This window comes from Aythya fuligula, chromosome 12 (genome assembly GCF_009819795.1).
Source record: "Aythya fuligula isolate bAytFul2 chromosome 12, bAytFul2.pri, whole genome shotgun sequence".
In the NCBI taxonomy this organism is placed as follows: domain Eukaryota; kingdom Metazoa; phylum Chordata; class Aves; order Anseriformes; family Anatidae; genus Aythya; species Aythya fuligula.
This window is the reverse complement of record NC_045570.1, coordinates 16,367,958-16,573,141: the sequence shown is the minus strand read 5'-3', so window position 1 is coordinate 16,573,141 and position 205,184 is coordinate 16,367,958. Positions and strand designations below refer to the sequence as shown.

Genomic DNA, 205,184 nt, shown 5'->3' with positions numbered 1-205,184 from the left:
TCTGGCTCCATGCAGCCCCACAGACATCTCAGGTATACACGTACAGCAGTATTGCAAAGTGAAGTTTGGGGGTCACTGTATTTTTTGTATTTCTCCCAACAATCCATGTTTTATGAGCAAATCCAGTCCGAAGTTTACTGTGAATGTGGGACATCTTTCATTTATGTAATAAACACTGAGCACGTCATTCATAATAGTGTATCAGTAGAAGTGTACCTCTACAGGTGTTTATGGGCATGCTATCAGTTTTGAATAATTCAAAAGTTTGTGAGTTTTTCTTTGAAATACTTGATCTCGGTGCTAATCAGCCTCACTAGCTGTCACACAGTTTAAGGCAGGCAGACTTCTGGATCAGCAACAGAGGAATAGAATTGGACTCTTTTTTTTCCATTCTCAAAATTAATTCAGTTGTGATCTGTACTACTCAGAATTCATCTCCTCAGCTGTACGCTTGTAAAACCAGGAACGCCCGTTTGCAAGTTTCAGCTGTGTCTCCAGTCCTAAAAAAGAACTTTTCATGCATTTCCAGTATTTGGTCTCTTGCCTGTCTCCAGCCCATCAGGTGTTCTGCTGAGGTCCTGTGTGGGTGCCAAAACAGAAGCACTGGCCTGACTTACCTTCTTAAGCTTGGTAACACCTGTCCATACTCATGTGCTAGAACAAAAACTGTGATATTCTGAAGGAAAAGACGATGGGCAATTTGTGAGTACTGCTCAGTGCCAATAAGGCAGGTTGTGCAGCAGTGGGGGGCTTGGAAAACCCACGAGAAAACCACTTGAGGTGCCAGAACATAGGCAGGGAAAAAACTATTGCCCAAAGGGACCTTCTATGAGAGTAAATCCATGCAGTGGCATTGCATGACAAGCTAAATGAGGGGAGTAAAGGAGCAACTGTGGCAAGGGCCAGATATAAATACTGAGATGCTTTAGCAGGGGATGCACTTAAGAGGGGAGAGAGCACTCTCCCCAGAGAGGATTAGCTGGATTTGTAGTATGCTTTCAAAGGGAAAACAAGAAAAAGGAATAAAATAAGCCTGTGCTCCACCTTTGCATTATTCCTAATTTATTTCACAGATTATGGTATTAACAGATGTTTTGGCAAGCTCTTTCCCCAGTCCAACCAAAGAGGGAAGAAGAAAAAATCTGTTTTTATTGTCTCACTGAATTTTTTTGTTAGAGGCTGGAAGGGTCTGCCACATTCATAATTTCTGTTAAAAACAAAAAACACACACAATACAACAATCAAAAAAAAAAAAAAGAAGTTGCTATTGTCTGCTCAACATGTTCCTGAGTGTTGTCTGCACAGAGATGGAAGAGTTTCTCCAAGCAGAGAAGCAAGCACCAGGAATTCCCAACTTGTGTTCAATGTCCGTTTAGACTCTTACGCAGTAGCTGTCCCTCTTACATTTGAACCCTTGATGCGTATTAGAGATAATGCAGCTTTCTGCCCTTAGTCACAGAGGTGCTGTGTGGATTATGGAATTCTTTAGTCAATGCTTGCAAATTGCCACTGTTGACTCAGAGCAAATTCCTGCTATCAGACTCACTAGTCAGCTCATTTTCATAACAATGCTGTATTGTTAAAAAATACTTTAAAACCATTCTTCAGTGAAACTGGGGAATACAACAAATCCAAGCAAACATATGAAACATAAAAGAGATGCTGTATCAATATCGCTAAAAGTCCTGCATTTGAAGTTTAAGTTAATCACCACAGTGGCATTAGGGAGATACGGGTGAGTCATAAAACTTTGAGAAACAGAATTGTTTCCCAAAAGGATTGATGGACATTTAAAACCTAACTAGATAAAGATTAAAGGAACCCACCCCGCAAGGAGCAGTTCTGCAGTTGCCCCTAAGGGAAGGATGGGCTTGATTAGGATGCCATTGACCACAGATGCATAAAATTAAGATTGCATTTGGAAGCATCTCTTTCTTTTTGCCAAATCTCTCACCACCCACTTCTTCTGAGCCTAACCTTAACATTGGAGGACACTTCTACAGATGAAGTCATAAGAGGACAGTCAGACTCCGGGAATGTGACATCTCTGACGTTCAGATTTTGACTCCTCTCGGGTTCACTCAGTCTCTGTGTCCTTGTTTTCCCAGCTGATAGACATCACACGGTGGGGCTAACCGCATGCCACACAGGCTGATGACAAACACGTCTTTGATTCCTCACTGACACAATGCACACTTTTGAGTGCATGATGCAGAAATCATACTTTTTTTCTGCCTGTCATCATCAGATGCTCTGGTACAAGGGTATGTAGGATGAAGCTGGTGGTATCAATTGCTAGAAGGAGCCTGCCATCTGCTGATCTGAACGGCACTCCAGTCTAGCTTTTACCTGATCTGATATTAGTAGGACAGAGCTCTGAACAAAGCAGGTAAAAAGTATGAGCAGAACCAGCATTAACAGACTTGCTGTGGTAAAGGAATTTATTTAAGTGGAAAGAGGAAGTCTCAAGTCTATAACCTCATGTCTAAGTCTGAAGCAGACAAACAGAAACAAAGAGGCAACTAAAATAAACAGACGAGTAGATAGGAAGGAAATCAGCAGAAGGTACAAAAAGAGGAGGAAGAGCCTGAAATTTCTTCTCTGCTTTGCTGCACCCGGTCAGAAAATGAGCCAAGATGTCAGCCCTCATTCCCCTGCATTCACCTTTCTAAGTGACAGCGGCCTTACGTGGTAAACTTCTTCCTTTTGAGCTCTTACCTTCTTCCAGGGCCACCCACATGGCCAGGCACGAAAAAGCCCTGGAAAAACAAAAGCTCCCAACAAAATTCACCAGGCTGCTGCCTCTTTTTTCCTTTAAGATGCACGTAATAAACTTTCATTTGGCATGACCATGGCGAAATCACCATTTCCATTAAACCGTCTGCATTACTGTTACCTGATCTTCCCACCCCCGGCTAATTCTATTTCATCCATAGTTCACATCCTACCAGCCACACCAAGCTGAGTGCTTGTCAGTCCAGAGTGCACTATTAGGTCTCAGCCCTCATAAAACATCACTGTAATAAAAATAAGCATTAAAAGTCAAAGGGAAAAGGGATATGATACAGAGCAGCAAGCTTGTTACAGTAAGGTGAAGTTTCCCCAAAACAGAGGAAGAACAACTAAGAAAGAAAAAGGTAGTCTACAGATTAGGGAAGTGTATCTTCAGTCACGGAACCAACACTCTGGGGAAGTGAAATTAGAAGTGGATGAAGCACTGAAAGACTTGGATGTTTTCAAAAGCCCACTGGAGAGAAGAGAAAAAAAAAAAAAAAAAGGAAAAAAGAAAAAAAAAAAGAAAAAGCAGAATGGGAAAGTGTCAAAAGTATTACCAGGATTAATATCCATAGATTCTCCAGAGAAGAGGTGTCATAAGAGGAAGAATGAGAACGTAAAATAACATCCTTAATTGTTATTTTTCTTATTAAATTCCTGTGTTATGAGTGTTTCAACACAACGTTGCACAAAAGGCAGCTGAGACTCTCCCACTTGTCCTCAGTCCTTTCCTAACATCACATGCCACGTGCAGGGTTCAGCAGCAAAGAATAAACTCCCATCCAACGACAGGGCACATCATCCAGTGCTTGTGGCTTTGAAAATATATCTAAGGCAGTCCTTGGCCTAACAAGTTTGAGAAAACAAATACAAAGGACAGAGGGAAGCAGCAATTTAACACACTCCTGTTTTTCACAGTTTAGAGATTCCCAGGTACAACTAAAGAAATCAGCTGTTTGGGTATGCTTTGGTAATTATACACCTTTTAATTCTTATCAGCAGAGTTTCTTGGAAGTATAATATCCTTGGAGTCTTTGCAGTCTAAGGGGAAAATTAGAAGTCTCAGTGATTTGTCTAGGACAGTCCCCAGCTGACATGCAACAGAGCAGAGCAAGATGATGACAAATCCAGAGCATTATATGAAAAGAACAGATGGTCAGTAATGGTGGATTTCACCCACACGGACAGACTGTACTATACACCTAGAAGAAATGCAACAGACATCATGACCAGAAAAAAAAAAAATAGAGCTTAAAAAATATATGTATATAATATAATAATATAATAATGTATATAATATACATAATATAATATAATAATATAATAATGTATATAATATAATAATATAATATATAATAATATATGTATAGTTTTGGTAGCGCCCAAGGCTGTATTGACCACAGAAAGCAGGGTTTCTGAGCAACCACACTATTGCAAAAGTGTTTTCTATGATATACCAATTTGATTTCCAGTGTATAAGGCCATTTTTTCGCGATACAGAAAAGATCAGCTACAAGGAACACGTGTTGGTTAAGGTTTTCCTTGATGCTGTGTAAAGCTGTAAGACACAGATGCGCAGCGAGACGCTCGGAAAGGATCCCCTGTCTGGCACCGGCTCCTGAAGCCGTCAGTAGGATGTTGCGAGCACTCTGGCTGGTGCAGCTGTTGGTGGAAAACAACCCGTGGATCGGTTAATTTAACTCCATCAGCAAATTGCAGCGGTGCAGGTATCAATTTACATCAATTAGCACAGCCACGCAGTGGATGGGAGGATCGGGAGGAGCTGCAGGAGTCAGGCCTGTAAGGCGTGCAGCACCGAGCCGGGTCAGCAGCACGAGTGGTACGAAGGCGCTGTGGGTATCAGGTCGTGCTCGTGAGTACGGCCAGCCTGGCTTTGGCCTCATCTGTTCTGCTGCCAGGAGCAAAGATCAGAGCAGTTCTAAGCACTACCCAATTTCTGACAGCGAAACAAGAACTAAAGAATATGTTGGGTGAAGCCGGCAGGGCTGGTGCTCTGCGTAGAAAGGTGCAAGCAGGGATCACAGGGTTGGCTTAGCGCTGAATGGTTTGGAGGCAACCTACTAGCACTGATAGCTCGGTGTGAGCATCCAGAGGCAGGTGAACCCTGCGGCTCGAGGATGTCTGGGGAGATTACAGTTGGTTTAGCAGCACTGCTGAATGAAAAACTGCACGTGGGCTAGGAAAGAAAGTCCAGCTAGAGGGTTCCTCCAGGCAGCTGTTTCAGTTAACTTCTCCCGTTAAATGGTGGGGTTAACTGAGCACCAGCCCTTAATGAACCTCGGCGTTTCCTAATGCCCTGCGCTCTGAGGGCAGCGGGCATTCAGGAGCACAGCTATTTAATGCATTTGGAGCCACGTAGCTGGGTTCTGGGAATAATTCTTCCCGTCATTGTGCACAGGGACTACAGCAACCATTTCCTAAAGCACAAAGGATGCAAGCAGCTGGGAAGGGAGCCATTTTAAGGTCAAAGAATGAGCTTTCTGCTAATGGATCTGAGCACCTGTAAATGAAAATCCAAAGGAGAGTTATGGAAATCATGGCAGGCTGATTGGTTTCCTTTTGTAGGTTTTTTTTTTTTAGAAAGAAAAAAGGAAGACAGAGGCTGCCCAGAGCAATCAGAGGAGGGAATTTAGGGATGCAGTTCCTGGAATCATTCATTGCCTGGGAAGAGGGGAGGATTTCAGGAAAGGCTGCTGCCCTGTTTTCACACCGATGTGGATTACGAAACTGTGTGGGTTCACACTTGCCATGCAGCTGCAGTTGCCTGTCTTAGGCTAAGCCAATTAGTCCGAAAGAGCAAATAAAGAGAGATCACCTTTAATATGCGGCGCTGCCACTGCTTCCAAAATACTTTCCTGTGGGCACTGAAGCGATGTTTTCATTCATCCACCAGTAAAAACGCAGCCTTAACCCATCTGCCTGTGCCTCTGTGTATATATCTGGGTAATTTAATAAGTGCTGCTGGGTGTTGATTTACGTCATTGTATCTCTATATAAGCATGTCTCTGTGAGCATGCTGTCGGTTGTCTGTGAGCGCTCATTGTTCCTGGTGTGTGTGTGTATGTCTGTGTGCCTCTCTCTCTGCCTGAATGTGGTTTTGTTTAAAATTTTTCCCTAGAAAAAACAAGGAGTCAGACGTTTCATGAGGTTGTTAGTGAAAACCGAGGAAAGGAAGGAGGAGACTGTAAGGGATAATTTACTGAGAAAAAGGGGTAGATTTGGATACAGTTAATCATCTGCCTCAGCATTCACCAGAGAAGATGGGGGAGTTCATTCCAGACATTAAAACGTCTCAGGGGAGGATCGTATAGATCATGCTAGAAGAGAGATAGAAACAGTAAATTACCTAAAGGCTGACAAAGCAATGGAGCCAGATGTCATCTGATCCCAAAGCAAGAATAAAAGCAGGGAGAGAGAGAAGCTTCCCAAGGTATGCCCAGGATTCCCTTGGAAATTTGGGGTAGAGATTGGGAAAATTACTTCTAACCCCACTGGTGAGGCAGATCTCTGGAATACTGCATTAATTTTGAACCCATAACCTGGTTCCAGCTCTAATTCCGGCTCGCAGAGGAAAGGCATTATTCTGAGTCAGAATGCAGAACAAAAGAACATTAGAATCGAAATAAGCACAGTTTCCCAACATGCCAGCATCCCTTGAAAAATAAGCCTCAATAATGGCCCAGGAACACTTTCATAACATAAGTCTCCTCGAACCGACAGCAGAAGGGCTCCTACAGATTTTCCAGCTCCAGTGCCCAGATCGCGTTGCACATACAGCTTGTTTTCCTGCACTTAAACAATCGTGGGCCTGACTCACCGCCCCTTCGCCGCGGTGCTGGGCCAGCTGGGCTGCAGCGTAAACAACCCACCTCGGTGGCACCTCACCAGGGTAAACACGGGGGAGCAGCCACCGCCGAGCCCTGCACGCTGACGTTCTCCGTCTCAGAGAAGAGAAAGAGGATTCCTGTTTCAGAAGGTGCTACACATCCTAAGACCACAGGAAACTTAAGGATTTTCTGGATGTTCGCTGGATGTGTCCTCATATACCAGGAAAAAAAACAGGAATTTTCAGCAGTGGTGCTCTAAGGACAGCGATCCTGCTCACACCCAACCCGTACTGGCCTCTGTTAACCAGATTTTGTGAACACACAAACGTTTGCAAAGTGCTGGGTATGTTACCCGTGTCCTCCGTGACACTTTGGCTGTGATTCAGTGTAGTACCTGAGGTACCAGGGACATTTTCTACAAATCCTCTGCAGAGGGACCGACTTGCCTGCTCAGTACAACTCTTCCCCGCCGTGCTATTAGACACGAAGAACATCAGCTCTGGCTGTTACATGCATTTCCTAGAAGAGGTAAAAGAAACAGAGGAAATTAGGTCTAATATCCCCGCATACAATTCTTCAGATGAAAGTTGCCTAACAAAAATATTTCCTGCAATAAAACACTACCCTCCTTTGTACAGAGCAAAGAATGGCTCGGATTTTGAGGCAGCTGGATACTTGCTAGCTTCCCTATAAAAATTCACACTGAATCCGTAAACATTTGACAATCCTGGCCACACTTGTCCTTTTCAAGAAGTTTTCCCCACCGCCCCAGATAGGTTTTCCCAAATGAATACAAAGTGATTTCTCATTACAGCACACCGTCAGCAGCACCCCTACGTGCTCCTCCAGCCTGCTGCCCATCCCGCTGCTGGTGCTGACCCCGCAGGACGACCACCAGCGGGGACCAGGAGCGGCCACGGGACCCGTCTGCCATAAAACCCAGCCGGCCATTCCCCGCTCGGTGCCTTAGGATGGGATGTGTCAGCCAGGGCTATTGTTTTTAACAGGAAGCAAGTTCGGCCGCCTCTGTAATTTAGATTGTGGGCAATAAGCAGGGGTGTGGTGTGCAAAGCAAATAGCACAGGATTAACAGCTCCTTGCGCCAGGGCTGCGGCCCCCTGCATCTTGTCCCTCGGTGGAGAGGGCTTCTCCCAGGGACCACAGCCAGGAGCTGCCACCCGAGCAGCCTCCGGGTTTCCAAGCGGATGGCAAAGATAAGAGCACAGACCCACTCTCTGACAGACCTTTAGAGGCTGCTCATCTTGAAATGAGATTACGAGAGAAAATTAAGAACAGCCTTCTCCTTTCAATAGGTCTTTAAAAACAATAACCAGGCTTTACTGTAAATTCATTTATTTACCCTCAGCATGCCAATTCCCAAGCTGATATCTCCTCTGTGTACCGGGGATATATATAGATCGAAATGTGGCAAGAACACAGAAAGATTTTATTTATTTTGCGTAAGGACAGCAACGTGGGGATTTTTTTTTTTTTCCAGGAAGAAGTCACATCAGAGCGTTTGTTAAAGAAATACTAAGAGGTAAATAAAATTATATTTAGTTCGTAGGAGGTGACAAACACTAGCCAGGTTGACTAGTGCCTGGCTGGAATTCAGTCAGAAACCACTGTCAAACAGAGTACAAAAATACAGGAAGCAGAAGAGAGAGCGTGCATTCAGGTTGGGCCTTGGCCTTGCTGCAGTGGGCAGCATTTAGCTGTTCATTGCCAGCATTTTTCCAAACTAGCTCTGGACGCAAGCAGAGGTATCCACAGTCAAACCCTGGCCTGCGTGCTGTTGATGTTGCCTGAACCACCTGATCTGGATCTCCAGAAGAACAGCCCCACAACCCCTTACTTTGGATGTTTCACACTACACAGAGGGCCGTTAGCGGCAAACACAAAAACCACGTCCCACCCTGCAGGACCACCACCTCCGGGGCTCCACACACATCCTGTACCGCACTGCAGCCAAGCACAGACATCATGCACAGGGCAGGTGGATGGAGCACAGGCTGACAGAGGAAAGGTGGAGGTGAGTTTCCTTGTAAAAAAGCCTGAGATGAAGCCGGCCTGGACATCAACACAGTGACTTCAGCCCTCAAGTCGAGGATGAGGTCGCCACGAGCATCCAGATCCCTGCATCCAGACCTTCTGGGAGATGTCACATGCAGGGCTGAGCTCTGTGCTGATGCCCTAGATCTCTCCAGCAAGCAAACCCATTTTAATTCACTCCTAAGGCAGACGCGCCTCCTCTCACCTCTCTCCCAGTCCTCCTCGCAGCTGGGTCATCCCTCCCCACAGGGCTGTGTGGGGAGCACCAGTCTTCCCTGACACAGCAGCTCATTACCCTGCCAGACTGCAAGGAGAATTGGCTGCTAGGGATGGAGCAAGTGTGTTTGGGGAGATTTTTTAACCTCTTCTTGCCTTGTTGTGTGTATTAAACCCCCCCAAACTCACTTAGGCAGACAGCAAAATTGCCTCCTTTGTTCAGCAGGACATCTAACCAGAATGACCGGAACATAACTGGAGTTATTAACATTTGTAAGCATCTGCAGCCACTTCTGTGCTGTCCATCAAATGAACATATAATTACCAAGTGATTCCCCTACTTCTTGGATGTTGAGTTATTAAGTGAAAGCAAAAAATTATACTGCTCACCTGAGATAAAAGAGCCGGGGAAAGCAGCCGGCCTTACATTAGGCTTTGCTATGCTAACAGTGCTGGCTGCAGTCAGAGTTCCTTCTCTAAGCACTTGAGCACTGTAAAGTGCTTGAGGAGACGCCACCTTCGCCTAGAGAGAGATCTGGGGCAAGATTTTGGAAGAAAGGTTTGCATATGAGTAGTGTGATCACTGCTGGAATGCCAGTTTCCTGCTAGACACACTCACCAGTTTCATGATCAGGGGCTCTGTAACAAAAGAAGATTGACCTGCAGAGCCCCAGTGCTTCACACCACAAAGTGGCGGGGCGATGCCACCTCCAGAAGGAAGATGAGTCACCGGGAAAGAAGGATGGAGCTCCAGGGAGCTCCTCCTCAGCACAGGCCTGCAAACACACCAGAATAATTTGCATTCCACAGCTTGCTTTGCAGAATCCACAGATAAAAATCAGGCTTGGCATGGCTGGGATAACCGAGCAGCCGAACAATGGGCCAGCTGGGGAAGCAGGTACTGGGCCAAACACAAGCGGGCGAGTTGCTTCGGGCCAGGTGGTTACTGGGGCACTGCCCGCGGGGAGGTGAGCACCAAGTAAGCTCAGGTTTGACTGCACGGTGTGTAAACGCAAACACAGGCGGTGTCAGCAGCCCGGCTGCTCCCAGAGCCCGGCTGGGTTTGCCCTATGGTCCAGCACGTGGCTGGGCTGGCTGCAGGACAGGACAGGGGCTGTCCTCGCATCCTGCCCCTTCCCCGGGCTCTGGGCCTTCAGCAACACCGCACGGCCTGGCTGCCTCGACCTTGCAAAGGGACAGAAGGGGAGTGTGTCCCCGCCAGCTTCACGCCAAGCTGAGGGCTCTGATGAGACTTCCCTGTCCCTGCAGCCATCAGACACGTGGCCAGGCCTGCTCATACTGAAAGAGCACCGGAGGAAGTGGGATTTGGCTCCGTGTGCGAGCAGCGGGGAGCCGGATGAGCTTGGTCTGCAGTACACGACCAAGGCCGTGCGTGTCTGCAACACCCCGGCCTCCCTGCCCAGGAACCTCTGGCCCTGGCTGCCTCAGCTCTGGCGAGCAGGCTGGGGTTGGGCCAGGACCACCTGCTAACACCAGAAAGGATGGTGCATGGGGCTGCAACACGCTGCCCACCCCCTGCTTTGGGACCGAGGCCACCTCTGCCTGTGACAGTGGCCACACGGGGACTTGTTCCCCACCCAGCAGCTGCTGTGGGTTCCCCTGTGGCCGGGTGAGGCTGGCTCCTCTCTGGACACAGCCACGATGCTGATGGGGCAGAACAGCCCTGCTGCTGTGGGGCAGGGATTGCTGAGGGTTGGTGTGAGAGCTGCAAGGCTTGGGAGCCACCTGGGCTCCTCCATGGTCCCCTGGGCATGCTCCAGGACTGGCACATGGGGACATTGGGGCGCTCCGAGCCCCACAACACAACCCATCGACAAAAATGTCACTGAGGCACGACTTAACACCATGGTAAGAGGAAGTTTACATACGGTTTGCATAACACTTTGGGTGCGAAGTCTCAGAGGAGGTGCTGGTGTCATTTGTCACCAACTAGCCCTGTGAACGCAAATTGAAGTGTGTGAATCTGCTGAAGAGGCTCCTCGAAATTTGTGAGGGAATTGATGTGGCCTTCCTCTAACAGAAGCACGGGGGAATACAGCCGAGGCTCCCCTCCCTGGGGAGTGTTGCACAACATTTCTGCTGAGGAGCACAGGAGGATTAAGATGACTGGAAAAGCAAAGAGAAGGAGCAGGGAGCACTACGGTGCTGGAGCAGTTTCATCTTGTTCATACTTCCTCCTCCCAGCAGCATCACTGTGCACTGGAGCATTAAAGGCGAGATTTCTTTGCATCTTGTTGGGCCCTGTGGCAAAGGGAGATATCTGTCTGCCCCAGCAGCTAGGGGCGAGTTTCTGAGCAGGAGAAGTGCAAGAAATTATGCTTACCTCACTGAAGAAGGAGTCAGCTTCTCAGTCAGCTGGCAGCAAGCTGGTCTGTATGTGAGAAGCTCTGAACAGTCCTTCCAATCATGAGGGCATCGGCTGCCTGTGTGGGCAGCCTTTCCTCCGTTTCCCTGCTCTCCACCCCATGGTGGTGGCTCCGCTCCCCAGGTAACTTCTGGAGTCCCTGAACACGGCTAAGGAGAGCTGAAGGGCTCAACCACGACAGGTCAGCGCCCTGGGCCAGCAGGCTGTGATCCTGCAGTTCGGTTTTCTCCCGTCTAGAAGCAGGGAACAGGACAGACACATCCTCCAAGGCATGAGCTGACTCTGAAGTCAAGAGGACAGGTGATAATCTTCAGCGCCTTCCTGGCTCCTCGAAGGATCTGCCCCTCTCTAGCCTGCAAGTCACTTGGTGACAAGAGCGAGGAGCGGAGCTGAGGCCACCAGTGACATTTGTCTGGCATGGAGGAGATTGAAACTGCCACAGCTTCTAGTTTCTAGCCATTGTCTGTTTGTAGGAAAATAAATGGTCAGGGTTTGAGGCCTACAGTATAAATAGAAACAGATCGTATTTATGGGAAAGAGGATATCATATTTTTAGGTAATATTTGTGATTTTGGTGACATTCATGATTTATTACGACTGCAGTGCAGAAACACTAAATCTGCTTTGTGCTTTGGACAAATCACTTAATCATTCTGATTCATGCCATCCAGAGCTAACGAGAAGAGTCTCTTACGCTAAACTTATCGCACATGCGAGCTTTGTTTTGCCAGCCAGGACCGTGCCAGGAAAAAGCAAATACCAACAGATTATAGGCAATGGTAGCGGGTGTAGCAATAAGGATGATCTTGATAATTACGTACCTCCAAGAGAGAGGAGAAACTTGTTTTGACTTGCAAATGGAATAAACCTGTCATAGCTGTGATAGGAGTCACCCAGGCTGGCAAGAAGCAGGTTCTTTTTTTCAGGTCTCTTTAATAAACGGGTACAGTGGAGGAGTGGTGGAAGAGCCTGTGAGAAACCTTGCTGGTAAGGCACTTCCCTGGTCCTCCAAACGCTCAGACATCCCGACCTGCTGTGCTTTAACTGAGTGCCATTCCAGGCCCACACAACTCTCCCTTGGCCATCAGTCTGCTACACTCACGGGGAGCTCTGCAAGGCAGACCAGGAACTTTGCAAACCCAAAACGTGACCATAGCTCCGTGTATGTGCAGGACTGGGGACTTTGCAATCTTGCTGCCACATACAGACATCAAACCCAAGAGCAACACCTGCGTCAGCACAAGTCGGAAGCAGGATGTGGGTTAGCCAAAGAAATTTTGCAGAAGATTCCTTCCTTCCAGATTTCTCTAGAAAATCACACAATATAGATGCCACGGCTATAACGATGGCTGCTCCTTCTGTTAAACTACATTATTCTGCAGTTCCCCAACTCCAGTAACTGTTGAATTCAGTCACAGAGCTAGAAAGGACATTGCTCTATTTACTTAATCACCAGTCCACAGAACTGAACGGCCCACAGAAGTCCTGCAGGAAGATGCTCTCTGGGCACACTGCAAATAGTGGATGAGATGGAAACACCAAAAATGCCCAGTTCAAGTCACTTCTACAGGTAGGAAAGCAGAAGAATATCATACCTTCCCTTTCAAACTCAGAAGGCTGATTGCCTACTCAAAAGTAGGGAGCAGCCGTGCTATGCCTAACCTATTCCCAGCAGCTAGTAAGGCAAGGAAAAGTTCATCTCTCGGACTTTTATAACAATACATTTGTACAGCAAAGCAAATCCAAAGAGTGTCCGCCATCTCAAAGGAAGGTCTGGTGCCTTTGTAGTTACAGCAGCTCCAACGAACAGGTTAGGCTAAGGAAAAAAGAGCCCAGAAAGTTGGAGCGGGCAGTTAATAGTAGGTAAAAAGAAATTGAATAATGTCCTGGAATAATGTCCTGCCATGCCAATCACCAGCTCAATACCTGCAGGGTGCAAAGCGCCATCCAGCAGGGCAACAAGAGTTCGGAAATGCTGGGAACACACTGAGTGGTGGTGCGCTTGGTTCTGATACTACGTCTCTGAATGGAGACAAACTGAACGTGCCTGTGTTTAGAGCCACTCGTCTGGCTTACGAAGTTATTTCTGTGCGGGGCTGTAACGAGCACTGCACAGTTCTCTGCACAGGGATTGTTTAACCTTAGCCAACCTCCCATACCCGAAAGGTTCATTTCAGAACGTTCTTCTTCGGCCCTTTCCTCGTGTCATTTCTTAACATGGAGGTTACACAATTATTCAGCTGCAAACCAGCTTTGTTTCCATTTTAGCTTGCACAACCTTCTTGTTCTCTTTAAACAAGAACAAGGTAGTGGCTTTTCTTTTTTTTTTTTTTTTTTTTTTTTTTTTTCTCTCCCAACTTTCATTGAAATATTAATAATAAGCCGGAAAATTCCAGGGAGCAGTTCTAAAAATGAGCAGGCTGGATTACTGCACATCAAAGGGAGGCAGGATTTGCTAACTCTTTCGCTTTACATGCGTGTGATTCACAGACCGCTTTATGAAAATGGAAGAATGATTTAGGAATCACTCAGGTCCTGACAAAAAATAAACTAATAGTAACAACCTAATTTCCATGAAAATGGGCTGGTCTCCAAAGCATCTGCCGAGACCAGACAGCATTGTGCTTGCAGCTTTTGTTTGCTCTTCAAAGCAGGTAGAGCCGGGAATGTTCCCATGCCTCATGGCAAGCTCTAAGATGTGGTATGAGACTTTCAGAAGAGGGAATTTCGCATTTCTGCCTGAATATTTCACACTGCAACAGCAAGGAGAGCAGCACAGCACAGCTGAAATGAGGAGACGGACTGAGAGGCAGCAAATGGATTCTGCAGCATTATTGTGCGAGGTGGGGAACTGAGGGCAACCCAAAGCACTGGGAAAGAAGTTAAGTCTTAACTGCAAATGAGCAAGACTTGCACGAAGAAGGATCTCCCTGTCCAAACCTTTTGCAGAGGTGTATCAGGTCCAAGAGCATCGCCCCTGGCTCCCCGAGCAGCCGATGGACACAGCCAGGCCCACAGCCAGGAGGACAGGCGAGAGCGGCCTTCTGCTCCGTGCAGGTGGGATGGGAGAAGCACGATGCACCTCGTAGGGGCTGGCCTCCTGGCTCAGGTGGCTTTTAGCACTTCAAAGCCTTCAGAGCCTTTTCTTTGTGACTCCTACCCCAAGGGAAACAGTCAAGCAGGGCGTACAGAGAATCAGCAAAACCCCTCCTGCCCAGGCACCCTGAAAGGGATCCTTACTGCCTGCCCTGCCAGCAAATCACGCTGGTTGGCCCTTAAGGGCTTTCCTACTCCCGAGGCAGGATTAGGGAAGGCGAGAGCAGGGCGGGCTGTGGGAAATGTCAGGGCCCTGCTGCCGGGGAGCTGAGCCCTGAGCTCGGCCGCGTCCCTGGGCGCAGGTAGGAAGGGAGCCAAGCGCTGCCACCTGCGGCGAGCTGCCACTTTCCCGGGTGGCAAAGTTCAAACACGCTGGGACAGAGCCCTACAGGACAGGGTGCACCCACGGGAGCGAGGGGAACGCACCCAGCCCCTCTCCCATCAGAGCAACCCAGCCAAAAAGCAGCCGGAGATCGCAGCCGCACAGGCAGCAGGGTGGGGAAGAGGGCTGCGAGGAGGGGAGGCCGCTCTCCTCTCCGGGACAGAAAACATCAAAGATGCCCTGAAAAATTAAAAGCTTCTGGACAGACGCTCTCAATGTGTTTAAAAAAGCACAGCGGGTCAGTTTCAGAGCTCTCTTTCCAAAGGCCTTTCCTGAACACAAAGGGGAAAACACGCGGTATATGCAATGGAAAAACACTGCACGCCTGGCATTTAATATTTTTCACCTGTGACCCAGGACTGATGTCTTTTTAACTCCCTGATTTAATCCAACAACAAGTCTCAGGAAGAAAAAACCTTTCAGAGTTTGGAAAGGAGTTGGAAAAAACTAAAGTCACGCTCAACACTTCCCCTTCCCTGGAGAGATAGGAGTACTGCTTGCCCTTTCCTGACGATAAGCATATCCTGGTGGTTAAAAATACATTTGCTCTTACCGTAAATTCTCCATTAGCCAACTCCTTCAGCCCAGCCCACGGTGTTGGGGTTCACGATTCCTCTGAGACCACGTGTGACAGAGGCAGGCCCGTGTGAGTCCAAATACGCTGGAGAAAAAGCAAAAACAACCGGTCGGATCCTGCGGCCACTGCCTTCACCTGGAGCTGCCATCAAGATCTGCCGAGTGGCAACAACGTTCAGCTGAGTTACCTGCTCCTTCCCCAGGTCCCTGGGGACTTTGCAGTAGTTTTGACTCTGACTTTACAGCAACTTGCAGACAGGAGGTAAAGGGCTATTGAGTTTGGAGCAGCAATTCATTCTTCAGTTAATTCCACTGCTTCCAGTGGTCGCTGTGCCAAAGCACTGAGCTGGCGGCACAAAGAGTGGTGGACGCAGGGCTCGCTGCTCCTTTTGGGATGCTGGGGCCAGCAGCTGCTTACCTGCTCTGCAGAACGCCGTGGCAGCTTCCCCTCCTTCCACACTGCCTTTCTTCTCTTCTTCAACTGGAAACAGCACCTGGTGGAGCCTGCTCAGACCCCTGGGCTCTGCAGAGGCCACAGGTGGCACCTCCTGGCAAGGAGGAACCTCCTGGGAAGAGCCTGGCTCCGCAGGGCTGGGGATGCTCCCCCAGCAGCATCACAGCTCCTAACCCTTGCTAGGGAGAGAGCTGGGGGGACACTGCTCAGGGCAGTAGAAGTCCCTTTGTGCTGCTGTGCTCCCAGCAGTGGGTGACCGAGCTTGCCTGGGGCACAGACATCACAGGGGGCCCAGGGCAGCTTCACTCCCCGGCACTGAGCGCCTCGGCTGAACAGCCCCACTAAATAAACTGCGTCTGGATGTATTTTGAGCCACTTTAGAAAGATAAAAAATAAAATGAAGGGGATAAAGAGGAAGAAATGGAAATTTCAAGTTATACCTCCGCAGTGCGCAAAAGGTAAAGGGAGCCAAGCAGCAATCCTCTATTAGGATTCCAGGCCGTGGAATAAAGATAAATCCAAGTTCACCCTCGTCTCTTTGTTTCCAAGAAGCAGTAAGACAGAGGAGATATGGCAGAGCCCATCTACGCAGCCATAACCATGGGAACACCAGCAACAAAGGTAAATCAACATTAGATTCCCTATCATCAGCCCGTGTTTACAGTGGAGGCCTCAGGCTCTCTGCACCACACTGGCTGGCGGTTCAGGACCTGTGCTCCGCTTTGGGATGGCTTGTGCACTGAACAGCAAACACCCACCTCTCCCTCCTATTCCCCACTGTCTTTTCTAGTGCTCACAGCACCCGTTTTTGCACTTTCGGAGCCATGGAACTGCCATCCCACCCTGCTCCCCCAGCCAAAGCCACCCCAAACCTTGGCTTTTCTTTGCATCCATCTGGCCGTACCTCGATGTCTTTTTATTTTAAAAAATGGTACATGGAGCTTGGTGAAATCATGGCTTTTCCTGAAGACCAGAGGTACTGGAGTAGGGCTCCCTCCTCTTAAACAGCCCAAACCCCTTGCTCCAGCTCTGTTGGAGCACAAGCAGAGGCAGTGGCACACACACGCTCGAAGGGAAAAGCCCTACACGAAGGAAGCTGCTTGGCACCTTACAACGCCTGGGTCTCGTCTCTGACCTCAGGAGGTTACACGCACACGCCACAGCATATGAGGGTCGCCAAGTATCTGGCAGCCCTGGAACGAGCTCCAGGTACCTGCCCTTGGGAGCAGTTGTGCTTCAGCTCCTTTGCTCCTGGCTTTAAAGGTCACGTGAAAGCAGCAGTACTTGGGAGGAGTAACGAAGGTGACTGCAGAGGAGAAGAGAGACCTTCAAACAACTCTCCGAGCTTTTCCAGGTGAGCAGAAGCTTCTTCCCACTTGCATTTCCCCTGGCGTGGCCATCACCACGACCCGCAGCCGTGGGCATTTATTGCCTGGACAGAGCCCAGAGGAATGGCTCCCGCCCCCCTCGAGTTCCCTTGCCTTTCCTCCTCCATTGATTTCCTTTGGGTTTTCCCCTTTGATTAAACTTTTGGCATGTAGGTATGTTTAATAATAAGACAGATAACTCATGGGAGATGATATTTATAAAATCCACTGCATTTTTTTTCATTCTTCATAAGACCTTGAGAAAAAAAATCCTGAATTGCGTTTTTCCTTTCCTTTAAAAATAGAAACAACAAAAAACTGATATGAAGCAGTTAACAAGTTTTCAAACCATCAATGTTTTATTTGGTTAGTTTATTAAACACCTTTAAGACAATTAATTTTGGTCTGTACCCTTCTATAAAATAATTCAAGTTCTGAACAAACCTCCAATACATAAAGCAAAGTTACTTTACCATACGCAAATTTCAGATCAAAATACAACACTCTGTTTTCTTACATTTATAAAACCCGGTCAAATACAAACAACATTAAAAAAGATAAAACACTTTCACTGATCCTTGGTACAATATTACAGCACAATTTGCACAGTGGCAACTAAGTCCCCAAAGCACAATTCAAATACTTTAAAAAGGGAACCTCCCTTTAGTCACCCAACGTTATACTGAACACGTAAACAAAGCAAGTGCTACTTAATCCAGGAAAATTCTCACGTCCCTTTTTGTATCATGTGCGAGCCACAAAGCAATTCTGCAAGCAAGGTTACCGGGAAGGAACCCAACCGTTTCTCTGCTTTGCTGTTACAATTTTATGTGCGACTACTCCATGAAAATAAATGGATGGAGGTGGACCAGACTCTGCACTGGGCAACTTATGGCAACTAAAGTAAACCAAGAAACGTGTATTTTTCTAATAACAGATCATAAAGTTCTTAAAAAAAAAAAAAAATCGATACCAAATTATCTGTGGGTACAATTTGAGTAACTGCCTTTTTCTTCACTTTCAAGACATCTAATACAGACAGAGTGTTTTCAATTGTTGAGAGTTTGTTCCATTGCAAAACCCAGTGTTTCAACAACAGGTCAAAGTGCCATTAAAATTGCACATTTTTCTTCAGTTCTGAGGATACGTGGTAGCATGCAATGTTCATTTGTTACTAGGCCTAAAAGCTTGCACTTAACGCTAACCTATGAGCGACGTGGGGTCTCTTATCAAACTGAAACAACAGCGAAAAATAAAACGCGTACAGAAAAGGATAAAACTGAGGCATCGGTTGACAAACATTCCTTGGAAATTTCTACTCAGCAAGCCTTACGATAACACCTCGAGAACAGAAAGTAAAATCAGAGCAATAATGGAAGGGTCCGATGTATCCAACTCGGGTTATACTTTGCATAGGCAGTCAAGGCAATTGCACAAACGCTGTAGTGCAACTCAGAGGGTAGTTTTGCCCAGTTCTCTAAGCCCCTTCGTTGTCCCCAGCCCTCCCCCCCGCCTTAAAACACTAATTTTACTTACAATTCAATAGAAAGCTCTACTAATTTAGTTTCAGTTAGCGTGAAAATGTGTACACAATTAAATGCAAAAAATAGAATAATGGATCTAGCTTCTCTCTCCTCCCTCCCCCAAACTCACATCGTATCCCGTAGGACACCGTACATGTTCTGAAGCTTTCCCTATCCGTTAATGTTGGTATTAACCCAACAAACGAAGGAGAACTGCATACTGCATAAATAGCACATATTTAATAATGACTGTGTAAACAATATAGGATGGAAAAAAAAATGAAAACAACCTAGTGAGGTACAGCAAGAACTTTATTTGCTAACTTAGTCTTTTAAGTGCAATTGAAACACTGCGCACTGCCCTTCTCAAAAAAGTCTCTCCATAATTAAGCTACGCTATGAGGATTATTCCCGTAAAGCTACATACCCATGTTGTAACTCATCGTATTGACTTAATGCAAATATTTGTGGGGGAAAATTAATTTACAGGGTTAATTAAATCTTTGTAGTATTCAAAAGGAACGATAGTAAAGGGATCCGCCATGGAAAATGTGGTAATATATGTTTTAAAAATATTTCCAATAATTTAAACACAAAACAGTAAGTATATTTTGAAAAATGCATAGAAACCCTGTCAATATAAAAATCCCCACTAAAATTACACAACTAAGCAATTTTAATCTAAATATTTTATGTGCTTTTCCTATAAAGGCCACTTTGACATACAAATACAAAAAAATTTACATTTCTCCCCAAAATAAATAATTTGCTTCTCAATTAAAAATACTGAATATGGAAGCATAACAAACTTCTTGCAGGCCAACTGCTTATCTGCAGTGGCTACTTCTGAAGAAGAAAATCTCCAAATATTGTCAATTACCAAAAGAAATAAAAAAACACCTTCAGACTTTGTTCTGCCTAGCTCTAAGAAAAGCCTGGGGTTAGGGATGGCGAAGTCTGAATCCCTCACACTGTATGTGCCAGGGAGGGAATAGACACAGACATCTGAAGAGAAATTTGCTATTTCTCTCCTGTGCATACACAGAAATCTTTTGAAATCAGGGAAATAAATAAAGGTTAACCTGAATTAAAAGAAAGACAAACTAGGACGTGGAGTTAGGAAGGAGAAGCAGTATGAGGTACATCGTGGGTTAAATTAAATGACAAATATAAGTAAACTACTCAGAAGAAGGCATTATAAATGTGAGAAGACAAGATAAACGGGTAGAGGAGAGCAACTCACAGGACGTAGACCTGGGGGGAAAAAGTGTATTGATGTTAATAGTATCTAGTAGGGGCACGAAGAGGAACACAAGGAACAAACTTCACTGGAAAAATGACACAACGGGGGAACAATGAATCTTCAACAACTGTCCTGACCACATGGGCATTTATCCCTGAATTGCAATGGAAGCAGCAAAATCAAGCACGTGTACACACGCACAAGCAGTGGAAATGAAAACTTAGACTGAATTTGAGACATCACAGTTATGCATCCCTGTAAGCACCAGACCCACAACTGATCATGGGGACATAAGCAAGACCTAGACCTACCTGGAGGGGCACAGCCCACCCCAAATGCCTAAAGCACTCTAGAGCAAAGAGATGCAAACGCTGTGAAGTGGCCCCTGACTTACCCTAGTGGGTAAACTGCACTGGTGGATTTACAAGACAAGTTCCAACCAGCAACAACATGGCACTGACAGGGGGGATACACTTTGACACCACTTAGTTCAGACAAAACACCTAACAAGCTGGACAGAGAAGGCAGGGGAAGGAGGAGTAAAACCAGTGAACAAGAGCTGCATACAAGATTCCTGGGCAGCCATTTAGTACAAGTTCTCCTAACCTTGGATCAAGGACTGGATTAGGAAGGACACAAGAGTGGTGTACCCTCTGTACCATAAGGAATCCAGCTCTGGAGCTCTATATTGCATAGTTTGATTGAAGACAGAGTGCTTGCTTCTTAGTTTTCACTCTAAGAAAAGACATAGGACAGAGTGTTCCAAGGCCTGGCCCTCAGTGAAGAAAAAAAAAAAAAGCAAAGACTCAATTCCCACACAGAAAGACACACAGAAAACGTATGCATATAAAAAGCCTGGAACAGTAAGCACATCTGTAATGCAGAATTCGAAGCATGACAGCTGGATGATGGGAGTAAACCGAGCTGTCAAGCTGCATAGAGTGATGGTAAACATGACCAGGTGAGTGTTTCTACCGTATCACTGACTTATTTGTGTAGAAAAGGCGACGATATATTCTGACAATATGCTGATAATCATTAGTACCTTACATTTGACAGAAGGCTGAACCTTCATGAGAGCGGTAGCAATATGCTCAGGAAAAGCCTGACATCCCTCCTGCTGCTTGGCTCACGGAATACTGGTTTCATGACTTTGTTAATCAAGGCAGTTGTTATTTTGTTTTCCTATGCTAAAAGAGAAGATTGGTATAGTACAAATTTATACTAAGTAAGTTAGCCATCATTCACAAATGGATTTTAATTCTTTAGTCCAACCCTGCAAGATTCATGGTACTCAATAAACAAGGTTTATAGAGAGAAAACTCTGAAGGTAGAGCATCTAATTTGAATAAATTTTACTTAAATTTTGCCTTCAAAAGAAAGATCTCAAATTATCAGGCTCCAACTTCAGATTCCTAAACATTAAGTAAGGAAACTGGGAGGCAACTACACATTTCTGTTTACTACAGAAAAATAAAAGGGAGGGTGGAAAACCAGGCAGCCAGGAGCTCCCTGGATAGTTGGGCCTACACTTGTCCTATCCCGCAGAAAAGGCTCCAGAGCCTCCAACACTTCGATTTAAATCCAATGTGTTGGTCTAGTGTACTTAAGTACAATAAAACACCACATTGGGTCTCTGATAGCAGTCAGCCCACAAACTTTACGGGCAGCAGGGACATCTCCTCAGCCCTGCTGCTGCGGAGCAGCCGCAAGGCTCAGGCTGCACGCAGGCTGCGTGCAGACCTGGGAATGGTGCTCCTCGTCAGCCTTCCCTAAAATAAGGGGATCAGGGGTGTGGAGGCTCAGTAGGGCTCCCTGTGTCTCTTGTTTTCTGGCTGTTTCCCTGCGTGCTGCAGGGAACGCAGCAGCTCCTCACGAAGGCCACCAGCCTGTGGCTCCTGGACAAGGCCAGCCCGGGCAAGCTGGGGTTGCCTGGAGCACAGCACCCAACTGAGGCTGTCTCTCGACTTTTCAGGAGTTAAAAGGCTTTTAGATTAACAACTGAGGAATGTTACACCCATGGGACTGTGAAGCCTCTGCAAAGACAAGGAACTTGACGCTGAAGATAGGCCAGGTTCACAGAGATCTCCCCTGATTCTTCCTGCTGCTTCTGACCTCCACAGAACCAAAATCTTTCAGCGATGTGAAGGTATCAAATCACAAAGCTGAGCTGATGATAGGGATTCAACAAAAATACAGAGACCACTACAAGGGCAACAACAAGGTTCCTACCCAGGACTAAAATTCAGCTCTTTCCTCCACGGCTCACATCTACAAGAGCCTCCTCAGACCACCAGACTGGGGCCGCTCGATGTCCACCCCACAGCAGCATTTGGTGGCTCCTCTTCTACCTCCCAACCGTGGTTGAGCCTTCTGGGGTGACGAGGACATTGCCAGCCATTTGCATGCCTCAAACGAGGGCTGAGCACATCAAATTTGAGGCAAAAATCCTACCTCAGGCCTGGCCCAACAACATCCAGATGCTCCAACAGCCGCATAGGTCAGCGTGTCCCAAAGTGGGAACAACACAGCCAGGTCCTGGGATCTAGCCCAAGAAGATTAATATTTACTGAATAGCCACCATGATGCCAATAGAAGGCTCTGGAATTAGTAGCTAATTGGTACGGCCTGCAGGGACATGAATAGCTCCTTGTTTTATCCCTACTATTTGTGCGTGGCCAGTACAATATTTGCTACATTCAATTCAAAGTTAGTATGAGCTGCTACTTAACATTTTAGAGGAAGATTTCCTTGTGAAGCATTTCTTTTTGTTGTTGTTGTTGCCTTTATAAAGGCAGAAAAAAGGCAGCATTTTTCCCAATTACATTTTTTTATTATTAAGGCTATTAGGAAGCTGTCTATGAAAAGGGATTTTTTTTTTTTGAAGGACTGAATACTCAAAACAAAAACCAGAACAAACACGAGCTGATTATCAGCTCACATTGGTACTTTAATAAGTCAAGCACAGTGTAAGGAATTCAAAAATATGTCAAAATAGCACCTTTAGAATCAGAAAAAAAAGCATATATATATATTTTTAATTCTTTAAACTGATGAAAAACCTGCATACTTGAAGGTCCCAAAGAAAATGACCAAAATATAATCTCAGGTGCAGAAAATGTGTTTATTTGGACACTTTCTCATTTATTTATACAGTAAATGGGGAATTGCATGTAAGGAAGCCCAAATTTGACCTTACAGATAAGTCAGTGAATCTCTCTATTGAGAAAATGGATCAAGTTCACAGGCAAAACAGTGCAGAGTAGAAGCAGAGAAAAAAAAACATCTAATCTGTCTTTAAAAAGTAGACCTCTACATTTTAGTTTTTTTCCTATTTAAAAATCACCAGGACAGTCTTTCAATTGCTAGCTCATTTACAAGTATAACAGTTACTTTCAAGTAATATAATTTTTTATTTACTTTTACAGCAGCTGCAGGTCAACCTTGGTCTTTTTGTACAGAAACATGCATTTAAAATGAAATTAAAGTAAACTGTCCTTGGACAATGGCATCATTCTGCCCTGCTTCTTGTCTGGTTTTATTTTTTATTGAAGGACAAAATGTAATTTAAAAAAAATGATTTGACAAAGTGCAAAAAAAATGAGGTAGCTGGGAATAGGGGCTTCCCCCCATGCATGGACCAAAAGGCAGACTTCCAGCCACAAATAACATACACGGGAGTGTGCTACACGTGTTCTACGTACAGGATTACTTACAGCTGCTCAGGTGATCTTTAACCTGCAGACACCTCAGTTTTACAAGCTTGATGAAATGTCATTTCATCATCTATTAAGCACTCTCCCCACATGCACTGAGTGGCGTTAAAGGATGCTAAGATGTACAAGAAGCCAGTGCACAGGAAGATCAAGTTTGCATGGACTTCCTCCGACCTACAGCAGTGAAAGCATTGGATTCAGAAGTAGATTTGGGGCAAGAGTGAAATCTAAGTCCTGCAGGTAAGAGCAAATGACAAAAAAAAAAATGAGGCCAGAAAGCAGTATTATGCAGCAAGGTACACCCAGCATCTTTTGGTTTAACAGGGCTTCAGGTGAGCAAATTCTCATCCTTGAGACTTTCCTGACTTGAGACTTCACCTGAAGACAGGCAACATCCCAGCCATGCTTCCGCACCCCAAAGGCAGCAAGGGGCAGCAATTATACCAGCTCTGTGCCAAAAACGGCCTCTTGCCCCAGGGGATGCAAACAGCAAGGCCATGCACAGTAAAAGGAGAGTCTTGCCACTGTACAAGTAATTTTCCTCCCCAGATACACTGTGATATTAAAGACACCTCCTTGAAGTCTACCAGAACACAGCTTGTTGTTTAAATAAGTTAAATTAAGGTATTGACATATAACCATAAATTGCAAAATATAGTCTCAGACCCCTAAATACAAAAAGCAATTACAAGAAGTAAATCATTAGGTTTGGGAAGTTAGTGAGGACAAAAACAAAAATGCCTAAAATTGACTTAACAGCTGTTTCCCCAACTAAACAACAGCTAGAACAATCTCAGTCGCTGCAGGCGATCCAGAAGAGTCCTTTGGACTAGTTTAAGACCAGTTCTGAAAGATTATGAGAAAACATTTCTTAAGAGGCTACCCCTTGGTTTCCTATCAGCACAAAACTTTAACAAGATCTTCAGCTGCTCTGTTCAACATGAGCACCTTGCCAGATACTCCCGGTGTATTTTTTTCACTTATTCCAATAAGTAAATACACTTTGCTTTTTCTGAAATAGTGAAAAACATGACAAGAACGATAATGCTTTCCTACTATTACCTGTAAATTCACAGAACAGAGCTGCCTAGATGAAACTTTAGCACATGAGATCATTAAGTTGAGAAATTCAGTAACAGCCAGTGATGTCTGTTTAGCTAATTTCCTATCACATAAAGAAATTTATACTTTCCAAAATGGCTCTTGCTCTTTATCAAGTGCAATATTGTTCCACATTTTTGTTCCTATTCTGAAATTCATGCAGGTGACAGCAGATTTCAGAAAAACAAAAATTATACTCATAAAAGCAGCCCACTGTACAGCCTGCTTAAATGAGCCTCTTCAGGCTCTGATTGGGTTTAAAAATACAAACGACAGAAACTTGTCCTTGACAAAACCAGAGGATGTCTTCGCATTGACTGAAAAGGAAAGGAGGAAAGGCAAAGAAAAATCAAGGGCATTAGATGGTGATTCAGAAGCACCTAGCATTAAAAAATTACATGTTCAGGTTTTAATCAATAAAATAATAGATGTTACTTACATTGGGGATGCTTCTTTCTATCCTATTATTGTAATCAAATCCATCAGCTTTTACAAGGGCTCAGTACTGTCTCATTTCATTATGAAAATTCAAGGGCATAGGTAGGCAATGGCATTGAGCATGTTCATTTACTGATGTGCTCTGGCAGGTGTGTATCATTTACACAAAACCCTGCAGAAATACCGGGCAACAAGCTTTAACCTTTTACATTGAAAAGTTCCAGTCTTACAGCTCATTTTTCAAGACATTCAATAGATTATTTCAACTAACCTTCAAGTATTATTCCTAAACAATCTGACTCTGTGTTATGATTATTTTTGTAACTCGTAAGCAGCTATCCTGAACAAGCTATTTTAAAAACTATCTTTTCAGATTTTGTATTATTGACAAACTTACAACATAATCACCTGTTGGTAGCAATTTATAGTTTAATGTTCCTATTACCGTTAGTACATTTTAGCAAGTGTTTATCTGATTAGGCACTTAGAATGGTTTTAATGTATTCTTTCAGATCACTTGTTAATCAAGAACTGAGACAACTGATTACCAGAGTGTACAGCAACACGCAGGTTACCAAGAGTCACACAGGACACAGCTGATCAAAGATATTACCTTAAAGCTTCATTGCAATCCTTCCTATGGTAATAAATTTCTCGGGAAGAAAAAAAAAGGATGCTTGAGAGCAGATATTCAACCTATCAAACTTCAGAGTACAGATGTGATCTCTAAAGAAAGTGAGCAGCGCTTCACCCAAATCTTACTGTTTTTACAGTGGTATCTCCCAGTCAGCTTCTGCTAGCTCAGCTTCCCAATGTGAAGTGATGACACAGACCTCCCTACTTTTCTTTCCAAAGCAGTGTGCCACGGAAGTGCAGACCCCACCAATCCAGCTCTTGACTCCAGTAACAAACAAGGAAGGGCAATAGAAAATGGCAAATGCCTGAAGGCTACAGTACTAGTGACCGCAACGCAGGCCTTAACTCATCCCTCAGCAGTAAGAGAAAATACTCCAAGTTCACATGGAATCAGTAGCCTCTACCTGAAAAACAAGCATGTACATATTTAACACAGCCCCTGGAAAAGCTGTTTAATTACTCCAAAAATGAGAACACAACCCCCAAAACCTTAGGGGCAGGAAGGATCCATACTCTACAGCAAATAAACTCTTGGGAAGTATCACTCTGAGTGGCACAAAAACATCCCTTCAGTAAAATCTTCAGTACGCCTGCGTCCCTGGTTATATTCACATTTTCTGGGACACAACTTTCCTTCTGCAGATAAGATTAATTCAAACGAATTGTACTTTATCTAAATATGTATAATTTTATATACTAAAACCTATTGTCAGCTGCCATTCATTATATACTTGCATGGCACTAGTGCTCCAATAAAGAGCAGCGTGTCCATATGCATCACATGGAGTGATGGCACAAGGCAGCTGTGAAGAGTAACACAAATCTGCAGAACAGTATTACACAAAAATTAAAAGATTTACAGTGTTTTAAGTAACATTCGTTAAAAAAAAAAAAAAAGTAGTGATTCTTTTTTTTTTTTTTTTTTTTTTTTAACACAGTGAATTTTAAGCATTCTGTGTTTTAACAGAAGAGTTGAATTACTGTTATATACAGAGGAAACCACAAGTTTGGCACTTGGAACAACTTGTGTTTGTTATTGCATCCTGCACTTTGCATGGCAAATGCGCATTACCCAAAACCAAGCAGGCTGTACAGACACTGTATTTATCGAGCTGACCAGAGGAACTGCAGTCAAAGCAGGGAAAACATTCCCTAAACCCCTCAATTTTTATACTTTTGCATTTACCAAGTCATGCAGGCACAAGAAATACTGGAGGGAAAAAAAAAAAAAAGAAAGAAATTAAGCTGCCTGATGCTTTCTGGAAGGAGAGTTGATAAAAAACAAAGCCAGGCACTTTGGTAGCTTTAATGAAAACATGTATTTTTCAAACATATTTTGAGCAAGAATTCTGAATCAGAAGGCAGAGTGCGACTTGCAAGTCTTGTGCTGTCAAAATCAAAAGGGCTATGACCTGCCTGCAGTTATTAGCGAGCTGGCTCGTAAATTTGCCTTTATTTTCAGATTCACTACTGTCCTTTTGTTTAATTACATATTAATTTGGGTTCAATTCACAGATGATGTACTTCAAAGCTACTGAAAAATCAAGTGACCAGGATCAGCTGAGTCAATACAGCATTTTCAAAAATCTAAAACTCTAGGGATTGCTGACAAACTATTTAAAGACAGACAGACCGACCCTGCTGTACTACAACAGAAGATTTCAGGATGTCCCTTTCTCAGGTTAGAAGGAGAAGGAGAGTTTGGAATCCAGTGCTGACTACTTAGGAGCACGAATGGCTCGACAGAGGCCAGGTGAGGAAGAGAAAGCCTGCCTGCTGCATACCTCCCTCACCTCTGTAGGCTGAAGCCTCGTGTTTATGGCGTTCTTTCTTTTTTCCACTTGTGCAGTCCAACTGTTGTGCTTTACCCTTAGGTCAGCAGTTCTAGAGCCTTTCCAAAACCAACCTGTTGTACACGGAGAAAAGGAGGAAAAAATCTTTTGGGGGAAATTGTGGTGGGAGTTGGAGTGATGGGAAGAAAACCACTGCTATTCCCATCTTCTGCGACCTCCATCCCATAATTGAGAAACTGGGAAAAAGGGTGCCTACAAACCTGATCCCCAGAAGCCAGCCAGCAGCACAGGCTGCTGGTTAAGAAAAACATTCAAGAAGTAATCTGTGAAGGAACTGGCTGGACTGAAGAATGCTGATTTGTGAGCTGGAAGGAATTAAGTTGGAGCAGCTATTGAGGCTACCATGCCAAGCAAGGACTACCTAAGCAAGTTGCTAAGCTGCCAAAACATCTGCAACCACCTGGATTGCAAACTGAGAAAGTTCAGGAGTTGCTTCACGCATGGTTCAGCCATCACATGCAGGGTACATAGCTGCCAGGAAAGCAGAGATGGCTGAGCAGCAGTGTCAAACCCAGACCAACACCCTGCACACTCGGCACCTCTGGAATCAAATCCTCTACCAAAGCAAACCACCTTCCACCTCACACCGAGACCAGCCACCCAGCTCAGACACCACCACCTGCACAACAGAGCTCTCCTGGGGAAAAGCAGAGCCTGGGCTTTGAAGCCCAGCTCCAGACCAGGCAGGGATCTCACATCCCAAGAGAGGCACTCATCACCGAGCTCGCCGATTAGAGCTGGAAAGACCCTGAAAGATGAAGGGGTCTTGCCAAAGGGGTGGCATCCCCTTGCTGCCCTTCTCCTTCACCCCACCCTCCTCTGCGCCGAGCCCCATGCGCCACCAGCTCTCAGCTCACCAATGCAACACAAAAATCTCGTTCATCCTGCTTGAAGCAAGGCCAAGGAAGCCAGGTCGGAGATCTGAGGAGTGCCCGAATCTTTGACTTGTGCCTGCACATGAAGCTCAAGGTGACAGCATCTCTAGAGGCTTGGTCCCTGACCTCCAACCACAGAGAAAGCAATGTGCTAAGAAATTAAGTTTGTAACTGTTTCAGGTGAGGAGACTTGAGCTTCTTGGTCAAATCTAGCTGAGTAAGGGAGAACATTTGCAACACATTCTGGTTACCAGCAGAATTGCTTGCTTTATTTACACTAAAAAAAAAAAAAAAAAAAGAACAAATACCTACTGTAATCCTACTGTAAGTGTAAACATCTTGTTCATAACTTTAACCGCAAAACACTGCTAATGTATATATGATTTGGATTTATTTTGTGCATTTATTACTTAGGTTTTCTGGACACTAAATGCCCACTAGTGTACTAGGGAGCTAGGGACTCAAGAGATAGCAGCCAGCACTAGTCTAAATAACATTTCTGAGAGTTTTCTAAGCCACTTAGAAAAACTAAGTTCAAAAGTGAAACAGATGCTTAGAAACATTCAATCTCATCACTTTTGGATATAGGATCTCGGCACTTTGTCTAAGGAAAAATTAACGTAAAATTTTTGGAAAAGGGAAGTTTTACAGATAAGCTAACAGCACTTGATTCATTTCACAAGACAGCTGACGATGGAAATAGTGGTTCACATTTCTGTAGTAAAGCATTTATATAAATTTAAAATCTAAAGACATATATATATACACACACCAAGTTTACTGCAATGCATAAATATATAAACGTTTTAATACGCCAACTAATATAGGTCAGAAAACTGATGTATGTAATTCAAGTTTTGCAGCACTTCAGCACTGTAAAAAATAAAAAAAATAAATAATTGTCAAGGGATTGACTGCTGCCCTCTCTTGTTGATTTATTTTCACCCCTTCTCTCAGAATCAGAGTAATTCCAGCTACACATCAGCACTGTGGAAGGACTGAGCAGGAGTAAGTTTCAGAATGTCTCTTCAAGGAACATTTAGTTAAATACAGCTATTGTACTAGTCTGGGGTTGTTCTTCAGCAGACCTAAGATGATTCAGTTAAAATGACACAGGTTTACACTAACAACTGAGGGCAGAGATTGGCTTGTCTGAGGTCCACAAAATTGCAGAGTGGAAAGTATTTTATGTAGTTATAATACTGGTTATACAAAAACTCTTTTTCTGAAGGGCAGGAAGCCTCATTTCTATTTCCACCTCTCTCGCTTTATTCCTTTTAAATAAATATAGATTGCATCCCACCCATCACAAACAACAGTGACATTAAAAAGTGAGGTAAAGTGTTCTACCAGCTGATTTTTACTATGAACAAAAGTCAGTTAAGTATCACTACCGATATGAACAAGACTTGCTAAGAAATAAAATGCAAGATACTAAATTCTTCACTATAACCACACCATAAAACCCAGCTTTCAAAGTCAAACAGCAGGAAACGAGACTCTGCACCCTAGCATGGAAATTATTAGTAAACCAACTTTTGATCCCAATTTAAAATAGCTGTACTGATTTTCCTTAACTGATAGTCCAAAAAAAAAAAAATTCCTTGTCATATTTTACCTTTGTTCCAACAGAGATAAAATGCATCTTCCTATAATCCTCAATCTTAAAAAACATTTTCCTAGTTTTCACGTGATCCGAAGTAAAAAGGAATATAACCTATTTTCTTTAATTTCTCAAGTTTTGTTGTCTTTTACCAAGAGCAGCAATTGTCATGAACCGTTCCAAATGCCACTTCCCTTTACTTCAAGAAAACGGCCTCTAAAATCCATGCAGGAACACATGCCGCCCATCTGTACACCAGTTCACCAGGCTATTCAAATGACAGCGTAGAAAAAAGTTTACTTCTCTACAGTATACTGTATCCATTTTAGATTAGTCCATTTTAAATATATTAAAAATATTTTTAGGAATGAAAACATTGCAAATGAATGAAAAACGTATGTACACACCTCCACCATTTTTAGGCACAGACCTTAACTTTTGAGGAAGGACTAGAAGTAAAAGGTGCAACAACCAACGTCTCCGGCGGCATTACAGTCAAACAACAGTCCTTGCAGTATACCAGGGAGGTTGGTTTTCATATAGCTTCTGCGTATTATAGCTATCCAGTCCGAGATAGCACATTTATTCTTATCAGTTCCCCTCAGGGGAAACGCACCTTAGATCTTTTTTTTTGCTTTTCAATAACCTTTGCCAAAGGAATACCAATTCCCACCAGTTCCAGACACAGCAAACCTCCTTCAATAACACGCTTTAGAGTCCAAACGGTTACGACTGAAGGTGTTTCCTTGATTCCCGTTTTTTCCCCCCTCTTCTTTTTAATGTATACGTAAGTTATTTGTCCCCGAAACAAGAACTGAGACTCAAGCTTTTTAAGCATTTAAAACAAAAACAGTTACCATACCAAAGCACAGCATACAGTGTAAGTTTCAGTTGTAATTTCTCAGCTTTTCCTTTATATAGAGCTATATTATGGTGGACTGCGCAGAATTCTTCCAGTCTCCTCCACTGGCAGCATACAGATCACGGAGAAGGTACACGAATGCGGAATAATCCCTGCTGAAGCTGCAGTCGGAAGAGCTTGCAGTTTGCGATCCGCAAAGCTGCACAGCCAGTACGGCGAAGGTCCGATGGAAATAGTGGCTTAGTGCGCTGCCAGGTTCCCGTGCTTCTTTTAAATTCTCTAACATAGTCATAATTTGTACCTAGATCCACACACACAAAAATAAAATGCTTAAAACATACAGTACCCACCAGCACACTTCACCTCTAAGGCAAACACAAGAGCATGCACAGGACTACAAATCAGGTTCTAGATATGTGCCTCAAATTATTCTCAAAAGCAAAGGGTGACATTTCTTATCTAATTAAACCCACCGCACCAGGAATTTTGCTGTTTCATGTTTCTGTAGAAAGCCCTGTTTTACACACAGGCATGAAAACATGCAGTCTCCCAAATGTCTTTCCCAGTATGCGGCCAGATACTGAAAGCTGTGAGGAGGAGCGCTGAATATGCTCATTTGCACACCTGTGTATCTATCACCTTGTGTAGCCACTATCCCATGCAGGTGAACCACAGGATGAGGTCCCAAAACACAAAACCACCTGCCTACCACCGCAAAGGGAGGATAAACAGCCCCAGGCACTAACATTTTTGCTTCTGTTTAGATGAAGTAACATACTCTTGATCTCTTCTGATCTTCAGACAGATAACCAACCAAATTATAATGCCAAATTTGTTTTTGAGGTCCAATGTACAAAACAAACCTGTGCAGTTCTGTACAACTAGCAGAACTTCCCTGAAGACAAGGATAACTTAACAGGACGTAATCTAAAATTACAGAGGACTGAAGTGAACTCCTACGTTTTCATTCTAAAAAAAATCAGTCTTATTAGCGCCAAGTATTTAAAAGACTGGAAGAAGACAAGCAACACAAGTTATGAGTTCTAGTTCTGACCTGTATCAAGATCCCCAATCACGTAAATGCTGGCTCCAATGGGCACAGCTCCATACACGAAAGAAGAACTAGTTGGGATACATAGGTTCTGGTCATTTAGATAAATCCACCTGTAAGAAAATAAAAATAAACTGGTATGTGATTTTTATCCAACACACAAAAAAAAATCCAGGTTCATTTTCCAACTGCCATCTTTGAATCAAAACCAGAGTGTACAAGTTAATTATTTTTATGTAAAAATTGATGTAAAATTGTCTAGTTCAAGACAGACCTGGTTCTTCCTAGCTAGGAAAACCAATTGGTACTACTATTTAGGTAATTTTGGATACTTTATCTTGAATTTACTGTATTTCAGAATTACTTCACTCATCTGTGTAATCTAATCCAAAATAAATTCTTCTTGCAGATGTCCAGTGTGAAAGAAAAGCAGGCATGTAAGAGCCTTTTTTCCACCAACAGCTACAACTGTCAATTTTCCCTACAAAGAAAATTCTAGTTAATTTTGTCTTCAAACCAGCAAAATCATAAAAACGTGTAAATCTTAACAGTCTATAGCAGGGGAAATACCATGTTGCCACAGTGAGTCCTCGTTACAAAGGAATGCCTTCCCCCATACAATTCCCTAACTTCTTTAACTGCACTTTATCAGCAACGCGAAATTCCCTGGCCAGGAGGAAGAACATAGCACTCGACAATGCTTCATTTTAAACAAGGCATAAGAGATTGGAACTCAAACTGGTAAGGGAATTGGGGAACGAAACGTTCATTTCTTGGAAGTGAAAGAGAACTTCCCAATCACATATCAGGCTCTTTTCAAGCACTTCCTAGCTCGTTCTGTAATCCTACAGCTCCCCTGTGTTCACATTAAGAACACCCTCATTTCAACACATCAGCCTGAACTTCCTGCCACATGAAGAGCAGGTTTCTAAGTTGAAGCCTCTGGAAGCCAGGTATGTACCCCGTCACCCCTGAGAGACACGGGTTTATAAAGGTCCCATTTCTCTAGAGTTGTCAGCACCCTCTCCATGGTTTTGAAATCAATTTCTACAGATGCTGCTGCACTTTTGAAGACGCTGTCATAGTTATGATTGTTAGATCCTGAAGATGCACAAATCAATGTTATTTTAGGTGACTGCTCCCGGATCTTTTATTAAGTAATTTACAGAAAACAGGAGAGTTTGAAAAGCCTTTGACAGCAGTACCATCCATTTGCAATGCCACACCTGGTTAATTTGAGGGAAAAGTCAGGAAATATTCTCATGGATATTGCTGGCCTTGGAAAATTCTGTCTCATCCTCACTCATGATTCAGAAGCAAGCCTCTTTCCTGGCACTGAAAGGGAAGCTGCTACATATTAATTGTCTTGGAAGGATCGATTTTAACGGCCAAATTAAAGGATGAGCTGCCCATTATTATTTTATTGTCTATGCTATACACTGAACACTACAATGCTGCAGAAAGGAATAGAAACGTTTGTAGCTGTCACAGAGGAACACAAATGAGCAATGAAGAGAGGAAATCTTTTGCAGTGACTCAAGAACTCTGTTACACAGCAGAACGCTTTTTAGCATATTTCACTAGCTTTCTTTCTTGACTATGGGAAGAGGACATGTTCAATATTTTTATTTTTAGTAGCAAGGTACCTAGAATTATGAAAACTGAATTAAGCAGTAGAGAAATGGAAGAGGAAGATTATTATTTTTTTAGTTGCAAATAGAATACTACGTCAAGGAAGGAAAAGTACAACACTAGATGGGTTAGGCTAGCTACTCATCAAGTGTGGAAATCACGTGAACTTTGGGGATTTGGCTGCACCAGACAATCAAAGCTCTGGAGTTTAAAAAGCGCAGGACCCAACCGTTTTACTACCGCACATCAAGGAAAGAAATATTAAAGTATCTGCAGTTGCTTGTGAAAATTCCTTCTCAGCCTTTCTCAACACACACACTTTAAAAACAGCCCCAACTTTTCAGGAACGCTTACAGCAGTTTTAGCAGTTAAAACTAGGAAGGAACAAAGACAGGAAGGGCAAGGGGTCACGTTTCATCAGAGCTTGACTACGCTCCAGCTCCATGTGGGCTGTGCCTACTGTTGGAACAGTATGGAAAAAACACCATACAAGAAATTCACAGTCTTCAGGAATTCGAAAACACTCCTCGGAACACAGCTCTTACGTACTTCTCCAGGACGGCTCTGCTCAAACGGAATCCGAGAGCGGCAGAGGCGCGTAACCACGGGCAAAAACAATTACTGCGAAACTGAAATATGCTTCCACAGAAATTAAAAAAAAAAAAGGGTGGGGGGAGGAATCCTGATTTCTTCCAGTCTTAAAGGGATACAACCAAAAAAATTAATTTAACTGCTGTATGTGCTAAGCGGGGTGGTAACTTATTTCCAAATGAGAAGTAAATAGAGGCACAATACAGACCCAGTGCATTCGCACACGTCACCTTCAGCTCCTAGCAGCAGTGAAAGGAAGCCTACAAATGAATGAAAACCTCTTCTGTGCTCTGCTTATCTGACAGCACTATCAGTCAGACAGTTTTCTCATGACATTTGCATAAGCATTTCCTTCTAATGAGATTCCTGCATACCATATGGACCAACCTCCCTAATACTACAAGTTTGTTTGGTTTACTATTTACATACCGCTGAAAGCATTTTCTTATTTCTATGATGTTCCAGAAGCAAAAGGAATTCGTTTTTTTAGCCAACTACTGCTACAGAACAAGCATCTCACTTTTATTCCCCTAGATATCTGCAAATTTTGATAATTCTTTTGAACTAGGAGCTAGTAAGAATTAAAAATAATAATAATTTTAAAACAAAACAAACAAAACCCACTAAACTACCCCACTCACAGAGAACCAGTGGCTACACTCGAGGACAGGGCTCCACCAGCACCTCTGACATACATGTTGCTCATCTCTCACATTTTTTTAAAATCAATTCTTATCCTGAGCTGTATTTTTAAAATAAGTATGCAACGTACACAAAGCTCAGTTCATAACCCTTAAAAAAAAAAAAAGTCTACATCCTCAAAAAACCCTGCGGCCCAATTGTATATATTTCCTATCCACAGTTTACTTAAATTCACTCATGCACAAGGCTGACAAAACATTTATTAACTGAAAAACTTCAGTTACAGAAGTACTTCAAATATTATGAGAATTACTTCATTACCCACTCCACATTTCATGTATGCTAGTATTCCATCTCACTTCATTTATTTTATTGCTTGTTTATACAGTATAGTTTAACAGGATTTTTAATGTTGGTGGGTTTTTTTTTGTTTTGTTTTGTTTTTGGCTCATGTGAAGATCTCGGCATATTTCAGTCTTTAGAGAAGTGTGTGTCATTGGGAAGAATAACAATTCTGAAAGACTGCACACAATGAATTATTCTGGACTAAGTTACTGTCCAAGTAAGCAATATCAAACAAGTTAAGCCTCAGTCCTTTAATCCAATTGAAAACAGATTTATACCAGTTTATATACTGATATAAGTGCAAATGCTTACCTAAAACCCATAACTCAGATCCCCATGGACTCAGGATGCCTAGGATAACTCTATATCCTTTCCTCTTAGGTACTGAGGGCTGTGTCACACATATGAAAAAATGATGCAAATCATGCACGTGTGCATTGCTGCACAGAACTGAACCAGCAGTACCTGATGGCTGAACTCAGTGCAAAAAGCTCTTTCCACTCAAAAAGGGACCAAACATGACAGAGTTCTGAAGTTACTTAAACACAGCTGGAAAAGCTTGTAGTTCATTAGTAAATATGCAATACCAGTATGCAGCTATTCAAAAAGCTGCTCTGAATTTGGTTTTGAGAGCTTTCTGGATATACACTGTTAGAATTCATACGCTGAGCTTTTGGCCCACTGTTACTAAATAATCTTCCAAACACATTCCTCTTTTCCACAGACTTTTGTCAATCATATACACACACAGTCTGTGGTGGTATTTCAGGTTTGATCAGACAGCTCCAGTATTATTTCTTCATTGTAACTAGAAGAGGAATACACTTATTTGGAGTTTCAAGGTGCTTCATCCTGACTTCTTGAAGCTGCTGATTTGAAGGCTAATTACTACTATTTGTTTCAGAAACTATCACAGAAGAAATAAATGCACTTTGCAATAATAAATTAATCATCTTATAAGACACGCATAAGATTAAGATAAAGAATCAGTCTTTGCATGCGTCACGTTAACTATACACTATGGAACTGGGACGAAGACATCGTCCACCTTTGGTAAAACGTATAGCATCACTTCTGCTTTATTCGGAGTAATGATGCACAGCACAGCACATGATACCCTGTGCAAGTGGAACTGCTTAACTGATCAAACACACACCCCAGTATTTAGCATATGGTTTTCACAGATTTAAGAGAAGCACATAATTTAAGCTTTCATGCTTCCCTCCAAATAAAGTGATTTAGATTTGTTTTCTGCGCTTACTGAATCAGCTGAGGAAACACCCTCATGTTTTCCAGAGAGTCAACTTGCCTTCATTTGGTATTCATTTCATATTTGCAAAACACTATTATAATGAAATTATTATAATATTCCAGATTCAATCTTACTTCAAAGGCCAGTGCCAGACAATAGTGTATTCTGTCTTGGCATTTGGCAGGCAGAACAATTTGTTAACTTCACTTTGAAGCAAAGTCCCTTTACGACTATTTTCTCTCTTCCCCAGGCAAGCACAGCTCAGGCTTCTCAGGCACTGCCATGGCTTCAGCGAGTGGCACTCATCCTGCCCAGCACTCAGGCAGTGTCTGAAATTAAGGATAAGTGCTAGTCCCTGCTAGCTAATGCTATAAAACAGCGTGGTAACACAGCACCCTCTCCTGGTTAAGTGCCATCACTTCTCACTCCGGGGGATGAAAACGGGCTCTTCCAAAACCAGAGGACACAAGCAGACTGCTGCGGAGCAGCACAGGGAGCTGGCACCCAGCTGGTAACCAGCCTGGTCTCCCAAGCAGTGCTTGGAGCTCATGCACAAGTTTATGCCAGGTTGAACTTTTAAGATTGAATTCTGTGTGTTGGCAAGGCAGAAAGACAAAGCAAAGCAGCCCTCAACATGTGCCTCTGCAAGCAGCAAAGCAGTCACATTACCTGCTGCTACCTCACCTCCCTCTGTGCCAGCACAGCCCTCGTGGCACTCACAGGACAGATGAGGTCCTAGATCAAGAGCTGAAGTGGCTGGATTTGTATTACAGCGATACACGAAGCCTGTAACACCTCTGGGATGCCACACCAAGCAAACCCAGAGAAATGCACTATTAGAAATGCTGCCTTACAGATACCTGCAGACAGCAGGTGGCACCACCAACTCACCTGCACTGGGCCAGAAACTGCAAACTTTTTCAAGCAACACTTTACCTGTGAGCTTAGACTGCACCAACCAGAGCACTGGTAAGAAATCATGAACTATATATCACCTTCTGAACTATATACCACCTCTTGCCCAAAAGCTTATTAGCCTTTAGCATTTCCCCACACCAAGGGAACAGAAAACACTAGGGAGCATCAGCAGCATTAACTTCTCTTATCTGTCTGCTTCCTATAACCACCTTGAAGAGCATTTCTTCTCCAGCTTCTTTTGATTATAGCTAGTTTGGACATCATTTAAAATAACACAGAAGACCCTTTCAAACAAAAAATTAAAGCCTCTTTACATTCACACCTTAGAATAAAATTATATAATAAACTTCCAACTACTATTTCATTTTTGTGTGCTTTTATACAGGTGACAGACATAAAAAAGCCTTTATCTTGTAATACAGACTTAGTAATCTCCACAGTCAACATCTTTGAGATTTCTGACAGTAAAGTCTTACTGCAATTCAGCAGAATAAAAAAGCAAAGTTGTCCAATTTACTGTTACATACAAGAAGAAAACACTGGAAGTACCAAAGCTAGTCAATTATGACTGAAGCATATGCATACAGCTATAATTAGTTACCTTTTAAACTCGTCATGATAAAATTCAGATTTGCATGTCACCATCTCGCTGGCTTGACTGTCATCACGACTCCTGACCCCACCAAATACATAAAGCTCAGAGGCAACTCCGCAGGCCACTGCCCCAAATCTGCAAATCCAAATAAGAAAGGAGGAAAAAAAAAAACCACAACCAAAAGATATATCAAAACCATTTAATCCATCTGAATTTTCTCATTTTTTTACATACATGTATATAGCTAAAAACATATTTTTATCAAAATATTATATATTCGACAAAGTTGGATGAGTCATTAATATAAAATTATGAGCACCTACTTCAGACCATGTAAATGAACAAAACAACCAGTACAATTCTGAAGCTCCAACTGAACTACAATTTCTACTTTGTTTTGCATCAGGATAGTGTTGCTTGTAACACGAGAAGCGTATTCCTACAGAATCCATATCTATTGCTTGGATACTTATCTTTACTCAGCCACATCTTGGCATTACAATCACAGGCCACCATGATCAGAAAGACAGTGTGAAATTCACAGGGCTTTCTAACAGCAATATTTAGGGATTTGTCAAAGGAGTAAAGGTAAGTACTTCTAATCAGAGCATCAGCACTTTGGCGTTAAAAAGTCTGTACATGATATGAAGCATAAACTGATATAACACTGATGACATGAACTGTCAACTCTTCCTTTATTTAAATAAGTAAATAACCAAATGCTTTTATGACTGTTTTAGAGGTTTCTGAATGAATATACTCTTGCAATCTAGTTCTCCCTCTCCTCCTGCCCTCCGTTTTTACCCACCTTCTCTCCTTCAGAGGACAGATTGCTGTCCACTGCTGAGTCCTAGGATCATAACACTCAACAGATTCAAAGAGCTTTCCATAGGAGCCTCCACCCATTGCATAGATTTTCTTCTTCATAGCTGCATAGCAGCCAATCTTGAAAATAAAAAAGAAAAAAGTACACCTAAGATTACATACAAACAGACAATGTCAAGAGCTCAAAGCGACCTATACACACATGCACACACACACATACATTTGGGTTACCTGTACTGCACGTCAAACAATGCTGTACATAGAAGTTTTCAGCCACAGTTTTAATATATAAATAAAGTTGCTCATTTCATTTTGAGGATTATTTGTTACATTTTCTACTTGAAACAAAGGGTTAAAATACATAGGTTGGTTTAAACTGTTTAACAGCAAGCGATGCGATAGCATTCAATGTAGTTCTTACCTTTCTAACCATAGTCAAGTCTGGCTGCTTGGTCCAGGTACGGCTATAAATATCATAGCTCTCCATAGAGATTAGCTCCCTTTCACCATCCTCACCTCCCAGAATATACAGAATTCCATCAATCTCTACCACACCAAAATTATGTCGTGCCTAAGGAATAAAGTCAACACTGTAACTGCTGTTGTGAATAAATCAATACAATTTTTTTTCTCTTATCTGTCAGCAAAGTGATACTGGCATTATTTGTGTGGGGTTTTAATTTATTTACTAAATTAATTTACGAAAATTATTAAACTCTCCAAATAAACAACACAAAGGGTAGTCAAACAGCAGCAAAGGCAGAAGGGACTCTGCAGAAATCTAAGAACAGAGCTTGGCCATATTTCAGTTTGCATAGTAGCGGCCTCCAAGATGAAGCTGCTGCTTTCAAGTCTCTACAGTAGCAAAATCTGGACCCACGATCTGTGAAAAGGCAGCCCTTCTGTTTTGTAAACAGCACAGATACCTTCGCTGTCTTACTCACAGTAAACAAGAAACATAATGCATCACAACTACAAACGTGGATTTCCTTTGAGCACAACTACAGGTCCTCGCCAATAAGAGACTTTAATAAGGAAAATCCTGTGGCAAACAACAATTTTGTAACAAACAACCTGTGCTGATTTAAGGAAATAAAATATGCAGGCACATTAAAAATAACAAATGCAAATAATAAACTGTTCCTTTTTGATGGGATGCAAATATGAAGAAGGAAATATTAACTCAAAACTTAAATACAACTGTGCAAGCCAACTTCTGCATGTTGACCTGCCCTCTGTCTCTTCTGCACAGCCCAATCCCTTTACCCCTGTAAGAGTTCTCTTGCATACAAGGGAAACTTATGCATATTCATAGAAGGTCAGTCTACACAGAGCATTAAGCATACTGCTTCAGTGTGGAATTCCTGAGGTTCAGCTTTACAGCTAGCTGTTCACCAGGTTTTCCAGACCCTGCCGTCATTATCGAATCACAAGAAACCACAAGATATAAGTAGAAAGCAATCTGTAGCATGGCTTTGAATGCATAAAATGCAAATGACAGGAGACTCAGAATAAAATTTTGCAAAGCAACAGGACATTTTGCCAAAGTAAAAAAAAAAAAAATTAAATTAAATTCCAACAGTTAAGTAAGGAGCTTGCCTCATTCATCGGTGGCAAGGAACTCCATGAATTGGTATCTGGATCATATTTCTCTCCAGAGCTTAGTGTTCCTTTGTTTTCATCTTGACCACCAAGTACAAATAAAAATCCTTCTGTAAAACAAAATATGATGTGATGTTAAAAACAGGATTCACACCTGCACACTGAGCAAGACAACATGACTGGTGAGCTGTATCCTAGACTTTGCTAAGAGGTTCAGACCAGTCACAGGTCAAACTCTGGACTGGAGAAGGTAAAAACACTTATTTATACTTGTACTTAAGTCTACTACTGCAGATACTATTCAATATATTCAGTGATGCAACAACTAGAATCTACTTGAAACATGAAATACTCCTGGAGAGACAGATGAATAGGTTCCCACAAAATATTGTGCGAATGGTCATTTTAAGACACTCAGATGACAGAAAGTTTCACAGAATAAAGTCATGTTTTGGCCAGACAAAGGGGAAGCATGAAATAAACCCAGTGCAACCAATCTTAAAATAAAAGAATTATTATAAACGGTATCTTGCATTTTGAGGCAGGGTAAGTTTTCATAACATTGGCTTGACAAACACAAAGTTCCCCTTTACCTGCTGACAATACTCCATGATTGATCCTTGGAATACTCATAGGAGCAAGTTCAATCCAGAGCTGTCTATTGGGGTCATAAAGAGGACACATGCACCGCATCACTGAGGTTGGTTTCCGTGATCTGAACACAAGGTGAGGAACAAACAAACAAAACTGAGACACGGTTTTATAAGTTCACTGTTAACCACTGTGTCTGAAACTTTTCTGTTCAGAGCAATGTACATTCATAAAGTATGGCATTTACCTGGTAAGCAGAAAATCCCCAAACCAAATGCAAGTTTTACTTTTGTACAAACTGATGACATAAAAAGCAGGAGCACCTCATTCATATTACATCTGCACATACTTTTATGAAGAACTTCGCTTGAACTGAGAAGAACTGATGGGGATTTTCAGTAATGTCTCCGAAAAGTGAGAGTGCAACCTGATATGCAAAACCTTAAATATCTGAGTGCTTTATTTCACTTCTATAAAGAGCTAACTTTTAGAGTGCTAAACTTTAACTGGACAAAACCATCTCCTGCACTGCATGGGTAAAGAAAAAGCAAAGAAAGGGATTGCGTGGAAAACAAATTTTCACCTGGCATCTCCGATACATTGATAATGTTCTTTGGAACCACAGCTACTATAAGCAAAACAGTTAAAGCACACATTCATTGTTATTCAGGTTTACTATAGATGCTTTTCACATCATTAGAAAAGAGTTTCTCCAATGTTGTGTGCTTATTTTGAGTAAAATCTATTCAGTTAAAAAAATAGCCAATGTTTCCTAAACATACATGACCTACTCTAAGTCTACCCCATGTAGAATTTCAGAAAATTATCACAAAATATTTATTGCTGAATCATTCACGAAGGTTAGGTTGGAGGTTGGACTCGATGACCTTGAGGTCTCTTCCAACCTAGAAAATTCTGTGATTCTGTGATTCTGTATTTTAGGTGTGGCTGACCAACTCAAGACCAAGCTCAAATGAAATACTAATAAGCACATTAGGTGTATAGAAAACATGCTGTGTTTTCAGATGCCCCGTGGATGCTGGATGGTTGGATTTGGCCATTTGTGACAACCTGCAATGCCTCTTAGTACTTACACTCTTTCCTCTCCACCGACAGTGACGATACACTCTGAGTAGCCCCGGGGCTTGAAGGAGGCCAGCATTGCCTCTCCCTGCTGCGGTGGCGTGAGTGGAATATTGTTGCATTCTTTGACAATCTCCCGTACCAGCGGTTCGCTCATCATCTGCTCCCGTAAGTACGCTGCATCCAGGCCTGACACCCACACTGCTGACATGACATCCTTCATGTGAACCTGCAGAAAGAGGCAAATGCAACGATATTCCCCAGACTTTACAGAACAGCACCAAGGCACCTGTACATACAGGTACTTCTGTACCTATCAAAAGCTCTAAGGAGTATTTTTCATATTGGGAAGTAGTAGCAAAATCTACAGCAATGCTATTAAGTCTTTGAAGTTTCACTACAAATGGGCCGCTTGTTCTCTGTCTCTCTGAGATCAAGATTATGTTATTAAATGCCAAAAGTGTCTTTCTTCTTAGTGCCTATGAAATAATAAAGACAGCAGATAATACATCATCAACACAGCTTTCACCTTTTACAACCATGCTGTCTGCATTTTTGGCAAAATTCAACTCTAATTCAAGAACTACATTATCCATGAAAGAAAACAAGGTTTAGAAGGAGCAGCTGAGAGAACCAGGACTGTTTAGGATTAAGAAGAGGCTGAGGAGAGACCTCATTGCTTTCTACAGCTACCTGAAAGGAGGCTGCAGTGAGAAGGGTGTCAGTCTCTTTTCTCAGGTGACAAGCGAAAGGATGCAAGCCAACATTCTCAAGTTGTGCTGGGGAGCTTTAGATTGGACATTAGGAAGAATAATTTCCGCATGGCAAGGGTGCTTCAGCATTGGAACAGGCTGCCCAGGGAAGTGGCAGAGTCACCATCACTGGAGGTATATACGAGATGTGGTGCTTAGGGACATGGTTTAGTGAAGGGCTTGGCAGTGCTTGGTTAATGATCTTGATGATCTTATGGGTCATTTCCAACCTAAACAATTCTATTTTAAGCTCCCACCAATTAGAGTAAGCAAAGTGATTTGAATTACATTTGAAAAAATAAACCTTTTGATTTCCTGACCTTTCTTGATTCTGAATCATGAGAAATCCACCTAATAACCGCTTCAAAGACGTATTTTTCGTTTCCAACATTGAGCTTTTCCATTGACAGTACTTCTTTCAGTTTTTGAGGAGTCAGTTCCAAGAATTCCTCCGTGCTGCTGACATCTCGAAAATGAGTTTCCAGATACTCTGAGGCAAGGTAGTGAACATGATGCAAACAATAGTGCAGTGCAAAGTCCCGAATACCAATACAGTTCTCAGCAGCTATGCAGCCTTCTAAAAACTCACAGCAGAGAGTTTTTAAGTCTGTAAGCAACAGGAGATCAGCTGCCTGTACCACATCTTGGATTGTTTCTTCATTTAGCCTGATCTGCAAGAATTAATTTAGAAGTTATCGCTATCACTCATTTGCTTCATGACATGTCTGCATTCATTACACTCATTCTCAGTGGCTGGAAAATGGGAGTATTAAAGGGTATAAAAATTATGAGAAATCACTACGACTACTGCATGTTTATAAACCAACAAAAAAATGGAAAGGCATTAGCTTGACTGAAGGTGTCAAGCAGAACTTTGCACCTCAGGGAACTACAAAATTGCTAATCTAATCTGAGAACCTAAAATGAATTTTGTTGCAATAAACGAATAACTTTTACAAATGCATATCCAGAAAAGAATTCCAAGCTATATTGGCCTTTTTGGTTTATGCTGAAACTTAAAACTAGTTCAGCAATCACTGTCTGGTTCTGAAAAAACTGGACACACCAACTTTAATTCCTGCTAAGGTGACTGGAACAAAGATCTGAATGGGTACACAGCCAGCAAGAGGCCAGAGAACTGGGCATGAGGATGCCTGCTGTACTGTAATACCGGTCAGTGATGGGGTCTCAGCCTCCATTGCTATCACTCCAGTTTTCTTTTACAGTAGTAAAAGACTGTGTGCTTTAAAGCTGGTTACTGAAGTTAGCCACCCTTTTAATACCAGCACTTAACACTGAATCTTCTAGTCCTTTCCCCCATAGCACGGGAGAACTGCAGATTTCAGTCTTTATTTCACATACAGAGCCCATGTGTGGGCTTCTTCTGCCTTGCAGAAGTTGTTTCAGTATTAAACTTTATAGTGAGATTTCCGATTGCTATTCTGACAGATAAGCCTATTTTAAAACTTAGGTTATTTTTCCAAACAATTCAATTTTCATCTAGCACATTTTAATATCGTACCTGGCCACTGAAGATGTAGTCTAGTATCTCTTTCATGATATCAACAGATATCCCTTCAAGTTCAATCTTATACGTTGAGCCATCGTCCTTAGGAGGATTGTAATTCAACTTCGTTCTAAGAGGAGAGGAGAAAATGAATCAATAAATAAAAAGCACTCGTGACCTGGGCATAGTATTTATTTCTACAGAAATCAACAGTAAACAAGCTATAGATCACTTCAGATGAAACAGGAATGTTAAAACCTTACCATATAGTTTGAAAACTGCCTCTCTTGAATTAGCATGAAAAAGCTATAAGCACAGTTTCTAATATTGCTCATCACATTTCCAAACAGAACAAATATGTTAGCCTTGCAAACTATTCATGCATCAGAGAGCCAAAGTAATTTTCCCATGGCTCATTCATGGCAAACATTCATAAACATCACTTAGAACTTCAAAAAGAATGGCAGTTCTGCTGAGAGGTGAAGCAAGAATTTGCTTTGGTAAAGGTTGAAGGAAAAAAAAAAACAAAACACAACAACAAACTTGAACAAAACAAACAAACAACCATTGGAATGAGCATACGTGATCAGAATATACACTGGCAGCACAAATATTTTGACTGCATTACCTTTTTGTGTAGTTTATGATGTTATCAGCCTAATGCTATGCCTGGCTCTAACTGAACTGTGTGCTCACAGTTCTAGGAAGCAGCCCGTGTTCTGCTCTGCCAGGCTTTAAATATTCATCGACACCACTGGACACTGTACTCAGGAGCAATTTCTTTAAAAATACCAGGAACAGTTCGATGTGCTTTTGAACAGAACGGAGAAGTGGGGCAGGAAGGAGGAGGAAATAACAGCAACGCAGCCAAGTTTGCTTTCCATCAGTTGTAAGTACAAGCACTTCTTCCAGGAAAGACAACTAGGAGTTCAAAAGGGAACCAGTCTAGTAAACACAGTCCCAAGAGCTGAAAGCTCATTTTGAACTTTATTTTCACACTTTAGGCAACCAAGAATACATTATAAAGACCAGAAAAGTTGTTTCACTGCCTGTATATATATACCCACACGTTTACATAAACCCTTTAAAAGCATTTCTATTTTCATTTGAATATTTTCTTATATACAGTATGTTTCTTAATGTGAAAAGCTGTGGCTTTACTAAGCTGAAGACATCTTAATTTGTCACCATCCTCCACTATCCACACTCATACTACATAAATACTTAAATAGGACTTAGCTAAGGGCCAGATTCTGCTTCACTTACTCACACTCGGGATAAATTAGTTTCTCACAAGATACAACTCACATCGAATAAAATCCTAGTCTATAAGGAGCTATTTTTAAGTGTGAATAAGGGCGGTAATTTTAGCCCTTGAGTTAATCATATTTGTGGTCTTGTTCTCACAGAGCTCCGTCACGAGTCACGCTGCTCCCATTCACACGGTCGGCTGCAAGAGGGCTGAAGCTGAGCCGCTTCGTTCCGTGTTTGTGCAGCACCTAGCACGAGGTGGAATACAAATAACAGGACAACACCAGGATTTGGATTAGTGAATTGCTGATTTCCTAACACTTGGAATGTGATGAGGAGAACCAGACTGGTTCTGGGGTTCTGTGAGGCCCCAGGTGACTTCTGACACGGCATGCGGTGTGAAAGCAGGCGCTGGTTTGTGAGCTGCCAGCTGAAGTCCTGCAGAGCAAAACCAGGCTGGAGCACCGCTGTGCAGCTCACGCCCCCACCTGGAATCGGCTTTTGTCATCCCCACGAGCTCCAGGTGATAAAACAGCACACACACACACAGAACCGAGGTGTCCTTACACAGATTTTCAGGTCTACCCAGAGTACCTCCATTTTACCTATGCCAATTACACTCGAGTTGGGGGTTTCTGCCACACAGAACGTGGGCCAGCCACACATCATGGGTTTTGAACCAAGCACAAGGTGTATAATAAACACATTGCATGCCAGGGCTAATGGGGAGATTAGGGAAAGGACTGGTGCTATTTATCACTAACTTTCATCTCTGCATCACCTGCACACACCCAAGCTAAATCACCTCATTGCACGGACTTTACACGGACGCCTCCTAGTAACAAGAGAGCGTTGCTAAGAGTTTTTGGGTCTTATCAGGCTGGATGTTCTAATTACCGTGTACCTTCCAGGCCACAGCTGTTATTAACCTGAGAAGAAACAAACCAATCACCGACGCTTGCCCAAAATAAACTCAAAGCAGAAAAAATAAGCTTGTGAGCACATCGATTGATTCCAAAGTTACAGGTACTTGTATGTAGGCAAATATTCACTGTATGCAAATGCATCCCACTCACTTTCGGGTAAGCTTTCTTCCTATCACGTGTCCTGAGAAGCGGTAGTTATCCGTCTGTCTCATAGCCCTCATTTGCTAGCTACCAAACTACTGGGTTATCTATTTTGGTGCAGAGATGTCTGAGCTGTGACATAAGAACCACTCCCAAAGAGCAGCTGGAGGTGCTCCTTGTTCCTTGTGTCGGTGCTGCGAGACAGCTGCTGCCTGATGGGGAGAGTGGAGGGGAGAAAAAGATAAATATAAAAAAATTAAAGGATGGATTGTAACCAGGCTTGGGCTGGAAAAGGCTAAGATGGAAAAGAGTCTAGTGTGGAAGTGTGGTAAGAAAGCTGAAGGAGGAGAACGAAGGAGGGGGTATGTAAGAGGAAGGAATGGAGACAGACGTGCCTCCTCTTGCATCACGCAGCATCGGCTGTCACCTGCACCCACTTCCACACCTCAGCAGCAGAAGCAGTGTGGGTATCCCTGGCATAGCCTATGCAACCACCGGAACGAGAAATGTTTCCAAACATGTTTGTTCCCAGTTCAGGTGCAGAGTGGACCGCAGGTTGTGAAACGCTTAACCCTGGTTCTCTATCAAATTTTGCTCTAGAAGAAAAAAGTTCCACACCATGCTCGAACAGAGGTTTCTAGCCTGTCAGTACATCAGGCAGAGGGACCTTTTCTTTCCCTGTTGTGCTCTTTTCCACAGTGATTCACTCAGCCCAGGACTTGTGCAGCTGAAACCTGGAAATGGTATTCAGCAAATGAAGGTGCAGAGATGTGTCCGGCCAGATGTGGCTGCTTCTAATACATGTGTGAGAGCTTCCTACTAAGGACAGCATTTCTAATTACTCTAAAAGCATTCTAATTTGCCAAACCACAGCAGAAAAGACTGCCTCAGTCTTCCTCAACTCAGATGAAAGACCAGAACATCAAGGTTTAGAAGGAAATAAAAGCCCATAGCCAAGCAGAAAACCCATTATGCAGGAGCAGAGCACACCTGAGATGCATACCGAGCTGGGGGAAAACAAGGCCAGGCAACTTCTTAGTCCTATTTTCTCAAGTAATTTCATTTTGAGCAGCTCGACTCCATACAAGTTTTAAAACCGTGTGTGTCCATGTCCCTCATCATCGTAAGTTGAAATTGCTCCTGGTAATGTAAACAAGGAGTTCAACAAATCCACAACATCCACCCCAACCTCTTGTACCTGTAGGAGAACTGCTTGGCATGTACCATACCTCGAGCAGGTGGCACCCAAACAACTGGTTTTATGCTGTGTTTTGATGTTGTGTGTCTGCCTTAGACAAATTTAGAATCTGTTCTTCCACATCACTTAAGGAATACAATCCTAATGAGTCATCTCAAATGTCACTGCATAACGCAGAATAAGGAGAAAAATTCCAATACCTCTTCTGTATACGTAAGCAACAACATAAGCAAGGTAAATCGTTAAAATGAAAACAAGGTCTTAAGAACGAGTTTTGGTATCGCTAGGAATTACAGCTCACATCTAAGAGCATAAAACAGATTTAAAACATTAAAATAAAACCAGGTAAATTGAAAACTGTCCACAGTTCTCAGTAAAATTAAGACAGATCTTCCAACATAACTCTCATAAAAACAAACACACACACACAAAGGAAACCACAGCCATACTTTGAACCTTACAGCCAAGTCTCTCTAACAGCACTGCTGTGGGACACTTAACATAAATGAGAAGAACATTTAAGAGGGGACCTTGTTTTTCTGACCTTTTACCAATGACCTGAGGGGGTGGAGGGGAATAGCAATACTAACAAAAGGTAATAATAGAAATAAACCAACAAACAACATGAAAGACAAAACAAAGGATTCAGCCACCACCACCAAAGCTTGCTCTCTGGAGCCAGTCACCATTCTGTAGGAGTATTTTATCGTTAAAACCTCTGCCTTATCTGTGAACTGTTATGAAAAGATAACAGATACATTTCTACAACTGTGACAGATTATATAGAGACCAGCTGTATTCTTGGAACACTTTCATGCGGGTATACAGGTACCTAAACATAACAAAACTTCTGCAGACTGAGCCCTCCAAAGAGCATGCTCTAGATCACATTCACCTCAAGTAGGCTAAAGATATTTATGGTGAAGAACAATTGGAAAATTTGGGAAACAAAGCCGGTTGCTTTGCTTTTGATGCTTCACAATGAGAAAAGACCAGAGGTTAAAACAAAACCTCTGCCTGCTTTGACATCATTGCACTGCTAACAACGCAGTTCCATTGACCTGCTTACAAAGCTATCAGAAACAAAATTTCAGGAGGCAAGAGGGAAATGCTCTTCTTTTTGAAAGCAGCTGTCTTTCCAAATTAATGATTTTGCTCCAGATTAGCCATAAGGACTAGTCTACACTACACAAGCTCTGCCAATATTTTTATACTAATGTATTTTGGTATTAAAGTGGCAAAACTATCATTCTAGACCAAAGGGTAATAAAATCAGTTTTTGCTGATGTATCCTTTATCTGCAGCAGTGTTTTGACCTTCTCCAGACAGCATTTTAAAACAAAGCTATATTTCTAACAACAGTTTCTGGCAAAGACACACACCAAACTTAGAACACGCTCACAGCTATGACTCAGTCCCGAGTCAGAGCAGGATCGCTACCAGACACCAGAAAACACCAAAAATGTCAAGCTAGTACTTTAAGGTTTTGCATCAGTAAGGAGAAAATTTTAAAATTCTGGTTTCAATGCTAACATAAGGTCAATTCAGCCTCCTCCTGATCCAGGTTTCCTTATGCGGGTTGAGTCTTCAGACTACGAGCTTACCACGTTAAATCTGAGTCCCACCTAAACTTCACCAATACAGCGGCCAATTCCATTTTATTTCTCTGCCTTTATATCTGCAACATTTTCCACCCACTGAGGCTGATTTTTCTGCATGAAAAATATATTAATAATTATGCTATTAAATAGGTCAGACAAAAACATGATGCAGCAGTTCACTCCACCCACCGCCATCCTCCAATACGGTATTTTACAACCAAATCAGAAGGTTCTCTTTGAGGTTGCACCCTGGCCTTTAGCAGTGCACATAAAAGACTGTCTTCACCACACCCTGCAGAGAGTGCCAGCTCTCAGGCTGTTTTGGCTGTGCCTGCCGTATGTCTCTCTTTTTAAGATCATCTGTAACTGCAACTTCTGGTCTCAAGGTGAAGTAGTCCACCCAACAGCTCAGCATAATAATCTGCAGAAGTTGCTTCAGAAGCTGCTTCCCTTGGCTCAAGGGTAACAACAGCTAGAAATAACTTAAACTTTTTATAGATGGAAAGATTAGGTCAAGAATTTAAAGCTTTTTTTTTTTTTTAATGGGGGGAGGAAAAAGGAATAAAGCAATTCCTTCGACAGCAGCACACGAGACGTGTTCAAGGCTCATGGGCTTCCCTCAATGAAGAGCGTGTTTACTCTAAAACCTGGAGTTATTCCGACTACACTGAGCTCATCCAGCGCTAGGCTGTAATCTCCGCTGGAGATCTCCCCTCAACCAGCATTTCTTGCCTAAACACGTGAGCCAGGCCTAAGTAGACAGAACACACACTTGACTAACAGTCTCCAAGAAGGGCCTCTTGGAGCTTCTCAGCCACAAGAAGTACGGGACACTTTCCGTCTGTTGGGTTTTCCAGCCAACACTTGGTGTTTGGGACACAAACCAGCCAGCTGAGCTCACAAAGAAGTCGAGCACAACGCGGCGGAGCTGGCCGCGGGCACCGAGGCCTCGCGCCATGCAGGCAGCATGAGGCAAAACCAGGCCTCAGTGGTGTGCGCAGCCCGCACAGCTCCCCAGCCCTCACCTGGCCCATCGTGTACCTTCCTGCAGCAGCGATACCTTTAACAATGTGGGATTTCTGTGCCAAGGGGTTTAGGAAGGTCATCTGTTTGTTATTAAGATGTAGAAAGAGATATTTAGCCCCCATTCCTCAGCCGGCAGCAGGCTAGCTCAGTGCAGTACTCATCAAGGCTCCTCCTCAGTGAATGACATCAGTTCCATATTTCTGCCATTTTTGTGCTCCACACAGTGCTTGAGCTCACTCACTAACAGGTGATTCATGAGATTCCATTCCACACCAGCTGAAACGAAGAGCTAGCTCCCCAAACAGCAGTGGTGTATCTGCCAGGCCACAGCTTGGAGCTAGGACCGACTTGCTTGAAGAGCAAAGGAAGACATTTCTGGGATATTGTTTTAAACCAAGAACTCAACTATACCTTACTTCAAGATGTTTGCTTTCAAATTTGCACTGCTTTTAAGCTTGTTAAAAATGCCGTTTTTTTCTTTTGAAGGACCAAGTAAAATACCTTACCCACACCATTAAAATTATCATTAAATATCTAAGACACATAACACTGTGTAGTATGTCTCTAGTAAAATAAACACTCCTGTGGCTTCCTGAAATCTTATTTGCAGGATACCAATGAACCTGCTGAGAAAATTTGATTTATTCAGGTGTTCATACCTCACTTATCCTGAGAGCACATGGGAGAAAAAGTAAGTACAAAGTAGAATGGACAAAGTTCGAAGCACACAAGTAATACTGCAGGACAGCCAGAAGCTGCGAGGAGCACTGCCCATCTCTGAGAATCCACCTGAGGAAAGCAGCAGCACTCCAAGCATGCCAGAAGCTGGAAAACTGAGGTCTGCAAGGCTGTAATGAAAAGCAACAACATGGTCAAGAGAGAAAAGGAAACAGAAGCATGGATTTCACCAGCACAGAAGGAAGAGCCAAGAGTCTACAATTCGAAGGACTAGATGTGTCCACGAACACTAATAATGCTTGTAGCAGACAGCTTAAAGTCACTCAGGAGATGTAAAACCAACATGCCTGAGGACATAAACCAGCCACTAACTACATGGTATTAAGAAGTTATTTCCTTGATAGGCAACAGGTAGTTTCAGAGCTGGCCATAACAGCTATTTTTGTTTGCTTGTTTTCTTGGAAATATTAAGCAGTGGCAAAGATGTAACAGGGGAAGATAGATAGGGGAGACTCCAGCATGACAGTGCATAGGTGGCACTACGCTCAGCAGCATGACGGAGGGGGAAAGGTTTGTACTATACCTGAAATAAAAGGTCTAGACAGAGCAAAGCAACAAACTCCTTAAGACCGTCAGTTACTTTTCACATGTCAGTCCACACAAAGAAAACGTTCCTTCAGTAGTTGTAGCTGAGACCAATGCAAACAGAACACAAAGGAAGATGCGTCCAGACTCAACTCCAGATTTTCCTTCCTGCACAGGAAGAGCTTCAGAACACCCTGTCCCAACCACAGAGTATGTTTTAAAGGACACCAGAAAAACGGTTAATAAAAAAGCCCTTTTAAAAACAAAATTGCTTTGTTTGGCAAAAGTTCAAAAGCTAACACGGGCACAAAAGCAACCTGCCCCACCTCCTTCAACTCGCCCCTCAAACTGTGCATGTATAGGAACAGTGCATCTCCAAACACGAAGACCAAGAAGCGTCCTCTCAAGGCTCCTTAGTAAACAGCATGCTCCGATTTCCTGCTCTCCCTCTGCCTGACGTGCAGCAGCAGCCCAGCTGTATTGTCTGCCTGTTTTCAGCTGGGAAGAGCCTTACTGTTTCCTCCCTCTAGGCCATCTTTAGGGGCTTGTTGGAGCAGGAAGGTAATTAACAACTCCCCACTCAAGCCTGGCATAGCACTTTTCAAAATCCTTTTTACAGCATAATCTCCTCACATACCTTTATCACTGTTGCCCCCAACTACCTGTCCAAACATAATGCATATTTCGGTGCTTTTTTCGTTGTGCCAGACAGGAAGTTTCTGGACATGGTTGTGATTTTGATTTATTGCTTCTCAGAGTTTGAGACTTACAACTCGGGTATCACTAAAGCATCACAGGGGATGTTTTAGTGTCACTTGGAAAGAAGTGTAGCCTGATCTGAAAAACAGCTTTAAAAGTTTGGGAGGAAAACCTGGCACAATTTGTTCCTACCTTCCTGTAAGAGTTCAAACTGTCAGGGCAGCCTCTGAAGTCCCCAGGAAAGTGACAGAAACCAACCTCTTGTAAGAAGGCTTGACTACAGCATGGCTTTACGCCGCTGCTTGTAGCACCACGCTGACAGAAGGGGCAGGCGGACAGCTGAAAACTTAGAACAAGCACAGAGCAATTCAGCTGAACCAGCGCTGGAGAGAACGGGCTCCTGATCACCAAACACCTCCCAGCCTCAGAAGTCATTTATTTTAGCTCCAAACTGGAAGAGTTTTAAAGGACTATGAAAGGTCCCCATGAATGTCCACTAAAACCAAACAGGTAGCAGGAAAGGCACAACAGGAGCAACTGGCACACGTCAGCCTCCACCTCGCACGGCTCTGCGACGCCGGTACCAAAAGCTGCCACCTCAGCCTCTCCTGCGCAGACACGCCTGTGCACGAAGCAGCCCGAGCAGGCTGCCTGCCCGCAGACCTCGCTACTCCCAGCACGAGCAGCGCAGGCGCTGGGTGACGGAGGACAGGTCGCGGCACCGCTCCGCTGGAAGCTGTCTCAGCGCTGGCAGGTTACGGCTTGGGGTCGGAGAAGGGTCTTGCAAGGTCTGCTTCAGCGGGTTGAGCAGCACAGGTAAGAAGATGGAACTGCTGTCATGTAATTTCTGGTCAATATCAATCCACAGAAAGCATTTATAAGCAAATGGAATGTAACGTGTACTTGATCTTACATCTTTATTTTGGTCCGGCTATATTATGCTCATCTGGAAAAAGATGAGAATACAGTTACTGCTCCGTTATTAAGTCAGAAAAGCCTCGAGGAACAGCACAGCGTGCGTGCACCCATCCGCAATCTGTTCACACAGATGTGTGAAAGCCAAAGATGAAACTTGCTGAGATAACTACAGCAACAAAAAAGTAATTTTAAATACAGCACTTAATTGAGACAGCGGAACCACTGCTGCGTGACAGAGCAAAGCCTACCCAGGAACTTGGGTCCCGATACCCTCTGCTAACGCAGCTCTCACTGCACCCCGATGCACAGGCAAACAGACGGCAAGCCAGCAAAATACTGAGAGCTGCAAGTTTCAGCTGGCCATGAACCGCTCATGCCAGACAGTGACAGAGCTGCTCGGATGAGAACATCTGCTGCTACCGCTGAGGATACCAGGAATACTTGGACCAGACCTATCCTATAAAAGGTTTGTGGATATATGCTACAACTTACGCCACGCTTACTGGTGTGAGCATAGTTTATTCTGTCAAAAGCACTCTGATGCCAGTGTAATTTACACTAGGGTCACAAACTAAACAAATTAAACCAAAGAAAAGCGTCTTGCGCAATACAACTGTAGCTATGTTACAGCTCCTGCCAGCACAAAAACTGTTAAAAAAAAAAAACAAAAAAAAACAGTAAAGTGCAGAGCTGTTGCTGGGTAGTTGCAGCAGAGAAAATCAAGAGCTAACCTGGCTCGAATTTAACTTCTCTGGGATGCAGAGCAGTCTCTCTGAGCCAAACCACGCTTTGTCCTATGGCAGTCTCTTCATCAGGAATCCTCATTTTCTCAGGCTCAGGAACATACCACAAGATGTTCGAGATACGCAGGAAGACTTTTTTTTTCTTTAGTTATTTTCTTTAATAAATGCCAGAATTTGCTCCAGGAGCACACTAAAGGATGAAGCAAACCTGTACATACAAGGCAATTCTGTAGGAATTCACACAACCACCCGAGACCTCGCTGCCCCTAGGAGAGCTACAAGCAACTGGGCATTCAGCAGCTGAGGCAAGACCTTAAGCTACCACAGGAATTAGAAGCCTTACTGGTCCCAGGCACTGAAAACTCATTCATGAGGCTGGCACTTTTTCCCTGCACTCTCAGAAGCTAGGGTATGGACAAGAAGGACAAGACCAGGAAAACATCTGTGCATCTTCCTTCCTCTTCCCACTGCAGCTGCCACCGCTGAGCCACATGGACAGCCCAGTTGCCAAACACCTGGAGGGACGCCACACCACCACAAATTATAAGTGCCCCACTCGTAACGCTCTGCCAAACAACTTCCATGCAAAACCCAAACCAAGCAATGCTCCTCTCTCCGTGGCTACACAAATCCTTCAGCATACACAGGCTCCGCTCACACCCAGCCACCCCCTCACAACGTCCATGCCTACTTATTTTCCTGCTCACGCCCTAAACGAAGCGTTCATGCAAACCATACACAACTTCGGAACCTGCCCACCAACTTGCCCACAGCCACAACACTTAATGACATAGCCAGATACAGAAAATGCAGCACCAACTAATAATTACAGTGCTTTGCTGCTAAGTTCGACATATCCATTCGTTTTTCTTCCAAATTTTACTTCTGAAATGAGTTGCTGGATTTTCTGAGCTTTATATTGATTTGAGTTGCTTGAGAAATTCCAATCGACATTTGGAGACTTTGACACACTCTGGTACCAGAGCGTGCTTTGGAATCATCTCACCTTTCAATACCAGGACATAAAATTCCTGAGTCTCTTTATATAGAAATGTAAATCAATCATTTTATTAAAAAAAAATAATAATATATGGGACTTGCAGAAAGTAGGTACCGTAGAGACACATTTTATCTCTAGAGCGACTGAAACATTAATTTTAGCTGAAACCACAATGCTCCAACACTGGCAACCTACCCGACCGATTCCAGCCAATGCGAAGACCAGCTGGAACATGAAAGAGATGCTGGAGTGATGAAAAGAGGCAGCACAGGTGGAAATTAGGCTCTGCAAACGTAGGTAAGCCAAACACTTCTCTTTATGTGCTGCAGAAGAATTAGGCACATGTATTTTTGGTTCTTTGTATCTTGCAAGCCCAAGGACAAGAGATGAGTAAGCTTAAAAAAAGATAAAAACCACCACAAAATCATACTTAAGTATTAATGCATGTAACCTACTTTCACACATAGTTAATGAGGTCCTTCATGGGATTTGAATCTGAACAATTTTGAGTTATATATATATAAAAAAAAAAGCCGCAACTCTAATGACTACAAGTTTTGTTGTTGTTGTTAATGCAGTTAGGTCTGACTCTGACTCCTCACACACACCTCACTTGTGTTTCCCAGCACGTTTTTCAGAGATGAATAACAAAATGCAATACATGATGAAAATCTGTTAAAAGTACTTTCCCATCAAATGGCATCTTTTAACTGCACAGTCTTTTTTGCAGTAAAAAAAAAGAAACAGCAGTACAGATATACATGAAACATGCAGTTGCAGTAGAACAATTTTTCCAACAACGCAGCCTCTTTCCATCTAAAGCAAGCCTCCCAAGCCTTAATTTTGGATAGGGCATTGGGTCATCTCAAACGTGATGAACAACAGCCTAAAAAAGATCCAGGCATTCGATGAGTACTGAGTCAACTGCTCATCCTTATGTCATGCCTTTGATTTGCCTCTCAACACAGCCTTCCACAATTGCTTCTCAAGAGCAGCGCTGGAAAAAAAACAATTATGAGTATGCAAACTCCTCGGTGTGTTTCTTGGAAATCTTCCTTCTCTGAGCATTGGATGCTGTTTGATTTCTGAGCCCTGCCAGCTCCTTGCTGTAGGTGGGAAGCGCTGCTCTTTCAGCTCTGTCCAGGCTCGACATCCTTTATAGAAGTTAACCACCAACTTCACCTGCCATTTATTTATAGTTTATGCCCGAGAACACCGAGGCCCTGTTATAATTGCCATCGCACTGCCTAAAAGCACACAAAACCACGGAATCCGAGGTGTGCAGCCGCTCAGCCTCCCAGCCCCAGCACACGCAGGTGCTGTGAGGACTCGGCAGGCTGCAGGAAGCGCTCCTGCAGGCTGGTGCTAACGCAGCTCCCTATTCCTGGCCATATTAAACACCTCGGCCGCCCGCAGGACACACACAGGAGCCCTACAGTTACCCCCGCTGCTCCTTCGGGCTGCGCCCGGCTGCTTTTTGGGGCGTTTTGCGCTGTCTCAGCGCCCTGCCCGGAGCCCCCCGGCGGCAGCGGGGCTCCCACGGAGCCGAGCCGTACCTGATGTAGGGGCTGGCGGCCGCCAGGATGTTCTTCTGCACCGGGATCTCCTCGCCCTCCAGCACCAGGTGCGCGTCGCAGAAGCGGCTCTCCTCGCGGAACGAGCTGAGGGCCCGCAGTAACCGAGCGGGGTGCTGGGGATCCGACACGGCGCTCGGCCCCGACATGGTGCCGTGCCGGGTCGAGCCGAGCCGGGCCGGGCCGTGCCGCCTCCCTCAGCGCCCGGGCACCATGGCGGCCCGCCCGCCCTGACATCATCTCCCCGCGCCGCCCTGACGGGGCGGGGGCTGCCGCGGCCCGGCCCCGGCCCTCAGCGCCTCACGGGTCCCCCCTCAGCGCCTTGGGGGGGGGGTTTGTTCCCCCGAGCCCACCGCCGGTTCTGTACAAGTTACTCTCTCCGAGTTCAAACGTGGTTAAAATCACTTAAAAAAAAAAATCACTTTTTTTTTTTTTTTTTTTTTTTTTTTTTCTTCACGGGTTGGAGGTGAAAATGAGGCGTGTTAGCATAAGGAGAAGTAAGAAAATGGGAATGAAATGAGGTGAGATTCGCTCGCAGAGTGCCGCTGCAGCTGGCAACGGGCCCTCTTCGGGCGAAGATTTTCGTCAGAAGGATTCTTCACGAGGTTTTAGGCCGGGTATTTAACGGGCTTAATTGCACATTAGGAGATAACTTGATTCCGTGTGCTGCTTTTTTTTTTTTTTTTTTTTTTTTGTCTTTAACAGCATCCAAAATTTAAGTAGTGAAACTCGATTTGCAGCGAGCGAATGTGCTGTAAAAGCGGTGATGTTCTGGATCAGTCAGTGCTGCCAGGCGGGGGCAAGCAGAAGTTCGCTGCAGCCCCCTGCTCTGACGGGTAAATAAAATTCGGGTTTCTCACTGTGAAGCACCCCACTGCAACCACTCCTGGGGCTCCACTTTGGGGGAGAAATGTGTGGGCCTGACTTGGTATAGCTGGGGTGGGCTGCATGCTTTTTACTACTTGCATTACTTTAAGTCAGTTTCTTTGATGTCAATCACGATATTTAAAAATACATGTTTTTGAAATGGGGACAACTTAACATTTTATTTTATAGTTCATTCTAAATCAGCTCAATCCCATCTCCAAGTCATTTCAATGCTGGAAAAAGTAGAGTAAAGGTATCTGGAAATGTCCCTGTAGGAAAGAGACATGAATGGCTCTACAAAGGCACCATTGTACTCCCAGAGCTAGACACAGTGCTATTTTGTTCTCCAGATGGAGATTTCAGCCAGGACATCTGCACATGTAGACCCCAGTAAGTCAGAACTCTGCACCAAGCACTTCCTTGTGAAGACTGTGAACCTTTGAGCCAGTGTCTGCCGTTCAGCCCTTGCCAAAGTGCTTTCTGACTGGAGAGGGGTCCCAGAGAAGAATACCATGCTCTAGCGTTGTTGGGCAGCTTTCAACAGGAATCTTAGAAGCAGCAGAAAATGCATTTCACATCCTGTGTGATGGCATTAAAAAATCTATGAGAAACGCCAGCACCTTTGCATCACTTAGTTTTTAATACTACATACCTATCTTAAAGTATTAGAAGGCCACTTCTTCTGGCTTGGGTATAATTATCCAGACTGTCAAATGTCCTTATTCTGAGTAAGTACGGTGGAATGCAGAAATGTGGAAGCGATGCAGAGGAAGGCACATCCCCGGATCTCTTGGAGAGTATTGAAAACAGCGAGCACTGCATCCTGTGCTGCTGGTGAAAGATGTGTTTTGCTTGTTGTTATTAATACTTTGGTAATTGCATACCCAAGGGAGCAGTGGTTTAAATTATTGTGAAAGCTGCCATTGAGTGGCTTGGTTATTTAAAAAGAAAAACACTGGTTTGTGTCTGTGCCTCCTGCACAGACTATTATGTAGGAAAACATAGTTGTATTTCTGGTTTTTAACTTGTCCTAGTAAACAGTGCTTCTGCTTCCTCCTGCTGTGTATGTGGGGCAATGGGCAAGGTGTAACAGATAATATCCACTTTCAGAGAACAAATTAATTATTATGTTTTGTTATTTGTTCCATTTAATGAAGCTCACTGATAAAAAAAAAGCAACAACAACAACAAACCACTCCTACCAACTAGAGGGCCATTTGTAACATCTTTCAAGTAACTATGTGTGTATACTGATGGCCTGATTCTTTTGCTCAACTGTTTTTTTCCTTTAAAGGAGCGATCTATCCATACTATTTTTATATGAAATCGCTGTGTGTAGGTTCTTTTTATGCCATTACAATAACTCCACTAATTTTACTGGGCTGATTTTTGACTTAATTGGTACAAAAGAAGAATCAAATCTTTCTGTTCCTCAAGACTTCATTCACAGTAAAGGATGTCAGGGGAGCAAACCAAATGACAGACTCATTACCATGTGCCACGTTACCACAACAAAAAAACCACAAGCCATGCAGCCGCTTGGCAAAGCACGTATGCATTCCCCCTTGCTAGTGTCAGCCCAGAAATGATACTGTATATTACTGTACACATGCTAAATGTTTCATTACTATTCCAACTCCTAAAAACAGTCTCAAAGAAATTTGTGATTAGCTATATGGTCTGATCCATATTGCCTGGATCCATACGTAGGAGGATCTGGATCAAACACTGAGACCGGCAAATCCAAATTTACATCACTCTTTTTGTCTTCAGGTTGACTACAAACCTGACAAATCCTGTGCAATGTAGACCAAGTGAGTATGGCACACTTTAAAAAATCACATCCAAGACAAATTTGTACAGTTTATTTTCTACCGTACTTCTACATGAATATAAATAAAACGTGCTTTCTTACACTATAGATAACCTGTCTGATTTGGTTTTATGATAAATATCCCCTATCATATCTTCTCTGCTAGTATGAATTAGCTCCCTAGAAATCAAGTAACTCCTGTATTCAGGAGAACTCATGATCATCTGAAAGCTTAACTCTATGAATTCTCAGATGAAATTCTGGAGACAGGCAAAGGAGTTGTCTAATAATGGTTAGACTTTTTATTTATGGTCACCTTTTAATTCCAGAAATATTTGTGGAGACTTGTGAAATATGAACATATACAGAATAAAAGAAACAGCATCACCCTTAACTGGTATTTTCCCAACATCCAAAGTCAGTCTGCCATTTCAATACTGCTTCTGTGTTATTTACAAAAATGGAATTCAATTTCTTATTTAGATTATAAAATTTATTAAATAGTAGGGGCAATATGCCTAGTAAACACTGAAGGTGACTATTTTTTGCAGACACATCTCACTGAGCTGTTTATTTCCATTTTCTGGAATTTGTAAACCTTTGAATAGCCCAAAGTGCTTACGTACACTCTACATCTGACCACAGTGATGTTTTTCACATTAAGATTAGGCTGTATATTCTATATGTACTGTAAACACATAGGCAAAGGGAGTTGGTACAGAGCAAGCAAGAACTGCAGGTGATGTTAGTTCAATTGCTGCTCTGCTGTAAATATCTTACGTAATCATGAACAAGTCACCAAAGCCCAGGTGCTCATGTGATGGGGAGACAGAAAATAACAATGATTTCATTCTGCTTCCTACCTGTCAAACACAGTGAGTAGCAGGGACACTGAGAATAGGTACACAAAAGAAAGAGATACCCAAGTAGTTTGGTGACATGTACAGACCAGATGCACACCTAAAACAGGTGGAGGTATACCTAGTTTTCTCCATCAGTAAAGATACACTTTTAATCAGTAAATACACTTTTACCTAAACAAATTAGTGAATGTGTATATCTGAGTTCTGCTAGAAATACACTGCTCTTATCCATACACATACTATTAGTAACAGATTATTAGCAATATTAATAAATATTACATTTCTGTTTATCTTTTAGACAATGTAGTCATCTAATTACATGAAATGTCACGTCAGATATTCTCAAGGAAACAGGATTTGAAAACAAACTGCTTATAACATTAAGATTGAATAACACTGAAGTATAAATGAATGCTACATAAAATATTCAAGTTACTTGGTTTCATCATCATAAAAAGGAAAAATACACCAAGGAATTATTAGCAAAGCAGTTTTTTTTTTTTAGGTTCTAAATTAGGAAGTTGTAGCACCTGAATGTAATACTTAACTTTGGTTACAGCGGAGTTTAAGAAATCAAGCACCAAGAAAATGCATTGCTATGAATTAATATAATAGTATCATAGCAGATAGTTTAATGTGAGGTTTTCTAGCAGAAGACAACTTTCATCATGAACTACAGTCTTGAAACAATCCATGAAAATTTCATGAGCTGTAGACATATGTTATTTATCCCCTATATCACATTAAAAATACTGTACTTCATTTGCTCAGAAAGCTGTATTCCACTTAAAACTACCTTTGTCTCCTATTCCTTCCCCCACAACAGTAGCACTTTTTAAAGACTGATCATTCTTCTTTTGGAATAGTTATATGCCAGTTGTGCATATCATTATTTGTAATAAAAGTCATTGCTATCTCTTAAAAGGGATTATATATAGTTATTTAAGATAATGTATATAGTCATTTCTTGCCATAATATAGTTGCTCCTGAATGACAAAAGGGGTATTATTCCACATTCAGTAGAGGGTTGTCTCAGTCTGTGTAATAGGATAAATAGTGTTTTACTCAGTCTCAGTCTTCAAAGCTTTCTCTGGTATAAACATTCCATGCAGGTCCAGATGCATTTCCACGTTTACTCTGGCTCGGCCCAGTTCTGTGAATGTTTTAGCATCCAAGATGAGTAGGAAGGGTGCCTCCTTTGGATCAGATGTCACAACACAGGTCAAAACAACACCTGTGACATACAAATGGAGAATTAGAAGCACATACTAATTACACCTAGCAGAAAAGATAACACTATCAGGAAATTAGTGTTGTTTCTTAAGAATCTGAGAACACAAACTGAAGGTGCTTATGACACGAAGAAGTCTGACTGAGAGAGCTAAAGGACTAATGAATGGTTCTCCTCTGTGCTTTTTCCTAGTCTGCCTGCAGTTCATTAGGACGAAAACAAACAAACACCGAATTATGTCCTTGACAATCTTGTTGGGCAGCTGAGCAGTGAAACTTGGGACACATCCTTTCAGCTATTTATCATTTGCCTTTGCACGAAATTGCCTCAGAACACAACTGGATCGAGATTACAGGGATACTTGCAGTGCCACTTCATGTTCTCATCTGGTAACAATGACTTCCGACTGCTTCAGCTTCTCCTAATGATAAAGCCAGTTCCAGTTGGCTCTCTGGACAGTCCTAAGCATTAATTTCATTGTTTATGGGCAGATTGGGACTTCATGCAAGCTGATTTTGCTCTATTGTTTGTTTTTCATTTTCTTTTATCTGCAGGAGCAAAATGGGTGGTACCAATTTTAATCTGTCTGTGGAAGCATCAGCCCAGCTTTCTTGTCATGACTGACAACAATGAAACTTTTAAGATTTAATACAAAACTTGTGTAAATCCAAATTTCAGAATGTTGTTACAATTTTACCATCATCCTCTTCTCTTGCATCGGGGCTGGGAATAAAAATGGGCTCAGATGGCCAGCAGTGGTCAGCTCTCCAGTGCAGCATTTCCTTTGTTTGGACATTCAGTTTTGCAATCTGAATCATTGTGGACAGAAAAGAAAAATGTCAGTGACCCAGACAATGGTTTATTCCAAAGGTACATCATGAACAGACTGCAGGCATGGGGGAGTAACGCTAAGAGTTGAGGAGCAATGAGGGATGTGGCATCACAGAAAGGAAATACTTGGAAAATGTTAAACTTTGGAGTTGTGTTTAGTGGCTGCATAAGCATAAAATGATCTTTTAATTTTATAAAGACTATTTTACTTCAGCAGTGTTAAAAGAGACACAGATACCATTTCATTAGATTACAATTGCATAAGGGCTTTAAGTGTTTTACAAACACAAATAGGTCATAAGATCTATTTACTCTGCATCATGGGTAAATATTACTCTCACTATACAGACGAAGAGTGCATGGCACCGAACATGTAAGTGACTTTCCTGAAATTACTGCAGTTCTGTTGTAAAGCAGGAAACAGGATTTAAACCTTCCAATTTCTAATCCTGTGAATTATTTTCCTTTTGTTGTGACCTCAATATTTATCAAGGCCTTCTATTGTTAACTAGGGTATATATGCCAGAACAAAGGCTATTAGTAGTGATGTAAAGGTTAAACCAATGGGCAAGAATGCCACACAGATACTGGTACTAACTGAAGGAACAGCGTGCAGATTTTATCACGTTAATGGGTCAAGTGCCTGACCAAACCAGCTTCCAGCGCGGACACATGACATTTTCACCTCAGTTCTATTAAGGGCTTTTCTCTACCCATCCAGATACAGTTTTCTTCTTTTCTCTTTTGATGTTTAGTCAGAAAAATAACTTCATACAAAAATGAAATATTCAGGCACTGGAGGAAGAATCTTCTATCCAAGGTGACAGCAGTTTTGCTTACAGACTTTACAGAAGGATCATACGTGGTTGTTGCTGTGACTACATTCATTAAAGACTAACTGATGTGAAAAAAATCTAACATCTTCTATATTGCTATTTATATTTGACAAGCAGGGATTATCTGCACTGGAAATCACAAACTTGCATATTTGCGTGAGCTACTGTCAGATGTGCTGCAATAAATTTTCTTGCATCATGCAGAAATCCAGCTTTATTTTGTAATCATTTGTGGTAATTATATAGAAGAACCCACAGCGATCTCAATTTGCTCTCAGAACAGTAATTATAAAGAGTGAGTTGACTGTACAATACTCTTACCTTCAGCTAGTAGTACTTTGCATCTTAATCTATTTGTTTTCTAGGCTGTCTCCTGAAAGGCTGGCATCATGTGTACACAAAGAATGCATTTACTATCCTCTAACACTCAACTAGTTCTCTAGCAAAAGGTAAAGCTTTCCGAAAAAATTGATATTGCTACAACTTCTTTTTTGTTTGTTTGTTTGATTTTTTTTTGTTGTTGTTAGTATTCTTAAGGGGAAAAAATATTTATTACAGATGTGTGTCTGCCTAGTACTCTTCTTCCTTTCCCTTACTGTCTTTGGAGCTTTTGGTACATTACTGAAGTTCAACCTAATTTAGCAGAAAAATGAGGGCCTCAGTAACTATAGTGTTCAGAAGACTTGGTGGAAATAAAAAGCTGGATGAGGAAGCCTGAGTTTATTAATACTTCATAAGGGGAACAGTACTACATGAGCTTACCCGTAGGAGAATTTAGGCGTTCCATATTTCTCTGCATGTGAATGACTCACCAATGGGAAAGGTTTTGACAGAAACCAATTCGCTGTTGAATGCAATCTCAAGTCATACCCATAAGAAAGTGTTTGTTTGTTCTTTATTGTTCCCACAGTTTGGCCCAGGGAGGCTGTTTTAATCATACAAGTAAGCTAACGATGTCCAGCTTTTCATCTCCCTGCTTTCAGGTGTTGAAGTTTACAAACACAGTACACAACTGCAGTGTTGTTGCTTAGAAGTTTTAACTTGAGGTTGAAAAAAGGTTCTGCTGTCTGGAAAACCAAGGTTTAACAGTTTCAGTCCTGGCCTCAGAACCATACACTTGCATGTATGAATGCAGATGAGGCTATATTTTGGGCCAGACTAATAAACCATGGTTTACTAATAACCGTTTAAATTTGATTTGTGTTACATAAATACATTTCCTGACTTCGTACATGTTAATGATACCTTTGTAGGAACTGGACTCCACTGGACTTCCGTTGCATAGACGTACGTGTATTTTTTGCCATTATATCCATAGTTGATGTGAGGCAGTTCTATCCCTAGGTATAACAAAGGTCAAGACTTAGGAACAAAAGAAGAAATATATTTCAAATGTACATTTACATGTGCCAATTTTCAGGAAATGTTACTCTATGAAAAATTGTGACAGGATTTTAAACAGGTGTTGCATATATTTTGTATGTCTGAACTTTTAAAAAGCCAAAGATGTATATTAACAGAGCACAATTAAGCCAGGGTTGTTGGTTCAAGAATGACAATTTTTCATTCTTAGGGATTCATTATATTGGATTTTTTTTTCATAAATACATCAATCAGAAGTGAACATTTGAGATATAATCAGACACTGCCATTCAAAGAAATGACTTTCACTTTAAGTAAATGTATACATATACATTTTACATATTCCTGTTAACACACATACACATACACACACACACTCAAGTTTAAAAATCCACTTTCAAAGGTATACTTCATAAAATACATAACTAAAGTTACTGCTTATAACAGACCAATTTTACTCCTTATAACAGGTAGATTTGCGAGCCATATTAGTCACTGTAAGATCAGACTTGGGACCCTAAAATAACTGTTAGACTTTATTAAAATGAGCTGTTAAGCATTATTAGAATGCACCTATGTGTATGTGTGTAAGAGAAAGTATTTGTGTAATGGATATGCCTCACCTTCACATAATATTTCAGGTTGGCAATAGATGCTGCCATCTTTCTCTTTTACAGCAGTTGCGGAAGTTGGAAGTGTGACTAAATTAGAACCTACTTCTGCATCCTGAAAGAGACATATGCTGAAAATGTAATGTGCTTCTATGAATATGCTTCTAATTTAGACCTTTCATCAGGTTTGATATTAATACAGACAACTAGGGGGTTAAACAAGTATTACAGCTACAATAAGTTCCTTCATAATGGCATTTATTCTGTAACATTAGATACTGACCTTTTCATTAAAAATCTTAATATATCATCGTGTAACCATTTTGGATTACACTGAGCATTTAGAAAGATTTAGATACACATGGTTATGTTCCAGAAACACAATAAATAGATTATGTAGATTGCAAATTTAATTAATGAAGATGGGTTTTAAAGAATTAGGTAGGAAATTCCCACTAAAAGTCACCAAAGGCTAGTTTTTTTGCATCTGCTATTAATCAAATGCAAAAATAAGTGTGATCCATTCATGTTTTTAATGCTATTGCTGAATTTTTAAGATTGCAGGGTAGGTAGGATAGCTGGCGTGATCCAGCACATCCTTTGCTATTGCTACATGACTGTTTTTGAGACAAGAAATAAAGCAAGATTCTAAGATGTAGATGGAAAAAGTATTATCCATTCTAAATGCATCAAGCAGAAACTTGCCCAAGTTGCTGGGCAGTATAAAATCTTCCCTGCAAGCAGTGATGTAAAATTATGTTTTAAATTAAACTGAAAGATAAGATCATTCTTCTTTCTGGTAAACTCAAACTTAAATTAAATCTTCTAATTTTAATAAAACTATTGCAACAGTGGAGAATGTGAATATATTGTATATAGGCTTCCAGTAAAGTGGAAGAAACAGATTGTGCAAAACCTTATGCATGCCTTTCTAGCCAACAGTTAGGTTGGTATACCTGCTTATATTTGATAGCATGTTACAAGTAGTTGCACAGGTATGGAAATTATATATGCTCAAAAGCCTTTTTCTCCATAAAGAAAGACATCAGGACCTAGATCCACATAACTGTATGTCCAACTGCTCCTTGCCATTTCTCACAGTATATAAACAAAACAAAACAAAACTCCTGCACACTTTGTGAATATGTTATTTTTAAAGAATCAGAATTTTGCACAAAAGGGCTGGCAACTAATAATTCACCCATTTTTCTAGTTGATAAATTTTAAATTATTGATCAAAGAACAAGTTAAAAAATCATTTTCTTCCTACCTTGTCATACTGCAGAGGAACAACAAATCGCTTGCAGGTTGGGATGGAGGTAAGCTTGTTGTTCTCTTCAAAGTCTTTACTCAGTTTTTTTAAGTAAAACATATCATATAAGCTATTGTCTGTGTAGGCAATAATATCAAAAATAATGTGGCCATCCTCTTCATAAGCATTTACATGGTGATAAAGCACCAGAGCATCCGTATAAAACTTGGTGGATACATCTTTTTTAGTCTTCCTGTCTACGAAGTGAAACCATGTCTGAAAGGCAGCAAACATTATTTAAAACCATTACTGAATGATCAACAAACAGTTATTTAGGAAAATGTTTTCCAACAGGTAGCCATCTACATTCTAAAGCACTGTCTGTCTCTACTGAAGCATATTAAGAATTCCAGATTTGCTGCTAGGAGGCAAGAACTTCCAACCTAAAGACCAAAAAAATTCAGGAGTAAAATAAGTGTACAAGTGCTCTAAACTCATTTCAGTGTTGCAAATTACTGTTTGGACTAGGCTGAGGATAGAAGTTTTCCAGTAAACCTGAAAAATCCCCTGGCCCGTTTTTAATTTAAATAACTTTGTCTTAGTTCAGAGTTTGTACTATTCTTTGCTGGTCCACTTGACCCTGGCATGCTCCACTTGTTCAGGGACACAAAATGTGGAAATAAGATCCTCAGAACACACTTTTTTTCCCCCCTCAGTTGCCACAATGAATTCAGGTTTCTCCACCAGTCTGGCTCTCATACGTGATGCAATGGATCTAGAGCAGACTTCACCCACACTATACAGCGTTCTTTTTGGAGCAGGAGCAATTCTGTGTTGGGGATGATAGTGCATTTTTAATTTTCTCTCCTGGCACACATTATTTCTAACAATGCCCAACTATCCTCTTTCTCGAGCACTTCAGCATCAGTATTTATTTGTGAAACTTTGGAGATGGGAGAAAATATTAAAAAATGCGACTTCTAATAAAAAATGTGAAACATGAAAATCAGTTGTTGAAGAAAAAAAAAGGTTATTACTTAAATTAATGAACCAGATGAAAGACAGAACAATGTGGAAGAGATTGCTGGCCTGGCTGACTCCATTGCTCAGCATTAGAAAAAATACCTTATCATCCTTATGGAAGGCAAGGCAGGAAGCCCAGTTCACACCTCGGATGTAAGCAGTTGCCATTTTGACAATATCCAGTTTCAATGGCTGCTCTATGAACACAATATAGTTTTCTGTGATTCCAAAGCTATGGTAGTAGCTTGGGTGGAGCAGCGAGCGAGAAGGGATGGAGCATACCACTTCCATGTGTTTAAAACAAGATTTATTCTTTTCTGTTTCTGAACATAAATGATAAAAAATAAGATTACATTTACAATAAATTCCAATTCAATCTTGTGCTTGGATTTTTCCCACATAAGGAGTAGGTAAGTATAGGTTCCTCTCAGTTTTATTTGCATTTTCCTGTTTAGAAAATGGCTTGTTTCCTTCTGCAGAATTAACATAGAAGGTTGCATTTGAGTGAAGCAGCACAGTACCACAATGCCAGATCCATTCAGACAGAGACCTCTTGTCTCAGTATTTGACTCCACTGATAAACATTTTCAGAAGTTCCTGAAGGAGAAAGCTGTTCAATTAAATCAGCAGCTTTACATGGGGTTTCAAAGGCCCCCATGGTTTTGAACTTATTTTTATAGAGATGTTCCTGTTCAATCTATAGTGACTTTGTTTGAGCCCCAGCTAGGAATAACAAACATCTTTCAACTATGGAAAGTCTCTTGGTTGTTCACACATGAGGACAGACATCACATTAGCAGCTGGTTTTAAACCATGCATTGCCTTGAAGGAAAAAGAGCAAGTGATTTGCACTGTGAACAATGGATAATATTTCAGCAAGCCCTAATGTAGGCCAGGTTAGAGAGGAAATAACTTCATATTAGGTACTATTTGGTTTTATGCTTCCCTATAATCACTGTATAAGTATTTTAAGTATTCATTTATCAAGAAAAATGAATTTTACTACTTCAAACTGTAGAATACTACCTGACAGACAAAATTTTTTTCTGTTCACACTCCCTCTACACAAGGTATAGAAATTCTTGTAGAAGAATTAGTTCACTGTAGTGAATATCTAGTGATAATCAAAGTAGAATTCTTTTAAAAGCAAACTCTAAAAGCAATGATCTTCAGACTGAAACATCCTGTTTATATAGTATTCAAGATGAACCTTTGTAATAACATATATTCAGACAGGCTAAGCAGTTAACACTAAGTTCACACTACATTAAAATTAAAAAAATAAGCATTGTATGTTTCTGGAAGAGCTGTATTGTCTCCCTTTGACCTCACAAGAAAAGAATCTGCCAACATGTTTCTAAAAAATACTGACAAAAGACAGATCTTACCTGGCACAGAGGAAGGAATCTTAAATAAAAGGTATTTTGTTTTCCCTTTGTCAACAATTGAAGTACCCATGTTGAGAATATTTCCAGCACTGTCGTAGTGTGGATGAGAAGTTGCCACATTTACAGCTATATATTTGTTGTAGTCAACCTGGAAAATGATACAATAGGAGATTTTAGAGATGCATAGGGGTATTTAAATTAATCATAGCTAACACCCCCAATCCACCAGCCTTTCAACACTGGTAGCCTTCCACTGATGCCACCCAAATGCCTTGAAATTTCAACACTTCAGTCAAATGAGTTATGCAAGTACTCAAATGATTTCCTAATTCAAGGCTAAAACAAGGTACAAAATCTGAATTACATTCAGATCTTCCTTGTAGCCACATAAGACAACAGGAGGATTGGCTAAAGAAGCTACTCCACAGATGCCCATTTCTTCCTGAAAGCAGTTTATTTAATAGCACTATGAGACTAGCAGTTTCTGGAGTAAAAAGATTTGTATTCAATTTAGAGCTTGGGAATTGTACTTAAACTTTAATGCATGATAGGAAAACTCAATGCATATTTCAATATGTCAAGATTTGCTTTTAATAATATCTTGCATGAGGTGTTGAAAAGTCATCATATATAAATGACCTACTGAATTATTAATTATGTAAATCACTTGATAACTACAGATACATAATAATGGGAATCATCCAAAATAATCACATCATAAGCACAATATATGGTATTTTGTCTGCAATTGCGTACAATTATGAAATTGCCCAAAGCCCAGCTTTTCCCTAAACTGCCTGTGATTTATTTTTGAACTCCTGAGTTCTCAAATGAACTGGTATCTTCACCATTTCACTTTACCATGATTTCAAAAAAGTATTCTGTGCTAGTAAGGAAATAGTAGAAGGAGAAATGTATCTTTCCAACTTCGTGTACTGATTCTTACAAATCAGCCTGAAACCGAATTTGTTAGAAGGAACCAGAGTGACACACAGCCATTTAATACCTTCTCTAGAGTCTCCAGAGTCTGTGGATTAATTTTTCTGATGAAGTTAGTCTCACTGGTAGCATAATAATCATCCCCAGATTTCATAATGTTGATCAGGCAGTTGTCTGTGAACTCAGGAATGGTGTGAGACAAGTATGAGAATGCCCTGCAGAGAGGAAAGTTTCATATTGGTTCATTAGACAAGCTGCAGCTGTACTTGCTTTTACCCCATACGAAGCAGAAGTCACCCTGTGCAGTGCAGGCTGTGCACAGTAGCAGGTTAATGGAGCTGGGTCTGTCTCTCCCCTGCTGTGTCCTCTTCTGGCAGCTTTTCCACTGCCTCAGTGGACAGCGTGAAAGGAAGAGGAGATGAAGTTCTGCAACACCATTAGCCTGGGGGAGGATTAAGGACATGTATGTATGAAACTGTTTTTCCATGCACAAATGGACATTCAGGTCCAGTCCTGCCGACAGCTGTGAGATAGCCACTGCTTTATCAAGATGGGCTGATTACACGCTCTCCTGTGCATACCTCATGAGAATTTGGCCTAACAGTTTCTACCTAAAAGCTATTAGGTTTTTCAGGGTGTGCCCTCATAAAATAACTTGATTTATGTACTCGCTGATGGTATATTTTTGTTGCCAGCATTATCCCTTATCACAATTGTGATTTCAAAGTAGATCTGATTTCACATATAGGCTTCTGTGACAGTTCTCCTTACTAGTGTAGGATTTTATCATAGTCATTTGAAACCATGACAAAGTTGCTCCTATCCCTTATAGACTTAAAATGCCAGTGTTATCCTATTACTGTAGAAAGAAGAAAAAAAGCATCTTCTGTCAGAGTAACAACTCACAATGTATCAAAGTTATAGTTATTTTGCAATAACTATCCATGTTTATGGTCTTACCAAGCATGTAATTTGAGGTCATTAGATGTAGTTCAGCCAGGAATAAAAGATGGATGAACTACTTGCATTTGCCATATAAAGGCAATTTTACAGGCTCATAAATAGCCTGTCATCCTTTCTAGCACTATGAAAGTAGCTATTGCAATGACCCCGAGCGGTTGTGATTTTGAACATAAGGTTAGCTCAGGTCTTTGGGTGCAGTACTTCAAAGCACTGCCTGTGACTCAAGAAACAATTGAAAATTTTCTTCACTTTCTTTTTGGGAGCTGGGAGTGTAGAAATGGCCTTTAATACAGCAGGTTTTTATTTATTTATTTATTTCAGTCATGGACGATTTTCATCTTTCTGCAGAATAAATTTTGAATTAATACTTTCCCCATCTCTTCATCTTTTCCTTTCTTTCTTGCTGCTTCTCCCCTTACAGAATATCAATTTAATAAAATTCCATGAAACACATGGAAAATATTTGTTTTTTCAAAATTACAATGAAATCTACTTGCACTAGTGAATAAAACAGACAATATTACTGATGAAGTGGATTTAGAATATTTGCCTTAGACTAACCCATAGAGTGTATGTTTCTGGCTGTATCCTCCTGGCCTTGTCAGTAGCTGGTAATTGTAAATTTACAAAACAGATTTCATGTTTGTATATATGCGTCAAGGGTAAACAGAAAGACATCTGTGCTGGAGAGAGAGGTAGATAGCAGAATCTTGTTGGAAAAAGCATTGCTTACTTGGCAAATATGTTTTTGCATGGATCTGGATAAGCCATAGTTCCAAATTCAGACACCACGATTCGGTTTGCTTCTATATTGCAGTTGTATGAGTCACTTCGGAGATACTTACTTCTGTAGTAGACTTCACCTGACAAAGGTCAGACAGGTTTCAATCATTTCATACTGAGCTCTTTTGAAAATTACCACAGACAAAGCCAGAGAAAGAACCTGTCAAGCAAATATCCTTTAGCAAAGAAAAGCTCGCTGTGGCAGACTCACCAGCCACATAACACCTACGTGTACTATTTTTTTTGCAGGGTTATAGCCAGACACCTGGAACATTTTAATGATAATCAAACTTAAAAGAGAATTAGCAATGTAAAACACCGAGATTTGGCTTGTTGAGCTTTTTGTAAACTGACATGCCATAACTTACCATTTTTAAATGTAAAGCTATGCAGCAGAGCCAAGCCATCAAACCAGTGGTTATATTTAGTGTCCCCTATTGTGTGCATCCCTGGGCCATTTCGGAGAAGTATCCCTTGCAACCAAGTGGGCAACTGACCTGCAAACAAAAATGACATTTCAGTATTCATTCATTTAGGGAAGGGGCATGCTACAGGACAGTTTTCCTAAGGGCATAGGCTTCAAATAGGCAGATGGACTATAGGGCTAAGTCCAGATTTGTAATAGCATATAATTACGTTTGAGTTTTGGCTAACTAAAATATGACCTGATCAATAGTGTGGCACTAGTAATATTCTGCATAAATACCAATATATGAGATTACCACATGAACAAGAGATTGCTGGAATGTAATTTGCTAAAAAACAGGAAGTAAATAAAGTTGGACCTTTCTTCCTTGCACTCAGATATTAAAGTGATGTGTATAAACCCTTTTATTCATGCCAGGAAAAGCTAGAGCTTATCAGAAATAAACATATTTTATAGGATATATGACTTGTACTGCCCTTCAGTATATCAATTTAAGCTTTAGGCTAAATGAATTCCAGTAAAAAGTTCTTTAATTAAATTACATAGCATATTGTAGTGTCATTTTGGGAGTGCATTTGTGACATTAGTCATAATGTTGGGGTTTTGAACACAAAGAGTGGGTAGAAATATTATACTGAAAATGTGTAAGTATTATTAAGGTTTGAATACAAAACGTTCCTCATCAAATCCCTGCGGGAAATACATTAGCTATCATTTGACATAGAGAATAACAACAATTAAAGAATGTCTTTAGGGTTAAAGAGCTGAGCAGAAGCATATCAGATATGAAATTAAAACCTTCACTTGCTTCTTTGTGTGTATGTCTCCTGAGGGAATATTTATGATCACATACTATACTCCTTTTCCACACAATCTCTGCAGTGAACACTGTCTCTACATAAAGAAGCTGCTCAGAAATTTAATTCTCCTTACAGTCCAATTTGTGACCCCATGTCAAATATGTCTTTAATAATTCTACCTTTAATAATTCTACCTTTGCAACAGATAGAAATGTCCACCCATTAAAATATTCAATTTTGTCAAAGTTGATGCAATTGTGGAGAAGTAGTGATGGTTTTGTTGTAAGGCTTTCTGAGATCCTAAAGGGGCTTTGACCACTTTCCAAGAGAACAATTCCTGAATTTTGACCATTGTAGGTAAGGGAGGCAAGGACGTTTGCCATTTCTTCAAATAAATGACATTAAGCATAAACCATCCAAATGCAAGGAAGGATATACAGTAAAAGCCAGCTTTGCATAAATATATTGTCAGTCAGGATAGCTGACTAATATTGTGTGCCACAATACTCACACAACTTCATTACAGTTACAGATCTGGAATACATTAAGAAGAGAAAAAATGTTGACACAATGGATTTGCATTTTATCATTATTATTGCATTTTGCAAGAGTTTTGAAAACCAAACACTGGGTAAATGTTTGTGACTAGCAAATGAAAAGACTGCTTCGGAGGAAACAGATTTAGAAAGAAACTAAATATTCAAGGTAGATACATATTTTTTGCTTGGCTGATTACTAAGCATTAATTACTAAACAAATTTAGTCTATTTATATGCCTCAAATGCAAGTGTTTCTCTTGTTGTCACTTCCCTTTCTAGTTTTCTGTTGTTTGCAAATAGAAGGTTGTAGATTCTGCATTTTCTCCAGAACTATTGACAACTGCAGTATGGTGAGTGTAGTCTTATGTGCTCCTACCCTCTTACCAATGTCATTTAAGACTGGAAATCTATACAGTAAGCCTGAACTGCTGGTCATGCACCAGCAAACCTTTTGGTAACACTGAGTTGAGGCTAACTGCATGTGTTTTGCTGCAACCAGTCTTTCCTTCCCTCCAGCAAAAATATAATACTTCTGCTGCATTTCAGGTCTTGTGGGATCACTTCTGTTTCGGGGCCCATCATTCAGGAAAAGCAGATATTTCTGTAATTCACTGAACGTCTTGCAGCTTCTAGGGCTAAAAAATTTGTTTAGTTATTATTCCTGTCTATCAGAATAAAGATGCCCAAGAAGTTGCAGGACAAGCCAACAAAATAATTTCCCTTCAATAGGTAATCAGGGAAAAAAGTGATCTTCTGTTTAAAGCACTACAAAACTGATGCAAATTCTCTAACTCTTGGCATAATTCAGTGTAATTTCTGGCATACTTCCAGTACAAAAAGCAGGGAGCAAATTGGCATCTACTGAGGTTTTCAGATCAAAATTTATCTTAGTGGGACTTAAATATAACAGTGGGTACTGATCAGCATCCTAAAGTGCCTAAGTAGCTTTAAAAATGTGTGCCTTGTATCTTTTTTGCCTCATGCTTTTACCTAAAGCGGCAATAATGATACTTTTCTGTACTGTGTGAGGACATGAACTAACACAGTAAAATCTCCAAATATTTGGAAGATTATTAAGAATCAGAGCAATCAAGCCTTGTGTGATCACATGGCTGCACAGTCTTTAGGACAGTAAGAGCTAAATTATTTCTGACGTCAGTAATACGGGGTCATATTTACAATGTACTTATTGAGTAACAAGGAGCCAAAACGTAGGCAGAGCTCAGGGCTAGCTAAATATTTGAAGAGGTCTGGGTTCTCTTTAATTTTCATTAGTGGTAAATACTGATTCATCATTACCAATGAAGTAATATTTTGTATACTTAATTTTATTTACTGAACTGTTCAGTCTTTGTTTAAATAAACCATTCCATAGTGTAGATCAGGTATGGTCAATAGTTTTGTTTGCAAACAACTTGAAATGTTTTCAATAGAAAGATTTTATTCCGAGTGACAAAAATTAGAAAGGCATAAAATCACCTCAAATTAAAACAATGCACTTTGACTTGAAACACAATCTTTTTCAGTTCAGCCATCAAAATGAACAACAGCAACATCATGCAAGTTGTAATTGCCTACTTTTATATAGCCTACCTGGGAACTGACTTTAAAATTGGCATTAGATGCCTGCTATTTCTTAGACTATATGCTACAAAAGACACAGCATACATCTATTGAATTGGGGTTCTCAGCAACAAACATCTCCTACAGCTGTAGGAAAAAACTCTTTGCCTCCCTCTTCTGTAGTGTAAAACAAGGAGTAAAAATGTTAAGTTGATCAAGCATTCATCCCTAGAAAGCCACTTTAAGCTATCTTGCTGGAGGACACTGCATTTTTTACTGGAGTGCCTTCTGAACCATCTTTTTAACAGCACACAGTGGCATGTGTTACTGCTGCTTATCTATTTAGAATTACTATTGCTAAAGTGTCCCAGTTTTAGCAATCCTCTCCAGGATGCAAGGAACGGCTGAAAGAACAGCGAGAGGGTAGCGAAGGGTTATGGCGAAGAGAAAATGAAAGTCTAAACAGAGCCATGGGGGAGGGGGTGTCACCAGATTAAATTCTGAGTCTTGTCCCTCACTGCCGACTTCAGTGAACCCTGTTCAAACAGACTTTCTGGAAAAATACACAGAAATACCCATAAAGGAAGAAAAATCCCCCAGTCAGGGGCACAAATAAGATCTGAGTTCAGTCCTTTAAACAAAGTTCGCTGACATTTCTCCCTTTCTCGGTTTCCTCCTTCCGTGCTGTTTCGGGTGAACAAGTGTTTCAATGTTTACAAATTTGAAAACACCAAAATAACCACGTGTATTTGAAGAGATTTGCATTCACTTACCTTGCACCTCGGCTTTTATGGGCTCTGGATGTTCTTCTTTGTTTTTACTAAATATCGTTTCCATCTCTCATGTAATCAAACGGTTTCTGTGTCCTCTACCCAGCTGTTCCTGCAGGCGTAGCAGTCCCCTCCTGTCTGGGCTAAGAAAAGCTCTTTCCTGTTACATAGAAGGATAAGGTCAAAGTGTAACTCGAGCTAGTGGCTAGTGGCTTATAGATCGATTTATAATAGTTGATCTTTAATCCTTAACACATACACTATAATACTTGCACGTTCTCCTTAACTCTTTCACTAATTCAACGGAAGAAAAATGTAACCTGCCTTTTTGCTCTCTGTGAACCTACCTCAAGCAGCCACACACACCAGAGGAGTCAGGTAAAATGAATCTGAAGCATCACCTTCAACACTGCAGAGAAAGTTTTAGATATTTTATAGGGTGTTTGCCCCAGCTGGCAGGAGCAGAGACAAAAATAGAAGAAATGTCTACCCACCATTCTGAATATGGCTTTTTGGAACTGACAAACATGTGGGGTGTCATCATTTTCTTTCCATGCTGTGAAATTTAAACTGGGCTATTCTATTAATTAACAAAATACCATCACTGAATGGCCATGTGCTTTTTTCATTATATACAAGCTGAGTGTGATCTGAGTGGCACACCTTTGAATTAAACATCTTTTTACAAATAAATATTGTAACATATTGTCCCATATGTGACCTGATTCCACCTTGTTATTGGCTTCTTGGAGTCTCTGTGAAAGTATGGCAGGAATAATTAAAAAGAAGGGGGATTTTTAACTTCATGCATTTGTTTCGAGATAAGGTACTTAACTGAGTTCAACGTTGCTAATTTTAAAATCCTCTAGGAAAAGAATTATTTCAATATAAAGCATGTGATTGCAGAACAAGTCACAGGCTCCATTGAACATGAAGGATAAAAAGATTCTTTGCACAATCATATATTATGCAATTTCATATGGGGTTACCCTAAAATCCGATTTTTTCGGCTAAATCACTGTTGTTCCCAAAATGTTTTAACATCCATTAAGTCTCACGGATCATTCATAAATATCCATATTCATTTTACTGAAAACACAATTTGCGCTGTGGTGACTGCTGTGACTCACTTGTTATACACATATATTGCTCCTCTCATCCTTACCACCGTTTTTGATGACTTATCTTGGGAAATCATCAAGACAGCATGCCTTTGTCTCCATTTGGACAGCACTAACAGAAACGGGTGACTCCAAAAATAAGAAGCCAGATAAAAAAGAAAATAGGAGGGTTGGATTTGTTGGAGTCAGTAGTATCTTGAGGTCTCTTCCAACCTAGAAATTCTGTGATTCTGTGATTCTGTGATTAATAAAGAAACAGCGTGTTTGAAACAGGAGGCTGTAGGAGACAGAAGTGTCAAAGTCCCCACACGTACACACATGCTGACATACATACATAAATATCTACATGTATATAGACACACATGCATTTGTGTGCTTTTATAGAGAGATGTAGACTTACTTGTATATGAAAAGCCAGCTAAGGGATTTTTTCAGCAATGCTGGAGGGTGAAGAGGATCTGGCAAGAAAGCAAAGCTAATTCTGCTTCCCCTAAGCCACAGGGACATTTTGCCTGTCCCTGGTATTATGCTCTTGTTTAGTATGTTCTCTTCAGCACATCTTCCGCAGCTCTTAATGCTCTGGTTTTAATTGTTTGACCTGTGCCTCATAGAAACAGACGTTGTGTGAGTCGTCTGATCTGTAGCAGTGCTATTTACGTACAGCAAGCAAGCAATAAAAGGATTACTGCAAAACATTTTTGCCCTTCTTTACCCTGCTTATGTAGTTTAAGATTCAGCTAACATAAGATAACTGGAAACCTCGTTAAAAGTTACTTTAAGGGAAGAACAAGGAGGTATTGAACACCCTTTGAAATCATCCTGAGTGTTTTCAGTTAGCTAATTTCAGGTGTCTGCCTGTAAGTTTTGTCTGACATTTTGTACAACTTAATAGAGAGGCCTTGCAAAGTTCTTTTTTTCCTGCTTGTCTGTGAAAAATATTTATTCATCAGAGAACACACACTATTTTTTTTTGTCTCAGCCATGCTAATAATAGATGACCAGTTCAGTAAGATATGCAGAAATTAATTTTCTTGCTAACTGTGCAATTTTTCCCTTTTTACCTTGAAATGGATTAATATCAAAGTATTTATTTAAAATTATAATTGTCTGAGGAAGTAGATGTGGAGTGGGTGACTCCTCTGATTTTATTATTTCACAAAGTTTCTTTCTCCTTTGTAGAAACATGCTTGATGGGAAAGCATAGAGGAGGTTACAAAATTCCATGTTCCAGAGAACACGAAGAGACATCTTTTCTACTCCTCCTTATTATTCTCATTTATTTTGGTATTCCATGAGAAAGAAGAAGTTCAGTTTTACCAGCAGGACCTTCCCTAAGAGCTGTAGTTCTTTGTCAGCACAAAACTGTGTATCTTTATGATGAATCTGAGGCTCTTCCCTATTAATGTTTTCATGTCTGCTTTCTGGCTTTGGCTCAAACTTCCTATACAGAACAAAATAAAGAAGAGGTTAGAAAAGGGAGCTGCTGCCTTTCCCAGGCCTACAGGAAATACAGACTTTTCTGGCTTTAGAAGAGACTACCAGAATCTCTCTGATCTTGGGTTTACCAGACACATTATAACTCATACATATAATGTTTACCAGAAGGGTATAAATTCAGGGAGATTGTGCTGTCTGTATGAAGAACAGACAGTTTTCTGTAGTGTTAGATTTTTGCCATGTTATTGAAGCCATTTAATTGGATAGTTTGCAATGAAGAAGTGAGAGCAGAGTTGTTCACAACTTAGAGAGGAAGGAAAAGAGCTGTAATATAAAATCATGAGTGTAGTCTAAAGGCATCTATCAGTCTGACTGTAAGAAGCGGTCACATTAGAACAGTATCTACAGTGCCTCAGCACCTTCAAACACTCCATGTTCAAGGGAAACAAAGTTTTCCACAGCAGAATAGCATTGTAAGTCTTGTTGCCTTCTTGTAAATTTGCAACCGTGCTTACTTTCTGTGTGTATAAATAACTACGCATTGAGCACAGCTCAAACTGCTAGTTAATTAAGCTTCTGGTATAACAGTAATGTAACAGCCAGGTGTCTACCTTTGTACTTCTGGTTTCCTTACACAAGTAGATCATTGCCTCATAAATCAGAGAGACACCAATATTATTCCTTATCTCCATACTGAAATATAAGTACTTACTTAATTTACTTTTATCTCAACCTTTCCATTATAAAATTCAGGTTATAATTAAAACCCATTAACAGAGGTCAAATTACCTGAATATGTCTTTAGGCGGCACTAAGAACTTCCAGCTATCAACTGTTATCCATTATTACCGAATAAAGATTTCAACAGTAAAACTGATAGGAACCTGGAGTTGTTCTTGCTGAACTCATACTGACTGCTATCTCACCGTACCAGGAGATGTAAGCTCCAACAGTTATCTTTATTAAATACTGTCTTATTGACATGATCTCATTTCAGAAGAAATATGGAAAATTCCTCAGCACCACTGAGGAATAATTCTCTTGCACTGTCCAAGTACAATTACCAAAACAAACCATTAATATGACTTGTTGACATTTAAATAACAATAGTTTCTGTATATTATTATGAACAGGTTTTGTTTGGATCAAACCTGCTTTGATCAAATACTGTTTTGATCAGTATCATTTGGTTCAAAGTAATTATTTATGTGGTTTTGGTGAATTTTGGGGGGGTGAGATTTCAGTAAATAACCCTTCCTTGATTAACATTCTTACGTGGCACACATTTCCTCTTCTTGCCTGTAGTCACACTTCTGCTGTGGGCAGCAATAAAGCACAGGAGCCAGCTGGGAGAGGGGGTGGTGTTTGGGCATCAACTCTCTGGCAAGGGAGAAAAGTCAAACTACAAGCCCAAAGGCAGACGCTTCTAAAGGGACACTTCCTAGGCAAGACCCTCAGTAACTTACCCTGACATCTACTGTGCCAGAAGGTAACCATACACATCCCATAAACAGAAATTATGTCCAACCCAGCAACTCCTGAATGCAGTCCTACTAATCCGTATCCTGACCCTATCATTCCAGATATGGATTTCTACATTAATCATTGCTCCCTATAAAGATAAGAATTGTTTTCTCTGTTTTTCTAAACAAGATAACATCACAATTGCAACTCGGCAGGACTCACTGGTAAGTTCACTGTGTTGCCACATGGACAATTAGGCATTAGAACAGCAACAAAACCAAACCCCTTGTATTCAGCAAACAACTGGGTCTCACTAAAAGGACAAGCAGCCCAGGACAGCAGCAAGGAAGGAAGCCTGACAGTGACCCCCCTGCCTTAAACCAGTTGACAGATGGTCTTTTCTAAAGCAGTCTTTAGAGACAGAAGATGTATGTGTACCTAGGGGCTTTTCCCCATCCCTTTCCAGGCAGTCTGCTCTGTACTCAGGACTTCCTATTTGGGTAATAATGAAGCAGATCTTCTCAAGAAGCAGTTTTGCACACAGTGGATATGCATGGGACATATCGAAATGGGAACTCACAACCTTGGCTCAAGTTAGCGATACCTGAAAATCATCTTTCTTCTAGCTCAAAGCTAGAGCAATGTAAAACAAATTTCCATGTATATGATTGTGCACTTCACAGAACAGAGATACAGTTCTATTCCTGATAAAATCTATACATTACATTCGGTAATATTCAGGAATGTGAAGACGGAAATATCCTATAGAGAGTAAATTTACTTGCTCTTCCTCAAGGCAAATGAACAAGAGCCAAAATGAACAGGGGTGTGATTTATTCCTTCCTATTGGCAACTCTTCAATTCTTTAACTCTTTAAATCAAAGATTATGAGTACTTTGAGATTTGGCTACCAAACCTGAGACAGTCTTCAAGGGTTCAATTCTTAGGAGTAGTGAAGACCACCTAGAAGATTTCCTTACAGAATCTCAATGCAAGCCATTTTTTTTTATTATTATTAACATCTATTTGTGTGTGTTTGTGTCATTAATAAAATATGCTTCTGTTTTCTTTTACCTCAACAGCTTCTACTTCCAACAGCAACAACAACAAATTAATAAACCTTAAAGCGTCCTTTGAAAACTAGGAATAAATCATTCATCATTGCCTTTTGTGATGTTTTATGTAGCGCAATGCTTTGCCAAAGAAACTTTCTCTTTATGGCCACCATCTGGTGTAACTCATAAGGGCAAGTTAGGACTCTGAGAAATCTGCAGGGCCCCCTGTAACATTTCTGGGAAAAACGAAAGACTTATTCCAACAGGCGCACCAGAGTTCACAAACAAAGGACTTATTCATAGCTTTATCACAGCTTGGAGTGAGGGTGTGAAAATATTGAGAAACCTTTGTCACTAATTTCTAGTCAAAGCTTGCAAAGCACAATTGCTTTGCAAAGCACAATTGCCTTGCAAGCCCTATTTCTGCTGGTGAATATGTTTTAGTTTAAGTCACTGGTACATAACACGTGCTTTAAGGGTGGTTGCTACATCAGCTGTTCAGGCAGCCAGCTATAGCTGAACAGAAATGAACTAGTCTTGGATATATGTGAGGGGCTCAAAGTTCCTTAAAAACAAAACAAAACAAAGCAAAACAAAGCAAAACACTTTAAGTAACATCTTAAACTATTTAAACTCTTTAAATTCTTAAATTTAATAGCCAGTTACACAAAGGCAAGCAGCAAAAAATAATGATAATAAATAAAACATTATCCGGTGAAGCTCCCATGTGGACTTCTGGCATAAGAAAACTAATTAAAAATGTGCTTCTGTTGAAGAAAAATAAAAAAAAAAAAAAGAAAAAAGTTTCCTACAAAATGGTAAATTCAAGCAGCACTATTTGAAATTGAGCCATTTTTCAGTTCTGAGTGAAAAGGGCTTTCAGGAATTTTCTCTCTTCCTGAGGACCCTGTTTGCTAATTTTGATGGTTTAAAAGCAGTATTTTCTTTTCTGTAAATGCTTTTCTTTTCCTTGTGGTAAACAGAATAAACTGACAGCCTGCTTTAGTGACACTAAAAGGTATGAAGTCAACAAACTGAAAGAGGAAAACTATTTCATTCCCCATCTGCTGCAGGCAGTTGAAGAGTTACATGGAGCAACTGTAGATTAGGAGAAAAGAAATCACAGTGCTCTAGAAATTGCTAACTGTAGGCTCACTTGGAGAGCTTGGCTTCATTTGTAGACATTTCCAAACATTTGTTGTCCTTCTGGGGGCCTGTTTCAAAATCCATCAAAGCCAGAGACAAGGCTTCCATTAACTTCAACGGCTTTGGAGCAGATCCACAGAGGACAGCCTGTGGCACCTCCAGCTCTGGCACTTTTAGCAGTATGTTCATGGATTCAGATTTCCAGCTGAAGAGAGAGAACTGGATAATGTTACAGAATCAATCCATCACACAAGTCAATGGCACTTACTGGAAATACTCAGTATCACTGAGTCAGATACTTTTATGTACAGTCTCCTTCTTCATACCTATGCTTTCAGAAACAGGCTGTGTTTCTCATATATAAGAAGCCAAAACAGAAGGGCTTTCTGCTGGCTTCTCCAAATCCAGGCAAGTCAGCATGGCCCAAGAAGAAGCAAGCAATCTGAAGGAAACATCATGAAAATATGCAGTGGTAAACTCTGACCAACAGCTGTCCTCAGCTCTGACTTTTGCAATACTGTGGGAGGTCCCAGAATGACACCTCTGAGGTTCTGTATGCAGCCCGAAAGGGATTGTTAATCTGTGGGCAAAATCCACAACAGGTTATCAACTGTTTCAGCAGAACCAGCTGATAACCATAGTAACAGGGTCTCTTCCAGGAAAGGGAGGGGTGCCTGGGCACTGCCTGGGCCAGATCCATCAGATAATCAGAGTACGGACCGGCCATCCTCAGAGGTGGCAAATCCAGGCTGAATGTTCATATCTCAGCTGCTGCATCAGCCCTCGCTATTAATCAGACAGAAATTGCTGTGGAATCTGGTCCAAGGGTTCCATAGCTGAGATAAGTCTATTATCAAGTTCAGTGGGAGGGGGGACATCTAGCACAGTTACTGTCCTTCCATCACAGGGCATTTTCTTCCCCTTTCCTCTACTCCTCTGCAATTGTCCTGCCCATTAAATAATTACCCATGAATTTTTTTCTTGAACATGTGATCATAATTCTGCTTTATCCAGCTGAGCAAGGTGACTGACTATGAAGTGGAGGTCAAGAAAGGCTTGGGACTGAAGACAATTCTTAAATGTTTACTGGATGGAGTGCACATACTTTACCCTGTCAGAAAGCTTTAGATAGTTAGAGCTGGGCTGGCATACTCTGAGCTAAGTGCATTACCTTCAGGTCAATAGTGCAATGCTGCTGGCATTTCTGCAGTGCGGGAATTCAAGCAAGGATCACTGCATCTCTGTGATGCAGCTCCTGGCTCACTGAGCCACGTCCAAATATAAATGCATGTTCATTCAGTGTCAAGTTGTGGTGATGTAAATTAATAATAGTTGCATCAAATTCAGTGGAGGTAATGCCAAGGGCATGAGGATCACAACAGCTACAGATCCTTATTTGTACTGTGCTTCTGCTAATCCAGTGGCCTTGTAAGCCTGGCAGGTATCTTCTGTAAGAAAGTTCAGAAGTACTTAGGGATTTCAGCTCCAAAATGCTGCTGGACTGGCTTCACAAAGTCCATCAGCAGAACTTTGCAATGTCCGCATATGGCTTCCAACTAGCTCTGATGATGAAGGCAGTACTTCCACCATTTCCAAATCACTGTATTAACTTCTAGCTTTGTCTTCTACCTCCAAGCAGGAATAAGTGAAATAGCTCTGTAGAGTTAAGCAGCTTAGCTCTTAAGGGAAGATGGGAGCATTTCACATGGGGTGGGTAATTCTAAACAGACACAACACTTCAAAATACATCCTCCTTGGAACAGCTGAGATTAACCTCAGGATGTGTAAACAGGTGGCCAGGATGAATGATACAATAATTACAGGCATCACATTGAGAAGCACCTCAAATAATCACACTGAAACAATAATAATTATTAGAAACAAAGTAATCCAAAACAATTAAATGTATCTAGAAGAACACCATGTGTTTTCCCATATCATGATTCCTTGTGTTTCTGATTTCCCTCATCCTTCTCTCATTCTTACTGTTGTATCTCTTTGTTGTTGTAAAGACATCCAGCTTTAATGCTCACACAATGACTCCTTTGATGGAGGAGCTTTATCTCACTTTCGCATGTGTCCAGTAACAGCATACATCAACCTTATCTTCTCTGCTCACGAGGAAAGCAATCCCATAATGGCTTCCCTTCAACCTGACTTCATGTGGAGTGACACCTTTATACAATGGGCCTCACAATGGCCATTGCAGTGACTTAGCATCAACACCGGCTGTGTGCATCCTCAGACGCAATCACTATTATGTATTAGAAGCAATCTGTTCCACGTCCTATTGCTGCTTTTGCAAACAGCAAAGAGGAAGGAGGAATACTGATGACATGACAAGGATGACAACTCACGCTTTTGAAGAAGGCAGCAAAAAGAGTGGTGATGTGATAAGCAACACCAGTGCCATGCAGGGCACTGAGCTGAAAATGTGGCTTGGGATCACAGTTCTAATTTTTCTTGCTGTATGTTTGGCTGTGGAGGAGACACCAGCTGAGGAAGGAATCCCTTGCTCAAAGTATCAGCTAGCTTTCAACCACTCATGCTATGAGTTTGTGAGACTCCAGCGATCCTTCAGAAGTGCCCAGAGATGGTGTGAGAGAGGAGGGGGGCACCTTGTCTTTATTGAAAACGAGGAAACTCAAGAGTTCTTGCAGAAGCATATTGTCGAGGATCAGGAATGGTGGATAGGACTGATCTCAAACTCCTTGCTGAATGAAACTACTGACGGTAGGTGATTTTGAAATCATGTCTTCTTTGAAACTGTACCAGCCTGTGATGCTTACCTACCATGACAGCAAGTGCAGTCAATCCCTTTATAGAAAGCTGCAGAAAAAACGACGTCTTTTGTAGCTGTAATTTAGTTTTCTATTATGATGTTCTAGCTGTGTGCTTCACTTCTCAGTTGCATGTTGTCATCCTTTCCATTGGATCTTGTGCTTGTGCAAACACATGGTGAATTAGATCAGTTAACCCAGTTAAAAAGATATGTTGGGTTGGTTCTCCAGTGGACAAGCCAGCTGAGCTAACTCATCACGCTAGGAGATGCTGCGAGATCTGATGCAAGGGAATGGTGGAATTTGGAGGCTGGGAGCAGGGGGAAGCAGTGGTGTCTTTTTTAGTGGCTGTATCAGATTACATGTAAAATGAAACTGAAGATCTCTATTCAGACAAAACCATCTTTGCTTGAGTAGGAGCAGGGATACAGTCTCGCTCTGTAGGCTCTGACTCCTTAGTTGTGATACTGTGGAAAATAAACAGGAAATGATTACTTTGTTCACAGGGTCAATGATTTGGCTGGACACCTCAGATATAAGCTACGGTAACTGGTACGAGGATCAGCCATCTTCTTTCTCATCCACATGTGGGTACATCCTAAAGAATGCCAAGTATCGGTGGGGTGTGACTGAAAATTGCAGCCAGGAGTTTGACTTCATTTGTGAGTTTGGTAAGATACACAACAGCTGGATCTAAGACGTGAGCATACTGTATTCACAACTGTGCATAAGTTGTCTTGTTTCTTTCAAAGCGGCTGTGCAATAACCTAAAGCTTATTAAAAATGAACAAGCAAAAAAAAAACAGTAAACCCCATCAGGGGCTCTTTTTCTACCTGAGCGAGGTGGAACCAGTATGACTGCCCTGTATCTAAACTCGTAATCATAAACATGGGCCAAGGCAAGACCATCAAAATAATTTGTCACGGAAGCAAAAATACAGCCAGGCTTCCAGAGATAACTTTTCTAGCAGCCTGGAGCAAGCAAAAGTGAGAGCAAGTTTTTCTTGCTCAGACCCTCCTATCAGGTTTGAGGGCTTCCCCAGGACAAGGAAGCAGACAGGAGCTTGTCCCTCCTGGTGGCATTTTAGTGTTCAGACAGAAAAAGGTACAGACATCATGTCCCTGGAACTGCAGCTTGGAACAGTCCTGGGAAGGAATGCTGGCAGCATGATCCTATCCGACACATAGATATGAGGGGAATTTGTGTTCCTTGCACTTTGTACGTAAACCAGGCATTTTAAACTGGAACTAAGGTCACAAGCACCTGAAGGCAGGTGTGGCTGTAGGCTCACTAACATAAATAGTCTGCAAATCCAGTATGCAAATCCAGGTTATCACAAGCCATAGCGGTGCTACTGCCCTGGTCCAGTCCGGCACTACCTCTGACATAATTAACAAATCATTCCACAATCAGCAAAACTAACAATGACTTGATTCCTGTCCTGATCTCCTGCTCCACATCCCCTACTTATCCTCCTCCTCAGCTCTCCCCATTCACTCCCATATGCCCAGCAGTTTCTGCCTCTCAAAATACTTTTCCCTCTGTCCCCACAGTTCTGCAGCAGCTTCAGAGCTCCAGCTGTACCTGCTGGCAGCTGAATCCCGTCATGGAACAGACAACTGTTGGGTTATGATCTCTACTCCTAGTAGGGGCACTGATACAGCTCCTTCTCTTCCACTTCCCTATTGATTTTCATGAAATTTTAGGGTGTTTTGAGGTTTATGTCTATATATCAAATTTGGCTGAAGATGATAAACCTTAAAAATGATTGGGGGAGAGGAAACTGGCAGACAGCATGATGCCTTAAGCTTATTTTCCATGCAAAACCAGACTAACATTATTTTGCCATTACAACATGGTAGACAACTGTCTGCAAGAAAGCTACCATCTGTTACCATAGGATCTGACATAAAGCCCATTAAATTCAAAGAAGTCTGCATTATTGAACAATGCCTGACCATCATTCCATTACCCAGGAAACTGTGAACAGATTAAAGCAATTACAGCCTTGGTTTCCTTATCTACAGCCCATATTCATTAACACACATGCATATTTCAATAATAGACTCCTCTTTTACTAGCTTTGCATGTAAGGAATTTGATCTAATATCTGAAAGAAACAGGGACATTCTTTTCATTCATTCCTCTGGGTGCTGAATGGTTGGAGGTTTGTGCAGCCTGACAGTGCTTCAGTTTGTTTCTGTAAAATGGGCACGGTGGTGTTTGACTCCCTCACACTCAGCTACTGCAAGGCTTGGTTCACAGTGATACCGACTTCAAAACCTCACCTGAAATGTACAGGTAGCTCCGAATGGGATCACTAGTTGAAGTGAACCTCTCTGATTCCTGATAACCTCGTTTACTTGATCACCTGAGATGTTTATGCGTGCAAAAACAACCAAACAACTAAGCAGACAGACAGCATTCTGCCTTCATCCCTTCTTTGTCTCTCTGTCCTAGAATCATGTTTCTCTACTCAAGTGAAAACTTTCCTTAGTTCAGTTCACTCTTCTTACTACTTCTATCCTAGCATTTGGTGCTCCGTAATTTAGGAATTTGATGCAGCAAAAATATACAGGTTGACCAGGGACTGTCCATAAGAACACAAACCCAGTTCTGGACAGTTTTACAGGTAAAAGTTGCTGAGACAGCATATACTACAGGAACGCTTTATGTAGTGTAAAGAACAGATAAATGCATGAGATAATAGCCCGTATTAGAATATAACAGCAAGTTATTTTTCAAGCTTATTTAGAGAGCTCTAACGTATAAACTGATCATGTTGCTATAGCTACAGCCAGGCTTAGATTTAGCTTTAAATAACAATAGCACACAATTACTGCAGTGTGCACACATTGGCTCTGTTAATCAACGTGCTTAAGGGGAATGATCAAAACAGCCATTGGAGGACAATGTAGTTAAAGCTGAGACAGCTGAAACAGAAACATTCTTTTGCAACACTCCCCTATGAGAACAGCCTTTTGCATACACTTCTTTGGGATATTATGTATCCTGATTACTACAGGATACCAAGAATTCTGTAAGATAATTAACTGTCCCAGATTAATCAAGGAATAAGGTGTATGCTTTTAGAGATATGACCTTACTCATTTTAACAGTCCTGCTAAATGAAGTCAGTCGAATATTGCACAGGAACAAAGGTGTCTCTGTAGCAGCAATGGGATCAGGTCCTGTACTTAATATGCACGATCTTCTCCAGCGCCATTATCTGAGAATCATGCAAATCTCACACTGCCACAAGGGTTTCTGAAGTAGAAAGTAACTTTAAACCTTCCAGTACTACAGGTCAAATAAATGCTAAGTGTTTCCCACAAAATATGTTTATTTTTTTATTTAAAATGTTTTCTTTTACTAAAAATGTTCTCAAATTTTTGCTTAAGATGGTAAAGAACATAAATCTATTTTTTTGGATTTCCAAAATGGAAAAATATTTGATGCTTTGTTCATTTTTTCATTTTCAGTATTGTTTAGCTTAAAAGGAAGAAAAATAAAACAAAAATAGTAATAACAGAAAGAAGGATATGGAGAACTGTAGCAGGACTTTTCAGAAATTCAAAAAGTTAATTCTGATTTTTTCCCCCAATAGAATCTGGCCAAAGCATTGCTTGTGATAGTTCCAATGCCACTGTACAGTGTGGGTCAGGAGAAGTTATCCAAATTGGAGAGACCTTCTATGGACGGAAGACCCCTCACTACTGTGTATTGGAAACCCCTCTCCAATATGATACAGATGAAGACTGTAGCTGGATCAGTGTCAAAGATGAAGTAGCAGGTAATATCTTATGGCATTGTTTGTCAGAGTCATATAGTTCCTGGTCCCTAAAGTATTTTGTCTTGTACTTGAGTAGCTTTAGTGAATGGAACAGTATATTATTCCTAAAATGAAAAGGATCACAAAGAACTTCTGAGATGGAGGAGGGTCCCACAGGAGGCTAAATGGGAAGGAGGGAACAGTGCTAAGTACCAGGCAATAAGAAACACACTAAAGTCAAAGTGCTGTAGGAGTTTTTTGTCTAGAGATCAGTGACAAAATATTGCTCCCCTCGCTGGTGTTCTCGTTTCAGTAATCACCTCTCACCTGAGCTGTTATGACAGTCAAAGACAAAAACCACAAATTCATGTAAAACTTCTTTCCAGGACAGTGTCACGGTCTTCAGGCCTGCCAGGTGGCAGCAGATGGAGCTTTCTTTGGAGACCCTTGCCCAGCTTCAGGAAGCTATTTGTCTGTTCAGTACCACTGCAAGGAAGGTGAGTGGGAGAGGGCTGTCAGCACCAAAAGCCTGTTCTGCACTTTGCTGTAACATTGTGAGCATACGATTTATCTTGAAATCCCTGTTCCATCCTCAAAGAAGAATCTGGAAGAGTGGAGACCACTCCCAAGTATTGAAGGAACCAAAATGTATCTTTCCTCTTAACTGACAGCTCCAGAGGGTTTTTGATAGGACACAAAGCCAGGAAATTCAGACACATAAAACAAACAAATAAAATTATGTTCCAACATGAATCTTGACCAGTAGATACGGAGAAGAATCAGCTCCCGGTCATGCCACTAATGCACTCAAATTGGCAGCAGTATCAGCTCTGCTTTGGGGAAGTCCTGCTCTCAACAATACATGAAAAACAATTGAGTTATGTAAGAACCACAGACAAACAAAGGCACTGAATGCTGTCATTATGTTTTACAGGTCTGCAGCTGGTTGTAACAGATAGATGCTTTATCTTTGAAAACATCACAGTCACTTTGAACTGGCTGCTCTCCCCATACACTGGCAACCTTTCCTGTGTCATCAGCACTGGAGATGGCCACACGGTTGATCCTTACTACCCTCTAACGTAAGATGAGTCCTTTACACATCATCAGACAAAGAGCAAATTTCACTGCTTGCATTTCATTGAATGCTTCAAGATGAGATGTCAAAAATTAATCAGACTGGTAACAGACCACACATGCAAGATACTTGGATTCTGCAGAAACTTGTTTTGAAATAAATACAAAATATTATGTCAAGCTGCCAACCACAATCTTTCTTCTGCTTATTATGACAAGTGATTCCTATTTCTTACTAATGGAATTGAATACAGATCTCTAGCACACAAAATAACTGAAAAAAATGTCATTAATTGCCGAAGAAATAGGCAAGTGTTATTTTTTAAGAGTATTTTTAAATAGTATTTTTGATAACATTTAAAAAGAATGCAGTGGAATTCTGGAATTTTTCTTTTATTTTAATTGCAAAAAAATGTGTCTTTGAAAGATCAAACACTTTTCTACTTGATTTAAAAGTCAGATTTTGTATTGTCCTAGTGCTAGGAATGACATAATATGAATCTAGAAATTTATTTCTCTACTGATAGAATCCCACTTGAGCCAACTAGAAAAATAAGAGTAGAAAGAATGAAAACCAAAAAGTCATAATATACTAGAAATAGAAAACATTCCTTCAGAGGTACAGACACAAGCCTGTAGCTGTAAAGAACATGAAAAAAAATCTTTAGTAGAGAGCCTTTAGGTGAAATATACTTGCTAGCTTTAAGCAGAGGCTTGCTGGTGTTATGGGAGGCCCTTTTACTTCACCTATGGCCAGCAGTCATGCTTATCTGTTTTCTGCATGCAGTTTGATACCCACTCTTGCAGGGACTGCTTTTTCTGTTCCTGTCTTGTCATTGCCATGTTTCTGAAACCCAGTTAGAAAGAAACATTTTACTTCATTTAAACAGAGAATGAAAAATATGCATTGTCAGTGATGATGTCTGGATTTTCTTTTTTTTTTTTTTTCATTTACTAGGTGTCACAGTGATAGTTCAGAGAGAATAGTGTTGGGAGTAATACCTCTTTGCTTTCCGTGGTGCGTGTCACTCAGGAAGGGTATCCTTAGGTTCTTTTTACCATCTCCCAATGCTTATTAGCAGTAATAGCAGCTACTGCAGACTTCCTTGTATCCATTCATCTCCTGCTGCTATCACTACTGGAGCTGCATCAGTCCCAGGAAATGAAGAGACATTTTTCCAGCATGGCAGTCGCACATACATAGAGCAAAATAAAAGAGCAAGGTTTGAGATCTGACAAAACGCTGAGCAGCCTCAGCTTCCACTGATGTATCCTAGAGTAGGTAAATCAGGAGTGAAATAAGAAAAGAGAAATCGAGGGCACTGCTACATACTCTTGTGTGAACAGTCATGTTCATTTCCAATCTCCTGAGTATAGCAGAGGTGATCAGGTCAGAAATTTGTGAACTGTGACCACCGTTAGCAGGTAAGACTCAAGACTTTCCAGGACAGTTTTCCACAGGCAGCTGTTCTCCTTCTGTTCTAGACTGGTCAGCAATGTCACATACAGATATTCATCTCCTGGGGAGTTCACAGTTTTCGTGGAGTGCACTACCAGCGAGTGGCATGTGACAGCACAGAGGCGGGTGACTGTTCAAGACAAGCTGGATGAACTAAGCCTTACCGGGTGCTACAGCCAGTACGAATCTGGGAACGGCTCTCCCTGCCGAACACTCTATGGGGAGGTGTTATGGATCCAAGTTGAACTCAACGGAGGTGAGCTTCATTACTCTGCATGCTTTAAATTGTAGGCTAAATCTGATCCTACCCATGGGACAGAAGCAGGATTTTCATTACACAAAACAATCCTTCTTTTTAGTGAATGATTTTCGTCTAATCATTGCATTTCTGCAACTGAATGCTCTCGGCTCCATTGGAGGGGTTCTTTCTCAGGGGTATTTTGAACATGAACACAAACCTTTTTTCCCCCTTCACAAATCTGACGAAGCATGACCACAGCTTCAGTCATGTGAATCCACACGAAGCCAGTAGCAGTATTTATGTATTTGAAGTTAGGAATGCACAGAAATGCCTCTCTAGCAGAGGGTAAGAGGATTCCCCACTGAGCAAGTCGTATTTGCTACTGTGTACTTTGTGCTCACTTCAAGCTCCTGGGATCCACATGCTTAAAAAGTGAAATTCAGAAGCATGGGTTTGAACTCTCTTGACTGCCTTAGCACTCCCTGCAGAAACGAGTCAGGTTTCCATAGGGAGCCAAATGGGCACAAAGGCACCAAAAGGGACTTTATTCAAACTGCCTTGCTGCAGTACACTTATGGCTCCTTTATAAGCACCTGAATGCTGCACAAAGCAGCTAGAAGTGGATTGCCTATTACATAGGCTGTGAGAAATTTTGATCTGTCTTTCTGCAGGTAACGGAGTGACCTACGTTGTACTAGCAGGTAACGTGACGCTCGCTGAATCCAGTGCAAAGGAAGGAATCGTCCCGCACAATCTGACACTTGACAGTGCTGCTCAGGAGCTGCTGGGCCCTGGGATGCATCGGCTGGAAATCCGAGCATCCAGCAACACCACTGCATCAGAGATCTCTGGGAGCATTGCCGTTCACTTAATTGAGCCAGTCTCTGGTCTTCAGGCTGTGTTAGCTTCTCATGCTGTGCAGCTGGGGGAGAATCTGGAGATAAACGTCTCTGTTCCTCATGGTGCCCCAGATAAGCTGAAGTTTGAGGTGGTTGGATCTAACGAAACTCACTCTCATGAGGAAAACAGCCCTGCAGGGGAACCTCGAACATACTTCATTCCCATGCACTCTGAAGGTACAGCACGTTGACATCTCTGCTTCTGAGACACTCACAACTGAGTGGGGGAGTTCACATAAACAGGCACAGCAACTGGGCTAGGGGACAGTAACTTACTTTTTGATACTTTTTGAGTTTGATAACTTTTCTAACCATTTAAACTTGTCCTGCAGAAGTGTATGAACAGCACTGGCCTTTAAGTGAGCTAAAAAAACAGAACTGGCAAATGGGTATCCATAAGGAGACGGAAAGCGAGGTTTCACCCGAATTTTGCAATTAAAAAGACGTAGTGAACTAGTCATTTTTTCATGACTGTACCTGATTCAAGTATAAATTAAGACATTTTCCTGACTCACAACGCATTTTCCTCCAGCTTGTCCATACGTATAACTTTTTCAACTTTATACTCCTTTTCACACTATGGTAATAAAAAAACAAAAACAAAACAAAACAAAACAAAAGTTCTCAGTATGGATGACGAAGAAAAAAGGGAGCTCCATCCGCATCTGCACATCAGTCTCCAACATGTAGCTTTTGTTGGGACTCATGAATAAGCTTTTTAGATTTTTTTTTCTTTTCATTATTAAGAATTCAAAGCCTTTAAAATATGGGATTAGGGAGACTGTCCTTAAGAGTTAATTTAGTTTCAGAAGATAAAAAAGTTTTCTCCTCTAATGAACTATTCAAATCCCATGTCAAAGCTGGAACACCAGAAGCTAATTATGATTTCATTTTATGTTTTAAGAATATTCAATATTAGAAATTGTAATGGGCCTCCCTATGCCCATTTGAACATCCCTTCCCTTCAAGCAAAACAAGACAGCTGCTCTCTCAAGATGTCTAAACTCATTTGGACTCCAATACTAGTACATCTCTAGATTTCTTTGTTGTAGTATCAAAGCCAGCTGACAAAGAACAGCATTGCAAGTGCTAGAACAAGGGCAGCTGAGTAGCTAAAACTTGAGATAAACAGGAAAACCATTCCCTCAAACTCATAAAAACAAACAAACAAAACCAACCAAGAGAAAAGAATAGGATTTTCTTAATGTATTGGATTTTATGTCACAAACATGGACTGGTCTGCTGCTATTCTAAATTGGTCTTTTGTCTTCTCTAGGTACTTTCCTAGTGAAAGTGGTGGCCACGAATGCCTTCTCAAACATGAGTCTGGATATCGGGCTCATCAATGTGCTGGCAAACACTTCGCATAAAGAAGGTAATTGCATTTATCTGGCAGTGCTGGTTTTTACCATATAAATGTCTTTTTGCAATCAGAGCATTTTATGGCGTGTTTATGGTTTGCATCTAGTAATTGCTTTCTTTCCAGCAATAGTGCTGAAAACTTTTGTGGAAGCTTCTTCCTGATGAAGGCAGATTCTCTGGCTTTGAAGTGGTCATAAATTAGCATCTCTCTCTATATTACATATTGCACATTTGCTGCTTGTCCTCAAAATTAAGTAGTGAAGTTTATGTCCTGGGATGTAGCTCTAAAACTAGGAAATATCTGCATCACAGCAATCATATAAAATGCTGTCAGTAAACACTTCTAGATGGCACTTGCTTACATTTACAAAAGCAGATTTTACCATGAATAAACTGACTTTAGTATTGAGACTTTTCCAGTACTTTCCCTCATTTTTTCTGTGTACATCAACTGAACTTCTTAACTTCTGTGAACTGATTTTGATTTACACCATTATGTTTGAAGAATTACAATGATCTTATTTATAGTGACAGTTTGTTACTGTTTTACCTCCTGAAAATACATTGTTTATCACAATTCAGGAGTCTGAGTCTTACAGCCCTATCTTTCAGAGTGCCTGTAGTCAAATATTTAAGGTAAATTCACTGAGGACTGTCTGAAAGCTTTATAGGTAGCAATGAAATATTCTTTTTTTTTTTTTTTTTTCTTTGTTTTGTTCTGTATTGAACAGATTCTGCTAAGGAAAAAGGCAGCTCCAAAACAAATACCCAAAAGACAAACGTAAGTACTATTTAAAGATCTTTCTTTAAAATTGACATGCTTAGAAATTCCTCTCGCTAGTAAAAGTGCTGCAGAAGATATTAAAAAGAGGTATTAGCAACATATTAGATTATGGACTAGATTTTCTGTGCCCCAAATAGTTTAACATAGAATCTACACCAAGCGTCTCCAAGACAAATGTGTTCGCAGGCATTCAACCTACAGCTCGTAAAAGCCTGCAAATAACAATTCCAATATTAGAGAAAATGAACTTTTCTCCATGATCCAGTTTGGGAAGTTGAAATGTGATTAGATACATTTTAAAATTAGATAAATTTTAAAATTATCTATGTGACTAATGTGAACTTTCCTTTGAGGGGCTATCTTGCAAGCAGAGTTTAATACCTTTTTATATTATTTCCAAGTGCTTTCTGCTTCTGTATTGGGATGTTTAAGTTACTTTGTGAAAAAGAAATTTCCAGCTCATGGCAAGCTGAGAAACTAATGAAACACTAATTGCCAGCAGCTGCACAAAGTTAAATCGAGAATTGCTAGATATAACATTTTGTTATCATCTCAAAGATAGAGTTTTTAACTATAACCCTAGCAGACAGACGTCTGCTATGGGAGACGCTGCTTCACAAGGAGGCATCACGCTTTACAAATCAGCTGTAAGAATATATTGCACCAGAGGAATATTAAACTAATTTAAAAGTAAGTTTATCACAGTTCGTTGCACAGAAAGACAAATTCAGCTACTTTCTTCTTCTCTTTATCTACAGCTGTAATGTATCCATTTCTGATAGAAAAGAGATGTACCAGAAAACACACTAGAAGACAAATGATTGTCCAAGACTTAAAAGTCTTGGTCCAAAAAAGGAAAAGTAATGGAAATTAGTTTCCTAAGTACTTGGATTAATTTTTAAAATAGGAGCTGGGCTCCTAAACGGGTGTGAGTTTGGGAATATCTTGCCACGCATCATTTCTCTGTGTTATGTGTTTCTATTCCCGTAGCTTCTACTCCCATACAAACACTGCTTAGGGAAAGATCGTCTAAACTACAGATCTGCATCTGGGGTCTAACCTTACACACATTTTTAATTTCTATATGAAACAAGATGCGTGTGTGTTTATACATGCTACTCTTCTAACTGGTACATTTCCTTATTATTTAGGATCACAAAAGAAAAAACAAAATATATATTAAACCAAGTCGCCATGTGGATCCTTTCACAACCGTTACTCTTGGCTGGCCAGATAACAGCACTAATTCTAGTTTCCTCTGGTCCTGCGGTATGTGCATTTCCTGAAGCTTTTCCACCAATTTCTATTACATCAGCGTCAAACTCATTGTCATGTTAGACCAAGCTGTGAAAATCTGACTAGGGGACGGTTTAGTCCCCTGCCTGGCTTTATAAAAGTTTGCCACTCACTGTATACGAAGAACATCCCTCTGCCTTATTCTGGTTTTAACACCCACCTAACCACGGTCTGTAATAATGCATAGTACACAGTTCTGTCTTTTCCCAAAGGCAGCTCCTAGGTTTTAGTTTTCAAGATCTGTCCATCCTAAGCCTTCACCCCGCCCCAGTGAAGACCTAATTGCAAGTGACTTACATAGTTAGGCATTTGAAAGGTATGTGTCAATAAAATTGCAATAATTAGCATCAAACCTAATGCAAGAATATTTATGGCTGAAAACGGGACTGAGATTCAGAACATCTGTGTCCTGTCCTCATATTTATCCCTGACCTCATATATTATTTTGAAGAAATCAGTTTGAACTCTGGTTACCCACTCTGTAAATTGGGTTAAGGAAACTCGTTTACTTTATAAAGCTCTTTGGAGCTGCTGCCAGGCAAGCCCTTTATGAGGGACATGGGATGCTACAATTACTCTAATTATAAAAGAAATTTCATGCAGGAGCTTGCTGGCCTGAGTGGAATGAATGCATGCAGCACCAGATAATCTTAACCAACCAACGAGAGGTGCAGATCCCACCTTCCTGCCTTCCTCCTCCGAAGTCAGCAGTGACTGTGAAGGTTACAGTGCAAAACCGTGGGAATGAAGAGAAACAGGATGAGCAATGTCTCTATGTGACTGCAAAACAAGAACTACAGCTAGAAATCAGGTCTGTTTTCAAACCTTGATGTTCACTATTTAATATTACTACTACACAAATCTAGGGCAAGGCCACAATTATCATTAATAATAACAGTAGTAATAGTTTACTAATTGTTGTAAATCCATTTATTTATTACCATCAAAGGAATTAAAGACAATGGGTCTTGCAGCATTTTCCAGTTCACATTTCTGAACATAATCCTTTTATAAATTGCATAATATTTCTCCCAAACCACTTAGGCATTTTGACTCCCACTACCTCCTTTCAGTGCTGGAGATTTCCATATGCAAACCTCATTGAAATGACAGGAATAAAAGTTGTAAGATATGTCTGAAATTCCTACTAGACACCCAGATACACATTACTGCTTTAAAAATCTGGTTCTCGGGAAGCTGGAACATCACCGGCATTTCGATGGTCTGTTAATATAATAATTTTAGGAGATTAGGTAGGCTTCACTTGAGAGCCTGAATGAGTTTTTGAACATAAATAGCGTCTGGATTCTGCGCCTTAGTCATTGTTGAAAATGGAGATGAAGGTTCCTAAACCTCTTGCTTTAAAATGGAGTATTTCACTATTTGTGAGTCACGTCACCTGGACATATATCACAGGACTTTTGCAGATTTTCATTAAACAAGATTAAAACAACCAACATCAAGGACTATGACATCTCACAGAGTTACTGCCTGTAACCACTGTCTTACTTCCTTACAGGTGTGAGGCAAACTGCAAGCCAGTGAACGCTAGCGAGGAAGTTGTTTTGAGTGTCTCTGGACAGAAGGACTCCCAGGCCATTTCGTATAACTGGTACTTGGATAACACATTCCAAGACAAGGTGAGAGCATCAGATTTGTCAGAAATACTGCACACACAAAAAATAAACATCTATCGTGAGGGAAAGCCATGTGGTCTCAGAGGGGGCACGTGGGGGGCTTTGCAAACAGCTTGAGGATTGAGGTACGGGGGAGCTACGTTTGACAGTGGTTATAATGGAGGGCACCAAATTGCCACTCTGCTCCTGATAAATTGCAACAGAAATCACAGCAAAGAGCGTCTACTGTCATGTTTTCTTTTCTGTCTGATTTCCAGTCTGCGCCCCTCCCTCCAGCCTGTAGCCTGACTGGTTTCCGGCAGGACTCTTTGAATTTGCTTCAAAGCAACGCATCCATGTTGATAATGAACAGCTCCTTCTTGCAGACACACGGAGAAGCTTTTCAGATTAAAGTAACAGGTAGGGGCAAGCAGGGTTTTTTAGACTCCTTTGAGATAGCCTCTGCCATCCTGACATCATACTGACATTACATGCACAGAGCCTCGCTGACAAGCAAGAAGTTAAATTATTCCACAAGTTGAGAGCTGTTACTTTACATATGTGTTCTTTGAAATAATTAAGAACTATCTTTGTTCTGGGCTGTTGCACAACAGGACAAATTCAGTTATCTGACTCCAAGCTGTTAATGACTTTGTTAAGGCTCATTTGGCAATGATGTTATATTAAATACCCGATTAAATGACCCAGCTTTGCTTTACAATGCAAACACTACCACATTTTTAATACTTCTTTTCCTCTTATGGCTTAATCAGTAGTGGGATTTCCCTTCTGATTAGGTACACAGTGATGCTTCTGGTGCCTGAACAAACCACATCACTGCTAGAATAGGTTAGAGTGATGTCTGCAGCTCACTGCTGCCATGGCATGATCGCTGACGTTCTGCTCCCTCCACTCCCAGCAGTGACTCAGCGTGGCTACGGGGAGGACACCTACCTCGTGAGCACAGTGCCTCCGCCCCAGGTCCCCAGCTGCACTGTGTCTCCCAGGGAGGGATCCGTGCTCACTGCTTTCACAGTCTCCTGCAGCCCTCCATGCTCAGTGGATTCATGCCAATCCCAGCAGCTCACATACTGCTTCTACCTGAACTCAAGTAAGTCCCGAGATGGATGGTTTGGCTGCTTCCCCATGTTTCTGACAAGCACTTTTACTGATGCCACCAAGAGCAAAGGCACAGCCTGCTTCTGCTTCTCAGAGAGTCTAAACATGAGTCAATCAGGCCTGCACAGAGCAAGCCTACAGCCCTCTCTTCTCAGAGAACAGGAGGTGTCTGTGTGATGTCTGGTAGGTAATCCCATCTTTCCTATTTCAGATTCTCTCTTGCACTGTGGCCCAGATCCTGAGCTCTTCCCAGTTTATCTTCCACTCGGAGAAGAGGAAAATAATTTCATTTTACACGTGACAATTACCATTAGCAACAACTTTGGCGATACAGTTCAAACTAATGCTTCAGTGAAGGTACACAATACAAGTTCTCTCAAGTTGATATTTAATCTGTGATTCACTTTTGGAACTTCTTCCCATTTTGTACTTACTACATGCCTGTGACTGTGCAATGATCATTTCTGTATCTAACAGAGACTAATCTCTGTGGACTCAAAATAGTCAGAAGGCACTTCTCCTGTTTTTGTTCTAGGACAGGATTTTAAAAGATGACCTAGGTGGACATTGGGTAGTGAGTCTGGAGTTACTCTCTGTAGGGCCCTGAAAACTCCTGCTTTTGTGCCAGTAGAGATCCTTATCAGGCCACTAAAACTCCATGTGTTTCTCCATGCCTCACACTCAGCAGATGTTCGTGTCAGTGTGCTTTTTTGTGCAATGCACAGGGTGAGGCTTGGAAAACTTGGGGTTGAATTAGAGTCTGCTTCTGCTTCTGCACAAATTTCTCAGCCAAGCGGGTGTCAGATGTCTTAAAAAGAAAGTAGTTTTTCACAGATTGAGATGGAATTGGGCTCTTTTCTTACATTTGGGCATTTCTAAAGATGGCCCATAGGATCTTAGAGAGCAAACATCATTCTAAAGGGTGGTAACAGCAGCACGAGTCTGTTCCAGCTGTACAAGTCAATGACTCCAGTACTTAGTCAGGAGACCCAAGAGGATGGCAGAACTGCCTGGAGAATTTAATTGAAAATAAAACATGAAAAAATGGTAACAGAGTTTTCTGTCTACTCCAGCTAGGTTGCCAATGAGATAGCTGTGGGAACTGTTCAAAGATAACTATAACAGTGTTAGCAAAGTTAAGAGCATTTCTGATTTCTTTAACAGGTTGGACACACAGATATGATCGATGGGAACCTGACCCTACAGGCCATTGTATCTGAGAAGGCAAACAACATCCTAAAAGATGGGAACAACAGCATGAGTCTTTTCCAGCTGTTTAAGTCAGTAACCTCAGTCCTTAATCACGAGACCCAAGAGGAAAACTTTAACATATCTTTACAGACGGACACACGAAAAGAGGTCAGCCAGACACTTGTTTTCTTGCAGTACAATGCGATATAATTGACTCTTTGTATTCTTTGGCAGCTCTTAAGTAATAAAAAGCTCATATATCACCTCCTCAAATCAATGGAGATTTCAAGTTTCTGGTATCCGCCTCTGCGTTTGGCACAGGTTTCAGCTATTTTGTACTACTTGCCCAAGCAAAAAATAAATAAATAAAAAATATCATCCATGAGGAAAATAATTCATTCTCAATTGTTAATGCAATAATTTAAACTAATTTGGATGGTCATTTTAAGCTTAGAGGTAACCCGATTTTGCACAAAATTTAAATGTTAATAAAATTGCCTCTCCTGCAGGAGAAATATCCTATGACAATTTCCTTAAGAGTAGTAGATGGCAGGTAATTTTAGTTTGTTTCTTTCAGCTACAAGCTAGTTTCACTTTTAAGTTGATATTTGTATGGTGCTTTGCATGCCTCAGATGTAAAGATCTAGAGAAATGCCATATAATCCTTCAATTGTGATTCATTATTTGACTAACATCAATTATACATGGCTCTGCTCTCTCTGGAAGTGACATTTACATAATAATTCGCAGACTTTAGTACAAAGTCTAAGAAGTAACTCCCCTTGCTATTAATGGATGTTAAGCGTATAAATTCTCTGTGTCGGGAGGTAACAAAACTCATGTGATTACACACTTATTAAGGCAAGTGGCATCTTGTCAGGAGACCTAATATCAGTTCAAATCCTTGTTGTGGAGCTTTATTCTACCACAGTTTCCAGCAAGCCTGGCTGTCAATATAAAGCACTACTTGCTTAGGCTTCATTAGCATCTTATTCCTTTGCCTAATTATCCCTTTCCATCCCAAGCTCCGAGGGCTGATGCTGACAACTCTCTCTGCTGTTAACGTAACATCAGTGCAGACTGCTCTTCAGATGTCAGAAGTGTTGAAAGAAATCACTCACAGGAGTGAGGAGCTGTCTGCCTCTGCGCAGGTAAGCAGCATCTCACCTTCTGTCTCCTTACACCAACAGTACAGACACTGTTGCACCCCACTAACCTTGGAAGAGTTTTGGTGCCTTACAGGTACCTGTTCTTTGCTCATTTTTTTTGACTGTACCAGCATGTATGCCTCGACCAGAAGGAATGCATTTTGCTGTTTTGAGTAAACAAATGTGGACCCACAGGGGTTGTCTCAACAGCCGCCACAATCCAGGGGATAAGCGGCTGGCTAGTTACATTCTGTGATACATCTTTAGGGTGAAAACCTTAACTTTTAGCAGAAGACATGCTAGGATGTATATTTTGTCTTGTAAAGCATTCTTAGAACCCTGAAGAAGAAGAAGAACCTGGGAGGTTTTTGTTTGTTTGTTTTGTTTTTTTCCTAGAAATTTGCTGAGATCCTTTGGTCCCTGATCCATGCAGTGTCACAAAATGCACATAAACCAGCTGCCAGTGAGGCAGGAACAAAACGGTACCTAAAGGAATCAGGCACAAATGTTCAGATTGCCCTTGCAGAAGTATTTATTGAATCTTATCTGGCAATATGACACCGTTAGTAGATGATGCTATTTATGTGTAAGGAGTGAGCACATGGGAGGACAGAACAAACTGTCACTGGGGAAGATTCACAAATACACTGGCAACAAGAAGAGCTGTCGTGAATTCTGATGTATTGTACAGTTGCAGCCAGCCAATGGCTTGGGAGCATGTCAGCAGTATGTGGTTAACTTTGGTGAGACAAGAGCATAGCTCAGTTTCAGCACTCACTCCACGCGAGGCTGCTAAGCACTTGCAGACTGTGGGAATGGACATGTCCAAGCTTGCAGTGATTGCATTTGGCTTCCTCACCCTGGGCTAAGTGCTGGCCAGTGCTTTCACAACCAATCGTCAGTCAGGGGCTGTGTTTTGGCACAAAATAAATACTGTAAGACTCATTCTTTGACATTTCACACAGCACAAGGCCAAAGGTGTCACTTGCTGGTAATCCAATAGGTTTTATGGAAGCTAAGATTGAAATGTACGTGCAGTTGACAATAGGGCTGGATCTTTGGAGTCACCACATGAAAGCACAACCTGATTTACTGTGTCATTGTGCATCTAAACTCTTCCCTGTCCCTGTGTTTGAAAGACATATTTTCTTCAGATGTTATCCATCTTTTCTACGGATTGAATCTGTGGAAGCGTGCTGCATTTTTCACGTTAGCTGTGTTACATGTTAGTATGCCATCTAGTACATCATCATTATTGGTGTTTCAGGTATTACCCCAGCACAAATTATTACAGCAGAACAGGTATAGCCACAAACAGTCCCACGGGATTACTTACATTGCAATACTCAGTAAAAGCCTCAATGACACGTCACTTCTGTCATCTGTAGCACCAAAACATTGAAACTTCTCCCTTTATTTCCCCTGCAGGTGGAAGCTAGCAACACACTAAAAGATGTAAGTGCTTCCTTGCTCACTGTAAACACAGAGGACAGCAGAGATGATCAGAAGCTAAAGGATGCAGCCACCTACCTATTTAATGCAGTGAGCAATGTCCTACAAGCTTCCGTACACACCAGAGCTGTGAACACTTCAGTGCCAGAGGCAGAACAGGTAATTTTGGTTTGGTCCAGTTTGTAGGGTCCTGTAGCAGAATATTTACTTGCTTTAGAAGGTTTTTAAGAGTTTTGCTGCTTCATATTTTTCAGTTGGTATTGGGTAGGGTTTATTACAACGACATGGTGGACTTGAATATCAAAGTAATCTTCTGCCCAGTTGGGCCTGTTAGAACAGTCTGCTAATGGGAATGATAGGAGCCTCTTAAGCTTTGTTACATTTAAAGCTGAACAGGACAGAGCGCTGGAGAACACAGGATCAGTGTAAGACCTCTAACAGAGGACAAGCAGACTGACTGCAGTAAGATTTTTTTTTCTAGATTTGATTCTTTTCCCTCCTTTTGCCCCACAATTCAAGGAAGCCACAGCTATTCTGTATTTGTGATTGGCTCCACTACTTCAAAGCTGGAATCAGCTCTGGTTGCTGCTTACACTTCTTCAGAAAGTCCACTCTGATTTTCTATTCAGAATTATGCAACGTGTTTATTTTGTCCTAGCCCTTCCTATTTATATGTAAACTGCCACAGTTGCCTTTGTGTGCTTCCTGGACTGAATATACTTCAGGTTTCATCACTGCAAGAGAGGAGGGCATGATATAAATCTAACCTGAGTGAAAAGGTTATGAACTGTTCAAACTCCCCCAGCATAACACACTAATAACACCTAACTAATAGGTAATTAGGGCTTGTTTTTCAAGTGACTAAACACTAAAATGTGCGGTGAAAGAGCATTAATGTACACAAGTGCACAAACATCTTGCATGAAATTGATGCAATTTTTGTAGTCCTTCAAACTTCAATTTGTAGAAATTCTAAATATTAGAATTCCATTTACTGTAAGATATTTGTTTGCTGTATGCAGTGTTTTCTTGAGAATTACAGAAGTTGAATTGCTGACAAGAATAATTGTATCTGAGATTAAGAAGCTCATCATCAAGTTTGCCAGCTTTATAAGACACAGTAAAACCGGTATTTCCTCATAAAAAGAAGTAAGGGCAAATAACATCCAAGTTGCTGATTCTGAGCAGCGGTGTTACAAGTCCCCTCTCCTCTAATCCTTTTCCAGAGTTCAGTGTCACACCAGCTCCTGAACACAGTTGAAAATCTACAGAGTGCCCTTCTGTTTGGGAAGGAACCAGACGATGAACCCATGGTCCTTACCACTCATTCTGCCACCATGTATATAAACAGGTAACTGTAACAACGCCTCCTAAATCCTGATAGTTACCCAAATTTTCCCCGAATATCCATTACATTATCCTTCAATGAAACCACCTAAAAAAGTATTATAGCATAATGACAGCTTCAACAGTGTGATGAGGCTGCCATTGCTGACTGATAGGAAGAACAGCTTGGACCCCAATTAACTTCAGTAAACCAGCTTAGAAATTCTCATGCTGTGCCTTCTCTGACCAAGGGACAAACTACTGCTACCTCCTGCGTCAGGCAGTAGCTGCTTACCTTTGAAAGTCTGTGGAAATCTCAGTTAAGTTCTTTTCTTCTTTTCCATGTTGCCAATAATGACATGTTATACAGAACTGTAACCAGCCTGGCAGGAACAAATACAATCATGAGGAGCCTGATAAGCATTCTCCATTGCCTATAATTATCCCCAAATTGTTCCTTGAGAGCCTGTTTTTCGTCCACATTTAACTCTGCATAAAAATCAAGAACATGTTCACACAAAGACCAGGTGTATCTTTTGCATAAGTACACCTAAGTGTGTACACCTCCACATCCAGATATGCCAATTCCACCCCTTTTTGGGATGATATATGGTAGTGTTACATGGAGTACAACATCAGGGAAAATGCACTAAGTAGTTACTGGCTGAGTTAGAAACAGTTTTCCAGGTATGTTATACTAATGAAGTGAGAAAAGTTTTTTCTAGATATGAAATCCATACATGATTTTTTTTTCTTTCATTCTGTTCTGCTTGTGTTCAACCCTAACTGGACTGGACAGATTACAGACAGAAAGCCTGGATGGTACAGCCATTAATATCTCCAATTCCAGCTCTGCCAGCTTTGTTCTTCCAACAGCTTCCTCTCTCAGTGTTTCAGGAATTGATGATGAAACAGTGGATATAAGGGCAAGTAAACAGCTTTTATCTGACTCAATCTGATCTACAACTTACTTTCTTGGTCTAGTGGTTTTAGACTCCTTTTACAGTGAGCATACAAGTACACAAATCATCCCTCCAGTCATAACAAGAAAATTATTTGAAATATTTTTCTTGTCAAAGAAGCCTTCTCTTATCTTAATTGCATGAAGTTGGTTGAGCAAGCTGAGGAGGATTGAAAGCTTAAACTCCCTGTCCCATTATCCCCTCACATACACTCCTGATTCCTACCTGGATGCTTAGAAAAGGTGATAGAATCAATGCTGCATACTTATGTGTTCTCTTTGTTTACAACCAGTGCTCTGAGGAGGATGCAACAGCTCAGAGTCAATATCGCCATTAAAACCAACAGGCAGCTATCCTCTTTCATCCCAGGTAGAAACAAACGAGTCTGAGGCACTCAGACCCTGCAGGAGACGAGGTCTGTGCATGTCCTGACGATAGCACATCCCTGATCTGAATTAGGAGACTTTTTTTTTTTTTTTTTTTTTTCCCCCAGAACAAGGGATTGCATATTATTGTGATGTTTTTCTAATAGATTTTCTAAAGGCCTCTGATTGATTTGACACTCTGAGGACACTCCTACAATACCTGTAAAACATACACTTTTCTCATTCTGTCTTTTGCAGCTCTGTTTAAACATGTCCAGAACCCCCTTATATCAGTGGAATACTGAAAGTGTCTTACCTGAGCATTAGGAGAGGCTCCTGAATCCTCTCATTGTGATGATGACTCTGACACACTCTTTTGTGCATTGCTGTCACAGGAGAAATAGATTTCTTGTTCCTAATGCCAAGAGGAGTGCCACAGCTCTCACAGAGTCACTTTCAAAGAGGCTTATGCAATTGCATTTTGATATCTGGTATCTAAAAGACAAGATGGTCACAGTGAATGGAAACCCATAAATATTTTTGTACACATTTCAGAATCCAAATCACTTTCAAGGTTTGTGTCTGGCCTATCACAGAGCTAAGGCAGGTATTTAAATCCGGATGCAGGCTTCTTTTGACTACTGTTTGGGTCTGATTTCAAGGCACCTTTTTTCAGCAATTTAGACTTTGAATATAATGAAATATTACCAATAGCTCAAAGCTGATTCTTAATGTCTTGCTAATAGATGGTGAGCTTTGCCGTGAATCCCTTTTTCTCCAGCGACTCCAGTTTTGACATCAGTGGAACAGTGGGAGGTTTAAGCCTTACTGGTCTGGATGGCTTGATCATACCAGTCAGCAATCTCAAAGAAAACATTGAGGTAAACCCACTGGTTTCTATCCCTATTCCTCTTTTCTCTTTTTCCATTTACAGTCATTTGTACTACCATCCTCTGTAAGGTGACTATAAACTGTGACACTGTGTTTGCTACAACATATCATGGGATCATGGGTGCCTGCATTTGCGATGGAGGGATTTGTGTGATTTAAAGAATAAAATAAAAAAAAGGGTCAGGAAAAATTACTCCAGACTACAGTCATCCCAAAACACAATGTCATGGATGTCAACATCCAACAAGGCAGTGCACACATATTACTCCTGTTTGGGCTTCCTAGCACATGTATAAGCTGACATTTAAATAGTTGAGATATGCAATTCATGTAGCCAGCATTTCAGTTGTAACCTCAGCTCTCACTTACAAAATGCACCAAGGATCACAGATCTTGAGACGATCCTATGTGGATTTGAAAGGGACTTTTTCAGAGGTTAGCTGACAGTATCAAGACAATCACTTTGAAGACAGTATTTCTGTTGGCCATGTTATTAAAAAAGATTTTCTAGTGTGTGGCTGTATTGTGCTTATAGATAAAAATAAAACATGCTTTGCTGTATTTGAAGCTATGTCTTTCTGTTTAAAACCAGATCATGTTACCAAGGCATTCAGCAACTCAGGAAGATAGGATTCTGTTGAATCTGGGCAATTTTAGCACTTTCCAAGTCAACGTCACCTCAGAAAACACATCTGTAGTGATTTACCTGGAATGTGAAGAAGACGTTCCATTAATACTTTACTCAGGGTATGGTTATCGCCCTAATGAAACTAATTATGACCTGAAAAATCATCTGTTCTGTAAGAAAACTACTGGAGGTAAGACAACTTGCTAGTGACCCATAGCTTGGGTATTATGGGCTTGTGTAACCAAGACAGAGCTCTGTGCGTGGTCACTACCCACGGCAAGTTAAGAGCACCCGGCATGGACAACGTGGAGAGCTCATCCACAGCTTTACAGTGTCAGCACATCTATAGAATTGCAGAATGAGCCCCAGCCATAAGTTCAGACATCTATCTTGAAAGAAAGGTCTCAAAGGAGTTCCAATCTCATGCTACGGGAACAAAGAGTGGGATGCTTTGAACAGTGAAATGCTAGGGATTATTTGATACCTGTTTCTTTCATTTTGTTCTGTTTGTTTATTATATGCAACACAGCTGTATTCTGAATTAACATTGAAACTAAAATATTTATGTTCAAGGTGAGACAAACACCTGGGTTCTTAGCCCAGCAGAACTCATTTTTGGAGAGGGAACTTACTACTTCACGGTTTTACAAGATATGGGAGTGGATTCCACAGCCCATGACAAGTTAACGATAGCTGTTACTTGCTTCGCATCCCGCTGTGTGTTTTGGGATGAGCACCAGGGGAACTGGAACAGCTATGGATGTCAGGTAAGCAGAGAGAAACACAGCAATGCTTATATTATATTTACTTCAAAGCCAGCCCTTATAACCCTCATCTTAGAGTAAAATGATGGCATTGAACTCACACCATAAAATAACATCATTTTGAGATGTTTTAATAAAATCAAGAAGGTTAGTCCAGGATGGCTAAATTTTAAATGACATTTTCATTCAGCTTCTTGGGATGTGTCCCTTATTAATGTGTCCTTAATAACTTACCCGTCTCAGCACTGTCTTTTCATTTGCTTGGTAAGTTTTCTTATACTTTGAAGCCAAATGTTTTATCTATATTTTTTTCTGGTTTTTAGGTAGGACCAAAAACAAGTCCTAGAAGCACACAGTGCCTCTGCAACCATCTGACCTTTTTTGGGAGCTCCTTCTTTGTCATACCCAATGCCATTGATGTTAGCAAAACCACACAGCTATTTGGTACCTTTGTGGACAACCCTGTGGTGGTGACCACTGTAGGATGCATCTTTCTGATATATGTGCTTGTAGTTGTTTGGGCTCGAAGGAAAGACATCCAGGATGATGCCAAAGTAAGTCTTCAGCTAATAACGATTCCCAAATCCCGCTTTGCCCAGTCTATTTTAACAGAATTTTTCAACCAGCCCTACTCCCTTCCCTTTGCATAGCTCACAAGATAACCAATTCCTATCCCCAGCTTTAATGCAGCCATACTCATCAAACTGCTAACGCTGTATTGTGTCACTCTGCAGGTGAAAATCACAGTACTGGAAGACAATGACCCCTTTGCTCAGTACCGTTATCTTGTGACAGTTTTCACAGGACACCGCCGTGGGGCAGCCACAACCTCCAAGGTACCAATGGCACTGTGCAGGGAGAGCTCGTGCACTCATTTAGAGAACTGGAGACATAAAGGAGCACCCAAATGCAGTTTCTAAGCCAGAAAGTCCTTAGAAAGCAGGGGGAGTATGTCAGAGGAATAATCATACACAGGATTCTGAGATGCGCAAGTCTTCATTTTGCCATCTTGCTCTCCAGGTGACTCTCACCCTCTATGGACTCGAAGGAGAGAGTGAGCCACACCATCTGACTGATCCTGATACACCAGTCTTTGAACGTGGAGGAGTGGATGTTTTCCTGCTCTGTACCCTTTTCCCTCTTGGGGAATTGCAGAGTATTCGACTGTGGCATGATAATTCAGGGGACAATCCATCCTGGTAAGTGTTTGCAGGGAAATAATAAGGACTTGAAAATACTTTTATCATGACAGCAGTTTTCCTTTCCTAGTGCGTATAGATTATCCTTTCTACAAAGGAAGTGTTAGTTTCTTTTTTTGCACAGTGCTGTGTGCTCTGTGCCGTACAGCTTACACACAGCCTAACAAGTCAAAGGCCAGAGGTTGTCCTCCATGGTCCTGTTGAGTCCTGAATTTCGGAGCACTCAGTTACACGTGAATGTGACCTGCATGTTTTCCCTACAGGTATGTGAATCGAGTAGTGGTCCAGGACCTCGCATGGGACCAGAAGTGGTACTTCCTCTGTAACTCCTGGCTAGCCATTGATATTGGAGACTGCGTCCTAGATAAAGTGTTCCCAGTAGCTACAGAACAGGACATGAAGCAGTTCAGGTAACTGCTGTTTTATGGCCTTTTTCTCTCAATCAGTCTAGAAAAACAAGTATGCAAAGATAAGCCCCTAGACAAAAATGAAATCAGGGAGAGCTTTCCATTGCTCTCAAAGGGCTTTGAACAAGAAGAGGAACACACTGGTTAACACAGCCTGACTGTTACTCTAGCAGTTACAGCACACTGGAAATGCTGGCATTAAAGGATAGCCTGATGGACATACGGAAACCCAAGCATCTTATCTTAAGTGTAATTTGCCTACAAATATATTATAGAAGCCAACGAGCTTCATGACTAGCTTTACCACTATGGTATGGCCAGGAGGAAAGGCCATAAAGTAGCTATGAGCACTCCATGTAAATCAGGCCATGATATTTGATAATTTCTCATAGTTAGCATTTCTTCTGACAGTGCCTACAGACATGAACAGGTCAGGACCCTGAACTACGGCTTTATTTTTCCCTGTCCTTTCTAGGCACTCTTGATTTTCCCTTTGTCTTCCCAGCAATCTGTTTTTCATGAAGACCTCCAAAGGTTTCCAGGATGGGCACATCTGGTACTCAGTTTTCAGCCGCTCCCCACGAAGCTCCTTCACACGAGCCCAGCGCGTGTCGTGCTGCTTCTCGCTGCTGCTCTGCACCATGCTGACCAGCATCATGTTCTGGGGGGTGCCAAAGGATCCAGCCGAGCAGAAAATGGATCTGGGTAACAACCATTATCATTGCTTGGGCAGGAAAATAAAGAGACAGCAAAATCTAGAAGCAGGGCAGTTGAACAAATGGGCTTTTTCACAAGATGCAGATCTGATGGTTCTTGAGGTTATTTTCACTCTTTCCTTGTGTTTGATCTTGACAGGGAAGATTGAGTTCACGTGGCAGGAGGTGATGATTGGCTTTGAGAGCTCCCTCCTCATGTTCCCCATCAACCTGCTCATCGTGCAGATCTTCAGGAACGTACGATCCCGGCCAGCCACGCCGGGCAGAGAGAAGAAGCCGGGAAAGAACGGCCGGGTGTCTCCCAGCCTTCCTCCCACCCCACAGCTCACCCAGGCCATCTCGCTCACTCCAGAGGCTGTGATGAAGGTAAGTCCCTGTGGCTGCTCCCCACCGAGTCCTGCACTGCCCTCTGCTGCCACGCACGACTCCACATCTCCAGCTGAACAGCAGAAATCTTCCCTGTCAGATGACTTTCAAATTGCCTGAGGTGACAAGCCAAACATGCTTTGGTGCAAAGCACTCAGTTACTCATCTACACAGCCATGGGTGAGCACAGGAGACATCCACCTTCAGAGTGTATTCCATGTGTAGGGAATCCTCATCTTCAGCAAGATCTGCCTCCGTACATCCCCGACTCTTGCACAATTAAGATGTGTGTTCAAAATCACTGTGTTCAGGGGTCAACAGCAAACATCAAGCAAGGCAGTGAAGATAAAGCATACCACAGACCCAGTCTTCCTCAGTGTAGGTCCTCAGGCAGGTAAGCTGCATTTCTGACTCCTGAAAACTGTCTTGCTGAATTCGTTGAAATCTGCCTGCCACTTCCAGCCCTGCAGATGTGCCATCCTTACCCATTCTGGGGATTTTAGCAACTGATGCAGCTCCCAGCCAGTGGTGCCTTCTGAAAACGTCAGCTTAAGTCTCTGCAGCCTGAGTCACTGCCGTGTTGCTGCTCTCTTTTCTAGGACATAAGAAGAATTGCCAACTCACTCTTTAAAGCCCTGAAGACTCCATCACTCACTTCAGTATCAGATCTTGGAAAATCAACTAATATCAACACACTTTTGGCATTGGTTGAGGACATCATCTGCCACCAGAACAGAGCTGGCCAAGAGTTTTACGATGAGAGCAAAAAGAAGGATGACCCCATCATTGTCACACTAGGTGCTATGGATATACCAGGTAAACAACACAAGGTGACACATCTGCTGAAACCTTTGTAGTGAAATTGATGGTGACACTGGATGTGAGGACCCAAGCTTTTATGTTCTGACTCAAAGGCAATTACACAATTGTAGAACAGCTGAGGCTGGAAGGGACCTCTGCAGGTCCTCTAGTCCACCACGCTGCTCAGAGCACAGCTGGAGCAGGTTGCCCAAGATCACGTCCAGCTGGATGTCAAGTATCTCCCAGGATGGAAACTCCACAACTTCTCTGAGCAACCTGTCCCAGCGTTCAACTGCCTGTGCGATAAAAAAGCTTTTCTTAGGTTTAGATGGAATCTCCTGTTTTAATTCGTGCCCATTGTCTCATCCTTTCACTGTGCACCATTTACCACCCAGCTGACTGAAGACACTGAAATCTTTTTCTTTTGCTGTAGAATGAAATCTAGCTATCAGCCTGGCTTCAGAGTTGGATCAGTATCTAGTAGCATCAAGACTCACAAATACAAGTTGTTTCACAGTCATTTTGTCCTGCCTGTTTTTTCTATTATTGGCTTTGTGCTGTTGCTCCTTTCAGTCTGACTCTTAACTTAGGCATTGATTTATTTGCAATTAAACAAATATAAATAAGATGTGAACAATATAATAAATAATATATGAACAGTGAACAGTCCCACTAATTTCACAAAGACATATATTTGGCTTTTCCAATGAGTATTTGAAGCTACCAAATGCAAAGGTAAATTATGAACAAATTAACACTTGATCTTATCTGACTTTGCTACTGAGGTTTTAGGACTTCTGTTTTGTGAAGTTGCCTACTGGCAACAGTTCCAGTCCATTCCAGCAGAAGAATGCTAAGGCTTTAGTAACAAAGCTGCATTACATGTCCTTTTAAATGTTGCTTTGTCACATTTATAATCTGGGGCCCTAATTTTTCTAGCCTTTGTACTGAACAGTATTTTAATCTAGGGATAGCCATGCTGATTTTCTCTCTCTCTCTTTTTTTTTTTTTTTTTTTTTTTTTTTTTAACTCTTTACCTATAGAAAAGGCAAGAAGCCCGACTCCAGAGAAGGGAACGTGTGAACGACTGAAACACAATGATTACAACCGTTGCTTGTACATGCAACTCCAGCATGTAGAGATGGAGTTGGAATTACTGGGGCCCCACAAATTTCAGATGCCTCAGAGTTATACACAAGCTGTTCGTCAGGTTCAGCACATGAAGAACCTCCTGGAGAACCAGATTTGCCCATCAGTGTCCATCAGTGAGAGGTAACCTAATACTCTTCACATTTTCAGTATAAGTAAATTCAGGTCATGAATTCAAAACTGTCCAGGATGACAGAGACGAAAATAAGTACTGCTTAACAAGTGCCAGATAACTGTTACAACAGCTGTAGAAACGTGTCATACTATTATACTACTGTAGGAGCAACAAAGAAATCTCAATGCATAACTGCACATAAAAGGAATAATGACAGATCATTACTCTCTGTCAATTTTGCCTCCAAAACTGAACGTTACAGCACAGTGCCACATGACTGTACGGCGCTGAACATAATCACTGAGCTCCAAAGTCTCATCGGTCCCTAAAAATGCATGAAGAAAAATGAATAAGTGGACAAAAATATTGCAGGAAAAGCTGATAATTAAGTTGGAAGTATTGAAAACAATACCACTAATTATCTCTCTGGTGTTTCTGGTGATCTCACAGGAGAGGTATCCAGCAGCTAAAATGCACTCATGTTTATTTTTTTCATCAACATTTCTACTGGAGGTTCAATAATGCATAGACTGAGGAGCAAATAAGCCCATCATATTTGTTTTGATTTCAGCTGGTGGCAGCACATTTTCTTGTATTTTTGCTATCAATATATCTATACAACTGCATTAGTTAAAAAAAATAAAATATATATTTTGGTAGAGATTTTAAATCATAAGATGTTGCCAAACCCCAATGAACCTGAAGACTGTGATTTTGGCTTCTATTCCAGTGCTGAATGATTTTTTCTCTTCTGGTTGACTCTAAAGGTGGTCTCTTACTCCAAGCTCCTCTGGTGATGGAAAGAAAAGTTCCTCTTCCAAAGGGCTGCCCTGGTGGTTTGTGTTCATTGCCTGGTTCCTTGTGGCAGCCACTAGTGGCGTGTCTGGGTTCTTTACCATGCTCTATGGGCTGCATTATGGGAAGGAGAACTCCATCAAGTGGCTGATCTCCATGGCTATCTCCTTCTTTGAAAGTCTTTTCATCACACAGCCTTTAAAGGTGAGATCCTCAGAAGTACAACCACCGGCCAACATGAACTCATTCTGCTGTCTTTCCAGGAAAAGGGGAAGATATGTTTTAAAGAACCACAGGATTTAACATATAAAAGTTAGTCTTTCCCTTTAAAACTAGAGCTAACACATAGACCACAGATTTCTGTTGTCATTTGTTGGCACTAACTGCATTAGTTTCATCTCCCCTGTTTTGTCAGAGTTTAATAGGTGATAAGGCTTCTGACCAAAGAAAATGGGCCATACGGCAAAAACAGTTTAGTTAGACAATCTCTAGGTATTGTCAACTATTCTCATGTTTATAAGACTTCCACAAAGCCAAAGCACAGTTATTCTTCTGCAGTACCTGGATCCAAAGGAGGCCAGGTCAAAGTCTGAGCTTTTTTATATGAAATGGGCATGTAGTGAGTCTGTAGCTAATTCTTGCAGGTGCTGGGATTTGCTGCCTTCTTTGCTCTGGTTCTGAAGAAGGTGGAACACGAGGATGAAGAAAACATGGCCATTGATGGGCCTTTGTCTGCACCAGGTAACTGTCTGTAAAGTAAGAAATTATTTCAAAAAGTGAAGTGCTCTCCAAGACTTTTGAATGGTTTTTGCACCAATATGTGATTCACAGTGGGGACTTTGCTGGTTATTTTTATACACCTGAATCTCAGCTGAGAAAGTTAGCAGAAGTCAGTAGAATGCAAAGGTGCTGTGCCTACATGCCCAGCCATTAGCACTCACAAGATCAAGCTAGAGGTGGGGACAAAGCTTAGTAACAGATTTTGTGTCAGCCACAGAAAATACAAAGACTGCTATATGATAGGCAGATACATTTTGAATAACACCTAATGAAAGAGTCCACAAGGTCAAAAATATTGAAGTCCTATGATGTGAAAGCCCTCAGTTTACATTGTTTTCCACACCCACCATGTGTCCTTGTTACCAAAGAGTACCTTCTGCAATCACAACCCCATCTAGAAAAAGCCAACAGCAGCAGACAGGAGTCCTAGGGCACAGCAAAGAATACTGTTCAACAGCTTCCTTCCTCACTTAGTCACTCTGAGCACATCATCCTTTAAATATAAATATTTCCTTGTAATATTCACAGAAGTGAAAAGCAGGACACAGATAACTTGTTGACTGATGCCAGGTTTTACTGCTCTCACCCACAGGTGACTCAAATCCTCTCCTCGGAGCCCGCCGGGACAGCAGAAGCAATATTTATCGGCCACCTCCTGCAGCTGATGTTGAGAAAATGAAAATCAGCTGCATGAAGGAGCAGAAAGCATTTGCCCTCATCAGAGAAATCCTGGGTATTTCCCATATGAAGATTACCTCATTTTATTCAGTAGTACTTTTACATCAGTGAAAATATTGTTCTCTTGGGTGAAAACATTTCACTGTGTCTTTAGCTTTCTGGCAGCCACTACAGCATACAGACTGGCTGCTTAGGAGCAGCTCGAGATTAAAGTGTGGCTAAGGTTGGATTTTATGCTAAAGAGACACATTACAGACACAAAAGCTAAACAAAAGTTAGGAAGGGTGGAAGTAGGTCAACAGTTAAATGCAGCTGGAATCAAAAGCAAATGAGGGACATCTTTGCTGGCCACTTTTCTAAGAGGTATATCTAGCATTATGATAGCATTATGTTTTAGTGCCTCTGAAAACAATAGCAAATATTACCTCGATATTACTTGGAATGAAGTTAAAACTACTCATTCCCTTAAAAGCTGTCATCACTGTGTGTGTTCAGCCAGCCTTCCCACTTATTTTCTTGACTACTACTCAGATTCCTACTCGTATTCCAAATGTGATATGCTTAAACTGCAGCACTTTGACGTAGCTGGTGTAAATTCATTAGCACTGGTCAGCCAGATTCTTGCAAAGCATCTCCTTAACCTAATAAGCAATGGCAGCACTAATCAGTCCTGCAATCTATTTTGAACAGCAGTGTTCATTCTGAGCTCACCTGCTGTCTTTCTCTCTCTTTTTTTTTTTTTTTTTTTTTTTTTTTTTTTTTTTTTTCCCAGCCTATGTGGGGTTTTTATGGATGCTCTTACTGGTTGCCTATGGGCAGAGAGATCCCAACTCCTACTACCTAAACAAGCACATCGAGAGCAGCTTTACAGACGGATTCCACGATGTCTACAGTTACCAGGATTTTTTCACATGGGCAAAAACCACCTTACTCAAAAATCTTTATGGATCATATACAGGTGCAGAGACTGCTTTGGTAACACCTCACTTCAGCTTGACAGATGCTGAAACATTATCTTTTATACATATCCCCAACTTGTACACACATATTTGACTGGAGGAGGAGACTATGAGTGCAAAAAACTAGGATTCATAATCTAAATACTCGTGGATAACAAAAGCCCCACAGCCTGACCCCAAGTTCCATGTGGCCTGAAGTTTTCATTATCTTTAACATAATCCACAAGTTTTGCACTGCAATTTTCCATTTTTCATATTTTGCATTACTCATCTCAGGTACTCAGAGATATGCCTCACAGCTTTGCACAAGCTTCTTCCCAAAATTAAAAAACCACAACAGAACGACAGATAGATGGCACTAGCAAGCTTTTCCTCGGGAGAGCTGTGTCTGCATGATGGCTCAGGTCAATGGGAAGGACAATGAGGCGCTATCAGCACGTTTCTATCTAGTCTTATCTAGCAACAGATGAGAGCCATGTTCCAGCTCCCATCTCAGAGTAACTATGAAAATACATTGGCAGAGCTGCTGCCCGGACAGGATGGGCAGCAGCCAAGTGTGGGCAAGGAGCAGTGCACACAGCTACTTTGCTGTGTGCCTCCAGGCAGGCTGCTCTTCTGCTGGCCTCTCTTTCCTTCTCTATAAAATGTAGACAGCTAATGATGCTAAACTCTGTTATCCGTGGATGTTATCTAAGGATTGAGTTAAAATCAACACAAGGACTTAATTTTCAGGACTGTTTCGCTTACAGTGTTTTTTGAAAAGGAATCTGTAGCAAAATATTAATGTATCAGTGACTCATAAATTAAATGAAGCGGTATTATCAGTGCTTCTGTCATATTGCCAGCGCTGCTCTTTTCCCTCTCCCGTTCAGGATTCATCACAGACGGCAACTCCAAGCTGGTGGGTAGTGCTCGAATCCGCCAAGTACGAGTGAAAGGAGACACCTGCCCTCTTTCTCCCAAACTCCAGAGTGTGATTCGGGAATGCCACGCTCCGTACTCCCTACAGACAGAAGACACATCGGACTACGGGGAGCACTGGAACACTTCGGTCTCTGCTAACTCCTCTGATTTGAGCTCAGCATGGCAGTACCAGAGTCAGTCTGAGCTGAGAGGGCAGCCCGTCTGGGGCAAACTTGCTGTCTACAGGGGAGGGGGATACGTGATTCACCTGGGAACCGATCCTGACAATGCCTCCAGGTACCACCTGCTAAATTATTACTGAATCCTCTGTTTAGGATTCATCTCAGATTCCATCCTGAAGTTTGCTGGTGTGGATTATGCTGAATAGCGTAGGTTTGACTGTGCTGCCTTCAGTGTAATTTATATTCTTGTCATATTTCTCCATGTTAGGTAACAACCAGGATCACAAATTATAATCTGTTTATCCTAACTTACACACACAGATTCCAGATTTACATAGCTGTGGAAATACATGATGTTGAAAAACTAGAAAAACAATCCCATCAATGTAGTGCTAATCCATCATTGCATCTAGGCTGGCCTTTAACTTCTTAAATACTGCATTTTCTAAGGGTATGTCAAAGATTGTGAGAAAATAATTTAGCCTAAATCTTTTTATGTTAGTGTTCTGTTATCTCGTTATAAGCCTCTGCTTGTTTTCCTATCACCGTAAGATCTGTGAAGCTCCTTCATCTCTCTGGTGTTTACACTCTCCTGATCCTTACAGACAATTGAATTTTTACCTAGAGGGGGGAGAATTAGTGCAATGTGTGTGAATATGAATAGGAACAGGGAATACTTTTAAAAGTGAAATAATGGGAAATGAGGCCTTTAAATACAGGCCTTGGCAGAATTTGGCAGCCAGGAGACATGAGATAAATAAGCAGGAAGTTGTACCCGCAGGGGTGGAGTTCCAAACATCTTATCTCTTACAAGTTATCAGAGATACCTGTGTTTGTACAGGAACTCCTGTGAGGTAAGGGACCTGAGGCATCTCAGGTTTAGCACTGGCCAGCTTCTGGTACCTGATTCTCCAGAGGAGCCAAAAAGAAACTTATCACCTGGAGTAAAGATCCCCTATCTCCAGACTCAACAGGACAGATTTCCTCCCAGACATCTTAGCTCTGGTTTGCTCTTTCTCTATGAAAATGAGAAAACTCCTGTTCTCCATGTGATACCGTGTGCGTTAGATCACTGTCTATAAATTTTTTGGCAGAATTCTCCAGTACCTTTTCAACAATGTCTGGCTGGACACCTTCACAAGAGCAGTGTTTGTTGAATTTACAGTCTACAATGCCAATGTGAACCTGTTCTGCATTATAAGCCTGATGTTTGAAACCAATGCTTTAGGTGAGAACCTTTTAAGTTACCTAGCTCTCAAGACAGCAAGCAATATATCTACAGACTGCATATTTACGTACTGACAGTGCTTACTTAGTTCTTGATTTAGTCAAGTAAACAGAAGATTTCAATAAATCTCCTCATAGCAAAATCAATGCAAAGAATTACAAACCATTTAGGAATAAATGTAAGTGTAGTACTTGCTGAGCACCACAGTCATACAGACCGTAATGGCATGTATCATCTTTGCTCATGCTTGTTCATCTGCTGATGAAGAAAACACACTACTGGCACTTAGTCTAGAATTAAACAACAGGAACAAGAAAAAATATGTTTCTGAATCATTTAAGTTGATCAATACAATACTAAGACAAAAAGTGCAAATAACAGAATCTCTATTATGCTGTTACAGAAGACATAAAATACAGCCATGTAATCATAATGCTTAAACTGGATACAACAGTGAAACTAGATTCTGGTCTGAATACCGTACAAAAACATTTGATCTGAGCAGTAGCCTCCTTCAGGTTTGTCCCAGCACTGGAAAACACCCAAGTCAAACCACAAAACTGAGTTCATTTTCTTTTTAGAATAAGATTCAGATTTATATCTCCATGCCCTTCTGTTACATTTTTCAAATGTAGTCTAATCCAAACCACATGTAGTCAAGTCTAAATCTCAGTTTGATAGTTGGATTCAGACTCACATTGACATGAATGTGAGTATGGAGGTCTTTTTAGTGAACTTAATTGTTTGAATGAAATCAGAAAACTGTAATTACTATAGCACTGAGGTGAGCATTGTTATTTTTTAGGGGCCTTCTTCACAAGTGCAGAGCTGCAAAGTGTCCGTCTCTACCCATACACCAACAGCCTCCACATCTTTGTTGTTGCAGCAGAAGTCATTTATTTCCTCTTTATTGTGTACTACATGATAGTACAGGTGAGATGCAATGGAAAATTCTCTTGACAGCATCACCTGGCATTGATTTCATTTGCAAAGACTTTAGGACTGTACTTGACTTCAGTAGTGCTGCTGCTGGCTTGCACCAATGGAAGACTGAATCGGATACTCTATTAAATAATGGGAATGTGACATTTTATTTGGCTGGAATGCTTCTTTTGAGAAGACAGTGTGAAATTAGTGCAAGATGTAGTTTCACTGATGTGCACTAGCCTGCTTTATTGTGGAGGGCACAGCCCTAACCTTTAGAAGTGTATTAGATGATATAGAGTCAGGCTGAAACAGTCAAACTCCTGTTTCCACAGGGAAAATTGATGAAGACTCTGAAATGGAGATACTTCCACAGCAAGTGGAATCTCCTGGAGATGGCCATTATATTGATTAGCTGGAGTGCCCTGTCAGTGTTTGTGAAGCGGACAATCCTTGGGACCCGAGACATCAGCTACTACCAGGAGCACAAAGAGGAGTAAGTACTAATGCTAGCAGCTACTAAGCTAGCTCCTAGCTCCCTACCTGCAGCGCCCTCTTCTGAATCAACAAATCCTGGTGCTACAGGACATCCAGCCAGCTAGTGCATAGGTTATCTGCTGTGAAGAAGCATTGGGTAGAGGACAGTAATGGCTTATTTTATACAGAATGGAAAATAATAACATTTGCTAAAAACTGGTCTAGCATAGCACCAGTAACCCCATCCCCTTCAACATTCACATGCTCCTTTCTGAGCCAGAAATTTGATAGCAAGTTTGTACCAGCTACCTTTAACCTATGACTTCCTAAAAATGAGCAGTTTGTGGGTTACAGCCTGGAGCCTCTATCAGTTTTAGCTAATGCTCTTAAAAATAATAATAATAAAAAATAAATAAAAAACATACTATCCTATGCAACTGATCCTTTTGTGTGCACGCAGCAGGAAGCTCAGACAGGAACTCAAGCAAAAACTCAGCTTAGTTCTCCACTGAAAATTAGTTCAGAGTGAGTGGCTTTTCCTGATTTTACGTATTTAAAGGCTCCTGTGTGCATGGTCTAATACTTCTTTTCTTTATTTCTAACAGCTGCGTAAGCTTTAATGAAACAGCGAGAGCTGATGCAGTTCTTGGCTACCTGATTGCTTTCCTAGTGCTCCTCTCCACAGTGAAACTGTGGCATCTGCTGCGGCTCAACCCTAAACTAAACATGATCACTTCGACTCTACGGAGGGCTTGGGGTGACATCTCTGGATTCATCACTGTTATCGCAATCATGTTCCTCGCCTATTCCATCGCTGTGAGTGTGACTGTGGGTTCTGTTGTCCCCAGTCTGCATCTAGGTATTGCCAGGTTAAATCAATTATTTCTGAATGGTGACAGTGACGCGGCTTTGAAATGTAAAACTGAATAAAGCTGTCTATCTAAATCTCAGGTTAGAAGCCTGGAGCCTGATTCTTTGCATAAGTGAAAGAAGTGACAATATCCACTTGCCTGTTTCTTTGCAAACTGAATTTTAGTACAAAAATGGAACACTGGAACAAAAAAAAAAAAAAAAAAAAAAAATTCTCTGTGTGCAAGGGGAGTAACAGAGCAAAGTACAGGAAAAATCATTTTCTGGATAAAGCTCAAACTGGGGAGGGTACACAGAGTGCCATTTGCTGTTTGTCTGCTCTTTAGGTGGGAAATAATTATTTTTCTGATTATTTTCCTTTATTTGAGGAATAATCATTATTATGCAAACAAAATGTTCTTTTAATTCTAATGAGATCAGCGAATTATTGGACCACAATTATGTATGTGCATTTACTGTTTTATTTGAAATGTTTTGTGTAAAATTTCTGGCAGAGGGCCGTGGGAAATTTGGCATACCTCAATTGCTAAACCACTGAAAAGCTTAAGTGAAAACCATCTGGACCAAAGGAAAAATGTAATGTGAAAGGCAGTCCTGTAACAAACAGGACCTGAGGCAGCTTCATCCTGCCCAATTTCTCATCATCATAGCATTCATTAGCTGATCTTGCAGCATGCGCTCTGATTGTAATGTAAGATGTGCCTTGTTTCCTCTGCAGACAAACCTGATATTTGGCTGGAAGCTCTACTCTTACAAAACTCTCTTTGATTCAGCAGAGACCATGGTCAGTCTTCAGCTGGGAATCTTCAACTATGAGGAGGTACCCCCTCTGATTTGGAGAAGTTTATTGCTGTGCAATTAGCGTCTCAGCTATCAAACGTGCTTTGAACCAGCAAACAGAAGGATTTTCAGCTAGTGCTAGACATGAATCTAATTTTGCAAGCGCCACAGCCTCCTAAAGCAGCCACATTTACTCATTAAATTAAGAAAAAGAGTGAAATACATCTTACATCCCATTCTGAATGCCAGTAGATTCATAATGAACGTTTCATTGAGCAAGCTGCTTACATTTTAACTAGATATGTTACTTATTGACTACAGGAAAACTTTTGAGATAATTTTCTTAGAAAGCTACAGAAGGAAATGTCAGCGATGCCCTTGCATTTGTTCTGAACATATACCCATCAGCTTCTCAAGAAAGGCAAAGCCTACCACAAGCGAACTTTGTTGCATATATTTTTATTATTCCTGACTTTCTCATTAAGTTCTTTCAAATATTACAGTATCCTCAGAATGACTCTGTGGGTTAAGCTCAGACATCTGACTGTGAGGTCCATGGTGGATGTTTTTAGACCATGAATCCAAGAGGGTATTTGTAGCTTTGAAGATCAGTAACTGGGCATAACGTTTTCAGCTCTACATCTCACCCAAGTTGTTAATCACACAAAATATATTCCTATGTTATAGCTTACATCAAAATGAGGTTTTTGAATTTCTATACAACCCTTACTTGATATGTGTTCATGACAGTCTGACTGGGCTTCTGTGTAAAGACGCTGCTAAATAAAAACACACAGAGAAACACACATAGTTTATCTATGCTTTGCTAGCTAGGTCATGATGGAGCTTCAGCTGTTATTTGGATAAACAAATCTCTACACTTGTCAAGTTTCAAATCACATGGAACTTTCATACCATTACAATCAAATGCAAACTTAAAAATTTAAATAAATAAATTCCCATATTCACATATCATGTATATAAAATATCCCATTATCTTTGTACTATATTGTATCAAAGTACAAAAGTGACTAAAGGAGAAAATGTATTTTTTTATATATAACGTATATACAATGATTTTCAAAGAGATAAACCGCTGCGTTAACTGCTTATATGTATTCTCTTTTTAAAAAACAAAATGTGATGTCTTACCTTATTAATACTACAGATCTTGGACTACAGTCCAATTTTAGGCTCCTTCTTGATCGGATCCTGCATCATTTTCATGACGTTTGTGGTGCTGAATCTCTTCATTTCAGTGATTCTGGTTGCTTTCAGTGAGGAGCAGAAGCACTACCAGGTGTGTTCATCAAGCTCTTCTGCTGTTATTTAACATTTATCGTGTAGTGCTTACTCACAATTTAGGTATTCCACCACCTGATACCCATGTAAACTCAGTCCTACATTTAAGAAGTCAACATTTACTCATAAAGTACGCTTCAGATTTTCCAGAATTACACCATCCATTCCTGTTCAGGCGAGTCTCTGTTCAGATTTAGTATAAGATCTGTAGCCTTCTGTTCACATATTAAACCCAGTAATGAAGTTTTAGACTTCTGTCCCAGCTCCACTGAAATCAGTACCAAAACAGCTACCGACCTGACCAAGACTTTACAGAGCCCATTAGCAATGTCACTGAGTGCCTGATCTTTTGAGATTTTTTGGTAGCATGGTGTGAAATCCAGGCGAGTACTACAGTACTGTCCAAAATTCCTCTATATTGTATATAAATTCAGTGGAGAAGAAAAAAGTGTGATTAACAGAAACAAGATCTATTTAGTTTTTCTCATTTACTTCATCTAGAAATAGTGGGTGGCCAGACGCGCATACCAGTAGCTGCATGGTACCCAGGTAGTGAACTCCAGGCTCCAGTAAGCAAGATCTCCATCGGCTTTGACAGAGCCAAAGTTCCTTCTGTAATGCAGACACCCTCAGGCTACCTGGGACGTTTGTCTTTGATAAAATATGTTTGCACGACGCTTTGCTTCGGCAGTTATTTGTGCTCTGTTTAAAGTGAGAATTGAGTTATTTGGCATCAAGTAGTTTTTCTCTTGCAGTTTTCTCTAGCTTTAGCAGAGGCTGTATTTGATTCTAGTCTGCCCATCCTAGTAACTTTATTTCTTGTCATTATTTCAGGCTTCAGAAGAGGAGGAGATCGTGGATCTAATGGTAATGAAACTTTTCAGTTTCTTCGGGATTAAATGCAAGAAGGAGGAAAAGCCTGCCAGCAATGATCAACTGAAGTAATCTGTCAGCAATTCACCGATAACCATAATGAAGAGCTGCTTTGTTTGTGGGCAAGCGGTTTTACTTTTTAACTATCAGCTGCAGCGGCTAGACGTAGGTCATCGCGCTTCTGACTGGAACGCCGTAGCCTCCAACACTAACTGTTGTCGACTGATGTTGTAACAAAGTGTTAGAAGTTGTATGAAACTTAAGATAAAGCATCCTATGCGTACTCACAGCGGGCCTGGCACCTGTATTTAATAAACACCGAGTGTTTGTTGCACCGCTGGCTCAAACCGCTCACTTTTTGCCAAGCGCGCAGCCCCGGCAGATGGCGGCCAGGTCACCGCCTACTTCCCCAGGGAGGCAGCGGCCACTGGGGCTTTACCGCACATCCCTGGAGCTTCCCTGCCTCCCTCCCTCCCTCAGCTGAGATCCCGAGGCACCCCGTTGCCCACCCCAAGCGCTGAGCCGTGAGGGAACCGTGAGGAAATGGCGGCCCCGCCCGCCGCCGTGAGGCGGGAGCTCGGCGCGGCACCGCCCCGCCTGAGGGCGCCGGGCAAAGATGGCGTGGCTGGCGGTGCGGCGGCTCGGGCCGGCCCTGGCGCCCCGCTGCCCTCGCCTCACGCTGCGGCCGCCCGCGGCGCGGAGCCTGGCCACCAGCTCGCTGGCGCTGTCCGGTGAGTGGCGAGAGGGAGCTGGCGGTAGAGGCCGCCGGGCTGGGCGGGCGGCTCCGGGGGGTTTTTAGGGCCGCCCGCTGCCCCTTGTCCCTTCCCCCGGGGCTGCGGAGCGGGGGCGCCGCCGGTGTGGGGCTGCCCCGGGGGTCCCGGTGCGGGTGGGACGTGCCGGGGGCTGCTCGCTCGCTGCACCTGCTTGAGGCGGGGGCTGAGGGCTGGGGGAAGCCGCCTGCCCCGGGCATGGTGTGGGGCATACATGGTAGCCTGCTGCTGGCTCTGCTGCTGTGCCCCGCAAGATGGCTGGAGCCCACAGGGGCTGGGGGCAGCTGCGGGTGTGTGACAGCAAAAGGTTTCTGGTGCTGCTCTGGTTCCTTGCCCTGCAAGGGGTTAGGGGACAGCTGCTGCTCTGCCTGGGTTCTTGAAGCACAGGTTTCTGGTGCTGCTCCAATTCCTTGCCCCACAGGGAGCAGGTTTGGTGCCCTTAGCTGGCAGGGAGCTGGGCGAGCTCCTCGCCGTGCCGCAGTCCTGCAGTGGCTTCATCCCCTCCTGGCCCAGCTGGGGGCTTTGCGGAGCGGGCAGCAGGCCTGGCGAAGGCGCTCCTTGATGTGGCACACTGGAGCATCCAAACGGCACCAGCAGCAAAAGGAAGAAGGGGCAAAAAAGGCATGGGCAGGGAGGACAGGGCTGCAGCAGCCCTGCGGTTAGACCAGTGCGGGCCGTCGGGAAATCTGAGCCAAATTTCAGGGCCTGGGGCCTGTGCATGCTGAAGAATTGGGATTGGCCTCACCAGTGCCCACACAGTGCGGCTACGGGAGCATCACGGGGGGCTGTTGCCTGCTGCCCTTTTGCACATGGATTTACCTCATTGCTCCTGTCGAAACTGCCTTTGAATGGAAGTTTGCGACAGAAGTCTGAGCACAGACTGTGGGACTCTGGCAACAGAAGTGCAGAACCAGTAGGAGAACAGGAGAATAGGCTGCAGAAGCAATGACTGCCACTAAGAACGGGCCATAATTTCTCTTCTATATAGCCTTATAACCTAGCTGTTTAACTGCTGCCTACTCTAAGTGAAAGAAATAGCATTTATTAGTCATTATTTGCAAAGTAGACGAGACGAGCTAAGCTTTTTTCACTATTCCAGCTGTTTAATATACCTATTGCTTTCTATAGATATAACCTGAAGAAATAACATAAATTATGCTTTTGTTTTAGGCAGAGAGGAAAAATTTTGTATGCCTGTTTGTGGAGGTGTGAGTTTTCCTTCACTCTTCAGGTATATATTTATGAAATATTTAATAGAGGCAGGATAATCGAAACGAAGGCCTGAACTTAGAATGTGCTAGTTAAGCTGAAACTGAAGTCATGTTGAAATGAATGAAGCTAGAGTAAATTTAGCTCCTCTTCCGAAAAAGAATACTCACAGAAGAGATTTGGCATGCTTTTGACATCTCTTGTCCGTTATTTTGATTTATTTAATGTGCTGATGGCATAAGCTCAAAGTTCAGTTTTTGAGATTACTTATTAACTCTTTCTAATTTGACCTGGACTTTATTTGCAGGGGCTTTTGCTACGTGATTAGAATTTTTCATTTTTCTTTTTTTTTTTTTTTAATGTCCTATGAGAAACATATGTGTTCTTCTAGCTGTTGAAAACATTTTACTGCTTTGTTTCAAATTGATCATGGGTGTCTGCTTTTTTTTTTTTTTTTTTCTTTAATCTTGCCTTGTACACAAATCTTATACAGTATTTTTGTCCTATATAGAAGGATCCTGGCTGGTTTCTTCATGTCATTTATAACATTTCATGTTCAGCTTGTGCTTGAGGTTCTGCATTTTTCTCTGTTCTCATGGTTCATTGCTCATTTCCAATGAAATCCCTATTACCCATGGGTAAATGTATTGACCTAAATTGATTTGAAAGACATTTAGTTTCTTTCATTCATTAGAACATGTCCTGAGACATTAATGCAGATACAAATAATGCTAGCTGAAATTGTAGCTTTTTTTTTTTTTTTTTTTTAGTGGTATTGAATGGAAAAATCCTTATCTTTGCTTATCTTTTTACTCAAAGAACTTTGTTTGCTGTACTTACAAAAAAGCACGTTGTGCCACCACCGTCAATATAAACGCATATCAATCTTGAGCCATCCTAAAAAACAAACCATTTTCTCACTACAAGTGAAACAGCTTGAAACATTACTGACTTAGATTAAGGATTTTATCAGATCTAAATAAAACTGCTTTCCTTCATGTGCAGGCTTAGAAAAGAAACGAGGCTTTGTGGAAGCTGAATTTCTTTAGGGGTTACAAGGAGGTCAAGCTAGAAGAAAGGCCCAAGAAGAGAATTTTGGACTCAGAGGGCAGGTCCAGCTGCACCGCTCAGGCACTAATCTAACAGGAGCTCTGTTTAAGAAGTTATCTTCTTCAACTTCTGGAACATCCCCTGTGCGATTGGACAGGTGCTATAAGTGGACATTAAAGAGAAAGGAAAGAAAAAATATCTGGGGAAAGTCTGAGGAAAAGGATGATGCAGGCTGAAAGCATTCTCAGAATAAGAACTATTAGGAAGAAAAATAACTTTCAATTACTACTTTTGAAGATTTTCCATATGTCTTTATAAAAAGAACTGGCTCTAGCAAAAGTTATTATGAGCAGCCCTTAATCTAACAGATCTAAAATATATCCAGAATTGTAAGATTGCTGTGAGGAGATTTAACAGGGTCTTAAACATGCATATTTAAAACTATTCAGAATAACTTCTGTGTTGTTCTAATAGTAAAAACAGCAAATTCTCTGAAGTAACAGTTATCTGTTTGAATGGCTGTATTAATTTGACCTGTACTAATTGTACTTAATGTTCCCACAGATCTGTGTGAAATTACATAGGAGAAATAGACTGGAGAGGAAGGGAATCAGCCACTTAAACTTTGCAAGGTTAAAATGTAAAGGTTAAACTTAAAGGTTGCAACTTCATTTCAGCTGGCGGCTCTAAGCACATTGAGTGAGATGCTGTAATGCTGACACTGTTTCTACCATGTCTTTTACACTGGCCTTTTCAGGAGTAATAAAGTTGTTGGCAGAAATAAGCACTAACTATGCTTGAGAAGACCCTAAGCTATCATAGAATAGCGTAAGTGTGAGCAAAGTACACGTATATGCTATATGTATTTAAGCAAGCAGCGTGCCACTTATTTCTGAAATATCAAGTTTGTTTCATTTTAGCCCGCAAATTCACAGACAAGCACGAATGGATATCAGTTGAAAATGGCATTGGAACCGTAGGAATCAGCAATTTTGCACAGGTATCGATCACCCCCCTTTCTTTTCCTACCCAAGTGTGTAATATTTACTTACATACCTGCTCTTGCCCTTGCTCTTTGGATAGTTACTGTTTTTTTTATTGTTGTAATTGCATATGCTATACCCACAGAACGAGATTTTTGGACTTGGAGCTGTCACATTATTTGAAAAGTGAATGCTGCTTCAGCATTCTGATAAATTCTTAATCGCTGTAGATCAAGCCTATAGAGAGCTGAATGTGAGGAGAAACTTACTGGTTCAGCTGAATTTAAAAGCTCTTTTATTACTTCAGTTCTTAGGCCTTAGAAGTAAGCGACTCTGTTAAGAGGCTACCATGGACTTTTTAGGTCAAACTCCACTTGAACATGAATGTGGTGCAATTCTTTTGGCTAAAGAACAATTGTGAATAGAAGTATAACATGGCATATATTTCTCATTTTAAAATAGTGGGGATGGGAGGGATCCCTTTGGATTTTTTTTTTTGTTTTGCTTTGGTGCAAGTACTTGATTTGGAATAGTCACAGGCAAATTCAGGACAGAGATTTACTGTATGTGAAACTTCAAAAAATCTAGCACGAGAAGCTATCAGTGAATTGGAATTGGTGATTTTTAGGACAAACAGCATTTCCGGTCATGTTTTCTGCAAATAAGACCACTGCTCTGTAAGGTCCCTAGGCTTTTGTGAGGCAGGGCACATTGCTCGCTGTAGAGGCACAAGCCTGTTCCGGTTGAGCTGATTCTTATGGTGATAAGGCTCCTTATTCACTTGGTAAGGACAAACTGTGTGCTTCCAGCTGTCTAGCTGTCCCTTTTCCTGGGGAGAAATCACTGCTTTTGCTTTCAAATTACACTGGAAGAAAATTCTTTGTGCTTTCTGCCAAAAGCCTAATTCCCTAAAATCACTGGCAACTTCGTCCTTTAGAACTGTTGTTGCGCTAGCTGGCATTGGGAAGATAAGCAGATGTTCTTTCTCGTTCTGCATGATGAAATCTGTATATAAGCCTTGTAACTCAACCTGAGGGCTTTTAACACTGTAATAGATAATTAATTAGGCATTTGGGTCACCTAACATTTTTTCAAGTGAAATGTTTAAAAAGACAAAGTGACAAATACACAATACTTAAATGATATCTGTGCTCAGAGAGAGAGATGACCTGTTTGCATTGGTTCTAGAGTTACTGTATCAGATCTCTGCTACCTGTAGTTTCCTTATGCTGTGCCTTGATGCATTTGTTTTTCTTTTAAGGAAGCACTAGGAGACGTTGTTTACTGTAGTCTTCCAGAAGTTGGGACAAAATTGAGTAAAGATGGTAAGTTTTAGCTCTAGTTTCTAATAATATAATTATTCTACTCATCCCACTTTTCCAAAGTCAAATTTTATCAAGTAATCTTTACATTCGTTAATATCATTACACATCTTCTGGATGCAGAATAAATTCAGGTATTTCTATGACTAGAGACAACAGTTTTCAGATGCTCATTGGCACACCACATGTGATAGTAGAAAGTATTTATTTTTAAAACTGTGAAGACCTTTACTTAAAAATCAACTACTTTAGCTATATTTTTTGTAATAATTCTGTCTATACTCTGCTTTTAAAACACAGACTTTGATTTGGACTTGCTTGTGTTTAGGCTGGCTTATTTGTGATTTTGCAGTTGTGCATTTCATGAGTTACTTGTGAAACACTCAGATTTAACTGATAGCAAGCTCTAATTTTTCTGTGAATATACACAATAATTTATGCTTATCAGTAGTGTCACTAGCAACTTGCAAATTGTTACATTCTTAATCATTCAGTTTTGCAGGTTTCAGTGTTAGAGTGTTTCAGTGTTAAGAGCGAGCATTAACAGGTAGAAAGGAGAAGCCCATCCCTGCAGTGCACAGAGCACTGCCTCGCTAGTGTATGAAAAGGTTGTTGTTAACTACAGCGTTGAAGAAAAGTGTAAATTTACCGAGCTGAAGTAGCAGGCATTTCTTTTGCCATCCTTCTTGTGTAACAGGTCAGTATCAAGCTGTTCAGGCCAAATCTGTTACATCACATTGAATGGTGAATGTTTGACAGAAGCTCTTTCTGTTTAGGGTTTTAATTAACAAACTTGTAGTTTTGATTTATCTGAAGGTATTTCATTTCCATTTACTTCTCTTTTTTGCCCGTTCTGGTGTTATTCTAACTCCAAGTTTTCCCAGAACATGCTGTTCTCTGAGTCCCTGTGCTGATGCCTATCTGCTTTTCGGACAGCTCCATGTTCCTCTGGCCTCAGCCTTATTTGTTTATGGTTTAGAGCTACTCTGGCTAACATTGCTCCAGGCACTGTTTCCATATGAAACAGAAAAAAAGGGAAGAGCAGCTGGGTGGTTCCAGTGTGCCACTTCTGAATACTAATGAGTGTTTTCCAGTGAGTGCAAGTGTACCATTTGATGTGGTTTCTGAAGAACAAGGCAAGCTCCTGAAATTGTGGCTATTTTGTAACCAAGCTATGCATAAAAAGGTCTAAATTGTAGATAGGCAGTTTATTTAGACATCTTGCAGCAATAGTTGGATGTAGTTCCTTCTAACTCTGCGTCATATCATGCTGTAGGGCTTTAGCCAGAGGATTAGCCAAACATAAGAAATTTCCACTCCTTTTGTAACAGCCAGCTAGCCAGTGTTACGCAAGTCCCCCACAATAACTGAGCAGCATAAACATCGAATTTAGTACTGCTGATCACTGTCGTGATGTTGGTGACTTCAACTTCTTTGATAGTTTTCCTTGCTCAACATAAAGGCCCTTTACTGCTAGGCCATCACTAGAATGTCTGAGTGAAACAAAATTGCTTTGTGTATTCCCATTAAAAGCATTAAATCGTGTTCTGTGTTTCAGATGAGTTTGGAGCTCTGGAAAGTGTGAAAGCTGCTAGTGAACTCTACTCTCCTCTCACAGGAGAAGTGACTGACATTAATGCTGCCCTTGCTGATAATCCAGGGCTCGTCAATAAATCTTGTTATCAAGATGGTAAGATGTCATGGTTTTTATCTTTCAATAAAGAATACCACCTGGATCCTGGCAGTGTTGATTGCTATCACAGATAGGTCTGTGGTTCCTAGTTCTTCCAGCTTAATGGTATGGAGGCTTAAAATGGAATATATTGAATGTAGTTTAAGCACAATAAAATTTATAGCATAAAAATTACTATTGTGGTCTTGTCTTGTGGGTAATTTGTTTGCAAGGTGTTCTTTTCAGACAGACTGGTTTCATTTAAATGTCTTTCCCTTGATTGCATTTCTTTCTTTTTGATCCTGACTTGTGATACTGGGTGGTCAGACTCTTTTCCTCTTCCTAGACAGCCTCTCTTTAGCACCAGTGTCAGAGACAGTACCAAATTAGATAACTGATTTGACTTAAAAGGCCACTTCAGGCTGTTTGTTTTTAAAAGTATTGAAACACTGTTTTGCTGCACAGGAAGTCCTGTTGATTCTGTTACAGAGCTCTAATGCCTTGTAGGAGTATCTTTCTAAGGAAGTAACATGAATGAATCTTTCATTATAGGATATTAGCAACTGTTTTTTCTTTTAAATTTCCTAACTACAGGTTGGCTTATCAAGATGACTGTGGAAAACCCTGCTGAACTTGATGAACTGATGAATGAAGATGCCTATGAGAAATACATAAAATCCATCGAGGACTGAGCTGGAATAATCAAATAAACCCATACAAAATATTTCAACGTAGTTTGTCATCAATTAATGAAGTAGAGAATATCCAGTTTTGGCAGCCTGAGAAATACCACTTATGTTCACAGATGCAGACCATAAATAACGGCAGTGATAAAATGTTTAATATGTGCATACCCATGCGAGGGATTTTTATTCTAGATTGTCTGATTTATGTAACTTCAGGATGTAAAAAAAACACAACAGTGCCTCTCTAACCTTCTAGTATTTTGTACTAATTATAGCTGCAGAGATGATACCAAAAGAGAAGCTATATCAACTACCTCTTTGCATGATTTTTGTTTACTTCTTTGATTAGTGAAATAAAGAAGGAAAACACAAAGGATTAATAAATTCTGTAATCAAGTAGTTCTGCCTTTCCAAAGGTGTAGTCCTTGTTTTCTGATTTACTGTGCTTTCTTACAATGCAGAACTCAAGCACTGACCATTTAGCAAGGTTCTTGAGTGGATTGTTTAGAGGTGTTTTTTTTTTTTTTTTTTTTTTTTTTGTCTGGACTAAGTAAGCACTACATATGTCACAAGCAATTAAGGCATTCTACATCCTGTGCCTAACAATTGTGGTGATTTCACAAGAATAAATACTTTTTGAAAATGGTGTTATAGTAGTAGTTTGACATACAATGTAGTAATGTATACCGTGAGGGTCAAGTAGGCATGCTGCTGCAATGAGGATGTAAAAGGAATGAGACTCAAGCTTTCCTTTTGCAAACCAGTAAACTAAAGCAGCTGATTGCATTAGACTTAATATTCAATGAATCCGCAACTGTGCATTCGAAGTTGATGTGACATCTGAAGGTAGGTTTGAGTTGTACAGACCTGTATCTTAGGAAAGTATAATTGTACAGCAGAGGTTTGGACTACAACTGTTTCCTACAATTTTAAAATGGTTGTCAGAAGCTAAGCACAAAATGGGAGAGAAAACCAAGTACCTTTAAGTCAATCTAACAGGAAGTAGGTAGATGTTTAATCCATCTAAGGTGACAAAGGTAGAATTCCTATCCCTTTGGAAGTTACTTTCAAAAGCACAGCCCTTCTAAATGACTGAAACAGACAGTAAGTTATACAAAAAACTCTTTGTCAAAATTCCTAGTGCATAAAGTTATAGGGCTTTCTTTTAAGATCTAAAAAGACTAAAAAACTTATCAATTTTTCACAGTATCATGCAGTATTCATGGCAGTCACACAGTCAGGGCCATAGGGCTAAGAGCTTGACCCTTGCCTGTAGTAGACTCCCTGATGTCAGGTTAGGGCTGCAACCTCCCTGTATGCTTTCTGGAGGGAAGGTTTATTTCAAATTGGAGTGCAGACAAACAAAGGTAGGAATGCATGGAACTTCCAATTTGATAACGTTTCTTCTCCCAGCTCCTCTAAAGAGATGAGCAATGACACCTAGGCACTTTTCTTGGGTGGTTTAATACTGAGTGTTTAGGTATTCTGCAGCTATTTAGGCTAAGCAAATCCACTGAAGCAAATAATTTTGTATCTTTCTATAATCCACTCAACTACCTGAATTATAGTGCCAAAGTGATGTGTTGTCTCTTGTTTGATGCGTACTACACAAGCAGTACTCCCAGTTTTCAAATAATCCTACAACCTTGCTACATTCATCATCAGGAGGAACCTTCAGCCAGACCAGCGTGCCTGGGTTGGAGCCAGACTGCAATGCCATAAATGCGAGTTTGCAACCTCAACCTGTAATGAATGCCTTTCATCAAAATAAAATGAAGGAAAACGAGTGTTTTAGTTTTGAACTATGACACAATTCTAAATGCTGTATAAACTGGGAAAAAAATAAACATGCTTACCAGTGTGTTCCTATGTAAAATGAATAAAGGAGATGATTTTTTTTTTTTTTTTTTTTACAAAATAACCACTTCATCTGTGCCCTCTTAAATCTTGATCCTGAGCTTGAGGACATAATGCTAATAATGACTGGATGCTAAACGTTACAGACTCGGCAGAGAGATTACTTCTAGGGTAATCATAATTTCCATACTTCTCCCACAATCAATAATCTTGACTCTGTATAACATCGAGGTTAATAATATCAACACTTTTCCTCTTGCCAGCACGTCATTTCTGTTTCACAGACACCAACCCCTTTATCTCTCAGATTATCTAACTGAATAATACAAGCTTTTATTAAATCCATGGTTAGTTTTGAAGATTTTTATCAACAGCAGTCCTAAAAAGACTGCTTACCTAAAACTTTGCCTTTTTGGAACTGCGAATTGCTGCCTCTCCCAGTGAATCATGACCTATCATGAATGTAAATGCAAATCATGTAATTGTTATTCTGATCAGAGGGGAAAAGCGAATCAATGGTATCAAGCTGAAAGAACAAAACCACTTTAATCATAACACTTGCTGTTTTGAAGTGGTGCCATCCCACTACTGCTATGGCTGTGTAGGTTGTACATCATGAATTCAGGCAACATTACACAGATGTATCAAACTACCATTGTACACAGCTAGTGAGCCATCAGCTAATTTTAGTAATAAAGATGTTACATCAAATAGGTTAGTATCATATCTAGCACAGTAAGCATTGGAAATATGTTTCTATGAAAATATTATTCTAATTCGTCAGGAGACTGTCATGAACATAAAATAAGGACAATGTCAACTTCACTGTCATTAAATTAGCTGTAAGACAATTACCTAAGCAGCCCTGATGATTAGATTAGGAGTGTGGCAGATCTGTTTCTAATGCTCCCTTTAACTGGTGTCTCCAGGGAGCGGACAGGTACCTCTTTGCTTTTTCTTTGTACTGACAGATTGGGAATTTGTGTGCTGTAATGGCTCCCATCACAGAATTTTAATATGCCAAGTGGACATTTAAAGGACATACCATCTATCTTCTTGTCACACTGGTCATATGAACAAACAGAGCTGCACCAATAAATCAATCCAGAATGACACTCAGGTCTTCAACTGAGTGTGAGGTTTTTCTGTTGTGGTGCTGGGAGACATCACACAGCAAGGGACAACGGAAGTTTCACCACATGCACGGCTTATTTTGGAAAAGAGAAGGAAAAAGAATAGTGCCTAATTCACTAATAACAAAAGTTCACCAGTGGGCAGAACGTTCCAGGCTGTCAAACGATGAGGTGCAGATTTACATCATTTGAAGTTAAAAAAAGAAGTAATTGTACAATTTCACCACACGGTGGCACTCAAAATGTTAGAGATGGTACCGTGGAAAGGTAAGGACATGGAAGTGAGGTCAGCCTGTTTTTCTAGCTCAGCTGCTTGTCTGAGAGACAGCAGTGACTCAGCTTTAGTGCCATTTAATTCCCTAGGTCAACTTCGTGATCAGAAAGAATACTAATATCGAAAATCTTCATAAACCACTCCTCACAGAACTGTACGTAACAAGAATTCACTCGGACCCCATTATATCGTATCCCTCATCTTACCACCTTCCGTCTCCCACAGTTCCTCATTCCAGCAGCATCTCGTCAGGCTGTTAAGATGAGGCATTTGGCCAGAGAGAAGGCTGTGCACAGTCTAAAATGTTACTGAGTTCTAAGTGTGATGCCATCCACTAAGTCATTGGGAGCCTTTCAAATAACCTAGCAAAGTCTGACTGGTAGCTTTGGCAAAGAACAATGTTCTTCCATCAACGCCACAGGCAAAACAGCTTTTAACATTAATGAAGCTGTATCAGTCTTAGAGAGAATGCAAAATTCACCTACATAATACATAATACATAATACATGCCCCTTGTACAGAGAAGAGACGTGGTTTTATGAGGTGAAAAGAAACTGGGCTGATGGAAAACTGAACACCTTTGGGAAAGCTATTCCTGGGGAATTTGACCTTATGGATGTAAGGCAACATGGAAAGAGTATTGAGCAGGCAGTGCCAATTAGTGTAAATTACTAGCAAGATATGCTCTAGTTGGCATGAGCCTGAGACAAACCATGAGAGCAGCCTAGGAGCATCCTCAGTGTAATTCTTCACTTTCCCCTAACTGTTTGAGACACAGTCCTAGAAGGACAGCCCTTGGCAGAGGAACATAGTCTGTGCTGTCTGTATTGGATAGTTACCCTTACAATATTGATACCCCTCTCTTCCTGACAAAGCATAATTCAAACACATCAGACCTGATCTATTTTAATGCAGTACAAGTGTCATACATCCTCTGCTATTAGGCTGTTTTATTTGTCATTTGTTTATACTGATTAATTATTTATGCTATTGAATGTGTTTTGCTCAGAGATGTATTTTAATGGAGGTGCAGTACTTCTACCTTTCTCTAACCATGAAAGTCAATCCACGAGATAGGAGGATGAGTCTGCATCTGTACTTCTGTTCTTCAGCCATCACCCCCTCCCTTCTTCATTGCAGAGGTCTGGATCAAGAGAAAATGACAGAGAATTAAGTCTTGTTGGCAGCTCCTGCCTGTTCTGACCTCCCCCAGTTGTGCCACAGATGGTAAGTGAAATCAGCTCAGCTGCAACTGAAACATTTTTGTCAACTTTCTATTAGCCTGAGAGGCATTTCTTCAACCAGTTTGCCTGGTAAATACGTTAGCCAACAAAGAGAATTCAGATGTTCAAAACCTTGGAAGGATTTGTCTACTTCCCATGTCTTCCATATGTTTAAAGAGGTAACTGGAGGACAAATTTGGATGAGTCCTTGAGATTCATTTAGCTCATACCTGGATAGTCTCAACTCTGCATCACCACTGAAGGAAAAAGTATGTGCCCATTAAAGAAACAGCTCTATTACAGCTAGTACTCAGCATATATGGGGCCTAGAAACCTTCCTCCTAGACCAAGTGGTCCTTCTGCAGTGGAAAATCAAAACTGTTATTTAAAAAAATAAATCACAATTCTATTAATATATCTCATACCTTCCCTCTATGGGAGCCACTCTCTCCTCATCTGAAATACTGCTGTTTCTGCACCACCTACTACCTAGCACAGACTTTTGGCAGCTGAATACTGAATTGCACAGACTGGTCCAATTGTTGCTGGTGAGCATGGCAATGCAGAACTGGGAAGGATTAAAGCCACAAGCAACTGAAGTACAGGCATCCCCATCTGAACTACAGACTGCTACACTGGCTATCTTTGAAACTGTGCCGAGACATCAGACTATAAAGATAGCTACCGACGTTTATGCCAACTGATTAATCCCATCTTATCTTTCTGAGAGCTGATCGTACTTTACGAGACCAGACTTCCAACCCAACTCAGCATACAGCAACTTCCATAGAGATATTCTCAACAGAGACTGCTTGAAGACATGCAGGCTTGAAAACTGGCCTGAAATGCTGAATATTTGTCTTTGGATGTGCAGGCACATCACCCAAAGCATTTCTCTGTGCACTATGGATGAATCAGAACATAACTGTTTGTCGGTTAAAAAAGAGGTTTATATATGCTCACAATTTGTATCATTAATCTTTAATGACAGCAAGAAGCTACAGGTTTATAAATATATATTTTTTCATAATTGTGACAACCAGTGACTAGATGCAGTTTTGGTGGAAAATAATCCGAAATACTGTAAGGCTAGGTAAGTTACAAGGCATTATTAGAAAACGTCGATTTTGAACTTTTGGTGATATCACAGTATTGTTACAAATATTAGAAACAAACATTACTTAGTGAAATACAAACATTGCAGAAGAAACTGCAACCAAAAGTAACTTACTCGTAAAGTTTACAGTTAAGAAACAAATTCTTATTTTTTTTTCCAACAAAGTCAAGGTAAATTGAAGAAACAACAACAAAAGCTTGCACTTAAGGAGCCCACTCTTGAACAGACAGCATCTCCATTACCAAGAGAAATAATTTACCACTGTGTGGGAGGAGTTAGGTTTGTTTAAACCTCTTCAAGATCCTTAATTTTTTTGTCACAGCAGTTAGCTTTCCTGCACTGCAACATGGATCCCAGTCCTGATCAACTTTAAAAACATATATATATTAGCTTTCTGAGTTTAAAAGTATAATACAATTTGGTTTATTTCTAAGATACAGGAATATAAAATTTTAAAACTCACAACACTAACACAGTGTTTTCTCCTGGAAGGTGACTAGAGAAAAGTATAACGCACGAGACTTGCATAATTGTATGAAATATTGTCTTGCTACTGTTACTCAGAGAATGCTTACGATTTAGTGAAGTCAGATTGCACAAAAAAGAGCCTAAAAATATAACACCACTTAAGACATAGTTTCCTTAATGACACTTTAACAGAATATTCTACACACAACACAATGATACAGCAACCACAGCAATCAAGTCAATCCCTAAAAAAAAACAGGTGCACCATAATATTGCATAGAAAGAAATCCCTGGTATAAATACACTTGCACGGGAGACTAGGACTTTTTTTCCTGCCTTACTAAATCAATGGACATAAGTTTTTAAAAAGCACATCTCACATTTGACATTTTTCTTCCTATATTCTTTGGAATTACTAGTGCATATGTTATTTCAAGCACAGTTTTATTCTGCATGCTATTGTTTAATATTAAAAACAAATACAAACAAAACCGAAAGGAAAGCTGTTTGCTTACCTCCCCCTAAAAATGAAATGTAAAATGTAAAATTATTGTCTAATGTTGCATAACAATACAATCAGACCTTTCTCAAAAACAGAAAGCTCAAACAAAACTCAGTAACTGAATGAAGAGAATATCCACACAAGATAGGAAACTCCTGGGTTAAAAAACCTCTCTGTAAAATAATTTAAAAGCAGTATTCAAAAGCTGGATACAGACAGAGTAGAACCTCAGGAATAACCAGTAGTTTAATTCACTTTGATTATGGAAGACCTACATTCAAGTCCATACACTGATTAAAGAAGTACTCTTACCACCTACCTATTTTAGGACAATCCTCTCATATAAGCTGAACCTGAGAAATCCTTCCTATTGAAACACATACGTTTCCCTGAACATGGTCCATTTTGAAAAATGTCACCATCTTTCATTAAGAAATCCTGATCCGCTCTACATAAGGCTTTTTTTTTTCCACTTTACAGCAAAATTGACTAAGTTTACTTCCTATGTTAAACTACATATGCTCATAAAATGTTAATTTCAGTGTTGAAAAAGTTTTTAATTTCAGTAGGTAATCCTTCCGTATATTCAGAACATGTACACATGAAGTGCATACAGGAAACAGAATTACAGATGACTTGCCAAAAGGCCATGCAGTATATAATTGGAAGGTAGATGTCATTCTCTGTAGATATTCTCTATAGTGAACACTTTAATCCCATGATACAAACTGTGCAGCGAGATTGAGTCCATCTATAAGTTTCAGCTATATGCATTATGCAGCATCAGGTAAATAACAGTAAAGCTGTAAAGACGATCATGTCTACACAAATAAATTTAATAAAAAACTAGAACTTCTGGTTTCAGATAGAATATATATTTAGAATATCTGTGTAAGTGGTGAATATATACAATAAATATATTCTGTTATATTAACTATAGTCACAGTTTTTTTACCTAGCTAAATAATTTCAGAGGTGTACCAGGAAGACGCGGTTCTGACAGTAACTCCTTTCACTGAAGTATGGGAAAATATGATCAAATTCTTCTGACTGTTAGAGGTGCAGAATTTCTGGCACAGTTGAAAGAGTGTCAGGTATCAGAACTGATTATTAGGTTTTTAGTATAAATTTCATTTTAATGAGAAAGCCATTGCCGGACTTTTGGTGGGAGCGTGAAGGAACAAATGAGATTCTTCCTAGGAAATGTTGAAAGGCACATAAAGATTTCAATATATATTTAATAATATGTTAAAAAGCAGATTCTGAGGATTTCCGTCGGTTACTTTATGTTTAAAATATAGAATTAGCAGATGGTTTGCCTGTTGGCGCTTCAGAAAAACATTCCATGTGTCTGTAGAGATCACACACGTGCATGAACAGACAGCTGTTCGTTCAAATGATGCATCTTCCCCTCACACATGCTGCAGTAACAAAAAGTGTGCACTTGCTCTGCTATTTAATACGATACCAAGGCACACACATTCACAACAAAAAGTTATTTGCAAATGGTAAAAGGAGAAAATAATTAATTAACCTGAAGTAATGTACATTTATTGGAAATGAGTATAACATTTCAATTATTTTTAGGCTAGTGAATAGTAATGTGGTTAGCTAGCTGAAATTCAGTTTACAGTCACTTAACTGTTTTGATCCCTGCTAGGACTTCTATTGTTTAGGGTAGATTTCACAAATATTGCCCTAAGAGGCATGGAATCACATGCAAAAACTCTATCAGCTTAAATGTGCAACAGCCAACATGAATGTGTAGCAGACACACAGTACGATTTGACTTACTGCAGGAAGTATCACTACTGCACATAACATAAGATGGCACGTTTCATAAAGCTATGACTCTGCACAATAAATGACAAGACAGGTTTTTACACCTCCAAAGACATAATGAATGTGATTATGAATAATTCACTTAAAAGTGAAGTACGCTGCCTAAGGGTTATTGCCTTGCCTACACCTTCTAGCATCACTTGGAAAGGAAGGTGGCATGGACTTTCTCCATGCAAATAGAAACAACTGAGCTGTCATTTTTTCCAGAAAAAAAGATTGGCTTTAAAAAATTGTATCCTGAAACATAATTCAAATATTTTACTTTGCCTTTTAAAGTTAACTTCGTGGAACGATGTTCTTTAGAAATGTGTTTAAAAAAAAATTGTCTTGCTCCTCCTTCCATTAAAATGACTGATGTCCTGCCAACTTGAGAAGGACCCTGTTCAGCACAGGTTTTTCTCCTCAAAGTTATCACTTATGTAGATTGTAAATTCTATTTGGGATTTTAATTTTATTTCATTTCCATTTATCACAATGCTTCTAGCAAACCCCACCTAAATAGCATCAGAGTGAAAACTAAAGGACTGGAAACCATACATGGATGCTGCCAGTGGAACAAGTACTCGCAGTCAGTGCACCTAGACATGTTTTTGGAAATCTTGAGAAGAAATTAATGTGATAGAAGTGAAACCGTGTAATCAAAGCAGTGCAGCTTCAGCACATATCACTGATAGGTTTCTGTTAAAATACCTCACACTTCTTCCACAGACATCATCAGTAGCATTCTCCAGTCAAAGCTGGCCGGGCCAATCTCACCTTTCAAGGCTTTCAATGTAGGTGTTTTTAAGTGCTCCAGAAGACTAAATCTTCTACTGGAGTTGAACGTATATCGCTGATAATCTCTGATCAAGCTCAAGCCCATAAATTTACCCACGAAATTGAGTGTTGAACTAAACATTGGCTTAACTGCTCAAAAGCTCAGGAGTCTGCTTTCTGAAACATTCTTCTGGTGTGCCACATCTTCAAAAGGTTTCATATTCAGATGTATATTGGACTGAGGGGTTAAAAGTTCATAAACAAAGTTTATGAACGTTTGGCGTTCAGGCCAAGCAAAAAGATGTTTTGGAAAGCTGTAACACGTACATAAGAAGAAGTTTGGCTGCATTTCCACCGTATTTCAAAGTGCTTTCAAATGGAGACAAGCTCTCTTCCTTCTCTCCAGTATTAAGGCTCTCATAACAAACTAGGTTTAACTAGAAGACACTTGGGCTTTCTTTATCAAACATGCTACTTAATATGCTTTAATCATGAACAGTTTAGGACCCGAGTTCTGCAATTCTATCTTTATAGATGTGTGCTAGCGATACATAGGGTTACTTCAATATAAGATCAGGGCCTTAATATTCTAAAATGTGAAATACTCAGCAGGTGCTGACAGTATGTTTCTTTTATATTCTATTTCTATAAAGATCACATTGATGAGAAAACTTGTTGGGGAATTAAAACGAAGCAACCAATACTACAGGAAGGTTACAGTTGGTATGATTTCTATTAAAGCAGAAAAAGCAGTAGAGAGAAATTAAATGAAATTATCTTTTCCCATCAACTTGCCAGACCATTTTATCCAGAATTCACAGGTTTAATTATTCTGACTCAACCAGACCCTCAGGAGACAAAAGTGCCCTCAATTTCCACTGAAGTTGAAAGGTTCCATAAGAACCTGGCATTAATCAAGCTGTTTGGGATACTTAACCCTCACGAGGAACACGAAGAATACAGAATTACATTTCATTCCTAAACAATCTACAAAAGGTCCAAAATGTTGAAGGCCTGATCCTACAACCCTTCATAACAGGAAGATGATACCAGCGTTCGTTCTGCCACTCTCAGAAGTCATCTTTGTAGAAGTCCCTCACCTGCAAACACAAACGTGCCTAAATCCTGGAAAGCCAGCACCCAGATTTGGCACCAGCACAACCTGTATTCAGCCAAACTCCTGAAAAAGAAAGTTAAAAAAGGAAAATGCTGTTCCCTGCTACTAACATCCAAAATAGATCTTTGAAGGCAGAAGTCAACATACTCTGCAATTTCAATGTTTTTTATTGATACCTCTCTACTTCTATGCAAAGATATTACTTTTCCTCAACCTGACTGACTAAACATAGCTAGCTTTGTGAAATCTGCCACTTTCTGGAATTATTCTGAAAAATCTGGAACGTTTTGTTTTGCAAAAGGCAAGCTCCCGCCCTGATGCCTTAGCATAACAACTCCAATTAGACTGTTAACAGAAATAAAACTGGAAATGTTGCTTGGGATGCAAACCACAATTACGGATTCAGTTCCTGCCACCTCTAATTCTTTGGTGCAACTTCAGGACTACCCTGCCAACCTGGCCACGAGCAGCTTTATGGGAACAATCCTACTGAAACCACCATGACAGACCTTTACAAGGTATCATGTGGATTTTAACACAAAATGCTTGCTTTATAAAACCTGTTAGTAGGCTGTATTTCCATTAATACGTGACACTATTTCTCTTAGCCTTTTTCTAAATATACATGAATGTATGAAACAGGGTTCAAAATTTTAAAACTTGAGTCTTTGCTACAAACTCATCAGCCATTTTTCAGCACGAGAAATACAGCCATACCTGGGGGCATCTGCTTTGGGGTTCAACACCACCATCTGTCCCCTGCAATTAACAATTAACACGAGTGACCGCGTCCACGTGGACACTGTAGTCTGGGGGGCTCTGGGAAGGGATCCAGCACCTCAGCGGCTGAGGAAAGAGGATGGGTGCCCAGGGCAGTGCTGCCGGTGTTTCCAGAACCCAGTGCTGTGGGCACAGCACCCACGAAGATTTGTTTGCACCTGTGGATCCTGATTTTCACTGATAAGTCCCACAAATATTGACGGCCTCCCTCCCCTCATTCCGGCCCCTCACCATGCAGCAGCTTTGGTCAGGAGCTCGAGGTGCAAAACCCTGCGGTGTGCCGGCCACACTGCTGCCATGGGACCGAACATCTCGCACCCAGCCTTCACCCTGACCGGCACCTGAACCCTTATCCCCATGTGGTGCTACCATGATAGAAAAGAGAAACAATTTATCTGTAAACGGAATCGAAAAAAATATCTTCTGGTGGCTTACGAAGAAGCTTCTGGAAGGGTGGGCTGGGTGGGACGGCGGGAAGGGTGAGGCGAGGCGAGGTGAGGCCGGAGGGTGCTGGGGTGTCTCTGGGGTGTCTCTGCGCGGCCGCCCGGTGAGGCGAGGCCGGAGGGAGCGGGGTCCCCGTCAGATGAAGTGGATCCAGGCGGTGCTGTCGGGGTCCTGCGGCGGGCAGAGGGCGGCCGGGGAGGGCGGGCGGCCCCGCAGGCGGTAGTTGCTGCCGCCGTTGTTGTCCCAGTACTCGGCGCCGGCCACGCGGTAGCGGACGGCGAACTCCAGCGTGGCGTCGGCGGCCACGGCGGCGCCGAGGGGCAGGTGGAAGGCGAAGCGGTCGGTGCCGCCGTCGGGGGGCCCGTGGGGCTGGTAGGCGGCGGGCACCTCGGCGCAGCTGGCCCAGCGGTTGAGCGTGTAGCGCACCGACACGGCCTTCTCGTAGGCCAGGTTGAGGACGCGCACGGCGCCGCGCAGCCCCGCCGGCTCCGCCCGCACCCACTCCAGCCTCACCTTGTGCTGCCGGACCCGCTCGGCGAAGCCGGGGCTGGCGCCGGGCTGCGGAGGGAAGAGCGGCTCCAGCAGCGGCGGCGGCGGCCCGAAGAGCACCGGCTCCAGCTCGCCCAGCGCCGGGGGCTTCCTGGTCTTGAGCAGGTCGGCGGGGCGAGAGGGGGGCGGCGGCGGCGGCACCCGCGGCAGGTCGGCCTGGCAGAAGTGGCGCACGGAGGTGAGCTCCAGGCCGAGCGAGTCGGCGAAGCGAACCGTCTTGCGGCGGGCCGGGCTCTGCTGCAGCGCCGGCCGCAGGCTGCGGTCGCCGGGCGTGGGCAGCGACTTGGCCCGGCGGCGCTGCGTGGGGCTGGGCGGCACGGCGGGCACCGACGGCTCCCGGCCCCGGGGCGCCGCCGGGGGCTTCTCGCCCGCCGCTTCCCGCACCGCGGGCGGCGGTGGAGGAAGGGGAGGTGGAGGTGGAGGAGAATGAGGAGGAGGGGGGGGGCGGGTCGCCGTCGGGGCTGCAGCCGCCCTTGCACTGCTCGGCCAGGCTGCCATAGAGGCAGGCGCTGCAGCTGAAGTTGCGCGGCAGGTAGAGCCGGGGCGGCGGGGCGGGCACGGCGCTGTGCAGGGAGCCGGCTTTATCCATCGGGGCGGGTGGCTCGGGGGGCTTGCGCCCTGCTCGCCGCCTCAGCCCGGCGGCCTCCCCGCTGCGGCCGGCCCCGGGGCCCGCCGGTGGGTGCGGGATGCGCCGCCGCTCGTCATCCTCCGGCCCCCATCGCTCCCCGGCCTCGGAGCGCAGCCCCGGCTGCTGCCACCGCCCTGCGGCTGCCCTCGCTCTCCTCCTCTTCCTCTTCTTCTTCTTCCTTGTCTTCTTCTTCCTCCTCCTCCTCCTCCTCCGCCTCCGCGCTGCGTTCTGGGTCTTTCCCGGCGGCTGTCAGGCGGCAGCAGGAGGCGGGCAGGATTCCCCGCTTACGGTTCATTGCGGCGCTCTTCCCCGTCCGACCCGTTACAGAAATAGCTGCTGAAAGGAAGAGGCAAAAGGCTCTGGCAGATTAGAAGGGGGCGATAAGACACGGCTGGCTCGCGAGCCGGAGCCCGCAGTGTACATTTAAAGGAAGAAATCCGGCTAATCCGCTACAATGCGATTAGGGTGCATCTGCCGAATAAAATACACCTGCCAGAGCCCGGCTGCTGATTGCCATCTGTAGGAGGAACAGCTCCGGTCTAGACGCGGAGAGCTGCTGCTGAAAACACAAGCAGCGTTTGTTCTTTTCAGGAGGTTATTTAATAATTGCCAGGCAATATTCAAATGAATTAGACGTAATGAGAACCAGAGCTGCTGCGGGCAGTTCAAGGAGCTAAAAGACTAGTTTAGCAAGCCGCTTCATTCCAGTCTTTCCGTAATCTGGTGCTCATTTTTAATTAGTAAATTGCATTAAAAGCAATGATCCTGCCAAAGGCTGAGCCTGAACTGTCTCGACGTCTGATTCTCATTTAACTTCTGAGCAGGAGCTTTTACACCTTCGTCATTTTATCTCCAGCACTTGCTGTCCCTTTGCAAGTCTAGGCAGTGGAAATGCAGCTGATGGGATTACCAATGGGACAAGTGAGCCCGATAAGGACCAAGAGTTTAAAAAAAGCCACCAGGACACAGGGAAAAGCTTCCTGTTGTCTCATATTAAAGCTATCGGCTTTAATTCCTTTCTTAGTAAGTAAGAAAATAATTCCTATGTTATTTCCACTGAGTCCCAAATCTTTTTAATGACACATGGTTCATAAGTAGGGAATCAAAAAGTATGCCCAGCAGTGTTAGATTTGACACCGTGATACTTCCCAATGATTTGTGGTGGCATTTTCTTAAATTCACAGGATGATCACAATTTTTGAAAAGTCAAACAGTAGCAACATAAAGAATTACCTCTGAATTCACTAGCTCAGGATCTTAAAACTGTCTTACGTGTCCTTTAACTCGTACTATAGGAAGGATTCATTAGGCCACTTTTCCATGCTTCTCTCACAAAAATGAGCATTTCAAGAAAACGTGAATTCATGCTTGGTTTTCATCTGCTTACATTAATTTAGGGGAGAAAAGGAACCGACCCGAACAGCTGTTGAAACAGGCTTTAAGGCTGCATCCTTTGAAATGTTTTTTAGTAATTTATCTGTCACAATGAAAACACTTGACACTTTTTTTTTTTGCTAATGTTAACTTCACTTTTAAACCACTGGACAGTGAGAACTTTGCTTCTTCCATTAATGTGTAAAGTCTGTGTGTTTTTAAACTCTTGTGAAACTATCAGAACTAATAAGCTAAAGTGGCTTAAACCTGATTTTGTATAGGAAGGGTTTTCAGTCGGTTTTGGACATGTCTGTGGTATATACTGGCAACAAGACTGGGGTAAGCTGGTTTCTGCTGTATTTTACACAACAGGGATGCCTTAGCAGTGTTCAGCTTCCCCTCTTCTGGTAACTTTAGTTGCCTAACTTCTTCTTATCATAAACTTGTGTAATATCCTGGTTTTGTGGCTTTTTCAAGCCACTTGTTGCAGCCCACAATCTTGGAAAAACAAAACAAAACACAACAACCAACTCCTTTCTTCACAGGTGATTGTTAGTTGTGTAGCTCATGTAACTGAGTTGAAAATGTAGATTCCCCAAAGTTACTAAACCAAAGACTGGCATAAAAAGTGAGAAAATCCTGTGGTAAGAATACAAAAAATAATATGGTAAGCTTTGGACTAGCCAGGTCATAGCACCATGAGATGCAGATGGATAACCACATAAACTGATTCATGTCATGAGAATACTTCAGAAATTTCAGTTCATCTTTTTTTTTCTCTCTGTCTCTTTTTTTTTTTTTTTTTTTTTTGCAAAAGAAGGAGTAGAGGGAGACTTCATATAAATGAATGCCCACTGTAGAAAAAAATCACAGAATATCCTTGCGGAGTAGAGTTAAAGAAACCCTTTTACAGGGAATGGGAATTAAATGGTAGCTAAATCATCAAAACATCAATTTACCGGCTAATCCTGGAGGTGCTCAAATTTTCACCTGTGATTTCCCCCAGTGACCTGAAGCTCTGGCACACACAGGCACCTCAGCCTTGTCTCTCTTGAGCACTGTCACCACAAAAACTGCACCAGGATCTACAGCAGAAGTATTTCTCACTGTAATTTTCTTGATCTAAACATTCTGCTCGTGTTGTTCTGAATGTACCATAGGGGTTGCGCTGCTGTTTTTTTATGCATTTGCTCATTTCCAAACAGTGAAGCTGTGGGGACATGCACCACATCTTTCACTTCTGAAGATGTCTTTATTACTAGGCTGGCCTTGGTCTTCCTATGAATTTAAGAAAGATGTGGTAAATTAAACAGTTTCAGGCACTGAAATTTAACAAACATACACAGAAATTCCCTCAGATAGTCCATAGGCTTGTGCTGTTATGTGGAAAGTGTGGCAAGAGTTTGTAATGGGAAGCGTCAGACACCTTCGCTTCTAACAGGAAATTCTTTCAGCTTTGCCTACTGTAAATAATTGTACACAACAAATGCTAACATTCTTAGAAGTGAGCAAGCACTACCGCATATGCAAAAACTATGGCTTAATATATGCAGTGGTAGGCACCCGTACACCACCCCCTCTCTATCTCAATTTAGTTCACAGAATTACAAACATGTAAGTTTAAAAGTCTGTTGTTTTACATTGCTAGCTACATTAAGTATCCTGGTTGCTTTTCTAAATATTAATGTCAGCAGCAATTTGATAATGAAATAATTAGTTCTGACATAGCTAGCCCTTCCAAAGCGATACCCTCTACTTTTCACTGGAAAATAGTATTTTTATGACAAGCCAATTTTGAAGGTTCCAGCAGGAGTAGATCAGTTGTCATGTAAATCGTAGAGCTCTGCAGTGTTGCTCCATTATAGTGTAAGAAAAGCAAAAGGTCTTACATTAAAATTAGTCTCCATTGACTTAGAAAATGGCAATCAGGTGTTGTTTTTACTCATACAGCCTCCTCTCCTTTTGCAGATTTAAATAGCATAACTGTAGAATAACATTTTGTCATAATAACATTGTCCTACTAACTTTTGGTAGACCAATCTCTGCATCTTCCAGCAGGCATCAAAAATTTTAAAGACAGCCTCTTGTTCCGCCTGTGTAGCACTGAGTGACCCTGACATTTCCGCAGTGCCAAACTGCATTTAAAATCAGCCCGATGCCTGAGAATTTCCAGCTAACCAAACAGAACCCGGTCCTCTCTTTTATTACAATTTAAATGATGTGGAAAGCAAAACTGATTCAAATCACTGAAGGCAATGAACTGGGAGCTTTCTTCTGTTGCATTTATTTATTGTCTTGACTCCAGGTAATCTAGGAGAAAGCAGATGCTGGTGCTGGGGAGCATTAAGCAGAACCACGATGGAACCATTAATAGGGGAGGAGAGTCTGAGTGCTGGGGCTTATCCAAAGTGGCCACTGTCACATGTCTGCTCCAACTTTCCAGAACACGTTTATTTTTAGTAATGAGAATTGTAGGGAGATAAAATGGATGTAAAGGCGAAGTGCATTATGATTACATCAGCTTTTGAGATGAAGTTGTGACTCAGTACGTGAATTCAGAAGGTCAGCTTCTACTCTCATTTACATCTGTGCAGCTCTTCTGATGCTGATGAACTATGTAGGTGTTACACTCAAATATCATCCAAGAATTTAATAATTTTGTGACTACATGAATCTGGCACTGATATTTACATTGACAGTTTGCAAGCCTTGAATGCTCCATTTGTTCTGCATGCATATATTTTAAAAAAAAGATCCCCCTACATCATTTAATGTTAGTGAGTAACTCAGACCTCTAATTTTCCCTGAGAAAATATCTTAGTCAAATCTCAGAGAAATGCCAGATCAGAACTGTATAATACACCTGAGTAAGGCACAAAAACACTTAAGTATCCTGTTAAAGAACAATGATATTGATCTTTAATAGCAAATATTACCTTCTCTTAACCAGGATGTGCAGTCTTTAACTATGAGGATGCAAGCTGTGTGATTCATGGAGTTGTATCCAGGATGTTTGGTCTGGGAGATCGGTGAATGTTTTCCAAAGGACTGCATGTTCTGACCAACAGAGCTCTGACACTTTGAAGGGTAACTTTGTGGCTGGTTTGTGGGTTGCTTTTTTTCCTTTCTACTTTAAATATCAAGATCCAAAGAAACCTATAGTAATAACAAGAAAATAGAATACTAAGAGTTTACCTCAGTTCATGACCTTGTGAATCTGCCTTCTGTACGTCTTGAAGCTCACACACAATTTTATTAGTTAAGCATTAACCACCTCTGTTGACTTAAGTGATTGGCTTAAGACTTCAGGAAAGTGTGTAAGCTATAAAGAGCCCCACATTAAGACTGCAATGGAAAAAGCAAATTTAAAAAAAAAAAAGGATCTGTCATTTTTCAGAGAAGATGATAAAGAGCATTCTACTTAAAGTATTTTTTCTCATATGAATAGTTGTACTCTTTTTAAACAGAGTGTTTGTTTTCAACAAGGATAAGTAACAGCAGTGCTGGGACTCTTTTGGTCCTAAAACTTTTAATGTAGATTTTCATGAAAATACCTGAATAAATGCACTTCGGGACGTCCCCAAATCCCATTTTCTGCTAAGAGTATTGGCAACTCAGTCTTAATGCTGTGCTATAAAATAAACACAGGACTGTTTCTAGCAACTGCAAATGGTCTTAGTAGTGCTTGCTAATGATTTTAGGAATTAAAACATGCACCTCACATCCTTGATTTTAATTTTTACATCTTTCAAATTTAAAGGTCTGTTGGTCAGGCAGCAATTCATTGTAAAGTGATTAATTGTAATAGATTATTTAGATTCATTGTATTGTAAGATCAGTTTGTCTCCTCCTTTTCTATTTGTTTCTTCATCACTTTTTCTTTCATTTCCTCTATTTGGCCCTTTCACATCCATTTTCCTCCGGCACACAACTCTTCCCTATTCACATTTTTCAGGCTTTATATAGACTCCCTCCTTCCTCGGCGTGCATCCAGCACTTTGCTTTGGTTTTTCCCCCTTTCAGGCTGCCCGGCTCTGTCGTTTCTCACATTTGCAGTTCTCGGCTGCCCGTCCAAGCCCCCTGAAGGGCTTCAGAGCCCATTCCCACTTGGCATCACCAGCCCCCTCAGCTTCAGGTACCCATCCACACCCCCCCCAACACCCACGGGAGAAGCAGGGAGGCCAGGAGCTCGGCACAGCCGCCGCCCCCTACTGCTTTCCTCACAGACATTTCCCCCCGGTGCCCTTCCCTCAGCGCCCCGGCGCCATTTTCCCGCCCGGGGCGTTGCCGTGGCGACGGCCCCTGAGGCGGCGGTGGCGGGCCCGGGATGCGGGGCACGGCGGACGGCTGTGGCGGCGGGGGGCGGTGGGCGGCGCGGGCCCTGCTGCGCCTCAGCGACCGCGGCGCCGCCCCGGAGAGCCGGGTCCCGGGCTGCGGCTGGGAGGAGGCCGTGAGTTTTACGGCAGAGGGATTCTTTGATGTTATTTTAGAGGAGAAAGGGCTTTTTATGCTCGTTTTTACACGCAGAGTGGAGAAAAAAAGGCGTGAGCTTCTCTGAGGTGCTGAGGGAGTGACCAGTGCTGGCCTGTGACACAGAAACGCGTCAGAGGTCACACTCGTCTCTTCTCCCTGATGGAGAAACTGAAAGTCTGTGCAGAGGGATTATGATAACTCCCAGTTCCTTCTTTCAGTTCAGAAGTACATGACACAACATACCAGGCCTTCTTAGGAATTAAACTCCTTGTTTTGTACTCAGAAATAGCATTATTGTGTTCATTTACATCAGCCAAGACTATTCCTCCTACATTTTCCTTACAACGCTCTAGCTTGTCTTAAATTTAACGTGTTTCTCTATTACCAGGTGCAAGGCTGGGGTACCACCGATCCACTTGCTTGCTTTCAGCTGCAAAAACAAATCAAGAAATCAAAGGCAAGTGAAACCTCCAACAATTGCCTGCTTTGCTTAGACATGGTGCAAGCTACTGACAAATGTTCAGGCCAAGAAGTCAAGACTACAAGAAATCAATCAAAAGCAGAAAGCAAGTTAAACACAGAGGCTGCAGCTGATACTGCTCCAGAAGAGATTTCAGCCCATTCTAGTAAGTCTAACTGTTCTACAACATATGGCAGTAAAACAGAAATACGTAACAAAAAGGTACACTCTTTCAGAACATGCCAGGGTGAAAAGAAGAACCTGCCAATAAAAGAATACTGTATGTGGAACCTAGAAGACGTGAAAAATCCAGATGCTGTAAAGCATAAAGCGATAAAACCCCAGGCACTTGATGTGCTTGATCCAAATGGATGTGACTCTTTGACTTCAAAATCTTCACAAGTACTTCCACCTGTGAAATATGCCACTCCCAAGGATACTTCAGACCCTTCCTGGAAGAACAAGCAAGCCATTATCCTTCAGAACACACTCAATGGTACTTCAGTTGAGATTGCTTCCTGCAGTCGTGACGCTAAAGGAACAGAGCAAAAGGGTAAAAAAGGAGCTGACACCATGAATGATAAAATGAAGGAAAAAGGAGAAATTCATGAACCATCAGCATTTTTCTCAAGTCATTCAGAGGTCTCCCTCCTGCAGGAAGATCCTGAACAGTTATCCTGGCACTGTGCTCTTACATCTGACAGAAGCATTGCAACCATTCCTAATCCTACTGCTTCCAAAAAGAACATTCATCAGGCCTGTATGCAGGTTCCACACACAAAAGGAATACAATACACAAAACATGACATCCGAGGCTCTTTAACCTACAATGCCAGGAACAGGTATGCTGAGGTCAAGGAAGGAAACAAATCAGAAATGCAGGCGGTTCCCCTGGTCTCTGGACTATTACCTTCCCTAAAGGCCAGTCACACTGCAAGAGCTGAACTGCTGCCTAGACTGAACTAACACTTCTAGGTTGCAATCTCATGCCTTTTTTTTTCTTGTTAACTTATGGGGAAAAAATAAAATTTCCTTGTGAGCCACTGGGATATTTGTAGTTTTTTTTAAATGCTATTAATAGCATAAACTGATGAATGCCAATTGCTTTCACATAGGTTTAGTTTCTTCCTGACCACAAGATAGATCCATTAGTCTTAACAGCTTATTCTGGGGATGAAGTGCACCCTCTTAATTTAGATTCACTCTGAATGAGTTCTGTAGCCTACTGTGATAATTAGGTATTTGATACTGCTGATCACTGAAACAACATCTAACTTTAAGAATATTCTGCTCTGCAAGGCCTTTAATAATACCCTTAAAACAGTGCTAAATCCTACTGAGCTTCACAGACAAACATTTGCATACATTCCTTGCTAATTTGGCACCTAGGAGAAACAGAAATGATCTGGAAAGCAGACAGTGGTGAGATTGACAGTTGTTTACAAGGTTTGTTCTTGTTTAAAGTAGATTTGTTTTTTAATCTTGTTAACGTTTTCTTTGCTTGTTTCTGTTTAATAGATGTGTATTCTTGTTTTACCTCATCATACCAAATAGGGCTTCCAGATCAAGTTCTGTTTTGGTTTTGTGTTAAACAAAAAGCAAATTAAGAAACAGCAGTCTTTCCATAGAGACAGCAGTAACTGCACTTCAATTGTAGCAGCTTCTCCCCCACAAAGAGCGTGCTCCTTTGCATTCAGGACAGATTCACTGCAACTTACCCTTCCCCTCTTCTGACGCTTTGATGGAGATTTTGAATGGGGAAAGATAATGTCAGTGCAAGGCTCCCAATACGATATAGTTTAAAACAGCTTTAGACTGAGGAATTCCGTATCTTTTAGATTTATATCTTTACTAATTCAGCATGTGCATAAAATGTTAAGTTTTTAGCAGTTTTCTAGCCTCAGCTTGTTAATTGTATTCAGGTATCTGAACATCACAGCTAAGAGAATAATCACCTTCCAGACGTGTAGTTTCAGAGGAAGAAAAGAAAAAAAAGATGACAAATATTCTGTGTACCTAAATAAACTATTGTGTTTATTCCTTTAAAAAAGGGAAGGACGATGTGGTTTTCTCTCTTCCCACAGTACTGAAGTGACATGACCTCCAGAGAACACAGGAGTTGAGTGCTAGTGTTAAGTAACAGTTCCAAGCTGTTTGCTTTGTCTCCTAATATTATTCTTCTGGGAATTGCTTAGGGAAATCTAGAAACCTTTTAGAACTGTAATTTGTACAGCAGGTGTGTAACAATTCTTGAAGCATGTACAGCGGCATATCAGCTTAAGGTGCAGAGCCCTTGCACTGGAGGTTAGAACAGGGCCACCATTTGGGGGGCAATAAACTTGATTTTTCAAGCTTCAGCACCTCTGTATTGGAGAAGGGAGTGCCACCTACTGAATGGCTTAGAAAATAAGCACTTCTACCAGAAATAGCACATAGTTGCTTTCAAGCTTACTGTCTTCTGCATTCCTTCACTCTTCTTGAAGAAGAAAAGCTAAACATTCTAAAAATTCTCAAGGTGTTGCTTTGGACAAACATATGATAATTGTTCATAAAGGGAACAAGACATCACTCTGTTCAAATCTTGACAATGTAGTGGTACACAGTTTCTCAGTGTTCTTGTCAGTGACCTATTTCAACTGGTTTTGCCCAACAAATAGCTACAAAAATTTACTATCTCCCCAGTACAGTACTTCCCTCAAAAGTTTTAGCGTAATTACATTTATAGCAGTCATGTAATAGATCTTTGATAAGCATGCACAACGATACATCAGCTTAAGATACAGAAAATGAAACATCAGGAGAAATTCACTCTACATACATTCATACAGGACAGTAAGTATCAATGCATTTTATTACCTCTACTTAATAAATTACGTGGATTTCAAGAAGTGCCTATATCAAACATTATGTTGCTTTTATGTTGCAAAGTCAATTTATACATACCTTAGGGAGGAATGTATCAGTAAGGTTTTGTTTCAATGTGATGCTTTTGTGATATTAAAGAAACTGAGCAGCCCGTGATTTTAAAATAGGGAAATAGAGTAAGTGGGAATATTAATTTCCATTCATATTTTGATGCAGAATTATCCTTATAGCTGCTACTAAGATCTATATGCATCTTTCATCTCTTTCAAAACTCTGGATAACTGAAAATCCACCAATGATTTTTTGCAGTTAAGCTCTTAGTCATTAATTTCCAGGAAACATGTATTTTTTTGTAATAGTAGTAGTAACTTTTGTCTTACCTGCTATTCAATCATAGTGCTACAATTACTCGTTCTGACAGAACAGAGACATCCTCTAACAAACCACATTCTTCACTTCTTTGTCCCCTTCCCTCTCACTTCTCTTTTGGCAGTGTCTGTTCCAGTCCTGTGCTTCATATTTAAATATAAAATATAAGCTATATAGTGGAAGGATCCTTCACAAACAGTCCCAAGATAAGTAACTGAGTCCATTTATACTTGTTTCAAGTCCTCTGTTTTGCACTACATAGAAAACTCAAATGTACATGCAACTGTGAAATGAATAACATTAATAACAGCGAGGAAGGAAAGAGTCTCTCCCACTCAGAGAACAGAAAATATTGCTGCTTCGGAAAAACGAACTGCGTTATCAGTGAGTAAAGCCAAGCGCTCATTATAGTGCTTATAAGTTACAGCCACTGCAGACAGCTAACCCATTCTTTATAGAAAAAAAGTTCCAAGTTGAAGCTAAAAATTCTATTTCCACTAGTAACTAATACAGAACTTCTGTACTTTGTTTCACAGGTAAAAGGCTTGAGCAGAGATGCTCCTTTCATCGCCATCAGGTACAAAACAAGCCCCCACTCCCCCAAGTATCAGTAAGTAAAATTGTTACTTACGAGTACGGTTGTAGTAGCTCATAGAGACTTGGCCCAGTCAACCAAGATTACAGGAGATTCAATTAAAAATTAATTGCTATTTAATTGCCAGCAAATCTCCTGCAAGAAATGGTATTTCCAGGAGGGGAACATTTCTAGCCTACCGTAGCAAACCTTTCCATTGTGCTCCCTTAACAAATGGCTTAAAGAAGAAAGGGATACTGGCCAATTTTGTGCTGCTCACACTTCTCAGGACAAACAGAAGGATTTGCCAAGAAAGGGGTGTAGCAAAAGTCACCCAGCAAAGCTGCTAAGTAAAGGATTGGAACAGAAAGATACAAATTCACAACACTTAAGTCATGATAAACGTGATGAAGTTATGTGACCTTGAAGACACCGGGTTCTTCTACCCCAGGAAACAGCAGCTTCTTGTTTACATGCAGACTCTCTCAAGAATAAAACCATTCCCGCTCAGGGAAAGGAAATAAACTTAAGTGCTAGATCAACTGGGAGTGTTTCCTGCATTCAAAGTGCCAAAACAAAACATGCGAAAGGGAATTGGTAACAACAGTGTAAAAATACAAAGAGAGAACACCTGAAAGCTAAATCAATGCTTCTGTCTTTTTGTTTTAGGTCCAGACTTCCAGGGGACTGGTTCCAGAGAACACTTTGTCAAATCCTGGAGCCAGAAAGAAAGTCTGCCTCTCTTAAATTCAATTGTTTTGACAGAATGCAATCAATCAGCTTGCCAACAAGCAATTTCGTTAAGTGAAGGAAATTCAGAATCTAAACACAAACTGATCAGGGATGCTTTCACTGCCAACAGAAATAACAGTAAAGTCTCAGCAACACCAAGCAAGGAAGTAGTTCAAAAACACATGGGGCTGATCTCTGAACAGCCATCGGCTTCTTCTTGATCTGCTCTTAATCAAGAGTCAATTTGTCCTGCCTTTTCGGCTGCCTAGCCATCTTTGCAAGTTTCACGAGGACAATCTGTTCAAAGTAGCTGACTTTTGTCCACAGGTGAAATCTGCTCAATCTGAGTAACAAGCCTGAAATAACTCAACCCAAACTAAGCAGAATATTGCTACAGCAGGAATAGCCTGCAAGGGTAGTCAGTTCCTAATACATTTGACTCTTTCAGAGCTAACTTTAAATGCTCTGAATGGGAATTTACTTTCTAGATACTTCCCACATACTGCCCTCTGGAAATACCTTCTATATTTTGCTACCACTGTGGCTGAATGCTGCCTCATGCACTTACCTCAGCATCTGATGGCACCGAAACCAGCAGCCTGGTACACACCACAGACAGAGTTTGTCGTGACTACAGCTGCTGTAATAGCACAGATGAATTCTCAGTGACAGAGCATCTGCTTGTTCACCTATTCTGAATTAATATGGAAGTTGACAAGATACAAAAGTAATAATAAAAGCATTTTATATTCTCCAACAGAGGATGGTAGGGACATTATTATTAAGCATGGGGACTATACAGACAGGGACAAGTATAATCCATGCTCCAATTCAACCTAGTATAATAGTATTAAAATATCATTAAAAATTATTTTCTCAAAAATTATTTTCACAATTGCATACAATATCTTTCAAAATAATATGAGCTATTAGAAAAGATTGTGATTTTCTAGCAGGGTACTTTGAAAGCTATTAATCACAAAGCAGTTAATTTCTGCTTAGGACTCCAGATTTTGAAAATTACACAAGTAGATGAGAGTGCAGAGAAGAACTCAAAGTAATTGTTCTGTCCTAATGGTCTGTTGTAGAAGGCACATCAGCAAGCTGAAACTGGAAAGGTATTCCATGGCGCATGCAAGATAATTTAAATTTTGCATTCATTTCTAAGAAGTTTGAGGTGGAGCATCACTACTGCTGCCAGCCTGGATGCTGCTGGTTGGAAGAACCCAGCCCCAGCTACAGACATCCAAGTCAGCACAAAAGTCTATACACAGGCTCAGTTAAAAGGAGAGAAGCTCTCTAATGGGTGTTCATAAAATGTAGCACCTTGTTATTCTGATTACGTTAGTGTTTTAAGTTTAAACTTCCTAGGATTCACTGGGAAGTAGGAGTACATAGCAAAACTCAAGTTTTTTGCAGCCTCTGAAGATCAAGGACTGATGCTGTAAAATCACTGTAAGTTACAAAACCTCTACAAATCCAAAAGATACCCAGCTTTCAAGAGGTAAGATGTTAAGGAGGAACGGGTGGTACTTCCTAACAGGCACTGTATGCCCTGCCCAGGCCTCTAGAGGAGATCACAGCCATTACAACAGAAGGCAATAATTGGTTGAAGTTAACTTTATTCCAAAATATGTATAATTTACAGGACTAAATAAGTGCTTCATTTGTGAACAAAATGTTTCAATACTTGTGAATAACTTACTAGTAGCTTTGTGTAACACTTCAGTTTCCAACATCAGGAAATATGAAACAGTATTTTGGCACAGGATTTTCTCTGCATGCATTAATATACTTAAATGTTTCACAACTGTTAGGACAACATTCCTTCTTTGGGATTGTCACTTGAAAAACAGGTATAGGAAATGAAAACTTGCTTTTCTCTGCTTGTTGCAAGTTTGTTGGCTTACATAGCAAGAATCATACATCAACATCCTTTGAAAACTAAACTTGTCCACTAGATCAAAATCCCACCAGTGATGAGAAAACACATTTTAAGGTCATTTTCCAGACGTATTAACTCACACATGCTTTGGGAAAGGCTCACCCGTGAGACTTATTACTCATCCATTCCAAATAGTTACAAGTTTAAATTAGATCATAATCAAATCTTGAGTTCTGTAAGCTGCAAATAAAGGCTATTTTTCATATCTAGCTTTATTTTTATCATAGATGCACTTGCAAATATCTGTAAAATAGAATATTATCAGTCTAGCTCTGCATGCGAGTGCTTGAAGCATGCATGTAAAGCATTACTTGTTGTAAAATGGATGCTGCACGGTTTACATCATCACAAGCCATCTATTATATTCCATCGCTAGTTATGTTGAAGATACTCCTGAAAAGCCAGTATATGAAAAAGAATCAGATGTAAAGGATTTTTGTTGTTTGACTAGAGATCAGCAGCTCCTTTGGGAATTTCCACTGTTTCAGGCTGTCGGATTACATTTTCGATGAAGCAGAAGAGTCGCACATGAGACAAGCAAAACATCACCCTGACTGCGAGGCAATGCAGAGTTGAACGACGTAGTTCCTCGATGCTGTTCATTGCATAGCAATGGCAATTGAAACAAGAAAATGCAATCATGCTCTAAGCAGCAAATCCTTCTAGCACTCATTTTGATTCACATCAACCGTGAAAACAAACAAAAAAGACAGTAACAAAAGGAACAGAAGATGCAGGTCTGCACCATGCATGGAAGCAGCTTGCTACCACTGAGCAACCCTATCCTCATAGTGTTCATACGAAATCATCAATGGAGGTCTGTTTACAGTAGATCTATTCTATTAGGAACTCAAGTATAGCAGCACCTTAAAACAAACATGAATGAAAATGCTTGCAAGGCCCACAGCATTAAAAACATTTTGGTGTGAATGTATTTGGAAGAGTAAGTTGTACATTAAGGTCATGTTTAAAAAAAAAAAACAAAACACAAAACATTTCAAAAATAACTTAGAGGAAGCTATCTATACAACCTTCATGATAAAGGCAAGTAAGTTTGGTTCACCTATGAATTGTCATTTCAGTAACAGATACTATTTTGCAAGTTGAGCACCTTATGTTGATTCACTGGGTATTTTATTGGTTTTACTTATGCCATATTTGAAAAAGTTATTTAAAAACAAACAAGAAACCCTCAAGATCTCTAAGATCAATGCATACATCTCTTTTCCAAGCCACACAGAAAGATCAATTTACATCTGACCAACCATGCGAGCGTGTTACCAGGATAAAGATTTCAAAAAGGCCATCAACTTTCTTTGTTCTGTTGCCTCTACACTCTCAGGGTACGTATGGCTAACAGGGAAATTTAACCTTTTGTTTTCAACAGAAAACATGACTGAGAGCGTGCCCTGGAATAAAATTTTGAAAGGAGTGTTAATTACATACATGTTACAGGCGCTGATATGGTTAACAAGACAAGGTCTCCGAAGGCTGTCTTTACAGCTTTAAGTTAAATAGCTGCATGTATTACTATTACTATTATTTTACGATTTCATATCATTTGGAAGTGAGAAGTTTCTAGACACAAAAAGCTTTGCATAGCTAAGAACATGTGTAATTAATAAACTCTGACTTTAAACTAGCGCTGTCTTTTAAGCTGACATGAAGAGCTAGGGGTAAGATTCGCTCCCTACTCAGAGCAGAAGCAAGTATTTACAAGTGTGTTAGGGGAAATAGATGTAACCCTAACTCCTAAAGCAGAAGCAGCTTATCTACTCTCATACAAGCTTTCAGCATCAAATGACAAAAAAACAACAAAAACAACACACAAACAAACATGGAAGGCAACAAGACAAGACTTATGTTTTGGCTGCTTTGTGCTTCTCATAGAATTCATGTCCCAAATTTGCTTATGTTTCATTTCTGATTTTTTATATGCCTTGAAAGTGGGATGTATTTAACTTTTATAAGTCAGTGTTCTCTCAGAAGCCAAAAATTTCAAGCAGAACCCCTCAGTTTTGCCTACAGGTGTACACAATTCTATTAAACAGCACAAAACTATGTTCTGCTAAAACATATCTGTGACTTACGAATATCTCCAGCTATCTGAAGAAGTGCAAGACACTTATGTTTATTTTGAAATTGCTTGGAACAAGTTGGATCCATTAGACAGCACAGCTAGCAAATACACCTTTTCTGACCAGGACTACAATGTTCTGTTAAGAATCAGTGAGGCTGAAATTACAGTAAACTGAATGCAAGATGAAAGTTTTTTTTCTGTTAAACTGATGATCCAGAAGTCCTGTGAAGTCTTTGGAAATAGTGTTACCACTAGTCATTTGTCAGGCTCTATGGGCATTTGCACTTGTTTTCTGAAGCTCTGACTATCCTTCCCAGAGACAGAAGACTGAACTTGCAGAAGCAGCAGTTGATACACAACGGTAAATCTCAGGTTAACTTTTTCCTTAAAAAATAAAGAAAAGCTCAAGCCAAACTACCAAACTAGTGACTAATTCAGTTTTAGAGTAGTATTACACAGACATCCAGATTGAGATCCAGTAATTGCAGCATAACTTAATTAAGCAGGAAATGCGAAGAGTAAGCACAAGTAATATTAGTATCACTTCCAGATAAAAATTTGTGCTCAGAGGCTGTGCAGAATCTGATGTTACTTTCTGCATAGCGGTTCAAATGGCAGTAGAGGATACAAGAGAGAATTAGCAAAATAGAAAGTTGCTACTGATCAATACTTACAACAGAAACAGTGCCTCGAAAATCAAATCAGAGACAAACTGCAGAAAAAGGGAGATAAGTATCATTTCAGTACTACCAAGAAATAGTTCTGATTGAAATTTATTTTGAAAACAATGGCCAAAACAGAAAATTAACCATTTAAACGAATCTGTTTAATTTTTAAGACTAAGTAGTATTGATCACGATTTTTTTTCGGATCAGGTTTCAACAGGTTTCCTGAGGGATTCAGGAACTCTGAACAGTCTGTTGTAGTCTTTGTATTTGCACAAAAATACTTAATGTATTCAAAAATAAGGGACGTATACCACTAACATAGGATCCAAACTTCTTTCTTTTATGGGGAACCAAACTTTTGAAAAAAATACATTAATTTAGGGAAGCAGCTCACCGACAAAAGATAATGCGTGTGCATTTAGTGATTTTTTTAATACTTTCAATAAGTAACTTCACGTTGTAGTATTGTGCTCAGCTAATTAAAGTTCAAACTTTTAAACTGATGAGGAAAGGAAATGGTATTTGCACGTTCTAACAGAACACACTTATAAATACTTTTAATTACAAAACACAATAAATGAGTAACAGCTGTATTGTAAGACTGTCCACACAAACCTTCCTTTTTTTTTTTTTCTCTCCTGAGAGTCACTGTTGTTAAGGGTTGGCTTACACCTTAACAACATGGTGATTCTCATTTGGATTTGTAAATTAGCTTAGAAGTCCTTGAAATGCCAGCTGGTCTCTCAGAAGGCTGAAACTCAAAGCCTTCCGTAATTCTGTTCCTCACCACTTGAGAGTTCTTCTCTTGCAGAAACAGACCAGCTTGCTATATTCAGAGGTAACAGTTTCTCACTTGTGCCTTCCACAGCTGTGAGAAATAGTTTTCCCCAACTCTCAATTCCCTTTATCTCAGTAATCTAGGAATCAGATTCATAGCAGCTTGTGTCACTCTAGACAACTCGCACACTGACAATGGAGAAGCCTCTGCAAGCAGAAGCGTTCTCTGGTACTCCAGCCGGGGGAAGAAAGGAGAAGAAAAAACATTTTTAAAGCCCAAAGATGTAACAAGAGTAGATAAACACTGCAATGCAATAAATTAACTCAATTTTGTCATTCACCTTATTTCTCAAAGTAGGTAGGCAAACAGAAATCGGTCACACCTTACAAAATAAAGAATTACAAGCTATGTCTTCCTTTTCCAGTATATCCCACCCTCAAGATTAGAACTCTAGACCTTGTGAGAACTGGTGGGACTTTCCCTAAAGCAAAATTGCTGTACTCCTGAGGGAGAGTACAAGATTTATTTATGCAGTTTCTTCAGCCAGCTCCTGAAAGTGTCTGAACACCCACCTAGAAGTGCTGAAAAACTAAAAAGGCAACGCATTCGTGGTTTCAGGCCTTTTTTTTTTTTTTTTCCCTCTCCTCAGGAGGAAAATGAAAGTTTCAGGGTTGAAGAGATTATCTCCAGCATCAATTGAGATACTTAGTAGTGTGTTGACTTAACCATGGCAATTTAAAGAGTAGTGGGAAGAGAGAATAAAATGGAAAGGTATTGCTCATTTTCAACAAAACAAGCTAGCTGCATTGGATGAGTAACTGAACTCCCACATCCTTCAGCTGAGGATACGGAGCTGCACAAAGTGTAGTGAGCCTTCAAAAACTAAGGCTTGGACAAACATCTACTGGAGGGCTGCCTAGTAAATACACAGCCAATAGCTCTCCTCTCATAATAGAGGAGTAAAATCTATTACAGGCCCAGGAATTTGACACAAAGATATTTTGCTTTTCATTTAAGGTAACAGAAACTAAAACCTGCCCAGGACAAAACCAGAGGCCTACATTTCGCAGGTATTGTAAGAAGACAAAAATCAGTTAAGGCCGAATTCCAGCATACATTCACAACTGGCTTACATTTTTCATGTAAACGCATCTACTGCAAGTATGGTACCAGGGGTAAACTAAACGTAAAATTGAGGGGTGACATGTTTCTCTTTGACAAATCAGTCTGAGTTTTTGATTACACTCAGCAAACCCTCCAAAAGCAGCAGGCACCACGAGCTGCAGATCAATGTGCAAAAGGAAAACACACCTCCTCTTCCAAAGGGCTTTGGTGAGCTGATCTGGCAGCTCTGTTGTACAGAGCTCAGGCTGCTTTGTTTCTGGAAGCAGAAGTCCAAAGTCCAAAACCAGGAGAGTAGGTGCAGGAGTATCTTAGAGAATTTAATTTCTCACCTTTAAAGGTTTCTGTTAAGGTAATGGAAATATAAACCCTTATAACATTTCCCAGCTTGTATCTTGGTAGAGGCTAGGGGAACTTCAGCAAAAACAAATTATTCCAGTTTTTGAGGCACAAGCATTATAACATTTGCATCTAACGCTCAGCAATAATTTAAGCAGATCTCTCCTGAAGACTCTAAAAATGTTTTAAGTCCCATTTATTACACTAGCTAAAAGGACAACATATTGTTCTCTGTAATTATGTATTCTAAGTTATTTTCCTACCATTCAAAGGGCATCAGTGCCACCTGGGGGAAAAAACCTACTGCTTTCTACATTTTTTCTTTTAAAAAAACTCAATGTTCAATAATTCAAGAGTCTACATGTATCTAAGCCTGCTGGACAGGTGTTTGGAAAATACTGACTTATACAGGAGAGAAAACTGTGAAGGCATAAAGTAAAAGACAACAATACAGCTTATTATGTCCATGCCAGATTTAAAATACAAGCTACTAAAAAAAAAAAAAAAAGTAAACAGAAGTAGCTTACACTAAGAGAATCCTCCCCCGTAAGTTCAGGGAAGCATCTGAATTGGACAGGTCAGGTTTTGGTCCAGCACAACGGAACCCTATATATAAGCCAGAAATAGATATATATGGGACACCTTGGAAAGTTCTTCCATTTAAGTGAAGCAGTATCAGCTTTGTAAAGAAGTCTGAGCAAAAAACATAGGCACCACAAACTTTTGTTTAAGGTTCAACCATACATTAATGTTCTGCCCTCCCCCAGCCCTCTTTACGCACACACGGTGTATGTTGAAGTTACATACTCAATGAAGTACCTTCAGCACGAGAAGTCTCTTCGGCCAACTGCACGCAGTAACTACATTCAACAATGCAAAATGGGTGACTTGGTCAATCTCTCTCTCTCCCACCCCAATAATTTAATTTCAAACCACACAAAACAGTTTTGTGACACAGTACTCAATGGCTGGGCTTGTCAGAGCTCTGAAACAAGGAGCACAGCTCTTCACAGGTCTGTGTTTCTACTGAACTGAACTGGGACTCCATTGTATTCCAGGCTAAGTCAGCCAGAAGAAAGTCATCCATTGCTGTCTGTGTCTCATTGCTGGTAAGGAATAAATTCCCCAGATTCTCAAAGCAGCTGTCCATAGTCTGTGTTTCAGCACTACTGAGCTGGACTTTGCTTTCTATGCTCTGATTAGGTATGTTTTTAGTGGCAGGATACACTTCTGTCTGGGTTTCTGTATCCGATGAGTCAGTACTCATGGAGAAACTAGACTGCTTCAGAATGCTTCCTAAAGGCAGGTGGGTATTACTGTCCAAGAAGAAATTCAAGTCTGTCTGTGTCTGCGTGTCAAACATCTCCAAACCTAAGAAGTTAGAATTCCCTCTGCAGCTATACGATTGAGTGGCACTATCTGAAAATAAGAAATCAGTCTGAGTTTCAATGTCCAGCGACTCCAAAACTGGCTCAGAGTTTAGGGTACCAAGCTCGCTCTCTTCAGTCTGAGTTTGGATATTGGATGCTGAAAAGAACTCCTCAATGTCAAAGTCTATTCCTGTGCTCTGTGATGGACCAGATGGCAGATGTGTGTCAGCATTAGAGCTAGTCTCGGACAAAAGGCCACGATTATCCAGGGTCTGGCCAGACATGTTTCCTGAAAAGATATTTTCCAGATCACTTAGCAAGTCCATTGTCTGCGTTTGATTATCCATCGTATTTTGAGGTGGAAGTATATTAGTCTGGGTATTAAAGCCGATAAGGGATTCAGACTTGACTGTATCTTGATTGAGGCTCTTGCAATTACTCCTCTGCAGCAAGGCTTGATCAATATTTGCAGTCATTAAGTTGTTTTCTGGAAGCTCAATCTGAGTAGAAACATTGTATGATGAATGAACGTTGTCAAAGATGTCACTGCACATGACAGCCTGGTCCATTTGCACCCTTCCATCAATGGAGTCCTGTGTTCTACTGGTTTGGGTCTCTCTAGAAATGCCACATGTAGGGAAACAAGCCTGACTGAAATCATCAGTCTGAGCAGCTATGGATGAAGTCAGTTTGGAAGCAGGCAGCAGCGTCTGCGTTTGTACACTGATGGGTAGTGAAACCTGTGAACTAAATGACAGATCTGTCTGAGAGCAAGAAGACACAGAAGAATCGGGAGTCCAGGCTGCAGCCGGCACAAAGTTCTGTGAAATATAAGATAAGTCAGTCTGTACATTTATTGAAGAAATGTTACTCTTATGACAAACATTCCCCGGTTCTTGACCTGGGCTATTTGGTGCAACCTTGTCCAAGTCAACTTGCACACCAGTGCTTACTGGTTCCTTATCACCAGAATTTGTTACTTTTGAGACAGGCATAGTGTCTTTAAATACAAGAGTTTCTGCCTCCAGTGCTGGAATCAGAATTCCTACAGACTGAGGCAATAAGTGAACGGTACTTAAAACTGAACCTTGATTATCAACAGCCACTACAACAGGTTTGACAGAAGAATCTGTTGCAGACACATACACAGGCAAGTGAGCGAGCTGCATCACTGGAAGTTTAACCAAAGCCACCTTGGGCTTTGGCAAAAGCATCTTCGGTGTACATTTTGGCTGTACTTGCTTCGTGAGGTTAGAATTGCAGGAACCTTCAAAAGAGGCCACTAGTTTCACTTCAGATGACTCCAATTCCTGAGTGCCAGGATTACTATTATGTGTATCGATGAGTGCTTTATTTGCTTTCTCTGCCAACTGCTGATTATGTACGGAGGTTTCCATTTTCCTTTTCTTACTAGGAGGATCCCTGTGAATACGAGATCAATAATTTATATTCTCTTCAAGCATAAAACATCTGCCTTCCATGTTTTGAGTCAAGACATTGAAAACAAACTCAGGTCCCAGAGGAGGCTGGAGATGACAGGACAACCAATCCTGATTAACATACCAAAAAATCTCCATGCACCTTAGTGTTGTAAAATTTCATTCCTTACTCTCCCATTTATGAAAAAAAAAATACATTTTTTATGAAGACCTATGTTCTAAAAGGAGATTGAGAAGCTTTTTTCCCCTTTGTATGTTAAGCACTCTGATTTGAAGATGTTTACTCTGTTATTTTGATGTGAACTCGGACTGAGTATTGATGAAACAGAGTTTATAAAATTAGCACACAGGTAAAGGTCTCTCATGGAAACAGGATACAATTAGCACTCCCTCACACAAAATTTTGCAGCAGTTCAATCTCCAAGGAATACAGGCTAGGCCTCAGGAAACAGATTGTCCTTTATGAAATATACATACACACTTTAAGACAACTATAAATATGTATGTAATATGTATTTATAGGCTTTTTTTTTTTTTTTTAAAGAGAAGAATCCACTAAAACATGCAAGGGTGACTAGACTATACAGGAAAAACTCAACTGCATTGCACACCAGTTACCAGCTGTAAACATTTCCAAATCATCTCTACTTTCACGGAACTGTAAAAGCACTTCCAACAAGTGTTAGCAGTAACTCACTGTTTTATATACAATGAAAACTGAAAATTGATCTTATTGATTAGACAATCACCACTGCCTGAAACAAAACAAACTGCTAAAAGCAAAAAAACAAAGAAACTGCTGGATAGTTAAAACAATGTGAGCCAATCTCAAAAGTAATCAACAGAAAGGAGACAAAAAGACAGTATATGGAACACCAAGGACTCAGGGATGAATACAAATAGCATCAGTTTAATCGATTCACTTTTACCTGTGCTCTGCAGGAATTTCGTGGCCAGTTCTGTAAATATGAGACAGTAATGCTGGCCTGCTGGCATACGGGCACCCACAAGTACACCGGAAAGTCTTGCCACAGTCCTCTATGTGCCGTTTCAAATACCATTCTGTACCGTAGGAGTTACTACATTTATCACATTTGTGCTTCTTTTCAGCATGCATCTTCATAAAGTGCTACAATACACAATGAAAAGCAAACATTAGCCTTCAGGTAAGCTAAAGATGAATTAGAGGAAACATTAATATTTACATTTTTACTTTATTTTTTAAATAGTACTGAAGAGTAGAATTAGAATCTTTCGAGTCCCATTAGGAAGACTTACAAGCTTAATGAATTCAACAGAAACCATTAAAGTTTGCAAATCTTGTACTACGTGCATCTTACAATACATACTACCTTCAAGTTAAGAAAACTTGGGATTGAATAGAAAAGTTTCCTTGCCCAAGCTGGAGTACAGGTGACTAGTGAAATGTAACAATTAACAAGTTTTTATTTGCATGTATGCTGTGTATACACAAAAATCATCCTATTTTCAGCTAAGCTGTGAGAATGGTCTCTTGGGAGGTGCCCGATCATATTAGCTCTTTATCAGCAGCTTTCATCACTTCAAAATGCAGATAAAAATGTATGTGCCCTAATGCCATTGGAATTTTCTTACTGACATTAATGAACTACAGATGAATCTTGTCAAAGAGTGTGGCAAGTACATGTTGCAACATGGAGACACTCCTGAGGATCTACAGCTGAGCAAAGAGTTTCAAGTCAAACAAGTCAACTTCAGAGCAAACATCAGAACTTTTCATTTATGGCACCAAGTGCTAGATACCCATTCTCCTAGGAACCAGGCTACCACAGGTGACCAGAGAAGAGTGGGGTTTTTAATCCCACACAATGAAACAAGTCACATAGAACTCTACCCATGTAGAGTTTCTGCATATACTTATATATGCTGGGTGCTCGTATCCAAATGCAAAAGCATACACTCTCTGGAGACGAGATGGTCAGTATCAAAACAATATAAGAATAATACTTTAGGAAAAAGAATTACCTGTTTCACAAGAGAAAATTGGGAAAATGGTCTGTTTGGTCCTCTAGGGCAGCCTTCGATAGGACAGCAGTAGAATTTCTGTGGAGTTTTCAACCCTTTCCTTATGGGCGCATTAAATTTTCCATCCTGAAAAAGAATAAATTGACAACAATTCTGTAAGTCTGCATACTAAAGGCACTACCCAGGATATACATCAACTTAATTAGTTTATGCAGTGGAAAGTTCTAACAGAATTTTCCCCCTATGTGGATGCTACCTTGCAAATTTACCAGAAATACATCAGAATTACCAAGTGAAATCACAACAAGCTCTACAGAGCGCTGGTACTGTACTGTTCTACTTCTACCAAGATATTTGCTTGAGGTTGCAAGTTATACCCATCTTTTGTGCTATTTGAGCCAAAAAGCTTTCCCTACAGGTACTACACTACACTGCCAATTCAATGTGGTTTTATTTGTGTGTAGCACAGTCTACTTGAAGCTCTGTTAAAATAAGTCATATATTGTATAACAATTTTCTGACACTAGAATTTTGCTGGCACTATTTAGAGTTGACCTGAAGAATGAAGAAATGAAGAATGCAAGTACACACTGCCACTTAATTCAGATCATAAACCAAAATTCACTTATTCTATGAAACTTGCAACTGGTATGCTAATTCTGAACCTCCAAATATGAAGCAACTGATACACCCATGTATTCCAATAATATAAATAATACACCTCACTGACTTTATGATATGCATACAACAGAAGGACATAACTGACTCAAAAAGGACCTCAAAAATACATATAAAAAGGACACACTGATGGGATTATCCGGATTGCTCAACAAAGAATCAATCCTATTGAGGACACAGCCCTGGAAACCAGGCAAGACACATCCCTCTAGACAGAACCTAACTGGAAGAGTCTCAGTGGAAGCATCAAACACGTGTCCTAGCAAAAAAAAAAAAAAAAAAAAACCAAACAATTAGTAAAAAACTGATGCTCAGAGTAGCTGAGTCTCCTTACATCATGAGACTGAGTAGAGGCCGACCAAGTCCCCAGAGCCAGTTAAAGCAGGCCAGCAGGCCATGATACATCTCCACGATCATTATTCAGGTGCGAGTTACTGGAGCATGCCCTAATTGAGCTCTGTGTCTGCTTTTCCTCAGTGAGATAACAATCGGAGCACACACGGGAAGTGTTGAAATGTTGATTTTGTACCACCGACTCCCTAACTATGTTCTCTGGGCAGATCTCCAGCTGTTCCTGCTCGCACAGGTATAGACCATCCGCAAGGAATCCATATCACGCAGCAGCAGGATCAGGTGAAGTAAACATGGAGTACTCACAACAGCTGCCAGAGCAGAGGGCTCACTGCTTCACCTGCTCTTCTTACCCAGCTACAGCCATAACCCAACAGCTCTGGGTGCTGAGCAACTGGAAGCTCGTTATTGAAGCATTTACTTCACCTGCACTTCAGGAATATCACGAATTAGTGGGACACTAAGATTCTATTTTAGCTCAATCTAAGATACCTGAAATGTCACTTACACTTCCACATGCTCAACATTGCTACGAGTTCATTTTGATTAATGACGTACTGTACTCAAGAAAGGAAAGTTTATAGAGTCTCTTGATCAAAATGATCAGCTGCCAGTTCACACAGGCACAAAAACCCAGCAGCAGATGAACTCTCTAAAAACTGAGTTTTCATGCAATGTTTTAATAGTTTAAGCATTTTCTGTATGTGCAGCAGCTTTTCCCATGGATGAGCCTTTCACAAACAGGCAGGTTTTTTATCTCTGCTGAGTAATTCCTGTGAAATTTAGTTGTTCCAGCCACACTGCCTGCAATTACTCTTGTTAACCCCAGATTTACCCAGAAACAATTTTACCAGATGCAAGCCAAAGTATACAGGAGGAATAAAAGGTTTACCTTTAATTCAAAACTACATTTGGTCTCTCCTGCTGCTGATGAAATCACCAAGCTCAGTAAGCAGCAATTTGAGTTGCTTAGAAGTGTGTTATATTTAACGTTACAGTTCAGTAAATAACACAGCAATATGTTCAGGCACTTAGCAGGTAAACCGGTGTCAGATTTTTAAAAACTACCCAAGTACTAACACAGAGAATAAAGCCAAGCGTTTAAAAGCTATGTAGACACAAGTGATGCATTTTTTCAGTAAAGAAAAGGGCATTTACCCTTACTATTAAAACGAAGTGTGGTAGTGTAACATTTGCATTTGGGTAAGTGACCCAAAGCTTAAGCTGCCCTCTCCAGTCCACCACTGGCCAGTCTGCTTGCTATCACTGCAACCCACAGAATGCTCTCCTTCGCATCAATTCCTCTAGCTGCATTTTTAAAGCACACAGATGCCTTCCCCTTCTCTCCCTACAATAATATAGACAAAAGACAGAACGATTCAAAAACTTTTCAAGCCTAATACATTAAAGTCCAGCTTCTAGCCATTGTCCTCATCTGTTCACTGGCTTACTTAAGCTAAGGAGCCAGAAAACAAGCAGTTAGGAATCAACACTTCATCATATCTTCTTCTTTGTTAGGCCAAACAAACCAAATTCTTTTAATTTCCCTTTGTCAGACACCCTTGCCATTCATCATCCTTAGCTGCTCTTTTCTACACCTCTCTGGGGTTTGTTTTAGCTTATTTGAATCAGATTCCTGCCTGGCAGCAGAGACAGAGGATGTCCTTCTGAAACATTTCAGGCTTGTCCTTCTCACAGCAGCACTTCCCTAAAGGCTCCTATGCCTGTGACCAGGTAATTCGTGTGTTTCCCATTTCAGTTACATCTGTTACAAATGAGGACTGGTCAATTTTGTTATTAGTTCACAGGACTAGGACCTTTCACACGGTCATCTTGCTTTCTTACATAAATGTCGTCTGCTGCAGTCGCAATACCTCATCGTTTTTGTTATTCTAAGATCTTATTGGTACTAACTCTACTAATGACAATTAACCACATCAACCTTCAGCACTATGACATCCTCTTCTTCCCCAGCACTTCCTTACTAGCTCATTTGCTAAGCCCTATTTTCACTAATACCTTGTGTATCACTGCCAAATAAAAACTACTACATTCTTTTACTCTTGGCAATCAGGTCTTCCCTAAACTGTACTTGGTGTCCACTGCATATGCTCAGAGTACGAGCTCAAAACTTAAAGGACTTCTGCTGAACCTGAACGACTGCTTCCTTTGTGCCTCTGCTCGTACTTACATGCAAGATACAATGAATAAATAAGACAAACATTGTCAGCGAATATCACATTTCTACTGTCTTTTTCCCCACCACTTTCAAGTGGAAACTGAAATAGTAAAATTGACAGCAAACATTACTGAGGAAATCTGATGTGAATATGGAAATAGAGCGACTGCAGAGAGGAGATTGCAAGAGTCCTTGAGACTATCTCCTTTTGTTCATCATGAGCTCAAACACATTGTTGACGCTAATTTGCCATTTCACTACACAAATGTTTGTTGTTTACAGGCCGTGGCTGCATTTTCAGAAAGCAGCTGGGAATGCTTCTCTTGAAGTTGTCTGGGAACACCATGCACCCTCACACATCCCGCATTGTCATTTGGAGAAAAATAAGGGCATCGTTATGAAATGCCCACACTCAGAAACACGCTGGCTCAGCTGGGGCCCCTGCCCTCCTCCCCGCAGACACACTGTACATGCTCTCAGCAGTACAACAGCAACGAGGGCGTTCCTCCCAAATGGCATTCACGGGGTTTTGGTGCTGTTATTCAGACATGAAAATAAATAAATAAATAAAGATCAGCCCACCTATAACACTCAGTGTTTGGATTATGGTGCTGCTGTTATTCAAGTGTTAAAAAAGTAAGTCTTAGAATCATTATGGTTGGAAAAGCCCTCCACGATCATCTGGACCAGCCATCCCCTTACTGCCAACATCACCCACAAAACCATGTCCCAGGGCAGTTATAAGAGTCAGCGTTGGGATTGTGCTGCTGCTGCTACTGAGGCATTAAAAAATAAATATCGCTCTTATCGAGGCAATAAAAATAAACACGAATACAGTCAGCCCAACTGTAACACTGGGCGTTTGGGCAGTGAGGCTGACTCGTAAGGGTGGGGGCCGCGGTGTGGCAGCTGACAGGCGGGACCCCGCCTCACCGCAGGGAGGTGATGGAGGTGATGGAGGTGATAAAGGTGATAAAGGTGATAAAGGTGATCCAAGCCCCGAGCCCCTCATGTTCGGGGGGCGGCCCCACAGCGGTTACTGAGCAGCATCCCCCCCACAGCGCTCTCACACCCCCCTCTCACACGCTTTCTCCACAAGGAGACGATTTAAAGGAGGAGGCGGCGGCAGGACCCGGAGCCTCCCTCCCCTCCCGTTCCCTTCCCCTTCTCCCCTCAGCGCCGGGCCAGGCCGGGCCGTGAGGCGCTGGCGGCCCCGCTCCCCCCCCCTCCCCTCACTCCCCCCCCGTCCCCGTGGCGGGCGGTACCTGCATGCGGTGCGCCTTGCTGAGGTGCATGCTGAGCGCGGGGCTGTTGGGCAGCACCTTGGCGCAGCCGGGCACGGTGCACAGGATGTTGGTGCGCACCTGGCACAGCTCCGTCACCGACGGCCGCACCAGCTCGCGGGCGGGAGCCGCCTCCCCCCCCACCCCTCCTCCTCCGCCAGCACCCGGCGGCAGCGCCGCCTGCCCCGGCCCCGCGCCCCGCCGCGCCGCCGCCGCCATCTTGGTGTCAGGTGCTCGGCCGGCGCTTCCGCCGCGCGGCACCGCCCCGCCGCGACGTCACCGCCCCCTCGGTGTGACGTCACGCCCGCTGCCGTTACGTCACGCGGCTGGGGCCGAACGGGGACGATGCTGCGCCTGGGCTCAGCCGGCCCCGCTGCCTTTCTGCCCTGCCAGCCTCGTCGTGCAGTTCCTGTAATTAGTAATTAACGAGCTGCTTGCCTGCAGTGCGGTGTGGTTGTGTGGCAGCCCTGGTTACAGGAAAGGAGCCTGAAAATGAGAGAGAGATTTTTATATTGTCCCCAAGAGGCAGTGCAGGGTGGGTTTTCCAGAAACAGGCTGCAGGCGAGGTGCTTTGTGCTTTAGGGAGCTGTGAAATCTTCCAGTAAGTCGTTATCTCAGGTTTTAATTTATTTGGGAAAGCACACAGCAAGAGGCAAGCCTGAAATGCACAGCATAAGCCCCATGGGTCTGACTCCTGGAGTGGAGTTTGGGGAGGTAAGGGTGAGACACTCAGAGCCAACGCATAATGGGTGTGGGCTTCTGTGTCACACAAAACCTGGACTTGTTTCAGACAGCTAATGCTGTGCTAAGGGTTTGGTCAAGCTGACGTTGAAATCACAGGTGGAAGTGCTAAAAAAATCGGTCACTAGCAGCTAGTCCTAACTTCTGACACACTATAGAAAGATGGCAAAATCAGAAATGTGGTCTATGCTAAGTCATGTTGCAGTAAGCCACACCAAACAAGCTTTTAGGAGAGGACTTAGTTTACACATTTATTTACAATTTAAAATGAAAAAAACAAAACAAAACAAAAAACACAACATTTCAATGCAGTCTGAAAACAGTCACACTCTGCCATGAAGGTTTTTCGAGAGACTGTCTCTTCGTATCAACATATCTGAAGGGCATTGGAAATCCATGTATACAAAGTACCCGCACAATCAGCTTCCAGGTAACAGAATTAAGAAACAAACATTCATACGCTGTTACTGAATCTTCAGACCAAAGCTATATCTTATATTAGAAATACTACAGCAGGTTACATACAAAGATCTATATATAACAAATTACTGTTTATCAGAGCTAAAGAACTCCGCTGTAAAGCCATTGGTTGCATCACTGAATGTGGCCATCTCCGTTCTGCAATCTGTACGGCCCCATGCTCAAAGAGTGTGCAAAGATTGCAGAAGGATCAAGTCTTGAATGAAAAACACACTCTTAAACACGGAATATCTCAAAAGAAAATTACTGCCAATTCCACTGTATTCCTCTAAGATAATATTTCATAAGATTAATACCAATAGCTAGAATTTTTAAATTAAATATTTATTATTAGCTATTGCCCTTGGTGAATAAAAACACTGAATTTGAATTAAAATGCAGTAAAGCTAGATGGAAACTTCATACTGAGTTCTTAATTCCCAGAGTCTCTTCTACCAATGCCCTGCAATGGTCTATAAACATAATTTTAATTTACTAAGACAAAAACATGCCTGGCCCGAAGCAGCCACTTATTCCAATGGGATTGTTCACATATTTAAAATGGCACATATGTTCAGTTTCATCACTGTACTGCAGCAGAAATAAGAAGGCCACCTACGCTACCATAGCCATCTATACCTGCAACAGTAAACTGAACAACTACACACGTCTTACTGTATCTCTATTAGGCTTTAGCTTCTAACAGCAAGTACAGGTAAGAGCATTCATCACATTTAAATTTAAAATAATCATGATTTGAACTTCACAAACACCGCCTTTTTGTTTTTTAATGGCTAGCCTAAAGCCAAAAACAAACAGCTTTTAAGGGAATAGCAAAGAATAAATTAAGATTTTAAAATCTTAAATGTTTATTATTATATAGATTAATATCAGTAGCAAACAAAATGTGTATTTCGATATGAAAAAAAATCTCTTTAAATTAAGGGCTTACAAAGCTTCCTGGAAGGACATCTTTCCTCTCTCTAATTTTAAAATAATTCCTAGCTTTTTGTGGTATGCACGTGAGTAGTGGTGAAAGAGGGGCATCAGCCATACCTGCAGAGAGAAACAGATAATTATAGCTTACCTCAGCCAATATTCACCTTTCATAATTGTCACATAATTGAAAACACAGCTTGAGTATCTACATGCCAACTTAAGAATAAACAGGTATGTGTTTAGATGTGAGGTTTTTATAGTGGTAACATTTTTATTGTACCAAATTTCTATGCATTTCTAAACCATGCAGACTCTCTCTTATGCAAGGTATAAGAAGCAAGTAAAATGATTAGAATAGTTAAACTTGAAACGATTAAAATATTTTTCCTGCATTTTACAGAGTTGGAACACTCACCTGCTGGCGCCAAGGATTTCAGTGATTCTAATAGATCTGGGCTAGAAAACTTGACCAGACATCTGAATGGCTCTCTTCTCTCCAAAACATCCATGTTAGGATCACTTTTAAACATTGTCTCAAGCTGTTAACACAAAATTTCCAGGCAGTATAAGAAATGCATGCATTTCATGTGTTTATTATCCAAACAGTGTAATATTTGGGGAATCATAGAATCATTTATTTTGGAACAGAAATTGCGTTGTCTGTATGACAGGATACACTCAGAGTCAAAAACTGTACAGCTGTATGCCCAATAGCTTGTACATCAGTGTGAGTAGGTACAGCTGTAAGTAATATTTCAACTCACTTTCAATGGACATATTTAATTTTTCAAACTTTTTGAGTCAAGTACAGTCTGAACAGGTTAACAATGAGGTAGGAGAAGAATCAACTTAAAAAAATATATATGTATTTCTTAATGGTAACATGATTATAGTTGGAGAAATATTTTGTTAATAAAATCAGAGGGTGCCACCCTGTGGTAAACAGTTCTCTGGTGGAAGTGACAGCCAGTTCAATAACACAATAAATGATTAGGAATCTCTCAGAGTTTCCAGCGGAAATCAGCATTATCCATGAAGTTAAATGACGGTGTTATATGTCATGTGAGCTTTAAATGTACTTCAAGTAACCGTCATTCCTCATGCCTCAAAACACAGCAGGTTTAAGTCTAGCTTTGTTACAAAACCAAGTCAAAATGCATAATTAACAAGGTTGAAAGACTGAAACATGATCTAGCGTTTTGACCAAGTCTCAATGCAAATCTGTTTCCAATGCTAGTTTTAACTGATTTATTTTAAAATGTCTTCCTTGAAGTTTGAATAAATACTGCATTTATTATTTGCAATTTAACATAGCTATAACTATGTTAAAATTACAGAAAAACAAAACAAAATTTATTGACTTCACTACCTTATATTGTGCAAATTCAAGTTTGGGTTGGGGACCATCACCAAAAACTTCCTGATTCACTCTCTGTATTCTTTCTTTCTCACTTTTATCTTCTTGAATTATCCTTACATCCACTGCAGGGGAAAAAGCAGGGAAGCAAAGAAGAAAAAAATTATAATCAGAAACAAACCAATAAAAAGACAACCATTTCAGCTGATATAAATATTATTTTTCAGATTGCGTGAATGCTCAAACAAAAAATTGGAAGTAACAATTTTAAAGAATTCATCATTGTTTCATATGGTAGTTGTTTGCATCACATGTATTCTCATTCATTACCAAGAAAGAAAACAAGCTAATAGGAAAGGAGATACAGGTCATTGTATATTCTTGCTTTCATAAACATGTGTCCAGTGACAGTCATGGGGAAAATATTTACCTCTCCTAGTGATACCCATATTATCCAGGGATGGATAATATGTCAATGTAACACAAGCACATTCCCTATTATGAACCTCATTCAGTAAGCCAGATATTTTAAAGTGCAAACCTTACAAGTAATGACATTCAAACTTCTATTTCATTTCAAACACACATACCATTTTCCGTGGGTACGTTCTTTTGTTGCTTTGGATAGTGGGTCTGGAAGTTCTGGGAAAAAATTAAAAGGAAAAAAAAAAAAAGAATTTAGTTCACTTCTACTTTTAGAGGCTTTAGCTTAAAAGAACTTTCCAGATTTCTTTTCACTTCTTGTTCTGAAAGTGAGTATTTCAATTTTTGACAACTACAAGAATACAAAGCCCAGCTTTATTTTGAGTAAACGATCCCCATCCTATGATATTTGTGAACATTTCCCTAATTACAAGCGTTACATGGGTGAGCAGAGTAAGTGTCCATTCTAACAGCTTCCAAATCATTACTCTAAGAAGCTTAATGAAACAATGCTAAAAAGTCCTAGGATTGAATTGGTCAGGTACACAGACTAAGTTTAACCATCAGGAATAATAAAAAATAAGTGGGCTACCAAGTAATTACATCACCACTGTAATGTTACCTTAATGAAAAGCTGTCCACCTCAGTAGTTCAATATTATTGTAACTTGATGATCTCTTGGAAGAGGTGAATTTTTCCCCTGCTAGGGGGTGAGAACTAGGCCTGAAACAAAAAGCAAGACTCATCTTAGGATGTACTTGTGAAGCGGCTCACCTGGCTATATCTCTTAAACACAATATCTTTAAGGGAGTTTAAACAATGACTTCGAAGCTCCATTTCACGGATGTCATGGTAATTGGAAGCAACAACCAGTGCCTTTAAATAAAAATTGAAATCGTTTTAACATCAGCTTTAATCATCACTGTGTTTATAGTATAGAAAAAGAGAGAATTTCTAGACATTGAGATGCTTTTGTTTCAAGGGGAGCAACTGCTCTTTAATTAGTAGGACTCATGTCTTAAAGATGCTGCATAGATGTTTACAAAGTATAGGGTAATCTACAAAGCATTCAGTAGATTAACCAAATAATCAGATAGCCTTATCAGCTAAAAATACATAAATAAAGCAGATTAATAAAATAATTAAATCACTAGTATGAACATCTGATGAACAGATAAAGAAGAATACAAACACTGAACATGACGATTTTATGGAAAAAGATAACATTGCCTGATGAGCTTGTGCATTTAATTCTTGACATTGTTAACTTTAAGAACCGTTAAGTACGTCGATTTAACTTCAACTTCTGTAAGATAATTTAACTCAATATTGCCTAACATTTGGTTAAAGTAGAATAATTTAAGGTCAGCAAATCACAATAAATTGAGTTTATTCATGATGCATATTCTAAAGGTCACAAAGTCACAAAGATGAGAGTTGTGTCCCCCCACCTTCTTTTTTTTTTTTTTTAAATCAAGACCTAAGGGGGAAAAAAACTCACGCAAATTAAAATATTTCATTAAGTGACCAATCTTTACCCTTCCTCTTAGAAGCTAACAGAATTATAGATCCACAAGACTGTGGTGGAGTCAGGGTATACACAGTTTTGTTCTATACCTGACATAGCAGAGGTAAGTTGCTCTTAAGCACAGAGACAGAAATGAAGACGTAGGGAGTCTGTGAATGGTATACAACATAGCTGGTTTTGTACTGGTTTGGTTTTGTATATGGTGTTCCCCAGGCAATTCTAATCCAGATTGCATTGTCCTCATATTCTCGAAAACTGATGGTGACCTGTATAAAAAAAGAAAAGTTTTACTTGAAATGCAAAATCGACATTCAGGTGTCCAGAAAAATTAAGGTATTAAACCCGCAATCACAAGACCCACTACAATATACTATACCACTGCTTGAATAAGAAACAAATCCCACTAGCGTGGTAAGGATTGTATTTAAATCAAATTTTCACAGGAAAATGATAATCTCACAAAGAGAAAAAAGTCACTTTTCAAACTGTAGTATGATTTTTATTTTCCTCGTTCAGAAGAACACGTATATCAGTGGGAACTGAAATAATTTATTACAAAAATCCCAATTCTCTCTTTTGGGAAAAGAGCAACACAACAAAAACGTGTCTATTTAAATGGAGGACAAGTGGTAATATTTCAAAAATCAGACATTTGAAAAACTAAACTTTTGATCAACTTAGCTATTTTAGACCTGAACATATTACTTAACACTGTTCAAGAATGCACAGTCAGAATTTTGCAGAATATTCCCTTTTCTGTTCTTGTAGAACTGCACCTCAGTTACTGTTATGTTCAGCTGCTTTCTACGTTGACTCAGTCTGGGAGACAAGAGTGGGAAAACTTCCTTGACAAAAAAATTGCTTTGACTGAGGCACACAGTCAAGCTCTTTGTACAAATAGGTTGGAAACTGTTTGAATATGTGGACCAATATCACCTCTCAAAGTTTTTATAAGCCTTTTCCCCCCCCTTTCTTTAAATGAAGTTACTGCAAATCTATTTGAGCTTTATGAATGAAATATGATTACTTGTTAGTCTGATTTGTATTTGTTGCCCTCTACTGTTTGTCAGTGGGAATACTTTGTGTCAAGAAGCGGTAACTAATTATTCAGAGGCTTTTTTCTGCTCCCTGGCTTTAACAAAGCAATTAAGCTAAAGGAAAGACTTCTACAAATTGCTCAGTAAAAACAATAAGATGACAGCACCTCCTTCCAAGACTTTTCTTACCATGCTCCTTTTTGTAGACTAGAAACTACTTCTTGCTATTGACAGAGATGTTTCAGTCATTGTAATATAAAAAGTTAAGGCTAAGTTCTCACAACCATCAAAAAATGTCACTTTAAAACCAGAAACTATTTTTAATGCCATATTTCAAGTCAAGCTCATATTTTATTTAACTCCAGCATAACTGTAAAGTTAATAGAACAAATATGCAATAAATTTTTCCTATTTTTCATACACTTATTATCATTCTTACCGTGAATAATTCCATTTCATTTTGATGCAGATTGTAAGAAAAAAAAAGTATCTTGCTAATCTTATGGAAACAATCCACTGACACCCAACCTGTGCAACAAATTTAGAATGGATTTTTTTCTTACATTTTTCAAAGCTGACTGAAGTCGTCCCTTAAACTTCTTTTTGAAATTTGAAAAGTCAAACAAGTCCGTTTCTTCCCCTGTTAAACAAGAAAATAAATTCCGTTTATAAAAAAATAAACAGAATTCTGTTTATAAGAACTAGTTAAGAGAGATTTTCACAGTTTTGCTGAAAAAATATTAAGGAGAAAAATGCTGATGTTGCATAGCCTTCTAAGAAGAGCTGTATATTAAATGAGCCTCATTATTGATATATAATTATATATATATATATATATGTAAGTTACTATTTGATTAGTCATTACTTTCCAATATTTTTTCCAATAATTTCCAATAATTGCTAGAAAATTTAAAATGAAAAGTATTTGAAAAACATTAAAGAGAAATCCTTAACAGACTTTGTATTTAAAATATATGCTATGAGGCAGCACTGCAGTAAGCTGCTAAGGACAGTAACAGCAAGGAAAGGTACTTTACCTGTTTTTTTCATCTGGTAAACACTCCACATTCTTTTGTTTGGATAGATGTTGTTGTCTAGGAAAAATAGGAACTGCTCAATAACATATCATCCAAAAGTAATTAAAAGAACAAATCATTTTATATCATTTTATACTTTTATGACCAGGTCATTACTTCTGATAAGGCAATATAATTTATTCAGCATTCTTAACTACCATCAATAGCAAATCTAATAGCCAAATACTTTTTTAATTAATAGAGATAGGTAGATCACTTGTAATTTAGTTAAGCAACTAATAAAGGATATTTAATGTTTTAAAGAAGCGCTTGACCTAAAAACAAACAAGTTTAGGGTTCAGCGCAAGCTGGGGAAGTCTCTACATTTACAGCTGTGTTCTGAGTTGACATCTCTTTAGAATTTAGGAGAAACAAACATGCTATTGGTGATTTAGAACTTTGGAAATTAAAAAAAAAAGGCCAGACTCAATAGGATTAATCTAAAATGTAATCTTTTTCCAACAAATGCATCCATGCCTTATTAAGGCACTTTCTATGTAATTAAAGGACTTAGCAAGTTACTCAGGAAAAAAAGAAAAAAGGAAGTTATTTTTACTTACAAATTATGTCCAGAATGGCTGCTTGCTTTAGGTCTGCAGAATTTTCCTGGAATGAAAAATGACAGAGCATGGTGACTGACCTGCATTTCCAGAATGCTCTATTGTGCTATTTGATGGGAAAAATCTCAGGACAGGTAGTTTAAATCACATTGCACTCAGATCCACAGCATCCACGCTCTCCTCTAAGAAACCAAAGGTGGTCCCAATGCATACAATATGGTTTAGAGATATCAGTAATGAAAGCTATTTCAGCAGGGTTAAGTTCCTTCTGCAGCAATAGCAAGAACGTAGTGTGATGTAAAAGCAATTAGAAAGTAAAATTAAGGGGTATTAGTGACAGTATGCAATGTTGACTAGTATTTCACTGTCGGGAACTTTAACATGTTTGGTTCTTTATTTAATGTTTACATAAACATTACATAAACATTATGTTTACATAAAAAGATATAAGAAACCATGACACTTCATGTTATAGACAAGTATTTCAAAAACATACAATTTTAAAATTCTGATCCTAAGAATAACTTAGTAATTAATTTGATCCTTTTGTGGCAAATTATCTCTGAGTATGAAATTCAAAGAGAACTACAAAAGCTACAGAATATAAGATGTATCAATACTAACTGTATTTGTCACATCTGGGTTATGATACTATATATAGTTCTGATACACCAGAGGCAGAGTACAACAGAAGTAGCAGATCAGAAAACTTTTCTGCTTGCAGTGCGCAGAATGGAAGTAGTTCTAGACAAGGAAATTTTTCAAAAACTTGAACTTATGAAAAGTCTCCTCCAAAAACTAAGCAAGTGATATTAAAATGGGAAGGAAATCAAAACAAAAACAAACAACAAACAGCATGACAATTTAGAGCACTCAGGTGTCAGCCCAGGTATATATAGCCCCAGAGAGCTCTAGACAGAACCACTGAATATACAAAACTGCGGAAATCCTCAAAATTTTACATTTACATGAGCCAACCGTGAGTATATGCTTACACAGCAAAATAAGGATGTTATTATAGCATGCTTGATCATTCCTACAGCACTACATATGTTATACAGGAGGCTTCAGCAGACAAACTAGTGCTGTCATTACCTGCATGAAAGAGCTTTTCACCAGCACTACATAAAGAGTAGACATCTCAATTAATGCCTTCATTTTGTAGTTTAGAAACACCCTCATTTTGTAATGAGCTGACACCCTGAGCTTTAACTGCCTCAAACACCTCAGGGCTCCAAACACGGTACTTCCATGTTCAATAAGAACTAACCCTGCACTCCTACCAACCCTGCACAACCAAGGCTGTTATTAGCCTGCCTTGACATCTCCCAGCCTACAACCTATCACTTAATGCTAGATTATGGCCAAATAAAATCCATTTTAGCCACTGGCGATCCAATAAGTGCCCTGCCAGCCGCTGGCGGGCAGCCCCGAGGGGCAGGCTCACCTCGCAGAGCTGCACCACCTCCTGCGAAATGCTCTCCTTGGTCTGCCGGAGGTTTATAGCGCCCAGCTGGGTGTCGGACAGGAAACCCCACTGCCGCAGCACGTCCAGGATTTCATCGCGGGGGATTTTCAGCACGGTCCTGCGGATGTACTCGGCGACGACCTCATCCATGACGAGAAACACCTCAAAAACACCTCAAAAACACCTCAGGCGGGGGGCGCAAGGGGGGCGCGCGGTGCCGCCCGCCTCAGCAGCAGCAGCAGCAGCAGCAGCAGCAGCAGCGCGCCCGTCTCGCGCCCCGCCAACCGCCGCCCGCCTTTCGAAGCGCCCAATCAGACGCCGCGCCGTGCTCGGCCGGGCCAATGGCAGCGAGCCCCGCTCCGCGCGCGGCCCCTTCCCGCCGGGCGCGCTGAGGCGGCTTCCGGCCGGGACTGAGGCGGGGGCGGCGCTGTAGGGCGGTGCTGGGGGGCTCGGCCCTGGGGAGCGGAGTAAGTGTGGGGGGAGGCTCCTCTATAGGGAGAGAGGGGCTATAAAGGGAGGGCTTGAGGGGAGCCGTCTTTGTGTAGCCTGCCCTGAGGAGCTGTGTTTTTATCCTGGCCTGTGCTGGGGCTGCCCTCTGGGTGCCCCTGCTCGCCTCATGCCTTCAGTCCCGGCTCGAGGAGGGCTCCCCGCAGCCCCCTTGTTCTGTCAGGGAGCGGGGGACTGCCCGTTACAGCTCCCCGAGCTCTTCCTCCCGTGTCCCCTCAGGGCTTTAAAGACTATTGGAAGTGCTGAGAGCTAGGAGCAGAGAGCAGTGTGTGGTGTGGCCTCCTCTGTGTAAGTTCTGATAATTGGGGGCAGCAGCGCCGTTCTCCTTACAGCGGAGGTGTAACGCTGGCAGCCTCCTGCCAAGTGCTGTGCAGCTTCCTTGAGCAGCTCCTGGTGCTCGAGGGGTGAGGCGTTGTGCTCTGATGGGAGCATGGTCCTCTGTGTCTGTTTCTCTCAAAAGCAGGAAAATCCGTGTACAGTAGATAAGGAAATTCTCCTAGTTATTAAATTCTGGTCTTTTTACCTGTTTAATCAAGAAATGAAATAGCAATGAAGTGAAGCATGGCCTGGTGGATGCAACTGAAGCACAAGAGCAGCTTGCACAAACCAGGAATTTGTCTACAGCACCTCATCTTTGGCATGCTTTAACTTTATACTCACTGTGTCTTGTCATTCTTGACTGAATAGTCTTATTTTCCATTTTCCTTGTGTGATCTAATATAATAGGTCTGTTAATTGCACAATCGTGCAATCTAGTTTACCTAAATGCCTGAAAACTATGGATGAATGCGCCTCTTGCAAGAAAATGTGCATTTGCATGGTTGGAGCTGTAGTACTAAGGTAGTGCTGCCATTAGTCTGCCAAGGAACATGATCTGTAACTATCCACTTGGTCGCTTTTTTCTAAGGATGCTTGGATTGGATAGGGAGAACATGGGGTTTATGAATACAGGACAGCCAAGCTGATCGCAATCAGTAGCTTTTGAGTATCTAAGAGTAAAATGTGATCCGTCATAGTAGGAAGGCAGCAGGAGTAGAAGGAGATTACATCAATAATATCTTGTGATGTATTGTACAGTGTAACTTACTGCAAATTGTAATAAAAATATACCATTAGTTGTCCCTTTACACTGATGCTTGTTGTATGAATATGTCCTTAAGTAATCAATAAGAGGAGAAAATGCCTGATTGTGCTTTAGTTGGTCTATTATTTTAGTCAGAAATGAAACTGTGGAAATTACTTAATATTCAAATTAGCGTTCAGCTTGCTTCATTCATTAGGACTAATGCCTTCTTTACTTGCTTTGTTAAGTGTGAAATTGGCTACCATCTCACTTTAACGGGTATTTACTGCTGAGAGTAACAGGTGAGCAGTTATTCTAATGGGAAGGATGTTGAACTGTGGGCAGACGGCAGTCATGAAAAAATTAAAATGAATTTGAATCTTATTTGCCGGGCTATTTTCTTATTCTTTAGGCTCAGAGAAAGTAAATAGAATCTATAAAGAAAATTTTAAAGTGGCATCATTCCCCTACACTGCTTCTTGTGTTTCCTTGCTGCTTACAAGTCTTCAAAAACACATATCTAAATTATTAATCCCCTTCCATTCTAATATGTGATATTGGAAAACAAAGACTGAAGTTTAAGAGATTGTGACTACTTTTTAATAAGATTCAGCCAAATGTTATTTATTAAAGTGAAGGTGTTTATTCACCATTTAATTTGTTGGAAGAGTGGGCAAGCTAAGGGTCATTCTCAGCGTGCTTAATGGCAATGGAAGAACAGCAGCATGGAATGACACCAGAATATCCTGATCTGGAAGATGTTAACCCTGTTAATGAAAGCTGAAAACAGGGTCCTTAGTTCAGTTTCCCAGGCTTTTGAACTCCTGTTAATCAATTGTAATTTCTCTCTTCATTGAATTTTTAGAGTACTCTGAGCTATCATCAGAAACATTCATAAATTAATGTCAAAGACTGATAATACTAGGAATGCAGAAATTGTGATCAAATGATTTGGCTAGTATCTTCAGGTAACCTAGGCTGGCTAGGTCTGCAGCTGAATCCTTTTTTATGCTGAAACTTCACATAAGCTTACAGAAAAATGGCAATGATTTTAGTAAACAAACAGCTGGTGAGTTGTAAGTATTTTTGTCCAAAGTCAAACTGGACGATACTGTGTAACTGAGAACTTCAGACCAAAATGTGTGGCCTTACTCAACTTGTACAGTGAAATAAAGTGCAAAATGAATGTTACCCATGGGATACAGTGGTTTTCTAGGGGTTTGTAGGTCTGCCTGCCTTTCCCTCCTCTGTTAGCATATTCTTGGTTGCACTGCTGCCCTGTGGGTGTTATTTGAGTGTGTGCAGCAAATGTAAGCGTTTTGTGGTGCTGTAGAAAGCTCAGTGCTTCGGGATAAGGATCTTAGTGAATAACAATGAGGATGCAGTTAGCTGCAATTTTTCATCTTCTGTGTTGACAAACAAGGATTTGTGTTTTACTCTAAATAGTCTTTTTTTTTCTGATCACTATGTGAATTCCTTCTTCTTTTTTTCTTTACTATTGTCTTTGGAAACTTGGAAAAAATAAATAAATGACTTACATGTGTAACTTTTTAAATGGAAAAAAATGCAAAATTTGGTTTAAAAAATAGCCTTTTAACACATTCTAATGAAATATGGAAAAAAATCTGAGAAAAACATTTACCTAAATTGAAACTTCAATAGATTTCTCCCAAACATGGAAATATTAAGCATTAGGCTAATCAGTGAGCCTAAAAAGGCAACCTCATCTACTTTCATTTCTGCTTTGGGGTAGAAGAACCTGATTGGTTCTTTTATAGGAGATTCTGGAAAAAGGAGAAAGGAGCTATATTCCTTTTTTTTCCCTGGATTCCTGACATGCTGGTCTTACGCTTCATTTGGGGAAGAAGAGGGAATGTACAAAGCCCCTTCCTTCTCCCCAGGTCTAGATATTTCCCATAAGGAGGTCAGGAGGAGAAGCTAGCGACTGGAGAGCAACAAGCACTTCATCCTCGATCTTGTCTTAACAGGCGTGTGAGTGAAGTGCATGCAGTGTTCTTGGCCTCTTCTGGGACAGCCTTTTGGTTCCTGACTACTGGCTAGGTATCTGTAATTCTATAACACTTGCATATTCCTTCTATGCATTAAAAATAAATATTTGATGTATTGAACAAATGTGTAGATAGGTTTTAATATTAGGGATGAGTGTCAATTCTCAATTTATATGTTGGTTCCTGTTAGGAAGTCTTTAGCAATTTGATATACATAGTGCTCAAGATGGCTTATGTGTGGATTATCTTCCAGGTATTATTTTTCTAAGAAAAAAATGTCATCGCTGGAAATTAAGTATCGGTGTCAGAGATGTTAAGGCTTTTGATTCTTTAAAAATCTGTTTTATATTGGAAACCATAAAGCTAGAACATCCTTTATTTTCCTCACTTTAAGATGAACTGCACTTTTAATTCCTTTTTTTTTTTCCCTTAAGGATAGTGTAGATTTAGAAACTGGTTAAGGAAGTTGACAAAAACAATTGTCTTTATCCATGTCTTCCACCTTCAGAAGCTAATAGTTTATAGGAATTTGCAGTTAGTTCTTAGTTCTTTATGGCACTTGAACCAAATCATTTAGCTAAACTTACACTGTAATTTTTAACAAGGAAGGACAAACTGCAGAATTCAGAATCTCGTATAAAACACATTGGAAGGCAGAATACTTTTTCACGATACGATGAAATATGTCCATGTGTTTGTGTATAAAGTTCATCTAAATACTTCTCTCCAAATATTTGCTTCAGATATTAATGTTTGCTTAGCATTCTACAGTCCATTTTCTTCTTAATATAATTGCTGTATTTTCCTAATATTTTTCCTCTACTGCTAATATTTCTTCTACAGCAATTTCATGTTTATGCTGACATTCTTTATCCAGGATTTCGGTTAATAGTTTCCTCAGAGTGGTTTATATGGCTTTTTCCCAATCTTTCTGCTTATTTTTTTTTTAGTACTTTTTCATACTTAGTGTCCTTATGAGCTATCAACTATATAAAATTCTGTTCATGTGGACTTAAATTTTAGTAAGATGGCAACTTGCTGCCTTCAGGATTATTAAAAAGCAGCTAAAGAAACCAGCAGCTCATACTCTCTTTTATCATACGTATTTTTGTTACCCTTGAAACTCTTTCTCTTTTAGTCATTCCCCTCTGGCAAAAATATTTTAGCCTTATGTGATCATTTGTAGATCTCTGGCTCACCTGACACTCCTGAACATAAATATAATATTTAGCTCTGATAACGCTGTTCAGTCGTGAACTTCAAAAGTACTTGAAGGCTCCAGGTAAGCCTTGCATGACCTCTGTAAGATGTCTTGTTATTTTAATCTCTTGTAGCCTACATGAACTGCATGCTGTATCTGGTAACAACTAGAAATATTTTAATATTTGAATATTATATGAAAATTAATGTAAGGAGCACTGACCTATGTGTGAACTGGTGTGGCTTCTTGGTCTTGTGACCTGCAAGAGGTGCCACTGGGGATTCGTTTGAGTCAGGTGTCATTAGAAGGCTTTTAATTGATGAAATACAATTGTGATATTTGTTACCTGTTTGTGCCATTGATAGCTTTTCTGAGAGAACTTTGTGCACATGGCAGTGATTGCCAATGTTAGTTTAGAAAGAATGATTCTTTCCTTGAAATACTCCCTTTGACTTTCTGGCACGCGGTGATGTGCACACTGCCTGTTTCTCTAGAGTGTTACCATTGCTTTCTTCTGAGACAGCCAGCTCAGCTGACAGTTTCGGGAAGAGCGATCAGAGGCTGAATGATGAAGAGGTTTAATAATCAACCGGGTTCCCGTGTGTTAAAGTAATGTGCAGACATCGAGCAGGTCACCCTCTCAAGGGAATGCTAACTTTGGTGCTCTCAAAAATTCTACTGATAAATTTAAAACATATTGACTTTGTGATGTGCAATCAAAAGCTGGTAGCAATAACACAGCAGGGTTCTTAATCACTTTGCTGTTACAGTCATGCGCCTGCTGTCATATTTCTAAAGGCTCATTTGTTAATTTATTGAATCGAATGCTTAAGCAACTCGCGTGGTTTCCAGCTTCTGTGCTAGGAGTGTGTGTAGTGTAATGTTAGACTTCCTGATAGCATGGGGGAGAGTCTTGAAATAAATGACTGGAAGTCTCTGCGACATGATGCCGAATGTATTCTCGTTGGTCTCCAGAGCCTTGTAAACTTGTTTGGATTTTAAAAATTTTGTTTGCTTGTGGGAATATAATTCTTGTTAAGCAGAACACATGATGGGAAATACTGGGTAAATTAGTGTGGATATATTTGGCTTGAGGAGCTATTACTTGAGTATTCTAGGAATAGAAGAGTAGCTCATAGCTGCCAGCACTGCAGCTGAACATTGGAAGTTTGCAATTGTAAAATCTGACCTTTGACTACTCATGTTTAGATTGTTTAGCTGGAATGTTGAGACGGTGACAACAGCTTTAGTACAAGGTGTAGTGGTATTTGCCCGATGCTTGCAGCTAGTAAGCTGCTCTCTTTGGGAGGAGGGAGGATAACAAAAAAATACTAAATAAACAAGCCACAAGAGATCTATTTAACTCAGGGGCAGTATGGTTAATATAAGGAGAATTTTGTGAAGATGTCTACTTGTCCTAGTACAACTGGACATTTTTACTTCCCTCCCTGGTACAGTGATCTTCTGAAACAAAGTTGTCATTATTTTAACCGTTGTTATATCACATTATCATCCCTTGCAACAAAAGATCTTGAAAATTACTTCTGGGAATATATATATTTTTAAATGGAATATATATAATTTTAAAGTAATATTTAAAAAAATGATGCATCTCAAATTGGCTCCTGCCTCACAGAGCCCTGCAGAAGAGGGCCTGGGGGTCCTGGCTGACACGAAGTTAAACATGATTTAGCAGTGCACCCTTGCGGCAATAAAAGCTAATAGCATATTGGGCTGCATTATTATGTGTACCTAGCAGATCAAGGGTAGTTACTATTTCCTTCTTCTTGGCATTCTTGAGGCCACATCTGAAATACTGCGTTCACCTCTTTTGATCACGAAGAATATAAACTCTCAGTTAAACTTTAATGTTTGGGCTCTGCAGATAAACAAAAGGTGTGTGCTGGTTTTACTTGCCTTACCTGTATAATATGAACTTTGTACGTTAAGCATCATTTTTTATTTTTTTGTATAATATGTGATAATTTTTTAAGTGGTCAACTTGAACTCTTATTTATACTTTTTTATACTTTTAATGTATATATTTTAATATTGTTTAATCTTCTCAGATTCTTGGCCTTGAACTAACATCATTGCTACCTAAGATGCATCCAGACCTGTCTCCTCATCTGCACACTGAAGAATGTAACCTAGTTATCAGTCTGCTCAAGAAATGTCACAAGGAGGTAAGGAGTTCTGAGCAGAGAAAAGAGTGGGTGGGATGGGAAACGAGCGTCAGATAAATTAGTGTCATATGATCATAGAGAGAAAAAACCTCCTTTAGGCAGATCAGCCAGGAAACGTAACTAGTATACTTTCACTGAAGAGGTATCTGACAACTGTGTGTAAAACTTTGGTTGTGATGTCCTAAGGAAATAAAAGAAAACTTTAAATTTTCTGTGCTAGTGCTTGACAACTGTGGACCTATCTAAAAAATTTAAATGATTTCTGTGCCTTTTAGTACTCTGTGCATGCGTGTTTCTCTCTCAAAATAGGCAACTTCAAATGCTGTCTTTTTGTATGCTTGCAGCATTTCTGTATTCCAGCTGTCCGCAGGCCAGATGTGTTAGTCTATTTATAAGCAGATGTGTCGACGGGGATCAGGGCATGCAGCATGCCTTACGTTCAATGCTTGGAAAGCTAAATGTGAATGGGTACTTCCCTTCTTAGTGGGCACCTACTAGGATGTAAAATACCAAGTTGTCTTGAGGCAACTGCAGCTTCGTCACTGGTTCAAGATGGAAACCTCCTCTCTCTCATTTAGCAGCCATTTAAAAAATTTGATCAGTAGTAAACTTCAGATGTAGAAGTCGGCCCCGGCAATGAAAGCTATCTGCAGCATTGTTGCATTATTATTTATAATACCCAGTTCTCTGAGTTACTATAAATAGATGTTCTGTGCAGATATATTTATGTATTCGTACATGAAAAGTTAGTCTAATTTTAGTTTCCATGTGTACAAAAGTATATTTAAATGTTGGATACGAAGACAATGTACAATGGCTTATGAGGTCACATGCAGTCTACAGTATTTTCACCTCTATGTTCCGATACGTTTATGATTTTTTGATAATGTGGTTAACTGTTTTGATCAAAATTCTAAATTTATCTTTCCCATAGTCATTACAGAAAGAAAAACAAGGCTGACAGTACATGAAATATGATTGAAAAAGTTTGGGTGAAAGAGGGATAACATTTTTGAAGATCTGATTTTAAAGTAGCTAAAATAATGTAGAAAAAACTGTAGTAGTACCTGATTCTTTTTTTTTTTTTTATGATTTCTACATGAAGACAGTACAGAGAACAGACTTCTAATTGCAAAATTCAGTTGTAGTGAATATACTGTACTGGGTTTGTTCAGCAATTTTATTTTGCTGATTTTTTTGTTACTGCAATATTTTGAGGTGTAAGCAACCTTGAATCTGTTAATGACATCTCATACATGACATTTCTTACACAATTGTCTTTCTGTTCCTATGCTCTGTGTAGATATTTTAAACCTAAGATAGAGTTCTTGGGTAGAACATCTCCAGACTTTAAAGTCAAAAGGTGTATTAAGTGTAAGGTTTGTTTTTCTTGAGTTCTATAGTTTGTCTTCCTAAAATGTTGTTTTAGGCAGCTTGAGAGATAGTAGCGACTTTATTAATCTTTTCTTAGTTGATTTTTTTTTTTAAAGCAACATGAATGTTGTACAGGTGCTTAGTAGCTAGAATTAAGCTAGAAGACTCTTTGTACATTAACTATTATGGTATCAAAAGGATTGCCAATTTGAACAACTGCCACCCTCAGTTAAGAGGACAATAAAACTGATAGGCAATATATAATTAAAATGTCTTGAATTTTCATAATTGTGAAAACACAGCCAATCAGGAAAGAAACTACACTCAGATTTGTCCTGCTTTTTGGTACGTACATAGCTGGGCTTCCTATACATTGACCTGAATCTACAAATACTCATTTACTATTTGAAAGTAATGGCTGACTTTTTTTTTTTTTTTTTAAATGAGTGTTAATATACATGTATTTTAAATAATGTAGCTTATTAGACTACCTTGGATTTAATAGAGAGCTGGAACTGAAAGTTGTACTTCAATTCAATGGCAGCAAGTGATTCAAAGGATTCTGTGGCCAATTTGTCTTAGCAAGGTATTAAGAACAGCAATAATACAGTCAGGCACACGATTATATTCTCTTGTTTTGGTTTGAAGCTCATCTTTTTACATGAAGAGGAATTGCTTTTGTCAGTCTTGTTCTTGCCTATGAGAACATACTTGTGCTAGGGCTCTCAAAATAGAGAGTGAAGATGGCTTCTTTCACATCCATTTAAAAGGAAGCAATAAGTTTTTGTTTTAAATTGAAAGGAAATGTACTGAAATAGTGTTTTGAAATTGAAGTCACTGAAATCTGAAGAGTCTGTGATCTTAATTATAGTTATCAGTGACTACCTGCTGTTTTGTCAAAATGCTGAAATGGCCTTCGGCATTCATTATATATGAAGATCCTTCGTATATAATTTAAATTAATGTTCCTGAGGGGTGAAAAGCCTTATCTGGAATTGTATGTACTGTATTTGCATTTTCACAAAAGTCAGTTTGATTTATTTTATTCCTAATCTAGGACCTCCCCATTATATCAAGTCTTAGATCTAGTGGGAAGAGGTTAATGGCATTCCTATTCGATGTCATTATTTTGATTATTTTTTTAACAACTCTGCTCTTATGCCAAATGTGTGCCTTAAAAAGACTTATTTTTATAGATGGCAGCTGAAAGAAATGCATATTGTCTTGCACTCATATCGCTGTAATGGGAGTAATAACTATTTTGGAAAAACAATTTCCCCCCCTCATAATCTGAGCCAAAATGAGTTGACAGTTTAGGAGTCTGCCTAAATAAATGTAGATTCCACTCGGTGTGTGTACTAGTAAGACTGGAGTTGAAATGTGGAGTGCTCACATTGAAATTAGGCATACTGGTGTGAGAATAGAATAAAATATTAAATCTGCATTGGATAAAATATAAATGTTTTAAAAGCAAGATCAGCTTGAAGTAAAGTGACCATTTATCACATGCAACTGCTTTGGTGTCATCTGATGCCCTTTATAAAGCAGAGAGGTATAAACAAGCTAATTATAGCACTGCCATAGTTAAGTGTCTGTCATAAACTTTATTAACCCACTCCTAAATTCAGTCATGTTCTATTGGCTGACATCTATCTTTGCCCACTATTTGAACTCTTAATAGTGTTCGGCATGTTTCTATAAATCCATCTAACCTCTCATCAGCTGCAGAAATGTGCATCAGTTTCCCTAATGAAAACTAGGTAACGCTTAAGTATGCTCAAGGCCTATAGTTGAGCTGTGTCATAAAGATGATAAATGCATCCTTTTCAACTTTGATATTTGGGGAAACATTAACCATCCTGTTCTTATGCTACTTTTAATGTTTCAGTCACTTAAGTTTAGTGGCTGCATCTTTTAGACCCACAACACATTCTTCACATAGTAGGGATAATGAAGCACCAAGTTCTTTGCCTCTGATGCCTGGAGATCTTCCTACGTCTTTCTAAATCACAAATGAGTTCAGAACACAAAGTTTCTGTATGTTAATGAAGCCAGAGCTAATTGTAAGACTGATTCCTAGATCAATAAAATGTATGCTCTACATTTAGACTTAATGGCTCCAGTGTAGGTGTCACATTTCAGTCTGATAACACAACATGGTGAGTACCTTAAACTTTCAGCAAGATAGGGATGCTTCAAATGATGTTTAGAACTAACAAACATCTAGCTACTCAGTAAAAAAAAAAAAATTACAGAGCATCATTTTTCAGGAAAAGAGAGGTGGAAAAGACAGCCAGGATATGTTGCAAAACCCAAGTGACTTTTAAGAAGTTTAGAGCTTCAGAGGAAGAAACCTTTGAATTGTATTTTTTTTTTTTTTTTTTCCTCTTCTCCCTAACTTATTAGCACAACATTTTGAAATTTTTTGGCCATTGCAATGATATTGACCGTGAGATGCGGAAGTGCCTAAAGAAAGAGGTAAGAAATAAACAAGTTAATAAAAGCTAAATATTTAATACAAGAAAATTAAAAGTCCATGCAATAGAAATTGTGTTTTACTAAGTAGTACAGAGCAATAAAGAAGCCTTAATATGTAAGCACATTCTGGAGTGAGCTCTTGAAACCTCAATTATACTTTGACCTGACAAATTTACCTAAAAAAAAAAAATATTGCATGAACAAGCCCCAAAATGGTTTTAAGATCCATGTGAGTTAGGAGATGCAACTCTGTCTTTGCTTGCTACTTTTAGCAAGATTAGACACTGGAAGTAACAATTGGGATCACAGAGGATGCTGTTAGAGTCAGTATTTTCCTGTGAAGATATAAATATATGTGCTGATGAGTTTTCCTTACATGTTTTACTATTTCAGTGTTTTTCTTGTCAGATTAAAAATCTTGAAATAATTGCAGAGTACAGTTCATAATGATTGCTTCTTGCACAAAACTTTGTGCAATAATCACTTCTTGTATTTTGTGAAACTGGGTGGAAGTCTCAGATACATCATTAACACGTAGTGCAGCTTGGGTGGGTCTCAGATGCATCATTACATGTTGTGCAGTTTGAGTGGGTATCTGGCTTTAACAAATGGCATGGACTATTTTTGGAGATCCAAAAATAACCAAATACACAATTTTAACCAAGCAAATACTGCAGATAGAAACTGACGCTTCAGAGGTTCCTTCTAGCCAGAACAGCTTGGGCCCCTCTCTTACTGCTCCCCCCTCAATTGGTCTGTGGGAATTAATTTCATCCATACTTGTGCCAAATACCATTTTTTTTACCATGTAAAAACTGTAGCATGGATTTGAAAAACACAGTTTCTTTCCTTGTGACCTTATGTTTTTTTATTCCATTGAAGCCATTATATTAAAAAGCCTTCTTGAAGGCTATGTTTGTCTGCCTTCTTAAAATATACATTAGTATGGTATTATTATAAAGAACCTGAAAGGTTGTTCACAAGCATAGAATAGCTACAAATGAAATTTCTGAAGATCCATTGTTCTCATTCCATTTAAAAAAAAAAAAAAGTTAGTGGAAAAAATAGACTAAAAAAATAGTCTGACAACAAATTCATTTTTCAGAAGGCAGACACTTGCATTAGTTCATATCTTTTAAAAGCAAAAGCCTGACCAGTGCTTTAGAATAGCACCAATGCAACTTTTTTCCTAGTTCATATAGGAAGTGTAGCAGTCGTACTTAAGATGGGTATGTAATTAACTTCCTCCATAAGATTAACTGAGTCTTCTTTATTAGAATGTTCTAATACTATTTAGCTTAATAAACTTTAACTTAGAAATAAGTTTTTTAATCAAATGTTAATTTCAAAGTAAAACTAAACTAATATATGGATACTAATATGAACTGCATTTCTAATATATCAAAGATACTGTTTCTGTTCATGAGTAATAAGTCTACACTTTTAAATTTGACTTATCTGTTTAACGATAATAGCTGATCTATTATTTACCTTATCTTTCTTCCAGTATGAAGCAAACAGGGTCAAGAACCAGGAGACGCGACGGAGAATAATTAATGCTCATAAAAACTCTGAGAAGTGAGCTGCACTGTAGCTGGACAGCTGCATCTTGATAGTGACACTCGCATGAAAGCTGACAGAGTATCTTTCAGATCACCACTGTTCAATTCAACCTATTGTTTGTGACATGATGGAAAAATAAATGTACTTAAAACGTACTTATTCCTACGAAGTCAAACTGAATGTGGAAAAACGTGAAAATAATAAATGATCACCCATAGCTTAATTTTTGACCTCGAAAAGAAAAATATTGTGGCAATTCTTTGTTCTGGTGTAATTTTGTTGCAGCTGTTAAGTAATGATGAGTCAGTGTGTAGAGTATTATGCATTCAGAGCTGCTGTATTCCCAGCCTCCTGTTGAGTTGCGTTTATTCTTTCATGTTTAGGAGTTTCTTTCATTTTTTTTCCTACAAAACACTGAATGACTTTTCATTCACTCTTTGGGATGTTGTGATAACACTGCTTAAATGAATTATTACAAATAAATTTTAAAGGGACATGGCTTGAAATTGGGAGTGGCCTATCAAACAATAATTGGAGTTCTGGTGTTTTTATTGGAACCTAAATCATGAAGTGACCACCTTCAGTTGAGAACGTTAAAAAGTGTTTAGAAACTCAGAACGAACATTTTTCAAGGGTTTACAGAGCCTTGCCTTGATTTTATGCTGAGTGTAATCAGTGTATGCTGAGTAATTTTGAAGAGGAACGCTGCCAAAAATACAAGCTATGTTATTCTTCCACATATGCTGGTACTAAAGGGGAAGTCAAGTTCTATGCAGTGTGCACTAGGTGATCCTGCTTGGCAGGAGGGTTGGGCTAGATTATCTTCAGAGGTCCCTTCCAACCTCAGCCATTGCAGTCATAGAGCTGCTTTTCTGGGTGTCTCATTTATTTTAAATGACACTTCTTTCACCTAGCAAGAAAAAAAAAAAAGGCTTGTAAAAAAATAAATAAATTAGTTTTATTGAGCTAAATATAAGTGTCTTGAACCCTTTTGAAGAAAGAGTGCCTGTTCTCCAATGAATTCTACAGTTTGTTATAAGAACTGTTGTTGATACACAAAGTTATTCATGCATCTATTTTTTTTTTGGGGGGGGGAACAAAGCTATATTTTGTGTTCTACTTTGAAAGATTTATTAGAAGAATTTTACTTATTTTTCAGTACCTGGATGGATCTGGTTAAATTGGTAAAAACTTGACCACAAATGTATCCTTGCAGAATGTGAGTGAGAGTTCCAAGTAAAACAGAAACAACTACTGCTGCGTGTTTTGGTGTGCTCTCTGTTAGAACGAGTACATGTGCATTATGTGAATTAAACACTTGAGTGGTTGAAAGTGATGTAGTCTTTTTGTGGGTGTTCTGAGATTGCTCTTGAAGACTTCATGGTGAAGCTCCCAAACTGGGAACGCTGAATCTTTGATCCTTCTTCCATTTGTGATGACAAAAATCTGCTTCAGGCAAATTCTTAAATTGGATTTGGTGTTGCCTGTAATTTATAAATAAATAGGGAATTGTCCTAAAGATTAGGTTGAGATGCTGGTATCTGAGTGCAAAAGCACTAAAGCTTTCTTTTTTCATCAGCTTCTGTGAGTCCAAATCTTTCACTAAATAGCAATAAAATAATAATGTAAACCACATAATGTAGCTCATTAGTCACAATCATATTGCCAAAGATCAGTCTGCTTAACAAATGGAAGCCCAGGTTTCTTGCACAATTTATATCGATGCTTTAAACTACACTTAAAAATAAATATATTTTACAGATAAGCTTTGTCTAATGAAAGTACGATCACATTCATCTTTCTGGTTTTCTTTGCTAATTCTGTGTGAATAGTGTGATTTGGGACCACCCCACACTCCTGTGGTTTTCCGCCTTTTTTTGAGGGGGGTTATATTGCAAAGTTGAACATGAGGCTGAGAAGTACTAGTGTAGTAATAGTTACAGTTTATCTGCTGGAGAAGGAGAGTAAGGGTGAAATGGTAAATGTGGTTGTTTTTGTTTGCTTCCTGAAGTGAACTGAGTAGTGATTAGGGGACATGTCAGGTGAAATAAACCTTATTTGTAAGGACTTTGAAGCCAACTTGTGATGTCTGTTGTGCCATAGAGATGTTTTCTCCCCGTTGTTCTTCCTGAAAGAGTAACTTTTAAGAGAGAAGAAAAGAAATTTGATGGAGCTTTCTGTTGCGTCATGTGAGAAGCTCTTTGGCACTTCACGTAGGAAAATGGAGAAGGGGGAAATAAAAGCAGAAAAGGCAAACAGCAGCTATGATACGGACCTGGCCAGAGCAGGGAGGTTTTCAGATCCAAGAGCCAGCACAAGTCCGCAGAATTCAAGGATGGGAGGAGTACAGAGCAAGACAGTGATGGCACTACCCAGTAAAATCCTTTCAGCTCTACCAGAGACACCTGGTAACTGTGCTACCAGCGGTGAAAATCTGCTGCTCTATTTCTCACCTTTGTTTCCAACTACTCCAGAAAAGAAGTTAGTGTGAAGCCGTAAAAGAGGACACTAGCAGCAGAGTGGTAAAGATGTTTTTAGAGTATGCTATTGCACTGGTGTGTCAATTCCTCAAACTGGGTGGACTTTGTCTTGCTGGGAAATCAAATGCTGGCATCTTTTCTTTCAGCAGAAGGAAAGTGTGCTCACCAGCACAATGTATGTGCAGCAGGGCTGGTTCCTGCTCTGGTGTTAAACTGCCTGCAAAGAGCACTGTACTGGCGATCATTTCTACTGGGAATAGTTTAAAACATTAGTTGTCTGTCAGGGGAAATTAATGAGAGTTATATTCCAGTGAGTGCTCAGCGGCCAGCTTGCTGTAAATGAACTTAGGACACGATCTGCAGCGACTGCCCTTGTGCAGCACAACTTGTTTTGCCCCACGAACAATGCCGGAGCATAAGCAGCACCTATTGCATGTGTGTTCCTGAGCTCTGTGCTGATACGGAGCTAAGAATTCAGTACACCACTGTTTATCCAATTTAGCCTTGATCTGTGCTTTCCTGTAGCTAATTCAGTAATTAAGTTGGTAAGCTGTAATATTGGCTTTCATGTAGGTGATTATTTATACTGTTTTAAACATCCCATGTATGACCTCCGTCCTTTTTGCCTAGTTTTTTGGACTTCTAGATTTTTGAATTGAAGGACCAAAATGTGCCGTACCTGCATGGTTCTTGTATAAAGGACAGGATATCCAAATATCCTGTATATACAACAGGATTTGAACCTGGTTTTACTGTTAAGCTGCAGCATTATGTGCACGTTAATATATTATGAATATGGTGTTTGTCTTTTCCCTGTTTCACTCTGGTTGGTAACACCCTCAGGTAATTATGGCAGAGCCACTTGTTGCAGATAAAGGCTATCTGAAGTTTATAGATGTTGCATGAAAACCTAGATTGAGTTGAGCTGACCATTTTTACAGTTTGGGTGAGGGCTGTAGTCCTGCCAGCGTTCCAGCCCTTGTCGTTTTCCCAACTGATCCACTGGCTAGTCAAGCTGTTAGGGTAATTGCTCACAAACAGTGATAAGTTGATAGTGAATTTTATAGCTATGCATAACTTCCTGAAAATGAGGGTGTACTCAAAATCCTGTAGGAAATGTAGTCTTGATACTCACTGCACAGGAATGATTAGTATGAGTAACTATAAAACGGAAGTATGCAGCTGAACAGTTAGAATTATGTATATTCTGAATCATTGTAATGAGTATTTTTAATGTTATTTATACACTTTGCTAAAGCTTTACCCATGAATGGTGACTTAAACAGTCAGGGGTTTCCTAGTGCTGGCAACGCCCATGTTTTAAAAGATTGTGTGACATCTAATGTAAAATTTGTTTGATATAAATGAAAACACGGTATGATAACTAAAATGATGTAAACAACGTGAAAAGTATTTCAGAATCTGACAATTTAATTGAAAATTAATTATTAATACTTATGCTTAAGCAAAGGGATTCTCTACTTGGACAAAGCAATGGATTTTAGGAGTGTAGATTTACACATTCAATGTTAGTAACTTTCACTGGAGTGAAATATCACGGCAAATCTTAATTGTCCCATGACAACTTCTGCTTATTTTATAGAAACTTGCACTTATAATTCACTGATGTGAATTCTACTTTGCCTGATACAAGTAGGAGGAAACATCTTTGCTGGAGGTGTTTGTGTCACTCAGGATAAACAGGCGTTTGGTCTAACGGCGCTCCATGGTAGCCATGCTTGCTAAGCAGCACAGCTTGCTTGTGGAAATTAAGGTCTACTAAGAAAAACTTTTAAGTGATTACTACAATCACAGTATCTTTAGCCTAAAAATGGTTCTTGGGAACTCTCATGCTTTATTCCTTTGGTCTATTGGTGACATTTCAGAGCCTGGGAATTTCAATATGGATCTGTCATGTCACCCAATGGGACCTTTTTGTGTCTGTGTGTTGTTGTTTTTTTTTTTTTTTTTTTTTTTTTCCCCTTTTTTTTCAAACAAAAGCATGCAGGAGGATCTTTTGGGGGATTCATTACCTGTAAAAGATCTCACCAATGGATTTACAAAACTTATCCCCAGAGCAGCACTCAGCCATCTAGAATCTGATGATTTGTTTTGGCTTGGGCAAAAGTGTCAAATCTTAAAGAATAGAGATGTGACTAAGTTATATTGCTGTTAGAGGAACATGGATAAGCCACCCAGTCCTCCACATTGAGGTTTGCCCACCATGGGGTCACCCAAGTTCTCAGAGTACTTTTTTTTTTTTTTTTTTAATTATGTTTCTCCCAGAACATCACTGTTGAAATAAGCAGCCTTGGTTGGTCTTTGTTGTTTTCAGTGTTGCACAGGGCCCTGGCACAGCCCTGAGAACCACACCAGCCATGTAAATAATCCTCACTGGTTGGTTTGGTAGCTTTAGAAGACTACACCTTGCCCCCTCCCAACCCTCAGATTTGTAGTTAGAGCTATAACAGATATTTTGGAAAGAGCACCGAGGTGCCTGGTGCAGGTGCTCCTCTTTTCCAAAATTCCGCCAGGTATTTGAAGTGGCTGACACGCCTAGCTCTGAAAGCAGCCAGAAGCATAAGGTCATTCTCAAAGACAGCTGGCAGTGCTGCAGTTTATTTTATTCGTGATTCATTTTGGGTAGCATCATGGCCTAGCTGTTAGTTTGTCACTCGCTTTGTGTACTGTAGTACTACAGTGTTTTATCGAATAGCACCAAAGACTTTAAGTGTGATTCATGAAGTAATCCAGCAGAGCTGTCTGTGTGAAGATTCTACCTGTTAATTCTCTTATTTTTCTGCAGCTTTCACAGCTAAATATCTGTGTAGGCTATTTTGCTGTATTTTGGTTTGCTTCATATTCTCACGTTGCTAGTAATGAACATTTACAGTACTTCAGGTGTACGTGGGGTTAGGCAGCTGTGGTTCCAAGCAGCCCATGTAATCAGCCAATGTTAAATGCGTGCTCCTGAATAGTTGTCTTTGGGATGCTGACGGTCCCAATTTAATTTAAACTTCACCCCATTAGTGCTTCCAAAACACCTCAGAGTGAAACAAATCAAAAATCAAATACCCAAATTAGTAATTCCAAATGGAATAACAGATATTTTGTAATTGGTCCAAAGTGTCTTCATTTAGGGGAGTATACAAGTGTGTGGGATGCAACAGCAAACAGTCCTGAACCTGGCTGCTGTTCGCTATCACACAGCTAGCAGGAAGCACCCTTGGAGGATGGGTTTTCAGATCCAAGACATTTTCATGGTAAGAGGGTTCTCATATTTTAACTTTGCTGTAACTGTGATGCTGCTGTGTTGCTGTGGGTTCTGTTTTGCAGGATGGCCAACAACAGAAAGAAACCTCCAACTCTCCTCTGGAGCTTCTTGGTATTCCAAATGGAAACTCTTAAATCATCTCCCAGCTCCACCAAGAGCAAAGCATTCAAGTGGAAACACTTACATGGCCAGTACTCACTGGAGGTGTTCTAATGCTGCGTCTGCTTTTGGGGTCTTACCACATGTTAAAAGATACTGCATAGAGGAGTTGTGCATTGCACGTTGTACTGGGAAACAGGAGAGTCCATACCTGCAAGTGACGTGAGAATTCGCGCTAAGAGTAGCAGACGGGGAGCCTCAGCTATGAAAATATCTCAGTTGCGGTGGGTTGAGTATCGGGTAGAACTTGGGGAGGATCTTTATTTTATTTATGGCTTGGTGGGGCTGGCATTGTTTGTGGCTGTAGATCAACAGGGGGCAGTTTTAGCATATTGTTGTGCTTTTCAGCTGAAGTTTCCTTAAGCCCTAACACCAAAAATGGTGCTTAGTGATGTAAGTCATGCCTGGCAAGTGTAGGTCATATAAACCTTGGTCCCTGCTGTGTCCTTTCCTTGGTTGTTGTGTTGCCGTCTGTTTGTAGCCAAGAGGGTTCCAGAGACTACACAGCAATTCTGGTTTTATGTGAGTTATTAGGAAGGCAGAAGAGGAAGAATTAAAGGCAGCAGTGTAGGTTTATTGAAATTAGTAGCAGTGGTCCAAAGCTACATTTGAAGTTGGGTTGTGTGTGTAAGCATATTTATGGCTACTATGTTTATGCATAAATATATAAAAATAAGTACGAGAGCGAAAGAAAGGAAATGGCAAATTTAACCATTTCAGTATTTTCCTAAACCAATAACAATTTATTATAAAAAATACCAGTATTTTGACTTGACCAGCGACGACAAGTAATGCAACTTATTTTTGATGTTGCCATAAACTCCTGTAAGTAGTTATAGCCCACTGTCCAAAGTTAAATCACGTTGTTATCATCTTCTTTTCATCTTCCTATCAAAGTGGTGATGAATAAATGCTTCTACATAGCCCCTTGGGGTCTGTGGTATATTACAGAGAGACAGCATCTAGCAGATACAGATAAAAATAGCCTAGGGAAACCTCAAGTCCATCAGGACTCCTCGATTTTAGCGAGTGATGGGTCTAAAACAATGACATAGACTTAAACATCTGTGAACTTAACTTCAGATTCAGATCTGTTTTTATTTTACAGCTTCCCCTTATCTCTATAAGCAGAACCAAAACCGTGGTTCAAGTCTTTCTCCTCCTGAGGATGAGATTTATGGGCTTGAAATGGAATCCAAATTTGGCGTTTTATGCATTTGCTAGTCTTATTTTATATATATATATATATATATATATATATATTTTTTTTTAATAGAACAAAATATGAAAGCCACCTTAGCAGCTGGCTGTTTAGTGTTTTACCGTAGCTAAATTAGGATTCTCAATCTAAATGTCAAATTGGTCCGTAGGAAGGGGAAGAACACAAGATGCTGCCCTGAGACAGTTGGCAGGTGGCAGTTCACGTAGCATTTTCCTGAAAACTTAACTCCTTGATCTTGACTTGAAGCCTGGTACTGGAATGATAACAAATTATTCCTGTTGGGCAGAGACCGCTTACAGCACAGGACAACAGATACAAAGAAAGCGCGTGAAGGACTCAGATTAGATACACCAGAGATTGTCTGCTATAAGCAAGTATGGAGATGGAATTTGAAATTGCAGCTGATTTTCTGCAGAAACTTGTATTCTATTACATTATTTTCACAGCAACATTCAAGAGTTCTTTCCATTAGGTATCTTTTGAAATTGTTTTTAAAAAGTGTTCTTTGTTCTTTTTGGTTTGCAAATAGACAGTGGAGCCTGGCTAGTAGTTTTAATTTGCATGGTTGTGGGGAATTGTTTAATTCTCCATTCTGAGTCCTCTTTCCCTAGGTCAGCAGCCAGCAGTGAGGAACATTAAGTAAAAATAAAACTCCTATTTTTAGTTCAGCTACATAATGTCCTATTTATATTGCTGAAATTTCAGCTAGTACCTGGCCCCTTTCGGTTCAATGAAACATCTCTCCTCCATTAGCCCTCATCGCTCTTTTTCTCATACCTGCCCCACTTGATTCTTTTGCAGCTATTTTTGTCCTTTTGGGGATGCTTTTCCGGCAGGGCTCTGTGCTGACAGCTATCAATTCAAGTGATTCAGCTCCAAGGAAGGGCAAGTAGCAGCTAGCAGGCAATACGCAAAATTTGGCATAATTGATCCTCAAAATTTAACACGGTGGAATTTTATTTTGAAAAAAAAAAAAAAAAAAAAAGCTGTAATCATAATGATGTTATCAGTCTCTGCAACATCCAGATAAATTTTTCCTTCTGGTTTCAATCCCTCATGACTACTGAAAACAAGGTCCTTTAACTTCATTTTCCACAGGATGATACATGCCAGTCATTTTCTTCTTTCCCCATTTGTTTTGTATAACTCTTACACAGCTCACCGTATTAACAAGAGACCAGCGAGAGGGAGAGAAGGAGGAATGTGCACACAAACATCTCATGGTTAGCCAGCAAACTGGCTACTGTTTGGAAGAGAAATTGGTAAAAATGTGTTAAAAACCTCGGAGTCTAGCTGAAGGCTGGTGTTTTGGCAGGTAAAAGATGGCTCTCAGCACACAACCTGAGAAAAAATGCATTTGCAAAAGCAGTCGTTGCCCTGACCATGATCTTGGAGATAAGGCAGCCACTGTAACAAGAAGAATAGCTCCAACATACATTTGTCAGCTTGAGGAGCTGCAAGGAAATGTTGATGTGCCACTGGGCATTGTTCTGCTGCCATCAGAGTGGGCTGCAAATGGGAATATCGCTCGGGTTAAGCCAAGGCTAATCCAGAAAAACTCCTAGTTAGACCCTATATCACCAGAGACCAGGCACCAAAAATAACTTTTAAGAACCATTTTATTTATTTCCTCTGTCTGATGTATCTTGCTTGGAGGAAAGGAAATGACTCGTAAACCTACTGCTTTTCAGCCGGGTTGAGTCATGCTAGAGGCTGACGAGGAGTTGGCCGGGGGCGGCGGAGGAGGGAATGCAATTCTGGTAATGTGAAGACCTTGTCATTGTGTGGCAAAGTGTGAGTTTTAAGAGCCATCATTATGCTTGAGAGCAATCTTTGCACAATATGTATGAGACGTGATGCCAGATGTACTGTGCTGGAATAGATGGAGCAAGCATTTTGCCAGGCACGGCTGGCTTGTTATAACGGGGAGCAAAGCCTGATGGCCAAAACGGCTGTTCTTGGGGAAAATGGGGGCTACTTTCAAACGACAAAAGCAACTTAAGCCCACAACTTCAAAGATTGGGCTACAAACCCTGTAGCCCATGCTCCTTCACAAAATTCAGTGTTAGAGGTACAGAATACTTTTTATAAGTAAGTTCCTTTTATAAATAGCTCCATATTGCCATGAAATTCCAGGTATCTTCAGAACAACAACAGCAAAGCTGTTGTTTCTGTGTTCCCCATTTCATCTCCTTATTCGAAGACAGATCCAAAGGGAATTTCTCTTTCTCAGAGAGCTCAGTAGTTTTTTTTCCTTCTTTAATATGCATGTTTTTATATCAGAAGCACCGATTAATGGAAAATAGCAGAGGTACAAATACAGGAAAAAGTACATACTGCTGCCCTGTCTTAAAACCTCCATCAGTAGTTGGGCAAAAGACTCCTTTTGGAAAGAAGGACGGTGGCTGGGAGGAGGTTAGGTGGGATAAACGTGTCATTCTGTTGTCAGATTTGGTATTACAGACCTGAGGTGGAGGCTGTGCTGAGCTTACAGCGGCTTCCTGGGTGATGAAATTCCCATTTTTAACCTTCTTTACCTCTAATCAGTTCTGATAACTTCATGTCTTGTAGCAAACATCCGAGTTATTTATTAAATGACTAATATTCTTGCACTTTATACAGTCATAAATAATGTGTGTTAGATGTGACCGTTCCTGGCAGAGCTCCAAACTGGGTTTCTGCAAATAAACATTTGTTTGCTTTCTACTTAGTAACAATGAAAGGAACGAAGATACTGCTACGGTATTTTTTCAAATACTTGGAGTGTTTACTCCAACATTTTCCCAAATTGTTATTTCTTAGAGACAAACACCCGCCTCCTTCCTGATTTCCCATCCTCCCCTCACCTTTCACTTTGAGCAGAATCCTTTCCAAAGCATTCGGTTGGACCTGACCCAAGTACAAATATGTTAAATTACGCCATTGTTCCGTTTTTCCTGAAGTTTTTTTTTCCTTTGTCTAATGCAAACCCACTCGATGCTGTCTTCTTGGCTTTGTGGTACACTGTGTAAATGCAGTGTAGCCTTTCAGTAATTTCTGCGTGCTTAATTTCAGTATCTTTTTATTTTCATAAACTTTGCAAACATTTCCAAACTGGTGAATTTTGTAGACATGGTGCATTACTTCTTTCTGGCACCATGAAAGCCACCTTAGCATAGCTACATCTGCATTTGTGATTAAACATCTGCATTTAGAGGCTGGTTGAAGACAGGGGAGGAGTAATGAGTTAATGCCCTTCATTCATGTTAGAGAAGGACACTGTGGAGCCAGTGGTGGCTTCAAACTTTAATTTGAACTGTGTGAAAAGCAGGTACTGTTCTAGAGCACAAATTATGACAATGAAATGGGAATACACGACTTGCTTTTGCACATGTGTTCTGCCTGCTGTGAATGAGAGGTCATGGCTGACAATGAAACCCATGTGTGAAAACAGTTTGTGTCCCTGTGTCCTTGAGTTAAGGCACTCAGTGCACTGAGCTTGGTTCAAATATTTGTCCATAAGCAGAATATTTACAAAAATATATGGTGAATAATTGTTTATGGTGGTGCTCAAGCTTGTCCGTTTCTTGCACGCTTATAGAGTAGACTGGTTTTGTGCACATCTGTTGGGTTGTATTAACCAGCACATCAAATGAAACTCCGGGTGAAGTTCCACCAGGAAGGTACTAACGAACCTGGTGGTGATGCAGAACCCAGTAATTTTTGGAGCTGGTCAATCCCTGCTTTGATCTCTCTCTTCCCCTGTCACTTTTCCTTCAAAGGCTGTCGAAGAGTGACCCGTCAAAGCAATCTGACAAAGGGCAGCAGCAGCGAATTGAGTGTCTGGTAGAAGACGGTCAGGGAAACAATTGCTGAAATACTGCCCTGTGTTGGTCTAGCTATAGAAAAGAAGCCAAAGAAAGGCTTATTGGCAGGGACAGCAACATAACTGAACTCAGTGGGAAATAAGTAATAAGTACTGGCACCTTTAGGATCAGGTACAAGTGATCCTTTGTCTTCGTTGTGTACTGGGAATGATTGATGAAAAATGTATGCTACAGTTTTATGGTTTGCTAAAAGCTATGTGTAGAATTGAGGGTGCTGCTTTATTATTATGTATCCCCTATGTTTTCAGCTGTAAATCTGGTTTTCCTGAGTAGACTTGGGTTCTGGAAATCGGAATGATTATTGTAATCTGCAAGAACAATTGTGCAATTGTGTTTTATGAACTAGCTGAGAAAACTTCATGGAAGGCAGAGCAAGGTATGAGCTTACATGTTTCAGACAGCCATTCTTGGCACCACTGAGCATCATTGTACCTGTGTATAAAAAACAAAGCATGAGGACCATGTGAAGAAAGGCCTGCACGGACCTCTGAGCATGTACAGAATCTGTTTTTCTTCAAAGGACTGGGCACCCTAAGGTCATTAAAATGCCATAAGATCTTTGTTTTTGGACACCGTTTTGGACCTCCTTTGTAACCAAGAGGCAAAACCAGAGGTGAACAGGCAGGACTTACAAAAGACTGCCCCCAAATTTCCCTGTGATGTTCTAAGCACTGACTTCTCTGGCATGCTGCTGCCCTTTCACTTGAAATGGAGCATGAAATAGGTGACTGGTCTGGGCTTCCTGAGCTTTCTGCTGTCCAGGACGCTTTTTAAGTCTTGGTTTTCATCATCTGGGTGGCATTCCCTCACCCTATCTCTAAACCCTCTTAGGGAGAAAAAAAAAAAAAGTCTAATCCATATTGTGGATTTCTGCTTCTGCATGAAGATTTTCCATCCCTGAGCTCATTTCTCTCGAGAAGTAAACTTGAAGGAGACAGCAACACAGATGTATTTGTCTCTCTTGTCCCAAATGATTAATCATTAAAATGCAGCAGGCTTAGCAAGCTCTATGTGAATTTTTTGTAATATTTTGGGACAATAATATTTCTGAAGTGATTGAAGTTCAGTGTGAGCTGATAGGGTCAAAAAACACGGCTCCAGAAAAACTTCTAGTTGGGTAAGCAGGCTTTTTCCCTCAAAAGTAGTTCTGGTCTTTCCGTGGACCCTTCATTTGCCACTAATTCCTGTTTTGCATTTGTGTCAGGAGGATTTATCTGCTCTGATGCTGGATGTCCCAAGCCCTGCAGGTTTTTGCTTCAGCTGGATAAGTAGAGAAAAGCGATAAAATTAACAAGTGTGTGCCTCCTTTACTTCAGCTGTGGCAAAATCCAATTGCTCCATCAATTTGAGTGACAGCTTTGGACAAGAAATTCTCATGTTTATTTTCCTCCCAGTAATCTTGCTCATTGTTGAAGGACAGGTGAGTAGATACTGTTTCTCTGCTGCTAGTGTTCATGACAGCATAGAAAATTAGCATTAAGGAGGTGTGTTTTAGAAATGTATGTTTTTCAGTCCTTGTCAGGAGTTGGAATTTGTTGGCTGTTATGGTGTTAGTTGCTAGTTAACATATTTGGGGATTTTTTTATTCCTGGGTCCTGTGTCACAGATTCCTGTGGCTCATCGAGTGCTCTGTGTATGCTTTCCATGGTAAAGATTAATACGAGCGTTAGACCTGTGCACAAACTCCTATTTGTCATGCTTTTGGTTTGAAGTGAGAACTGAGCACTGATTCCAACAGTTGCTGCCCTGTTTGAAAACAGTTAGACTGAATTTATACAATTTATTTTACAGAGAAATAAAATTAAAGCAGATAAAGGTCCTCTTCACTACTGCTGTCAAATTCTCTGTTAATGGTGGCACACTAAGAAGAGAATGAACACTTTATTTGTTGTTTCTTTACTGCTAACATGAAGCTGTTACTCTTGATTAGTATTTAAAGCAGTGACTTTCCTAGGAAATTATTCATGACTTGATATTTACTACCTTGAGTGCCTAATTTGTATGCGTTCTCATGAATTTTATCCTTTTCTAAACTCTTAGTTGTGTCCTTTTCCCCTTTTTCCTGTGTCTCCATTACTGTATATAAACATAATCAAACACAAATTAAGATATTAATTAGATTTTGATACCAGTATTTGCAATAGGAACCCTCTGTTGCTTGACTGTTTGAGCAGTAAGTGCCACGTAATGCTGTTACAACTAAGACTTTCCACACTAGTGTGATCTCTTTTGATTTTCAGGGAGATTTAACGATCTTTGAGGTCCTCCTTGCTGCTTTTCCTTTTGACATTTTCCTAAG

The 205,184-nt window shown here is 40.7% G+C and overlaps 9 protein-coding genes across 14 annotated transcripts; 4 read left to right on the top strand and 5 right to left on the bottom strand.

The window, feature by feature from the left end:
- Positions 1-30,240: 30,240 nt before the first annotated feature.
- Positions 30,241-56,918, bottom strand: GAN (gigaxonin). Its single transcript, XM_032195913.1, has 11 exons — positions 56,711-56,918; positions 44,404-44,518; positions 43,202-43,552; positions 42,141-42,358; positions 41,049-41,170; positions 40,453-40,565; positions 39,275-39,424; positions 38,837-38,973; positions 38,035-38,163; positions 32,057-32,166; positions 30,241-31,303 (listed from the first exon to the last, which is right to left on the bottom strand). The coding sequence occupies exons 1-11, from the start codon at positions 56,875-56,877 to the stop codon at positions 31,122-31,124; spliced, it is 1,794 nt and encodes a 597-aa protein (XP_032051804.1). The 5' UTR covers positions 56,878-56,918; the 3' UTR covers positions 30,241-31,121.
- Positions 56,919-59,444: 2,526 nt separating this feature from the next.
- BCO1 (beta-carotene oxygenase 1) lies at positions 59,445-122,797 on the bottom strand. 2 transcript variants are annotated; one of them, XM_032195513.1, is made up of 15 exons: positions 121,428-122,795; positions 104,980-105,158; positions 103,632-103,719; positions 102,089-102,200; positions 75,594-75,750; positions 71,860-71,988; positions 71,442-71,571; positions 69,813-69,960; positions 68,807-68,954; positions 67,521-67,741; positions 66,414-66,671; positions 65,156-65,258; positions 64,416-64,510; positions 62,201-62,312; positions 59,445-61,506 (listed from the first exon to the last, which is right to left on the bottom strand). In XM_032195513.1, the coding sequence occupies exons 5-15, from the start codon at positions 75,655-75,657 to the stop codon at positions 61,334-61,336; spliced, it is 1,581 nt and encodes a 526-aa protein (XP_032051404.1). In that variant the 5' UTR covers positions 75,658-75,750; positions 102,089-102,200; positions 103,632-103,719; positions 104,980-105,158; positions 121,428-122,795; the 3' UTR covers positions 59,445-61,333. The 2 variants fall into 2 exon arrangements, with proteins under 2 accessions (XP_032051404.1, XP_032051406.1); XM_032195515.1 differs by lacking the exon at positions 59,445-61,506 and adding an exon at positions 106,157-106,260 and having other exon boundaries at positions 62,101-62,312; positions 121,428-122,797.
- PKD1L2 (polycystin 1 like 2) lies at positions 84,159-122,522 on the top strand. The gene is made up of 42 exons (XM_032195792.1): positions 84,159-84,546; positions 85,100-85,264; positions 88,202-88,387; positions 88,753-88,863; positions 89,301-89,448; positions 90,929-91,158; positions 91,815-92,219; positions 93,319-93,417; positions 94,747-94,835; positions 95,340-95,457; positions 96,088-96,295; positions 97,004-97,124; positions 97,379-97,520; positions 98,020-98,211; positions 98,431-98,576; positions 99,384-99,578; positions 100,502-100,561; positions 101,987-102,169; positions 102,265-102,315; positions 105,410-105,544; positions 106,147-106,372; positions 106,756-106,949; positions 107,270-107,500; positions 107,681-107,782; positions 107,967-108,145; positions 108,409-108,555; positions 109,058-109,257; positions 109,408-109,634; positions 110,234-110,450; positions 111,479-111,692; positions 112,467-112,698; positions 113,139-113,235; positions 113,867-114,007; positions 114,725-114,910; positions 115,784-116,111; positions 117,091-117,224; positions 118,030-118,157; positions 118,484-118,644; positions 119,231-119,441; positions 120,214-120,315; positions 121,444-121,575; positions 122,412-122,522. Exons 1-42 carry the CDS (start codon positions 84,159-84,161, stop codon positions 122,520-122,522), a joined length of 7,272 nt encoding a protein of 2,423 aa, XP_032051683.1.
- Positions 122,798-123,041: 244 nt separating the features above from the next.
- GCSH (glycine cleavage system protein H) lies at positions 123,042-130,541 on the top strand. The gene is made up of 5 exons (XM_032195710.1): positions 123,042-123,181; positions 126,400-126,479; positions 127,724-127,787; positions 129,343-129,474; positions 130,051-130,541. The coding sequence occupies exons 1-5, from the start codon at positions 123,067-123,069 to the stop codon at positions 130,146-130,148; spliced, it is 489 nt and encodes a 162-aa protein (XP_032051601.1). The 5' UTR covers positions 123,042-123,066; the 3' UTR covers positions 130,149-130,541.
- Positions 130,542-141,717: 11,176 nt separating this feature from the next.
- Positions 141,718-142,896, bottom strand: LOC116493803 (protein phosphatase 1 regulatory subunit 3E-like). Its single transcript, XM_032195334.1, has 2 exons — positions 142,642-142,896; positions 141,718-142,607 (listed from the first exon to the last, which is right to left on the bottom strand). The coding sequence occupies exons 1-2, from the start codon at positions 142,791-142,793 to the stop codon at positions 141,791-141,793; spliced, it is 969 nt and encodes a 322-aa protein (XP_032051225.1). The 5' UTR covers positions 142,794-142,896; the 3' UTR covers positions 141,718-141,790.
- On the top strand, positions 142,291-150,148 carry LOC116493802. The gene is made up of 2 exons (XM_032195333.1): positions 142,291-142,382; positions 149,068-150,148. The coding sequence occupies exon 2, from the start codon at positions 149,176-149,178 to the stop codon at positions 150,103-150,105; it is 930 nt and encodes a 309-aa protein (XP_032051224.1). The 5' UTR covers positions 142,291-142,382; positions 149,068-149,175; the 3' UTR covers positions 150,106-150,148.
- Positions 150,149-155,284: 5,136 nt separating this feature from the next.
- ATMIN (ATM interactor) lies at positions 155,285-170,039 on the bottom strand. 4 transcript variants are annotated; one of them, XM_032195451.1, is made up of 6 exons: positions 169,898-169,990; positions 165,425-165,550; positions 164,350-164,549; positions 161,139-163,403; positions 158,379-158,416; positions 155,285-158,088 (listed from the first exon to the last, which is right to left on the bottom strand). In XM_032195451.1, exons 1-4 carry the CDS (start codon positions 169,925-169,927, stop codon positions 161,573-161,575), a joined length of 2,187 nt encoding a protein of 728 aa, XP_032051342.1. In that variant the 5' UTR covers positions 169,928-169,990; the 3' UTR covers positions 155,285-158,088; positions 158,379-158,416; positions 161,139-161,572. The 4 variants fall into 4 exon arrangements, with proteins under 4 accessions (XP_032051342.1, XP_032051343.1, XP_032051340.1 ...); XM_032195452.1 differs by having other exon boundaries at positions 155,285-156,219; XM_032195449.1 differs by having other exon boundaries at positions 155,285-158,416; positions 161,139-161,217; positions 161,431-163,403.
- Positions 170,040-171,976: 1,937 nt separating this feature from the next.
- On the bottom strand, positions 171,977-179,653 carry CENPN (centromere protein N). Its single transcript, XM_032195646.1, has 10 exons — positions 179,483-179,653; positions 178,036-178,081; positions 177,437-177,493; positions 176,963-177,039; positions 175,452-175,628; positions 174,609-174,710; positions 174,002-174,053; positions 173,424-173,536; positions 172,470-172,593; positions 171,977-172,171 (listed from the first exon to the last, which is right to left on the bottom strand). Exons 1-10 carry the CDS (start codon positions 179,651-179,653, stop codon positions 172,056-172,058), a joined length of 1,035 nt encoding a protein of 344 aa, XP_032051537.1. The 3' UTR covers positions 171,977-172,055.
- Positions 179,654-179,914: 261 nt separating this feature from the next.
- On the top strand, positions 179,915-193,213 carry CMC2 (C-X9-C motif containing 2). 2 transcript variants are annotated; one of them, XM_032195918.1, is made up of 4 exons: positions 179,915-179,970; positions 186,353-186,469; positions 190,250-190,321; positions 191,829-193,213. In XM_032195918.1, exons 2-4 carry the CDS (start codon positions 186,389-186,391, stop codon positions 191,901-191,903), a joined length of 228 nt encoding a protein of 75 aa, XP_032051809.1. In that variant the 5' UTR covers positions 179,915-179,970; positions 186,353-186,388; the 3' UTR covers positions 191,904-193,213. The 2 variants fall into 2 exon arrangements, with proteins under 2 accessions (XP_032051809.1, XP_032051810.1); XM_032195919.1 differs by lacking the exon at positions 179,915-179,970 and adding an exon at positions 184,263-184,364.
- Positions 193,214-205,184: the final 11,971 nt, after the last annotated feature.

Excerpts from the sequence above, each read along its gene's own strand:
- GAN (XM_032195913.1), bottom strand. The coding sequence starts at position 56,877 with ATGTCGGGGCCGAGCGCCGTGTCGGATCCCCAGCACCCCGCTCGGTTA. Across the intron at positions 38,974-39,274 it reads ACTTGACTATGGTTAGAAAG|ATTGGCTGCTATGCAGCTAT; the intron begins GTAAGAACTACA and ends TTTATTTTCAAG. Across the intron at positions 32,167-38,034 it reads TATCATGACGAGTTTAAAAG|GTGGATTTATCTAAATGACC; the intron begins GTAACTAATTAT and ends ATTTTCTTACAG.
- BCO1 (XM_032195513.1), bottom strand. The coding sequence starts at position 75,657 with ATGGAAACGATATTTAGTAAAAACAAAGAAGAACATCCAGAGCCCATA. Across the intron at positions 71,572-71,859 it reads TAGCTTTACATTTAAAAATG|GTGAAGTCTACTACAGAAGT; the intron begins GTAAGTTATGGC and ends GACCTTTGTCAG. Across the intron at positions 67,742-68,806 it reads GATTCCTTCCTCTGTGCCAG|AAACAGAAAAGAATAAATCT; the intron begins GTAAGATCTGTC and ends ATTTATGTTCAG.
- PKD1L2 (XM_032195792.1), top strand. The coding sequence starts at position 84,159 with ATGACAACTCACGCTTTTGAAGAAGGCAGCAAAAAGAGTGGTGATGTG. Across the intron at positions 89,449-90,928 it reads GATCCTTACTACCCTCTAAC|ACTGGTCAGCAATGTCACAT; the intron begins GTAAGATGAGTC and ends CTTCTGTTCTAG. Across the intron at positions 108,146-108,408 it reads TCAGGGGACAATCCATCCTG|GTATGTGAATCGAGTAGTGG; the intron begins GTAAGTGTTTGC and ends TTTTCCCTACAG.
- GCSH (XM_032195710.1), top strand. The coding sequence starts at position 123,067 with ATGGCGTGGCTGGCGGTGCGGCGGCTCGGGCCGGCCCTGGCGCCCCGC. Across the intron at positions 126,480-127,723 it reads GAATCAGCAATTTTGCACAG|GAAGCACTAGGAGACGTTGT; the intron begins GTATCGATCACC and ends TTTTCTTTTAAG. Across the intron at positions 127,788-129,342 it reads GACAAAATTGAGTAAAGATG|ATGAGTTTGGAGCTCTGGAA; the intron begins GTAAGTTTTAGC and ends TCTGTGTTTCAG.
- LOC116493803 (XM_032195334.1), bottom strand. The coding sequence starts at position 142,793 with ATGGATAAAGCCGGCTCCCTGCACAGCGCCGTGCCCGCCCCGCCGCCC. Across the intron at positions 142,608-142,641 it reads GACGGCGACCCGCCCCCCCC|TCCTCCACCGCCGCCCGCGG; the intron begins CTCCTCCTCATT and ends TCCACCTCCCCT.
- LOC116493802 (XM_032195333.1), top strand. The coding sequence starts at position 149,176 with ATGGTGCAAGCTACTGACAAATGTTCAGGCCAAGAAGTCAAGACTACA.
- ATMIN (XM_032195453.1), bottom strand. The coding sequence starts at position 169,927 with ATGCACCTCAGCAAGGCGCACCGCATGCAG. Across the intron at positions 164,550-165,424 it reads AATTTTCTCTTGTGAAACAG|CACTTTATGAAGATGCATGC; the intron begins GTAATTCTTTTT and ends TGTGTATTGTAG. Across the intron at positions 163,404-164,349 it reads GAAATTCCTGCAGAGCACAG|GGATCCTCCTAGTAAGAAAA; the intron begins GTAAAAGTGAAT and ends TCGTATTCACAG.
- CENPN (XM_032195646.1), bottom strand. The coding sequence starts at position 179,653 with ATGGATGAGGTCGTCGCCGAGTACATCCGCAGGACCGTGCTGAAAATC. Across the intron at positions 177,040-177,436 it reads TTACCAGATGAAAAAAACAG|GGGAAGAAACGGACTTGTTT; the intron begins GTAAAGTACCTT and ends CTTGTTTAACAG. Across the intron at positions 172,172-172,469 it reads GAAATCCTTGGCGCCAGCAG|GTATGGCTGATGCCCCTCTT; the intron begins GTGAGTGTTCCA and ends TTCTCTCTGCAG.
- CMC2 (XM_032195918.1), top strand. The coding sequence starts at position 186,389 with ATGCATCCAGACCTGTCTCCTCATCTGCACACTGAAGAATGTAACCTA. Across the intron at positions 186,470-190,249 it reads TCAAGAAATGTCACAAGGAG|CACAACATTTTGAAATTTTT; the intron begins GTAAGGAGTTCT and ends CTAACTTATTAG. Across the intron at positions 190,322-191,828 it reads GGAAGTGCCTAAAGAAAGAG|TATGAAGCAAACAGGGTCAA; the intron begins GTAAGAAATAAA and ends TCTTTCTTCCAG.